This window comes from Semicossyphus pulcher, unplaced genomic scaffold, assembly GCF_022749685.1.
Source record: "Semicossyphus pulcher isolate SPU_LCO1_2020_fin unplaced genomic scaffold, fSemPul1.0.p SCAF_3, whole genome shotgun sequence".
Classification (NCBI taxonomy): domain Eukaryota; kingdom Metazoa; phylum Chordata; class Actinopteri; order Labriformes; family Labridae; genus Semicossyphus; species Semicossyphus pulcher.
In genome coordinates, this window is record NW_027211704.1 from 13,176,788 (window position 1) to 13,461,667 (window position 284,880).

Genomic DNA, 284,880 nt, shown 5'->3' on the forward strand with positions numbered 1-284,880 from the left:
GCCAAGATGAGCCCGTACTGACTGACTGACTCAGCCCTTTAGTTAGACGGGGTTGCAGGAAGGAAAATGGACAAACGAACACCATGTTCCCCTAGCTTACACTCTATTAAATGCACAAGTAACAAATAATGAGTGCTACACATTGTTTAGAGTGATTAATAGCTCTAGCATCTCCAGCTAAAGATAGATAAAACACCAATCGAAGGTTCTATACCCATCGCTGCTGCAGCGTGGGGTTTCCCAGCGCTGACTGCAGGGTTACCGCGCCCATCTCGTCGTTCGATGGCCGGACGAGAGTGTTACTACAGAAAGGGCAGATGTTAAGCTTGGCAAAAAAGGATACAGTTGACTGTCTGCTTTTAATGAAGTAAAGTGACTTTACAGATTAGCCTTTTATTCTGCTTGGGCAGTTACATCAGTACAGGGCTAGTGGGTGTGATCCCCCCCCTCCTCCCCTCTCCGGTTGGTTGACTGAGGTTGTGAAGCTCCCTCGCTGTTGCCTGCGCTCGTGAAGGCTGCTCCTCGGAAAAACTAACGCTAGCTGGCTAGCTGGTTAGTAAGCTAGCGTTTAGGTGTTCGTTGATGCGTGGATCGGAGGTATACGCCGTCTTGTTTTCCAGTCAATGCCAAAACGCAAAAACAAACGCAAATTGAATCAGGTAAGATGAAATAAAGCGATTATCATACTGCTTCCTAATTTTTCACAGTAAATGTAAATGCCATTAGCTGATGAATTGTGGCGGAATTGAACTGTCCGGGGGTGGGGTAGCGATAGCTAGCTTCCTAGCCATTTAGTTAGCTGCGGATGGCTAACATTTAGTTAGCTGTTTTATCTAAAGCAAATATAAGTCTCGGATTTTAAAGTTTGGCTGCAGCAGTGAATATTTGCGCTTTGTATTTTCAGTTGATAAGGGGATTGGCTCAAACCGTATCTCTACATAACTGGCTTATTGCATCCAGTTAATTGAGATAGGTTAAGTACTGTTCGTGTTAGCGAAAACCCCCGGCGTTTAAGTCACGTTAATATCAGTAAGGCTTGATACCAGCGACGGCCCAGTGGAGCCGCTTCTTGGCCTAAAATACACTAGTTAAGGAACTGGGTTGTAATAAGTTAATATGGCTAACTGCAGTGATATTGATGCCACATTGAGCTTCCTTTTTAGCTGTGGGTTGCTTTGTACTCGTAATGTTACACAAAAAGATGTTACATATAAAGATGTTGCTGTCAGTGGATGATGACACACTGGGCTGGGCTCGAACAATAAACGTCCCGTAAACAAATTAACAGCAAATTTTGATTATTGGCGATAGCAGAACAGTCGGCATCACAAGTTAACTTAAAAACTGCATGTTATCTATATATAAATTTAACATCCACACTTAATTTACGTGAGCTATTGTATCCGCGTTAACACCCTATTTTTTTTACCAGCTGAACTAATAAGTTAGCACATCGACTCGGCCGCGCCGTGCACCGCCTTTAACTTGGGCTAGTAATGCTATTTTTTTTTACCAGTTAGCTAATAGGCGGTTGTGCAGCGGTGTAGAATAGATGGTCATCTACATTAGGAAAAATCATCCGCCTCTGTTATTGCATTTTTACCCACTGAAGTCAAACAGGCCATCGCCGCCCGACCTTGCAGTTTTACAGGCTCAGTTTCACTACAAGATTAGGGAACCAACTGAATATACTGATAGGTCTTAATCAAATCAACTTTACTCTGTCGGCTTTAACGAGATTGTTAGTGCATAGGTAAGTGGATTTCTGCAAGCCAAGCAATCGCCGAGTTTCTAGGTTTACCCACTACGCTTAAAAGCTAACTACATAGCACTCCGTGTAATTGCGGAAGAGCTGCCGAGTCCAGCCCTGAGTGTCTGTGGTTACGGTTTCTTTTGCATTAGATGCTTCTAGCTATTAGCTTTATGCGTCTTATACAGCGGACCTGACGTTAGATCAACTTTGTACCGGACATTGTTCCATCACAAGTGAACTTCTTACTAATAAATTCACCGAGTATTGCTCTCTTGAATACTCTGCCCTGCCTGCAGGCCTTCACAGCCAAGCCTGCTAGCAGGCTAACTAGCGGACAGCAGTCTGCAAGATGGCGTTTAGCTGCATCTTCTCAGATTTCCATCAGTGCAAGTCATTTTATCATTGCATTGTGCAGCGTTCTGTATATGTAGAAATTAGATTAGACCTAACCGGACACGAAAGGTCTTACTGACAGTTACGACATTTTAGTGCTAAATTGGTAAAAATGTTCTCCTAAAATATGTGTAGGGGCTCTGTAGCACCAAGTCTCTAAACAAATTAGATTGACAAACCAACTGAAACAGCTATCCAGCAGCCATTCAAATCCAATGCAAACTATTCTTCTGTTGTAGGCAAATCACAGAACTGCACACAGTGACTATGTAAACTATCACTACACCACATACAGAGCTGGATTAACCTGCGCACAAACAGCACTAAGAAAATATGCACACTGGTTATGTTGATTGTATTGTCTTTTAGCTGCCTTCCATGCAGTAGCTCAATCATTTATGTTGGAATCATGTGCATGTTATTTGCAAATGAATTTCTTACATGCATGTATTCTTTTAAAAAGCCACTTTATTTAAACAAGGATTACACTGATAATACAGTATCTGGTCACACAAGCCAGCGGGAATGGTTGGACTGTATTAGGGTTATGATTTTTCCAGCTTCGATAAAATCCAGGCACTTGCTGTAAGTATGTTGTGTGTAAAAGAATTAAGATTAAACTCATCCTTTTTATGATTAGGAAAACATATTTCTAATGCCCGAGCTGGATCTGCCAGCTGTTTATGTTAGTGGACATGGATAGGATTAGAGACTCATTGACTGAGGATTTTAGCTTTTAGGATTATAGAGTTGCGTAGTGATATTGCTGGTTATGGCCTTTTCTATGATCCAGCTTTAGACCTGTGAAACATTGCATTATCATCCTTTAACAGTACGGATCAACTGAGTTGTCCTTTGAGAACAGACTGCAGAGTCAGAGAATTATTTTTTTAAGTGTTAACCGGAGATGTATGAGACACCTTTTTTAAAAGTAGCAGGCACAGACTGCCCTTAAGGGACCTAAGAAAAGCTAGTGAGCTACAACTCTAGGCTGTTTGCCACTGCTCATTGTTTATCATGCAGTCAGCTGACCCTGATCAGGCGCTTGGAAAGCAGAAGTGATGAGGGAGAGGAACTCCTTAACTGTAAGCATCCACAGAGGTCAATGGGAAATAAAAGTTCTGAGTCTGGATTATTGTGTCACTGAAGAGTATTTGCTAATAGATATATATTCAAGGAGCCTTTCATAGCGACAGAAACCTGTCTGCTTTACCTCCACAATGTTAATGATCAGAACTGAAAGCTTATTAATGACTTAAGAGTTCAATATAGATAGCACTATTTTGCTAATACAGCATTCAAAACCCAAATATACTTTTTATAATATTCAATATTAATTACTCATCACATTAAATATTTAATGGAATCATATAGAAGGTTAACAAAATGCATATTTTAAGATGTTTTTGTTGCCTGTTCAAACCTTGATAATTATGTATAAGCCTATAACTTATGTATTAAACACTACTCTGTGCATTGGCAAACGTTGTCTGACAATACAATTCAGCACAATTGATTCAACTTTTATTTAACTTGTTCAGTGTAAAATAATTAATACATCCAAGAATATTTCTCAGCTATATCTTTGTCAAGGTGAGAACGACATTCTGCTGTCCATTGATGATACTGCATAATAATTACATTCCATGACACGGTTATTTGTAGATTAATGAGGGTAAGAGGATAACCTGTGTTAAAAAGGTCAACCAATCAGAGGACCTAAGGGATAACATAGTCAGGTAGAGAGGAGTGTCAGTCTTGTCTCGAGACCTCCACTGTCATAGGCCTACTGACTGACATACAGCAGGTAAGGTAACTGGAAGGGCAAGGTTGGTCAACTGAATGGTTTTATCAGGGGTGTTAACAGTCTTTTTTTTCTCCTATTTGCAATATTGCACTTTGAACTGCAACATATGTTGTGCGAAATCTTTTATATTGCTTGTTTTTCTCAGATTCAAGGGGGCAATATGCCTCTTAGAGGGCAGCCTGCACAGCCTATAGTCCTTATTAGTAATAAGTGTTAATATGTACTCATACAATGTTGTGTTGAATATCTCTACAAAGCTACCTTTTGGTCGTTTTATAAGAGTTGATGCAACAGTGTCAACCTCTATCATTAATCATTAATGATTTAGCATTTTGGTTAAAATTGCGTGTGCATACTCAATTTGTATTGACTAACCAGTTCTCTGGATGTAGTCGTGAGTACCACAAAAAACATTCTGTACCATTTTTAACATTCACAGTCACGCACATTATGAGTACAATCATAAATTTGTTCCTAAATGCTCTCTTTGACACGCTTTAATAATTGATTAGATAGATCTAAGCACAAGGGAATCCATTTTCTGGAGTTGGTAAGCGATCAGTGACTTTCAAAAACCACTACACCAACTACTGACATTATTCAAAATATGAATTTACATTTTGCCGTTTTGCTTTGGGCTAAGCTGCTATCATGTTGCTTTGTGCTCCCTTTGCATACATTTGAAAGTGTATTGGACTGTGCATGTGTCATCAAACAGTTGGACTGACATATGTGTCACAGTATGCTACAGAAATGAAATGCTTATCAGTAACGTTAGCAAAATTACAATACGAAAGGACTTTTTCTTTGATTTGCTCAGTTAAAAGTTTATATTTGGATATCACGTTCATTGTAAATAAAATCTGTCTTGTACTGGACAGGTCATTATGCACAAAATTATTTGCTGTCAATTTTCTGTCTTGACATGTCTTGAAACATGCATTCATTTGCTTTGAAAAATAGGACTTGACGTAGTCCAAGACATGGCTTTTATATTTGGAGCTGGATGTGGGATGAGTTTTTTAATGTTATTTTATTACACAAAACTTTTCGAGTGCCTCGAGGCTCTGTATTAATATAAGTGGCTTATTGATCACTCGGCTAAAATTCTGAGTATCCCGGGGATTGAGGTCAACAGGATAACGACTGCTTCTCGGCTCATTGGAAAGTCATGCCTTAACAGGATTTGTCTGGCAATCTAAAGTGTGTATCAGGATTATGTTAGCGACATTGAGGTGTGAAAGTAAGGTTGAACCATAAACTGTAGGCTAGATACTGTATACTGTAGGCAAAGAATTAGGTTTATTGAAAATCCAGTGAAACTGACTGGAGCTCTTCTTCTACTGTCATCAAATCTGTGTTATGGTTTCAGGCCAACTGTGCCTTCATTGGGAAAAAATGTGACCTTAATTTTACATAAAGATTTGTGTGAATGAACTAAAATGTTTCTCTTCCTTCTTGTTTTTTTTTTTTTAGATCAACAAGTGTCCCGGTAGCTGGAGTAAGGTAATTGAAAAAGCAGGATAAAATGAGTGAACTGGACCAGTTACGCCAGGAGGCAGAGCAGCTCAAAAATCAGATCAGAGTGAGTAACAAACACCTTTTTTTTTTTTACACACAATTTCATAAATACTATTAAAAATAGAATTAACACTTTAAGCCAAAGTTAAAGCATTTACAGCAAAGATACATGTGAGATGGATTAATGTTGCCCTAAAGATTTGACTTTCCTCCTTTTCAGGATGCCAGGAAAGCATGCGCAGATGCCACACTATCACAGGTTACATTTAACATTATGATTTTATTCTAAAGATGAAAAGAATTTGGACTCAAATTAACCAGAGTGCTTTATGTTTTACAGATCACAGCTAATATTGACCCCGTTGGACGAATCCAGATGCGTACAAGACGAACGCTGAGGGGTCATTTGGCTAAAATCTATGCCATGCATTGGGGAACAGATTCCAGGTAAAAAAGATCATTTTTGTTGTTGCACTTTCTTGCTTTATGTCAAATATTGAGCAAAGTGTAAACGTTAGAGTATATCTTAATGTAAGAGTTAAACATTTTTCTGCAGCGTTTTGCTCATGATTCAAGATACAAATAGATTTTGGTTGTCAACTGCGATTGTGATGTTTATATTGCTGTTCTCACTTGTGTAGGCTCCTGGTCAGTGCCTCTCAAGATGGCAAACTCATTATTTGGGACAGCTATACTACAAATAAGGTAAGGTATTTCTTTTTACAGGTAATAGTTTAAGAAAAAAAAAGGCAATCTGTGTCATGTATGTAGAAGGCAAAGTAATAAGAGCAGCCGTTTAGACTTGGAGATGAATGCATGTCATTGTTGGCATACACAGGTAAATACAGTAATTTCTGCTACAATTTAAAAACTTGAAATCAAAGGAGATATGGGCCTTGTTCTATTTTGCGGCATGCGTCTTTTCTTATGTAACTTGTAAGGTTTTACGAGAATAAAGGAAGGGAAACTAACTCTTCCAATGCTGCATGTATCTGCAATTCATTCAGAAGCGCTACATATCAGCTGAAAGAGAGGCGATCTAGCCCTCTCTACAACCAACCGAAAATGTAAAATAGATATACACCGTCACGTCCGAGAAGAAGTTTTCCTGCTGACGCTGAAAAAGCATTTGCTGTCAGTTCGATACAGCCGGCAACAAATCCAACTGGGATTTAAAAAGATTAAAGGGTCATTCTTCCAGTGTATCTCTAGACCCGCTGAGGAGATTGTGGACCAGATTGAGGTCAGAATAGTGTATGGGATACTTTAATGCTGATAGGGTCTCACAAATAGAAAAAGTGCACGTTTCGGCCTTTGCTATATCAAGCTGCCATGTTATTCTCTCTACGAGATCCACTAAGTAACAGCGTATTGATTGGCATATGATACGTTCCATTAAAATGGAAATGGAGTGATTACACAGGACACTCTCTAATGCCTAAACAGTGCATGCTGGGCCTTGTTCTCATTTCACTCGCTCTTGATGGGTCATGGGTGCTTTAATAGTAATAGTCTTTAGCTACTGTAAATTCTTGTGTTCTAATTGTTCTATTATGAAACTGGACTTTTACATGAAGTAATGTGTTTGTGTGTTTTTGTAGGTTCATGCCATTCCACTTCGATCTTCCTGGGTCATGACTTGCGCGTATGCACCGTCAGGAAATTATGTGGCCTGCGGTGGCTTAGACAACATCTGCTCCATCTACAACCTGAAAACCCGCGAGGGGAATGTACGCGTGAGCCGTGAGCTCGCTGGACATACAGGTATGTGTGCTACTGTCATTTTTGTCACTGTCACGTAATATCTAAAGCATTACAATGAAAGTCTTAGCAAATTACAAAGATTGTTAAAGGTTAAAAGACAGCAGAAATAGAAATATGTCGTTTTATCTGTCATGATCTTCCATATCAATAACCCCTCCTCTGTTGATTCTTTAAATATCAGGATACCTGTCCTGCTGTCGCTTTCTTGATGACAACCAGATTGTGACAAGCTCTGGAGATACCACTTGGTAAGTAAAAGGATTGCCGACATTGAGCTGCTTTCCTGTGCTGTTTCAACATCTTTGTGTAACAGCTAGTACATTGGACAAATGGCTTAATTGTGTATTTTATTTCGCAGTGCACTTTGGGACATTGAGACTGGCCAGCAGACAACCACTTTTGCTGGACACACAGGTGATGTCATGAGCCTGTCCTTGGCCCCTGACGCCCGATTATTCGTCTCTGGTGCTTGTGATGCCTCTGCTAAACTCTGGGATGTCCGAGAGGGCATGTGCAGACAGACGTTCACTGGCCACGAGTCTGACATCAATGCCATCTGTGTAAGCTCTTCAAAAACTGCTTCAACATTTTCTCCTTTTTCTCGAAATTGCACTTCGTTTCATACTGTAGCTTTTGTTTCTTGTGTTCCTGTGTTTTGCAATAATATTTGATCTTGTTTTACTTTCAGTTCTTCCCTAATGGCAATGCCTTTGCCACCGGCTCTGATGATGCCACCTGCAGGCTGTTTGATCTGCGTGCTGATCAGGAATTAATGATCTACTCTCATGACAATATCATATGTGGCATCACCTCCGTCGCATTCTCAAAGAGTGGCCGTCTTCTTCTGGCCGGATATGATGACTTCAACTGTAACGTGTGGGACACACTAAAAGCTGACCGTGCTGGTGAGTAGCTGAAGCAGCAATCTTTGGACCCTGGATACTCAGAGACACGGAGTGATTAAATGTACTTGGATACTATAATAACAATTGTTTCTTTTGTAGGTGTGTTGGCTGGACATGACAACCGTGTGAGCTGCCTGGGAGTAACTGATGACGGCATGGCAGTTGCAACAGGATCCTGGGACAGTTTTCTGAAGATCTGGAATTGAAGCCTGAAGGTTTCCTTTTTTTTTTTTTTTTAATTATTGATTCACAGTTTCTTACATTTGTACCTAAGGCTGTTCCATGTTAAGTCCTAGTTCTAAACCTGTAGTTGCAAATGTTTGTTGAAGCCTCCTGTTTTGTGTGGCTGAACTGGTATGCTTTTGGGCTACGTCTTTGCCCTTACAGGTTTAAGAAGGTTGTGGGTTTAATGAAATCTGTCTGTCTTTTGTTGGGCTGCATTTATGAGACACCTGTTAGCTTGAAACTCTGCGTTTTCTTTTGTCTAATGTGATCAACCAAACATTCCTGCCCCCTACCTTTTCAATAAGCTGTAGATTAGTGTTAGGACAACTGCATTTGTTTAAGCATAATTTTGTTGACTTGTGTGGAGAAACAAACCCATCTGGCGGAGGTAAAAAGAGTACACTGACCAGTTAGTACACCTCAAATTTCTACCACTTACAATCTAAACATATGTAATAAAATTAATAGAACTAAAACCTGTCAAATGTAGGAAGAAAGATCCAACACCATGGCTTTTATGGCTTCTCTAAATTTTTAATTATACGGAACAGGCTTGGGAAAAGGCCTGAGCTTGCTGTGGATATAATGATATATGTGTAATTAACAAGTAGCCCCTAGTGATCTAGGCCTGAATAATGAGCTAGCTTCTTATTTAATCTTGGCCCATTATGTCATGACACACTTGTACATGACACTTTAAAGTTTAAACAAGCTAAATTGTAGATCAGGTTAGATTAGTTAATTCTTAATTTCGTTTGTCTTTGTTTCCCAGATGTTCTTTTAACTCCAAAGTTGACTGGAAGACCATTACAACTTCAGAATGTTCACAGCATCTTCTTCAACACTGTTTAAACTGACTTGGACACCACAAAAACGAAGGGAAACCAATGCCTTTCCTACACAAAGAAGAGCACAATTGTTTATCACCTAGTTAAGAAAGGATCTCCTGTGGTATCAAATCAGAAACTTGTGCATTCCTTCTCGGACCATTTTATGTTACCTTGAAAGAGAAAAAACAACACTATCATCCCATGCAAATGTGTGCGTCTTGAAAGCAAATGTTGGAGTGTAATTGTACAAATTATTTAACTTTTTTTTTTTTTTTTTTTTTTTTTTAAGAATTCTATTCTGATGGTTTGTTATTCTTGATGGCTTTCTTTTTGTCATATTTCTTTAGTGGTTTTAGAAATGTTTGAATTACTGCTTTGTCTTTCTAATCCAGTTAAATCATATAAGACAGATGAGAGAAAACAGGCAGAACGTAATGCAAGTAAAAGCTTGGATCATATTACACGAGCAGCTTTCAAAATGTCCATGATGTATTTATATACTAGCTGTTTTTGTTTCATCACAGCCTTTTGCACATGAAGAAGCTTCGCCTCTCAACTAATACTATGTTAACTAACCAAGCACATGCTCTAAGTTATGAATGCTCATTCCAGTACAAAAGGACTTATTACGAGTAACTTATACAGTTAACCCCCTTAATTCTTGTACATGCCTTTAAAATCTGGGTGGGAAGGGGTGGGGTAGCAAGGTAGGTGCTGAGATAATTGGGGCATGGCTGGATTTTATTATATGGATGGGGGGGAGGGAGGGTTGTGTTTAGTATCCACTTTGAGTGAAACACCTCACCTGACTAAATAGACACTTCCTTTGCTTGGGACTGCAGTTGCAACTCTGTGAATGAAATGTACAAATCAATGTCTGAAAATAATGGTCTGATGTTTTAAGTTAAGACATTTAATTTTGTCTGCCATGAGTTAATTTAGATGTGCATGCTGTAGACTTGCTTTCAATGGTGCAAAATCCTAGATTTTTTTTTTCTCTTTGTTTCTGAAAAGGAGAGTAACCTATTGATTGAACTTACTAGAAGCCATTTTTTTGGCTCCAACTCTGCATACATCATACATGTACTAATACTGGTAATGCTATGCACCAGAGTGAGCAAGAATGGAGAAAGACTTAATATTGATTGCATACTTAGTGTAAATTATGCTTACCAGTTCTATTGATGCCAATTTTTGTAATAATTATAACAATCATTGTGAGAATTCTATCCTTGACAAGTCCTTTTCTCTCCTTCAAAATCTTCACACTCAATGGAACAAAAACGTCCTCACATACTATCCATACTAAACTTTTGTACATTTTTTCTTGGTCTTAAATTGAAAATCAGAACATCTGAATGACAACATTTCACTGTATACAGAAGCACTTTTGTTAAAGTTGTGACATATTTTCACTTTTCCTTTTTCTGCGATGATGTACAATAAATGTGATGTATTCGTGTGTGGCCACAAGTGAAAATGCAATTCAACTGAGACAGATTCCCTTTTCTCTTTCCATTAATATTATAGAGCTCTGCACCCTTATGTACCTTTTCACTTTTTGTATTTCATTTCAGTCTGTTGGTGTTACACGGTGAGCTGGATGCAAGATAGATACTGTACTAAATTGTACTGTTATTGATTGAAAAATGTAATAAAAAGCTGTTTGAGATCTCTTTGTTGAGTTGAGTCTGTAAGGATTTTCAATTTACATAGTAAGATTAATTTTGCCAATACTCAGTCAGACTGAGACTGCGTTTTCAGCTTTGTGATCAGAAAAAAAGTGGTTTTGCAGGGATAGCTTGTTTGGGAAGGGCAGGTTCACTAGTTCACTATTTTTTAATGAAAATCACAATAAGGGTTTATTGCCAAGTAGTTTTACACATACAAGGAATTTGTCTTGCTGTTATCAGAGCACTACGGAAAATATAAAAATATATATGTAAAAAGGAAACTGAAGAAAACTTCAAGCAAACTAGAAGTAAATAAAATATGAATATTAACAGGTGTTATAGAAAAAATGTACAAGGTATTTATTTGGTAGCCTATTTGAAAGACATTTTACAAGCAGAAGACCATTCATGTCACAGATAGGGTTTTTTAAATGTAAAAAGCAATTCTAACATCCTTTAATAACCTGTTTATTAACAGCGTCCAAGACTTAGCAACGACTTGCAGATATTGTTATAGTAAAAATTAAGATATAACTATTCGCTAAATCCATCTTCTTTTCAGACAAATAAAAGCTGATTGAATAATTTCAGTTGATGTTATTAACATCTACCTGATAACAGCAGCCAGTAACTGATGCAGTGATGCAGGTCAAAGTGACCCCCTCTCTAGTTGTGTTAAAAATAAACTGGAAAATTTCAGTTTGATACATTCTTGTGATCAATGATCGTAATCTCACAGAATGGAAGATAGGCTCCACTTTATAGATCTTTATTTCACAGAACGTACGGCCAAACGAACCGCCATCTTGACAGCGTACCATCTAGCTAACTGAAGCTGTACTAAAGCTGGCCTAACATACTCCCTTGCGGGAGGGGGGTAAACCAATCCTTTTTAACAACAAAATCATCGACTAAGTTATAGTACACATACTAAGAGAAATAAACATTTACTTTAAGAATTGGGTTACTTTAACAACTTTATACTGACGAATGATTTGATTAGTGGCTACATTAACGACTCACTCTGGGCACATTAACCTACAAGACATGAAGTCGTCCAATCCAATGACGTAGTTCCCTTTTCGCTTAGATAATGCCATTTTGCTAGGCCTTTCCTGGTGGTTTCATTTGTCGCCTCGTGGAAAGAAAAGAAATATTCCATGCTGTGTTGTATACTTTTCATTTGGGACGAATGTTTATTTGAGGTTGTACAACTTAATCGGCCTGCATGCGCCATTTTGAGGAAATTATTTTTGTCGGATTAGTTAGCGGGGGACGGTACGCATTTTTCATTACGCGGCACAGTTGAACGGTCTGAGTCCTGTGTTGACGAAACAGTCCCTGTCCCAGCGAACAAAGGAACACTAAGGTCGATGCACGCTCGTTAGCGCAACTGGAGGAAAATATTATTTATGACATATTTTAAAATCAAACCTTGCTTAGGGAGATTTTTGTTATAGAATTGTTTACTTTAGACGTGTTTTCTTCAGATTTAGAAATTAATTCGCCGGACTCATTCAGTTCCGTTAGCAGCATCGGCTAGGGTTAGCCGATTGTGGACAATTAGCGAGCTAACTGCTAACTTCAGCGTTGTTTTGATACAAGCAAGAAGCTTTCTTTTGGGGAAAATGGCCGAAGTATACATTCGAGTGGCAGAGGAGGAAAACGAGGAGCCTATGGAGATCCCGTCGGAGGACGACGGCACTGTTCTGCTTTCAACCGTGGCAGCTCAGTTTCCAGGGGCGTGTGGCCTACGATTTAGGAGCCCAGTATCTCAGTGCATGCGGGGAGTGCGTCTCGTGGAAGGGGTCCTACACGCGCCGGAAAACGGATGGGGGAACGTGGTGTATGTGGTGAACTATCCAAAAGGTAAATATGAACACTTTGCAGTGCCTCCAAAGAACACTTAGTCCAAACAGGTGGCCTGATGTAACGTTATTTATAATTCATGATGTAGCTTTTAGCGCTCTGAAAATAGATGAGAATGGCGTGACGTGTTTTGTTTATGCCTTCAAAGTCCGCCTATAGGCGCTAAATCTGTTCAGATACTAAACAGAGCAGAGTCAATGTTGACATGTTACAAGATGCAAGTTTCTTTTGACACATCTTGCCAAAGCTATAACAAAAGCCCTGAATGTATGCTATGTTGTTTAAACTGCTTTAAACAGGTCTTGGTTTCACTGAATAGAATTATTAGTAGCTGAAACGTTGTTTGGTTCCCATCAAACAATTTAGGAAATAAAATGTATACACGGCCTTGGCAAGTTTTTTTAGAGACAGTAGAAATGGCAGGAAAACAAATTCATTGCTGTCTGCATGGTTCATATACAATGAATTTAAAATGTGTTGTTGCTGTGTTGATATCATTTCAGACAACAAAAGAAAAATGGAGGAAATTGATGCCTCCTCTGCTGTCAAAATGAAGAGAGGGGACATGAAGACATCTGACCTGATCGTACTGGGTCTTCCTTGGAAAACAACAGAGCAGGACCTTAAAGACTATTTTAGCACATTTGGAGAAGTCATCATGGTTCAGGTATGTCATTGGCAATATTAATTAAATACACATTGCTCTGGGTTCTGTGTGGGGCTAATTGATCGTCATTGTGATATGTTTCTTTTCTTTTCAGGTAAAACGAGACGCCAAGACTGGAAACTCCAAAGGTTTTGGCTTTGTGAGGTTTACAGAGTATGAGGCTCAAGAAAAGGTCATCTCCCAGCGCCATATGATTGATGGAAGATGGTGTGACTGCAAGCTCCCTAACTCGAAGGTGAATATGGTAATGTCCATGCGAATACCAACACACTCTGGGAATAAAAACAGTGTTTACATTGCTGGAACGCACAGTAACCTGTTATTGGTGTTTTTTCCTTTTGTTCACAGCAGGGTCCAGATGAGCCTCTGAGGAGCCGGAAAGTGTTTGTTGGCCGTTGCACAGAAGACATGACCACTGATGACCTAAGGCAGTTCTTTATGCAGTATGGAGAAGTCACAGATGTCTTCATCCCCAAACCATTCCGTGCTTTTGCCTTTGTCACATTTGCAGATGATCAGGTATGATGTTACATGTGTAGAAAATACTTCTGATGTTGTGGTACCACTGCCCAGATGACCTGATTCACTTCTTTTCCCTCACAGGTTGCCCAGTCTCTCTGTGGAGAGGATCTAATAATCAAAGGCGTCAGCGTTCACATCTCAAATGCTGAGCCCAAACATGGCAATAGGCAGTTTGATCGTACGGCACGGTTTGGGAATGGTTTTGGAGCTCAAGCATTTGGTAGCAGCCGTAGTGGGTTAGGGAGCAGCACTAATAGTAGTCTGGCTAACTTTGGTTCTTTCAGTCTGAACCCGGCCATGATGGCGGCTGCACAGGCTGCTCTGCAGAGTAGTTGGGGGATGATGGGCATGCTGGCTAGCCAGCAGCAGACATCCACCACAGGCAGCACCTCCAGTGGAACAAGCTCTAGCAGGGACCAGAGTCAGTCTTTCAGTACAGGAAACAGCAACTATGGCACTAGCTCAGCCAGCCTTGGCTGGGGAACAGGGTCAAACTCTACAACCAGTGGCAGTGGGTTTAGCTCAGGTTTTGGGTCCAGTATGGAGTCAAAGTCGTCTGGGTGGGGTATGTAAGTTAAATGTTTGTATGGTAAGTATTGTGACACAGATGAGTCTTTTCAAAATTTATTTCTGGTGTTGATGAGTATCTGAAAACTTAACACTTTTGTGGAAGATGTTTTGTACATTTGGAAAAAATGCTAAAGATTTAATTTAGAAAGTGTTGAAGTGAGTTGTTTACCAGGATGTCTGACTAAAGTGCTATTTTTGATGTCTCATTTGTTTGTATCCATTTCAACTGGATTCTCTAATGCATGTATTGTGAAATGTGATATAACCATTTTGAAAATGCATGAATGTTTGTGGTTCACCATTATCCGGCTTTGTCATCGACCTAAAAAGCAATCTTGCATTGGGAAGAATCTGGTTGAAACCTAAATGTTTTAAGTGCAACTTTATTTGCAGTCAAGTTCTGTGGAAAAGCCTTCATTGAAATCTCTTCTGCAGTTCACCTCTCTTCCATTTTCCTGTGAGGAAGCTCCTCTTTGGCAGCATTCTTGGGGTGATATCGGTATCATTCTCCCTCTTCCCACCTGTAAATGCTATGCCATCAAAGAACGGCTTCACTACGCATGTTCTAAGAGACGGTGGGTGTTTTCACTTTTATCCACTTTTAAATGGAAAGAACTGCGCAACTGACATTTTAAGAACTGATGAGTGCGATTGAGGATGGCTTGTGGCGAAGAGTGAAGCGATGAGTGAGCGAACGGAGAGAGACGCGTGAAACGGACTGGTTGTGCAGTGAAAGAGCCCAATTTTGACTGCTTTTTGAGTGTGTGAGTGGAAGCTGCAGATGCTACGAGCGCCTCCCCTAACATGGACATTCTTTAATTAGTACTTCAAGAATTTTTTTTTTTTTTTTTTTTTTTTTTTAAATCTTTGCAAGTTTTTCCTTACTCTTAAGTATGTCGATCAAGTGCAGAAATATCAAAATGTAGTGGAATGTTGTGATGAATATTTGTATTGCTTATATTATCTGATTTGAATGCTGTATGGTGTGTGCTTTCATGTTACTGAACTGATCTGTAAGTGTGTTCTTGATGTGGATGACACCTGTTGAAGACTCTGGGGGACGCGAGTGATAGTGTGAGAACGTGGAGGTGTGTGTCCAATGGTTCCCAGTAGCTCTTGTTGTTTGTGGGGTGTTTATAAAACATGTCAAATGAAGGGAGTTCTCTAATAAAGTTCATTTGAATAGATGCTTAGTTTATATTACTTGAGTCAGTTTGTCAAATAAAAAACCATCTAATTCGATTCACATATCTAGGGACCTTGGGCTCTGCTGGTCGAGGTCTCCGTTTGAACCCTGACTGAAGTCTGTTCTGAAGGACGAAGACGGAAGTTCCAACACTTTCAGTGTGTGGCCTTCTCAGACATGACACGGGGTAGTACCTATCTTTTTGCTGCTTTATGGCTTTAAGAGTAAATTATCCCTTGTTGATTATTCACAGCTAGTTTTAAGGTTAGAAGGAAGTATTTGTCTTTAATTGGGTTAGAGTTAGCTAAATGCATCAGCTCAGCAATGTGAAATCACATCTCCACGCAATGTGTTGCTTAAACGACTAATGACCTTGTTTAGCCTTGGATTTGGTGATGGGTATTACTAGCTGGCCTGATAGACTTAGTGGCTACTTAATGAGGTACACCTGTACAATCTCTTGTAATTAATCAGTTTGAAATGTACCTTGGGTTCTGTGCATTATGTCCACCGTTAGTGTTGTTAGATAAATGTGTGTTCTTGTCTGCTCATGTAGTTTATAATAGCAAAACAGCAACTTTCTCTCTTTCTTTCTCTTAACCCCAAGATTACATTTACAGGAGACCTAATTGTAACTTCAAACAGATGATTGTTTTTAATCTATGATTTTTCGAAAATTAGATTTTTGCTTGCTTCCTTTTGTTAGGACTCACAGAAGGGTGCACGGCTATGTCCTGCAAAACCACATACAACCAGGTAATTATAGTGTTTTTAGGGAGTCCTTTATAACACCAGGCTTTAATGTTACAATTTAAACCCTGTAAATCCATGTCCAAAACGCATCGAACAATTACTTAATGGAAAGTGTATTGGATTGTACAGATGTGCCTTATAAAGTGGTCAGTCAGTTCAGATTAGTCTGCTTGATACAGTCCCTTGAGGTTTCCCTAAGTACTAACACATGCATAGCTCATTCTTACAACATGAGAACTATGGTAGGTATGCTATTAAGCTGTTCAAACTGCTCTAATAAAAATATATTTTATGTTGTCTTCAGAGTTCTTGTAGTCATTGTAACTTTGAGTGTACTTTTCTATTTATTTTATTGCATGTCAAACCAGTGCCAAATGCTCTATCATTCCACTGAAAGAAAACAACTTAAGAATGTGTGAGTTCCCATAAAAGAATGACTATATAGTACAACTCATTGTCATGTATAAGTCAGCTTTTATGTTTATTTGAATGTTGGGCAAAATTGAGACACTGCAGGCCCGCCTGTGTCTTGTCGTTACTCTCTGCTTTCCTCCTCAGTGTCTCTGCTCTTCCTCTTCCCGGTATTCTTCTTTTTCAAATCCCTCTGCTCCTGGTTCAGTTCTTCACTTTTATTTTGTATGTGGGTGGACTGAAATAAATAAAGGCAAATCAAACATTACATTTGCTGTCTGCTGTAGAATACATACACCCTGACAGTTCCAGTGAAGTGCTTTAATAGGATGAAATGTTTTTGTCTGTTTTACAGTGACTGGCATAAGTGCATTTGTTTGATTTTGACTAGATGTGACATATTGGTTAAGTGCTGTATATTAGAGTAAAAATAACTCACCAGTGCAGTGCTGCGACGGGCTAAGAGCTTTACATCTTCTGCAGACACTGTGCATCTTTTAGCATGCCTGAAATCAAATTTAAGATATTTAATCAGATGTTTAATGAGAGGCGAGAGATTATACTAGCTTAACTATGTTTAAAGACAGGATGAGGTTAATAACAAATGTAAAGTGTCTTACCTTGCAAAAGCCTCCAGGTCTTTGGCAAATATATCTAAAATAAGTGGGAGCCAACATTTGGATGAGTTTAGACTGATGTGAAAATGATGAAAAAACACTGATATTTTATCCAACCTAGTGTTCTTCACGTAACACAACAGCAGCACCTTTTAGAAGCAATTAAAAAACATCTTCAAAATTCATATTTTTCATTTAAACTCAAACACCAACAATACTTTTTAAAGCTCATTAAGGGAAAAGATCACAGCAGATACCCTCTTTACATGAAGACCTATCAAGGTGGTTTTGACCTCAGTTTTATATCATCTATATAATGCAACAAATCAATGGAGTGGGTTTTTATACGTAACCTTTTTGTATATACATTCTGGAATATTTTTTATTGTGCATTTTAAAGGTCATTCAAACAGCACAAATAAAACATTGAAGCATACCGCAGGCTTTCTGATTCATTTCTGCAACATATTTTGAATGGATGCATAATTCATACTGTTAAAAGTGCTGTGTGGTTACATAAATAAAAAAAGAGGTCAAGCATCCAGAAATAGAAACTAACCAACTTTGTTAGTAGTTTGAAGTCTGTTTTTTATTATATAACATTTATTTTTCTGTGTACTTTTGAGGGATACATGAAGTTTTTATTACACCACAGAGGGACATCAGACAGGTGGCAGAACATATGGCTGCTGATTTTATGATAATAATAATAATAATTTAATAATACCATTATTCATTTTGTTTGGGCATAACGTGATAGAATAATAGTATAATATCTCTAATCAAAGGTATTCTTGGTCAGAGATTGTGTTTCTGAGCTGTTAAAAACTTTGTAAAGGTTTTGGAAAAAGTGAAGTCAGAATTAAGAAATGCATGTTAACAATTATTCAAAGGCAACTACTTATTTGCTTACTTTTTTTATTGCATAGTTGCTAGACAAAATGTATTAATTCTCTCAAGTAAGTAATAACTAACTGGTAGTAAAAGGTTGTAAAAATACTGCTGTGATATAAAATGATGTATAATCAAAATGTTGATATATAAACATTAATCCCAAATGCTCTGTTGGACAGATAACACTGAATAAACTTAAATATATGACATCTTATCAAGCTGCAAACTCGATTAGATTCACAAGATGAAGTTACACTTGAAAACAGAATGTCAATGAATTTTAAAATATATAATGCATGTGTTGAACATGTAGTCTGTTTTCCTTGTTGACACTAATGACTGTATATATGGATGGTTGACACTCACCACATTGTCTGAAAGCTGTTTCGGCTATCGCTGCTATGACTTGGCGACTGAACTCTCTATGGTGGTCCTCTCCGGTTTGCTGACATAGGCGACCCACAGTAAAATGCACTGCTGCCTTTAACCTCTGAAATACAACACATTCAATCAGATCATAAGGAATCAATATGATGCCAGCTAATTACGTTCTTCACCGATAGTTATAAAAAAATAAGTATTTCTATAGCTGCCGTCCCTAACGTCTACCGGCCAGATGCAAGCTTTAACTAAGTTAGCTAAATCAAATTTGAGATACATTTAACATGCTGTCATACACATAAAAATAATGTTCTTACCTGATGCGTCTCGTCTCTGTCGACAGACATTTTCGCATGGAGAAACTTTTAAGCTACAACGGCTGCAACTGATCACCAAGTAGGGAAACAACTCACGAAATAAATGTGTTACAGCGTAAACAAACACATTGTTCTTAAACACACATTATTAGTTGTTCTTTAGAGTTCCCATTAGCTTGAAAAAAGAAAACTCGCGGCAAAATCATACAAGCAAGTCAACAACTGATGATCTTTAATGCCTTCATATTTCTACAGCACCACCGTGTGGTCAGGGGGAGGTACTGCACTGCCAATACAACTTTTCTAAATTCAATTTATTAGCATGAAAGTTTCAAAAACAATGTTGCCAGAGTATCACAACACATTTTTTTTTTACATTGATTTGATTGATTGAATATAACGCTCAATACAACATAATGTCTTGCGCATGTATTTGTTCGAACATGTGTGTGCTGTTTGTGGTCATTCACATTCCCACATTCCCAGGTTGTGGCATGATATACGTAGGAGTGCAAGTTATGACCTGCCACCTTCTTCTGGAAGTCTTTTTAATTTTCAAGGTCATTTATGGAGTTTATGAAATCTAAAATTTTATGATTAAACTAAAGTAAATGAAGAAAATGTTATTTATTTTTAAATGTTTTACGTTATAGGAGAAATTACCTTCTGTGTGAGCTTCATTTGATGAACAATGACCTTTTATTTGTTTTCATGATATTTTTTTGTGTCTTCCTTTTTTGTTTTCTAGTTTTGGTCCCTGAGCCTGCACTTAGGCTCCGTCTCTTCTGTCTATCTCTGGCAATGGAAGGAATTCAAGCATTTGATCACAGACATTACATATATGTTACATGCTCTTCATGAAGTATAGAAGCTGCTTTATGTGGCTTTGCCTCAGCTCATGTCATTTTATAGGCATATTGTAAATAACGTTCTCTTGAGTTTCACGATTAGATCACAGAGGCTTCTTATAGATTTGCTTGCAGACTTGATCCTCACAAGTCAGTTCCTGCAGAGAGAAAACAAAATACATTTAAAAATAGTGAAAAAGTCTCATGGCAATGTAGGTTTATAATTTTTTTATGAGTATGAATCCACAAAATACTCTGTGAATCTGCCAGAGTCATACCAGATGAAGCTCGTCTCCCTGAATCCAGTGAGTCCACCCTCGGTTCTTCTTCTCTCCTCTCTGAACGCACACCAGCTTGTCATTTTCCCAGTTCACCACACTCTGATAGAGAACCAAAATGAAACTCAATACATCAAACTCCCTACATATAGGGTTTGTGATAACAGCACAGCCACAGAAAACATTTAGACTTTGTGTAAAAAGTTTTCAGAGAAAAATAATGTTTATAACTACAATAATACACTTCATGTAAGTTGTTACCTGGCATGACCTGTTGTCCAGTCCTTTAGTCACCTCTTTGAACTCTTCTCCTATTTTGAACGAGAGGTCGTAGTTTCTGAAAGTAGTGAAGGTCTTGATTGTGAAAGCGTCTCCGTCTTGCTTAATCACTTTCTGGGGCTTCAACATCGAGGCGACCTTACGCGTTGCAAAATCAATGCCTGTATGTCAAAATGAAGGGAGGGTTCACACACGGTACATCCATGTTAACTTTACTTTGTCACCACGTCTATCATCATGCTCTGAGCAGGAAACAAATCAACTGTTAAATTCACTGGACGTAAAAAACTGCACAATGATGACTGATTATGGTGCTCACTTCTCCAATTTAATTTACATGAATTATTCTGACAAATATTATATAATCACTACTTATGGATTTCCTTCATATAACAAACATTCAAAAACACTCAAATGCCACTGTGTATTTTTAAATATGGCTTTAAAGAAGCTGTGACTCTTACCGAGCGCAACCATGTATCCTTCAGAATTGACATTGCTGACAATGTCCCATGTTCCACTGTAGTCGACAGGCATCCTGGATGTTTGATTCTCTGGCAGAATTGAAAGCTTGAGTATCATTAGTGATCAGATATAAAGTTAATGGGTGGGATTTTCATTGTGTGTCAATGTGGAGCAGGGGTGATGCTATTTTGGACACGTACAAAGGAAGAGCACTGGAGGGCGGAACAGGACTGTGAACACATAAAATGAGGAAACTTGTGTTCCTGTTAAGACAAAAGCCTCCGTATAGAGGCTAAAATGTAAAGAGTGGGCGGCATCCTTCAAACGCTCCTGATTTTCTGGTGCCAGCTTTGACTCACAGTTTAACAACCTAATCTGCAAGCTTACTTTTATGTGCAAATGCTCAGGTAATACAATATGCTGCACAAGTGCAGCGTGACACACAATCCTTCCTCACATGTGGAGGTGAACGCGTCGAGCCATCAGGATCAGTGTTTCAGAATAAAGGCCTCCCTGAACGGCCATGTTCCTCTACATGCTAATCTTCCTGGCTTATCACGGCAGCAGATGGATCCCCAGGAGTAAGAGGTTAAAGTTGTAAGTTATTAAAAGTTCCTGTTTTTATTTGATAGAAAAATACACTCTATATTAATTAACATTTTATTCCTGTTTTAATTTGTAGTCAAATCGTGAATGCAGTGTTCACAGCCCTGGTCCTGGTCCCTCAGTTCTACGTCATGGCAAGGTAAGTAGGACATAGGCGACGGCATCGAGCCAAAGAGCTCACGGGTCATTGGTGCAAAAGGGAATGTGCTTTTAATGATGGTGTTTGTTGTTGTTTAAAAAAGGCCCAAATCGTCCAGATACTGCAGCCAGCCTCTTCTGAACAACCTGTCGGCCTCCATCGCTCTGTCCTTCATAGCTGCAGGTACACTTCTTTTCAGAATGACCTTTAAAGGTGTTTGATTTTACATTTAAACCCTATAAAAGTATGTAACATACCTTCAATAGGAACATATGAGAGATACTGTACAGGTAAAGGCAACAGTAGTAAAACAGACTTTACTTTTGTAACAGGTTTCTCAGTGATATTCACGTTGATAGACCCGGTTCCTCCGAGCTTGTGGGCGTCCTATCATGTGTTTGGGCTGCTGACATGTGGGCACGGCCTGTGCACGGCCATCTTGACTCTGACAGCAGCATCATGTGTAAGAAACACGCTGTAAAGTTGGCGTTGAGTTCTACATGTAAACTGCAGCATCATGAGGGTTTGTATGTGTAAATTCACAGGCCAAAACCACCCCTGAGCTGTACTACATGTCCCTTTTTCTAACAGCGGCTTCTATCTTCAGTACAGGTGAAGTATGTTTCTTACATTTCTTAATATGAGACCATTCATACAGAAAGTCTTCAGCTGCTTGTGTCTGTTCAGGGTTTTTCCTGGTGAGAGGCGGACTCTGGCTGACTACCAGGCGGGCCGTGATGGACCCGAGCAGGAACAATGAGCGGTAAAGCACTCCAGCTGTCCCAAGTCGACACCTGATACTCCACATATTAACATTTCATGTGTTTTCCAGGCCGGGCAGCAGCTCGAAACTTAAAACCATGGGAACAAAAAAAGAAAAGAAAAGGAAAGTGGCTTAATCCTCCTCACGTTTGGAAGCTCACATCAGGAAAATACCAGAAGCAGATGTTTGTGTCATGATCGTAAAAGCGGTTTCATTTTATTTGCAGTTGATTGATTTACATTTTTTCTAATAAATACACACTGGATTCACTACAAATATAAAACCTGTATATTTAGATTTTTCTCATTGTCTCATTCAAAAAGAAAAGTTCTTTTAAACTGATTATAGAAAGAAAATGAAGAGTCAGGATGCTCAGTTGATACTGGAAAAGTGCAGAAACCGCTTTGGTGACATCAAATGAACGTATGAAAAATAAACAGGAGATTTCAGCCAGTGCACTTTTTTATACCTGCTCTTTTAAATGTCCACAAATATACAAGCATATAAAACCAATTTCCTCCTGAGTGAATATAAACCCAAATGTCCGATGTAATCACCACAAACCAATGTGAAACTTTTAAACTAATAATCTCAACATTTTCAAAATGCAGCACAAACGTGTTGGAAACAACAACTGGAGCTAAAAAGTCGGTCACATCTTGTTTTACTGACTCTTTTGTAGATATGATGACTGTCACTATCACCAGACTTTACAGACTGAGGCACTCCACTTAACTTAAAGAGGGTGTGTGACTCGTCCCATATTGAAATAAAGCTGCCTTTGTTTGGACTCCATCATTAAAAAGCACCTAAAGATCACAGGTGTTACACTGATCTGAGTGGAATGTGTGTTTGAGTCATGAATGTGCTTTTTATAAGCACCAAAGGAACATTTCAGTAACATGTTTGTATTTATATCATTTACATACAAACTACATCTATTGTTTATGAACTCAGTCCTATTTAAGTTTTTCCCAACTCACTAATTGCTGTTGAAGCGGGTCACAGCCACTCAGCCATAGAGAACATACAATCATGAAGTCTGAATCACACAGTAAACTGCACATCTGCATATTTACAATTCACCTGAGGTCAAACACAAACATGCGGGGTTGTAAAAAGTGGTTTAAGGCACTCGATGTTTACAGCGTCAGATATTCATGTAGTGCTACATACCATGTACTTTGTAAACTGCAGACATGTATAATAATTAGTCTAGATTTTAAAGTCATCTCACACATTTTATGATTTCATAAACTATACAAACAAAAACTGCATTAAACTCACCTGCTCACAGAAAAGATGTGAATGATTCAATCATAAAGGACTGCACCGGTTGTTTTTCACTCGCTGACTACAAACTGCCAATACTTCACATGTCTGGCAGCACATTTTCAGAACCCTTACTTTAAGTTGTGTTATTGTACTGTACAGATTCTGATACCCAGACAACAAAAACCCCTCTATGTTGAGATTTACACTGCCAGTCTGCCACAGCCCGGTAACAAAGCTTCGCTATTACGCTGCCGTTGCTATGTTACATTGAACCAAGCAATGCCGACGTAAAGCCGCTCCAGTGTGTTTTTATATCGCATTGTGGCATTGCGGAAGCAAAAGGTGCAAACAGCGTGAGCTTCACATACACACAGCTTGTGTTTGTGGCCTTTAATGCCTTTATTGAGAGAGAGAGGACAGTGGATAGTGTCTCAAACAGGGGAGTCTAACCCAGAGCCGCCGCATTGAGGACTGTAGCCTCTGTATATGGGACGTGCGAATAAACCACTGAGCTAAACCGGCGCCCTTCTGTTGTTTGTTGTCGTCACGTGATAATGAATCAAAAACCTGTTGATTGTTTGGGGGTAATTGGTACTTGCCAATTCCTGATACTGCATTTTAGGCAGTATCGGATGCTGATATCGGTCCTGGTATCGGTATGGGAACATCTATAATGCTATTTCAGCTGAAACTCTTTCTTGCTGGTGAATTCATGTGTTAGAAAACTCAACGTCGACCATCCAAGGATGATGAGATGTCTTCGGCAGTTACCAACAAACTTTTGTTTTTAAAGCAGCTTTCTGTTACAAGTTTTCCAAATACAAAACAGCTATAATGTCACATCTAATATCAGGCTGGAGTCAGGAAATCAAGCAATAATGTTCAGCATATATCACATACGCTGAACATTATTGCTTGTGCAGGTTTTTGATTGATTAATAAGGTCTAACATGTAAAGCAGCTCCAAAAAACCTATCCTAAAAGTGCATCATAGTCTACATACCAAACCAGTGAGCCAGCAGAAGGCTTCACCCCGGTGACGGGATATTTCTCAGGGTTCTCCTTCACTCGGCTCAGCTGAGTGATTAGCTCGTGTTTGCCTTTGCCCATCACTAACAGAGCCACCCTGCGGGCTCGGTTAATAGAGCTGAATGTGAGGCTCATTCGCTGGTGAGGCTTGATGGGGCTCTCCGTCAGCGCCACCAGACTCTCCCCGTGCTCGTCCATTTTTCTCCCAGGGAACAGGGAGGCTGTGTGTCCGTCGTAGCCGACTCCCAGCAGCCCAAAGTGGAAGCTGGAGCCGTTGACCAGCTTACCGATCTCTTTCTCGTACTGCAGCGCTCCTCCGTCCTCCTCCACACACAAGCGCTGGTTCAGCTGCACAGGCATGGGGTGGATGTTGTAGTAGGGGATCCTCACATGTTGGAGCAGATTGTCGTGCAGGTTTCGGAAGTTAGACTCCAGTTGAGTCATGGGCACGCAGCGCTCGTCCACCATCCACACGTGGGTGTCCCTCCAGGGGAAGGAGAAGTGGTGCAGGGCGAGGCGGTGGAACAGAGCGAGGGGAGTGGACCCGCCGGAGAGGGCGAGATGGAAAACACCGCCCTCCCGCACCGCTTCCTCTGCCGCTTCCTGCAAGTCAGCGGCTAGCCTCTCCACCAGCTCCTCCGCCCACGCAGACACCATATCAGCACCTCGGAATTTACCTTGTATCACGTGGAAATTGTTTGCGGACGTGCCACCCATGGGATCATTGCTGATTATCACCACCTCGCTGTTGTAGCTGATCTCTTTCCCTTTCAGATGCACGTCCAGCAGGTCCCCGTTGTCTGCTCCCCCGGGGTAGATTCGAGGAAAAGAGCTGGTGATGCTGCTGAGCAGTGGAGTCCACATGCCCCAGGAAGCCAGCAGGTTTTCGGTACTAATGAAACTATCTTTACGTCCGGCAAAAATATGAGAGATCAGTTCTGAATAAGCTTCTCTCTGCTCTGATGGAGTCTGCACGTAGTAGTCTGAAATAGGCAAACCTAGAACGCTGACGTCTGTGTGCTCGGTCACCTCCTTCCACTCAGCGTCTTTTGAGGCGGGCTTGAATAAGTTCTTACTCACAAGAATCGCTGGATACTGAAGGCTGCCGTGCCCAAAGTGGAAGACGATCTGCTTGGGCTTGCAGTGAACGCTGTTGTGGTTCTGGAGACAAAAGATGTCGTTCTTGAAAAGGATGCGTGCATATCCCACCCGCTCATCAAGCATCTTCCCTGAGGTCAACAGAATGGGGACTCCTTCATACTGGGCCTCATCGATGTGTGCCAATACGGCTGAAATACACAAACATGGACAATTACTAGCAGACGTTCTCACTACTCAGCAGAAAGAAACGCATTAAGTTCTTACCTGCAAATGTGGGCGTGATACTGATGTGATCTTTTGTCATGTTAAGCTCCTGCTGAACCTGCATTTTGTACTCCTGATACTGGCCGATCACGGCTTGATTCTTCCCTACAGGCAGCAGGGAGCTGAAGATCTGCAGCTTGTTCTGGAGGACCTCCTCACTGCTGCTCAGGTTCATTGGGAGCCTCATGGTCAGCAGGGTCATGACCTCAGTCAGGTGGTTCTGGAGCACATCTCTGATCACGCCGTATTGGTCATAGAAGGGAATACGACCTGGAGGACAAAACGAGGAAGACAGTGACCACATGATTGTATCGTTGAGATGTTTTCCATCCCGAACAGATTCCATTACCTAGACTTAGACTGAAACCACTTGATTATTTGGGGGCTAATCAGTCATGGAAACAGATCTGTACATTGACCGACATACTCGTCGATACCCAATACCCTATTTTAGGCAGTACTGGAGGCCGATACCGTTATTGGTTTCAGTATCGGAACAACTGTTTCTCTTTCATAAGAAATAAACGGCATTGACACAATTTGTACCTTTCACATCGAGGGTCTCTTTCAGAACGATCTCCACCCTCTCGATGTGGTGCTTGTTCCAGATGGGATCCAGAAACTTCTTGTTCTCTATCCTGAATGGAAGAATCTTTGAAACCACCTTCACACAGAAGAGGAAAGAGTTACAGTGACATCAAACATCTTAATTATAGTGGTATAAGGCCCATACTGTGGAGGATGTTCTTACCTGCTTCCCCAGGTAATGGTCAATTCTGTACATTTCTTCATCCTTCAAGGAGGTCCCCAGCTGAGTTGAGAGTACTTGAGCGCTCCTGAAGTCATGTCCGAATGGTTTCTCCAGCACCACCCGCAGCCACGCTCCGCTGGTCGGCCTGCAACTGCTGTTGATCTTCTCAGCGATGTCTGCGTACGCAAACGCCGGCACTGACAGGTAGAAGAGCCTCCCTGCCTCCGCGAGTCCCTCTTGTTGAAGCTGCTCCTGAATGTGCTTGGACAGATCCTGGTACTCCTCTAAGGTCTTCAGCTGCCGATACTCAGCCAGCCGCAGAAACTGCTCTCTCAGCAGAGCACAGCGCTCCTTTGATACGTCCTTCGGGCAGGACACCGCCTTCAGGATCTCAAAGAAGACCGGCGTGGCTTTGTCCGCGGGCGACAGTCCTCCGCTGTAGAAGGAAAAGGAGTTTCCGCTGCTGACCTGGCTGGCGTACAGCTGGAAGAAGCCCTGCCACAGGTACTTCTTTGCCAGGTCGCCCGTGCCTCCGACTATCACAACGGAGACATGGCCGGGTCTCGGCGCCTCGTCTCTCTCCTCGCTGTTTCCTCCCTGGGCACACAGAGTGACCAGGAGCAGGAGCACAGACACCAACATGCTCTGGTCCTATCGTCCAAACTCCTGCAGGAACACAGCAAGTAGAGACATGAAGGCAGTTACCTGGCAACACTGAGCGAGTAAGACATCATAATAAAGATTAATTTATCATTGACAACAAGCATGAAAAAATAAAAGACAGAATGTTTGCAGGATTGGAACACAAAATTGTTCTTCTACAATCAATTAATTCACTATTTGTTGAAATTATTTTGTCTATAAAATATCACAACACAGGGAAGAGCGTCTCTTATAATTCTCAGAGGACAGGGGCAGGGTTCCCACTCTTATTAAGAAATAATTTTCCAGGACCTTTCCAGGAGTTTTCAGGACAGCACTTGCTCTCAAACGGTCATATAATTTACCAGTAGGCCTAGTACTGACACTTTTAACCCCAGTTTTATTCCTCCTTTTTTTGATGATGCGGGGTTCACGATGAAGTGTCTCAAGCCCCTTTTACACTGCCAGTTCAAGTCGGGATTATGACACCTGTCATGTTCTGTCTTCTGTGTAAAACGCACGGAGGCGCAATGATGGAGCGAAGTCGTTCATTAAGCCTACAGCTATCCAAGTTACACCTGAAAGGACATAGCAATGTATTGGGGAAAAAAAAGACTATAAAATTAAAGTGTCATACTTTTCTATCGTCTTTCAGTTGGTTAGAAAGTTCTAAAGGCGGCGATCTTGCACCCCTCGCGGGACTCAATTGTGAATGTGACAGCTCTGGGAGCTCTGACTGGAGTTGAGGCAGCAAACTTGTGCTGAGCGTGGGGCTAAATTTAATTTAAATTATTTCCAGGATATTTTGTCATTTTAATCAATTTCCAGGTGTTTCCAGGACTGGAAAACTAGTCTCTAAATTTCCAGATTTTCCAGGTTTTCCAGGACGCGTGGGAACCCTGAGGGGGTGTATTCAAATTTGGGATTTATCTAGCCAACAGTCTGAAACCAAAATATGTTCAGTCCAGCTTTGACAAAGAAAAACAATTCCTCACAATTCAGAGGCTGAAGGCAGCAAATCATCATCAATAACCATCATTTTTTCCAGCCACAAATGTTTTCATTAAAGCAAATTTAGCATCAACTTTTCCCAAGACTTAATGAAATCCAATAAACAGCAGAAAAGCTGCAACATTTTCCTTTTTATCTTTTTCTAACATATGTTAAAAAAAAAGATTGAACACCATATGAACTAAATTCCAATTTGAAGAACACAGAAAATAATTCCATCCATTTAAATATTAAAGTAATAGTTAATGTAATCTTAAAATACTCTGGTACACACAGTTTTCCAAAGAAAGAATAAATCAAGCTATGAATTACTTTGTCTCTTTCTCCTGCTGTGTTGAAGTCCCCTCAGAGCGGACGGTCGTGCAGCGCCGTTAATGTCGTGAGCGTAATGATCAGTGGAGAGTGAAGAGGCAGCAGTAGTCTTTGGACTTTGCTCGGGGGCAATTACAACAGATCGGCTCTTGTTGAGTGCCGGGAAAGTCGGATCAATTTATTGGGGATTTTGCAATTACGGAAAAAACTTGTATTTAGTGGGTTAAAAAAGGTTAATGGTCAATGTTGCTGATTTGGGAAATGAGGCTGTCACATAATCTGCATTGGGAATGCAACCATCCAACCCTCTCAGTCCAATGCAAACACTTATGTTTGCGTTGTTGGACCATGCAGAGGACTGGTTTTTAATGAATAAGCTGCATGCCTCACTAAATGATCGTTCTTTTATGTGTAAGGCGTAAGAGTTAAATATTGCTTTCCTAACTTTGTAAAACTAAATGTCACAAACATAAACTGAGACTAATGAGTCGTCTGAAATTAAAACTCACTTCATGAACTATACAGCTGTATCAGATGAGACGAATGGGGGCATTTGGTGCAAATATTTGGGTGGAAAATGCTCAATATCTGGTGTGTTGTGTAACCAACGTAGCCTGAAGCAGGGAAAAGGAGCAGGCTACAGAGGTCTATACCCACTTCTATGTGACTCCAAAAATGTGTTTTGTAGCACAGCCGACGTAGACTCGACACCACTCGAGGCAATTTATCAGTTTTCACGCAGCTCACCACAGAAGGCGTCTTATGACATTTGTTTTACATTCAGCAGAACTTCCTTTTAAACCACATTTTGAAATGCTAATGTCTGAAAATGTTGCACCCGTGATCAGACCTTTGGCTGCGGAAGCACAGGGGAATAACAAGTGTGACTGAGGAGTACCGCATGATGGAAAAAAAGATGCTCATAATGAAATGTCAAAATCATTATTCATCATTTAAATAATATAACTATATTTTTCACATCATGTCTAACTACCTTTTATTCTCGTGGGCTTTAAATATTGGATCTTTATTATTTAGGCCTAACGCACAGATTCTTATTCATCCTCATTGCTGCCTTCACAGACAATTATCATGTCAAAAACTAAGCCACTAAGTGTCAGTAAAGATGTACTATGCAGCTGCTTAGCATTACAGAGCTAGTGCTAGCCCAGGCCTGGATGTTAACACATTTTATTTCCCCTCTCTCACTGGGGAGACTGAAAACTGAACACGTTGAACACCCACAGTATGACGCTCTTTTTATGACTGAGTGCAACATCTGGAATGCCTGCATGCCACAATCATGTTTACACAGCAGCAATGCAAACAGCAAAGGCCACCTTCAACAGCTGAGGTTTAGTTCTGCTGCACTTTGTTCAGGACGACTGAGGTCACGATATTTAGATTTTCACATTTACGGGAACGTCAAAGATTAACAACATGACAGCTGGGAAATCAAGTGTACAAACACACTGCTTCCCACCTATGGTATTGGTTTTATTGTCATTGCTTGGTACATGTTATTTGCCCTCTCATATTAAACCAAATAAAGCAGAGGTCCCATTTTGAGAGTCTAAACCTGCTCGAAAACTCACAAAACTTTGCACACGCATCAGAAGTGGAGAGAATTTACATGTGATTTGGATCCGGCACATTGGTGTTGCAAAATGGCTCCAAAGCGCCCCCTAGAAAAGTACACACAGCAGTATGTTTCACCTACATGAACAATATTTGCAGTGCATATCCAGACCTATAAAAAAAGCTTCTGCTACCAACACCCTAAACCCAACAGGAAGTCCTCCATGTAGGTGTATTTTAGGTGATTTACAGGGGTCATACTTAAATAAAACTGATCCTAGGCCATTCATTTGATTGACTTCAAACTTTGTCCATGTGTAGAAAAAAGAGAGTTGTTCAAGACACGAAAATTCAGAGCGGCCTCTTCAGGTCTTTGTCTGATAAAGACAACTTTGAAGCAGCACACCGGGACACGCACAAAGGTGTGGCGGCCTGTTCGACGCCACTTGCACCCAGTCAGGCTTTGACATTATTCCTGTGCATCGCCCCATGTGTCTTTTCCACCTTTTTTTTATTTTAACAAAAGTACCCAAGCTGCTTTTATTTTCCAATAGTAAAGAAATACTAACCCTCTGACCACATCCATGCTTCAAATTGCCATAAAGACTTGACATCGCACATGATTCTCAACTGGCCACAACACACTCTTATATTCACAGAACTATCCCCTGCAGACTTTCAGTCTGGTGGAAAGTTAAGGAGATTCCTCTTAGACTTTCTTTGCATCAAGCGATGATATCAGGAGGAGAGTATAGCGCACACATCATGTGAGGCGAGGACATTTCTAATGACTGATGAGTCTTGTTCATGATTGAAGGAAGGGTTAGCTGTATCCTGATTGCATCTTTGTGGTGACATCTGTCACGGTTTAGTGGTTTGAAGCAAATAACACAAGTCTACTGACAGAGCAGTGAACTATGAGAGGAATATGATGAACCTTTTCAGCTGTCCTCATTTGGGACTGATAACCAAGACATCAGCCTCGAGTTCAACATGCTGCTAAATGACCCCCCCATTCTGGATTCTGGCTTGGAACTTATGCCCCTATAAGATTAAAAATCATTACCTATTAAATCACAAAACAACATACTTTTTTTTTTAACATTTGGTTTTGAAAGCTGTAAAATACTTGTTAAAAAATGGGTATGATGGGTGTATAAATTGTCATTCATTCATCACTTATTTGCGTTATATTTCAGACAATACTGAATCTGTTATTTGGAACAGGTGTTCAAATCCTAAAATAAATGCTTTACTGAGTCACAGTGATTCAAACTGAGGTCCTCTGGCATTGTGAAAAACTGTAATCCAAAAAAAGATAATCTTTTTTCTTCACATGGTCTCTGTCATCAACTTCAGTAGGCAGTTGGCTTTTTTGCAAACCAAGCTAAGATAAATTTAAGTTTCTTGGTTCAGTATCTTCCAGTAAGTGTGAATACACATTTTGGCCACTGTGTCAAAATGGTTTCAAAGCTTAGCACACTTTCTAGGCTCAGTAATTTCTACTGCTAGCAGGTGCAACATCAAAACGAGAGCAAAACAAGGAGTTTGATATTGTTGTGAAGTAGCCTGTGATAGTGGGAGTGTTTCCATTGTTAAACGACCGCCTCTGCTGATGGAAATATATCTGACTTGGCTGATGCACAAACCATTTATGGATGAGGTAATGTTTTAAGTTGTGTTTTTTTGTCAATGGAGTCACATTTTATTGTATAATCTTACTTCATTCTCATGAAATAGCCAAAAATAGTGTTTGCGTATGTAAACAGTTCATCTACTTTCTTACTCACTCTATGATGTATCATCTGCCGTTTTCAGTGTTTCCCTAGGAGACAGACGACCATCGCTTGAACAAAATTAAGAATTTCTCCTGGATGGAACACTAAAAAAAAAAAAAAAAGTTTTTACTTTTTGTGTTACATTTTTAACTTAGTTTACAAGGTGCAACTGTAGTCTATCTACCAAAACAACATTGCTATTTTTTGTGAACCTATCTGTAGATATTGTACTGTCATTTTCTTTTTCCAAATAGCACGCTTTGTTGCATCCATGCTCTAAAGAAATTTCAACTTAAAGGTCATGAACACATCAAAGTCTGAGGAACAACTTCTCAAGGTGCAGGAGGATCAGACAGCCCCTAACCCTAACAGCGTGTTTGAACGCCACTGCTCGTGTTCATAGTGAAACACAACACCTCATCACTCACGCATTTCCAGTTTAAAAGGATCACTGGACGCGTCCTGTCGACACGTGTTGTGCTAAATTCGGTTACCCCTACAAAATGTGTGTTTTCCTGCCGTCTTAGTCGCCTCGCCAGTCAGGAAACATAGGCTAACTCACAGAAGCAAAATCATATTTATTGGTCTCGGGCTTTTCAAAAGACTGAAAAGCATGAGCAATAAAAGTATTGCAAACGTGTCTCGTAATGAACAAACGTTAGTTGAGTTAAAAGTTAATCATTATCTGCAACAAAGAAGTCAACGGACTCTACTACTGTCAGTTCATACACCGAGCTATTTAACAGAAGCAATTCGGTGGTATTTATTACTCTTTTTTTCAGTAGTCGTGTAGGCTACGTGAGTTGTTAACACACAATAAAGACCAACACACCAACGGACTCTCGGTGGAGTTTACCGCGGTATGTCAGATAACACCTGCTAGCTGTCAAACTTAACTTCCGCTAACATTACAAACACACAGTGCTCCACAATCATTATAAATCTTAGACTTCAATGTCGCTAAAACATTTAATGACTAAACTGCAATGATACACATGTAAAGGGAGAGGATAGACTGTAAAAAAAAAAGTTATGTGGACACGAACCTGCCCCGTGGTGGCATGAAAGACCGCTGCACCGTCAACAGCTTCCTGCATCGGTCACGTGACCCGGTGCTGCTGCTGATCCTGCAGGCTGCTGATGGATTCATTTGTATTTACATGTAATCCCACCATCAGTGGCGGACTGAAACTAGTACATATATATACAGTCAAATGGTACTTTTATTGAATCTTTCGATTGAGTGCAAATCTATCCTTCAACTCCACTAATCACTAATTCTTCTGATTAATTTAAGGACTACGTGGTCCTTTGTGGGTTAAGGAATTATTATTAATCCCCAAAAACACAACACAAAACTGGCTATTTTACTACAGACTACAGCATTTTATACCTTAAATACATTTTGCTAATACTTTTACTAAAGAAATGTTTTGGATTCAGGACTTTTACTTTTATAGGAGTTTTTTCACACTGTTGTTTTCCTACTTTTACTCATAAAGGATCTGAATGATACATCCAAGTAGCTAGTGTATTCTGTGGAGAACAAGCGTGAGCATCGGCTCATGAACCATGTACATGCAGAGGTTGGTCCTTAAAAGTTAAATATGTGTGATAAGAAATAAGATGCACAATTAAATTAGAAATTATGAGGATACACAGTAATGGGCTGAGGCAGTGGATGTGAGCATTTGTTACCTTGCCCTTTGACCCCTCTTTCTCTGCAAAGCTTTAATAACAATACTAATAGGGCATATACAAATTACAACTTAAATCCTTTGAACTTTTCTGCATAAAAGAAACATTCTTTTAATTATAAAAAAAATAATAATTTTAAAATCTTAAATTAAAGGTCATTATTAAAGGTAAGAGGTTAGTAAATGTTTTTACACAGGTTTTTACTATCTAAGCACTATAAAACAAATAGGCTAATTTTACACAGATTTAATTACATTTAATAAAATGTATGATATTGAGGAACTTTTACTCAGCTCTAACATCCTGTGTAAATGTGTCCCTGGCTGTGTCCTGTCACTTGGGGGCAGCTGAAGACTGTATCATCCACAAGAGGGACCTCTGTTGGTCTGTGTGTGGTATAGCTGCTCCCACAGTCTGAAGCTCATCATACCGTCATCAATCAAATGCCATGAGGTCTTAATGCACCACCTCTAACTGAAAAACACAATCAACCAGTTTTTCTCCTGTAATCATATAAGTTACAAGAACAGAAGCTTTTCCTGGGCCTCTCAGTGCTGGCCTGGTGTATAGAGCACCTTTTCCTGACCACAGCAGGTAGAAAAGGCCATAATTGTTTGGCTAGGATCCCAATTAATTATTATTTATACATTGACTGGTCAGCTACAGCCTCCTGACCCTCTACAACTTTAAAGAGTAAAAATACAAACTGCTGACTTTAAGAGGATAAACACTACAGCTCCTGTTTGCTCCGCATTGTCCAGCTGTCTCATGTCATCACTCTGTGAATCCAGGCCTACCTCAAACAAAGCAGGTGCCCTTTTGGCCAAATAATGATGTGATTGTTGTTGACCACACTGACAGTCGGCCTCTCTGGTCCTCCCTTTTTACTCTCCTGAACAGTTGTGGTGGTCGTAACAGCACGGACCTTGACTCAGCACCTCCATGGGTCCCATCTGGTACATGTGATGTTAGTTAGCAGCAGAAATAAGACCATTTTTTTCTTCTAAAAAGCAGAAAAATATCACAAGAATACAAATTATAAGTTGTTTTTCTATTCCAGCTGGAAGGTTTTGATTTATTTGGATGTTAATATTTTAAGAGACATAAGAGCAATTAATAAATCTGGTGGAATCATCTGCTGCTTCCAAGATTATCAATTAAGTTTTCACCTCACGTCTTGAAGAAGTTTTAGTTTAATCCCAAGTTCTAACATCTCCACACACACACACACACACACACAGTCTGTGACACACACACACTTTAAGGCACACACACAGGATGCTCCATCCTGTTTACTGTTTGCATTTCACAGTGGCCGACCAACTTGGGAGGGCTCTGCAGTGTGATCACAGGCATTACAGCTGTTTGTAAGGTAGTGGAGTGGATGGTCTGTGTGTGCAAGTGTGTGTGTGTGTGTGTGTGTGTGTAGGGCAGGGGAGGGGGTGCCTGCTAAAGAGAGAATGAGCCCATGCAGAGCGTGCTACCCCAGCTGTCACTGCTATAACTTCAGACTTGAGAGACCACAGGACGCAAGCTGGAGGGCCACTGTGTGTGTGTTTAAGTGTGAGTGTGTGTGTGTGTGTTGTCGCCCCCCCCCCCCCCCCCCACACACACACACACACACCTCCACCCCTCAGACATTCTCCACAGCCCCTTGGCTTCCTTCCTCCCCTTTGTTAAGCCTGCAAGGCAGACTTGGTCAAGCTGAGCACACAGTCGCATGCATATGAATGTGTGCTGTCATCTTTATTAGGCCCCTCTGCCTACAGCCATTACATTTAACACGGCTCTTTACTGAGGGGGATTTCACTTTCAGACCCCCGCTCCTACTTGCCAGACGAGGAGGATTAAAGTGGCCTCAGTGTGGGATAAATTTGAATACACAACCTGCTAATAAGAACATAATACCGAGCAGAACGAATGCTAATACTTAAACAAGTGTTTGTCACTTGGAGGTATGTTATAGCTTATTAACCCTGTGACAGGTTCATATTTTAAACCACTGTACCTGTAAATTATATTGTTTATTCTCATTGATAATATCACTGTTTCAAATGTAAATCAATGCACTCTGCATACTTACAATATTCTGCCAAACCTCATGTAAAAAAAACTGCTGTATTTATTTCAGCATCCTTTGCACTCCTCACCATTGCACTATTGTTTACATGTGTTGTTTGCAATGTGTCTTTTAATACATATATATATATTTTTTAACATTTATTCTGTTTGTATACATGTTACTTTCAAGAGATTTCTTTTGGCTTTTTGTATTGGTAGGACAGCTGAAGATTAAGGGGAGATGGAGCACGTGTTTCATGCATATGGCTCCTATGAGTCCTCAATTCAGCGGCCCTGGGTTCGACTCTGACCCTCGGACCCCTGCTGCAGGTCATCCCCATTCTCTCTTCCAATGAATGTATATATAGATGGACGATGCGTCTCCATCTGCTCTTATTCTAAGAAAGTGATGCCAAAATAGCCCCAATAACAGGCGCTGCCATCTTGCGATGGTGACGTCATCTGGAGCCAGAGTCTGCGCAGTAGCGATCGGCGGGTGGAGCCACCGTAGCTACTTCCGCTAACCAAAACTCACACTTAACTTACTGAAAAAAAAGCACAGATCCTGCACGTCGGGGTGCTTTACAGCAGAACAGCTTCTTGTGTTGGTCTGAAGCAGACGTTCACAGATATGTAAACTTCAGTGACTGTAGTGATTGTTTTAGTTACGTCTACTCTCGTTGTTCCTCTGCTAATCCAGAACAGATCGGCTGCAGGAGCCGTATTTGTTAACAGAGCTGTCAATCATCCTTTTTACAGCATCAAATATCTAATTTAAAATAAACTTGTCAGAAAAATGAAAACGTGGACTTAAATCAGCATGATAAGAACTAACTATAATGACAGAAACCATGTTTGAGAAAAGTGTATTTTTCGCATGTATTTTGATTTTATATTTTGATCCGTGTCCCATCTGTTAACTTGAGGAGGCGGGCTTTATGACCTGTACTGCAGCCAGTCAGCAGGGGGCGATAGAGATGTTTTAGCTTCACTTTTAGGGAGCTGTCATGTCGTCCATCTTTTTATACAGTCTATGCTCTCTTCCCACATTTTTGACTCTATCCACTGTCCTGTCCAATAAGGCAAAGGCCCCCAAAAAATCCCCAAATAAAGAAATATACTCAAAACAAGATTAACAGGGGATATGGGAACAGAGAATGGTGGTAACCAAGCACCAAACGGCCACAAGTCTGAGTCAGACCCATGGCCGATGCATTGAGGTCTATGACTCTACCAACTGAGCTAAACCAGCACCCTACATACATATCCTTTTAACATACAGTATATTTATGTCTTTAGGCCTTCACGTATCTGTTGCGTGACCTTTGTCGAGCATATTTCTACTGCGGTGTCTGTACATCAAGGGCAATGTAGAACTGGAGTCAAACTCCTACCTGTCCAATAAAAAGCTGCTTTTGATGATTTGACATGTGACTTTAAAGAAAGGTGATTTGTGGTTTTATATTTCAAAGCTGAGAAAATCCTGTCGGCCATCTTTCTTTGGAATCTGTGTAAAACATCTGTCCACCTGCATGTCTTCCTCTTTGATGCATGAGCTCAGTGCCAATTCAGCTGGCGATGACTGATCAGTGCAAAGCCACTAATAGACTCAAACCGAGAAATGTATGAGTAATGCTCCCACTTTTAAACCGCATTCTCACATTTCTCCTCTTCACAAGGAAGAAAACTTGTCCGAGCGTGTTCTTTTCTTTTGTTTCTCAATGCTGCGCTGCACACATACAGACAACACACGCACACGCCCTGAATTCCTGTCAGGAGAGGTAGTGTTTTCAGAGGAGGCATGTGGAGCTTTTAAAACGAGATGAGTGAGAGGAAGAGGAGGGAAAACACACACAACGCACAGGCCTTTCTGTGCAGACAATAGAGCCACAGACTGAAGAAGCTTCTACAACATCCAGCCTGTTGTTCGGGAACATGAAAGGACGGTGGTTTTAATTAAGTGCCATTATTAGAGCACACCGTTGTTGGTGGATATTTGACAGTATGTGGTCTTGTGGTTTTATTCAGTTTCATCTCTGTACCTGTACTGGAATGCAGAGGTTACTCCCTTTCTGTTGTGGTTTGTTTGTGTAGAGCTTATCAGCACACGTTATCATATTGTGTCACTACATTACAACAGTGAATCAAACAACGTCCTGCTTGTTGAGCTGATACATCTCATGTTTATGTCTCCACGTCTGCTTGTTTATACTCCAAAGAACAGCCTCTTCCTTGTGTGATTTTTATGTTATCAGATACCTTAGAGGGATTACACACTCCTGCTGCACATCCTTCACACACTGCTCCGTCGTGGGTGGAAAAATTCCTCCCTCATAGGCTCATAGAAACCTTTTAAAAACACACAGGATTATCTCAAAAATCCAACATGTCTCCCACTGTCTCGTTCCTGGCCTCTGATTCAGGACACACACGGATTTTGTCGGGGAGTCAAATCCGGCCTGATTATCGGGATGAAGTCACCAAGGCGGCTTCTCATTGTTATTGAGAATTTGACTCCGTTGGGGACACATGGTTATTACTGGGAATCATCATAGCAGGTAGACTTCTCGATCTACAACACCAATTATTTAAGGAAACTGTCGATTCAAACTCCTTTTTTTATATTAAAGCAAAAATATACGTAAAAAGATTCATCGACAACGAAAATGGATATTAGAAACACACAGGCACTGTTAGCAGCATTGAGGACAATGTACTTGACTTCGACTGTATCCATCCATTATCTACACTGCTTATCCTGTTCAGGGTCACTGGGGACTGGAGCCTATCCCAGCCGTCATTGGGCAAGAGACAGGGTACACCCTGAACTGATCGCCTGTCAATCACAGGGCTGACACACAGAGATAGACAACCTTTCACGCTCACACCCACTCCTATACGGGCAATTTTGAGGCACCAGTGAACCTAACGAGCATGTCTTTGGATTGTGGGAGGAAGCTGTACCCGGAGGGAACTCACGCGTGCGCGTCAGTCTGTAGGGACTTGGCTTAGGAACCGGAGGGTGGCCGGTTCAAGTCCCGGTACGAACCAAGCATGGAATTGGGGCTGGAGAGGTGCCAGTTCCTCTCCTGAGCACCGTCGAGGAGTCCATGTGCAGCCCCCTCACTCTGACATCTCTCTAATAATGTATGTCCATAGGGTCCTGTTTGTGCATGTCTGTAATTCGGGCCTACGTGTGTGTAGCATGTTTGTAAAAACAGAGTGAAAAATTGAAATTGAAATCCCCTTGGGGATTAGTAAGTATGTCTTCTTCTTCTGTAAAAAGACGGTTTTGTTCTGACCTAAAGTGACCAAAGCGTCCGTGCCTTAAGATTTGAAGTTGACTGAATTTGAGAAGATAAGTTGAGATAAATTTGTATTGATTCAAACAAATAAACTTTCCTTGTCCAATTAACTTGTACTCGTAATCCTTTAGTTAACCTAAATTCCAATTCAGTTAATTTGTCAACACACAAATTAAACCATGGCGGAACCAAGATTTGAGCCAGGGACTTTCTAGCTGTGAGGCCTCAGCGCTAACCACACCGCAGCCACTTTATGTAGTGTCAATTTATAAGATAAGATAGATAAGATAGACTTCATTGATCCCCCATTGGGGGAAATTCACTTGTTACAACAGCTCAGAGCAAAGGACAGGGTAAAATAAGTGATGGATAAAAAGAAGGCAAGATAAAAAGACAATAAAATGCAATAATAATATTATAAATATATACGCTATGAACACCTTTCACTTATTGTGGATGGTTAAGTTTTTGTACAAAAAAATGTCATGGTGATATGGTTGATGATCAGTAAAGTGATGTACAGTATTGCAGAATAAATAACAATTGCACATGAGAAGTAATTGCAAGGTATGGATGAGGTAATAATGCAGAAGTATATATACACAAGTATGATATTTTACTATAATAATATATAATTGGGTTGACTTATCATAATGTATATCCATCGACTCACATTCTTAATTTTAACTGAATGGTTTTATGTATGTTGGATAACTTTATATTAGTTCACAAAATATTAAATTATCACAACAAGTACACAAAGTTACCATAACTGTTTTTACTGTATGGTTCAATTAATCTACATTAACTACATCTAACATTTAAAAAAATATTCAGACATTTAGTTTCACTTAGTTTCTGGTAAAATCCAGTTTTTCAGTTTCAATTTTCTACAAATCTTGTAAAAATGTTACAACATATGACGGGTCACTGTAGATTTAACTGCCTACCAGAACACATCAACAGTAATGATTCGACAATATATTAATGTTACACTTTAATCATGAGCACTTTTACTTTCTGCTTCTTAAGTGAGATGTAGAAATGTCTGTTTTAAAGTCTCTTGTTTGTTCTTGGTTATTGTGAGGTCCTGCTACTTTACTTAAGTAAATAATCTGAGTGCTTCCAGCAGTGATGGTTTTGCTGTAGTCCTCAAATGTCGAAACAAAGGCGTGAATCCATCATCTCTTAACAAGGGTTTTAGGGGCCCTCGCTGAGACGGAGGAATGGTGGAAAACAGTAGGTGCATTTTTGTGTCGGCGGCACACAAAAACTCCCCGGCGCTCTCCGCAGTGTTCCTCCTCTCTGTTTGCTGATACCACGAGAAGTGTGAGGACGGCGGGGGTGTGAGGGGAGCAGGCTCTGAATGACACGCCGTTGCTGCCTCGGCCGTTGTTCACTGACCCACAAAATGCAGACCCAGCCCCCATGTGTGAAGTACTTTTGTGCTGTCATCGGCCTCAGAGGCACAGGACCAGAGGAGGGGAGGGGGGTTGGGTTGGAGGATTTGGGGCGGCCAGAGTGCTCTCCAGCAGCACGCATGCTCTGTTAGCTGGATAAAAAGAAGCCTGTATTGTAATGAAAGCATTTGCATACTTGTGTGTTAGAGAGGGTGTTGACCTTTGACACCTGTGAGAACGGGTTGACAACAGAAACCACTTCTAGGAGTCTCGCTATTAACACTCCAGAAAATAACACCTTAGCGTACCTCAGTGTGTTTCAAAAGACATGAAGAGAGGAGAGAAAGGGCCGCTTGAGTGCTTCAGAGGGAAGTTTCCCTCGAGTGGCCGTTCACACTCAAAACAAAGTGTGTCGGGTAATTTAAAAGTGAGGGATATGTGGATCTTAAAGCACTGTGTCGGGTCTTTGTGGGACCGAAAACAGGGGACATTCGACTGAAACTTGGTCACTAAAGAGAGACGATATTTGAGCAATGTGCGACAAATATTTGTGGAAGCTCAAGCTCTCAAAGAGGACATGAAAAGACTTTTCTGCTCAGGGATTTGTGTCAAAACAGTAACCTTTCTCAACCTGCAAATTAAAAGTATTTCACTGTAGAAAAATGCAAATTAAATCTTATTATCAGAATAAGAAGTTTTCACGGCATGATTCAGATGGAAGTTTTCTTTTAAAGCGTGCAAATGATCCTGTTGAAATTACACTTATCATGTTAAACTACAGCTCGTGTTTGTAAGCGATTAAAGTGGTTGTCATTTGCAGGTCAGAGAGCCATAATTCAGCCCACACTTAACTTGTTAATCCATTATTTCACCAACATCCTTCACTCTGTCTGTTGTATGATTAATGTGCGTGTATGCTAACGTTGGACAAGACAATGTCCGCCTCTTCAGTTGGTTTTTTGGGGGGTCTTTGTCAGGACGGCCCGGCTGTGTTTGGCTCTAAGATGGAGGAGGCTCTTCTTTCCAAGTACACGGCGCTTCACAGAAGAAGACTTGACTCTGAAATTCCTCAAGATAACAGTTGCTAGGTGATGCTATTGTCTGATCTTCTTTGTGGTCACATATTCATACCCAAATTGTTAAGGTTCTTTATGAGGAGCGTCTCATTAGTAGTCATATATTCATACCACACCGCCCCCCCCTACTTGACCCCTCCTTTACCAGTCGTGGGAAAGACAAGTCCTGGACGAGATGTGGACGATTCAGGCAATTACTTGGAGGGCGCTCAAAAAAGATTGTTCAACTTAAACACTCTTTTATTTTGAATGGCAACCAAAGCCCAAACATATTTGTACCGTTTTATTGACACTTATTGTTGAAACATTTTCTACCAACTCAAACCAATCCAGCACACATTCAACTTTCAGTATGATTTTCTGTATATTTACACACCTAGTGCAAGTGTGGCAGAAGGTATTATTTACATCTGCATTATGGTGTGCCTCCATCTTTAAGTAAATACATGTGTTTAAATAAATATGCAAAGGTCAAAGGGAGGTTCAAATAAAAGTGAAATTTTTAGAAACAACTCATTTTGTCTGAATTGCTTCATTTAAAATTCAAAATAATGCAGAGTTTAATTAAATGTTGCTTCATTTCAGACTATTCATTTCAGATCCATGATATTATGCATATAAACACAAAAAGTAAATGTAAAACAAGTCTATATAGAAATGTCTTTGTTCCTTAGGGGAAAATCTTATTTTTAATGCTAAATATTTCTTTTAAAATGTTCATAACAACCACTTCTTAAGACTTTTTTTCACTGGTTATAAGCTGTGGGAAGTACCTAAAAATATTATACAATTATGGTGTACTTGTAACTCTGCTTTTGTTGACTATTTCCATGTTTTGGTATTTTGATACTTCACTACATTTTTTGAGAGGAATAAAGTGATTAATTTGAAGGATTTTAAACAGATGAAACTTCCCAATATGCACCTCACCTGCTATCAATGCTGGACACAGTGCGTGTGTAATAAAACTCCATATTCGATGTAAGACAGGGGTGATTTTGCATTATGAGTTATACAGTTCTGAATGCATGACCTTAACATGTAACAGAGTTGTGCTTCATTTACCCCCAAGTACAAGATATGAATACTACTTTAACTGGTGATCATACAATTTTTTAGTGTTATTAGGGGTGATAAACAAATTAACAAAAGTGCATAATACGAATATAATAACAAAGTAAACACTTATATGATCATGAGTTAATAATTAAACACACATTTTCAATGACAGTGCAGTTTATGAAGGCCAACATCCTTATGAATGAAACAGGTGCGGGCCAACAGCTCTGACTCCGCCCCCTTTATCACCATATTTGGAAAACTCCAACATTCCAAAGCGCCCGGGGCGGGGCGATGACGCCACCTGTTTGTCAATGGGTTGCCTGCGGGCTCGTGCTCACTCAGCCGGTAGAGTGAAGTATTCGGAGAAGTGGAGTCCGTGGGAGCAGGCGGAGGAGAGCAGAGAGACTTTGGGATATTATACCACGACTTTAAAACAAAGTTGTGTGGAATAATGGAGCTCCATCGGGTCAACTTCTTCTTCTTTTTGTTTTTATTTATTAACCAAATATGTCCCAGCCTTCAGTCGAAAGAACGTAAGTAGCCTACTTTTTCACGCGTTGTGTTTAAAGAAAGTGTAGCCTAGCTTTACCGCACCTCATGAGTCAGGAGGTTGGAATCTGATAGCCTGCTTTAGGTTTAACTTTCTGTTTTTAAAATGTTGTCATAGCCGATTAAAAACTCAAATGAATTGGTCTTTCTGTTCTGTTTTGCTCAGTTAGCAGGCTACATAAAATATAATGTGAAGTGCTGAATGTCTTGACTTATCCCTTCACCATATGAACAGTGTCTAACTATGTAGACGATTTAAATAAAAAAACAAATTCTATTTTAACTTTTTAATTTGTGTTCATTTCTTTAAATAAATTACTTAGCCTACTTGTTGCCTATTTCTTGGCCTTTGTCACTTTGAGGTTAAGGGCCACCTGCGAGATGTCCCAACATGTCCGACTTTTTTGTTTCACTTGTGGCGCAGATTCATGTATTTCTCTCGTCATGGCAATTTCAATGCCCACGCCTTTCTCAGACGTTATTAGTCCTCTATCCTGGACTTGGAGGACACGGTCAATGAAGTCTTGAATCAGACCGACATGCTTGATTAGACTGTCAAAGCTTGGCATGTGCCCCCCATAAAGCTGTTGGCCCCGGAGATCAGGGCAGATAATTCAATTGTACAGTCATATCATAGTCATTTCTAAGTGTTTAACAGCCAATGCAACAAAAGACAGGCTTTATGTTATACAATTTGAGCCACAGATGAGGCCTGTAAGACATTAAGCTCTCTTTAATAGCCAGATTTTGAGCAGATTATAGGCCTTTCTTGATGCATTGAAGTGTATTGAGTTGTTGTGAGCTTGTTGTAACTCTGTTACATGTTTTCTTTTTGTCTCTGTAGAAGTTTTGCTGGATATGAGCGCTTCAGGATCAGAGTTGGGCTGGTTGACTTCGCAACATGAGAACGGAGTAAGTATTTATACCTCAACAGGCATTTTTAAGACTTCAGGTTTGAGACTTGAAACCGTCTTTCTCTGCGTCAGACACAAATAGAAAAAAATGCAGCTGCAGATAAGTCGATGTGGGAATTTGAATACCATTTAGTAATAACAATAGCCGAGGCCTCTTCCTGCTCATTCAGCCCACTAAAAAAGCTCTCTGGGAGAGATGGAATGAGTGGCAGCTCGCTGAGGTTTGGCAGAGCTCAGCTAGTCTGGTGTTAACTCTAGCCTTTCACGAAGAACTTATGAACGCCATTAAAACGTCAAGGTTCAACCCTACGTTTGAATTTACAGTGCATTTTTACACAATCCCAGGAGATTGTTGTCATTCCAACGCGTAACCATGAAACTACATCTCGGGATGTTTGTTCCTCGTGATCCATCTCTGAATTTAGAGATCACAGCAGCGAGATGATGTGTACATTTGTGGGCAGACGTAAGTAAAAGACGCAGAAAGACTGGTCCGTGTGTGGAGAACCATCCCTCTATCTATAGTTCAGTGGCTTTCCATCTAAATAAAGCAACAGGACGAGGCCACTTCCACTGTGTGGGCTGCGTCTCTTGTGCGACTGTTCTCAAAGATCTAAGGATTCTGGGTTTATCGGATAGGATTTCCCCTTGTCTGGCAAACATTGCCTTGTTCTTATCACCGTGCTAACTGTATTTAAATTTGTATCAGGGGGTGACTTTTAAAATGTGTGGTTTGAGCTTCAACAAACTTCCTCAACTTAAAATAAAATCTCTGAGTAGATGATAAAACATTGTTGGATCCTTAAAGTGCATGAAACTCAGCGTTGTTCTGGCCAAAATGTAGAGCACCTAATAAGATTACTAAAGTCTTATATGATATATAAAGTCTCATAAATGTCTGCTCTCTAATGGTCCCACTTTTACCAGCTTGAAATATTGGAATAACTCCACTGCCTCTTTTTTCTAACATCAGATTAAGTGTTGTAAATGTAAGCACTGATTTACTCCCTGAACACAGAAGTGCTAACATATGAGGTGTTACAATTTAATGTAAAATCGAGGCTTTTAATCTTTCTCCTCGTCAGTGCTTCCCTCTCTTAAAAAGTCTTAATTGCTGCCAATTTTGCTGCCGTGCCTTTGCGCTGCGCTTATAAAGCTCATTTAACTGCCATAACTCTTGGTGGGTATTCGACAGTAGTATTTGCTGGATTTATGTGCGTCTCACACACATGCACCCTCGTGTGTTAGTGGAAAAACCACACACGTCGTGACTGAGCGCAGCACATGTCCAGGCCAATAATGTTAATTTGTGGAAAAAAACTTCAGCTCCCTTCTTTACTTTATGAGCTTCTCACTCAGCATGAAAGACGAGGTGTCTCATCAATAAAAGTGGTTGTCGGTGAGAACAAAGCATGTGAAGCCTGTACTTAGTCCCCGAAAACCACAACCTTTCATTATAGTAGCTTACTAACAAACTAATCACTCTCCTCTTTCTTCATCTGCAGTGGGAGATCGTCCAGACGGTGGTGAATGGCTCACTTCTCTACACATACAGTGTTTGCAACATAGACTCTACTGAGCAGGATAACTGGCTGCGCACAACGTTCATCCAGCGGCGCCCGGGGATCACGCGTGCGTCCGTGGAGCTGCAGTTTGTCGTGCGAGACTGCAACACTTTTGAAGGTGCCTCCGTCGCCTGCAAAGAAACCTTCAACCTCTACATCTCGGAGGCCGATGCCGACGTGGGAACCAGCTTCCGTAAAGGCCAGTTCAGAAAAGTGGCCACCATCGCTCCTGATGAGGTCACACGGGGCCGCGTGCTGAAGGTCAACACGGAGACGAAGACCGTGGGGCCTCTGTCTAGCAGAGGCTTCTACCTGGCTTTTCAGGACATGGGTGCTTGTGTGGCGCTGCTGTCCGTCAGAGTGTACTACAAAACCTGCCCGTCTACAGTGAAGAGCTTGGCGGCCTTCCCGGAGACCGTGGCGGACGCCCTCAGGGAGGTGGAGGGAGCCTGTGTGGAGAACGCCGTCAGTCAGGCCACCCCACGCATCTACTGCTCAGCTGAGGGCAAATGGGTGGTTCCAGTGGGCCAGTGCCAGTGTCTCGCAGGCTATGAAACCACCGGGGACTCCTGCCAAGGTAAGCACTGCCAAAAATACGCCACGCACTCAACTGAGACGTGTTTGTGCTGCCATGTGAGTAAATTAAACCCCTCCAACCACGGCTTTGGCAAGGTGTGAGGACTGAGCGCGGAGGAATGTTAATTGTGTCTGACTCGTCTGCATATCTATCACACAAACGCTCCATACTTCTTCATGTAGATCAGGTACAGTAGAGCGAGGTATGGGAAAGGGAAGATGTCTGAACGTGTTTGTTTTGTTTCGATTTTGAGGCGACCGCAGATTTCTCCATGTGCTTTAGATAATAATCCCAGAGGAAATTTCAACAGCCTCTTCTCTTCACCTGTTGGGCAACAGCACATTCTTTCCACTGCTTTTCTCTCAGGACTCACAGACTGGGGATGGGCTGACACACACACACTTTTATGGTTATGACGATGGCTGGAGGTGATAAAGTACAGTACAATAAGATTTCACACCGCCTTACTTTTTCAAAATGGACTTTGACTTTATTCACACGCAATTCACTACTGAGTGGAAAAAGAGGAGACACTTAAAGCCTGAAAGGAGTTGTTTTATCTTATAGGAAAGATGTTTTACTTTCAATTTGAAGTCCATAGGTTTCAGGTTAACAGTGCCTCTCTAAAGTCACAGTTTGGTAGATGTTTGTCAGGTAACGTTTAAGCTAATTTATTGCTAATCCATAATAGGAAAGTACATTCATTTCCTGTAAACAAACAAACTTAAACGGGCACATTACACGATGCTCAGTTTTGGTACGTTGTATGTTTTTAAGAAACAGGAAACTAAAAGCAATGTAGGAACACTTAGTTGAAGATGAGTGACACCCAGGCTAAGGTTAAGTATGTAAAAACTCTGCAGTATGTGCCCTCAAGAAAGAGCTGCGAGCACAAACGCACACAATAACAAATGTTGTATGATGTAGTATAAGCCTGTGGTGTTCATACTGTATGTGCTCCTACTGTTTGTGCGGAAGTTTTTTCTCGGGTGTGGTTTGTTGAACTGTCTGGAGGAAGCGTGGGAGGAGAGGAGGGGACAGGGAGAGAGGAGGAGAGGAAGGAGGGAGGAAGGGCACAGTATGGTGCGGGGATTTTTTTTCTGAAAGGAATTCTTTCACCCTCGCGTCACCTCCTGCACCGGTTGACTAAAGGAAGGGTCCGTGTGAACGTGTCAGCGTGATTACCTGAGTGGTGTGTCTTCTCCTCGCAAGTATTTGTTTAGCGTGAGTTGCCAGGGCGACAGGAACCGCAGATTACAGGGATGGAGCTGACACGCCTGCAGAGGTTAGACTGAGTCAGGCGGCAGTTTATGACTCCTGATGGTCCGAGTCACCTTGACTCGCAAAGTTTAATCTCTACTGTTGAGTCAGTTCCTACAAGTTTCACCGAGATAAAAGAAAGGAGGGATTAATGGATTAGTTGATCTATTGAATAATTGTTGCTGACTTATGTCAGTGCTTTTTTCATCATTGTTTCTAGCTTTTAAATGTCAGGATGTTCTACTTCTCTGGGTTTATTTTCACTATTTTTGAACACGATATAGAAAAAACAATAAGTTGAAAAAAGAATAGATTAAAAGTAAAAAAGTGTTGTTAGGTGAAGTCCTGCATATGACTCATAGATCAGTGCTGTGCTTCAAAGAGTGAATCTTGTACCGAGGTTGTAAATCTGAAGACAGGATAGGAGAGCGAGGCGGGGACGAAGTCGAGGCAGAGGAATGTTTCAGTCTTTGAGGTTTCCTGACCGCGGGCGGACTCTGAGCCGAGCACCTGAAACGGAAGTTGGCAGAGCAAGACAGGAAATATTTATAATGGGCAAGACTGTGATCCAAAGTCTGGAGGATGACCTGATGGTCGGATTCAGGAAACATGTTTTATTACATAAGTTAAATCACAATTACTGTGACGGTGCAGTTTGTTCCAGCCAACTCCTCATTTCCAACTTTACGTTTCACGGAGAAAGTGATATCCTCAGAGGCTCGTGTGGATTCCACAGAAGAGCCCAACTGTTGTGGGAAAAGGAAGTAAAGTGAGAAGAGGAGGAATGCTGACTGACACAAATAAGCAGGTTGTCCTTGGTCGGAGTCGGAGGGTGGGGAGCGAGGCGACAGTTGGTGCATGAGGGTGGTTAGCTTCGTGGCTGCTTAGTTAGGTGTGGAGTGTAATTTAGTCAAGAGGATTAGTAGAGCAACAGGACAGCTGTTAGCCAATGACATGCCCCCGCTTCGCCTCCCTTTGCTCTTTCATCCGGTTGTTAACACACGCAACGAGCTCCCTAATCCATGTCCCCACTCATTAGAACAATGGGCCGACTCAAAGGCAAAAAACAGATTCAATTAACAGATGCACCGGTGCGGAACAGAAGTCCTTTTCACATGTGTTGTGGTCAAAAAGGAGCCTTGGACGATTAGAGGAACAATTTCCATTAACAAGTGAAAAAACATTAGCTGAGTAGACGTTTGCATCTAATGAAGCAACATTTAATCCCCTTTATTGATTCACAAAATGATCTAAAATGATTCGTTTTATTTTGAAATTCAAAGTTTGCATGTACAATGTTTGCACACATTGCACACATGCCGCCATTTGTGAGCTGCATAATGAGCGGTGCAACATATTTATGGCACCACTCTGGCCAATCTCAGAGACAATAGATGAATGGGGCTGGAGTTTCTTTGGTACGTGACAGAGGTCCTGCTGCCCCGGCTCAGGATGAAATGGGCTGGCCCCCTTTTCTTATGCGAAAAGACCTCATCTACACCCCCACTACCGCCGAGTGACTCCCCGGGGAGAACTTCTGTTGGTGCTCCAGACCTTTGCCCCCACCCCCCCATTCATCCATCTATTCATCTTCATCCCTCCGACTCAAACTCAACCTGCTCCTTCTCCTCCACCGAGGCGATACTCAGAGTGCAAAGGTCCTTTCTGCCTCGGTGGTGAAGTAACGCGACCACGTCTTAAACCCGGGGTTCACTCGACCTCTTCTCACGGCCACCAGCACAGGGGCCAGATGAAAGGCTGCTCCCACAGGAGACAGCAGAAGGAAAGCAGAGAAAGGAGAACTTTCTGAATATGATTTCTTTTAAGTTTTTTACTGTGCTGGAGCTTTTTATCACCCCAAAGAGTGTGTGCATCTGTTTCCATAAACACACTAAAAATCATACTCGTCTCCAGCAGCTTTTCCTCTTTCCTGACTCTCTTGTCCTCTAACTTTTAAACCTTGGATGCAGTCATTTGCGCCCGGTGTCGGGGGTTAGAGGAAGGAAGGAAGAAAGGCAGGAAACAGCAGCTATGGACTGAATTGCAGCTCTTGCGTTCTGGTTTCTGTCCACTCTGCATGTTCATTAACCTCCCATGCCCTGGAAGGCTGTTTATCTTGCGGCCGAAATGTTCATCAAAACCAGTGTCCAAGGTGCCACTTCCTTTGTTGAAAACACAAATATGATCTGCCAGAGAATCTGAGCTGAGAGTTCACTGGGGAAAAAGCAGATCAGATCACCTGATGGATTTAATGCTCTGCTGCCATCCGGTCGACACCGGCAGTGTGACCTGAGATTAGGCCTCCGGGCGAAAAAGACAAGTGGAGGCAGATCGTCAGGGAAATCCCTTTTCATACCTCTGCATACAAAGACTCTGTGATTATAGGTTACTCACAACAAACCTGCTTCCTGTCAGGGTGGAAAGGACTGGTATTACAGAGACAGCTTCATTGTTTGCATTTTGATCACTCATTCCTCCCTTTGTTTGTCTGTTTCACAGCTATTTCTTTATGTCACGCTTAAACTAACACACACCTTACTTTTCTCACACAGTGTGCAAACCAGGCTACTTCAAGCCGTCTGTATCCAGCCAGTTATGTCAGGTTTGTCCTGATAACACCAAGCCCTCAGACGCCGGCGCCACCGAATGTCAATGTGAGGAAGGTTTCTTCCGCTCCCCCTCGGACCCTCAGACATCAGCCTGCTCCGGTAAAAAACAAACACTCACTAAAAAAAGTTTAGCTTGTTAGAGGCCCGTCTGCAGATTGGCTAACTGTTCTGTCATCCACTTCCTTTTTTAGCTCCCCCCAGCGCCCCTCGTGACCTGAGCTCCACCACCCTGTCTGCAGAGGGCAGACTGCAGCTGTCCTGGAGCGCGCCGCTGGTGACCGGAGGCCGCACTGACCTCACCTACAGCGTTGTGTGCGAGCATTGCGACGACGCCTCTTGTGTCCCCTGTGGCGAGAAGACCCGCTTCGAGCCAGGTCCCACAGACCTGCGGGACACCACGGTCGTCGTCAGCGAACTGGATTCTCATCTCAACTACACGTTCACTGTGGAGGCTCACAGCGGCGTGTCGCAGTTCAGCACTGAGAGGCCCACTGAAAGCATCACCACCGCTCTGGACTACACAGGTGAGCTCACATGGAGTGCTTTTTCCTAATGCTTTGAGTGTGTGTAAAAATAACAACAGTGAAAGCAGCTGCAAAAATAGAGCATGAATTTTCTTCTGAAGAAAAGTCTTAAAGAGGTAGCGACTCACTTTGCATATTTAGTGAAGGTGACTAAGTGATTCACAGAGATTGTGTCATTGCTAAGACAATGAAAGCCGGTTAAACCCTGAGGAGGTGTAACTCACCACACCTCTTCTGAATAAACCGTCTTAAAACTCCATTAACAGAAATCCCAGAAGACCTAGCGCTGTGTTAAAAGTACCCGTAACACCCCCCTCTGATATAGAGCCAACACAAATAAATGAGTGTTATCTATTTCTCCTCTCTGGTGTCTCTGAGACTCCAATTATAGAGTAATTTGTAATTTCCAAATTGCAACTCGTCCTCTCTTTCATCTCGGTTTATCAGCAGTTCCTTGTGATAAACAGAAGGTTAGAGGTTAAAGAGTGATACACATGTAAAGACATTTTTTCATGTACTATTGTTTTTGTCAGTAAAGCCATTGCGCAAAAAGAAGGGCCCACCACACAAAGAGGAATTCAGTCTGACCAAAGAGTCCCAAAGGCTTTCATTTCCAAGTGTCCTTTCCAAAGACTATGATTACTCACTAACCATTATTTTGCTTTCTGTCTCCCGCCGACCGTTAGATCCCCCAAAGGTGACGTTGATCCATCTGGATGATCGCGGCCCCACCAGTCTGTCTCTGTCCTGGACGCTGTCTCGCAGGCCTCCAGCCCACATCAATCACCGCTACGAGCTTATGTACCGCAGAAAAGTAAGACGGGGCGCTTTGTTCTCCTTTGTGTCTCATTCAAACACGAGGCTGCTGTGTGAAACCAACGACTTAGAAAAACATATTCTAATCCGTCTCCTCTGCAGGATGATGACGGCGAACGTGATGTGACCACCTACACAGTCCTGATTTTGGAGAAATGTTCAGTCCAGATTAACGACCTCAGCCCAGACACCACTTACATGTTCAGGGTCCAGGCAATGAGTCCTGAAGGCAACCTGGGCAGCTACAGCGTGGAGCACGAGTTTCACACTTCACCTTTAGGTACCAGCAGCTTTAAAATCTACCCAACATCAAACAGCTTCTCTGTAAAAACCTCACATTCATATACTTCAGATGATTCATGTTTCTCCTCCTGTGGTTTTCACAGCTGAATCTCAGGTCCAAAACAACTCCACAACTCTGGTGATGGTGGCTGTAGTCGGAGTTGCTGTTATTCTGCTCGTCGTGGTGGCCGTCCTGCTGCTGCGTAAACGGTTGGTGACAACACTCATCGTATAAACATCCAACACCAGTGTCATTCCGATAAATGTCATCCTCAGACATGTGTTATTATGTGCCACAAGCTCAAGGAGGTTTTATCAGTAATAGCCGGTTCTGCTTTTGAAAACAGGCGTTGTCTTTGTCAGCAGAGACTGAACTGTGTATTGTTAAAAAGCCGGTCTTTATTCTGTCGAGTCTAATTTTACATGTTTTCCTCTCAGGAGACTGCGCATGCATCGCGGCAGGGGAGGAGCGGAAGATCCCTACTTCGCATCAGGTTAGAAAACTAGTCAGTTGTAGCCACAATATTCAGTCAATAAAGTTGTTATTTTGCCTCATGTTCTGTTTTTCCCCTCCTTAGATCAGCTCAAGCCTCTGAAGACCTACGTCGATCCACACATGTATGAGGATCCTAACATTGCCATCCACAAGTTTGTCACAGAAATCGACTCCAGCGCCATCAGCAAACAGAAAGTCATCGGAGTTGGTGAGTTTGTTTAAAATCTCCTGCCTTCTATTTAATAAAATCTCAGGGCACAGTTATTAACTTTTCCTCCTGCTGTCTAATCAGGAGAGTTCGGGGAAGTGTTTCGCGGCGTGATGAAGACTCCCGGCCGAGGCGAGGTGGCCGTGGCGATAAAGACCCTGAAGCCAGGGTACTCGGAGAAACAGAGGCAGGACTTCCTGAGCGAGGCCAGCATCATGGGGCAGTTCTCTCACCCGAACATCATCCGCCTGGAGGGAGTTGTCACCAAATGTGAGTCGATTACCTCGGATAGAAGTCGAACAATCTTTCACAGCTCATTTGATTTAAAGGATTGTAAACATTTCTTTTACTAAATGAAACTTTTTGTTTTTAATTTTCAGTCAAACATGCCATGATCGTGACAGAGTACATGGAGAACGGAGCTCTGGACACATATCTGAAGGTAGGTGTTCATATTTTAACGTTTTAAGACTTTTCACTTTAACAATTAAGTATAATAAGTATAAAGTTATTTAATAAATGTACTTTCCCCTTTAGGATCGTGATGGAGAGTTCCTGTCGTATCAGCTCGTGGGGATGATGCGTGGAATAGCTGCCGGGATGAAATACCTCTCTGACATGAACTACGTGCACCGAGACCTCGCAGCAAGAAACGTTCTGGTTAACAGCAGCCTGGAGTGCAAAGTGTCTGATTTCGGCCTGTCGCGAGTGCTGGAGGACGACGCCGAGGGCACATACACAACGAGAGTACGTCTAACAGCTACGTTACATAGCGAGAAAGAACAACCCTTGTTTCTTTTCTAGTTAATAATCCCAGACAGTTTTAACTCTCAAGTGCCCAATCACAAGTGTTGGTCTTTCAGCGCCTTGTGTTTCCACTCCCTCCAAGCATTAAATATGATTTGTTGATGTTTCTCTTCTGTCAGGGAGGTAAAATCCCAATCCGCTGGACCGCCCCAGAGGCCATCGCATACAGGAAATTCACTTCAGCCAGCGATGTGTGGAGCTTCGGCATCGTGATGTGGGAAGTCATGGCATTTGGAGAACGGCCCTACTGGGACATGAGCAATCACGAGGTATGTTTCGTATGTCAAATCAACTTTCCAGCTCTCATGGTTTAGACGAAGGATTGTTTTAGCCTGTGTAGGTCAAACTATAATGTGTTACCACTGAGAGTCTGCGCTCGGTGGGTGGTTTTAAAGAGATGCCTGACACTCAGTGTAGTTCCCCACCTTCCTCTTTAAATACACTGTTAATGTCAACATACGAACACTTTTCCCTGCTGTTAATCCTAAGCAATCCTTAACTCTGACCCCGTCTCTCCCTCAGGTCATGAAGGCGATCAATGAGGCCTTCAGGCTTCCTGCTCCGATGGACTGCCCGTCCGCGATCAACCAGCTCATGCTCCAGTGTTGGCAGCACGACCGCTCCAAACGACCTCGCTTCACAGACATCGTCAACATTTTGGACAAACTGCTCCGAAGCCCAGAGTCACTGAAAACCATCGCTGACTTTGATCCACGGTAAGAAAGGGAGTTCTTTGATGGATTAAAGGAATAGTTTGACCTCTTGGAGTTAGGCTTTTGTCATATTTTCTATCTTTAATCAGAATTTAAAGAATATTTTAAAAATGGCAATTTTTAGGAGGTTAAGTGCCCGACTGTTTCTTGGCTAGGTTCAGTGTCTTCCTGGAGACCCTGCTGGTAGCCTTGCAGCTGTTCCTGGTCAAGAAATAGTCCCGCACATAACCCTTTGTAAACCAAAAATCGAATTAACTTGTTACTTTAAAAAACACATTTTTTATTCAAAGAAAATGTATGGAACTGTCTGCAGTAATGTGGACTTCAAATCTGGTTCCTCCATGTTCACACATATACTCAGTGTACTTAAAGAAGCTTTAAACAATGGGTGTCTAAATATACATTGTCTTTACAGCGTGTCTATCCGCCTGCCCAGCACCAGCGGCTGTGACGGCACCATGTTCAGGTCGGTGCCTGAGTGGCTGGAGTCGATCAAAATGAGCCAGTACAACGAAAGCTTTGCCCGGGCCGGGATCACGACCATGGAGCAGGTGCTCGCCTTGAGGCATGAGTAAGTGCACACATGGCACAGGTGCAGCTCCGGCTCACTGCGCTGATTTGTCTGGCACCGGGCCACATTTTATAGCGACACAGAGAAAGTATTGAGCGCTGGGCTTGAACATTTGTTAACCAGTTTGTTAATGCAGAAATACCGCACTGCTGTCGAAGTTATGGCGGTGGAGAATGAGAGGAATGACATGGGCAGATTGCAGTGGTTAGCAGCTTTTCCTGTCTTACATACCTCCACAGACAGAATAACCAAAATACCCTCTCATCAACACCATCTGCCAAGTTCCAATTGTGTTTGTTTAATTGACCTTTGACTGGGAGTTATTCAGTATCATTAATTATATAAAACAATTGACGGGTCTGTAGGCCAGGGGTGATTTGTACTTCACTAGGAGTGGCAGAAGCCAGACAAATATTTTTGTAAACTACTTCATTTTATTCATTACTGTTGGCTTACTGTTTGTACCTTTTAACTATTTATCCATTACTTTTAGCTAAGTATTTCAGCCATTTATGCAATTTAAACATATTTATTACTTATAGCCCTCAACCTACTTCAGTCTCACACTGCTCTATAAGTAGCACTGTGGTATCTTTATGTATATTGCCCGTATTGTTTATAGCATACTTAAAGGGTATCGTTTATCTTTTCCTTTTAGAGACATCAGAAATATTGGAGTGCGGCTGCCCGGTCACATGAAGAGGATAGCGTACAGCATCCTGGGCCTGAAAGACGAGACCAGCTCTCTCAGCGTGTTTGCAGTGTGATCTAAGCATTCCTCGAAATCAAAGTGCACTGACCGACCATGCCATTTCACTCGTGGACGAGGAGGGCTGACGTGGGGGGGTGAAACTGAGCTGAGCTGCAGGTTTTTTTCCCTCCTCTGTGGCACAGCGTGGCACGACTGACAAGGACACTCCAAGCCACTCGGAAAGGACTGAGATAAAAAAACACTTATGTACTTTATGGAAAAAAAAGGACAAATAATTTATCTTTTGTATAATAATGTTTTATATGTTGAACATAAACAAGTTATGTGATGTAGTAAATGAAAACAATTATAAGGGTAATGTGAGACAATATGAGTTATTGTCTTGCATTCACTGGATGACTGAAATATTTAGCGCTCTTTATGATTGAGAGCTTTTTCTTCCAAGCACTCACTCTATTCTGCCGGCGTGTATGGATACAGTCTACGGTCTGGATCCTTAAACCTGTTTGTTTTTCTACGGTTTTTGTGATGAGCAAGACTTTCTTTTAATATTTGGAAAGATTATTATTCCTCTCAGGGCAAAGAATCACACATTCTTATGTTTTGTAGTTAGTCTCTGTATCATAATTGTTTCCTCAATTCATTTTATGTTTACATCATGTCTTAATACAACTGTCCATTTTATTTAATATTTATTTTTGTTTTATATTTATGTAATTTGTTAAATGAGAAATATGTGCTGCATGTATGCAGGCGGTGTATTTTTGTGTTGAAATAAAATGTGGCCTTAAGACTGGATCACTCGTCTTGTACAAATTCGTTTTTAACTGGTCCAGACAAAACTGTTTAAACACACTTCATGATTTACAGAGAATAAGCTACTGACTTTGGGTATCCACTGGCTTTCCCTCTTGTGCCAACTGCAGGTTTAGCTAAGTAGTGAAATGTCTTACTAATTGATGAATTGCTGTGAAATATGGTACAGGCTTTCTGTGTGAACTTTGTTGAACCTAAGGCAACACATTCTGCCCACACAATTTTTTCCAATACTTTGATTTATGACCAAATACCTAAATAACTGACATTCCTAATAGCCCCAGCTGTGTTTTTCGCCACTATTAGCATGCTAACACATAAAACTGCCACAGTAAATGGTGAGCAGTCATGAAAACACTGACATTTCAAAAAGTCAACAATGACTTTTAATGAATCATTTTAACTATTTAATAACTTATAGATCACCTGGTTACATGCTAATTTGGGTTATTTGACTTTTCTTTTAACGTTTAGCTTCCAACCCTATTTATGACTGTATGTTAAATTTAGCAATTTCGTCCCTTTATCCATTACTTTTAGATAACTATATCAACACTGTTTTATTCTTTTAGCTAAGTAGCAATTTAGCAATTCTTTTTGAGCTAGTTACGTCAACTAGGCCTATTTATCCATACTGTAAGCTAACTTAAACCCTCTACTGTTAGCTAACTATTTTAACTGTTTACCAATAACTAGCTAACTAATAAACAGCTTATCAACTACCTTAAAACCAACTTTTGTCTAACTATTTCAAAAGAGTTTTGGTTACTTTTAGCTAGCTATTTATGCTATATATGCTAGCTATTTCAACTGTTTGCTAACTGTTATATACAGTCATTGGTTTAAACCAATGACTGTATATATAGATGACTGTATGTGTATCTTTTTATGGTTTACACCTTCCACACTGTTAGCTTACTAGAGCAACTGTTTATCCATTACTGTTAGCTATCTATATCATTTAACTGGTACGGTAACTATGGATAACAGTGATGAAAACACTGATAGCGTTAAAGCTGTACAAAACAGCCGAAAAATTCCATAAGCATAAATGTATAGGAAGAAAATATAAATCTTAGGCTATTTCTTACATCTCTTAGCTCACTTTGTTTCACGTCTCTGCTCAACTGTCACTTGACATAAAATATTACAAGAGACTTAATATGATGAGGCGTTCACACAATCCTCTCACAAATAAACTGGGTTACTACCACACCTTCTTATACTTCTTTTTACACTCTTCTGATATTGGTGGCCAGAAGCCTTTCTTCTGACACCACCAGTAAGTCGGCTATATATAAGTCACAATGACTGGGGGAAAATAAAAAAATAAATACATTTAAGGCCTTTTTTCTTTTAACAGCTAGCACTACAGCCTCACAGAGCTTGTTTTGGTTACACCTGTCATCCAGATGGAGTTAATCAACCTTGGTGACTTTGACAAGCTGGAGTAAAATGTCGCACATACACACAACTTCACTCCATCATGTAACAGTCACTCAGCCATGTTAAATTCACCCGCTGTAAGGTTTTCACTGGACAATCATTAATACAGTGCCATTTCTGGGACAAATCCTACTGACCTACCCTCAGAAAGCCACGTTACAATACATTCTTAACTGTGTCATAGTGCCACCTCTTTGAATTAAAGTTGTGAATAACAGGTCATTCAATGAAAGGACTGATAATTATAGGTTTTTCCTTTACTCAGAAACATCTCCACACCCTTTCTCACACAAACACAAAGACTCATATGCTCCAAGTCAGGGGTGCGGCCAGAAATGTTGGACCCCTTGACAACAGTTAAACAACAGTTCTGAGACATTGAATATCTACAATCCGTGTCATATTCCAGTCCAGCTGAATCATTCAGGCATGCAACCACATACACACACACATACATACAGTGGCACCCACAAGCACCCAGTATACTATAAAACACTTTGATCAGACACAAGGGAAATGACCTCTCTTGGACCCATATAGAGGATACAGTCGTCTGCGTTAGAGATCCACGTCCTCAGTCTGTATGGAGAAAGGTCGTAGTATTTACTCTGAAGATCCAGGATCACTACCTCTGCGAACCAGCAGAGAAAACAAATTTAAAGGTCAGAACAACAAAAAAAGATTCTTAAAAAGAGACACAATGGGTTATGTAGTTATGAAGGTTAGCGGGCTGTAAATTCCCCTCTTCTTTCAGGCCATGCATATCCTACGGGGAAGATCCAGCTCATTGGAGACATTTTCCAGTTCACAGTCGATGTGAGTGAATTTTCTCCAGAGGACGTCATCATCACATACTACAACAACCGGATAGAGGTACATGCTGACAAGGTGAGCCATATGCAGGTGGCCTGGTTCAGAGACTTGGCTGATGTAATCTGTAAGAGTCACCATGAAACACTGAAAGGCCTTTTTTTTTTACTGCTGAATTAGACTGAAGAGAAATCATACTAAAGGTCACTTGAAAAATCTTTTGAACTTTGTCTATAAATTGTTACAGCAGACATATGCACTTTAAAATGGCTTTATTTAGATAGATATTTATGTGTCCATGTAAATTTGATTTAGAGTCTACAGTTTGAGCTATGAAGCTTTAATTTAGAATAATCAAAAGGTAAGTTAAGGACTTAGAAAACAACCTAAATCGTACTTTTACAATTTTTTGACTGCAACTATTTCTCACCAATATCATCTGCCGTACTTATCCCCTAAATCTTTTGCTCTTTTTATGCAGTTTGGCGAAGATGGTGCAGTCACAAACAATTTTTCCCATCAATGCAAACTACCATCGAATGTGGACCCCTTATCAGTCACCATGACCCTGGAGGGCAGAGGGGTCCTCACTGTCAGAGCTCTCAGGGTGCTTTAAGTGGGGCATGACCGCCCCTATTTGACATGTAAACCCTGGTGTTTAGCGACATCTGGTGGTGACAGAAGGAAACAACGAAAGTATCATTCACGGACCATAATGGAAAAGTTCCATTATAGTGCACAAGCCAACAACATAACTATCTTAAAAAAGTGTGATTTTCCATGATTGTCTTGTTACCATGACGTCATATTTGAAGTCAACAACCGTCGACATCACTGAAACCTGTAAATGATTGTTAAAATAAATGTTCAAAACTTTTAATAGATTAACTGAAACGTTATTGTAGAAGGCTTCATGCATTGAGTGTACAGCCATAACTTATTTGTTTTTATTGAAGCCATTTTTAATGACTGTATTGTTAATTTACGACTTTACGACATTTTAAAGAAAATGAAGGTAACATAAAAGACTACCTGAACCGACGGAAGCACTTTTCCAATAAACATGTCTAATATCATGATAAACTCTACTGGAAAACGTTTTGTTTTTCGTCATTGTTTTTACAGTACAACTCGAAATCAGTCTCTTTCTATTTATTTCAGCCACAGAATTTAAGATTACTAAACATTTCTAAACATCCTGTAAGACTTTGCATCCTTTATTTTAATAATCTAATACTCTATTTAAATGATTGTTTGACTAACATTTTGTCCAAACAAGTATTAATGAATCCAATCAGACCAGAGTTATTGTGGTTTTTAAATTTTCATTAGTTTTTATTTTTATTTGATCTTTCATTCTGTTTTTGATTTCAGTTTAGTTTTAGTTAATTTTACGAGTTCAAGAGAAGTAGTTTTATTTTCATTTTGAGGAATTACTAGTTTTAGTTTCGTTTTTATTTAGTTTTCGTGTTAGTTTTAGTTTTTCAGGTATTAAGAGGAAAGCCTTGATTTAAAGAAGCTGAAAAGGGTAGGATGGAAGACATGATGCATGACATCAAACATGATTTTCATTGGGCCTTTTTATTAGGCCAGTGTCTTTCGAGAAGTCAAACGGAGCAGGACAAAGTGGTAGCTATAGCAACCACAGTGTGAATCGAGGGGGGAAACGAAAACGAAGCTGAATTTACCTGCAATTTTATTTAGTTTTAGTTTGTCTTGTGTTCTTTTGAAAATCGTAGTTTTTTTGTTTGTTTTTTTCAATCAACGAAATTATTTTGTTCACTGCTTTTTTCAGTTTTAGTCTTTGCTTTCGTTCACTATAATAACCCTGAGTCAGGCATAGACATAGAAGAAACGGATTTAGCAGAGAGAGTTTAGTTTTGCTTTAGTTTTTCTTTGAATTTACTGCTCTACACTCCGGTCCAGTAGGCGGCGATAATAAACCTAATGTCTTGTTTGCTTACCGCCAAAGAATCCAGAACAGACGTATGTGTGACGTCAAGCAGGGGTTGTCATGGGATTTTTCAGTTTACGGAAGTTATCATCGAGTGGCTGCTGCTCGAGACTTTAAAATGCTATTTGCCCACTACAATAGTTTGTATTAAAGCGCTTAATGGTTGGAAATAATGTTTCGGTTTACGAGCTGTCTTCTCCCAGCAAGAGCCGGTTCTTTATTCTGCCTATTTATATAATAAAAACTGAATTTAGCACACGAGCAGTGTGATGCTAGCTAAGCAGCATAACTAGCAACCCCAACATGGAACAAGTTCCTCTTCCCGGATCAGTCGTGGTTGCTGACTGGCATCGATGTAAAGATAGCAAAGAATATTTCAGCAAGATTCTGCACAAGAAGAGACGCAAACACTTTGGTAGGCAAATAAACTGTGAAATTTTGGTTGAATAACAATTGTTTTCCTGTTTACATGAATTAAATGGTGATTTAATTCATTCAATTAAATGGTGATTTCATTCATGCGTACATGTAGCAGTAACAGTATGACCATTCATTGATTATACAACATAGTCATTCAGTAAATCTGTCAAGCAGGCAATGAGTAGCTGAGAGAAATGTTTACGACAATAAATCACTACTGTTAATAATGGGACCTCACAGCCAGGTTATTGAATTTGGAGCCACTAAATGTTTGCTTAATTAAAATGTCTTATAAGGCTATATAAATATTGAACCATGACCAAAAGATTTTGTAAAGTCAAAATAACATATATTATTGCAAATTGTTGTATTAGACAATCAACAAAAAAACAAAATGAAAAAAAAATTTGTGAAGAACTCTTAACTAAGCAGATGTGGGAGATTAGTTTTTAAGAATAACATATATTTGACATATTTAATAACTAGCATAATAACTAGAAATTTCAAAAGCATTAAAATGTATTGGGAGCTTTTTCTATCCTAACATGTAGAGTACAAATATCCTGCAATACAACAACACAGATGAATCCAAATAGAACACAAAAATCAACAATTTGATGAAACTAACCTGTTTTTAAAGGCCTGTTGGAGTCTCCTGTGATGCCCCCTCATGTATCTGTGGACACAGTTCACTACAAGATCTTCATCTCTGGCAAGAGTGGAGTCGGGAAAAGTGCTCTTGCTGCACGTCTCGCCGGCCTGAATACGCCCAACATGCACTATGAGACCACAGGTAGGTCTCTGCTTTACAATGACATGGCAATATTTTTTAACCGTTAAAATATGTAAAGGTTAAGCAGGTCACATAAATGTCTGTTTTGTAGGTATTGAGACGACTGTAGTGTATTGGCCAGTGAAGCTCAGGGAAAGTGGCAGAGTGCTGTTCTTCCGTCTGCAGCTGTGGGACTGTGGAGAGAACGCCTTGCGTAGATTTGACCATCTGCTCCCAGTATGTATAAAATATAAAGCATTATTATTGTGGATCAAAAATACTTTAACACCATCACACCAGACTTTATGTGAAATCACTTTTCTCTGTCTCCTCCAGTCCTGTAAGGAGCAGGTGGACGCTGTTCTTCTCCTGTTCTCCTTCACTGACAGGACGTCCTTTGATGATCTGTCAAATCAAATCGCGAAATGGAGCGGGACGTCTCAGAGTCGTGTGGTGAAACTAGCTATCGGCACCAAGTATCCTTTTGTCTTCTTTTTCCCTCAAACTTATATGTACATGTTATTAAACAGTCTGGGCCTGACTGAATTTCAAAACTCTACCTTTATTTATAAAAATGTAGCAGCTCTTTACATAGATACTGTATATAAAGAGCCAGATCACATTATGTGAGATGGAATATGGTAAACAAATACTGTTCCTAAATATTTTTCAGCCTTGTTGATTCAGAGATGGGCATTTGTCCTCAACGTTTCCTTCAGATTTGATCTTTTCATGCACTGTGACGTGTCAGAGAGAGACGTGAGGGACTTCCAGGAGTCGTGTGGCTTACCGGTGCTGCGTTCGGGTGGGGAGGTCAGCGACGGGCTGGGTGACGTAGCCCCCATCCTTAACTGCCTGGCAGAGAACCTGTGGCATCAGGACTGCGTTACTGCTGGATCAGCCTCCCACCGTTCACAGCAGGAGACGGTGACTCTACTCTAGTACAGAACATGACTTCTTAGGAGGTAGTTTAGGGAGCTGGACTCCTGGTAAGATCACTCCAGGGTGCCTGGCCTTAAGGGACTTAAGGGACCCTTTGTGTTTGAGCAGAAAATTAGCATATTAGGTTTTTACTCATGGATTTGGTGATATCTTCTAAAAGCACCTACACCCAGTGAAAATATCTCCTGCTTAGAAGGTGTGTTTTACAGAAGATGAGGGTCTGTTGTGTTACGCATCTTTATTCCATAAGACAGATTCTGTAAAACATCAGCTAAAACCTTATAAACTAAAAGCTCACATTGCTTTAAAAAGGTCATTATTTTGATACCAGTAGAAAACAATCTATCCCAATAACTTAGAAACTATCCCTGTACGTGCTGTGTGTACTAATTGTGACAAGTTCAGTGCATGTAGGAATGTGTTGAGTGATATAATGCTCTCAAGTGCCTTTAGCGATAACATTCAGTGCAGTTAAGATAAGTAGTTAAGTGTGAAACGAACATTTTTTTTAATGACCAGTGTTTGTAATGTGCAGGTAAAATAAGCTAAGGTCCAATAAGACCATGTGCTATGTATAAAATCAAGATTGCAGACTCGTCATGTTTCCATCACTGTTTAGACGACAGCACCTTCATCCATGCCTCTTTATCTGACCTGCAAATAAGAACGAAACATTGTCAGTCATCACACATTAAATACATGCAACTGAAGGAGAATTATTAGTCTGTTAAAAGACAATGTCTACCGTCACCTCGTGTGTGGGACGAGTATCATGGCAGTTGGATGTCCAGTTCGACTTTGAGAGAGATGCAGCAGGAAGGAGTCCGGGGGCAGACCCAGGACCTCGGCCTTCAGAGGCTCGATGTGCACGTGTTTGGGGAATTCAGCGTGATCCAGAACCGTGAACCTCTGATCCCTGACGTGATGAGACAGAGAGAGAAAACAGTGGTCATTGCATTACCAAATAGGACTAGTGTATTCAGGTAGCTGATATGGACCATAATTCACAGTTAATTAAATTAAGCAGAAGGCGTTATCATACACAGAAAAAAGCAAGGTTTTAGGATGAAAACAATGATTAATTATCACCCGAAAGATGAGAGTGAGGTAGTAGGAGTAAATACTTTTTGGAGGAGATGATCAGGAGGTCGTTGAAGAGGTGCAGGTAGACGCTGATGAATGAAATCTTCGAGCTGTACGCGGCCTCCACAGTCAGCTGTCTCACGGGACCCTGGTGCACCAGAAAACGCCCGCTCACCACTAAAGGCACCGACTGAATGTAGGAAGAAGCAGTCAGTTAAGAGTTAATCACCATCTGCAGGTTACATAATACAATCAAATCTACTGTTGAAGAGAATGAAAGAAATCTGTCACCTTAACTTTGCCAAAATCCATCTGCATTTCCAGGGAGACCAGCTCCTCTATTTGTTTCATTTTCCGGACCCCATTGTTACACTCGGTCACGATCTGGTCAGAGTACATAGTGTTATTATTTTTCTTAGTTTTTAGACTTGACTATTGCAGAGACCACTACAGTACAGTCTTTGTAGTGTGAATGTACCAGCCTCAACACTTAACAATAAACCGTATTACCTCATGAATGGCTGCTATTGGTTTTTCTAGGTTTGAAGCTGAGTCAGAGCCTGGTTCAGTCAGTTTCAGGATGCTCTGAAATCAAAGAAAAGCCAACAGATCTTCTAAAATTTGGTCATAGGGAGTAAGAAAAAATAAAATTTAGATGCATAAAATTGTGTCCGATCAGATGCCGACCTCCAGGATGAGTTTGATACGAGTGATTCTCTGGAAGGGAAGGACGAGGAAGGACTTGAGGCTCTGTCTCTGACACACTGCGTCTCTCTCAAGCTTCTTGATCGCAGACAGAAAGTCTCTGTTCTGCTGCCTTGAAAAATGGCAAGATGTGAATGAATATGTGTTATAAAATCCTAAGTACCACAAGAAATGTCAAGCACATGACTGAGACTTACAGCAGCTGGCTGATGAGGGCCTCTTGGTACATCATGTTGGTCACATACGGCACATAGAGGCTGTGAAACTCAGGACAGTGCTGCAGCACAATGTCTCCAATCTGAGACATCAACACGCTCTCTCCCAGTCGCATTTCCAGATCCATAAGAAACCTAAAAAAGGCAGGACACCACCTCAATGTAAACACAAGTAGCGCAAAAATTCGAGGATGTAAGACACGTGGAGCTCTCACTTTTCACTGGCTGCCATCACGTGACGGATGTTGGAGAACAGCACATGATGCTCCCTTTGAGACAGAGTCTGTTTCAGCTCCTTCGACGCGTAGAAATGATTGACAGCCACTTTGAGGCTCCTCAGGTAAGACGCTTCAGAGCCAACCAACTCAAACATCGACTGCAGAGGGGAGAAAGGGAGGGAAGGATTAGGCATTTTTTCCTTTGCAGCAAAAGGAAGAGGCTGATGGTTATGTCATTCTCGTCAGTAAATCCCTTTGAAAACAACAAGCCTTGAGCTGAACTTTAGCACGGTTATTGAACAGTCTATGTAAGATGAAGCTGAGTATGGACACACTGAGTCAGAGCATAAACTCTTTCCTGTGACCCTCTTTCCAAAGGTTACAGGCATATTACAAGACACACAGCTGTCCTTCCAACTTGCAGTCATCTCCAATGTTTTTCTGCCCTGTACAGCCAATAAGTTTGCACTTCAGTCTTGTTCCATTTAATCACATCATTTGATTTAAATGTCACTTCGGTCTAAATTTTTTAAGGCTGCTTTCCAAACCTCCTGAAGGCGAATCTCTCTGGTTGTCAAGCTGCTGACCAGTCCAGACGCCTTCACCTCGTCCAGATCCTGCCAAAGCGTGCACGGAGTCACCCTGATTGGGTTAGGCAGAGGTGAGGATCGAGTTGCTTCACGGGGCTCCAACTGAGGGGATGAAGCTTCAGTTTGGCAGCGAAGGTCAAGGCGAGACTGCAGACCCAGCAGGTACTGAGGAGATATCAGTTCAGTCACAAAATTCTTGGTGAGTCTGAGGAGGTCCTCTTTCACCTCCTGCAGGCAGTAGTCCTGATACAGCGGGACTGCAGAGCAAAGACATAAAGACAAGGTGCTTTACAGTGCCTCAAACATCACAGTATTCAGTGAGTGACAAACAAAGGAAGATAACTTACAGAAGTCAATAAACTTTGACTCGAATGTCACACTCTGCTCGTCTTCCTCAGCTGGCCTGGTTTATTAAACAGGCCACATTTAGTTAAAGTAAAGAGATTACAAAGAGTATAAAGGTTTACAGCCTCCCTTACCCCTCTGTGCTTGTATCCTGATCATCAGATGGACTGTCCTCTTCAGCTCTGGGTGCTGAGAACAGCTCGTGCACAGGGAAGAGCTTTTCTTTCAAATCCAGTGTGTGCATTACGTCTACCGACCTGAGAGCTGAGGATAAGTCTATGGCAGGACTATAAAGGAGATTTTACCATCATAATCTTACACCTGAAGTTTGTCTCAGTTTAGATGCAACATGTGGTCCTTACCTGCAATCCTCCTGCTGCTTCAGTGAGTCGCTGCTTTCATCGGGGTCTCCAGAGTCCTCTGCACTGCTGGTGTCCAGAGGCGGAACTTTCGTCAGGGTTTGTATTTGTGAAATCAAATCATTCCAAGCACTATTTTCAAAGCACGAGTGTAGGTTAGCGATAAAGCTACTGCTAAAAGAGGGGCTGTTTTCATCGCTGCCTTCAAATTGAGCCATACCGCTTTAATCCAACCAAGGCTCTTTAATTTCAAACTCTGAGGGTGCAATATATTTAAGTTTCCTTCATTTGCCCGAGAACCGCTCAGATGGAATGATTTTAGACGAGTGCAGTCTTAGCCTTCCAAAGCAGCAATCACAACAACTGGCACCAGGTGGCTCTTTTTTCAAGCCTCTGGCAAACTCTAGCTGTGCTCCAGTCCCATACTACAAACAAATTGAACTTTGAACTGAGGCTCACAGGTTCTTCTACTCCTCTATGGCAGTTAAGATGATATTCTGGGGGTTTGGTTGGAGGTTGAATTAAAAAAAAAAACATAATATCACCTTGGACTAGGACTTTTCACGATTTAGCAAAATTTTAAAAGAACGAATAATTGCTAAAAAAAAAAAAAAAAAAAGGTAAATGATTTGATAATAAAACAGTTAGCTGCAGCTCTAATTCTCAGTTTGTGAGGAAGCAGCTTTTTAAATATTTTAATAAAAGTCTACAACACTTATTTCGGCACTAACTTCCCACAATGCACTGGTGACATGGAGGAGCGTCTTCAATTGGAGAAGAAAAACAAACTTTGATTGGCGTTTTGTGGACTTCGATCCCCGTCTTGTGTTTAAGCTTGTTTTTGTTTTGCTTATTTCTTTTTTGCCTTTCATTTTGTTTGCTTTTTTATTCCTGTGTTTGTGAAGCACTTTACAGTCTGGTGGTTTAAAAAGTGCTCTATAAACAAAGCTTTACTTACTACCTTAAAAAAACCCTTAAAGCTCGTGACATTTTAAAGCTGCGGTCTGACACATTGGCCTGCAGTGTACAAATGTTTGTTTTCGGTTGTATAAAATAGTTTAGTACATACATTCTTTTTGTATGATAACGGAATAATTCGACAGGTGTTTGTGTTATGGGATTGGGACAACAAAATATAAGGTATAAGCTACTTCTGTATAAAAAAAACGTGATGTCTTAATAAGAGAGATTACTAAAATGCAATCCCTAATCAAACAGCTTTTGTTTCCAGGAAGTAAAAAGTGAACTCTCACACAGCGTACAAATACTAGTTCCATTTTATTTGCAATTTAAAATTTCATACAAGATAAAAGTAGATAATTCAATCTGCCTGAACATTGTTGGTATATGACTGAAATAAAGCCATTGACGTACTTGATATATGATGAACTGACAGAACATTTGACGGGCGCATGTGGCCAAATTCTAACAAAAAAACAAAATAAAAATGATGTTTTTAAGGTATGAACACAAACTATGATGGTTTGACACAAAATAAAAAAACTTCTTGAACAGGAACTACGAACTGTTTTGTAATCTACACATGGCAAAGCTCCCAAACTGTGGAGAATGATACATACAGTACGAGATACCTTCTGAAATACACAAACTTCCATCTATGATCAGACGTCGACAAATACACTTGTGGCTCCCTTGATATTTCAGTGTGGATAGTCTGGAGAAATTATTTGTAAACCTGATCAAAAGTGATCGACCCTTTTAAACTGCAGCTTTCACATCAAGTTGCTTTTCATTATTGGGCTCTGATTGGCAAATTGAGAGGGCTACAAACACAGAAACCAATATCTCCTGCTGAATGATCTACAGCTCATCGGTTGGTTATTCTGGCTGCAGGAGTAGAAACAATACTCCATTTAGATGTTTTATTGATGCTCCACAACCTAAAGAAAATAGCTTTATGATATCAAAGGGAAGATAATAAAATTGTTTAATGTTTCAAGAATCAAATAATACAATTGGGCATTTAATAATGTGTCAATGTTGGACGACAAAACAATAAGAAAATCAATCTACCATACCAAATCGCTAAAAACCAATGAAGTGGGTGGGCACCCAAAACATCTGCATGCAAACACACCTCACATATCTGCAATATCCAGAAAAGTTTAACCAGTTGTCCTGTTAGTTCTTGGATATTCTGTACGACAAACCAAGAGACAGCGTTTCCCTGTGTTTTTACGTGCTCCCTGTTCAGAAGGGACGAGACATCTGGATCAGTAACAAGGTATAAATAAGACAGATGCTGAGTTGGGAGGCTGGGGACTCAGTGTGACTAGTTATGAGTCTAGGTGGGCACAGTGATACTGCGGGCTAGCAGCGCCAACAGAGCTAGCTCCACAACCCCGTGAGCTTGTTGCAGTGCCTCTGCAGCCTCCATGGCAGAAAAGCCTGCTGCCTGGATTCTCTGGATGTGCTCAGCTGGAAATTGTTCTATAAAGGGCTGTGGAGAGGGGGGAAGAGGGGCTGGAGATGTGACCTGGGTAGCCTGAGCGAGAGGAGGGGAAGGGGAGGAGGTGCTAGAGACTTCCTCAGGTGAGCCCACTGCCATGGACAGAGGGCTGAGAAAGGTGTGCTCAGTCTGGAGCCCTAGAGTGTCAGGGGTGTTGGTGCCAGAGGCTCGTCCGTCTGCGACCCCTCTCCCCTGCTGCCCCTCGGGAGGTTCCCTGAACTCCAGGTCCCCTGCAGGATCAGGGGGGACCTCCGGCTCAGGCTGACAAGTGCTGATGTTATTAGCTTCATCTCGCCCAAGACTATCAGCCCTCCCCTCCTCTGAGTCATCTGGACGCTGCGGTGGTCCTTGTTCCTCCATAGTGTCGGCTGCATCTCCACCCAGACGCTCATCCTGGCCAGAGCAGTCAGGCACAAGATACTTAGACGGTCCCTCATCAGACACAGCAGCAGCAGCATGGTCGGCTTTGGCATCGCTTGTTTCTGCACCGGCTGTGATGGCAGTAGAGGGGATGTTTTCGGGGGTCGGGGTGCGTCGCTCGGGGGCCACTTCGTCTGTTTCCTGTCTGAATGGATGTGAGGGGGAGCAGGAGTTGCTGCGGTTTTGGGACTGAGTGCGGTTGTTGGACACCAGCAGCTCATGCAGCTCCTTCAGAGCGGCGGCCAGCGACGGGATGCTGTCTGAGCTGGAGGAGTGCTCTCCTTCAGGCTGGTCCCTCTCGGAGGACACCTCGCCCTGGGAGGCAGTCGGGGACTCCATTTCAACCGAGTCAGATTGGCTGGGAGCACCTGGACAGGCTTCTGTTGCATCGGGCGTGTCGGACTGCGTCGCTTCCTGCTCCATGGGTTGAAAGGGAGAAAGCTCCTCCGGAAGGGGGAGCATTGAGCTGTTCGCCACCTCGTCTGATTCAGCCTCCCCCTCTTCGGCTCCAAGCTGTACCTCACCCCCTGGATAGTGGGACTCTGTAGTCAAATTTGCAGGGTTAGGGAGGATGTCTGCTGAGTGGCTCGGAACAGGGGGCACATTGGAGCTGCTGTGGAGAGGCAGAGGGTGAGGTTGGACCTGACAAGGTGCGGAACTGGCATTCTCCTCCTGGGATGAGGGCAGAGGAAGCTCCCGGACGCCAGATTGATCCTTACACAGCCCTGATGTTGAGGCCTGCGACATGGCGGCCGGCGCGGACTGAGAGCGATCCAGGGTCTGGCCAGAGGAGGGGCTTTGGGAAGGGGAGGTGGATGAGGACATTTGGTCTAAGGTTCTGGGTAATGTAAATGGTGGGGGCTGCCGTGAGGTAGTTTGTCCATCTGCAGTGTCTATTGTAAGAGAAAATATAACTGGAAATTAAACAGCTGAAATGTGAATGACATTATGAGGACTTTTTTTCTTGCTGAAACGCTTTAATACCTGCTGCTCATAATGTTTGTTTTTTGTGCAACTCCTTCCTCTTTTAACGTTTACATGTATTCAGAATATATACATGAATAATACAAACAAAAGTACAACATCAATTAACCCACTAGGCAGCAAAAAAACAGCAAAATAAAAGACATAAATAGCAATGGACTTAGCACTGGCAATGGACTTGTGAATTTGCAGTACCTGGTTGGTAGGGCCCTCTCCAGCTGTCTCCAAATGCATCAGTGCTGTCCTGCTCAGGGGTTAGGGCACACACACACCACACATCATGCAAAGGGACGGAGAAAGTTAGCAGTCACACACAGAGCATGCACCAACCTGTGAGCCTTTTCACACGCAAGGATGTGAAAAGTGTCATCCAAAAAACAACCTGAGCCTATGTCCTGACAGGTCACAGCAAAATCACACACCCTGACACTGAAGCTCAGGAAGCTCAGGTGAGGTCACGTAAGTTTTGAGTAAAGATCAGTAAACCTTAATGATCAAGACCAAAATTAGATTAATCTTCTTTAGTAGCAGATTGCCTTATCCCACAGCATGGCTGCTGTACCTCAGCACACACATCAGCCTTAATAACCTGCAACTCTACTGGAGCCAATACTGAACATGACTGGAGACAATAACAAAGGCTAAGTGTATCAGTGGCAATGATACAAATGTTAATGTGAGCCTTGAAAAGCATCATGGGAAACACTTTCATGATTATATTTTGACATGTTTCCAAAACACATTTTCTTTTTAATAATTTGGAGTTGGCTCAAAAAAAAAAAAAAGTAATCCCTGACACTCTCTATTAGCAGTTCACCGTGCTAATGTTTGTACAGTTTGTACAGCATGAAACTGTTTGTTCAGAACACAGTTTAATCTTACTTATAATATTTCATAGAGAAAAGTATTTATAATTTTGAATCCATTGTCTCATAAAGCTTTAGAATGCTTTTTCACATATCAGGCAAAAAGCATAACAATAACATCACTAGGGTTAGACCGATTATCGGCCGGGCCGATTATCGGCGCCGATATTCGGCGCCGATATTCGGCATTTTGACGCATATCGGCATCGGCCCTTTTCTTTTTTTCCCCTTTTTTTTTTAAAAATCGGACGGCCGATAAGAGATCAATTTAAAACTGGGTTATTTTGGCTCTGATGAATATGCTTAGGCATTTAAACAAAGTTAAGTGTTGGAGTTTGTATTATTCAAAATTTTGACGCCAATATTTTCACTTTTACTGCAAATGAATATCGGCTTCAAATATCAGTTATTGGCCTCCTTGACTACTAATAATCGGTATTGGTATCGGCCCTGAAAAAACCATATCGGTCCATCTCTAAACATCACCCCTATTTTTTACCACTGCTAACTACCTGCTTTGACTTGCAGGGTGTACGTCTTTGGACACTGGAAGTTAAGGCTACTTCGTAATGATGAAGGCACTGTCATTAGGGTGTCAACACTGTGGAAGCACTTTTAGTCAGTGTTCAAACATACACACAAAAAGCGCACTATTTCCTGAATTAAACCAAAGCAATTTTCTGGCAATAAAATAAATAAGTCTGCATCAGCAGCAGCATTTCTTCTGATTCTTTTCACATTCATTTGAGATATATTGCATCAAGATTACAGGATGCTTTTTATTTACTTATTTTAAAGATTATTTTTTTGGCTTTTGCCTTTATTTATAGGACAGCTGAGTGTCTCAGTAGAGAGTGGGGGATGTCATGCACCCAATGATCGGCAAACCTGGAGTTGAGCCTGCAATCAGTGCGTAGGACTGTAGCCTCTGTACATGGGCCGCCTGCTCTACCAACTGAACTAAACCAGCGCCCCAACAGGATGTTTTCATCATGTTCACAATTATGAGATTACGTGTAAAAAAGATTCAATATATCTATTTCTTTTATTCAGAAGATGCAATGGATTTTTCTTGTGCTGCTGTGATATCTCATTGAATTTACAATGGTTTCATGGTGTAAGAAACTCTTGCCAATACAAATGAGCGCCTACGTTTCTTTTGGCACAATGTGTCCCTTTTTTGTAGGTGGCTGCAAGAGCTGTTCTCACACTCCTTCTGCGATCCATCTGCCCTGTTCTCCAACACAGAGTCTGGCAACATTCGACTGTCTGCTAAAGTCACTCAGGACTGTTGATTAGCACTGATGGCTCCATTAAGTCTTAATGGAGCCATCAGTGGTTAAGTGCTTTCGCCAAACTTGCTCTCATTACAGAATTTTAAAAAACAAAATGTTGGATGACAGCAAAATGACACCAGGGCATCTAAAACTGCTCTGTGGTATGTAGTAAGTGCTATCTCAGTAACTATCATAAAGACATAACGTTTGGAATCATAATAATCATGAGTGTTTCCCGTCAAGCGTAAAAAGCTCGATCTTGTAAGATCTTGTACCAAGTTGTAAATGACCTTTTAATTACATACTGTATGGTTACCTGACAGAACATCTCTCAATTTCCTGACCTCATCTTATTCTAAAGCACATTAACTTTGCTGTGGTGATGACATGAAGCGATCATGTGACTTATATTCCAGATGACTGCATAAATGAGGTTGAGAATAAGAAGCTTTAAGTGGCACATGCAGATGTAGTTCTACCTGAGCTGAAAAAAAGCCCAATGAAAACAGGCTGAAGTGCAGAGTACGGAGGCTCTCTCTTACCGCTTTCCTGTATGGACCTCTGAAGCGCCTCTGCCAGTTCTCTGTCAGCTATCTCGTCAGGACGGGCGTCTTCCCGCCCCTCCGCTCCGTATGCCAATCTGGCACACTCTGGCAGCTCGGCCTCAGAGAGGAAGCGAGTTTCGGTACCTGTGGTGCCTATTAGAAGCACGCTCTTCTTCAGGTCGATCGAACACTGCAAGAAGTACAGGACATTTAGTGCTCTTCTGTACATTCAGTAACAGAAAATGGGACCCCCTGTCCCCACAGAGCAGATAAAAGGGGCTCAAACCTGGTGTCTCTTCAGCATATCCAGGCCAAGCAGCATGTCCATTGGCTGGTCCTCCAGGATGGAGAAAGAGCAAGGAAGGAAGTCGCCCTCAATCTGGACCTGAGCTACATGAGCGCAACAAGACAAATTAAACTAAAATCTTATGCAGAGACTTGAATATAAATGCAGTTGAACCAAGACACCAACCCTACCTACCTAATGGCCTTAATATTTGTTAAACTATCTTTGACAACACCATCTCATAAACACATATTTTATCAAATCCTCAAAGTTAAATGCTCTTTAGGAAGTGTTTCAAACAATGATTATAAGCAGGAGTAAAAAGAAAGTGGACCAGAGGCTTCCAGTAATAGTGCTAAGCTAGGCTATGTGGCATTGAAGCATATTTTCACATTGCTAGCTTAGTCTTAATCTCTATTTACAGCAGGGAAGTGGATTTTAGTGTGTTCTGGTTTCCGTACGCTTGTAGTCTAAGTAATATTGACCAATCACGTATCAGCAGGCTGCGGCGCATGAGGGAAAAACAGACCGTGTGGCAGAATCCACCATAATGACGTCCCGGTTCCCATCGGCAACTATCTGACAATGATTTAGCTTCTTATTAATCTATGTAAACAGACACCTGCATGCTGACAGCCAACAATCCGCTCCAGATCTAAAATTTAACTTAAGATAAATTCCCTTGACGCTGTGTCACGAAAGCCGCTCAGCATTTAGATTTCCCGACTTTCTCGAACGCATCAGAAATGATCGAACCGACCTGAATTCAACAAACGAGCATTTTAAAAGTTGTTTTCTTCTCCTCTTGAGGACAGACCTGACAAAGCTTCATATTTACCTTTTACTAATCTGCGTCAGTGTTGATGAAATTTCGGCAAAGGACCCGTTAATTACAAGAAAAGGTTTATTTTTCTGTAAACAAAGCAGCACGCAGAAAAGAAGTCTTGACCGGAAGTCGTTTATCGCTTACGGCTGGCTACATGCCTGGCATGTTCCCCGTTGTGTCCAGAGGCTATATTGCTGTCAGACTATCTGATGGGATCCGAGATTGGCTTTGTCTTAACGCATTTCGTTAAACTGAAACATCATGTTAATGTGGCTGTGGGAAGTAGTCTGGGTTAAAATGAAGGGTTGCTCATATAAAATACTTGAAAAAAACCTGACACCTACCTAAATGAACTCTGCCAATGATCTTCTGGGTGCCCACTCCCTTTGCGATCCCGGCCCAGCGACGGTCCACCAGCCGCATGATGTTACAGCGCTCAGCACACGCTTGGCTCATGATGGTCATCTGGGCTCCTAAAAACAAGAAACGTCAGATTCTACAAAAATGTGTAACCCTCACAAAAACAAAAACACTAACATGGCTGGTGCAGTAATAGAGGAATACAATGTAGTGTAAATACAGTTACAAGAATAACATCATATTTCTGTGCTCCTGGGTGGGGTTACTGTCCCAGATCTTGGCTGAGTCATGCTGGTCTTGCAAAGATCACAAGGGGAATGACATCACACATGCAAGTCCTGGCACACCCTCAGGGGCAGGCTGAGGAGTTCAGATGTACGGAAAGAGCCCAGATTAGAGCATCTGCTCTGTTAGGCTGAAAGGAGCTGGTTGAGGTTTCTTAAGCGCCTTTATAATGATGCCTACCTTCAACTCATTTATATTCAAATTCTTCATTTAAACTGACTTATAGTTAAAGAAGAAACTCAACCCTACAACAAAGTAACAAAACATTCACTATAATGACAACTAACAGAGTCTCAATGATGATGACTAATACCAAAGACTACATTGAGGCTTACTCATCAGAACACAGTGAATAATGTATTTCAGGATATGACCTTTTCGAGGTAAACAATGATCTCACCTGAATTAGTCAATTATCTGAGCGCAGTTTATGCAGATACTCGACCATCTGCCACTAATTGTGTTCATTACTTACACTGTTTATCTACCACAAACAAAAAGTAAAACCACACCAACATTGCAGTACCATTCCTGTGCATGACCAGAAAACTGTAACTAGGACAAATGGGATCAGGATTTAATGCTCATTACCTGAGTCAACAAAAGCTTTCACAGGGTGCCCATTGACTTTGCAGTTAATGTAGAGCATAACCACCTGTCCAAAGCTTTCTGGGGCCTCCTCCATTGCAATGGTCATGTTTTCCTCCACATTGTGCTGCCTGGAATATGCAAAAATCGAGTGGGTAAGAGAAATGACATGGAAAACATGTTCCCTAACACTCGATAAACAAGCTGCTTTCGCTAATGTTCTATAAATAAATATGGTTATATGGTGAATTATTACACCAAAACTGATGAGGGAATTTAAAGTGAGGCTGCACTGAAGATGATTGACACCACACCTGATGTCCTCCTCAATCTTTGCTTGCGCATCCAAATCAAAAGGATCAGCGGTCAGGAGTCTGATCCTCTCCTGCTCTCTCTTGGCTCGATCCTGCTGTTGCTCCACTAGCACTTTGGTGAAACGCTCTGAGAAAGAATAAATGACCTTAAATTAATCATATCAGATAAAAGCTACAAGACCAGTTACACAAATGGTGGCTTTTTTTTGTTTACCTAGATCTCCGCTCAGCAGGGCCTCAGCAAGTGGCGGGTTTCTCTCCTTGAGGAGTGAAAGCTCGTGTGGATTGGATAATAGCATCTGCTGAAGTAAGGCAGGGTCATCGAGCCCCTGAGGAGAGGAGCCGCGAAAGGCCGTCGGCGTGGAAGGTTGCGCCGCACGCTGTGGCGGCGGCTGCTGCGGTGACTGCTGCGGTGGCTGCTGTGGAGGCTGCTGTGGAGCCTGTTGCTGGGGCCGTATAGCACCGCGTGGATTGGTTGACGAAGACGTGCCGGGGACTGTGATGGAACGAAAGTCAATGTGGGGCAGACCTGAGGAGCACAGACAATGAGGGGTGAGAGATTAGCATTCTGCACGTACAACAGCCACTTTGTCTTTTAAATGTTATTGTCTTGTGTGCCTGGATTCATAACTGCTTTTGTTAAATCAAGACTTCTATCTTCCTGTACACTGCACTTACTTTCCTCATACTTTAAAGAGACTTATCTTGATTTTGTAGCAGCCAGTCACACCTCCCATGATTTAAAAAAACCTGCTGGTCTACCTCGCTAACAACTGCAGGCGTTTTTCATATCAGGCAAAAATCTCTTCAACTGAAACCAGTCAACAGACTTAAATAAATAGCTTATATATATTTTTTCCCCAATCGCGCGTGTTACCTGGGAAGGCTGGCTGAGTTGGTGGTGGTCTCCTGTCAGCTTGCCTGAGAACCACCACATCTCCATCCTTAACACCGTAGTTCCCCAAGGCACGAGTTGGGTCTTTTAGGGGCTGTTCTACATATGTGATCTGTTTAAGGGAGAAACGCAGAATTTAATTTAATAACATCATACAGACATCTTACAGGCTTCATTTGTATTTTATGTACATACAAGATTATAGATTCCACACGCCTGGATTAACTGAGCATGCTTAACACACATGACTGAGAGAGACACATATTCCTTAAGTTAAAATTGAACTCTACTTTCCATTAAGTAAGCAGAGGGGAAATTATATGCAGTTCACCTGATGCAACAACCACCTCCAACCTAGATCTACAAGGTTATTTTACTGCTAGCCACTTGACAGGGGTCATGGTGTCTGTGTATTGGTGTCAGGTTAATTTATCCCCCTCACTTTCTGTTTCCTGCGTGCCCAAAACTATCTTTCATAACTGCATTCATTGTGAAAGAGACAGGAGATATTTATGGAAGCCTGTGTCCTAGCAAGAAGTATGGATCACAGTGTACATCCTGTGCATGTTCCAACATGTCCAACAAAAGATGCAAATCCTGATAACTTAGAAGATGAACTGTTGAATTTTCTGTCGAATGACCAATCATCCTTATCCCATTATCATTTGAGCTAGGCTACATATTGTTTTTACACCACAATTGACTACCCCCCTAACAGTTAAAATATAAATAGTTAAAACTAAAGTACACTTACAACAATAAAAGCATAATCAGAAGTAGGGCTGAGGGATATGGCTAAAATATCACGATATAGGATTTTTCATATCTCAGTAACGATATTGCAAAATAGCATGTCTTCTGGTAAGTAAACAACTAATTAGTCCATATGAAATAACCACATGGCAAAGCCTGTTTTTGGATAATCCTGTGTGAATTAAATACTTGACAAATAAAACGTACTGATTTTCCATTTTCACTTTGTCTGAGTCCTTTTCTGCACGTTAATGTCCATGTTAATAAACAGCGCCTCCATCTATGGTTCGCTCCAGGTACACTCCCACTTTCAAGGATTGGAACTTAAAGAGTTGTCAAAATGACGTAAAAATAGCCGTAAAGCAGTTAAGCAAATTATGATAGAGAAAACACATATGATATACATTTTCATATTGGTTGAACAATATATTTTGTCATGTTGCCATATCAGGAGTTTTGCAGGGATAGTATTTAATGCATGGCCACAGTGAATGTGTTCAGGCCATTGCATCACGTACCTGAATTTTGGACCACAAATCTAATAGCTCCACTTCTCATATCAAACTTAACTCCTTAATAAGCTACCATTTTATTTATCATCGCTTTTAAGATTTAGAAACACAGGACACCATACTGGTTTACATTGCCTTAGATATCCCTTCTATGAATACCGAATTTGGAAAAACTGATTTTATTCATCATGCTCCTTATAGGTGGAATAAACTTCAGGACTCCCTTAAATTAGACACATTTTTACCTCTAGAACAGGTTAAACTGTTATAGAAAATGAGTCCTCCTGTTACTCTTAATGTGTCCTTTGTCCCAAGGAAGTGTGCCTGTTTTTACCTGTGGCTGTAGGTCTACCTGTCTTGTGTTTTTGTTGTATTTGTGGTACAGAAATGTTCATTTTTACACTTTTATTGTATAACATGTTTTAATTTTGTATATTCAGGGCATCATTGCAAATGAGAGCTTTTCTCTCAATTGGTCTTCCCCGTTTAAATAAAGATAATCTATTTATCTATCTAAACTTAAAAAACTGCATTATCTCCTATCATGCTATTCACACCTTTTATAACTCATATCCCGTCATTTCAAACTGCGTGTAATGTGTGGGGTGTTAGCTTGACGTCAATTAACCTCTGTCAATATAACGTTCCCGAAATCTTGAGTCAACCTTAGAAACAGTTGACGTTAACTATTGTTACTAATAACGCGCTGAGAACAACGTTTAGCTTTTCAAAGCAATAAGTGGTTAAGTCAGTTATATGGATTAACTTCCTGTTACCATTTTCACATTTGGTGGTCGATCTGTTAACTAGTCGGACAACAGCTAGCTTCATTAGTCTGCTGTTATGTTAGCGTTCCATCAGTTTACATCTACCAACGGATAAACACGACAGATTGTAACTGTCATTAACCCTTGGCCGCACGAGTCGGCAAGTTTATCTGCTGTTGATAACCGAAGTTTCGCAACACCCCGTCCACCAAAACAGCAAAAGTCCGATTCATGCTAGCAAGTCAGCTAGCTAGCTATTAGCTATGTTAGCTCTTTGGCCACAGCTAGCCTGTGCCTTGAGTTACCTGAATTTCCCCAGCTGGGATTCCTGATTCCAGTTCACAAAGTGCTACAAAGTCTCTCAGCTCCAGCTCTGGGGACACATCGAGGGCGAAGGTGGTTTCTGGGCGATCCCTCGGCGCGCAGAAAACGGTGACCAGCATCGCTTTTTTGGGACAGGATCACTGGACAAACCCGCTGTAACAGAAAGCGGTTAGTGTCAGGTTAGTTGCTAGTTTCACACAGGAAACCCCTATTATTATATTGTTGTTGCCCAGTTTAAAGAAGTGTTGCAGTATAAAAAAGCATCAAAGGGAAAACATCGCCTCAAGACAGTGACTGCTTGGAACTTACTGGGTAAAAGTCTGATGTGACAGTTTCTCTTTCATCTACAACTAAACAACATCAAGTATTGCTCAGTAGTGCCGCATTTCAGCCAGCAGATTTTTCGACATGTCGCAGTCGTGACTCCTTCTTCTTCTTTCTCTTTATATTTCATGGTGTTTGGCAGACAAACGTATGGATCATTACTGCCATCAGCTGGTGTGGAGAGTGGATCCGGACCTTTACACTCTAGGCTTATTCTAATAATAAATAATATTATATTTCTTGTATTAAATGTCTTCCTTTTTTCTTAAGATCACCCAAATCCAATTGAAACAATTATCTTGAAGGTTTGTTTCAGTTCTTACGGAACTGAAACTTATCTTGTTATAACGTGATAACTTATATTGTTATAACATAAAACTTATCATGTTTTAATGAGATAACTTATATTGTTATAACATGAAACTTATCATGGTATAATGTGATAACTTATATTATTTTAACATGAACTTAGCACGTTATAACGTGATAACTTATATTGTTATAACATGAAACTTATCATGTAATAATGTGATAACTTATATTATTATAACATGAAACTTATATTGTTATAACATGAAACTTATCACATAAAACTGTGATAACTTATATTATTATAACATTAAACTTAGATTGTTATAACATTAAACTTATTACGTAATACTTATATTGTTATAACATGAAACTTATCACGTAATAATGTGATAACTTATATTGTTATAACATGAAACGTATCACGTTATAACGTGATAAGTTGGTCTCCAGCAGAGTTGGACTCCCTGTGATATACTTACGGTGTAAACTGGCACTTGGCATCCATTGAGCCCACCGTGCCCCTCCAGCTGATCTGTGAGAAACGTTGCAACCTCCAGAGAGTCGGACTCATTCTGCGTTCTGTAAAGCCCTATGGATTTCTATGCATTTGCATTCAAATCCTTGTCAGTGTATGCGAACTTATCACAATATCATCCACCATGCTCAATAACAGTAGAATCTCAGCATTTCTCAACCCAAGCATTAAGTAGAAAATAATCAAATCCTCTAAATGAGCCATATATTTAAATTTGTCCATCCACACGTTTCCTAAGTCAAACAAGATATTTTTATGTTATAACAATATTATGTATCACTTTATCACGTGATATGTTTCATGTTATAACATGATGCTGATCCTTTTTTTAAATTCTGGCGTGGCAGCAATACGCTTCTGTAAGTTCCCTCCTCGGTGTTAGCCTCATATTTTTCATGGTAAAGCATCACATAAAAGTTCCCTCTCCATCATAGAACACACAACTTCCTGTATGTTGTCCTCCCATCAAAATAATTTACTATTAAATCCTGTTTGACCTGAATGTAGTCTGGATTGTGTCCTCTCTGCCGTTTTTTTGCCACTTTTCTTTCAAATTTAGCTCATGAAGGTCTTTATTTCTGTTTTTCTAAAAGGTACTGTGGTGTTTTTTCGTTTTTGTGGCATCTTTTGTACATTTCTTGGCTGTCATTTCCTCTGATTCGAATATGTGCTGTCCCATAAACAAGTTATCGTTAGTAACAACATTTGTAGTCATTTCATAATATTGCACTAAAAGGTATTGCACCTTCCACCTGTTGCAATGCTAACATATTCACAGCATCTCTCCAATTTTAACCAATAACCAATCATTGACTCTGTTGTGAACTATTAATGCCATACCAATTTTGTTAACTAAGTTTGCAGTGGTGAGCAGCCTGCTTTTTTCTTATTTAAAAAACAGTTCAAGCTATTGTCCTACTACTATCATCATCAAGATGCTTCTAAACAAATTTTCAAAACAAGATGGGATTAATCTTGAAATAATTATAAGTACCATTATTTTTACTTTCCCCAAGGCATCTTGGCTACAGAGTATTTTTTGTTGTACTTGAAAAACATAGTGCAGATTATAAAAAGCTAGATTGCATATTATACATTAATACATTATTATTTTATGCAATTTAAAATGTTTTAGATAACAGGAAATTGAGTATATTACAAATCTTAATGGAAAGGATAGAAACAAACTATTTTTTATGAAATAAGACATGATGCATGATGTGTCTGCAAAGTTTCTATCAAGTAAATTTGTTTGAGTAATTGTTTCACTTAAAGGCACCATAAACTTTAAAAGCCTCATATTTTCCGGTTGGTTCTATCCGGAGGTCATGATTGGGGCTACACCGGGTTTAGGTTTTCAAAAAAACAGAAAGTCAAGATGTGTGCTTCACTGACACTGGAAGACATGAAACAGTTAATGTCGTGTCACGAATCTTAGTTTTAACATGATCGAGGGATGGAGTTACGTATTGTATTTTTGAAATGTTTTATAATACTACTAAAATCTGAAATCTGTTAATTATGTTTTCACGTATAAGAGATTTGCCTTGGTGTATTGATGCATAAAATGTTGATGTTCAGCTTCTATACTTGAGGACTTTGGCGATACCCAGGAGGGTTGTCTTTTTTTTTCTGATTGCTTAAATCCCCAGTTGACTTCTTTCATACTGCAAGTGAGTCAAGATCCAACAACAACAAATCCTGTAAAATTTGTCTTTACTTTGTTTTAAGTAAAAAAAAACACACTCTTTGATCATGGAAACTCCTCCTTTAGCCGAACCCGTCACCTTCACTCTGCTGTCTGTCTTACGGATCTCGCAGCTTCTTCTGCACTCGCTGCAACCCACAGTGACGGTAAAGCTTCATAGTAACCGCACACCTTCCTCATTTATTCCACACAAATGTTGCTACTGCTGAAAGACACATTCATCAGAATACATCCTGTGTGCAGAAGATTGTAATCTGGTGCACACAAACAGAAAGCAGGGTCGAGGTGAGGTGGGAACAGTAGCAAATACTGTATCCTGCCAAGTACGGGCGTTACTTTCAGTGTCACTAGGAGAATGGAGTCGACATCCATCCGGTTAGTGAATGTGTTCACAAGCATGTTATGTGTTTTCAGAGAGGTGTAGACAGTGAGTATGGTTACCTTCATGCAGAAGTCATAAATACACAGTTAGAAAAAACACCTAATAAAAATCCCACAGCCACTATGCAGAAGAAGGCGCAAACACTATCTCTTTGAACTTTCAAGGCAACAAATCTAATTTTAACACTAACCAGTCAAAGGGTAACACATTTAAAGCCTAAAAGAAAAGAAATTATATTGAATTCAAGGGGTTTGCTGAACACTCTGAGGTCAAAAGGTAAATCGTGGAAGTTGTTCAGAAGGTTTGAGGTTTTGATATAACAGCAGGATAAAAATGTAACCAAAAACAGAGAGGACATTTGACACCCGCCCTGTTTGAGACGTTAGCGCTGCACAAATTACTGTCTAGGCACGCTTTCAGCTCTATCTCTATATTTTACTCACAACATAAAAAACAAATATGTTCGGTTTTCTTTCCCTGTCATCTCTCTAGAGAGTTGATTTTCTGTGTTTTAGAAATCAGGCTGAGAAGACTGCATGAGACGTGCTCATTTTTGGTAACCTTCTCACTCTCGTTAAATACTTTCAAACTCAAATAGTCAATTCCGTCCATTTTTGTCCTCAGGGACAACATCAATATCACATAATGATTAATCTTTTCTGAATCGCCCTCTTCTTGAGTTTTTGAGTCTTGACTTCTTGAGCGTGTGCAGATGCAAACTCTTTCGACGCTTTCCAGTAATGTTGCGTTTATTACAGTGGGACTTTTCACTCCTTTAACCCCCCCCCCCCCCATCTTTAAGATATCATGAGTTCTAATCAACCAGATCACAAAACACCTGTGTTTTCAAAGACAACTGGGAATTAATGTAACATCATGATGTGACTGAATTACTGCAGCTGTATAAAAGAGAGAATCAACAAAAAACGAATTTACTTTTCAAATAAAGTTCTGAAAAGCCCGGCTCCAAAAATGTTGGGTTGCGTCCCGCTCAGTCACCTCAGTGAGTCTTTTTATGTCTTTGATTCTCAGTTTGAGTCACATTGTTCTTTTCCACACATTTCATGAGCGTTGTTGGGGAAACCTGAAAACTACAACCTATATCTGTTTCACTAGTTTTTCAGCATATGACAAAAAAAAAAGAACTTAAGTTTAGTTCCTTTTAAAGGGTTGATCGTACGAATGACAGCCGTGAGATCTGTCTTTTACGATCTTCAGGAGGGACCAAAGAAAGAAACATCCCTGTGACACTACAAAAACTGTGTTTAAAGCTCTCCCTCTGACATGCTTTAAAAGTTGTTAGCACTTTTTCTTTACTCTACACAGTTTCTGGTGAAACCAGTCAAATAGTGATCTGAGTAATTCTGTGATGTCATACAGAGACCAACCCTTGGATTCTCTTAAACACCTTGACACATAAAATACTTGCAGTGAAGGGGTGACAGCTACATAGATGATAGATACATCCAGTCACTTGATAATGATAATATTCAGACTTGTGCGATGCGCCACTTTAAAGTTTGTCACAGTCCGGCTCTTAGACTGCAACAAAAACGGGAGACACACGGGTATACTTATTGAGAAAGTAATTTACTTACAACAAAAATAGTCAAAACTAACAAAAACAAGTAGCTATGAATAATCTGTAAAGTCAGTTGTGTAGGGTGTGGCTGAGTGTAAATGTGCTGCATGGATGTTGGGCTGTTAAAACAAAGTAAAGCAAACAAAGAGCAGTGCAGAAGTGTGTGGTGAGATGAGGTCTGCCCAAGACTGGCTGCTGCTCTGGCTTAAATACACACCGGGCCCAGGTGTGTCCCATATTCTTGATGAGCCTGCGACCAGGTCTGCAGCCCTGGAGACAAAGCAAAACAACAGTAGAGTGTACCAAGTAGAGGGGCCGTGACAAGTTCAACAACAGCCAGCTAATAGTAGAGCAGAGATGTCTTTTTTTTAACATCCGCCATGGAGCAGCAAGCTTTCAGAGTCTGCGTGGTTGTATCTTGCAAAATCAAGAATATTCGGTTTTTCCGTGTGCTCTTTAAGTCCAATTGCAAAGGTTCTTACAGGCAAAACAATAGCAAGCAGCATAATTTCCGATGGTAAAACCACAGAGCATGTAGGCTTTTTTGTTCCTATCAAAATAGCTCTAAAGCCCTTTGTCTTTATCAACGATAACATTCTGTTTCCAAAAGACATTTATAATGGAAGAGGCAGAGTAAATATGTATCCTTTTATCAGTTTGGTTTGTTGCTAAAATAAAGTACATATTAGTGCATATTTGTATGGGAGCCCTTAGCGGACATGCATCCATACATTTTTTTTATCAAGATCTCGACTTCTTTATCTCGTTATCTCGAGATCACAAAGCTGCACCACCGTAACATCAGGTGATCATAACTCATATCCCCAGCGTTGCAAAGGCACAAAACGAACATAGAAACAGGCTTAACTTAACTCATGGGCAGCATGGCATGTGGTGGTATGTTTTATCACAATAACCAGCTTATTGTTTCATTTTCTAGATCGCTGGAAAATTATCCGAGCTTTGTTATCTGAGATAAATGAATCCATTAAAATGGGACAACCAGCTTTGTTTTCCAGCGATAATGAGAAAGTCTGGATCCCGAGAAGACACCTGGAAATGACTCGTTATCACGGGGAAAACGGAGTAAATAAAATGTATGGATGCATGTCCGCTAAGGGCTTCCGTATATTTGTATAAAACAGAGCTTATTTATTTCATATCAACCTCAAACATCAGGTATTGAATGATCTGTGAGGTAAAATCATTAACATAAAAGTTTTACATGTAAAGGCTGTTTGAACAATTGAATTACAGGAAGTTAAAAAGTACTTTTTTTATTTTCACATTCACTCAGCAAGCAAAGGTTGCTGAAAGCCGTGCATGTCTGCCGTACAACATTTTTACATTACAGACTACTTTTATAGAAGAGTTTTTGGATTAGAAAGCACTGTTCTAAGCAATAATCAATATGACACAAAGTCTGTTTTTTACAGAAGCCCTTAGCGGACATGCATCCATACATTATATTTACTCAGTTTTCTCGTCATTACGAGTTTTCTCGAGATCTCGACTTATTGTTATCTCGGGAAAACAAAGCTGGGTTTTCTATTATAACGGATTAATTTGGCCCATTATCTCGAGCTTGTTTTCTCATGATAATGGGATAATTTTTCAGCGATCTAGAAAACAAAACAATAGTCAGCTCACTGTGGGGCGCCGATTAAATCGGTGACCATATACAGAGGCTATAGTCCTTGATGCGGCGGCCCCGGGCTCAACTCCCGCCCTCGGCCCCTTGCCGCCTGTCGTTCCCACTCTCTCTTCCCCCCTTTCCGCCACCATCCACTGTCCTCTCTCTGAAATAAAGGCATAAAAAGCCCCAAAAAATTAAAATTAAATTGTCTGCTCACTGTGATATTACAGACCAGGACATGCCATGCTGCCATTGCACACACTAATGAGGAAAGTTAAGCCTCTTTCTATGTTCATTTTGTGCTTTTACAACTCTGGGGATATGAGTTTTGATCATCTGACGTTATGGCTGTGCCACGTTGTTATCTCGTGGTAAATAAGTCGAGAGCTTGAGAAAACGACCAAAAATAACTCCTTTTGACGGGGAAATGTGGTAAATGTAATGTATGGATGCATGTCCGTTAAGGGCTTCCGTAGTTTTTGACTTTGCAAACAAAGAAATGAATGAAACAAACTAACAAAATAAAATGCCAGTCCCATTATAACACATAGACACATCTGTGGTACAGTCTGAACTGTGCCTTTATTTCTGTGGCGTTCATTAGATAGTCATTGAGGTGTAAAACATGAAAGTGTACTTTTAGCTTAATTGTGTTTTCACTTCTATTTATGACATTAACATTATTTGGTTCCAGACAAAGAGAAAAGGTTATGTGAATGAGTGATTAAGTGTGAGCAGACACATGGGGTTTTCCGTGAAGTAGCTGACTTTATAACTGATGCCTCATCAGGTGTGTTTCAGTGTCACTCACTGTCTTTGGTCTATCATACAGGAAGCAGCTCAGTGGCCCCTGAAGTGTTGAGTATGGTTCAGCTCAAATGTCTTTTATTCACTTTGGCTTTTTGTGAACTCATCATTCATTTGGATGCCAAGAATTGCCCAGATGGTAAGTACTGACTTTTATGTGTATAATTTTCCTCCTGCATAACGGCCTAGTAGTGGTGTTTTTTCTGAGCTACAACTTCCTCTATTTCATGCTTTGCTGTGATTAAAACGTGCATTTTTTCTCTGTGAAACTTGATAATAAATCAAGGTCACATAATCATAAGTTGTGCTGTTTGTTTTGAAGGATTTTACCGTCCGAATAATTACGAAAAGTGCAAAGTGTGCACGAGGTGTGATGTTGGTGAGTGGCGACAAAACATGTGGTTTACTTTGTCTGCTTGATTTTCTTCTCTGCTCTTTTAATGAAGAAACGCTCTTTGTTGTAGCATCGGGGAGTTCTGAGATAGCGGCGTGCACACAAACGATTAACACGAAATGTCAGTGCCGTGGAGGGTTTGTTCTCAGCGATACTGATTCTTCCACCTGCAAATGTGAAGCTGGATTTGGCAAAAAGGATGGAGGTACAGAAATGGATCACACAACACTGCGTGTCATATGTGAAAGAAATACACTTTATAATGATTTATTCTTTTCCTCAACAGAGTGCTCAAAATGTGATGACGGATATTTCAGCAACCATATCAACTCACCTTGTCGAAAATGGCAAGAGTATGTCCACTGAATACATGTGGTTCTTTGTTCCACTATTCATTTTATATATTTATTTTTCATTCTTTTTTCACCACTTTTTTTTCTCTCTTTTTTTTATGTATCTTATCTTTTTTCTTTTAATAATTCTGTAGGCTATGTGAAAAACTAGATTTGAATTTCTAGACATTTACAGCTGTATCTTCACTTCTTCATTCTAGATGCAAAGCAGGAGTGATTACCAAAGGAACCGAGACCACAAATGTTATCTGTAACAAGGAGTCGAAAACAGACGTCACTACATCCCCCACATCAAAGACAATTCTTTCTCTAAACACACACTCAGCACCCCAACGTCCACACGAGGGGGCTGACACTCACAAGAAATATACCACCACCACCAAGAACGCCAGCACATCTGCTCCAGGACGCCCCAGAAACACCCAAGAGGAAAAAACGCAGCATCAATCTTCTATCACGGGCAACCACATAGGTAAAACATGCGCTGCTATCTTTATTACAGCATCTTAGATTAGTAATAAATATTTAATAACCTGTAGCTTTTTTGTCTCACTCAGTTATGGTCCTCCTCATCTGCGGAGTTGTTGCGCTGCTTGTAATGACCCCTATGATCTGCAGGCTGCAGGTCACTCCTCGCCGGCAGAGAAAACCAGCAGAAAACCTACAAAGTATGTAGCAGGATTTAAACAAAGTGGTTTGTCAGAGGAATAGTGAAATATTTTGAGAAATATGAGAGCTGGAACTGCAGGCGAAGATAGATACCACTCTTTATGCTAAATGTGACGCTAAAGCTGGCTGGCTCAGATTGGTAGCAGGGGGGAACCGTTAGCTTAAGTGTGAACAAAGTTACCGCCCATGACCAAGTAGGCTAATAGTCCGATGTATCCTCCAACCTATCGTGTTTTTGTGAAAGACAAAACAAACAAGATATAACCTGCTAATTAGTAGGTTTTCGGTGTCCTGGTAAGCATTTTTTAAATTTATATTTGGACAGAGATTTGCTAGCTTTTTACCCTCTTATCTCAATGCTAGGCTAAGCTAACCTGCTATTGGCTGTTATCTCCTTTACATTTATTCCTGTGAACATTCAACTTCTTGCACTTTATTGATTGACATTTTTCTTTAGCTTATAGTCACTGTTGCTTGCCGATTAGTCTGTCTTGTATTATTATATGTATTTAATGTTTTAATGGTATGGTAGGTGCTATGGTACTGTCTGCGCTTAACTTTTCACCAAATGTGCCAAATACACTTTTATAGAAGTGAAAAGTAAAGGGAAATGTACTTATTCAACATTGTAAATACTTTGTAAATTTGACTAATTACGCTGTAATGCTTTTTTGTTTTTCAGCACAGGACTCATTGTGTCAGAGGCCAGTTGAGGAAAGCGGCGATGACAGCCAATGTCCTCTCAAACAGTTTCCAGCAGATCCCTGAGGTGAAACTAAAACTCTGTCAACAAATTCTGTGAATTTAATGATATGATAATCATCTTATCAGTAATGTCCAACAAATTTATGTTATATTTTCCTTGTATTGTTGGCTTGACATTAGGAAGTACTTCAGAAAAAACTATTTACTGTATTGTTGCAGTTGTGTTCACAATATTGTATTCAAAATTTGATTTGTGTTTCTTTTGTTGTAAGATAGGGATGGTTGAATATGAAACATCATACCTCACATTTATGTTGTCTTTCACATGTAAATCAATTTAAAGGTAGGTAGTAAAACTTTGCTTTACTACTAAAGCTGAATGCCTTCTTTAGTATGACCTTAATGACCTCAGGATGGGACCATCAACGCCTCATGGCATTCTCAAAAAATACTGTTGACTTGACTGAATGCTCAGTTATTTAAGCCTTATGATGTTATATAATGTGAAATGTTTTAATGGGGCGACTGACAAGTTTCTGAGAAATGCACAGTATGAAGGATATTATAGTAAAGGTAGTAACACAAATAGTATTGAGCCAAACGATAATGAACTGCTGAAAAGCCTTAGAGACACGTTATGCTCTCTTCATGCAGACTTTATTTTCATCTTGTTTGAATCACTTTTGTTCCATTGATAGCAGGTGGGTTAAGGCGAGAACAGAGGTGGTAAAAAATAACTTACTTTCAGTGTACGTGGGGTTGGGGGACTGCCCCCTCGGTGGAGCTGAATGTTTTTTTCCGTCTGAGAGAATCTTCCTGTTTCATGTTTTCGTCTCAGCCATCGGAGAGTGATTTTTTTTTTTTAAATGTTAGGACTTTCATGTTTCGATACCTCACTGGAGAGTTCCCCAAGCTCGGTGCATTCAAACTAGATATGAAAGTATGATCTAATCTTTTTTTAATTCACTTTTGTTTTGTGAAAAAATCAGATCCGCAAACTTTAGATGACAAGTGTTGCGTTGTACTTGCTTGGCTCTGTGTTACTTGTTGAGTAGTTTGCAGTTTGACAGCGCCCTCTTGTGGAATACTCAAAGTCCTGCATTTGAAATTCTACTTTAACAAAAACACAGACATTTAGCATCGCTTTTTCTTATTAGTAAAAGTTTTTATTTTATTTTGTACGAAATATTTGTCATTTGAACAGTTATATGGATAAAATCTGTGAAGCTTAGAGGGGAAATATCTCCTTGTTGGAACTGCTAATAACTCATTAAATGTGACGATCCCAGACTACATAGTGTTTAATATAAGAGGTCATAACATAAAAGGGTGGGGATCATTGATTTAATCAGAATGTGTTTAAATATTTTTAAGATTATCATACTTATCAATTTTTTCATTGTTTCAATTGTTTGGTTTCCTCTTATTTTGTGTCTTTTTTTATTATTGTGTTTCTTTTGCTGTGATCATGTGAAGTGCCTTTGAGTATCTGTCAAATAAATGCAGAGGCGTAGTATTGAAATGTAAATATAAAGTATGAGTGCCTCAGATAACAACCCTTGTGTGGAACCCATGTTCCACCTCTTCCTTAACAAGAAACCAACTAGATTAGCTGCTAAGTGACTCTTATTGTAAATCACGTCTTTTGCCTCAGATATTTGTTCTGTTTTCAAAGCGCACTGTGAGGCCCCGAGAGTGTGTGCATAAAGATTTTTTAAATCAACTGGTCTTCTTGTACAACTAAACCAAGTATGAGCGTTGGTAACAGAGAGTGTGCACAAACAATGGAAACAGTTCTTGCAGATATTTTCTGTAAATGAGACTGATCCAGGAAGTTGGTGTGTGGTTTTAAAGACATAAGCAGCACGTGGACCAAAGCCTCTCTATGCCTCACTGTGTAGGGTGTTTTTGGCTGCCTTGTAAAGTACAACAACCTTTCTCGTTCAATAACAACAGAAAATGTAAACAGCGGTGTAAAGATACATTTTTATATATAAATCTGTTGTCTTTAATTGTCTCTGTATTTTTTACCTGGTTTTATAGTGCTATTCTCGTTTTATATGTGCTATTCATTCAGAAGAAATTACTTAAGTTACAATCTCTTCAGCAAACAGTTATCATTGCAGATGAAATCGTCAATAACCAAGTGAAAATGTAACAATAAACTGAATGTTATTGTTTCTCCCCATTGCTTGCTGTGCCTATAAATAAAGTTTTCTTTTAGTGTTTTTTTGTTTCCATGCATGCATGTGTTCAAATGAGTGACAACATCTGTATCTTTTTGTAGACATTGAAATGAAATAGCCATTGTCTTAAAAAAAAGCCACATTTTGTTTACCTTAATTCTGTGTACTCCATCATAATCTGGCACCTACATTACCTTGAGGCAATTTATCAGACTTTGCAGAACTCCATTTGACGCCACAAAAGGCTTTGTAACACCTTTTTGGATGACCACCGGGGTCAGCCCTACACATGGGTCTGTATGTGACTGAGTGAGTGACGGTACTTTCAGAGCCAGAGAGAGATGCGACATTGCAATGGCGGATCATGGAGCATATTGAACCTCCACTGACGCGACTCTCTGTCAACATGGCTCTGGATACTTTGTCTGGGAAGTAGGCGGGGCTGCCCCTCTCTGTCATCGGCCTCATAAGGATAGTACGTGTAACACATTGCCCACAAAAGTGCACATTGAGCTGATGCAGTCTGGCACAGAACCCCTCAAGACATGTAAACAGACTTTGTTGCATACACTAAATGGAATGCCCCCTTTAAGACAATAAAGCATGAAAACCTCAAGTAGGTTAACACTTTCTTCTCGTTCTTTCAAACTTTGCTGTGTTTGCACTGTGGTTGGCAGAATATAATACCGAGAACGACCTTTAGTGTTGGGTGATGTTTTCTCTCCTCAAAGCTACTTTGAAAGAAAAGCTTCACAGCAAAGGACGCAAACAGACTGAATAAACTGATTAAGACGGCTGAGTCTGTTGTGGTCCTGCAGCTCGTCAGAAGAGGTGGTTGAGGTTCTCTTCACTATTATGGACAGTGACTCCCACCTTCTATAATATGCTGGATAATCTGAAGAGCAATTTTAGCCACAGACGCCTCCATCCCCTGCTGTTCCACAGAAACCAGTGACCCCTGTTTCCAGGGGTCAGTGTGGACATTGAGGAGGATTATAAGTGCTTGGGGGTGTACTTGGATAACAAACTGGACAGGGCTAAGAACACTGACGCCGTCTACAAGAAGGGCCTGAGCAGGATCTACTTCCTGAGGAGGCTGAGGTCCTGTAACATCTGCAGGACGCTGCTGAGGATGTTCTATGAGTCCGTGGTGGCTAGTGCTATCCTGTTTGCTGTTGTGTGCAGGGGCAGCAGGCTGAGGGTAGAGACTGAACAAACTGATCTGCAAGGCCAGTGACATTGTGGGGCTGGACTCTCTGATGGGGGTGACAGACAGAAGAATGCTGTCCAAGTTACGGGTTATCTTGGACAATGTCTCCCACCCACTCCAATGATGTGCTGGTTCAGCGCAGGAGCACGTTCAGTCAAAGACTCATTCCCCCGAGATGCACCACAGAACACCACAGGAAGTCATGCCTATCTATCTATTGTACCAATAAGCCTACTTCCAACTAGAAAAAGTTAAACTACAGCAAAGTTACCAAATTCAGAAATGTAGTAATAATGTAATAAATTTGCTTTAACTACTTAAAAAAAAATCTAATTATCTTTAAAAATGTGACATAAAAATATAAGAAAATACAGTTTAATTAAGTCAGACAGGTTTTTGGGGGGTTTTGTTGACAATGTCTTCAAAAATTCTCTTTGTTGTTGTGAATAAAAAGCAACAAAAAATACAAATGAATAATGAATTGTCCATTCTCTTAATTTAAGAGAATGTATTTCACTACCCACTAACACCTTCTTTACTTCTGTGCCCTTAAAAGCGATTAATTAACCTTCAGTAAACTTTTATATCATCACGTTTTTCTACTAGTGACGACTTAAGTCTGCGTCCCACCCTCACCATAAAGCCACACCACAACGCCCTCAGAGTGGGTGGCTCTGACGATGCACCCTGACTACTGTCAGCTGCGTGTGAGTGCGTCCACTGTCACGTCATCACGAGGGAGGGTTTAAGCATGCGACTGTGTGGTTGCGACTGAGCGTGTCTGACGGAGGGAGAAGTGTGAATGTCTTTGTAGATCCACATGTGGTTTTATGGGCTTAAATTCAGAGGGGGGTTGTCACTAGAGAATCTACCAAAGCACAGGATTACATGCATTAGATGAGACGCTGTATGGTACTGCTCACATGCCCACACTGAATCCATGCAAATGAGGAGCTCAGAAAACATCAGGCTTCACCATCCAAAATGTACGTGACCACAAGTCACGCATTAATATAACACTTTTACTTCACTGTCTTCAGAATGAGTCATAAACAGACTATTAGTGGGCCTGAGAGATTTCCCTGCAGACCACAACATCTTAATCACCCTCAATGACAGCAGTACTTCACCCAGGGGTTATTGTTGATCTGCTTTTTGTTATTTAGAACTGTATTTCATTTCTTAAATGGTTTTAAATTTAAGGTGGTTTCAAAAATTGGAAATCACTAATATTAGTCAGTTTAACATATTAGTGATTTCAGCACATCTTAAAGGTGTGTTGAATACACCAGGAACCCCCGTCATGCAGCAAATGTCAACAAAATGAATCACACTTAAATCCTTGTACAATGTGAACTTCCCAATGTGCAAAATCACTTGCTCACCTGCTGTACAAGTGCTAAACACAGCATGAAGCACCGCAAACACACACACACACACAAAAAACCCGGTGCAAGCTTAACCACATGTCACATTGTTTCTACCTGGGCTTTCAGTATGAAGATATCACAAAAGGCCAGGGGTCCAGGGTTAAAGATCACAGCAGAGTCTCTGTGACTTGATTGGATATGTTTATTTGATCTTTTTTCCACAACCCTTTTTAACAGTGATCTTCTGATTATTTTGGGGCTGCCATTGTGAAAAACCTACATGGTGTGGGGTACATAAATTAACATGAGGTATAAATCAGAATTTAATGCAGGGATAATATGTTGGATGTAGGTCTATCACACGTGTTGATTTTATGGCTTCTTCACCCATTCGGGTTTTTCCAGGAGTCTTAACTAGAATATTGTTATTCTGTGGGGGTTTTTTCCCCATTAGTTACCTTCTTGATGTCAACTGTATCCAAACACAGTCATATCAGATGCCTTGTCTGTAATTAAGTAGTGATGGGATACATTTCAAAGGTCAGAAAAGAACTGCTGCTAGGCTTTGATGACGTTGATGGAAACTCCAGTATCAATCTACAATTTATCCATCCATTATCTATACCGCTTATCCTGTTCAGGGTCGCGGGGGGCTGGAGCCTATCCCAAAGTGGGTTACACCCTGGACTGATCGCCAGTCAATCACAGGGCTGACACATAAGCCGTTTTTCCACTGGTCAAAAAGCCCGCTGACACCCGGCTTTTTTGCTTAATGGGAAAGGCTACAATCTGCATTCAGACCCGGGTCAGATGACTCTGCAGCAGGCAATGATGGGAACACAAAACCTGTGTCAACACGCTAAATTTAGGTGGGAAAGGGGAAATAGAGACAGACAACCTTCCTTTTTGCACCAAATGATCGGCAGACCGGGAGTCAAACCTGAGGCCTGCCGACAACCTTTCACGCTCACAATCACACCCGCAGGCAAAAGTCCCCAATGAACCTAACGAGCATGTCTTTAGACTGTGGTAGGAAGCTAGAGCAACCAGAATGATCCCACTCATGCACGTGGGGGAACACAGCAAACTCCACACAAAAAGGCCCTCTATGTCCGAAGCTGTGAGGCACCAGCGCTAGCTCTTCACCACCGTGCAGCCCATCTGCAATCCATCAAAATCCCAATTAAACCAACAGAGGTTTAAAGTAACAATCTCAAAGATTTTCATTTAACTAAATGTCTGTTAAGTCACTATCTATCATTGAATGAGGTAACACAATGGTGATTGAGCCTATGGCCCACTGTTGAAAGCTTTTGTATTTGCAGTATTACAGACTGGGTGTCTGGTGCGACATTTGCGGAAAAAAATCACAAGCGGCGCCCAGTTAGTGACGCGTTCTAATTATTTTTTTTATTTTATTCGTTTATTTGACAGGGACAATGCACAGCTTCTTAGCTGTACCAGAGTTAGCTATAAGCTAATTTGCATCTGTAGTCCCTGCAGGAAACCATCACACAGCAGTGGTTGGTCTGCCAGAGAGGGAAGGCGGAGCTAAGTGGCTGCTTTTCCGGTCTCTGCAAGTGTTGGGAGTAAACAGTAATCTACTATGGCTGAACAAACAAAGAAAAGATCTATGACTACAGATACAACTTCAAAAATAAGTGATAATCCAAAGAAAAAGAAACAAATTCAACGCTCCAATGAAGGCAAACAGTCTGAAAAGGAAAACGACCGTCAGCGAGGTAAATCAAGACTTACAACCGGAGCCAACCGTGGACGTCACATATGCAACACTGTCTGGATATCTGGGAAGTGTGCTCCCGCAATTACCTTTTATCACCATAAGTGCCACCAAAGAGAACGAAACTGACATCTTCGAGATTACCACTTTAAATAATTCAAAAAGCGAAGTTATAAATAATCTGTAAGAACTCAATTGAAAACAAATCGAATGAAGAAACAAAACTTGAAATTTAGTTGACCGACCACATCGGATCTGGTCATTTACTTAAAAGAGAGGAGATAAGATATTCAATCGACCCTCTTTGGACTGCATTACCAAAGCCTACTCATAGTGCTCCTTCTTTTTAACACTCCTTAGAGCTAGTTAATAATGGATTTATGGATGTAGAATATGTGACCAAAACCAAAACCTGTTCAATTTCAAAATACAGAAAAAGAGAAAGTGAATTCCTGCATCTTAATCATTATGTAAACAGGCACTAACAATCCTGCTCTTAGGAGTTTGGTAACGTGTCTGTGCTGCATCTTCAGAGTGCAGGTGGTGGTTAAACTGTAATTGCTGAATCTTCAGGTTCTGCTGAAGAAAGCTGACATGACAAAACCTGAAAAACCTCCAACGCCAACACACCTTTATAAGAAAGGCTGTATAGAAAGCAGACCGGTAGCGCATATGAGAATTGCCTGTTTGTGTAAATCTGTTCAACAGTTCGTGTCAACTGTCTGATTTTGATGAAGCAGACTCCCCTCCTTGAGACTGCTTTATTTGTACCTGTGTAGAAATGTAATAAACGTATATGGGTAAAAAAGAACATACTAATAAAAAAATGAATAAACTTGTTACTTCTGTTTTTTCTTTTTTTTTTGCTGCATCAAACTGCTTCCAATAACTACGAGTGGTCTTTCACTTCCTGTAGTGCTGTATGTGTCTCACTAAAGTCTCTCGGCTGGCTAACCACAGTCACATCTACTCACAGTCTCAACATCTGACTCTGACGTCAGCCAACACACAAGATAAAAACCCGAAGGCTTGAGCAGAGCACTGGCCAGTATGACTTCTCTGAGCCTTTCCCTGGTGTTACTATGTGTTTGGAGCATTTGGACTTCAGAATATGTTTCAGGCTGCGGTGAGCGACAGCGTAAGGTGGACGGTAGATGCTGTAACCTGTGCCCCCCAGGTAAAAAAAAATCTTTAATCTTTAAAATAACAAGATAAGATTGTTTTATTTAATGGTTAAATTGTTTTATCTTCCTATTACAGTGCCTTTATGATGTTATATGAGAGGTCGCATTTAAGGATCTGAGTGTGAATGTTGTATCTGATTTTGCTTTGAAGGGGAATATATGACGGAGTACTGTTCAGAGCACAGGCAGAGCATCTGCAGCCCCTGTGCAGAGGGCTCCTACTCAGATCAGTATCACCTCTTTAACACATGTGAGGAGTGTCAGTCATGCCAAGGTGAGACAGACAGCGATGATTTCAGGATCTCTATTGACACACATGCCACTGATGCTGATAACAGTGGAAATAAAGAGAAAACACTGTCGTGACCTGGAAGTCCCGTGGTTTGAATTCTTGTCTCTTCACAGAATATACTCAGAAATGTACGCCAACCACAAATGCAAAGTGTTCTTGCCGCCCCGGCTTCCTGTGCTCCAACAATGTCTGCTCGAAGTGTGAGGAAAATAAATGTGTCACCGGGGAGAGACTGAACAGGACGGGTGAGAGTGGACTATTTTTCTTTGAAGATGAAAGAAATGTGTTTAAAGCAGTTTGTTTTGAAAATAACTTGCTGATAGGAATCTGTTTTGAAGACTGTATTCAGTTAATTTGAGGACGTCATACCAGGAGGTGTGAGGTGCCCGAATGGAAATAAATATGGGTTAGCTACAGTACAAGAAATGTAGGGCGGTTTATCGGCCCCAATACGTTGTTTTCCTTTAAATCAAATTCCATACAAAAGCATTTATTACTGCATTTATTAAAGCAAATGAAACCGTTTGAAGGGGTGAAATTTTACAATTTTTTTGCCACGTATGTCGTTCAAACGTTAACGTGTTCACGACTGCTGGCACTTAAAGTGAGTGAAAGGAGAACTGCTCATTAAAATGTCAAGAAGACCAAGTCTTCAAAACTTCGCAGCTGCATTCATTTATTTATTAAAAAGTTTGGCAATATTATAATAATTTCTTGCATTCGGTACTCCGGCCCCAATACATGGAAATAGATTTAAGTGTCATTTTTACAGCAGAAATGTCAAATATTTGCTCTTTCCAGCTCCTTATATGTTAATATTGTCTGCTTTTCTGTGTCACCTATAATAGTACGGGGGCAGAATTTGGCAGTTGGACTGTTGGTTGGTCAAATCAACAAGTTGAAGATTTTTGGCTTTTGGAAATAGTGATGACCATTTTATAACTTCTTTTACATTTTATAGACTAAAAACTTCTTTATTATTTAACGCTCACAAAATAATTTCATATGGAAGTCATTCTTTTTTGTCAAATTTCAAGTGAGAGGAAATTCAAGCAGTGCTGCTGATCAGACATTAATCTCCTTGATGAGTGTTTGAAAAGGGTAAAACAAAACATCAGCAGAGCGTTAAAGTCACGTCGGACAGAGAGCCAGCTGTGGTTTGACTTGAATGGAAGAGTCTACAGCCGTGCTAGATGCTATGTGAAGCTATACGTTGTTAGTTTTACTGTCACAATGATAATGCTGACATGCTGATACTAACTGAGAACAATGTTTTCCACGTGTACAGTGTTAGCATGCTTACACTTGCTAATTAGCAATCAAACACAAAGTACAGCTAATAAAGTTTTTTTTAACTTGGTTGAAGTATTGGTCAAATTAACAGTTGGATCGTCTGTCTTTGCAGCCAGGTCCACGGGGAAATGGCTGACAGAGTATTCATATCAGTGTGTGCCTTTCTGCCCCGACACTGAATATTTTGATGTGAATAAGAAGATCTGCAAGCCACGGACTCAGTAAGACCCCGAGACTTCAGCCAGCTACATTAATAATTAACCATAAAGAGCCAAATTACTGAAGCATAACAATGTCTGCTCAACAGGTGCAGTTTATTTGGACTTACTGAGCATTTTCCAGGGAACAAAACCCACAACTCACTTTGTGATGAACGTGGTATGTACACATATATTTTATTGACAGATTTTTGATATAATTTACAATACTAATGACAATTTAGTTGAATTGAACTAACCCAACTATGATGTCCTGTTTCAACAGAGAGGCCTGGAAATGGCAGAGACTTTTTTCATGTGATCCTTGGCATCGGCTTTGTTTTGCTTTCTCTCACCCTCCTTGTGCTTCTGACTTACGCCTGTATAAGGAAACTCAGGAAGCACAAACCAGGTAAGTAGGGCCTAAATGGAAATCAATATAATGATAGACATATCAGTACATGATAATGTTTTTATCCAATCCCGGGCATGCTTAGAAATCACTTTTTCTTAAATACCAAGGCTTACAGTTTCTTTTGCTTTTTTTTCTGCTTCACACAATAAATACGAAGGGCAGACCTGTGAAGATAAAGTGCTTATACTTAAACAGAGCCTCGCACCTGGAGGTTTTTGTGTTTTAAAACTTTCAAAATCAAAGTTGTTTGTCTTTTTGCTGCAAAATTGCTCTTTCATCTAACGTCTTGGTGGCAACTGTTTTGAGATCTAACTTGATTGACCAGCCTCACGGCAGTTCACTTTTTGACATGAAAGAGTCCTTTTCTTGTGATCAGTGTCAAAAAGCTGTGATCATTTTACTTTGATGATTTGGTGTAAAAAAAAACAAAAAAACTCAAAGAGGAGTTGAATCCTTGTAGGCATGTTTTGTACACAATGATGCTAAATGTGTTGTTCTTTTTCATGCTGGAAGACGATGTTCAGCACGTTGTTTACGAGAAACAACACCCGAGAAAAGTACACTTCCTGCTGAAAGACAATGAACAAAAAAATGGGGCACAACTAGACGGTTACGTTGGCTCCAAAACTGGAAGCAATTCGATTTCTTAATAAAATAATCAAATTCAGATATTTTTAAGTCTTTGAACTGTACATTGCATTTTTGCTGTCAAGTGAAAAAAATTCAATTAAAAAAAAAAATGTACATTTGAGATTTCATACAAAAAAAAAACACTTCAAATGAAATTGTAATCAGTATAAACATATTTAAAAATAAGCAGCTTCAGAAATGAAGGGACATTAATGGGGAACAGTAATTCATTCATAGGACAAAAGTGATGATGTGACTGTAAAGGTATAAAATATGAGATGGCTGCTGATGATAGTACTTATTTCAAAATACTTTTTAATGTATTCTCCCTGCTTCAGGTGATAAACCGTCTGACTTTGTAGCAGTCTCCACCGACGTCAGTGACTTTCACCTGTCAAAGGAGGAGAGCGGCCTCCAGCTCATCATCCAGGATGAGACCAAGACCTGCAACAGCTTGTGCAACCTACATGTGGATATAACAAGTTTGAGATGACGCGATCGGTCTGTTCAAACTGGAGCAGGTCTATAATATTGATTAAAAATGAAGATGAATTTAAGCATCTTGCTCGGCAGACAGAACTGTCCAGGTTAGAGATGCTGGTTTGTGAATGAGAGGTTCTTGGTTTCATCTCAGGCAGGATCGAACTATGCAGTCATCCTGCCCTCATTACTACTGTGATGAAGTGTCCTTGAGCAAGACACTAAAGCCATATATGCTCCAGTAGAGCTACTCAGCGGTCAAGGATTAGACATCCAGGTTTGAAAGTCGTCTGTTCACATTGTTCTTTAAAATGTCCCATGGAGCACTTGGGTGTGTGTGTAAAGATTCTTTTCTTTTCTTTTCTTTGTGTCATTCAATTCATATTTCCAAAGATGTCAACTCTCTTTTTTGTAGCGGGATTACGATGATCAGGGGCAGCTGTATAAGCTATATATATATATAATTTTGTATTGTGAATTGAATGTTATTGCATGTATGTATTTTACAGTGTTTCATTAATAAAAATAAGCTTAAAGCTCCTGTGAGGAATTTTTGGTTTGTGTTGATTTTGGCGACCTGTGGACAAAGCCGTACCTCTGAGCTCTTTGCTGTTTTTGTCCTGTACATGCTTAAGTGGTGTTTTTTTTAACAATGAATCTCATCTTGCTTTATTTAACAGTCATATGTATCACTCACTTAAAATGTCTGCCCTGGAAAATGTAAACAAAGGCATCATGCAGCTAATCGCTTCATCTGACTCTACCCCCGCCAGCAGTTTTAGGCATTAAAAATAACTATATAGAAATAATCAATCTTGTCGCTGGTCTGGTTTGCTTTTTTAGTCATACAGAGTAATCACAATAAATTTCAGTCTGTTTCGTAACCAGTGAAACACTCCACACAGAGGCTTGAACTAGAGTGTGAAAATGGGTGTACTTCCTTCCTGTGCCTGTTGGGGGGTTCAGGGCTCATTTTGGCAGACTGATCATATGACAGCTGTATGCGTCCCACTTCCCTTCCCCGCTGGAAAACGCCACATCTGACAGGGAGGGAGAAACAGACACAACCACAGGGGAGTAAAAACACCGACCTCAAGATGCTGGCACTAATAAACCGGCTTTTGGACTGGTTCAAGTCTCTGTTTTGGAAGGAGGAGATGGAGCTGACGCTGGTCGGCCTCCAGTACTCGGGGAAAACAACATTTGTAAACGTGATCGCTGTAAGTCTTCAGCTGCTAGCCACCTTGCTATGGAGTAGTGCTAATATCATTAGCCTTAATAATGGGATAACAGTTAGTCAGCTGGGTGTGTGCTAACGCTTGCACTGTCTGGTTTTCGGGTCCAAAAAGATGTCTGTTAAGACCGGTGCACCTATAAAAACAGACCTGAAATCGAGTCACTGTCATTGTTTGTTTTCTGTCAACAAGTCAGCTGAGCTAACTAGTTAGCTGCTGGTGGTGGCTAGTTTTTTGCTGTGTTATGATTGTGCAGCATGCTAAACACAAACGCAGTATTTGCTGTCAAACTGTGGGATAATTTCAATATTACACCTTTCAGCGATTTTCAGCCACCAGACACTTTAAAACATGTTGACCATTAGCCTGTAACAGTTGCTTGAGTTGCCAGCCAAACACACATTACAACATAATGTGTGGGTTTTGTACACGTCTCCTGCAACAAGTTGGAACCGATCTACACAACAAACATTTAAGAGCAGGTTTTAAAGAGTGCAAAGCCTGAGTCAGTTATTGTTTTTAGATTTTACATCTATTATTTGACCGTATTTGTAAAATGATCCGTTTCTCAGTTGTTGATGTTGATGCCTGACTGCAGGTGCTGCATGACAAGTGACATTCCTTCAAGATTTACAGTTTGAAAGCTTTGTTCAGATAAATGTAGCATATGACAGAAACGGAAGTAAATGTTCTTTGTTATCATTTCTCATGACTCTCTTACTGCTACAGCGTGAGTTACAAACAGCGGTAAACTAACAGATTGCATGTTTTCCTGTGTGACCTCCTGTGACTGAGGCTGGAGAGCATCTATTGGAGGCAATTCTCTTGCGCAACTCTGCAGGTTTCTCAAAACTGGTGTCTCTGGTTGAGCAATTTTTATTGGCTAATAACTGGACAGCAACAGAGTTTTAAGAGGTACACCTCTTATGACATTTTACACCTATTACTTCAAGCTCTTCCTGACAACTTATCATATTTAAATTGAATGGTGCTTCATGTGGTGTGCAGAGAAGAATAACAATATTTAAAACCTGAAATTCATGATATTGACCTTTTCGTTTAGTGGTGCCAAAGTCAGCAGAGAATTAATAATGTTAGACGAAGAGAAGTCAAGGAATTATTTTCTTCTTAGTTGTGCATCAAACATTTTAAGACCTTTCCTATTTGTGCCCTGTTTTGTCCTCTTATTTAAATCTGTGAAATTCATCTGGACATTTTTCATTTTTAAAGTCAATTTTTTTAAGTTTTCGAACTGGATTGACAGAATTTAGCTTTGCTTTGATATCAGCAGAAAGGTATCTTCACAAAAGCTGAAACAAATAAGCAAATCTGTGTTTTATATCAGTGAATATCTTTTATGTTTGGGATTGGATTGACATTATCTTGGGCTTCAGTGCAATGCATTTATCACTATATTTATACATCTAATACACCAAACAACTAATTTATTAATCAAGAAAAGTATTAGTGTATTTATTGATATTGAAATCTTGAATAACACAGTAACATGTAGCTAACTTATGCGCCACCAGTTTGTGTTTATTGTGCATCTAAGTTTAAATGTAGAAGAAAGTAAGTCTTAACAGAAGCAGAAAGTTTGTGAAAATGCATTTCAGTACTCTCGGGTGGCAGCTCAGAGGCCCTGTGTCTGAAGAGGAAGTTAGGTTTGGGGTTGGAACATATCTCGGTGCTTCCTTCACAGTGTAGAGATGAAAAAACTGCGCTCTGCCAGACAGTGAATAGTTGTAGCGAGGCTTGTTCCTCCTCCTTCCTTAGTCATAAGACCGCCGCACTCATTTCCACTTAGCTTCGTCAGGTGACTCCGGCTAGTCATGTGCTGAGAAATGTGTGGACAGCAGACAGTTCATGCTCAAAGAGGGCAGTAAGAGAAGAAATACAAACAGCTAGTGTGGTCTGATGTTAAAGGGGAAGGCCGATGTTTCTGTGTGCTGACGTGGATTTTTTCTTCCCACTCCAGTTTTCACTCATGAAAGCTTGTTTGTCGTTTAGGTGAAAAATCAATTTTATTCTGTTTGTTGTTTTGGAATCGTTAGTTCTGAGTTAACAACAACCAGTCGCTGTCTTTTCATAGTTACACATACTAGATTTCTAGATTGCAGCTTGTTGTTTATAACATTTCAATCTTAAGCAGGATTTATAAAACTAGCGGGCAAGCAGCATTTAATATATATAACATGTTTTATTATAATGGCAAACAGCTGTACACGTCTCCTGCTGTTTTCTCATTGGAAACCCCAATTTATACTGTAACACGGATGTTTGATACATTATAATGTAAGCCTAGATTATAATCGTGGACATGCGTATGCCTGTCCCATCACACACATTCAGTGCAGGAACATTTTTATCAAAGAAATGTCTTCTTCTTGTGTCTTTCCTTTCAGTCTGGGCACTTCAGTGAAGACATGATCCCTACAGTCGGGTTCAACATGAGAAAAGTCTCCAAAGGAAACGTCACCATCAAGGTATTTTAATCTCCCTGCTGTTATCACAGTGTAATAAAGGGAGGCAATTATTGCAGTCTTGATGACATTTAATACTGGAATATTGTGTAATAATGTGCCCTTAATTCTGCAGATCTGGGACATAGGAGGGCAGCCAAGGTTCAGGAGCATGTGGGAGCGGTACTGTCGGGGAGTGAATGCAATCGTGTGAGTATAATCCCAGTTTTGATTCTTAAGTTAAAACAACTTAGAGGAAGGATGTTTAAATACTCTTCCCTCTCTGTTTGTTCGTTTTTAGTTACATGGTTGATGCAGCAGATCGAGAAAAGGTGGAGGCTTCCAGAAATGAGCTTCATAATTTATTAGACAAACCTCAGTTGCAAGGAATTCCTGTAAGTTTCCTCCTGAAACCATAATGTGTGATATCTGTACCAGCTATGTGTGGGCACAGTACATGATGACTTCCTGCAGGCACCTATTCTAATTATAATGTGCTTGTAGGTTTTGGTACTCGGTAACAAAAGGGACCTACCCACTGCTCTAGATGAAAAGCAGCTCATTGAGAAAATGTGAGTATGAAAAGTGATGCACTTTCCTATAAGTTCTTCACTTGATGAATGGGCGGTTCTGTCATATACTATTGAACTATGAACTCGTATGAACTATGCAGTCCAAGTTCTGTATGTTATGAAAATGTCTCTATCTATCCTTGTTTAGAGTGTAACAAGTCTGCCTTTTGTATATTAATATTCACTAGTTATATCTGGTGTTGTTTGTTGAACCATGTGTGTAATACTGATAAGTTTAAAAACAAACAAACAGCCTTCATTTCTTGTTCAAAACAAGAAGTTGTAGTTTACCGTAAGGAACTGGCTCCCTCTGCTGTCAAGTCAGAAAATAGCAGAGAGTTGAGCGCAGCTTCATGCACCTTTTTTCTCTTCCAAGGAACCTGTCAGCCATTCAGGACCGAGAGATATGCTGCTACTCGATTTCCTGCAAAGAGAAAGACAACATTGGTGAGTTTCAGTTAATCACTGTGGTGTCATTTTAGGAGTTTCAGTTATACTCGATGGAAATCTGTGACCTCTTGCTGTCCAGCTCTAAAAATCCAAATGAGTGTAGAAACAAGCTTATAAAACTTTTGATATGTTCATCGAAATTAAACTTAAATTCTTACTCTTTGCTCATTAAAGCCCCTCATTAACTTCCTGTTCAAGACAGGATTATTACGCCTCTGTTACACCTCGCTTTCTATGTAAAACGCACAGAGGCTGAATGGTGGGGCGAAGTTGTTCCGGCTCTGAGCCGGCATTGGAGGTAGTAACAGAGGTGAAACAGCGTCAGAAGTGATAAGATTTTGTTGGTTTAAAGTCAAAGGTCAAGATCAATGTCACATCACATCCATCTCAGTCTTGTGAACTTTATACCTGAGCAACGCCTGGAGGGAGATATGTAACATCTATTTCACACTGTTTTTTTGTATGAATCTATAACATTTATTGAGTCATTTGTCTTTTACTTTAGCATTATATTTGACTTGTGATGGAGAGCATAATCACAGATTTCTGTGGTTTCATTGTGTAACTCACTTCTGACACCACACTTGAGATAACGTGCAGTTTAAGTGAGAGGAATTATTACTGCCAGTGTTTAATGTCTTTATAATTGTATTAATAAATGGGGTTCTGTGAATCTAAATATGTACCAAAATCGTATCTTGTCCTGCTGCTGGTGAGTTAGAAACATCTGACATACAATGCAATACTCAGACTGACCCTGTAATGTTCCTTTGATTCCAGATATCACACTTCAGTGGCTCATCCAGCACTCAAAATCCAGGAGGAGCTGAAAAAGCAGGAGTTGTTTTCCAGCTGTGTTTGCCATGTTACTGTCATGCCACACCCCCATCACTCTGCGATGATGTACAGTCTTCTAATCACATGCTGCACTGTTATGCTCGTGCCACACAACTTTCCCCCACTTTTTACCATGTGATGTTTTCACACACCCAAAGGATGCACTACTAGAAATGTGATTCAGAGTCCAAATTTAAGGAATGAGATTGGCATTATACATCCTGCAAAGCTGTACTCTGCTTCAACTTGCAGTAAGAACATGATTTCTGATCTACCTTTATCATTCAGGCATTACCCGATAGATCATACCCAGTGGTTTATAACACTAATCTTGGGTAAAGAAACAACATCCTCTAGAAGGAGGCCTAAAATCACAAAATGATGTCCTTCACACAGTCAGACATGATGCCAGGACACACGCAGGTTTTCCCATTCCTGTCACCTTTTGCTTGGTCATGTTTTCTTCTTTCAAGAACTGTTGTTATAGAAAAGTGCGCATTTAAGGAAGTAATCTGAAGCAGGTCTGTACAAATATCAAGCTAGTATGATTTTTACTGATGTGAGATGTATGTGTATGAATATATGATTCTATTTAAAGTCTGATTGTACTAGACGTAAAGCTGTACAGGATTGTGTGGTTCATGTTGGCCCCTGTTTATCAGACGCCTCGGTGGAATGATGTCCTTTGCGCTGCCTGGAGGCTGAGAGAGCAGCAGAATTCAAAGTGCCTTTTGCAATGTCTCTCATCTGTGAAGCAAAGCAAAGCAGCGTGCAAGGTGTGCCTACCTGGGCAGAGTAAAAAATAAAAAAAAACACCACTTCAATATATTCAACAAATAAAAAGGCATGCTTTTTAATTTAGACACTGTTCTGTTATTTGTTCACCAATCTTCCAACATTATCACTTTGTATACACATTTGGAGAAGTGATTGTAATGGTACTGAGAAGGTATTTATTTTTGTTGTTGCAGCACTTAAACCTATTTTGATTATATCATTAATACTTGTTTGGGGGGTTTTGAATTAAGCTTTAAACGTTCATTTGTGTTAACAGAATATTGAACTAGGGTCTGGGGGAAAAAATGCATCCTTGAAAATATCCATCTCCAATTAATCTAAAATCTGAGATTAAGGCATGGCTGTAGGAGATGATATTAAGAAGCTAATTAAAGTTCAATATGTAATGTACACAGGTGAGACTTGGAAACTCAGATTTTCCAGTGCAAAATGCTGAAAATAGACTTCATATTTAACAGGATATAATAAAACTTAAAATATGTGCATATTTAGAGATTCTGAATGGTTCAATTAGATTTTAATAAGGCAAGTGATTTTTTTAGTAAGTTATGTAAGTATTTTACTCCTGTCTTTGACAGCTACTCAAAAGGTTTCGTTTTTAATGGCTAATAACTGATCCATACAGCTTGAGTAAATGATTTATCAGCCATCAATAAACCCAGCACTTAAAGTCAAAGTAAAAGGTATTGCCAAAATTTCAAATTTCGCAGATTTGACCTTGTTTTAAAAAAAAATCGTTTTACTTAACATTTGCGTTTGTAGCTTAAGATCCTTTGGGACCTAAATATAACCAAATTTAGTGTTTCTGTTTTAAAGCTAAGCTCCCCTGAGTTTCACTCTTGTGGCCGGTTCCTATTGGTGCAGAAGTTAAAGTACGACACGTCATGAATGCCACGAAACGAAATCATGAGATTGACAGCTATTAGGCCAATCACAGAACGATCCCGCATCAGTTTGTTAGATGACGACACAAGGGAAGACCCAATCACATCTCAGAATTTCTGTTCAGGCGGGTCTGTTGACAGGAAGCGTGTAAGGCGGAATCACTACAACCAGCAACAGCCCTCTCTGTGCTTGTAGTTCAGCCTGACAAACAGGATTTCATATTCGTTCACCCCTCGGAGGCGTGTGGACTTGAATTATGCGTTTTAAGATCGACCCGGATCAAAGATGCAATGGAGGTCAATAGTAGTTGGTCTGGTAGTATTGAGACTCTCCCTCAGCTGTGTGCTGTGGCTAGCCTTCGGACTCGGTCCTAGCGTTAGCTGGGGGTTTAACTTCCCCCTCGGTTTCAGTTTGCACAAATTAGACTTGTTATTCAAGGAGGAAAAAGGGACAGACCCGGCGGGAAACTCGTGGTCTCAACGAATACAAGGCCCGAAATATGAAGAGAGGGAGAGCACCTGTGCAAAGGTGGGAGAGGAGTCACCCACGAGATCCTACCTGAGCTTCTTCGATGGCAACAAGGACGAGTACGTGAGGAGATATAGCTCCTTCCCTGACACGCTGAGGGAGAAAATGAAAGGCATGGCCAAAGAAATGTTTTATTTTGGATATGACAATTACATGAAATATGCCTTTCCTGAGGACGAGCTGAACCCTATTGACTGTGAGGGGAGGGGACCAGACGTGCTGAACCCGTGAGTCATTCAAAGCCGGTTACCTGGACTGGCAGGCGGTCATTTACATCTTAACTGTACCCTGCACTGTGCTATTTGCATTTGGTTTGGAAGCATTTGAGCCAGCAGTGTAGAGTTTCTGGAAATGTTTGATTTAATTAGAATAGGAAGATATGTAATCTAATGAAGGTAGAGGTGGAAAAATATCAGAACTGCAATAGTCAAATTATTGCTCAATCTGCTGATTATTTAATCAGTTCATGTCTTGATCTATTTAATGCCAGAATATAGAGAAAAATACCACTATATTCCCATTGGCCAAGATGACAACTTAGAATTCCTTATTTGACACGACCCAAAGTTCAAGATAACCTGTTAAGTAGGCTATCACAAAGAAAGTACGAAGAAAACAAGCAAAGAATCAAATTTAGTTTATTTCCTTAGCTGAAATATTTCTTCAAATTTGAATTAAATTATTGTTTATCAGAATAGTTGGCAATTAAATCTTGATAACAGATTTCTCTCTCAAGATATTAGAAACATCACACTCAACCAAAGTCAAAAAAAAGGAAGCCGTTTATTTGTTTTCGACTTACCGTCAAAGTCCAGCAAGCACAAGAAGTTTTTGCATATCCAAATCAATCAGCTTCTGAACTTCTTGTCTTTCAGTTTTTCTGTTCTTCACAGTTGAAAATATGCACCTGCAAGCTTTTTGTCCACATGTGAAACGATGGCTGAAACATCTGTGCATTTTATTCCCCTGTGCTGAAGACTGAAACTGAACAGTACAATTACAATAGTGATGTCTTATTCTGTCAGGGTCCGCTTCTGTTCAGTTTGTATATAAGATGAAACTAATTCATCTAAAATGTGTAATAGGGAAAAAACTACAACTACGGTTAAGATATGTTACATCGGCTAACACAACAAGTTTATTCAGTTAGCTGATTTTCTCCTCAGCCTTGGTGGTATCAATCCATGCAGGTAGTTTTTGTTGTCTTTTTTCAAGGTTTTGTGATCTAACCCTAACCTAAATACCCTGCATTATCTTTTTGGTGCTAACAGCATTAGCTATATATAAACTATAAGTACTTTATATAAATAAAGAGATACACCAAGATGATGAAGGCTGTTCTGTGTCAGGCAGGTTATTCTGATATGAAATTGGCCTTCCTCATTCATGAGAGTACATAACTTTGCCAACTGTTTTGATTGTTCATCATTTAAGTCTTTCTTTTTAAAAAACAAAATGCAAACTATTTTTATTTTTCAAGCTTTCAGTTATAATAATTTTCTGCTCTCCTAAATTTAAGTTGTAGGGCAAAAAGAAGTCACATTGGGCATTAAAAAATGTTTTACTTTTTCATAGACCAAATGATTAATCAAGAAATGTTTTTGCATATTAATCAATAATGAAAATAGACATTATTTGCAGTTGTAGCCTGTAGTGTATATAATACGGGAGATCAACAGTCCTTGATCTTTAGATAAGCTTAGGTAAATGTCTCAATACTCTCAGGCATCCCGAGCTGTTTCCAGTCTGGTTTTATAAAGTTCATGAAGGAAGTTCACATTTTAACAGGAAGACTGGAATTAAAACAAACAATGTTTTTAGTGTTTCTGATTTTTCCGTCCAGCCGGTTTGTGTGGAAAATATTCTGCACCCACATCATTACACATTTGTTGTTTTGTCATCTGATCACTCGTTCTCCCTCTTTTGCGCAGTACCAATGATCCCATTTCCCTGCTCTGATTTCAGATCAAACATCAACATAAATGATGTCTTGGGGAACTATTCCCTTACACTGATCGACACCTTAGACACCCTGCTGGTAAGTCACTTACTGTGTCAGCATTTTACACATTTTCCTTTGTCATGACTCTTAAAGACACAAAGTTAGAATCACAAAAATATTGTGCAGGGTTAATTACAATTTGTACCAACATATTAGTTTGTGTGTTATGAAGAAATTCTACATAAATAAGATTGAAAAGCAGCTTAATCCATTTCATTCGGTCTTAACACCTGTTTTGCAAAGAGAAGGGAGCAGTGGTTCCCAACCACTTCCTGTGTTGTACGTTGCATGTTTTCTGCCACAATCAAAAGTTGCACCTGACCTCAGGATGCGCTGTGTTTCCAAACTGCCTGTAGATATGTTTAAACTGTGTCAGCCTTAAAATGACAGTCTGAACTCTGCATCCACAATCCTTAACAAAAGGGTGAAGAAACCACAATGATATCTGTGCAAAATTAAGCAAGTTATTTCTTCTATAAAGTTTTAATTGGACATCTAAAATATTTGATCAGAGTTTCTTTAGAATATTTAACTTCCATAAAAATAAGAAAATGAATGACAAATGTCTGAGGGGCGTTGAGTACTTATTTGCAGCCATATAAGCTTGTTTATAGAGCATACAGAGGTTACATAATGTGTTTCTTTACAGGTGCTCGGCAATGTGACAGAGTTCCAGAGAGCCGTCAAGCTGGTTATAGATACTGTGTCATTTGACAAGGACTCAACTGTGCAGGTTTTTGAGGCGAATATCAGGTACAGACGATGCTGCTTTCTTCACAATCACACCAAAGATGAATAAACCGTTAGATACAGGGACTGATTAGGCAAAAGTTTAAAGTGTGGGCCAAGACATGAAATGTATCGTGTTAAAGCTTATTGTAATGATCTATTTATGTGTGAAACTTTAGTGTAATTCTTCTCTCTTCTTTGCAGGATCTTGGGAAGCCTTATTTCATCTCACATCCTGCTCACAGACCCAAAACATCCATTTGGCAAAGCGGGCTTTGAAGGATACGATAATGAGCTGCTTCACATGGCTCATGACCTGGCTGTCCGCTTACTGCCGGCCTTTGAGAACACCAGCACAGGCATCCCTTACCCCAGAGTGAGTGTTATTATGAGGTAGATTGCCTGTTTGAACACACAAACCGTGTGAGTGAAGCTGCATGGCTCTTTAGAAATCAAGATGTTACTCAGCATCTTTATCTATTTGTATCCTACATCCAGGTGAACCTGAAGACTGGAGTTCCTCCTGATAGCATCAATGAGACTTGTACTGCAGGAGCGGGGTCCCTGCTGGTGGAGTTTGGGATTCTGAGCCGCTTGATTGGTGATTCTACGTTTGAGTGGGTCGCCAGGCGCGCCGTGAGAGCTCTGTGGAACCTGAGGAACAACGAAACCGGTCTTCTGGGTAAGCAGAGATGTGAAGTTGCATGAAAAACGTCCTTTTCCTTGATTTATTTTTTAGCTTTATTTTGATAAATAAGATCAATATTATTTCTGTGATCCTTTAGGGAATGTAGTAAATATCCAAACAGGCCAGTGGGTGGGGAAGCAGAGTGGTCTGGGAGCTGGTATGGACTCCTTCTATGAGTATTTGCTCAAGTCATACATCCTGTTCGGCGAGAAAGAGGACTACAGGATGTTCCAGGCTGCTTACGAGAGCATTCAGAACCACATGAGAAGGGGGTAAGTCCCATACTGAAAGAATGTGGCGCTGTAGATCATGTGCATATGGGTGAAAGGGCACAAGGCGTGTTGGCTTCAGGTGCATCACAGCTATGTGGATGAATCTCTGTTTAGGATCAGCTGAAAAAAAGAGGAAATAAAACTGCTGACGTGTTTCCAGTACTGTTTTTTTCTCACTTAAGGATGTGAGAAACTGGATTCTTAGACTTGTCAGATTGGACATCTGCATTCACTCGTGAATAAACAGCCCGTGAGGAAAGGAATAACCTTCACCTTTCTAGGCAGGAGAATGAAGCGTGGTTGCTTCTGAATGATGAGGATGAAAAAAAAACTCTACATCAAGCTGTCATTAAAAGACCTGTTCTGTGCCTGTTATTCCAGGAGAGAGTCGTGTAATGAAGGAGAAGGTGACCCACCTCTGTATGTGAATGTGAACATGTTCAGCGGGGAGATCATGAACACCTGGATTGACTCCCTTCAGGCCTTCTTTCCTGGGCTGCAGGTGAGATGAAGCACTTGAAGCCCTGACTGTTCTCATATGTAGAAGCTGATCATATACTGTGATGTACGACTAAGAGCAGGCGCCCCCCGCTCTGTGTTCCAGGTGCTGAACGGGGATGTAGATAACGCCATTTGCCTCCACGCCTTCTACTACGCCATCTGGAAGCGCTTCGGGGCGTTGCCAGAGAGATACAACTGGCAGCTGCAGGCTCCGGATGTGCTCTTCTACCCTTTAAGGCCAGAGCTGGTGGAGTCGACCTATCTGCTGTACCAGGTACCACTACCAACCATGGTAGCACAGCATCTGCACTAGTGGTTTGTTTTATATTTTAAGCAATTTCTTTTTCTCTTCCTTCCCAGGCGACCAAAAATCCGTTCTACTTGCATGTTGGGATGGATATTCTTCAGAGCCTTGAGAAAAATGCCAAAGTCAGGTATGGATCATTTAGTGTTTATATTTTTAGGGAGTTTGAAGATGCTTTGTTGCGTCTTCTCTAAGCTGAGCTGTGTTACTTGCAGATGTGGGTACGCCACTCTCCACCATGTGGTGGACAAATCCAAAGAGGATCGCATGGAGAGCTTCTTCCTCAGTGAGACGTGCAAATACCTTTACCTGGTAAGTTACAACCTGAGGACTCAACAATAGAACTATGTTAGAGAGTAATATGAGTACATAAAATAATAAGAGTGTTTTAATTAAAGCAATTGCAAGAGACTAAATGTTATCCCAGATTTAAAGACTGCAGTATGTTAACCCGTACAGTTTCTTACACTGAGCTGTTGTTCATTATAACCTAAACTCACTCAATTCTTATATTTGCAATGATTGCTGTGATGAAAGCAGTAGATACAGACATCTGAGGAGCTGGAAACAGAAGAAACTTAAGGATTAATTCGTTTTAAAATAATTATTAACATCTCTTTGAAACACGAAAACCTAATTAAAAAATTAGAAAAATAAGATTTTTTATTGAATAAATTGTGAAAACATTCAGAGTGTTCAAAGTGATGTCTCTAAGAGATGAATTACATTACATTACGGATATATCACCCAGTCATTGACTGGATACCCTTTTAGCTCCACTCTCCGTCCCAATGACTGTATATATAGATGGACGACGCGTCTCCATCTGCTCTTACTGTGCGAAATTGAAGCCAAAATAGCCCCCGTGACGGGCGCTGCCATGTTGCGCTGGTGACGTCATTTGGAGTCAGAGTTGCGCAGTAGAGATCAGCTGGTGGAGCTGCCGTAGCCACTTCCGCTGACCAAAACACACTTAACTTAGTGAAAAAGCGAAGACCCCGCACGTCAGCGTATTTAACAGCAGAACAGCTTCTTGTGTTGGTCTGAGGTTAACGTTCACAGTTTTGGAAACTTCAGTGATTGTAGCGATTGTTTTGGTTGCGTCTCCTCTTGCGGTTCCTCCTCTACTCTAGTCTGTCAACACAGCTGTCAATCACATGGACGTTCATTGGCATCAACAAACCCCACTGAACTCAAAAAAAGTTTTTGTAGATGTTTTAAAACATTTGTTTGTTTTTAATCCTGACTATAATCCTGGGCTATGATTATGTACGGTGGTTTATTATTCAGTATTTTGGCTTTAAGAAGTAGTTTGTGTACTTCCTGTTTTCTGTTCAAGCAGCTGAACAGAAGATCGGGTGTCTATTTGATGAATTCTATTGTAACAGGACATTTTAACGTCAGGCAAAGAATTAAAAAAATAACAAAGTGGTATCAAAAGCAACACGACAGAATGTGATTGAATCAGAATGTAGATCACAGCTTAAAGGACAGAATCCATGATGCCATGATTCAGAGACTATAAAAGCTCAGACCCAAGTTTGGTTCAGAGTTCACTGAGACATTGGAAGTTCCACATCGTCAAAGTAAGCACACAAGTCAAACAAACCACAAACACTGACCACAATGGAGAACAACTGCTTCGAAGAACAAGAGAACCAGCAGTGGCTGTGAGAGAGAGCAGCTGCAGAGGGAGAGAGAGAGAAGCGGACAGCCTCAGATTTCAGCTGATGAAGTGCAGGGCCAACCTGAAGAAAGCTAACGTCGATCTGAAGCTGCAGAACTACAAGAACCAAGACCTTCAAGTGCAGCTGAAGAAGACCAAGGAACAAGAACGAGGCAATGAAGGTAGAGGTCTTCATCGTCAAGCAGCTCAGAGTGACGGCTGAGAATGACGTCGAGAAGATGGACCATCGCCTGAAGGAGCAGCTCGCTGGAGCGGTGGAGGCTCTCTCAAAGGGAAAAAAGCTGGAGAGCGATCTTCACTTTGAGAGGGCTGAAGCTCAGAAGCTGAAGAAGGAACTCAACGAGATGGAGGAAGCTTTTCTAAAGCAAAAGGAGGAAGCCAAGAAGGCTGTGGAGAAATCCCAGCTGTCCCATCAAGTTGAGCTGGAGGAATGCAGAGCCGAGAACAAGATCATCTCGTCTGCACTGAAAGAGACAAGAGACCTGCTGGAGACTCAGCAGCAGGAGAAGAGCCACCTCCAGGAGGAGATAGAGAGACCCAGAGCCTCCTGTCTCTGCAACACTGGCTTTACTTGACCCAGGACCTGTGGGCTGTTTACACCCTGATATTTAATTTTCTTAGTATATTCAAGATTTATAGTTTGACTCATGTCCCATCTGTTAACATGGAGGAGGCGGGCTTTATGAGCTATACTGCAGCCAGTCAGCAGGGGGCGCTCCAAATGTTTTGGCTTCACTTTTAGGGAGCTGTCATGTCGGCCATCTTTTTATTCAGTCTGTGGTCCATTCTGTCATAAAAACACTTTTGTCACCTTGCAGCTGTTCGATGAGGACAACCCCCTTCACAGATCCGATAACAAGTACATCTTCACCACCGAGGGCCACGTTGTGCCCATAGAGAGGCGCTTCAGGGAGAAACAGTGGAGCGACTTGTTTCCTTGTGAGGATGGAGTACTGACAGAAAGAGAGCCAAGCAGCCAGCCACCATCGAGCAACATGACCAATGTAAGGCCAAACCCAGCTCACTGTTCACCACGTCACAGACGGATCATACTTTAATGAAACCTCAATAAATACGTTCTTTCTTCTGTCGTTCTGCAGTGCAACAGAATCCCAGAGGAGCGCCGCTACACGCTGCCGTTAAAGAGCGTCTACATGAGGCAGATTGACCACATGGTGGGGCTCTTCTGAGTCAGAGGAGAAGCATGTAGTGACACTGGGATGAACAGGCCTTCAGCACACACACAACACGCTCAGGTGCAGATGTTAGCAAAGATCCTTTGTTGGTCAAAGTCCTCGTCCCACCTGTTCTGCTGCTCAGGATCCAGACAGGAAGCTGACACTAAACCTGACCTGAGAAAGCCGATGATTACTTGCTGTATTCATTAAAAGTGTGTGTGTGCGAGTATTTTTGCTCTTAATGTGTCATCATGAAAAGATGAACAATCTTTCTTCAAGAACATGAGGAGTCATGTTTCACTACTTCCTGCTGGTGAAGAATGGAAGTGACTTTAGAATATGGAGCAAAAACGTGTCCTCTGAGGTGTTGGTTCAGGTGTGAGTGTGTGGACAGTGTGTGTGTGTGTGTGTGTGAGATTGTATGATTGTGTGTGTGTGCGTGCATTTGAAGTAACAGCTGAGCTGTGAATCATAATATTGTGTTAATGGGAACAGTGCCATCTAGCCACACACATTTAAATGCATAGCGTATAAAAGCACTCACCTCCGATGATTAGTGCCTCTCTGCAGTGGATTCACTTGACTACATCAGTGCTATTAAATAAGGGCTGCACATTAACGCGTAATAACCGGGAGGTTCAGGAGGACTCTTGCTGTTTTAAGTGCCTTATTTGTCTTGCTCTTGTTGGATCCTGTACGGTGCACACTAGTTATAAATGACATTAAGAAGTATTCTTCTTGTTGATGTTGCACACTAGCTGTCATTCCATGTCGATGTTCTGTGTCACACTGATTCTGACTTCATTTTTAGACACGATGAAACAAGCCATAAAATGTCTTTTTTTGTTCATTTGTAAAATCATGTTTGTTGTAGTACAAGTACAAAGTCTCTACTCCATAGATCATCCTTGTTTAAAGCTGATGAAAGTCCATCTTTTCTGTTTCTTTTTCACACAAGTGCAAATCATCATACTTAATAATTGTCATGTGGTGAGAACTCAGGGTTTAAAGGAAAAACAAAAGTCAGTGAATGCATTCATGAAAAATAAAACTTTCTTTAAATGTTGTTGCCTTCGATGTCTGAGGATAGTCTGAAGTATTTATACTGCAAGTCTTACAACTTCATTACCTGAGGTCAAAGAACATCCACAATAAACTGTTTACAGTCGAACTATTAATATTCATTACTGACCCACACAGACAGAGAAAGTGCGAGATGTCTTCGTCTTCTGGGATCAATTGAAGTCTTTTTTCTGGACTGGTTCAGCCTGCAAGGATGACATCACAGCACTGGCATCGTTTCTGGCTTTGGGAGACAGCTGTTCAGTTTGAGACAGTGTTTGGCTGTCTCAAATGATCTAAAAGGAACATTTCAACATTTTGGGGAATATGCTTATTGACATTGTTTCTTACGGCAACATTCTTGTAGGTCTGAGACTTTTTTCAAAAGTGGAATCAAAATGATCACTGTGAAAACAGCAGCAGTTTCTTGTTTCACAAGGTGTTTGTTGCTCAGAAATTGCACCTCTCGCACACTCAGAGGTTTGGTGTTTATTTTTGTTATTAAGAAGGCATCAAAGTTAATTAGATATGTGTAGATGTCAGCTGTGGCTCAGTGGTGGAATGGATCGTCTTGCATTCGGAGGGTTGGTGGTTCGATCCCCAAATCCCTCAGTGTACATGCCGAAGTGTCCTTGGGCAAAACACTGAATCCCAAATTGCTCCTGATGGCAAAGCCATTGGTGTGGGAATGTGACGACTTTATGTAGCAGCCTCTGCCATTCAGTGTGTGAAAGGGTGAATGTGACATGTTGTGTAAAAGCACTTCGAGTGGTCACAAGACTACAAAAGCGCTATATAAGTGCAGTCCATTTAACATTTACCATAATAATTTAATGAAATGCTCCCCGTCATGGTTAATACCACAAGAAGCTTGTTAGCTTAGCTTAGCTCACAGATGGATTCAGGAAAACAGCTAGCTTGTAAACGAACAAAGATAAACAGTTTAAATGTTTTGAGTCGTAAAAGGTGCTAGTCAGTACATTTAGGTATTTGAACAGAGCAGGCTAGCCGCCTCCCCTGTTTCCAGTCTTTGTGCTAAGCTAGGCTAAAACTGTAGTTTGACATTTTATTGACAAACATGAAGGTAGTATCTATTTTTGTATCTAACTCTCAGCATTAAAGCGAATAAGTGTATTGCCTCAAACTCTGCTTATTTATTCTGTCTGAAATTACAGGGAAAGACTGTCTTAAAGGTAATGACTGGATTCATAACCTAGAAAAGGGAAGCTGAATATTTGAAATCAATAAACAACTCTGAACAAGACGATGCTGTGTTAGTTTTTATTTGTGAAAAATGGAAAACTAAGGTTTCTACAGAAGCTTAAATAGGTTTACATTTGTTGTTCTGTACAGGATCGTCGGCTTAAAGGCCTGTAGATTCATTTAACTTTTAGAGGGGGAGAATTTAAGTATGTTACATCTACCACTAAACAGTGTTATAGATCCACATGGTATCACCACACTTCATGAACTGTCCAATAGAAAACTTTAATTATATACACTGGCTCTTTTCAACTATTGCAGAAAGTTATATTTTCTAACACTTTATTTAAAAAATCAGTTACTGTTGTCGTGTTTCTGTACATGCAAGCCATTTCTATTGACAAGGTCTCTTTAAATCTCTTACAGGTTGAAGTGCGGCTGCAGAACGTAAGGGCCTCCTGTTTTTGCTGTTGGCTGTATACTGAAGCATTAAAATTACATTACATTTATTCACAATAGTGCATGTGAGAAGAAAATCACTTTATGCTGAAAGAAGCTTTTGAACTACAGATCGCAGAGCCCTCCAAAGACAAGTTCAAGAAAAAAGTAAGCTCGACTAAAGTTCAACTCAGGATTTTCTGAGCCATCTTCCGGCCTTAGCTGACCCAAAGTCTTTGGTCAAAGCTACAACTTAGTTTTGAACACAACACTTTGATTTCTATGTTGCTGGTTTGAGGATGTCTGTTTGAGCTTTCATCTTCAGCTCCTCAGTTTGTGGAGAGGAGGTTTGTGGACGGTGAACATCACCCTGGAACAAAAAGATAAATGCAAACTGCTTATAAGCTGGTCCAAAAATATCAAACATATGTACAATACTATTCAAACTTAAATCACCTTCATTGTGTCTCAGCATGGCCCTTAGAAGAGACCACAATCTTTCAGGTTTTCTTTGATGATGATGTCGGTGACGGCGTCGAACACAAACTTGACGTTCTCTGTGTCTGTGGCACAGGTCATGTGAGAGTAGATTTCTTTGATGTCTCGGCGCATGTTCAAGTCCAAGAACTGCATTTTGATGTAGTTACCGGCATCCTCGTAAGTGTTGGGGCCTTAATGGAAAGAAATCAGAATAAGGAGCATGCTCAGTTGGTAAGGAGAACCTATCGTGGCCAGGAAACAAGAAAAGGTTTTCTTTGGGGACAGTGTTTGTCGGCTCAGGGTTACCATGGAAACAGAGATAATTCTACGACAACAAGAACTCTACGATTGTTGTGTTCACATGATTCTGTGTTGCGATGACCTCACCATCGTACTCAGGGAAGCACATGTTAAGATGAGCTTTCTTGATCTTCTCAATGAACACGTCTTTCTTGTTGAGGAAGAGAACAATGGAGGTGGCGGCGAAGTAGCGGTGGTTGCAGATACTGTTGAACAAGTGCAGACTCTCGTGCATTCGATTCTGAAAAGAGGATAAGCGTTTTTTTACCACAACTCATCAATTAAATGTGGAATATAAAGTGTAAAATATGGTGTTATCGTACCACTTCGTCGTCCTCCACCAGCACCATGTCGTAGGCGCTCAAAGCAGCGATGAAGATGATGCAGGTCACACCTTCGAAACAATGGATCCACTTCTTCCTCTCTGACCTCTGGCCGCCCACATCAAACATTCTGCATGGAAACACAAGCATTTCTTATTACAATCTGGCACTGATGTTATTGGTGCTATCCTCCTGAGAAACACCGCCCTGGTTCACCTGAAGTGGAGATCTTTGAAGGAGAACTGGGTCTCTATGATACCCGTGGTCTTCACTCTTGATCGCAGCACGTCCTGCTCAGTGGGAACGTAGCCTGGCAGGATCAGTCGCTCCAAGTCATTCAGATAGCTGAGTGACAATAAAATTTAACTCAGTAATTAACACTGATGTGAGATGTGATTGAAACAATTTGAAATGTCTTTGTCTTACTATCCCGCAGAGTCGTTGAGTTGGTACTCTGAGGCCCTGTCGAAGCACGCCTGGATGCCAGAGTCCTTCCACAGGCGCAGAATGATGTCTGACATCTCTTTAGGCATGGTGCCCTCCTCAATGGTGTCTGCAAGGTGCATCAGTTTCCTGGCATCATCCTGCAAAACACATACGAGAGGACAGAGACACGTTATGTTTAGTTGTCTTCTAGAAATCAATCAAATCAAAGTCAAACCTCAGCTGTCGTTACCTGCTGATCAGAGTGTCCATAGTTGATGTTGAGCGTGCCCATGGCCTTCACGATGGCCATGATGGACTGCAGGGTGTTGCTGTAGATGATGGTAACGAACTCCAAGCATTCTTCAAGTGAGTAACCATCTTTGTGGATAATTCTGATGAGAGAATACAGCATAAGTATGTGTCGTGCAGTCGGTGAGAGAAGAAATTGCAAAGTCAAATATCTTACTTCATCTGTTTGACGATTGTGCTTTTGCCTGATTCTCCAGCGCCTAGAAAAGAAGACAAACTTACTGAATGTGGTTATTTGCATCGTATCATAAAACTTTGCTTTTATTCCAAACTTCTACACAAATTTATGAAATATGACCGCATCTCAACCCTAGTTTTAAAGTTTTTATTCATATTTTGGGTTTAATTGTTTAGCGGCAGATGTCTGTCCAGGAGTCTCGTTCTGCTCGAGGTTTCTGCCTCCTCATGATGGATAAATGTCGGGTCTAATATTACAAAGAAAGTTACAAAAAACTTTTGTTGTGATTTGGTACTATATTAATTCAAAGATAGAACTGAATTATGTGAGTAGAGAATGATATTAACTACTGGTGACCTCATCAGACAGGATCCCAACAGTTTGTAATACTTCAGGGTCTTATCTTGCTCAAAGCTGATCTCAGGGGGAACTTTTCCTGACCCTGAGGTACATTGTCATGAGGAGACAATGAAGCTGAGTGTAAAATAACCTGACAGACATTTAGAGCAGTGCATTCCTATCTGTAGTGAACTCCTAATCCAGCATTGTTGTATGAAACAAGATGTCCATCCATCAAAAAATAACCCAAATATTGTGTCATATTTGAATGCTCCTGTTAGGTTGGGCGGTCGGGTATCTGTGTCCTTCAGGGCTAATCCCTTTGTGTTGGAGGATCTGATGCGTCAGGATTAACAAGGGATTGGGTTAAGTGATTATAAAAGTGTCTTATCAATTCAATGACAGAGGTTATTAAGCCTTTTACCTGACTCAAACATTGTTGCTTATATTGTTGACGGTTAATATGAACAAACATGCTCTGAATATTCTTCAAATATGGTCATTACTCAAAGGTTATAAGATCATAACTAACTTCAACTTCTCCAAGATTTGTTTGTGTTGTTAACACAGAAATAAAGAGTAAACATTTAAAACCAAACCTCTCACAAATATGAGCGATTCTCTAAACTGCCAGCCTCGCCGTGAGGCCTTAAAACATGAGATAACCTGTTACGTGTCCAGCTCTCCTGTCATTACCTAGCAGCAGCAGCTTGACGGTTCTTGCATCCTTGTCAGCATCCTCCTTCAGCTTCTTTTCCAGCTCTCTGGAGCGTTTCTCCTCAGCGCTCGCTCCAGCCCCCATCCTTCTGTTCCAGGAAAAAAAGGTGTCAGGAAAAAATGGAAGTAGGTCCTAGCAGATCGGACCTACTTTCTGACTGGTGCCGTCAACTGTGCAGCTGATGCGTCTGCCCGCAGCAAACACTGGAGAATGATTGAGTATTTTCCTGTCTTAGGAGAGGATTTCGGGCGTCCCCTGCCCACCTGACCGAGGATGACCAATGGAGCACAAGGACGGGAGTGTTTCAGGGCAGGGGGAGAGGTGTGAGGAGAAGCAGACCTACATGAGTGGAGGTGTGCTCTAACCTTTAGGGGGACTTTGCTGCGCTCAGCGGAAGATGAGCATCGGCTCAAGTGCTTATCTCTCTATGCTGTTCTTAAGGGCCTTTAAAAGAGACGCATAGCAAGCTAGATAACTTGTTGCTGAGTGTTTGTGTCTAGAGAAACTAGTCAGCCAAATGAGAATCATCTAACATCAGGAAGAAATAAAAATGTAACCTGATTTGACCCCCACCAAATGTGACTTCAATGTGTGGTGCTTGCACAAGGATTGATAAGATGAAGAAACAGTCCACAAGATTCAGAGCAACAAAAAAGGCCTCGTGACCTCCCAGTCAAAAAAAAAAGAAAGACATTTTAGAGATTTTTCTAATATGATCCTGCAGACTGAAGAGTGAGCTGTGAAGTGCTTAAAGAGCTTTGCGGTGTCACCTGACAGATCTCATTGACCTCAATCTGAGGCTGGTTAAGGATCCTAATCTACTCACATTCAACAAGGTGTGCATGCATGCAAAGTGTGTGTATGTGTGAATGCAGTGACATACATTTTATGACACATACAGTAGCTCCTTTTCTGTGTGTCCATTGTTAAGCGCTCTGTAAATAACACTTATATTGTGCTCTTTTGTTGAGTCAACATTTGTTAAACTCACGGGCTTACTTCAGCGGGATGCGTAATGTTTTGAAATACAAACTTGGCATACTTGCACTCGTCTTGAAAAGACATTTCATATCCCTTTAGTTTTTTACTCCACTACATTTCAAAAGGTAAATATTGTACTTTTTTACTCCACAGCTGTAGTTACGTTACAAATAGAAAACATAAAAGAACTTGTGAAATGCCATAAAGGTCAAAGCTTGAACAACTTAATATTGTATAAACTGATTAGAAATTGTACTACTTGAGAAAAACTTTCACTTTAAGGAATGCATACAAATTACTGAATGATACAATGTGTAATATTACTCACAGGGGCCATTTTTCTGTTTGTACTTTTACCTTAAAGAAGCCTTTGCAGAAAGCACTTACATGCTTTTAAAATATAATCAAGCAATATCCAATGAAAGGGAGGGATGTTGTGCTGAGGATCATCACGGCTGTGATGCGGTCGTAGGCATGAGGCCGTAGCCAATACAAGCAGCAACTAGTAGTAAACAGTAATAATCAACAACAGATTATTTTTTGTTCCACAACTTAATTGAAACTGGACTTTTGTTGCCAAGCAACCCAAACATTCTCCTGCACTCTGTGTCTACAGGTTACAAGGGTTAGCTGGGTTAGGGTTAACCTGAACCCTAAGTTATTATCAACCAGTGAAATAAGGGTCTGCTGTGTGATTCAGAGGTACCAGATTAATGTAGACGTACAGGGCCTGCTGTAATGTTAATTAACAGTATCAGAACACCTGGCTGAGGCGGAGTGATACACCGAGTGAAAAGTCCCAGTGATGTTGTTCTCTATATCAGCACTCATGGAATGCCTCTTGTCCAATCAGAGTACTTGGTTTGAACTAACTGTTGTATAACAGTGAGGTATGCACCTTAGGCTGCAGACTCTATGGTCACCAATGGCAACAGAACAGAACGTCTGTTATTATAAAATATAGAGCTTTAATTTATTAGTCAGCAACATTGATGAGGAAGAAAAGATAGTAATTTTTTACAAGTCATAACAATAACATCGACTGTGCATTATATCATACATTACTTTACCTCAATGAACCAGAGCAAAGTCTGCCAAACAGAGAAAATAAAATCGATGCATATGTTTGAAATATATGCAAATCTGTTGAGAACAAGAGAGGATAGAGTAGAGACTAAAAGACATACAGAGAGAGAGAGGGAGAGAGAGAGAGAGCGAGAGACATAGAGAGAGTTAAAATCACAATCTGACCGTTCTGTACTTTCAGCATTTCCCACCATAAGTTGTGGGTTGAGCACATCTTTCTTGCACTGATAGTTTTTCCATATTCCCACAACAAGAAAGACAATCACTGACATCCACAGCAACATAGCATTTAGACAAATACCGTATACATACACTGTACATGCCATGCACAATGAAAAGCCACCTTCTGAAGAGTTTGGTACATGTTGTGTCTCCTCAGGTCGGGTGGTGATCAGCTTGTTAGTGGTTGTACTTATTTTTTTTCTCATACTGAACGGAAGTTCTCAGTATAAACAGTTTCATATGAAGTCTGTGGCATGAACGCAGGATAGCACTGCACTGGACCGACAGAAAAGTAGCTGAGAGAGCGCTGTTGTTGAACAGCACCCAGTCAAAGTGTAGACTTATTGCATGATTAATAGTCACTTCAATTCAGTGAAGCCAATATTTAGCATAAAACTGTCAGGAATGCAAACCTTGGATTTATTGACAGTTAAAATAACCTCTGAGCCAGGGGCGTGTGCAGACCTTTTTGGTTCAGGTGGCCTAAGGGTGCCATCATATCTACTTTAACTTGTACAGTTGTTATATATCTGTGTGTAGCTCTTTAAATCAGTAAACAACACAACAGAGTGGCAACGTCTTCCAGGCTTAATTCTTTAAGGACTTAAAAAGATAAAAAGGTTTCTCCAATTGTTACAGTAAAAAGTATCACAACAGGTAACACGGTCCAATTAGTCAGTTTGAAATGAAGTCCCGCCTCTGACTGGGCCGATAGCCAATCATAATTTCGGATTATGTTAGGGCACTTGGGGTGGCCAGATTTCAGATAGGGGCAATGCCACCCCAGATGGGCCACCCTGGACACACCCCTGCTCAGAGCATACAAACTGCATCTCTTATATGAATATACTGCAAATGCCACAGACACACGTGAAGTTTATCAGGTTTACCAATTGGGCAACAGAAGGTGCTTTGTCTCATCTTTTAAAATCACAAACTGTCACAGACTCACATATAGCTGCCTGCTGGAATTTCTTCTCTCCAAAGAGAAAAGAGAAGGCAATATAATATTTTCAGCTTTTGTGTCGTTGAAAGACCCTTTCCCCCAGAAAACAGCTTATCACAAAGACCACGTTTGATAAGGATACAACATTGACGTGTGATATTCACATTTAAACAAAACGAACACTTGGCAGCAACAGATTTTGGAAGAATTTTGGGTGGGTGGTGTAACAGCATCGTTACTTGAGGCCGGGCTGGACCACAACATGAAAGGAGAGACTTCTTACCTGCCACACAGGTAACTTTTATTAACACGTGACTGTGTGATTGTGACATGTTGTCACAGCTGCAGTCTGTGGGCATTTCTTATGTCCGTGTATGTCCCAAGAAATGCAGAAATCAGTCCATCAACAGCCTCTATCTCGCAGTTTAAAAAAGTATATCTGCTTTACAGAAGAGAGTTCTGGTGAAGACGTTTTGGGACGTTTCCCTTAATCAGCAACTTGACTTCCAGCAGTCATGTGATCCAACATGGCCGCCTATAACAGTTTCTGAAAACGAGTCCATGTGTGGATTCTCCCAATGTCTTGGATTATTGTTGCTGTTTCTCAAAAACACCAAACATAAAGATATTCTCAACATAATAACACATTGTAATAAACAATAACACTAACAATAATATTATAATAACAACAATATTTGCACAGATTTACCTATTCACAAAAAAACATGTTTTTTCTAGATAGGTACAAAGAATTACTTTTTACAACCTACAATAAATATTGTGTATTTTTTCCTGTTTGTTGCTTTTGGTTGCAGTCGTCCTTTGTGATAGTTTCACTTTTCTAACTGGAGTCTTTCCCTAGATGGAGGGTTGCAGTGTTCAGGAGGAGGTGTGAACAGGTAGACAGGTGGTGCTTGAGTATGATGAGTTGTAAATCCAGCTCCTCATGTCTCAGCTGGAGTCGTTTCCTCATCATGATGCCGGCGGTTGCGAGGCTTCTTCTGTTCCTTCAGCTCCTTCAGGCTTTTGGCTTTGTTGTCCCCGAGGCTGCCCTCTCCGAGCTGCCAGTAGTCCTGGCAGTACTGGTTGATCAGGCCCATCTCCGGCTGGCTCAGGATGGTCAGCAGGTCCTTGTACTGACCCACGCTCGGAGTCCAGGCGCTGGACTGCAGCGGAGGGAGCGCCGGGCTGCCCGTCTCCACCAACACGTTGTTGACTGTGCGGCTGGAGAGGACGACGAGCTGCAGTTTGACCAGCGTGTGTTTGAAGTTCTTCTCTGTGGACGTGCACTGGTAGATGCCGCTGTCAGACGACTGCAGGGAGCGGATCAGAAGGCCTTGTTCTGTTTTCAGGATGCGGCCCTCTGAGCGGATCTGGAGGGAAAACACTATTAATTAATCTGCCTTGCTAATATAGATTAACACCAGACTTGTACCATGGCACGACTGTAAAGACAGCTTGAAGTTGCTCACCTCTTTTCTCCTGTCACTGTTTTCCTTCTGCAGGTGCCACTTGAGGGACATGTGAGGAGACCTGGCCTGGCACTCCAGGAACGTAGTGCTGCCCTCCACCCCGTACTGCACTGACTCCACAGTGTTCTTATTGGCTATAAAAAACATGTAGAATATATTTTAGAGACACATAGAGACAGAGCGGAACTATGTTTGCGTGATAAGTAAGCCCGATACTCACTGTTAGAGTTATAACCTCTGCACTGGCGGATTGGGTTGCCGTACTTCACATCCTGCCGGCGGCTCCGTCTAGAGGGGTCGGATCAGCAATCAAAAATAAAAAGCTTAACTTCAACATATTTTGAAGATATCACACGCTACAGTAGAAGATGATGCAATCCTCACCTCTTCTGTGAGTTGGAGTATCTGGAGCAGGATTTGCCGTCCCAGGCGCAGTACGGGTCTCTGGCCAGACAGCAGTCAGCGCAGGCCTCGCCGTACACGTCACAGCGGTGCAGGGCAAGATGGGTCACACCCAAGACTGAGCCCACGTACAGTTGTTGCTAAAAAACAGAGGTAGAGTTCAGAAAGTGAAATGTTACTGTGCAGGGACTCAATGACACTGAAGTCTAGGAAATAATTAAGTGTAAATCTCTTTAATTTGAGAGACAATAAGCACCAAATTACAAAGTTTTTTGGCCTGAAACTATAGGCACAATAGAGTAAAGCTTTACCACATTTTATCATAAATATTACAAAAGTTGTATCTTTTTTTGATGCTTATACACAGGTTTTCTCAGATGTCTAAATGCTGTGCTACAATTTCATTATTTATGTGATTTTTTGGTCTTTAAAATAACGTACCCGTTTTGATGAAATCTTCATGGTGGTGATCGGTGTGGGAACCTGCAGGGATACAATGAACATCAGTGTAAACCTTTTGTCTTAGATAAGAAAAAAAAACAAAACATGGGCGACTAAAATGCACAAAATAAACAGAGTTTAAAAAGATCAGAGAACAAGGTCACACCTTAAAGACCTCCACTTCTTCTAACACCAGCTCCTCTGTCTGCAGGTCGTCTCTGGGCAGGACGATCACTTTCTGGACTGATCCCCGATCTGTTCAACAACAGAGAGAAAAGATAAGGTATGAAAGAGCTTTATTAATGCAGAGGTTTAATTATATTACCAGATTGGTATAAAAATACAGTGCAAAATTAGAGAAATACAAAAAACAACTCAAACATAAGTGAAAATATAAAGTGTATGGGTCATTGCAGAAGAGACAGTGCCTCATCCTGTAGAATAACATTTATTACTATAAGCCGAAAGTAATGGTGGCAATAATTAGTCAGTATTCAGAAAAGAAAAGAGTTCAACTCCGGCCTGGTTGACATTAAAATTCTTCTGACCGAAGCTTCCCAGTCAGGCTGCTCTAATTTTATACATCCACTTATGTATCTGTTTATCTTTATTAAACAGGAAACTGCTCTAAGACTGTACTTGGGGTGAAATCTAGAGTTCTTATACTTAATGGTAAACTTAAATCTGCACCGTAAAACGACTCTTAGATTAGTGAAATATCCTCACTGACCTGTGCCCAGGAAGAGCACCTCGTAGTTGCCGTCAGCAGCTGCCACCTGGTCCACAGCGATGGTGGTGAACTCATAGTCCACGTTGGTTCTGACCACCAGGGGGCGCTTGTGCACTGGGTATACGGCGTTGTACATGGTGGGGTGGTTCCTCATGAAGTTGATAACCTCGTCTGGGTAATCCTTTGTGGATTTCATGTTGGGGGTGAATGTGCCTCCAGGACACTATTGACAAATGAAAAAAAATAGACCCAGCTTTCAAACCTGTAATTACACTGTGAAACTATACTTGTAAAAAGGATGACTGAGACCTATTCATGCTGTTTTATTGTTTATAACTCACAGTGCCAGGTCGTGGGTACGGGATCTTCCCAGTGTACGCAACCCACTGGTAGTTCGGCCCCTCCTTGTGGGCGAATGGCCCGTTGAAGACCATGCGGATGTCGGCCATGGAGTAGACGCACACGGCCGAGCCTTTGAACACAGATCTGGAGGAGGGCAGCGGAGAAAAGGATGAACTCACAGACACAGCAGATAAACTCGCTCCCTGAGATAATTACAACAACAGTTCTCTGCGTCTCTGCGGCCGCGAGAATCTACTCCCTTCCCACGTACTCAGCCTGCCTCTTACAGGAACGCTCTGAAACATTATGACGCACAAACACACACTCAAACCGAGTCAAGCTGTCTGACACACTGACATACAAACACCCACATACTGCAGAGAATCGCCAGAGCTCCGACGGTGGGTGTACTATGTTTGTAACTCCTGTCAGGGGCCTCTATCATTAGCACCGCATGTGTTTTTATCAGCTGGGTTTCAATGTGAGAGGATGGAAACAATAACAGTGTTTGTTTCTCAAATACATTAATCAAGACGTGTTTATTATGACTATCTGCGAACCTCTCCCTGCTTAACGACAGTCAGAGTCTCAATTTTAAAGTCTGCTTGAATTTTAATGCTGTGTGTTGAATGACAACTTGCTATCAAACCTGACCTATGAGGAGCTACAGGCTCAGTCAGCGTCTCAGAGGAGCGCGACTCCCTCTGAGATTCACAGCCTTATTTTCTCTTTGTAGCCTGGATCTGACGGGCAACGCGGCATTTCAATATCAGAGAGAGCTGACACCTCTGGGCTGAGCGGATATATGAAATAAAAGCTGCAGGAGGAACCCAAAATACACCTTCCCTCCAAAACTGCATGAAAGTCTGAGAGTTTGAGAAGCTGTCAGTCACTCACCCGGAAACTGAGAAGACTCCATAGATGACAGGATTCTTGGTGTCTTGGGTTGGCTGGATATAAACATCCCCTAATAGACAAAGACAGAAGTTGCTGAAGTAAGTCACAGCCATAAACCGTGAGAAGAAGGGGCGGAAAAAGTAACACAATTAAAAGTACTCGTCCAGCTGAGGATGGCCCTTTTTACCCACGTTCCATTGGACGTATATGACATTTTAAGATTGCTGATACTGACGCATCAGTGCACATGTAGATTTAAAGATGTAATCTTGAAGATCTCAGTTTCGTTCTCTTTGGCGGCACCTGTGGCGATAAACGGTAATTGCGGGAGCACACTTCCCAGATATCCAGACAGTGTTGCATGTGTGACGTCCACGGTTGGCTCCGCTTGTAACTCTTGATTTTCCTCGCTGACGGTCGCTTTCCTTTTTAGACTGTTTGCCTTCATCTGAGCGTCGAATTTGTTTCTTTTTTCACTTATTTTTGAAGTTGTATCTGTAGTCATCCATCTTTTCTTTGTTTGCTGCAGAGACCGGAAAAGCAGCCGCTTAGCTCCGCCTACCCTCTCTGGCAGACCAACCCAATGCTGGGTGATGGAAAACGTGTCACTAACTGGGCGTAGCTTCTGATTCCGAAAGTCACACCAGACACCCAGTCTGTAATACTGCAAATTCAAAGGCTTTCATCAGTGGGCCATAGGCTCAGTCACCATTGTGTTACCTCATTCAGCGATAGATAGTGACTTACAGAACAGACATTTATTTAAATGAAAATCTTCTGGATTATTACTTTAAAGCAGTTTGGGCTGTAGCGAGTTTTAACCACTTCATAAACAGTTGGCTAGTTTAGTCCAGTGGTCCCCAATATAGGGGATGAGCGCACGCTAAAGGCTCACAGGATGAATCTGACGGGTTGTGAGATCATGAAGTTCAGTGGGGAAAAAAAGGGGTTTAATTGTTGGTGTTTTTCTAACCTTTGCCTTTTTAATTCTTTAGGCCTGAATAAAAAGTACTAATTGTACTAAGATGATAAAGTAACTGTTCCTAGAATCATTCCGGTACTGATAAATGGCATCCTTTCTACAGACGCACAAAAACTGCCACGTCTGAACAGACAGACAAGGAAACAAAGTATATAGTGTCTGTGTCTTGTATCAAATCATCCTGAATCCTTTATTAGTTCAATAATTCCACCTGGTTCTGACCCAGAGTAACTGTAATTGTGACATAGAGGCTTTTTGCCTCCTGGGACGGGGGAGTTAAGGAAGAGTTTCTCATGAGTTGTAGTTACCGGAGCCTCAGTGAGATCCTGAATCCAAACTCTTCCAATGCTGGAAGTTTCTACAGTTCCTGTGTCCCAGCAGGGAATTAAAGTGAAATAGAGACCTCTGGTGAAACACGACTTTAATAGGAGCCATATGCATCCGATGACTGTGGGGTTGAGGACGTCGTGAACTCAGAGTGTCCTCTCTGACGGCTTAATGAGAGATAAGTGCGAAGAGAAACAACGAAGACGAAAACTGAAATACATTTTAATGAAGGTTGAGTGGAATAAAATTTGCAGTTAAACACATAGGTCCTTTTCAAGCTGTGCATCAACAGGAAACTATGAAAAGTGCTCAGACAGCTTGTGTTAAATGACCTTGAAAAGACAAGGACAAGGCACATCCTTTTTAACCTGGGATCTATTTCATGCATATTTAGGGAGCACAACTTGTGCACAACTCTAAAAAAGCTCATATTTATCACTCATATATCACCTGAATCCACCTGAGAAGCAGCGTGTAAAAGAGCTAAATGTTAAGCCACAGGTATGCATGTGGAATTGAGGGTAAAATGTAATTAAACATGATCAGATCCTTGTGCCCTCTGGTGTTTTCCACGATGCACAAAACAAACACAAGGGAGGGAGCTTAAATTCACGTGGCATGTAAGAAATCAACATTTCTGACTCTGCAAAAATCTACAACCCCTCCTTTGATCACGGCTAACAAATCATTCCACTCTCTTTACATGCCAAGGTATGAAAATGACAGGTAATGGCTGCACACTAAAGCAAGAATTAACTTCTGGCAAACTAAGTAGAAACTCATAACCCATCTGACGCCGCTTTGACAGGCCTCCTGGCGCTGGAGCGAGCGCAGTAAGAGAGGGGAGAAATAAATCAGCAGAGAAGTGGAACGGGTTGCGTCACCGAAACTTTTGTTTCTGATGTGACAGATCAGACGGCGTTGGAGGCGCTCGCAGCATCACATCAGCAACAAACTGATTGCTGTGAGCAAAGACAGAAGACACAGAGGGGATAAATAAGGTGTTTTTAACAGTTAGACCAGGATATGTGAGTGACGCACTCAGTAAATAGTCGCTCGGTGGAAGAATGAATGTCAGATTTCCTGCAGAAAGTACATCATTAGCTCCTTCATAACTACTTTAATGGATGTGCAACTAAACAATTGCAGGGAGTTCTGAAAAACATACAAAAACCAACAACAAAAAGGGCTTATGCCTTTGTGTATAGTTAAGCGGTTTGGGGATTTGTGGACTAAAGTAACTCAATGAAAAAACAATGTTTCACTCCGTAATTACATTTCAGAAAAGGCAATAAAACTTTATCGCCCACACATCCATTCTCATTTTTATCTGGCAGACATTTTCATCCCTCCTCCTCTCCCTGAATGCTTTCTCTTCTGTTAAACCCCGACTGCCTCACCATCTGAATGTACTCCGCTCTCTCCCCCGAGTCCTCATACAACCACTCTGAAGCCTCTGCCGGCTCCATCAGGGACCAGCAGGACTGCAGACAGAATATATTTCCACCAGACCGTCTGTGGTTGTGGGAAGGGCGGCCACAGAGCTGTGGGATGTTCCTGCACCTCAGGACTTGAAATGACCTCACCACGAGTGTTCGTCTGCACCGAGACTACAGCTGACCTGCTGTGTAGTGGAGAGACCACTAAAAGTACAGCAAAGCTCTCCTGTCACTGACAGAGCGCTTCTAATGCATGATGTCACATCACAGCAGGACAAAGTCATGTTACTTTAGGAGTGCTACTACTGCTAGCTCGTATCTGTGCTTCTGCACAGTTACTGAGTAAATTATTTAATAGTGTCACGATATGAAGGCAAAATCTGAATAAAAATAATTTTAACACGCTACGCCCAGTTAGTGACGTGTTTTCCATCACCCAGCAGTGGTTGGTCTGCCAGTGAGGGTAGGCGGAGCTAAGCGGCTGCGAGTAAACAGTAATCTACTATGGCTGAACAAACAAAGAAAAGATGGATGACTACGGATACAAATTCAAACATAAGTGAAAATCCAAAGAAAAAGAAACAAATTTGACGCTCAGATGAAGGCAAACAGTCTAAAAGGAAAGCGACCGCCAGCGATGAAAATCAAGAGTTACAACCGGAGCCAACCGTGGACGTCACACATGCGACACTGTCTGGATATCTGGAAAATTTGCTTCCGCAATTACTGTTCATCACCGTAGGTGTACCCAAAGAGAAACTGAGATCTTTGAGATTATAACTTTAAGAGCAGATATGAATACAAAACATCTTAAAGCTCATGTACTTGTCATATATAAATTTGGGACAATATTAGTAAAATTTTTAGTTTAATATCTACATCGATTACTTAAACTTTGAATGCAAATTTGTTAAATTTGGAGAGATATTAGTGCAACAAAGTGTCATTATGTGCATTAAAAAAAATTTGAATTTGTACAAAAATTATATTAAGATGCAGTGGCTCACCTCTTTTACCTATTTAACTCATTTTCTTTTAATGAAACTTCACCGGGAGAAACTGTGTAATTTAATTGTACTTAAGTTTAATGAGAAAAAAGATAATTAATTCAACAGTGCATTACAATCTTATTATTTAGAATTCATTCCCTCGTTAAGTTGCCCTAAAACTCACTGTTTCCAAAGGGGTCAAACACGGTTCTGCACAAAAGGTAATCTTTATTTTAGTAATTGATTTTTTACTTTTTTGTTTTTAAATCACAGAAGACTTAAAACCAGATTAAGGAGTATTAATTTGAGTTGAACTTGGATCCATCTCCTCAGCAGGGTGCTGTTGAAATTATAAATAATTGTAAAGTCTTTCCATCAATACATTTTGTGTGAAATAAGTTTTCGTTACCAGTGATAGAACATTTTTTCTTCTAAAATGTCGCAAAAAAAACTGGAAAGTAGTGAAAGATTTGCTGCTCATACAAGCAGTCATTAGAATTTCAAGGATACTACAAATCCCTCCTTAATCCTGTCAGTCATGTGAATGACGGACAGGCCGGGATGATCCACAGGGCGTCGACTGATCCCAGCTGTTCGTTACTTTGATTACTCTGCGTGTGCGTGTGTGTGTTTGCTTTTCTGTCTCTCGTACTGCGAAGCATGTTCATGGTGCTTGAAAGCAGAACGATTACAGTCTTACAGTAAGATGTTACCTTTACGGATGTTACAGCACCTACAGGAGCCGTGTTGACGTTCAAAGGAACACACATGTCAGGCTTAACATGTATGAGTCAGTGATACTTTAATCTAAAGCTGCAGCTCTCTGGGATTCTTCCCAGTATTGCTGTACATAAGCAGACACATGCTGCTGTAACATCTGCATATGTGCCCCCCATGTACAGAGAGATGTTAATGCTGAAAGCCTTAAAACTGTGACATCATGGTGAAAGTATGCAAAGCAAATGGAGGGGAAAATGTGAAGAGGGCTCTACATATGAGAAAGTTGTTGATACTGAATCTGTCAACCAGCACACCATCTGCAGATCCTTGTTTTGAATTTAAGTTAAATGCTTCTGTAAGAAATCTCACTTTACATCTGCCAGTTTGTCCGAAAGGTCACGACCCTATTCATTACATTTTCACACCAACTCCAAGCAGATGTGTTAAATGTTCCCGTAGCAGGGATATTTGATCTGTAAAAACGTTACAAAGTACTTTAGATACATGATTTGAAGTCACTCTTGATTACAAACACTGACTAGAGGCTTATTCAACAGGTGGAAGACGGAAGAAACACCTGGGTGATGTGCAGAGATGAAAGAAAACACCACAGATGTCGTGAAAGGGTCAACGATTGGGGGGGAATCTTAAAAGAGTGGAATGATAATTCAAACTCACTTAGTTCGTCAAAGTGCGTCTCGATGCCGTCGACTCCGGGCACTGAGCAGATGAGTCGCGCTTTCAGAAACGTGCTCCACTTGTTGACCAGACAGCAGTGTCCACCGTCGTCGTTCTGTGGGGAGAAAGACAGAAGTCATCCATCCAGTGTCTGACCAACGTCTGACTAACAGCTGTTTGAAACAACTGTCCAAACTAACACACCGGCTCTGTTGTTGTTGGGCCTGTGTGAATAAAGATCAGCTCTGGGCTTCAGCTTGGCCCATCTGCACAGGAGGTCAGCCAACGACTACGGCTGAGGTAAGGACTCAAACTATGGGAAAATGATTCATGGGCTGGAACTCAAAACATTGTACAGAGTCCAAACTCGCAGAGCTGGAGGCATTTGGTGTCTATCTTTATCTACTGTAACGTCAAGTAGGGAAGAAGTCTGTTTTTTAATGGTCTTTGGTAAAAGAGAAATAGATTTTAAGATCTTCCAGAAACAGATAGAAATGATTTACATTGTTCTTATTAGCTTTGCTAGCAGAATGGCCCTAATGATGCAACCCTGACTCATGGATACACATCATCACTGCCTGGATTTGGACTTTTTTTTAAAGGTGGCTGCACGTTGCCCGGACAACGCCCAGCTCACCTTAACATTCTAAAGTTGGCAGTTGCTGGTTGAAGTCTTTAGAATGTTCCGGAAACCAACTGCCAGCTCCACACTGCCCAGACACCAGCTGACAGGACAGACTTTTGTTGCCTACTTTTTCTTATTTAAGTTTAATTTGCTTTATTTTACATGGACGAAGGTTGTGCGCACTGATGTTCCGCATGTGAGTATCGGCTAGGACATTGGTCCGACTTTCCACGACCCCACCAAATCCGACTGGACCAGGCAGTTAGTGTTGGTTGGCGTTGGTTGCCGTGTGTTTGGCCAGTGTGCAGCCACCTTAAGAGTGAATTAAATGCTACATCACAGTGCTGGGTTTGCGTCCAATCTCCAGTCTCTTGTGAATTTTAGGCAACAAAACCTCTTTGGTTGAGGTCAGGGAAAAGATTGTGACTTTATTTAAGTTCTGGAAAAGTTTACAGTTGGAACATATATCAAAATACGTCTTTAAACGTCATATTGATGTGTTTCACAGCTTGCCAGACATTTAATCAACTGCATATTTTCATTAAATTAATAGCAAACATACTGCGGTCTACATTATTTACCCCCCAAAACATAATGTGTTGTTGCAAACTTGTTGTATATGTACTTTCTAGGAAACAGCTGAAGGATGGCAATGCAGGTCAATCAGTCCAGCACTGGTCAAAACTCAATATTTTTCAATTTCCATGACATTTTGTGCCCAGGGGATAAATCCTGTTGATTTTCATAATCAGCGAATGACTCTGTGTTCCCAGACATTTCCTCTATAGCACCACAAGTCTGGAATTCTTAATCTTTATCCTGAAAATGGACACTCTTAGAGATATTTATGGTCCCCAGAAGACAATAAGTTTAATCCCCCCATCTTTCATCCAGCGCCATCGTCAGGTTAAAACGTTTTGTTTGCTGATGACACTCATGACATTTCCATCACCCTCAGTTTTACTAAATGTTTAGTGCTAATAACAAAAATGTTAGCGTGCCAACAGACTAAACAATAACAGCAAACATGCTTGTCATTATACCTGCTTAAGACCCATGCTTTAGCACTGCCTTTGTGAGCATGTTAGCATTTAGCTCAAAGCAAGGCTATGCCACCTCACAGAGCCACTTGCATGGCTATAGATACCCATTTGTGTGTAGTATATTTTTTGTAAATAGCATACTTAATGGATGCATCTCTCTAACTCAGTGGTCCCTGACCTGACATTTTTCTGAAGTCCTTGTGCGGATGGTTTAAAAGTCTTGGAAACTGTGTCATTGTTTGTGCATGTCAAGTCAAAAACAACACTCCAGGGCATAGCACCATACCCCTGATTAAACACAGCTCAGGCTTTGTATGGATGTCTTTGCATGCATAAAGACATTGACTCAAGTAAATTCTGCCGCCAAAACATTTAATCCAGAGGAGCGAAAATATCAGAATGCTTTCCAAACTCAGCTAGTGATTAACTGACTGGTTAATAGTTTGTGTTAGTGTTTGTACTCAGCAATTTCTTCCTTTCTGGGCCTCTAGGACACTAAGACACAGGCATGAGGCTATAACTAACCACTATGGAGACACATAAACCTTTCAGGAGTGATGATCAACATGAGGTTTGCTGACTGTTGTGATAACTCACCAGGCAGATCCGCCCTATCCTGGACTGGGTCATGGGACTCTGGCCCATCTCGGAGGCTTTCTCGCGGAAGAAGAAGTAGAGCTTGTCATCATTCTTCTCAGCGCTGTCTGGGATGAGGTGTGCGTGGATGAATGTGGGATCTGTACAAAAGAAAAACCAGACAGAGAGAGCATTAGCAGCTTTGTGGGTCATGTTGCACACAGGCTGCATTCAAATTTCCAGACGTCAGTGTACTTAAAGGGAAGGGAAGTATGGATGACGGTGGTGAACGCACTGCAACGACACAAAAGTTCGGAAACCATGCAAATTGAAAAACTGTTACAAAAATTGAAAACAAATATAATAATGGTAAAGATGATGCAAATAAAAAAACATGCATAAAAAAAAAAAAAAAAAAAGATGCGCTTTTAGTACATAACGTAGCAAAGTCAACAAAAAACCCAGAAAGCAAATGTAACAAAAAAACATTGCATATCCAGCCATCACAACAATGCTCCAAGCCTGTAGGGGGCGCTAAGTGGAAATGGTTTTTGGTTAAATGTATCTCTTAGACAAAAATTTACAAAGGAGATTCGGGTCACTGTCAAAAACACAGACCCTGAGACCAACAAAGGTCAGTTTGACGACAGTAAACATGGTAGCGAGGTGGTTCTCTTTCCAAACATTCACCAACATCCTCCTCATCCCTGTCTGTTTCCAAAAGCGTTTTTGTCATCTCAAGTGTTTTTGAATTTGCAGCGTTTCTGAATTTGCAGCCTGTTCTACCGAATGCTAATCTTTCGGGAAGTTGTGGCTTGTTTGCCCTCGTCTGCCACCGTGGGTAAATCTGTTTTAATCCACAAGTCATCAAGTCTGCAACAAGCCTAAAATGGGCTTTCCGTGGACTACCAGAGAGTCTACTTTGGGTGCTAAAATTTAAAGTATGTAACCCCAACAATGCTAAATGAAAGAAGACTGATATATTAAGTTTTAGCCTAATTCACAAACATCATCTAGACTCTGTGAGAGACACTGGATGAGGCAGAAGTCTACCGAGAGTGATTTCTGCTCTAACAATGAACAACGTGCAATAGCAGCCCGGAGCCAAAAACAGCACTTTAACCTAAATCCCAATCCCTCCCCTTTATTTCTTCCTAGTGACAATGCTCAAAATGGCATCGCAGTGCGCTCCCACTGGCTGACTTAGTGGGTCACCGCCGGACACGCAACACAGGGTGCCCCTCCCCGCTGCACCCAACCCGGGTCCCAAATGAGGACAAATCAAAACCAGGAGAAGGGGGGTGACCAGGAACCATGTAATGGGGGGAGGGGAGGTATCCGAGAGATTCCACATGGCTGATTAGCGGGACTCAGGTGTCCCGACTCAGTATACCACTACCAGGGGACTGTTGTCAGGGCAACAGGGTCAGAGAAAAATCTGGGGAAGACCGTGATTGGTTTGGCAACGTCACCCGAAAGCCCCCGACCAGTTTTATAGCACTGTGCAATCATTAAAGAGCAGAGGCTTTTCAGAGTCATTATTGATGTCCAGTTATTTCCCTCTGCTACTACGCTGCTGACCTCGCCCACAGGCTGCAGTCAACAATTAGACTAGGGCATTTTATGGTTCTAATCAAATGGTCATGTGGTCATGTGGAGCAGGCCGGAAAGATCAACTATCTCATTCCTAGAAGACGCGGCTCGAGGAATGGATGGTATTGAATCAGCGTTATGTGCCACATTACAGTAATATTCTTCAGGAGCTGAGGAATAAATTAAAAAACGATCTGGAAAGAGATGAGAGAAAGAATGAATGCTGGCAGCAGACCAAGCCGTGAGTTGAGACATTACCGTTTAACCATCTGGAGTTGTACTGATCCGTCCTCATGGCTGTCTGCTTCCCCAGCGTACGGAAGATAGCAGAGTCTGTTCCCATGAAATCGATGTAGACTCCTGCGTACAGCTCTCCATCTGTCAGTCACACGGAGAGAAAGAAGAGCGTCACGGAAATGAAGTCATGACGGATGAAAGATTTTCCAGGTTTAAGTGGAGAACATGTTGTCTACCACGTCCGATTGAATCTTCATTAAAATGTTTAATCATCCCCCCCAGGGTTCATCCAAATCAGACTGGTGGTTTGTACATCAGCAGTTGTGTCTATGGCATGTTCGGGCACAGTGCCAAAATACATTATACTTAATCTATCTCATCAAGCCTGGTCGTGCAGTGTGAGAAAAGTCACGTTTGAGTTACAAATGTTGACCCTCCAATCATAATTGTATCCCACTCATGAGGCCAATCACTGTAACTGTTATGGACAGCTGGGTTTACACAATGTCATGTCAGCTGGATTCAAGGCGTAAAAGTTGAAGTCAATCAAAGCTTGATCAGGCTTTTAGTACAATGTTTTTAAAAGTGTAATTAGATCAATTTTGACAAAATGAAAACGTGTTAATTAAAGGTCATTTTCCATACGTGTTTGGAGGCAGAGAGGGAGATACTTGCAATTATTTTTTAATGCTCTCGATCTAAAGATTACAAGTTAATTATTGCTTGTTTTGAGATAATACAATGGATTTCTATGTGCTAACAGGTTAATTCGTTTCATTATCTTGAGTAAACAAAAGGTGATTGCTCAAGATAATGAAAGTATTCATCCCAAGATAATTATTTCCGGGAGCACACTTCCCAGATATCCAGACAGTGCTGCATGTGTGACGTCCGCTGTTGGCTCCGGTTGTAACTCTTGATTTTCCTCGCTGACGGTCGCTTTCCTTTTCACACTGTTTGCCTTCATCTGAGCGTCGAATTTGTTTCTTTTCTTTGCATTTTCACTTATTTATGAAGTTGTATCTGTATCTGATCTTTTCTTTGTTTGTTCAGCCATAGTAGATTACTGTTTACTCGCAACACTTGCAGAGACCAGAAAAGCAGCCGCTTAGCCCCGCCTACCCTCTCTGGCAGACCAACCACTGCTGGAGGATGGAAAACGCGTCACTAACTGGGCGCCACAGACACCCAGTCTGTGATACTGCAAATGCAAAGGCTTCCATCAGTGGGCCATGGGCTCAATCACCATTGTGTTACCTCATTTGGTGATAGATAGTGACTTAACAGACATTTATTTAAATGAAAATCTTCGAGATTATTACTTTAAACATCAGTAGCCACAGTTGCCCAGAAGCTATCTCTGTTTTCTGGCATGGCACTCCTGATCCCTTACAAACATGATTAATAATAAAAAGACACACGCTTTTGTTTGTTATTGGTATCTCCTGTTATTCGACATAACAAAGCTTGTTTTCTCAACAAAATAAAATTATTAACTTGAGATCTCAAGATGTAGGCATTAAAGAATATAAACATCAAGCGTGGCCAGTTTTGGCTTCCGTTCAGCTGGCTGAAGTGATGTTTTCAGGAGGTGACTAAGAGATGCCAAGAAAAGTAGCGAGTGTAAAAAACCTCTTAACACCAAAACCAGGGAAAACCCAGCTTCCTCTGTTGTCCTAAATGTGGTGTTTCTCTGCCCTGCAAGTTATATTTAGACAACCTGCAGCTGATTTTCTTTGAGTTTTTTTTTTTGGTGTTTGAGTTTTGGTGTTTGAGTTTTGCTTGGGTCAGCTGGAAAGGAGCTGATAATCGGAAGCCAAAGAGAGTCTCTCTTTCTCTCTCTCTCTTTCAAACACACAGACACATGAATGAAGGGCAGAAGGTCAGTGACCAGCAGCCATGTCTGACCACCTGTAAGCTGCTGACAACAAAAGACCACCCACTGAGAACACTCATGAGACACTTCAACTGTAGAAGAGCAGAAATTATGAGTAAAAAATGCTGAATATCTTTAGCTGCGGCTTTGTGAGGATTTGCTGATTTTCTCAAAATAAACATAACTAAATGTTACTGGGCCTTTTTTCAAGGCTTATATCATACCATATATATAACTTTAATAATGAATAGACAACAAAATAATGACCAGATTAAATGATGATGAAAGGCATCATTAGTTGTAGTCCTACACTCTAGATTTGTGCAGTCTTGTGCACGATAACAGCATGAAGTTTTACATTTTCAACCATAACTGGAGGAGCTTATTACCTCAGGGGCAGCTACTGTAAGAACTGACTGAGATTTTCTTTAAGACTGAAAGAAAATATTTAAATTCAATTATGTATCAATAACTTTTACAGAAAAAATGTGGTTACAAAGTTTTCTCTGAGGTACAAACATAAACTGTCTGTTTTCCACATATAGCGATTTAAATCGGCCTGTACATGTTGTATGAAGGACAAACAACAGGGACTTACTGATCAAAGCAGAGACGCTGTTCAGTTTGGGGTCATAAGGACATTTTCCTTTCCCAGAATCCACTTTGCCAGGTTCAAGTCGGAAAATGTATTCCTAAAATGGAAAAGAATGAGGAAAAACATGATTAGTAATCTTCCTGTTTTGCCTCTCTCATTCAGAAACAGATTAGATGTGTTTAAGGCTTTGTTTTTGTGTGTGGGGGAGTGAGGTTATTCTCTGAACGCAGCACAGACTGCACAAGGCACTTTGAGTATATTTAGATATTAAAAGCAGTAGCGTCAAACTAATAACGTGATCAGTTTGGAGACAGAATAACAATGACAAACTGTGACCCTAAAACTGTCTCACTCGCAGCACTACTGGATCTGCTGAGGGGAACAAAAAGCACACAAAGCCAGTTATCTGTGAGAGGAAAATGCTGAGAGCAATCCAAAAACTCATCCGGCGTGCTTCTGATGTTAGTGGCTCAAACAAGAATTCATTATTCCACAGTGCAAGAGGACATCTTGAACATCTGTGTCAACACTCGGTATGTGTCTACATGGAGTTTTGTCGGGTACTTCAAAGTCGGCTGATGATGCCTGACAGGTAGGAAATATGTGAGAGAAAACAGAATAATGTCCAAGCTGCTTTTTTGACCTGTTCTTTGATATTCTTTCAGGAACAAGATACAGTTTACCCAAAAATATGGATGAAAACCATTGGAAAAACACCATAAAATCTAATTTTAATGAGATAACTGCTACAGTCAACAGCTTCACATATTTGACGGAGCCTTTTATCTTGTCTGTAGTCTTAGAAAACACCTTAAAGAGGGGGTATTACGTTGTTTCACATTTTAAGACATATATATAACGTTACAATGTTGGATGTCAACACTAAATGTGGGTGAAGTTTCAGATCTGTAGGTAAAATTTTGTTGGAGTAATCCCCAGGCTTCTCAGCTCAGTCTGCAGGCTGCTGTGAACGCCAGGTTTCACACAGTTTTTTCTACACGCTGCACTTTGTGATGTCACAAATTGCAGCTTCAGCAGGCTTCAGAGAGCTGGCCAATCAGAAGAAAGTGGGTTTGTAGGGGCAGGGCTTCTTAAAGGGACAGAGCAGGGTTTTTTTTAACTGTAAATTATGCTAAACTACTCCACAGGTATCACAGAGTGAAATATGAAGCTCGAAATTTGCATAATATTCCCCCTATTCATAACATCAATTTCATGGCTAAATAACTGTCATTAACAGTAAAAGTCTAGAAATAAAATATCCCTCGTTTTAATTTATAAAGATCCAACTACTCAAAAACACTCGATTGGTGCATGGAAGTATGTGACATCCTGTTTTGTTCACTAAGCTCCGCCCATTTAAACCAGCGAGAAAATCACAAACACAGATACCAAAATATTTCATGTGGAAACAAACTTGGAGATAATTTTGCGTTCATGTTAAAGTGTTTTTAGGACCTTTAAAGGCTCCACTGACACGAGAACTGAACATAAAAATGGTGTCGAGTCCTGTTGGAGGTAAGTACATTTCCTGCATTTGTAAAAAAAAAATACATTAAATGAAAAATGAAGACATCCACAGTTGATATTTTGATAGCAGAAGTGAGAGATTCAGCTGTTCAACAAGCTCAAGATCTTTGAAAGCCAGTTTCTTTTGGATAGAGTGAAATGATTCTCCAGGTGGGCACCAAATTTAAAAGCTTTTAGAAAACTCCCTTCAGCCCACCTTCGCCTCCAAAGGCTCTGATGTAGTGCTGTAGTCTGCTGCCCGACTCGTTCTCCCTCCAGATTGGGGTGCCTGGAGATAGTGGGAGCCCTAAAAGAGAAACATGGCACAGTGGGCCACCTGGTTACGACATTCAACGGCCCAAGAACAAAAGATCATTTAACCTGATGGCGGCCAGAAGGAAGACAGGAAATAGCAAAGATGTCGGACTGAAAACGAAAAAGAAGAAAACCTCTGAAGATGGAAAGAAAAAAGTGAAGGTTGAAGCAGAGAGAAGACAGTCTGGTGGGCGACTTTCATGATTTAGTAACCATGTTGGATTAGCCTCAGTGTCATGCAAACACAGCTCCATGCATGAACCATGCAGCGCCAGGACAGGAAACAGAAAAAATTAATTCAACAACACAAAAGAACGCGTTACATCCAGCAGTAATGATAAAATGTATGCCAACAAAACAAATATAGGAAATAAGAGCTATAAAGAGCTCTGGAACATCTTCAAAAATCTGTGATGCATTTATGCGAAAGACTTAACCGAGGCCTGAAAACGTGATAAGTCGTCGATGTACAAGGTAGAAGAATTTGTCAACGATTGGTTTCTGTTTACATCGACTGTCGCTAAAGAAAATCTTTACAGTGTGAAGTCACATAACATTTAGGCCTTCGGGGAGAAGCTGAATGACAAGAGGCAGACTGACCTTTACATTGAAACGTGAACCCTCCATGTGAACGGTGAGACTAAACAGGCAGTGTGGCGAATGAAAGTGTGTGTGGACTGTACGCGGGCCGGCAGCTGCTGCAGCTCCGCGAGCCCGCGGAGGAGCGAGGGAGGGAGCGAGGGAGGGCTGAGCTACAAGGCTGATGATGGATGAGAGGCTCCATCGGTAATGATGGCCTTTCAGAGGCTCTCAGCCAGAGAGAAAGACAGGCCACAGGCTCTGCTGTGTATAAACAGGTGAGGAGGGGGAGGAGGGAGGAAAACTACGAGGTATTTGCAATAGATATAATGTCAACGTGCGATTCCCAGCGGTAACAGAGAAGATTGGTGCCTCAATGATCACTAAGCGGTGGCAGTTAGGCACCTCAACAGCAATTCTGCGATAATAACAGAGATCTGGAGCCGACTGGCCACGAGCTTTTTTTCCTTTTAAGTCTCCCAGACCTTGAAAAAGCGCAAATCGATGGAAAGTAAGAGGCGGAAAATGATAGAAGAGAAGCAGAGCTCATGAAACCGAGGAGCGAGAGCAGAAGGAGAGTCTCTGACCAGAGATTGATGGAGAGATAGTTCTTTAAAAAGGAGTGCAGATCAAAGGTCAAAATGTCTCCATGGCTGCCCGGCTGTGTCTTTGGTTACCTGTGACCTGCGTCCTCGGTCCACGTAGGTGCAGATGGGGTTGTAAGCACCGGTTCCACACACATACAGGTGGGTCCGGTTCCACGGCTCGATCAGACGGATGAAGTTTCCACATTCCCCCTGGAGAGAGAAATAAGTGCAGCTGTTGAAAATTTTTACAATTCATATTTTTGAAATCTTCGTCTTTAAAGTCATAATTTCAAAGATTTTCATTTGAATAGATGTCTGTCATTCACTATCTAACTCTGAATGAGCTAACACAATGGTGACTGAGCCTACGTATTATTACAGACTGGGTGTCTGTGGCGACTTTTGCAGAAAAAAAATCACAAGTGGCGCCCAGTTAGTGACACGTTTTCCATCACCCAGCAGTGGTTGGTCTGCCAGAGAGGGAAGGCGGAGATAAGCGGCTGCTTTTCTGGTCTCTGCAAGTGTTCCGAGTAAACAGTAATCTAATATGGCTGAACAAACAAAGATCGATTACAACTTTGACTGAGAAACAAATTTGACACTCAGATGAAGGCGAACAGTCTAAAAAGGAAAGCGACCGTCAGCGAGGAAAATCAAGAATTTCAACCGGAGCCAACCGTGGACGTCACACATGCAGCACTGTCTGGATATCTGGGAAGTGTGCTCCTGCAATTACCGTTTGTCACCATAGGTGTCGCCAAAGACACCGAAACTGAGATCTTCAAGATTAGCACTTTAAAGTAATATTTTGGGGAATGAAAATACTACATTAAACTATACTTAATTGTCTCAATAATTTTGTACAAAGAAGAATTAAAATTCCCTGCTGTCAAAAAGATTGAATTTGGACCACTTGAAAGTGTTGGTCTTACTATGGAGTTTGGCAACATCTCTTGCGTCATTCCTTTTTATCTTTAAGAAAGTCTTGCACTGTTAATACTAACACACAAAGTCACCAAAATACCTTAATGTGTCTTTTGAGTGTGTTTTTATACATGACATTTACAGGTTTCTGCCACATCCACTAAAGTGATTTGATATATTCTTTGTAAGAACTAAACTAAAACACCAACAGAACAAGAAGCTTAAGTTACAAAGAATTAGGGATCATGAAAATGCATCAGAAAAAAGCGTTGCATAACACATAATGCCCCCACTGATGGTTAACAACCCCTCTGCCTGGCTTCAAACCATCACATCTATCATTGCCACTGTTGGCTGCTTTCTGTCTGGCAGCTCTGTCCTCTGGCTCTGCGAGTCGGCCTGGCCCGGGCTTCACGTCAGACCACACTGTCAGACGGAGAAATGTTTCCAAACACCATATAACTGTGTGGCAGAAACCAAGACAAGCAGTGTTTCTGAGCGGTGGGGTGGGTTTGAGGATAAAACCAATTTAATGTTCTGTCACATCTGACGACTGAAAAACATTTTGGTTAGACCGAACAGACTGGGTAGTGAAAATTTGGGGGTTTTAGAAACAAGAGGTTTAAAAATCCAATTAGGGTTTTTTAGAGGACGACATAAAGACATGCTTGTTGTAATGAGCTTTTAAATCTCAGCTAGATGCGGTTTATTTAGTATTATATTTATTCAAGTGGTAAGAAATAGGATGAGGGCAAAACGGCTTTATGCTTTCGAGGTCTGCAGCTTTCTAATCTCGATTTTTTTCCTGACCAGCTGTGTGCCATCCTGGTCTCAATCCGACCAAATCAAAAATCCAAGCTCCAGAAATGCACAGTCCGATGATATCTGTCCAGATTTGTGTGGCTGCTCGTGACAGCTGGCGAAAAAGAAAGGATGTACCAAGCATAAAAAAGATTATATGCAGGATGAGGGGATGAGATATTCTGGCAGATCTTTGCAACACGACAGATGCACGAGTCAGAGGTTTGTGAGGATGTGTATTTTTGTGTGTGTGTGTTATTCAGCGCGCGCACACACAGAGCACAGTGGGGATGATTGCCTTTGACCTCCCGCCTGAGCCGACATCCCCTCTGAATTGCTTCTGAATTGTCATCATCTGTCATTCCCTAAAGAGTGGCTCGGGTTGCCAAGACGTCTCCTGGTAGCCAATTTTATTTCTTATTTTTGGTGATGAAATTTCAAACCTGCCTCCAACACCACACACATGTAGAGGCTCTATACGTGCACGCACACGGACATACAGAGGCCAATTCAATGTAGCCAGAGGCGGCGGGAGGCGTGGGTCACCAAACACGCATAAATGAACATTCCAGTTGGATAAACAGCAGCCCGCACTCTCTACCAGCAGGGGAGAGCGGGGTTATTAGCCCGGGCCTCATCACTCTGTCGGTGCTCACCGCTCCTGCCAGCGCTCAGCCCTTACATCGGTGAGATGTGTGTGCGTTTCAGGGGGGGTTAGCATGTGTGAACGAAATCAAAAGAGAAGGTTTTTATATGAATTTCAATGATGAGTTTCCGTGCGGGGGCGACTGGCGGTGGCGGCGTTTGGATGTCTGAGGCGTATTTACACTTCAGACGGGCCCGTAGCTCCAGCGGCTAATTTATTTTCAATGTCAGTGTGGACAACAAAGGGTAAAAATAATCATTGTGCAGAAACGAAATTAGATTATGCTAAAAAACTAGTCTATGACAAGTATCAGATCTGGGCACGGAATATATTTTCAGACGAATGTTTTGCTCGTTCCAACTTCCTGCTGGAGCTTAATTGGTGGCAGCTGTAAGCAATCAGCAATCAGGGAAGCAGAGACAGTAAATAAGAGCTTCACAGCAAGTCACACGCTGGAAGGAGCTTTTAAAACGTCCTCCAATGACCCAAGTGGCAGATTAAAATCCTGAGTGTCGCCAAAAAGAGGCAGCAAAACACACCCATGATTTTTACAAGAGGGAATAGCCAGATGAAATCACGCTTTAATGAGCAGAAGGTCACAAAGGACGAAGTGATTCTATCAACTTGACAATTACGGGTCTGTTTCTCCTTGGTATTGAGAATTGAAAAAAAAGCGTGTATAAAAATCTGCAAAATATTCAGGAGGTAACTAGTATGAGGTTATAAATTACGGCTCTAACTCATGGGTCCATAAAATGTTAGAAAATGGTCCAAAAAAATGAAGCACAATCTTTAAAATCCCGACGTGACACCTCAAAATCGATCTGACCAAAAGTCCACAAAACAGTATTTTTACAATATTATAAAACAGAAAATGTTGACATTTCAGAGGCATGAACCAGGAAACAAGACATCTGTATTAATTAATTAATTAAGGACTGAATGAATGAATGAAATCTGATTGTTTTTGCCTACGCTGACATACATACTTACATTGGTGTCTTTCCCTGACAAGACACATTCAGTCTTCCTCTGGGGGACAACAGGCCAGTGGATCTGACAGGGAGAGATAAAAAAAAACCATGTTAGATGTTAAATATCTGCTGAGCTCATCCAGGATTAATGTTCGTGTGGCGACACTTCTTACAATGAGCGGCTCCTTGTTGATGTCGTGCAGGTCCAGAGAGAGGATGTAATCCTTGCTGCCCACGTACATGCGGTCGTGGTCCTCGTCCATGCGAAGGATCCGATAGTCGGTCGAGTTCAGCAGAAAGGAGAAGTGGTGAGCGGTGCCAGTAGATTTCAACTCTGAGCGGAGACAAAAAACAAAGAGTAGAGAAATGAATGGTTTTCAAGGTTTGCCTATAAATCTGCAGGAGAAAAATACACAGCGAAATTGGTCACAAGAGATATGAGTAGGCTGCTTATTTCTGGCAGAGAGATGCCCTTTGGTTTGCCAAAGTTCTTTCATCCTCTCTGCATAAGACGTTATCTTCTCTCTGTTTACAGTTAGGTAGAAAAACACACGCTACCAGGAAACACACAGCCGAAACGGAATTGCCCAAAACTGTAGTTCCTCCAGTGGCCACTTGAGGCTGGCTCCAAAAGCGAGTCAATCCCCATAGACTTCTATATTAAAATGTCCAACTTTACAACAGAAACAAAAATGCTTACAGGTACAAAGAAGGGTTTTGGTCTCTGTAGCTCATTCTCAGATTTATGACAACTGGATTTTTACTACAACTTACCAGTTAGACAAATTAGTGCCATGAGATGTTTGCTAGGTGTCACTTCAGCTAATTCAAATCACTGAACTGAACTGAATCTCTCGACTGTGATTATGAGCCAGTGAGTATTTTTCATGGAAAGTTTGGACAAAAGACATAACTTCCTGTGTGCCTAATAGTACTTAGTAGGATGTCTGTGCTTTTATTTTTTGGCTAGGTACGAGTATTACTTTATTTATATGCAAGCACTAATTAGTGGGTCTCAGTGTCTGGGCTCACAAAACCTTGTTAACTAGCCAATTAGCAAGCTTTGAATGTACTGTAAAACATTGTTAAAATAGTGTTTCCTTTAAATACTTGCTACTACTAGCTTCAACCTCTCAACCTCTCTAATTATGCTAACTCCTAGCTCCGAAAAGTCATCAAACAAACAGGTGTTGTCACAGAGGTTAATCTACTTTTTAAACAGTCTAAAGACAGAAAGCTATTGTTGGTGTCATTCCAAAGGACCCTCCTAAAATTAATTTATAGAAGCGCAGGCCGAAACTGTCTGACAGGCTTGAGAATAGTAAACAGGCATTAAGAAAATCCTCACAAGAGTCAAACTGAATGGTAACAAACAAGCGATAGATCACTCTGTGTGGTGACAGAAGTTTCTTCTTGACCAGTTTTTGGCTTGCTCTGTTGTTTTCCCCTCTGGATCTCTAAATCCTGCTTTCCTGTTCGTATCCTGAGCTGCACTCACATAAAATGGCTTCTATTACACAAAACCAAATAACAGATAATGTTCAGGACCTGGCAGTCTGACCCTGGTTTCCTCTCTCCTCTTTTATAATTAAGCTGCGGTGAAGATAACGACCTTCACTCAAGTCTCTTCTTCTTCAGTTTAACTGCAGCGGAGACGATGCGGACCACTCCCCTGGCTTAAAGTCACATTATGCTATTCACAACATTGCTACATCCTTTTCTCCATATCACTGCTAAAACTATTTTGAAATAAAACTTCTCTCAAAAGGCTCACACACAGCTCGGGGCGAATCGCCGGTGTGTGTGTGTGTGTGTGTGTGAGTTTAAGTTACACTCGGGGTGTGAGGGGAGATAAGTGGAGATCTGGTGTACGGAAAGCAGCTTTTTCTCCCGCTCCTCTCATTACCTCCCAAGCTGTTAGAGAATCTGATAGGACGTCTCTCTCTTAGAATTACTTTCTTTCAAACCACGCTTGGGAAAGTGGAGCTTGAGAAAGTGGAGCCTGCACTTGTGCTCTTCTATTTGCAGAGAAAACCAGAGGACCAGATAGAGGACCTGTTCATGCTCCACTTCAATGGGAGCAGACAAACGCCTCTACTGTTCTCCTCAGCCAAGTCTGAGACTCATTGAAGACTTTCAACAGCAGCCTTACTTCACCAGGAGGAAGCGGAACGTCTTGTAGCTTAAAAGACGGCTTGATGTTTTCCACCTGCACGAGACATCTTGAAATAGTGACATGAATCCTCTTCCAGAAAGCTCCTCAGCTGCTGGCGAGCTGAGCTCCTTCAGGAACTGTGAAATGCTGCCGTCACGCTGCAGCACACAGCACGCAGTGAGCTGGATGAGGTAGTAAATAGGAGAAGACGTGGCTGTCAGCCATGTAATTCTCATAAGTTTCCTCTGAACACATATGCTTTAAACCGGATCCTCCTCTCAGGGAATCACTGTAGGCCTGCAGGTTAATAAACTTACTGTGGTCTTTTGACTATAAGGTTAAAGTTTCACAAAATGGTGTATTGATATATCAGAATTAATAATTGAAAACTTATATTTAGATACTAAAAATAATAAGGTACAGTGGAGTTACAGTTTTGCAGTTTTGTCCGTCTGCTTAAAGCTCCTGTGAGGACTTTTTAGCTGGTTACGAAACTAACGAAACTAACTGAAATTAATACTGATGCCTCTATATGAGCTACAAAAGCAAACAAGACCATCAGTACGTAAGAGGTACCACAAACCAAAAATTCCTCACAGGAGCTTTAATTGAACTGGACATACATTTTAAAGGGCCAGTTCGCCGATTTTCAACCTCAGTCCTATCATGCTATTATGGGGAGTTAATGCCATTATGGTAGGAAAAAAAATCAAATTTCGCTTTCCGTCTTTGGAGGGCGCTATCCGCTTCTCCAATGGGCCCTGGGAAACCTGGCCAGGGAGCTCGCTAAACTACAGAGGGAGGGGAGCAATGCATGCTGGGTGTTGTCGGAATGTAGAATGGGCGAAACCACGAGCTGTTTGTACAACTTTCTCCACAGCTATGGCGCCAATTTCAAATATTATTCATACTATTCATGGATATACTATTGATTACAGAGAACACCAGCTTTGAATGACAGTGGCTTTCTCCAGGGATGAACTGCTCCTTTAATTGAACTTTAAAGCCGCAATCCCTGAGATTTTGACATAAAACTGTATATTTAACGCCAACAATAAAACCACTGTAAAGACAGGTAATGAGGTAAGCATTCTCTTGGTGGATTCATATTGCCCACAACTGCTTAGCGGGAATGATGTGTGTTTGTAATGTTAATTTTTGTCATTTTATCTGACTGTTTACTGTTAGCGCTCTGTTGTTTTTACACCGTGTTACAGCTGTATTCAGTTACTGCAAACCCCATATTTTCTAATTTATAGCATTCAACTGCCAGAAGAGATGACAATGGTGGCTTTTACTGTCAATAAATTACAGAAAATTTAATGTATTTGTCATTGAGGTTAACATAAAAATTCATCAATCTCTAAAATTGCATCTACAGAACCACACATGATCATTTCTTGACAGCAGACTGTGGTTTTAAATACTGCAGGGACGAGCCCGGCGAGCTGTGAGGGGAGCGGCTCTACCATCCAACTCCTTTTAACTCCTCCTGTTACATGCGGCTGTATCAAAAGCTACTCTCAGCATGTGCAACATAAAACAGATCACGACTGCCGTGGGCATGATGACTGACTATTTCTCACTTCTATTAAAAGTGAGTTTGTCTGGTTGCACTGCAAACGCAGACAGTTGCTTTTTTGCGTGTTTCTGACAAATAAGCTGCCAAAGAAAATTTGTAGTATTTAAAAACTGTTGTAACTTCCTGTTAAAGTTGGAAACAAAGGGTTGAATTAGCCAGAGCTGGAACTATATATTGTTTTAAAATATATAACCTACACTTGAATCAGAACAGAAGCAAAGTAGGACACACGTGCAGGTGGTGACAGGAACATGATGATGAATCACAGCCTCACTCGAGGTCCTCCTATGTTAATCACCTATGCTCATGTTAAAACAGTACACAGGGACATTACTTTCTCCATTCTTTCTCCATTAACAACCCGTCTCTTTTTCTCTCCTTGTCTGCTTGCCAACCGCACGCTCCGGCAGGCCCAGCGGCTCAACGATACCGGAGCTTCAGGGGCACCAGACGTCACCGGCTGACATCCCACATTTATCACCCCGGCACTCAGATTCACACTCAGACGCGTCTGAATGGAGGCCCGCTGGTGCTGACTGGCTGTCACAAGTTCGGCTGCGCTTACAGGCGAGACAGAGTGGACAGGCAGACAGACGGATAACCTGCCACGTTACAAATAAACATCTATCAGATCGCATTAGCAGTAACTGACTTTGGGTGTCGGACAGCCTGTCATCTTTCTCCCTCTCTTATCTCAGCTTTTCATTCTGGATCACTGGATCAATATCTGTCGCTGTTGGAGCTGACCTGATTTCATCCTGACAGAAATAACCTCAATGACCTATAAAATCCAGCAGCAAGTGAGGTCCAAAGTCAACCCTGCAGTCAGAATGAATGCAGTAATTTCCCATTTTTGCTGAAATCAGGTTCTAAATTATAATTAAAATAAACAGAGTTTAAGAAAATAGAACAATTATCTTGTTTCTGAAAATAAGCAGGCTGCAAATTACATACATTTAAAATTCATCACATCCATATTGTGGTTTGGAAAACTTTTAATCGCTCGGCAACCGTATTAAAAACTCTGTTCTGGCCTTATTTTTCCAAATTTAACTGCTAGTCAGAGACACATAAAGGAACATGTGTTTGGCTGCGTTTGGTGAAAGCGATATGACCTTTTCATGGAGGTCTGCATATTTCTGATCACTAATTGTACTGTACTTGTAATAGAAGAGAGGCCTGGCCACCGTGCACAAGCAGTAAGTGGGTGATACATGTACGCACATGCTTAGCCTCATCATAACCCTGCACTTAAAGAGCACAAACATACATTGTTGGAGATCATGAGTTAACAAGGACTGCTTGTGCTAACATCCACAGAACATGGGACTCTTTCCAAACCTCATAAAAATCCCTTCAGGTAGAAAAGGAGAGACTCGATCGAGCTTATAACATACAGAAAATGAAGAGGCAATCTTTCACTCAGGATAAATATTACCTCTTTGCGAAGTGAGACATGCTAAAACACATTTATCCAGAAATAATGCCCGTGGCGCGGTGAGATAAGGAGTAAGGTATGATAACAGCTCACCTCAAAGCGCTCACACTCCCTATTGTCAGCACAAATTCATCAGAAGCATTCCTGTGTGTTGCAGCTCAGCCCAAATTACCCTCAACTCTGAAGCCAAGACAAACGTTAGAAAGAAAAGCGGCCCGAGAAGCCTCGACATCGTGTTAAATGGTCAAATTTACAACCAGCTGGTAAATTCAGTAATGACAGGGTGCAAGTGTCTGTCTATATCACTTAAGACTGCAAGCAAGGTCTTTGCGATCGCTACCAGACACACAGGAAGACAGAGCGAGATTAGCTTTTCTTTTGAGAGTGTGCATGTGGAAAAGTCTTCAGTTTTTGGAAGATATTTATTGTTAGATAAAACCCAATCTCCTCCAACCACTGGCTCAGGACATCTGCTGGGAAACTGAGCCTGTGCTCTGTCCACCTGTTGATGTGATCCCTCTGCACTGTGGTCAGTCTGCTCTATTCTGCAGCCAAGGTATGCAGCCTTTCCTGCGAACCCCGTGCACTTCTCCGGGGTCATCCTCAAAGGGACACAAGGGACCTCTGGTTTTATATTTGTAAGGAGATGACGAAAGACGCAGCTCCCAGACACCGCTGCCACTTCTTTTCGTGCCACTATCACACCAGCAGATCTCCCCCTATTTCCCGTCAGTGTGTTTGAGTGCGTGTGTCTCGGCTGAAAGAGAAGAAGGGGGGAGTCTGAGGAAGCAGGCAGCAAGAAAATCCCACATACCTGCCCAGGCATCCCCGGCATGTTGTCTGAGTTCCCTGATCTGCTCTTGTTCACGCTCACATAAAGAAGAGGTGTGGCACCTCCTTTGCTGCAGCTTGTCTGCAGTCATGCGTGCACTGATGTGTCCCTTGTAGGATTTTCTTTGTCAAATGACCAACACACGTTACTTATTTATAAGAATTTTCCTCAACAAAAACCACTTAGGACACTTAAAATGACTGTGTCTCACTGTTGATTGTCAGTTACAGAGACAACAGGATCTTTTTGTAACACCACAAAACGTGTTAAGGTGCAGGTTAGGGTGGATGGTTGGGTTAATAAAGTGCATGACTTTGACTTTGTGGACTTTGGTCTCCTACTTTAATTCAAACTTATTATAATCGTGATGTTTTCCACACCTCTAAGATACATTTTTCCAAATATGCTTAGTTCCCCCTTTTTTGGCTAAGACTTAGATTTGCAGATCAATACCAGACACTTACGTTAGCTGTGTCTTAATTCAGGGGCTGCAGCCTTTGAAGGAGGCGGTCTACGGAGGATGAGCCGATCACAGTCTGCTTAGACCGCTGAGGCCGAACTGAAATGAGACGGTCTGGTCTACGGAGGATTTCCTGTTTAAACCAGCTGTTCCCACCCTTACCAAACATCACCAAGCTCCGCTCCTGTCGCCTAGTAACAGGTAGCGAGCAGGCTAACTAGTTAGCATAACTAACGTCACGTAACTTAACCTATTATTTTAAAGATCTGAAGGAGCCTTTGAATTGGGACCGCCTTAGCATTAAAAACAGACATTTATCAAAAGTTTAAAAACATGCCTACCAGCACCTTTAAAACTAAACTAGTTTATACCATTTGATTATCCGGTAAACAAACAGAAACATAAGAAATTAAGCTACAGAAAGTAGCTCCATTTCAATACTACTCATCATTTTTACCTTTCTTTTTTGGCCTTAAAAATACACACAGTATGAATTTTTGAGCTCAAGAGATGCTGATAGCTGTGATTTTTTAACTTTGGACATAGGCTAGCTGTTTCCCCCTGCTTCCCATTTAAGTAAGCTAAGCTAATAGCTTCTGGACTCTAGCACCAAATTTAATGGACAGACATAAAAGGGGTTTAGTCCTGGCAAGAAAGTGAATAGGCATATTTCAAAAAGATGTCAGGGTATTACTTCACAATTTTTCCGTAGCTGTATCCAAGAAGTCTTAGTTGTCTAAAGGTGACAGATCAGAAAAAGGTTTTCTGTGGAGTGATCACATGAGTAATCCACGAAGACATGGACAACCCTGTTTGGATGTTATGATACGACTTTAGGATTTATGTGTGATTTCTAAATGTATAGTATGTAAGTGTGTTCAGTACAAATCCCAAGTGCATATTGAATGTCTGAGGCCAGTGTACCCTCTGGAAGTGTTAATGCACAGGACGCAGAGGTCATTGCAGATATCAGAGCGGCTGAACAGCAGCGGGAGGCCTTATCAGCCCAACCTGTCGCAGCTTTGTGTTTGCCTCCGTTCAGCACCTCATAATCAGTCTCTCACCACCCACGGGGGCCAGGACTATTGACTCAGAACACATGTCACTGCAGCTGATTGCTGCTTACCTGCGCCTGTCAAGGACAAATAATTGGCACCAGATTATGTCTTATCTCGGAGCTTCCGGATGCTGTCAGTCAGATGCTCTTCACGCTTTTCCGCCACTGAATCACTTTTGTATGGATGTGTGTGTGAGTGTGTGTGTGTGTGTGTATGTAGAAATAGAAGTGGAGCTCTCTGATCCTCAGATCAAATCAGAGACACCTGTCTCCCACTGCACAAATCAAAAGCAGAGAAAGATTGATTTAAGTAGCGAGTTCACTTCCTGAGTGGAAACGAGAGATTATAACAAATCTATTTCTGCTGTTTCGGATGACAGGAAAGGTTAATTAAAGCACGAGGGACTAGAGGAGTATCTCTGGTTCAATAGACAGGAAAGGTCATGTAGTTTCTTTATCCCACTGTTTCTGGTCTGCACCCCTCAGTAACTTCATGGTATAGTGTATCTGTAGTCATAAGAAGAGGCTACAGTGGCATTGCAAGCGCATATAGAAAGTATAAGACATAAGCAAGACTTTTAATCTGCTTTTAAAATGTTTAAAACATTGGATATACATTCAGTAAAGGCCCAGTAATAAACCACTGCGGTGTGACTTTAAATGAATTCTACCACTGCTTTCCCCAAAACACACAGCAACAGACAGCTGCCCTGAACAGGCCTGCCGGGCCGCAGGTGAAAGGTTAAAGGACATGAGGGGTCCGAGGTGAAAAGCTCATCCCGGCCTCCTCACACACTTTCGGCATAATCAGGATTATCTGCGCGGAGGTCGGGCCGGGTGCCTGCTCCCAGCAGGGTCAGGACAGAGCAGGGTGGTCATGATGATACTGGGTGGGATGGTTAAAGGAGAGCAGGGAAATGCTAAGAGTTTAATCAACTGAGACATAGTTATACGACACGTTTAATGTTGCCTCTTCACAAAAAGCTTTTGATATACTTGAGATAATCATGTTTTGTGCTTGGTTACACAAATATGTATAACGGGATGCATTCAAGGAGCATAAAGTGTGTACTCCCTAAGAAGAAGAAAACTAGAGTTACCAAGAAAACAGAGAAATCCACATTCACGCTGAGCTGTAAATGCTATCAAACCTTTCAGGAAAGCAGTGCGCAGGTCCGCCCGTCTCCCCGTTTTCTTCAACTCTAATCTCTGGATTTTGGAGAGCATGAAAAACACTGGTTGGTTCTTACTTTGTTTACAAAATGCTCTATTCCAGGGCGCTGTCTGTCTGGGTCTGTGGCTGGCCGCTGTGTGCACAAGTGTGTTTGTGTGTGTGGGATCGGGGTCGTGCAGATGCTTGCGAGCTGCTGTAATGATGATGAAGCTGTGTTTGTTGTTGTAGCTGTGCTGTCGCTGGCAGAGAGCTGGTCGGGGCGGCGGCGTTGGTCGGCGGTGACAACACAGGTTAGAAGAGGGATTATGGAACGGGCTGAATAATGAGACGGAGCGGGTGTGAATGAGTGAAAAATCCTCCTCTCCCTCGCTGACCTTTGACCTGGCGCTCAAGAACAAACACTCTCCCTCTCTGTCAGCTGAACACACACGCAGATGCACAATGCTTTCTCTGGAGAGTCTGTTCATTCTGATTTATGGATTTCTCCGAATCCTCGATTCGATTGGGGGCGTTACATTTGCATAGTCCCTGAGCCGAGACGTCGATATATCAGTTCTCCTCCTGCTGATTTTAACCAGAACTGAACAAAGACTAATTTTAAAAATGCCCTTTCCGACTATCAAGGTCATGGCCAGTGTGTTGCTAGCTGGGGGCAATAAGAGGGGGGTAATTAGGAGGTAAATTTAGAGAGACCATTAGCAGCAAGTGTTGACTCACGATCCACTTGGGACAACAGCCACCTCCACCCTCTCCGGGTGGTTCCCCTCTCCAGTCCAGCACTGAGAATCCAACATATTCCCTGTGGTCATTTTTCACCCACACCAGCAAATGGCGTGGTAGAGGAGCGAGAACGAGGGGGAGGAGTCCCAGGGGGAGAGGAGCCTGACAGCGGACCGAAGAACTTCCATTTATCAAAACAGGCAGGAGAGAGCGATGGAAAGTCTGAGTCCAAGACGACGAGACGCTGAGATCCCCTCTGCTGCTGCTGCTCACAAACAGAGGCTCCGCAATGTGTGTTGTAATCATGAGTTGGATGGAGGACAAAACACTCTGATTGTGTGCCCAAACACACAAAACTGATTGAGATCTCAGCTGCCAGCTAAGGTAGAGAGCAGAAGTGGAAAGAGAGGAGTTCTCAAAAGTCGTGTTTAACCCCTGAAACAAGATAGAATAGAAATAAAAGAAGCAATATTTAGTAGTGAGGTGCTAGAAAGACATCCAAACTCACATTTAACATACAGCAGATACACGTAAGAAGCTACTTGTAACCTTTTTTAGGCCAGATGAGCATCCTTTATGACATACAAGCTGCTCACTATTGGCTAAGCCAAGTTTCCCTTGGTGCTTGTGATAGGCCAACCAGATTTTAAAACATTTCTTCAGGGTTCAGATCAGGTCTGCTACATTCAAGTTCCCACAATAATGGATGGGTCTGTTGGGGACTATAATGGCCAATGGAAAAGAACTGTAACCTGGAAGTACTGTTTGTGATGCTCTGGAAATCTTCTACCTAAAGCGATTTTGCTCAACTGACTTGGTGGAAGGGGTATTATCAATGTTATTGCAGTGTTTTATGGCAGACACCCTAGTCAGAATGTCTTCTCAAAAAGTGCCATAGGAATTATAAATCTTGTTTAGTTGGAGTGAAGGTTCTCAGTCATCCAAGCTTAATCCAAAATCCACCTGGACTCGATTGAAGTTCTTGAAGACGTTTCACCTCTCATCCGAAAAGCTTCTTCAGCTCTGAACCCAACCAAAGAAGCCTTTTTAGAAGAGGTGAAATGTCTTCAAGAACTTCAACCAAGCCGAGTTACCTTTTGGATTAAGCTTTGAATCTTATAGGATATGTTTTAAATCCTGCAGAGGGAGTCAAGGCCATGGTGGATGGATCGGTCAATAAATCACAGGACTGTCCTTTCCTGTTCCTTCTGATAGTCAACATTGTTCCTTTTAACCATGACAAAGTTTTTTCCCTTATCAAGTCTCAACCGTAGGATAACAGATCAGAAAGCTTTACAGAAAACAGTTTTGGAAGGCAGTGACAAATATGGTCCCTATCAAAAAAGCATTTGTATGTTGCTCTGAAGGCCCAGCAAAAACATGTTGTGAATGTTGTCTTTTAATTTGGAGGACCTTTTGTCTCTGGAGGCGTTCAATTGTGTACTTGCATGCACTTCTTATTCAAGACATTGATGCACGGTTGCAGTGGGGTGAAAATCCAATGTGGGAAACCAAAGTAAGTTGAGACTTCACTTTAGTGCTTGCAGGATTAAACTACAAAAAGTACTTGCCCAGATATGAATGAACAACATCTGAAACTGAGACGTGACTCCAGTTAAAGCTTCTATTAAAACCAGGCCAAAACATTTTATTCCTTTTCGTCAACTCACCCAACCATTCACTTGGACTACTTACAGCATCCGATGGCCAAAGTCAGATAACCGAAAAGCGGTTTCCTTTATTTTACAAAATAAAAGTGAATAATCTCTCAGTGATGAGTGATGAGGAAACAAACATCTTAACATCATTTATCACTTTCCCGCCCTGCATCTACCCTTCATAGATTGTGTGAGCACTTCCAGCAGCCTTGTACATCATCCAGAACATTGTAGGGAAGAGATGTTATCGCACATGAAGCCCCACCAACAAACTTATAGCATCCCCGTCTATCTTAAATCTCCCTCTCTATGCCTGCTTAATGCTATTTTGATTTAGCACCTTACTTCCTCTGACACCTTTCCTGTCTGATCCTGCCAGCATCCACCAGCTCCTGTCTGCATACCAAACCATTGAGATAACATGCACTCCTTTCTTTATAATCCAGCATACCACAGGTGGAAGAAGCCGGGTGATGGGGGAAATGTGAGTGCAGTGATGATGTATTTCTCTATGAATGTCAGGCTTGTGCTTCACCTATTAAGAGTATCTCACTCTAGCATGAAGAAAGACTTAAACATGTCTCTATAAGACATGTCAAATGAGACTCTACAGTTATGCTTCAATCTAAATGTTGTACCATTTAAGCTAATTTGGCACAACCTATATTGGGGTTGTTTATAATGTGAATGTAAACTTACCCTCCATCCCAAAAGGCTAGCCAAGGCAGCTAGTCGCACTCAGAGGTCTACCAGCCTCTGAGGAGTTATCATAATACCAGCCACTAATGGGCGAGTGCCAGAAGCCCATCTGCCTCTGCACGCTCGACATAATACTGCTCGCCCAGTGCTGCGCACATCCACTTGACCCCACATTGCAGCCAAACAAAGGCAGGGGTCACCCCCGACCAGGTACGTGTCAGAACACGTCCCGGGTGGAGCCTCGTGCACTAATGTCGTATGACAGGCAGGGGACAACCAGATAATGCCCCACAATCAGGCGGCTGGTTGTTAAGCAGTGTGGCATTGGGTGTTGGAGTTTGGGCCTGCAGTGAGGACCTGCTCATTTGTGTGACAGGCTTTGTGCTCAGTTAACAGCGAGTGGGAGTTGTGCTACAAAGACTACGACAGGCATGCATAACCATAAGACATCAATGTCCCGCTGAAACCAGCTGAAATTACCTCCAAATGGAATATCCTTCCATCGCCTCCAGTGTAGTGTCACATTTTAAATCTTTAGGTGGTAGAACTTTGATCCAATCTTTAGCAACGCCAAGTGGGGCTGTTGGTTGGTCCACCACTTTAATCCGGACGGGAATATCTCAACAACTTCGATGGGTAGCCACAAAGATCAAACGATCCCGGAGGATGAATGCTACTAACTTTGGTGATAACCTTACTTTTCTACTATAACCAGCATAATGTTCCCATTTGTTTTGGGTTTTTTATTGTTCTAGAATAATTAACATAATTGTTATAACGATGCCTCTAGCCAATTGTTAGCTCAAAATATCCATAACTTCAGCCTTCTTGTAACTTGTGTTCAATGTAAATTGGTTAAACTTTTTGAAGTTAGCATGTTTATGTTAGCCTCACAGCGCTGCTAGCAATACTGTAGACTGATACATTATGATGGCCCATAGTGCATGACGTAAGTGCACTTTGCCAGTTAAATGGTGCATAACTTGGGAGCAAAGTGGTGCATTATGGACCTGCCTATATAGGCACAAACTTCCCAACACCTCTCTATACATTGCTGGAAACTACTGTGCAACTGACTTTAGACAAGGTATGTAAATGTCACAATCGCTTTCTTCTGCCCCAAGATAGCAATTCACCAACGATCCAACTGATTCGCCACTTTAGAGCCAACAAGTACTGGCCGCAGAGATCGGTGCAAGTACTCAGTAAAACTTGTAACAATTGATAGCTGCTCTGTGTTACTCTTACCCGATAGAAGATAGGGCTTTCTTGTTTCTCCTGAAAGAACTTCTACAACCATTTCTTTCTCTACCCACCAGCTCACTGTCTTTGACAAGTGCCTCAGAGATTTCCAATAAAGTACAGATAATTGGTTTGGTAGTTGCCACTACAAGACCTGGCTGATTGACACATGTGGAAGGTCAAGATTTTTCAAAACAAACTCCCTAAAGAGAAGTTCTTTGCAAACAGATCAAACGCAGCATTCCTCTGGTAATCTATTCCATTAGTGGCCACCTGCGCACCGGCGAACTAAAAGATCAATATGGCATCGACCTGGGCAGATCATTCTGAAGGTAATCACACTCCGAGCACAAACTCTGCCTTTCCGTTCTCTTAAGCTCTGCGACCATAAGCTCAGTGAAGAAAAATATCTAACCAGCAACACGTTCGAATGAATTTTGAGCACATTCCCAAACAAAATAACACTTACGAGTTATTACAGGTAACTCCTAAGCTCTTATTCCTGGGGAGCAGCCAAGGAACAATATTATGTTTTCTCTCAATGGCCAGGGTGTGAAAAGCTTGAGCAACATTAATGTGAGATGTTATTTGCTGGTGTTGCGCTTCTTCAAACATTGACTCTGCTAATACCAAGGATCCTCTATCGCAGAATCCTTCGCAACTTTATCTGTATGTCTTTCAGTCTGTCTTTTTGTGTGCATGAAGTCCATAAACCTTCTCTTTAGCATTTCTTTGGTGGCAAAAATAGCTAAATAGTTCAATGTCAAGTGTGCAAGAATAGACAATACAGACAAGTATTCATACCAGAGGAAAGCATCTGTTTTTTTTCAGTCAAAACCATCTTTAGTTTGTGCATCTTTCAACAGAAACTTTGATGTTTTGGTAAATTTACAAGCATGGCGAGGGCGTTTAATACAGCCCCAGACAAGATCCAAACATTGAATGAAACCCAGCAGGAAGTTTGGTGCGAGCTGTGGGAAGAAAAGAAAGCAGACAGACCAACTGGTGAGAACAAGCTGACTGGATGCTGTGAGTGACAGAACATCCATGTTAGCTCGTCCATTTGCCGTCTGCCTGTCCGTCTGTTTGGCATAAATGGGAGCAGAGGAGTGCAGAAAACAAAGTGGGAGATGATGACCGTCAGTCAAGGGCATTCATCTTTTTCGAAAGTGGAAGAGTGGCTGTGTGGAGGAGATGATGGTAGTGGGAATGGAGGGAGTTGTGGAGCTGAAGTGGGGGAAGAGATGGCAGAAAGGAATGCAGACAGTGGGAATGTTACAGAACATTGTTATGGAAATTGTTGGCTTTGGGAACATTTTCAAATTAACTGACTGCGGAAAAAAGGATAAATGGACTTGCATCTTTGTTGCCGTGATTTCAAAAGTTTTTTTACTATTGCAACTTTATGATCATATATGCCACCTGGCTGAACATATCAGAGGTGCGAAGGGGGACGTGCATCACAGGAAAAAGCAAACAGGTTTGGTATTAAACTGTAAACATCACATGAGTCAGATGAGACCACCTTAGCGCCATCTTTGGCATCAAGTTTGTTCAAGCCTACTCATAAAGCACTTAATTCAGTATGTAACCAGAGGAATTTTGCATGTGTCGATCCCGCCCAGCAGGCGGCCTGCATTACTTATAAATTACGGGGCTTCACGGAAAATAATTACAGGCTAAAACGACCATTTACATTCCAATAGGTTAAAAATGTGCTTTGAGAGCAAAAAAAAAAGTGTCATTCAAGATGAAACATGTTGGCAGCCATTACATCTTTAATGGATAATGTGAATTGTCTGGGCCCCACTCGCTCGCCCCAGCCTGCAATTAAAGCAAAGCTAGCCAAGGTCAGGCTGAGTGACAGGCTGACAGACCTATAGATTACTGTCTGTCTGTGTAATCCACGGCCTTTTTTACTCCCCGCGCTGACTGACGCACTCACCCCTCCCATTTGAAAACACCAGCGCTCGTTGACTTGGCTGCTTTCATGTTTGATGGACAGATGGGACATCCTACTCCGTGACCCTGCGACCTTTTTCTCACCCGTGACCATAAGGGTCGGTGCTCAGAGTGCAGCCGCTTAGGGGCAGTGGGGAAAGGCTGTAGTTAGCATTTAATTCTTATAAATAATGATAAGTATGCTCAGGGCTGTTTAATTGCAGGAACTGGCAGAGAAAGGGGTCAAAAGTAGCAAAACTGAGAGGCTTTTTTGTAGCGAGAAAGAGACTAACAGTTAAAATCATAAAGGACAGAGACAACGCAAAATGTCAAGTCTGCCCGACACAATCCAAATCAAGCCCTCTGCTCTACATAAACCCTTTATGTCAATACTACACAGTAATTACAGCACACCAGGCATGAAATGGGCAAATAACATTCGCCCCTGTTCAGATAACAAGCTAAGCACCCTAATGCCAACTGCAAATCACGAGCAGCTGCGATTTCTCCGGCGTGTTATTGTTGGCAGTCGTGCTCAGTGAGATTGAGTTTGCACACAAATGGAGCGAGATAAGAAATGTTGAAATGACCTTTCCAGTAGTTTAACAGTCATGATGCAACACATTCAGTTTCATAGAGGTAGTATCTCATAACTGGTTATCTTTTACAGTGCGATCCAACGATTTGTAGCTATTTAGCTTAAGGCTCAAACTTGTACTGAACATGCTTCTACGGAAACGCCCAGGTGGGAGATGCTCAGACGTTTCTTTTACAAAAGAAAGTATTAGCTGGAAGTACCTGTTTTGATTGGAGAATGAGGGAGAGAGATAGAGAGATACAAAGAGAAAAGTCTGAGAGGAAGTTCAGATTGTTATCAGCCTGAAGGTAACCTGCGTGACAGTGGGAAATCTCAGTCACAGTCCCTCCATCGGTTCACACACGGGGTGTTGAAGGAGGCCACTGATTGCAAAGACACATACAGCCAAAAAAACGTCTTATCTAACACTGTCATACCTGATCATAAATCAGTGCTAAGCCATCCGCTCTGCACTGATAAGGCAACCAAACACAGGCTGGTCCACACCAGGAATGGAGAGAGAGACATTTCTTATTCAAAAAGCAGCCTCTCTTCCTCTCTCTCTCTCTCACACTCTCTTCGCCTATCTTCGTTATCTGTTTTTCATTCATCAGATCTGAACGGCAGACAGGTTTTTTTTTTTCTCTGCTTGGGGCTTGTTTGTTTTGCAGCTTGCCATATTTTCTCTTGTAGCTCTTCCAGCAGTCTGGTTATGATCATCAGATGAACTAGTGAATCACTCCAAGCGTTCACACAAGAAACAGTTGGGAGTGCTGAGGAATCGGCTTTTGATCGTCACGCAATCAGACCCAGCAATAAAAAAAAAAAAAGAAGAGTGGCGACGAGGCTTTTATTACAAATTCATGTGCCAGGTGGAATTTCACTGTCTGCTTCTGAAAAGTGTGTCAAGGACAGTCCATCTCATGATGTGAAACAGGAGCACAATGATGACATTAATGGTAGACAAACCCAGAAGTTATCTCCACGGCTGCTTCCTTATCTGAATAGTTTATGTCGTTTTGTGGATTAATGATGCAAATAGTCTCAGTGTTTATTACAAATTCATGATACTCAGCTTGAGATAACTTTTACAAAACACCACTGCTTGACTCGGATCCAATTTTTGCAGAAACATATGTGGCGTCTTCCCAGAGTTGGATTTAAATCACACGCAGCAATGTGGGACCTGTTAGCCCGTCTTTACACAAAAATTGGATGACGCATCAAGAAGCTAACTTGGCATGTTGCAACGCAGGTTAGAGTTCCCTGCGAATGTGCAGCAAGACAACATACAAACTAAATTTAAGAGTTCATGACAGTTACTTCTGGAGACAATTCCTTCTGGAAAGCTGGGATTGCCTTTGCAACCACAGCAGCACACAGCAGAACATCACAAGTCAATCCAAACTCCAGTTGACCAGTTAATTTGTTCTTTTACACCACAGTTGACTCATATTTTAGATGAAGTGCGTTTTAACTATTGTGACATGTTTACCGAATTGACTGTCTCCTCTGTTTACTCGATGTTTTCGTGGCATAATGTAATTTTAAGAAAGCATAGCATAAGCGGAGACGACAGGTTTGTAGCGATTAGCGACATGGTGAGTGTGCGGTTCACTATTGTCATGTAATGTTGTCAAGAGAAAAATAAATTTCCAGCTAAGATTTATTGATCAGGTAAAACAGCAAAGTTGTCGAGTCGTTTCATGTTAAATGTTAGTTTGTTAAGAGACACCTACACCGGCATGAATCCAATTGATATAAATGCTAATGTAGAAGCTAATGCTATGCTAATTGGTAAAATTTGAGCGTGCATCCCAGTGCACAATATCTTTCACTACAAAAAAAATTGGCTTTAAGAAAATCCTGTTAAACACCACAGCACACAGAGTTCCTCTTCTTTTTATGGTCTAATTTGCTCATAATGCACGGCAATGGGTCGCGGCCAATTAATCACACATAGATGGTTTAATAGGACAGTGTAATCCGGCCACGGTGGTGAAAAAGTACGTTTCACGCTGTGCACCAATCCTTTACACGAGTGGCACTGGCATAATGAAAAGCCATAGACTAATGAATTCCAAGCGTTTTATACTTTGTAAACGCGATTACACTCGAACAAAGCATCATTTCAGTTGGAGATCTACCAAATGTCAGAAGACTCCTCTGTGCGATTCTCAGCTGAGTCGACCACATTAAAACTCGATTTGTCAGCCGGGGAAAAGAGTTTGTTCCTGTGTGTTTGTGCCAGGGGGCACCGCTTCCTACGAGGGGCCGTCTGTGGTCTTCCATCATTGTAGTGTGGTGCGGTGAAGCACATGGCACAGAGGAGCACATCAATTCATCTAACATGAAATCCTACAGAACATGAAAGCCCGGAATCATAGCCGAGCTCTGACTGATGACTGTTTCAGCGTCGGAGCCAAGAGCGGGGAAAAGTGAGGGAGGAGGACGATGAGAGACGGAGAGAGAGAGAGAGAGAGCAGAAGAGGTTGCAGCGTTAATGCCAGGCCAGAGTTGTATGCCACTCCTCCCTCCGCTCCCCCGGGGACATGAATGAAGTAAATGAATGATGGACCCAACCCACACAAACGCCCCTCTTCTATTGAGACCGAGCAGTCCATTCACGGGGATGAGTGAGGCGTCGACACCAACAACAACAAAAACAACAGCAACATAGGAGGCCGCTACTCCTATTTCTCATTCATACATATGTATGCAGTCGCACAGACACACACATATGGCACAGATACTATGGACAACACTGCCAACATACCATTAGGGACACCTAGAGAGGGTTCCTGAGAACAGGGCCGGCTAACAAAGCGCTGAGGCAAAGAGGCGTGAACAGGGGCCAGCATGGAGAAAAAAAAAATCTTGGCACCTTGTCAATGCAACCGCCACAATGATCAGGGATGAGAGGCCGTCTCCTCCCATCCACAATCAGCACATTATCAGGAAGCCCATCAGTGCATGAACCCAGAAAACAAGGCCTGGAAGCCTCATGTTCCACCGCATTCTGCCCCTTCCTCCTCCGCTCGGCTCGTCTCTGTTGTTCTTCCAGGACGCGATGGGTTCAGGGGGTTCTCGCCCACACATGGGTTGATCTCACTCAAGAGGTCTGACCTTCAAACTCATGCATTACTCGCCCGAAGCCACGGCGGCTAATGGAACATGGGGAGTACAAATCCGATTGAAGCGAGATCAATCTGACAAGGAGGGCTTTGCTATTTACCAAGCATTTACATCTCAAACCTTGAAGGTGGGCTTTGTAACGATGTTAGCATCTGACTGAGGCTCAGTTTTCACCAATTATGCGTCCAGCAGAGAGAATACATGTCGAGCGTATGAAGGCGAGGGCTGAAGCCAAAAGATGAAATAGAGCTCTGACAGGAGCAGGAGGAATGTTCCGGCTTTTTTAATCAAATAGTGAGACAGCACTACTGCAGCCTCCCACAGGATCACTGTCAGGCTGAACCACAGGTCTCATTTCTCCCGTAATCACAAAGACAGATATTTGGTCTTCATCCAACGTACACTGTACACACAGAGAGGACTCATTGTAATGGACTATTAGTCTGAATGTCCCACACCTGAATGCTTTCAGGAGCTTTAAGGCTGCCCAGCGTCTGCCTGAAAACATCTTTGACCTTTTCATCGATGACAAGAAACACTTCCAATAAAATAATGTATGGTTGATAACACATTTTGGGCTTTAATCCAGATGGTCCCCTGCGCCAAAATACTAACGTTACACTTCCTATAAGACGATCTTCATGACATTTCAATTGTGTTATTCCTATGGTGTCAAATACCGACGCTTTGTCGCAGCCCTCAGAGCTTCGTACAGAAGCACAAGGTACCCTTTATGCACCAGGCTTTCAACTAAATGTTAAGTAAACCCCTCTTCAGCACTGTTGGACGCTCCGAGAAACAGCTCCTAGTGATGTAGTGTAAAGACAAACCATGCAGAACTTTTGCCAAGTAAACCAGGGTTCAAGTCCCGTTTAAATCCAAGACTAACCTTCGCACCTTTGTTGTAATCGCCATGATGTTTGAGACAGCACGAAGGGTTGCCAAAGGGTTGTAAGAAACCTTCAAAATATTAAGAAATGGGATAACCACGCACTGGATGTTAACAGAATCAAACCTTACAGTGTGAGGTGATTGTCGGCGCTCAGGGTCCGACAGTCCGAATAAGCGCCAGTTGAGGTAAACCATCTCAACCAAACACTCAAACCCAGCTAATGTAAAGCAGACACACAATTTGTCCGCAGCCTGCCTTCCTGCACCCACTCTCCTCTCCTCTCCTCCGTCTCATTCTCCGATCCCTCAGTCCATCCATCCCCGCTCATGCTGAGATAGCAAACCTGACACTGATGCCCCGCAGTCCATTAGCACACTCCGAGCCCCGTCTGAGCTTGCTCTATCGCTCCCTTCATATTTCCCACCGCTCGCTACATCTTCCTGACAGTCCTCGCTTCGACTCTTGCCCTCCTTATCTCAGTCTCTCCGTCTTTCTGTCTCCGTCTCCTTCCTCCTTTTCTTCCTGGAGGAGCTCCTCAAGTTCAACATGTCAGTCTCCATCCACAGGGAGGAGAACAGGTCTGTAGTCACTCATGTTGAACTCGAAGATAACGTTACGGTGACGGGGCAGCAGAAAATCCCCTCAGACACGTGATAGCAACAATAGTTCCTCGGATACAACGCTCTCCTTCAGCATGTCTCCTGTAATGTAACATCAAACTCCTTCTTCACAGACACACCTGTTAGCACTCATACAACACCTGGACAACTGTCTGTCCTCACATTATGAGCCCTATATCCAACAGTTATTTGCTGCCCAACGGGGCCGTATATTATGATTCTTATTACACCTCAACGAATCAATATATTAGGCAGACTATGAAAGGTAAAAGAGAGCGAAAAAAGGGGGTTAACGTTTTGTCCTAAAGTCCACCACCTATGCCGATACAATCGCAATAAAACATACCAAAAAAAAACTACGTAAATTGTCCCATTTTAGAAAATGCAGCCGGCAAATGTTTCATTTTTGCTTGTAAGAATATTTTGAGAAATTATTGACCAACAGACCAACTTAGCAGTCAATTGTCTCAGAACTGGTGCCCAGTTTCCGTCTCAATCTGGAGTAAAGAAAAACAGTGATCTTATTCACACAGTATCCAACTCTGAACTCTCAGAGTAATCCCTGAAAAAGCTTTGCTTGTTGTTTTAATATTTTCTAATACAAAATGCATATATCACCCGTTGAGAACACTAGAAACAACTTTTAAGCCCAAGTGCACATCTTCATTGAAGACATCCGCCTGACGCCCGCTCCCGAAGTCTTCATTTCAATCATGTAAGTACTACCAAGTCCGGAAAAACTGAATCACAATAACTTCCCCGCAGTTTTGATTGAAGATGTTTCAGAGTTTATCCAAAGGGTTTTGGCAGAAAGGATTCAAACTGTTGCCAGTTCATTTCCTTTTATTCCATGAATTAGTGAATGATTCATCGTTCAAGCACATCGATATTGTTGCTTTGTTCCCAGGCATGCTACATGCACATATTACTGACACTTGTAATGTTTCTGTTCCTATAGTGTACATGGAAGCTTTGAAGTAATATCATATATAATGATTGTATATGGAGTTACCTTACATTCTACATTGTACCTAGAACCACATGCTTGAATCAGCGACAATAAAAGATGTAGTTTTGTAAGTTGATCCGATGTCCTCCTGCGTGTTTAAGTGACATTCACAAACACACACCAGGTCAGTAGTTGTACCAATATACATGACGGAGTGTGTTTTCCGAGTAGTTTCCCACCCCAAGTGTTCACAATGGCAACCACATGAACAAGGTCACGGCAGAGCTGTAACAGGATCTGGACACTGACAGACAAATGATAATGAATGATAGCTGTCTGAGTAAACAAGTAGAGAGCTGCCCTTGACCTGCTGTCTCCTTAATTTCAGTCTGGGCTGCAACACAACCCCCCCCAAACCCACCTCCCCCTCAAGGACTCCCACTCCCCTTCCACATCTGGAGAACACGTCTGAGAAAAACTGATCCTTCGCTTATTTCTCACTAAACTCTCCAACCTTCTCCGACGACATCACACCGAGGCCCGATCAAAGTCTATTGTTTTAGCTAATTGACTTTCTCATTTGTCTCAACTGAACCTCGAAGACTCGACGCTGCTTCACTCCAGGTTTTCCCGCGTGCAGATGAGACAGCAGCAGACATCAGGGGAAATAAGCTCGCCGCTGCGATTACTTCCCACCTCTCCTCAGCTGAGAGAAGCATTTGAACCCGATTCTGTTTGTGAGGAGTGACAGGTAAGGGGCTGCTATGGTAACCGAACCAAAGCAGTGTCGTATATATAGCGCCTTACAGAAGCTCTGCAAGCATGTGTACGCATATACTCACACACAAACAAGGCAGACTTAACCACATGGACTTGACATGAATATTAAAAGACTCTCTCCCATTCCTCTCTGTCACTTTGAATCTGAAGAAAACCACCTCTAGGAAAAGCCATTAAATCTCCCTCTCGTACTCGGCCTCTTACAACCGCCTTCCTCTTCTTCTGCTCTTCTTCTGCGCGTGGTAAAGTTGCAGCATGTGTAATAATAACCGTACAATGGCACCTCAGGAATTATGGACTCTGTAAAGTGCTTAGAGGCCCGAGAGAAAACAATTACAAAGACTAAACGACAGGAGCCAATCAAGCTCCTCAAACATGAGACAAAAAGTGACATTCGTCTGATGCACCGCTGCGGCTTACGTCTATTTTTATCCCGTCTGCCACATTTCGATCCACAAAATCAGCTGCAGCAGAGACCAAACAGACACCAGGACGTACTCAAGTCTGTCACACATTCACCTACACACACACACGCAACCACATTCATCACAGCGTGTCCGTCTTTCACCCCTGCTGAGAGTTGCCTCTCTCACGCAGCAGACAGGATTGGAGAGGATATTTATCGAGCCAAAGCGTCCCATACGTGCAGTAAACTATTATACACACGCATAAGATCTCTGGCAAAGAACATGTAAGATTGATTGTTTTTAAAACTCCTGGAGACCTATAAACAGGTACGAGCTATCTCAAGCATCCGAGGTTCTTAAAGGAAAAGGTTTATTTTTGCTTCGACGATGTGTAAAGATCACTTCTGAGGTGTGGATAGGCAATAAACTGTTTATAATAAATATAAAAATTCCTTTGAAAATGTCTCATTCTTTGATCAGCAAGTCAATGTGATGCTCATGGGAATTGTAGTTTTTAAAGTGCGCCATATCTAACTCATGAAAGAAACTTGATTTTTCAGTTTAACCTTGCAATGGCAAGAAAACTTTCCTCTCATGATCCGTGTCTCTAGCTGAGGAACATTCTGGGGTTTATCAACAGATAAGTTGAGTTGTGATGATGTTAGCATGGAGCACCTGATCAGTTTTGACGGACGAATTTAGAATAATTATGTGATCATATTGTACAATAATGTAGTATAAATAAGATATGAAGTCCTGAACCAAACGTCTACACTGTTGTAGTGGACTACAACTCCCTACTAACATACCGCCCCGCATGCACATTCAAACCTCTGATCCCGAACACAGCAGCGCGACTGCTCTTCAACCAACTCAAAACAGCACACGCCACTCCGCTGTACATACCCCTCCACTGGCTCCCGGTCGCCACTCGCATTCAAATTTAAAACCCCTCCCTGAACGCCCTCATCCAGGTCTACACTCCCTCCCTACCACCCACCACGCTCTGCCGCCTGGTACTCCCATCACAACAGGGCCGCTAACTAGACTCTTCTCCTCTGTAGTCCCCCGGTGGTGGAACGAGCTACCAAACTCCATCGGTCCGCAGAGTCCCTTTCACCTTTAAGAAGAAGCTAAAGACCCAGCTCTTTTATGAACACCCTATATCACCACACTTACTGATGCTGATGATGTTGAAGTGGATAATATGATGATGATATCGACGACATTGTTGATGATGATAAAATAAAAAAAGATCTGCTTCTATTCACCCTGTGCTCTGCCCCTGTGCACTGCCTGTTAGCACCTGTGTCCAATCCAATCATCTAATCGTTTGTTGGCACTTACTATCCAATCCATCTTCTCCTCCCCAGGACAAATAATTACATCCATGATTAAAATACCTAATTGCTTAAGACTGGAATAACAAATAGCAGATTACAGTTTCACTTGGACGCTTTGTGCGTTTTTATGACTACAGGGGGAGATTCCAGCAGTAAGGAGAGCTTGGACGTTGGCTCTGCCTGCACGACCAGAACAAATACAAACTGTTTTCAATCCAGAGCTTTTTACTGGGAGAAAGGATTTATGTGTGTGTCTCACTGAGAAAGCAGCAAGTTGTTGAATGATAATGACTCAAAAAGGCCGACACAATAGTGAAACATTATTTCCTTTCAAGTTAGCGCTGCACGTTAGCTGAGCTGATATGCAAACCCTTTCTGTTGCCACCCACTCCTCTTTTTTTACATTCCCCTGCTCCCTCACCGCCGTGCCTTCCTCTCAAGGAAAGTCCGGCACTTTAGAGACCCCCCCCCCGCCTCTCCCTCCACTCGCCCCTCGAGTGTGCTAAAACATTTTCCTCCAGCTGTGGGCGGCCCACTGGGTGCTCTCCTGCCTCACCTGCCACTGCCAGCCTCTTATCAACACGCACATAGAGAGAGTGTGAGTGTGGAGTAACGGCAGAGGAGGAGGAGGAGAGGGAGATAAAAAGAGAAAGAAACAGACAGAAAGGACACTATATTTAGCACGGGAGCTGTCGCCTTCTGTTTCTCTCTCCTGAATAATCAGACTTTGACAGCATGCATCCTGCAGAGCAGAGGTTGCTGGGATGCACTCCCCACCCCCCTCCCTCCCCTCCTCCACCAGCAGCATCTGTGGGGAGAAAGTAGCAAAGTATTGTAATAATTGCTGCAGGCTTGCGTGCCACAGCCACCTCACATTACTGTGTGGAAACATTTTGCAGTGCCCTGACATTCTCTAATGGAGATAATAGGGAGAGAGGAGGGAGCTCCGGACTCCAGACTTTAGCCGACAGGTACAACGTTGCATGTGTAACGCATACCAAGAAGTGCTGTATGTACGAGCGAGCAGCAACGTGACCAAAAGATAAAAGCACCCTGCCATCCATAACTTCTCCGCACTGGAATGCATGTAGAAGAGAGACAGTGTGAGGCTGTGACAAACTTGTTCCCCTCATGTCCTGATGATGATTATCTGCTGGGAAAGCAGTAAACAAGCACAGCTGCTGGCTAGAAAGGACACAGAGGATGAGAGCTGGATAATGCAGCATGTGAGTGGTTCAGACGGTGCACAGTGGACTTAAGCCGGTGCTAAAAGCTTGTTTGCTTTAGTGGAAGAACTAGCAAACTAGTGTCGCTGCCGATTCCTGCGTGTTAAGCAAAAAAACAAACATGCCGCTCGTTGTTTCTTTTAGGAGAAATGTCGCTGCTGCTTGTCATCTTTTCCCAGAAGCTTTAACTCGTCACACAACTCTTCTTTCATTATTGTTGTTGTTTTTTGCCACTCTTATTCTCAAGAATCCAAGTGACAGAAACACTGCACCTCTAATGAATGACAAAAATACATTATAAATATTATCTAAGCTGCATGTTAGCTGCACATCCTACTTTTTAAGCTGCATGCAACCTCAGTTTGTTTCTAATAACTGAAGAAAGAGCGAAACGACATGTTGCATGATGTAAAGATGCGTGTTTGAAAAGCGATGCGAGGATGCAAAAACTTAATAACGCACATATTGAATATGTAGATGTTTCAGGCTGAGCCAGTCCTCGGTCAGGCAATTAAAAAGGCATCAGACTTCACGCAGGTGGCAGAAATACAAAACCTAATCGCAGCAGAGAATAAACAACGACTGGTTATAAAAAAGTTTCTTAGTCACCCTGTGGATATTTCAACATTAAAAAAAGATGAGAAATCCTCTTTTTAAAAGGTGTAAAAACAATCCAAATACACAATGAGCAACCTCCATGTTTGTGCAGGAAGACCACCTTTGTACATTAATGCTCAATAGACAAAGCATAGTGGTCTTCACACTGTAGAAGATAATTATCATCATAGTTTATGCCTAATTTAAAGATTCACTGTGCAATGCATGTCTCATCATGTTCCACATCTCTGCACGAGATATAAGGCACTATAATGTGTAATGAAGTGTGATGACACGGCTAATTAATGACATCACTTAAACGGCAGGAGGGTTTCTTGGTTATGAGAACAACAAACTTGCAGACTGAATCAATTAGCTACCGCTCTGACGATCAGCCAATCAAAGCCTGTTGACTTTTGTTTAAAAGGAGACAGAGTAAGACAATCAAAGCAGCTGGACGATGACTTTTTATGCTTTTCTACATCTGTGTGATTCTTGCAGGCGAACAGGATCTGTCAGGATTGTCTGGACTTTAGTAGCCAATCTAAAGATCCATCCAGGGCAGCCGGGGGTCATGTGTTCGCAGACAGGTTAGCTGTGCAGAAGCATTCAGCAGCTCATTGATTGCACAGACTTGATTGCAGCAAGACTTGGCTGAGGCTCTTTGCTCTGTCTAGAGTGTCACATTGTTATATAAAGAAGAAAGCAGCAGGCGTGTCGGGGTGCAAGGAGATAAAAGTTGTGCTTTTGTATCCTTAAAAACACAGATAAAAAGGTGTCATATCTCATGAGATGGATGGTTATAAATAAAATGCTTTCTCTTTCACAGGAGAAGTCAAAGGACAGCGACAGGACCACCTACAGAGAGGAATGACTGAGGAAGACAAAGGGCTCCTCTCATGTACTATATATACACATAAATCAGCCTATAGAATATAATCCGAGGAAGATTAGTTCTATTGTTGTAGAGTCAGAAATAGAACAAGCGGTAAAGTTCAAACTCAGTAGCAGCTCCTGATTATTCAAGGAATAAAAAGGTGGAGGACATGTCCCCTTTTCTGATCTCAACCCTGAGAACTGACGGCAGAGATGAGCCGATAGCGAAGTCTTTGTGCTCTGTGACAATCATCGACCCATTACGCGGGACAAAAAGACCGTCACAGGCTGGAGTAACCTTAAGACTGTCCCTGAGAATTTGTCCAATTACAGGCCTGCCTGGCTTTCTTCCCAGAGCTAACCTTGCACCCAGGTGCTCCAGCGACGGCCAAAGGGGCCGAAGGAAAACAAAGTTAAACACTTTCAAATGGGCCCGAGGATTAGCTTAACAAGCTATTACTTGTTAATATGGTGCCATTCTCCCACAGTTTGAGGGCAGTTAACCTCGGGTGTGACTGGCTTCTGTTTGAAGGGTCACAACCTCGCAGAGCCCCATGCACTAAAATAGCATGTGATTACAGACCGTGTTTGAAAGTAAATATAGGAGTTCTCAGCAGCTGATTCGAGCCGCCTTCTAGTCTTTTACGAGGAAGAAGACACCTACAGAAGCTTTCCTTTTTGTTCATGACATACGATCACTTATGCTACTTTTTGTAAACGTTTAGTTACAGAGATGCATTGCAGCCGGGTGTTTGGTAAGTGCGTGTGCTTTTCTTCCACTCTTTTGAAGTCCGGGTTGATGATCCATCCCAGCGAGCTTTGTGAGGACATTCCTTTGGTCTTAGCCTCTGTTTGCTTTCTTGGTCCTTATCACAGTTAATAACTCAGCTTGCACTAACACTCAGTAGCTACTATGGGAACCTCAAAAGACTAAATTATCAGCTTAGCTTGCAGATTGTTTGCATAGTTTACCTTAGTTTGAAGAGATCTGCTTGTTTTGAGATCGTACTTGTTGCATTATTGTTTTTCCTGAAGACAGGGGGCTTAAACGTTGAACAAGAATGAAAATAAAACGTTAAATTCATTTATTGGATTACATTAACTGAATTAGGGAAAATGATTAAATAATTACAATGTTAAAAGAAAAATTGTAGTGCATTTCTTAGACTGTGTGTCACTATGATGCAACACATGATCTGCTGTGTTTTGTTTTTTACACATGAAAATGCATTTAAAGCTCCTGTGAGGAGTTTTTTGATGGTTATGAAACAGACTGAAATTAATTCTGATTACTCTATTAGACCTACAAAAGCAAACCAGACCATCAGCAACAAGACTGATTGTTTCTATATAGTTATTTTTAATGTCTAAAACTGCTGGCGGGGGGGGGTAGGTGTCAGATGAAGTGATTAACTGCACAGTTACATTTTCCAAGGCAAACTTTTACAGTGAGTGATACATATGACTGTTAAAGAAAGCAGGATGAGATTTTTTCTTAAAAACCACCACTTATGCATGTACAGGACAAAATCAGCAAACAGATAAGAGGTACGGCTTTGTCCACAGGGGGCGCCAAAATCAACACAAACCAATAGTTCCTCACAGATGCTTTAAAGTTAGGGGTAGCCTATTATGCCATTTTCATGCTTCATATTTTACCCTGTGATACCTGTGGAGTAGCTTAGCACAATTTACAGTTGAAAAAACTCAGTCAGCTCTGTCCCTTTAAGAAACCCTGCCCCGACAAGCCTTTGTGATGTCACAAAGTGCAGCGTGTAGAAAAGACTGTGTGAAACCTGGGGTTCACAGCAGCCTGCAGTCTGAGCTGAGAAGCCTGGGGATTACTCCAACATACTTTTACCTACAGGTTTGAAACTTCACCCGCATTTAGGTTGGACATCCAATTCAATTTAAATCCCTCAGTATAAAATAGCAGAAGAGTCAGTATATGTCAGAGTACGTAGAGATGAATAAATAGCAGTGTATGCAGAATGTTTACAGCAGATGGTCACACTGAAACGCAGCACTAATACTGTATATAACCCGTACAAGATATTATCATTCTTCTTTGGAGAAATGTGTGTATATGAATGCGTATAATCCATCCCTGGAGCACGGAGAGAAGGCAAATATTTGAAAAGCAAAGACAAAGTGTTTCTTTTCTTGTGTCAAAATGTTGGATTTCAGCCAAAAGCAGCAAAATCATGTACTCACTTTTTAAAATGCAAATAACCACTGAGGGAAGTGATACTGTGTAACCTTTATAGAAAAACATGAGAGGCCGGGTCACAGACAGAAGCACATTCAACAAAATCGGATTCTTTTAGCTGCTACAGTCGGCCGCCTACATTTGTAGCTCGTCTCCTTGTTTCGTTTAATCATCTAAATTGAAATGCTTATAGAAAATTAGATGGATTTCTCCCTCTCAGAAGGCACTTATTACAACCAATCTGTCTGCCAGCACTCCACAGATATCACGAAACCTAAAGCCAATTATTTGGTTAAGTTCACTGGCACATAAATAATTAATAAAAGCACATTACAGAGCTATTCCCAGCAGAACAGTGCAATACCAACACAATTAGCGTATGCACAGCCAAGGTGCATTTCTAGTCTCCAGCTATCTGAAGTTGCTCTGTGAGGCATAAAGTAACCTCAGAAACTAATTAAAAACAAAACCAAACTCAATTAAAAGCAGCAGAAAAGAAATGAACTCTTTTCTAGCAAGTAAATGTGCGAGCAGCGGAGGGTGAAATCCAACTCTATTAGAGGACGGAGGGGAAGAGATGGGATTCGGGGGAGAAAACAAACAGGTAAGCGAAATATCTGAGCACGAGGGAGGAACAGAGAGTCACTGACAAAGCCCTGAAGCTTAAAGTCTTAAGACCACAATATGAACAACAAATGGAATAAAACAAATCAGTTCTGCTGCTCCAGGATTGATTGCATGTAGGGTGTCTTTGACAAACGCACACTAGAAACACTCAAAAGGTCATAGAGGTCATTAAAAACCTGATTTCATGATGATGGGAAACCATCAACAGCTCAGACTCGACACAGATGCTTATGAAAGTCTCCTTCAGAAGCCAGTACTATAAAATATTGAGAGCTTTCCATGGACACAATGGCTTAAATGACAAAGCGCAGGAGAGCGCACCACTGAGACCTATTTTAACAGGACAGTTCAACACACACAGGGTCTCATGTGGCACCGACAAACATTCATAACATGCTGGATCTGCGCCCCGAGTGTGTGCCCAGCCAAGTGTTAAATCTGACTTGATTTCAGGAGGGAGCCGAGGTCGCACAAAGGGCCTGTTTGGGCAACTAATGGCAGCCATGCGATTAAATGAAGACACATTCTCTGACCCTGAATAGTCGGCAACACATCTCCTCGTCCCTCTCACACGACACACAATCAAACCCTCTGAAGGAAGCGATGCCTGGCTTGCCAAGTCCTGAATTCAGCCAGTGCCAATAGTTTACTCATTCCAGTTATTGAAAAAGGCCGAGAAATAAAAGACTAAAAGCGACTATTACACCAGCGATCAAATCAACATGTCTGCAAAGAAACACAGAGCTAAAACAAAGTGGGTCACAATGTTGTGAGTGCCTTACCTTTGAAGGACAGGAAGATCCTGGGAGCAGAGAGGGGCTCGATGGAGGGGGGCAGCGCCCCGTACGATAGGGCCAGCAGGGCCAGCAGCCAGCACAGTTTGTCCCACAACATTGTCCCTCTGTTTGTTAACAGAGGAGGGGGAGAAGAGTCCAGGAGCTGAGGGATACAGAGGGATGAGCGTCAGACAATGAGCCTGAACTTCCACCTCACAAACCAACAGCAGAAAGCAGGTCTCTGTCACGGAGGCGCAACAATAGACCAGTGTGCTTTAAAACAATACTACATGGATTATTCTTTGTATAGCTTTAAGCACTGAGGGTTCACTGACAATGTAGGAATCAATATAAACAAGATAGGATCTGTTTTTTATATAACCTTCTTCTGTGGTTTGAAATCTTAGGGGGGATCAAAGCTGAAAAATCTTGACCAGATAATTTCATTAGAGTGTGAAATATCGCTCGAGTTACTTAACCTGAGCTGTAAAACCAGAGGGTTGTAGATAGATAGATGAGCTTTATGTCACCAAACTGGGAAATTGTGGAAAGAAGTCTGGGAAGAAAGTCTGCCCGTTCAGAATTGAATTGTCATCATTGCTTCTGTGGTTTCTGCTTGGTCTTTCATTTTACTATGCATTTCCTGACCGCCCACAGTTATTCTTGCCCGTGTCTGCTTCTGTGTGCAATCAGGGCAACAGTCTGAATGGAAGGAGCTTCCTTCCAGCTGGGAGAGCGAAGAGGAGCCACCACTGCTGACCCTTAATTCTCATGCATACCCACACAACATGTTTTTTGAAAATACCTGGTCAAGAATCTATTTTTAAAACAAGAGCAATTTAACAAGCAGCACAGGAGTTGCACTTAAAACCTCGCGCGCACTGGCAGTGCTCACAGACTAAATCCCAAAGCGCATCAACATGCTGCTTTACACCACAAAGGGAGCCGAAGTTAATAATATCCCCATAAAAGGATCGACAGACTCTCCAAGTTACCAGCGTGAGGACGAGGTGCCACAACTGTGCGTAATGCCAGCATAAAAACAAAGAAAAGACTGTGCCACGTTTGGAGACAATAAAACACGTTTAGCGAGCGTGTTTTGCTGTAATGATCCACACACTGTACGGATCTTGTGGTAAACGTGGATTTAAGTCTGGGGTCAAACTCAGTCAGGGTTTAAGATCAAGTTCCACATTGAGCCCTGAAGGCACAACTCCAAAGCAAGACCGTTCACCAAAATAAAGCGTGACTGAGCTTTTGAGTTATGAGGGCATGAACATGAACCACGTGACATTTATAAGCGTACCTGGGATTTTAAATTGTGAAAACGAGCACCGAGGAATACTCTGTGCATGGCAGATTTATGAAGATGAAACATCACATGCAGCATAAACTTTCAGCGAAACTCGTCCACCAAACACACACAGATTTGTATTTGAGGGCACTTCAAACTACATCCCACGCGCCAGAGAAGACGCACCAAAATATGGGCAAAACATGGGCGATTTTCAGACTGTTTTTAGACGAACTATTTCTCATAGTCTGTACAAATTTTTTTCACAGCACTTTAAAAAAAACATTCGATAAATAAGAGCCTTTAATCTTGCACATGCAGCAGGGACATCAGTCCATTTTGCCCGTCTCTCCTAAATGTGGTTTCCTGTTGATTTAGGATCACATCAGCCTTAATAGCCCACATATTTAATTTGACATGCCATGAATAAAATCAGCACTTGCATTATGACCTACCTTCTAATTATGTCCAGTGAATACTGTGATAAAGCTGGTCAACAGTTAAAATCATCCACCCAGATCCTTTGAGCTCCTCTGTCCGCACGCAGGAGTATCAGTGTATCCGCCGCAGATCCTGCACGATTATCCCACAGCCAAACAAAGCTTGCATTTACATTAACTTGACGCGGCCGCCTTAACTTGAAGTGAGCTCTAAATCGCATCAACAGAGTCCGTATTTCCCACTAAAGGAGGTTAGAAACAAAGAGTTGTTCCTGGAGATGAGTGGCGGCGGAGCTTCAGCCGTGCGCAGCCACGCTCAAGTGTGTGAATGCTGGGAAGCAGCTTCTGCAGGTGGATACACTGAGCTCCTCCGGCAGTGGACACACCCATGGGGGAGGGAACGTACCTTAGCATCCGTGCGCTCCGTCCCTCCCTGAAATTAAGCACAATTCAAGTATATGCTGCATCTTTTTACACTCCTTAGGTAACCTCACTTCAAATAATGAAGAAAATTTGCAGCTGGAGGAGATGCGGAGATGTCAATCCTTCAACAGTGGGAGGAGTTGTCCAAATTTCCTGCTAAATTAAAAACATAAGTCTGTGTTCCTTTATATAACTCCTTCATAATGACTTTAAGTCATTACATCATGCTGAGATTGCTTTTTAAGACTTTAATATCCTCTGATTTAGAATCTGGCCGCAATTGCATTTCGGCTACTTCTGCCCTGAAGAAGGTTGAGCCCCTCCCACTTGTATATCTAATTTACGGGATGACGTTTCATTAACGCAAGCGTTGTTGACCGTTGACCTTTACTGCTTGTTGAGTCCCTTGATTAGTTAATTTGCATCTTTTCAAGTCTCATTTCATGTGTGGGACAACATAAATACACGTTAGCCTCTTACCGTCTCTCGTCTAGTAGTTACGACAAGTTTCTAATCCGTTATGTAAAACGAATAAGTTTGCTGATTTAGTGTTAATTGCTAATTAAGGAACGAGAATGCTAACGTGCTGGAGACATTATGATGCTGAACATGGAGGATAATAAGTACGAGGAGGATGAAGAAGTGGACTGTTTGAAGGAGCTGCATTAATAATGTAAGTTCGTGTCTTGAGCTAAATGTAACTTACTTCTGTCACGTGCTATGAGCCTCTAACGTTAGCTACTGCTGACAGGCAGCTGCTAGCTAGCAGTAGCCATGTAGTACTATTCCCATAGTAACGTTAGATAAATCTGCTTTACCATAACTTTATTCGCCTGTAGGCAGTGCTACAGTCGTTTTAGCTCTCAGCCAAATGAAATCCAAAGAAGCTTTTTGTGGTGACATTGATTTGGATTGTGTTTGTTTCTGGATGTTGTGGTATACTTTGTGTACGCACTTAGTGTGTTTAATAGTGCTGAAATGGAATTAATTGTGCTTGTACGTTTAGTAATATAGTTTAATTTCCACGTTATTTAAATCTCATGTTTCTAGAGGAATATTATTGGTAATTGGTTGGTGTGTCAAACCTGGTGCTACTACTGTAAGTCAGTGTGGTTTGTTGCTACCTCAAGTATATTTATGAAACATTAAGCCTTTAACAGTTGACAATCATTACGTTTGTTTACATTAACATTTATCAGTGTCACCAAAATATTGATATATTAAGATAACGATATTTTAAAAAAAGAATACCCAAATACCCCCATAAAGACTTTATTGCAGAACAAACTGTTAATGCCCAAAACAAAAAGGAACTTGTGTAAATTTGATTAAGCCTTTATTTTAGAGACGCAATATTTTGCAAACCATGCAACCCGAGTCCAAACTAGCAGAAATAGGTCCCGTACACTGAACTCAGATGTTTAAGTTCACTGGGTGATGTTTGGAGGGATGAATATCCAGAGGGAAATTATTTCCACGGCTGCTTGAATATAACAATATGACTGAGGTCATTTTACAACTTGATTACTGATATTTATTTGCTGACAGAGCCAATATGGAGCTGAGCTGAGGAGCTTTCAGCAGGTCTGAGCCAAACTATTGTTCAGCATCTGCTGGTGTTGGCAGTTTCACAGTATAGAGCGGTGTTTGCTTTTAGACTAAAGAATGAATCAGTTACTATATTTTGACTCGTGCAAAATAAAGAAAAACCGAGGCGCCAATGATTTAGTATGAGAAGAAGCAGTTTTCATTTGATGCAAACAGCTGCTGCGTAACTCTCCGGCACAGCAGGAACGTGGCTGCACATGCACACAAGAAACAGTTGAAAAGTGGCCAGATGCAGATAAGGTGGATTTCCTCCGACACCTCGCCCGACCTGACAGAGGATCAGTGCCTCTCGCCTCAGATAGGCATCAGATATTCATGGGCAAATGGAGCCTTAAATCTTTTAATCTCACTCGATCCCTCCCCTGATCACAAGGGCTTATTTTGCTTCTTATCCAGTCAATGCACAACAGCTGACACCTCATGTGCATGCATATTACTCTATAAATGATAAATACAGTAGCTTTGGTTACACGCACTGTTAGGGACATTACAGTTACAGGAATGTATAAAATCAGAGCAGAGTTTGGAGGATACAAAGACTTTCTTTCATTTAATTACGGCTGTTGAGTTGATTTATTGTTTCCTTTGTGTTCAGTAGTTCACAGGAAAGATAAAGTTACAGCGACAAAACCGTAAAACCCAAACCACTGAAAAACGGACTGGGTGGTATTTTCCCTGAAATGTATACTGCATTTGAAATCACCAAACTGTATTACTTCCTGTATTTGAACGAACATTTTGTCATTCATTTAGTCAAATCTGTCGTTTCCATCTGTTTCTTCCATGTGCTGAAGTAAAGGCATGTTAAATACCTCTATGCTGAATGTGATTGGAACGATACTGCATCTCTGGCTGTGACTTTGAGTTTTATGTCCTCTGAAAGATGTCTTGAAAACAAAATGATTACACGAGTCTATGCAAAAGAGGTCTGGCAATGTGACTCCAGGCTTTGATGCTCATAGCAGAAAGAGGAAGCGAGCTCAGCATCAGCGTTTGCCATTAAAAGTGTTAAATTTCCCCTGATACCTGCAAAGAGCTCTGGGAAACAATTACCCCCTCACTTACGAGCGCTCGCACACATCGCGGAAGATATTAGTATTTTTCAGTCCGTCTGAATCTTGAAAAATCATCACTCTTCTTTTTTTTTTTTTGTCTCACACACAAACACAAAGAGGCACCCTGCTTAACATATGCAGGTGGGCGTTCGTGTTTGAAGGGTGGTCTGAGCACCAGACTGCGCTGAGCCAAATAAATAACAACTTTCATAAATATCTGGAACACAACTCCCGATCCCTCGGGACTCACCCAGAATAAATCAGTCAAACAATAAAAATCTCTCTCCCAAAACTTCACATATCAGCAGTTCAAACGGCCTCCAATAGAAAAGTGTGTGCAGCAGCCAAGTGCAATTGTGTCATTTGTTTCCTAGCTCCATCTATTCCTCTCCTTTCTCTTCCCTCCTTCTTTTTGTCTTCCCTTCTCTGTCTTGTAGCCAACAGCTGCATGTTGTTTCCTATATTTCTTTTTAATCAACAATATTATTCCCATCTTCAGGCCTCTGGTGGCCTCACCATCTGTCACTTGCGTGAGACAAGAGGAAAGCAATTATTGAATCCTGGCTTTGAGGAGCGGCCGCCTTCATAAAAGTCCCTCTTGCTTTCCAGTTTTTCCTCTAGCGTTGCTTTCTCTGTAGCAACTCTGAGGAGTAAAATGTGAGAGATAATGTTGAAAGCGAAGACCGAGCGCCGGGTGCCAGACCGCAGAGGCAACACATTTAGAGGGATTCTGCGAAAAAAGTGACGTTAAAGCGTTTTAATCTGCAGGGGAGATGCCAGGTTCATAAATCTGAGTTTGAATACTGAGGATGGGAGACTTTACTCTTATTTCTCTTGAGAAGATTTATGTTAGAGATATTACTTCACGCCTATTCAAACGCTCTGCTTTTATCAGTTAGGCTAAACCTGCCAGTTTTAACATTGATGTAAGTCTGAGTCCAAGTTGAGTATCTATGTTGCAACGTTGTCATTTTTCTTTGAGGGCTGTACAAAGAGGGGAGATTAATGGGTAAGCGAGGCATGTTGAACCTCAAACCTGAGTGTCACGAAGCTGAATTTCTTTTAACCTGGCATATCGGCTGCCGTATGACTTATGGTGACCTTTAACCTGGTCAGAAGCAGGTTATGTTCAGCAGAGTTACGGCTTAAATTCTGTAGGAAAACAACAGCTTTCTTTACCTGCCAATATTCTCTCTGGGCAATATAGATTCTTGGCTGAGGTAATACATAAATATACATTAAAAAAAAAAGTAAAAATACATAAAAAAACTTGCTGAAATGTAAAGTAACATTAAAGAGCAGCTCCAGTCATGTTTTAAGACATATAAAATGCTCTGCTTGAAGTAATAAATTATGTCTGATTAATTACCTTGTAAAAATCCCCCGAGGCATCTCCTCCTTCTCCCTCATTAAGAATTACTGAATTCTCACAGTCCTGCCCACTATGCAAATTTCCAACAGCCCCCTCCATCGCGAAACAATACACATCTCTGCCATCGTTTAGTGGCAAATTGTTGAAGCATAGCTAGCTTGAGATGTAGTAATTAGTAGAAGTAACGTTAGTAGTCAGTAGTGAGTTTGCAAAAATGACGATGACGGTTACAGCTGGCTCGCACATCACCTAAGTGGTTGCCATAGGTTGCACATAATGATATGCACAGCGTCACCCCGTCCATTAACGGGATTGGCTCCTTAGGTTTGTGACGTCTCAAACCTGCCAATCTGAAAACATGTTGTTCAGCCTGTCCTTGGTACACTGCAGTTTAAAAGCAGACAGGCCCAGCCATGGAGATGACTGCTCATGTTGCCTCTGCTATGTCTTGTAGCACATGAAAAACACCACATGAAGATGTTCAACACCACATGAACTCACACGTTCCTGTTAGACTCCCCATTTTATGTGAGTGCGTATGGAGCCTGAAGCAGAAAGCCTGAGTCAACAAATAGAGTTGATAACCCCCTTCGTGAACACTGCTCTGACCCGGGCTTTAGGTTTTGTTGACCCAGGTATGTCTAACTTAGTGGCACACCCCTCTGAATGCAATTAATGCAGACATTATTGTTGTAATTCTTACATTTCTCTGAGGATCATTAAGAACCGTTTCCATTAAATGTCTGCTGCAACTCTACGATAATGACTTAATTTATTCATACATGAATATTTACTTAGAAGACACTTGTGGGATTCATGGAAACCATTGCCAACTGGGAATACAAATACCAGGCAGTAAACCGGCAGAGGTCATTTTATAATATGATTTTTATTATATTCAATAATTTTTCCTCGTACCTTTTGCCATCGATGACCCCACCGGCGCTGGAAAGTAATTATTAACAGGCTGTGACAACCCTAACCTCTGTCTGCTGTCTCCACCACATGATAGGGAGGCAATTAACAGCTGTTCATTACTGATGAGGTGAAGAGACAAGTGCATCCACACATCTGCACGCGCGCACACATCTAAATGACACGGACAGATGTGAGCGCACACTCACACACATCCTCACGCATCTGACCATGCGCTTTAAACTAGCAACACACACCGAGCGCTGAGGATGCGGCGGCGCACAGACTGGCCCCCGGCGCTCTCTGAGGGACACACCGTTTGTGTAGAATTTAATGAGGGAACATGTACTCATCCCTCCACCTCACTGGGAGAGCTGTTACCTTTTGGTGTGATAAGATATTAAAAATTCACACTGTTTCTGCAGCGCTTTGACTAGTACGGCAGCAGCACGCTCATTAGCATTTAAATGGGAAAAAGATAACGGCACACTTCGCAGAGTCATACCTCCATGGCAGAGCTGGAGGAAAACTTGAATCAGCCTGAAAACTTTGGCTGTTTTTAGACACCTGAGAGCGGAGATAGTTAGTTGTTTTTTATTACTAATATTGTGCCGCTGTCAGTTTTATTTTGCCTTTAAGCTTCATATATACTTTACAAGCAAATCTAACTGAAGCCATAAATATGGATAAATTAGTCATTTTTGAGGGTGTGTATAAGCTTTAAAATAAAAACTTAAAATAAAAAGCGTGTATAAGCTTTAAAATAAAAATAAAGACATTTTTCTTTATGTGCGCAGCAAAAAAACAATAACAATATAGTTATTGACTGTACAATATGGTCTCTTGTTGGAGCCGCCCCTGCTATTCTTTCCTGTTGCTGTAACATTATAGCCACAATTATGTGTTTTCTCCTCCAGTAATAAATACAGAGTTATTTGTCTATTATTATTCAAGTGCATTCATGCCTGCAGGCGAGACATTCGCCCCCTGTTTGGAGGTTCCCATTCAGACCACATACTGTAATAAGTGAGTGAACACGAACTAGAAGAATACTTTGGATATTCTGCTATTTGTGTTGGCTTAGTGAGATGCTAGCAATGTTTATTTTAACAATTTAATAGTCAGTTGTATAGTCCGGTATGAAGCTAAAACAATAGCGTCTCTGTAATGCTAATAAATGTAGAGGCCTGTGAATATGAAATTAGCCAAACATTTAGTCTTCCTTTATTTTATTTTCTTCCGTGTATATTTTCCTCATCCAGATCTCACTTTGTTTGGCTGGTTGTCATTTTTCCGCTCGTGTTTGTTCCTCCGTCTTTTGTCGCAGGAGCTGACTGTGACTCAGCCGCAGCTCCGCGTAGCTAAAAGTGGGACAGCTGCCTTTTTTTTTTTTCTTTTTTTTTTTTAAATGACACAACTCTGTCTCATTGTACGTGGCTCATGTGTCTCCTGCCTGGGAACGGAGGGAGGAGGGCAGCTGTGGTGGGACGATTTGGTATGAATTAAAGCTGTTTCCTAACAGGCTCCACAGGGTCTGATCCTGCTCCCTGGATGTCTGGTGGACTCTCTCCACCAGTATCAACCAGAGGGGAGCATGCATGTATTACATTACATCAGCCCTTTCTTCCCCCTTTTCCTGCAATAAAAGAACTGCAAACAATAACAGTGATTTTATATTTAGCATGACTTTGTGGCTGAAGGTGCCCCGGCCATGCTACCTGTGGTCGGTCGAGGGGGTTTGGGTAATAGTTTTCCCATGCAGTGGAGTCGGCGTTAGCCTCCTGAGGGTCCGGTCTGTCAGTGACATTCTTCAGCGGGATCCAGCCGCAGGTCTCCAGCAAGAGAGAGACACTGAAGACAGTGAGAGGTTATGACTACGCTTTTTGTTGTAAGCTGCACTCACAAGTGGTCAGCTTTTGCAGCTGAACTCAATCCAATGTAGTCTGTGGTCTGATAGGGGGAATACATGGGACTTTTCCCGTAGCCTAGTTCTTTATTCAGTTATAAAAAGAGGAAAAAACTTCTCAATGTGTACAAATTGTTTATTTTCTTGCTAATTTTCCTACATTATGTTGGTTTTCGGCTACGAAAATACTCGGAAAAGGCTACGCTGCACCACAGACGTCCTTCCTTTTTCTCTTCTTTACTTACTTCCCCATTCCTTGACACTTCCTGTTTTTTGTCCATGCAGATGTAACTGGTGCGATCTCCTTCACTTTGCCGCTCCTCATTAGCCACGCTAGCAGCTTTGCTCTACGGTGGACCTGTCTGATGGTCAATCCACCACTTTGGTTCGGACTGAAACATCTCAACAACCATTGGATGGATTCACAAACATTTTTGTGGAGACTTTCATGCTTCCCAGAAGATGAATCCTTATAACTTTGTTGATCCTCATCTTCCTCTTCAGCGCCACCGTCGGGATCACTTGTGTCGCTTAGGGAGAATGTCTCAAAAAGCAAAGCAGATATTTCTGTGGAATTTAGCTCACATATTCATGCCCTTGCCTTCCCTCCTGGTGATAAATTGTAACACTCTGGCGCTCCCTGAATTGTTCATATTGTGTCATAGTGTCAAATTAAACATTTTCAGATGCTTCTTTATTGCTAATCAGCATTAGCGTGCTAATATGCTTGGAAGAACATGGCAAACATTTAACCTTCAGCACCGTGCTTAAATCGTCATTGCATGCTTGTTAGCATGCTGACGTTAGCGACCAGTTCAAAGCACTGCTGCCTGGGTACAGCCTCGCAGAGCTGCTTGCAAGGCTGTAGGATCTTTTTCTTTAAATCTACAACAGACAGTGCGCTCATGTGGTGTTGAAAGTTGTGAACATATAGTGTTTAACATACATATTTACAACACCTGTCTAAAATTTTACCTCCTTTCGCAGTGGCTGTAGTTGGACTCTCCCGAGTCCCTTGTCCTTCACCCTTCCCCTCGCTCCTCCTCCCCCTCTCTCCACATCTCATCCTCCTGTCATCACTCGCTCTGATGAGGCCGTGAAACAGGTGGCTTGAGAATTCAAAATGACATAGGAGAGATGTGAACCAAACAGTTGTGTGTGTGTGTGTGTGTGAGACAGAGAAACAGAGGAAGAGTTTGCCTGTGTGTGTTCAGGAGGAAGAAAGTAAGGGGCCACACAAAAACAGCAACAAACAACATACCAAGTTTGGTTACACTGTGTGCTTTTGCTGATCATTTCTGCAGAACTGACGGCCATATTTCTTTGAGTTTTCTCTCAGAGTTGCTTCAGATTCCCCTCTCTGCTCTGCCTGTTGCCAGAACACACCTAAATTGAATTAAAGTTAATGAAATCCATCTTGATTCAAACCAGGGTCTTAAAGTATCACAGATGGAGAGCTGGAAGCAGTGACAGACTGGAAGGTTTATACAAGACAAAGGCCGTCATGGCTGTGGCACTGTAAACAGATATAGTGACTTACAATGATAAGAAGACATCCTCACGATGTAACAAGAACAATGGCCTAAATGAAACATTTTCTCAGCTCTGCAGAGTGAGAGTAAATCTGCTTTGACATCTGTTCCAGCAGCAGTTGCGTTGTGAAAGATCCTGTAGTAAGTTGTCTGGAGACAGCATGGCGCATCAAGCACATCTCCTAAACTATGTCTTTCTCTGCGGCTTAACTCTCAATTTAATTAACTGTGAAAATGTTGTTGGAGGGATGTCGCAACTGTCGGTGGATCCCCCCGGTCAATCCCAGAAGAAAGTCCCGCAGTCTTATCGCGTCTGCTTTCCCATCAGCGCTCCCTCTGCCAAACACTCGAGTTACCAATCAGTCTTCACATTTCACAGAAAATAGTGTTCGCAGGGTTGTTGCATTGTTAGTGAGCCATTTTCAAATTATGGTTCTGAGTTTATGTCAGTTCTGGTACATTAAGATTTGGCTGTTAAAACAAAGGCATAATGTGTCTTAAACTCTGCCACAACTACTGTTACAATGTTCAATTAATGTTTTAAAAAAAGACTGGAGTGAAAAATGCTGAAACTTAAAATATTATACAAGTTGCTCTACTTACATTACACCACATGTCGACAGTTTTATGGTGAATCACTGGGGAGCGAGTCCAGCCTCAAACTGGCACATCTGGCTTCAAATTCTGCAGTAAAAAGCAGAGTCAGTTCAATCTACTCTGCCAGCGTCTGCAGGCCAAAGTAAGCTAACCTCATCTTGTTCTCTACGTGAGATAATTTGTCTCTGCGTATTAAGATCCGCTGCAGTTGCCCACTGTGTTGCAGCGGATTGAGACAGTGCTCGTTTATCATTCGTGAAATGGAGGTTCCTGCACTTTGTTGCTTGTAACCCACACAGAGCGGACAAAACCTTTTATTGCCTAAGACCACATGGGCGACAGCTTTTACTCTAAGAATTGGGCAATACTGCAGGAGCCAGAATCCCAGTTCCCATGCATCTCTCCTCTGCTAACCCGTATAGATATGTAGTATTCTATTGTTTCTGTTAAAGACGTGTGACAGAGGTTGCACAACCTCACAGACCAAGGCAGTTCAGCCCAGGCTTAGATGCTCTAGCAGTTTTCTTCTGGGCGTATGATGGGTGTTGGCCTGTGTGTGTGAATTCCACATTAGCACATAAACTCTAAAGCAAAGTTGACAGATTAAACTTTTTGAGTACATACTCTCGCCTACACAAATGTAGGGCATGTTTTTTAGTTGCAAGATGTAAACTGCTCAGCTTCTCTTGTCTTTTGTACGAGTTTTGTACCGGCTGTGAGGACATAAACATGTGCTGTAATACAAAGTTGACAAGCTCATTTTCAAACTAAAAGGAGCTGTTACTGTACTGTACAATACCGGCTGACAGAAGCAGTTGACAGGCTGGTGTTGAGTTTGACAGGTCTCAACATCACTTCCTTTTCTGAGACATTTTAACAGACATTCTGAGCAGCTTACCCTCAACACACACACACACACACACACTCAGACACACAGTCCCACTCACTCTGTACGTAAACCAGCAACACATGTAGCCGGCAATCTGATTGGAACAGAGGAGGCGATTAGACAGACAGCCCAGGGAGAGGTGGCGCCTGTCATGTGGAATGGATCTCATTAAAAGTATGCCCCAGGTCACACTTTGATGGACAGGGAGACGTCAGTCATCTGCCAACTAGATTAGCAGAGTCTCAAGCCCCCGTCCTTCCTCTCTGCCCCTTGAGAGCCCGCAGCATACCAAGTGGGTCCAGGCAGACTCTTATGAGTGCCCCGCAGCCTCCGTCAAACCTCTCACCTCTGGCTTGCCAATCACAGAAACAAACGAACACATCCACCTCAAATCTCAAAGAAAAACCCACCTGCTGTGTCCAAAGGCAGGTGGTAGCAGACCTTTTCTTTTCCCTGGTGGGCGAGTTAGCTGCGCAGTCTCAAAGGCCAGAGGCTTTGCCGAGAGTTGAGCATGTTTCAGTCAAAACCTGATACCATAATCAGTCCCTTCAGGATTTCTCAGGTCTGTGATTGTTGAGGCCTAAAGTGGCTGATTTCACTGGAGCAAGTTGCGATGTTTTGAGGCTTTTATTTAGTGTGTAACACATTACACATCCACTGTGAGGGCTGGGACAAATGCTCCAATAGAGCCATCTAATAGCTGAGGAAGCTGTTTGTCTGCTCACACCATTTACAGTCCCATGTTAAGATGGCAAATTACATGTTTTAAAACTGAAACTGCATGCGCATTGTAATGCTACCATACTGAATCTACACATTATTTATCCAGTCATGCTGATCTGCTCATTATTTCGTACGCTTTACAATGGCCATCTGAGATCAGCGCTGGCACATTCATCTGTAACAGAGCCTCTGGTTGGTTAGAAGTCAGGGACACAGCCTCTGATTGGCCTACAGACTGAACTTAAGGTTTCAGAGGACAGCTTAATGGATGGCCAAACCGTTTTCAACATTAAAAAAAAAGATAAATTATCACAAGAACACGTTGAATATTGGATTAATTATCATGAATTTACTCTTCAGATTCTCCAAAAAGGAACTGTGGTTAAAGGCGAGATCAGGGAGCTTAGAGACGATCACACCGGAGAGTTTCGTTAGAACGGCACAGCTGTCTGCTTCACAGCAAAAGAAAAGTGTCTTTAGTAGATATAGACCGATATGTTTTTTTCAGGGCCGATACCGATTATTAGTAGTCAAGGAGGCCGATAACCGATATTTGGAGCCGATATTCATTCGCAGTAAAAGTGAAAATATTGGCGTCAAAATTTTGATTAATACAAACTCTAATACTTAACTTTGTTTAAACGCCTTTAAGCATATGTTTATTAAACAAACAAACAAAAGCGCAGGGAGTTCCCAGGGTCAGCAGCATCTCTTATAAAGTTGACTGAAAATTTAAATAAATAAATAAATAACTTCCAGAGTAGTGTCTGCAGACAGAGAGGCGCGGCTGCATCAGAGCCAAAATAACCCAGTTTTAAATTGATCTCTTATCGGCTGTCGGATTAAAAAAAAAAGGCAGATGCCGATATGCGTCAAAATGCCGAATATCGGCGCAGATAATCGGTCTATCCTTAGTCTTTAGCATGCAGTGTTCAAAAAATATAAAAGATAAAGTAAATGATACCCTCTGATGTCTATGCTACATTGCCAACCTAACCGAGTAAATAGAATAAGCAGGGACAGGTAAAATTTGTGCTAATTTTTGCGATCACAACATCCTGGAGAGACTGCAGATTTCTCATACTGCACTAGTATGTAGAGCTTCCTTCTCACAGGATCAATACATTAAGAAACCACCGACACAAGAGTCTGAAGCTTTGCGAGAAAGAGAATAAGTGCACTTCCCAGAATGTCAAACTGTTCCCCAAAGCCACTGGCCAAAAACATTCTTGTCTGTGTATATTTCTTTTTGGAAAATGAATGGATTTTCGGCAAACACTGGTTGATACCAACACAAGATATAAATATGCCAGATTTAAATGCTATTCACTCACAGTGTGTTTTTATAGGCCTTTTCCTTGTTCATGACAGGAAAAAAGAACAAGCGCTGTAATCATACAGTGACCTACTGTTTATCCCAGCATTCCCAAGAGTTCATGTCTCCAGCAATAGACCTGTGGCATGATGCCCAGGACAGGGGCCGTGGATGGCTCACTTTGACAAGCATGCTAGTCAAGGCTGTGCTAGCTTCCCTCGGAGCAGATCAGGATTCCCAACAATCTCCGACACGCTGGCTGACGTAATACAAAGTCCATTTGAATCGCGTCTAAATCTGGGGCTGGTAAAATTGAGGAATAGATTTGGCAAAAGATGGAAGTAATTTGTCTATTTTCAGAGCTGAGGATGGGCTCTAGGAAATGCGTCAGTGTTTAATAACCCTCATCAGCATTTCAATTTGTGACAGCCCGTCCAGATATATGAAGTATCCCACATTTAATCCATGCTGGAGTTTGACCAGCACGCAGTGTGTCATGCTTCATGCATCCATGCTGAGAAAGGCCAAAGGTAGTCGAGACAGATATGAGGAGATGTCATCTTCATCCTCTGTGGCCAGCAGCTTCTGGAGAGTGCCTCTTTTGAGTGTGAACAAGACGTGTCTTCTAAGAGTTTTTTGAGTTTGACTTCTTGAGTAGATGTCACGAAGGCTAACTTCCTTTCATATTGACCTTTTTTACTAGGGATAGACCGATTATCGGCCAGGCCGATTATCGGCGTTGATATTCGGCATTTTGACGCATATCGGCATTGGCCTTTTTTTTTTTTTCTTTTTTAATTTTTTTTTTTTGTAATTTTTTTTGTAATTTTTTTAATCTGACGGCCAATAAGAGTTCATTTCTTCGCAAATTTTATTTAACTTTGTTTTATTTACTTTATAAAACTTCAGGAAGTTATTTATTTATTTATTTAAATTTTCAGTTAACTTTATAAGAGATGCTGCTGACCCTGGGAACTCCCAGCGCGTTTTGTTTGTTTGTTTAATAAACATATGCTTAAAGGCGTTTAAACAAAGTTAAATGTTGGAGTTTGTATTATTCAAAATTTTGACGCCAATATTTTCACTTTTACTGCAAATGAATATCGGCTCCAAATATCGGTTATCGGCCTCCTTGACTACTAATAATCGGTATCGGTATCGGCCCTGTAAAAACCATATCGGTCTATCTCTATTTATTACGGTATATTACCAATCCAACTGCCAATAATCAAAGTGAAGCACTATAACCTTAAAAAATCGAACTGGAATACTGTGTGCTCTAGACATACAAACGCTTTTAGACTACTCGCTTAGCTCTGCCTGATTAGCTTCTGGTGATCCTAGCTCTCTCAAACAGTTGTTGTCCTCTTTCAGTATCTGCTTGGCGACTGCCCGTTTGCTGAAGAATACTAAAGAGTCCATTCAGGGGCTTGTCAGATTGAATTCCAGAGCTTTACACTAGCCTCACAATGTTAGCATGTGGATGCAATGCTTGGATGAAGGAAGGGCTTTCATAAGACATGCTGCTGCAGTTTGGTGGATAATTATATATTAATAACAATGGACTCTTTTTGTTGCCTGTTAGTGTTTATTATTGTCTCTGGGACATCTCTAATAGTGTGTTTGTTAGCTAGTAAAATAACACGCTTGTAGCATCAATTGACAGTCCTACTATACTTAGAGGTCTAGTCCGAGGTAGCTGAGGAGCTCTCGCACCATGACTGTACAAATTCACTCAGGGTTATTATTCTATCTTTTATGAGAATCAGCAGTTATGTGTTTTGCATTCATTACTGGTCACTGGGGCAGAAAAAGGCCTTGAACTCTTTGCCGCATTGACTGAGGGGTCAGAGGGGCTCAGCAGTGGCTGTGATATTAGCCCTCTATTCCTGAAGGATTGTGACTTTTAGACTTCTTTGCAATACGAGCTACCACAAAACGCCACGCTGGGACTTCCCTCCTGAGCTACACGGGACCTGGGTCACTGGGCTTTGACACGACCCTTCACCTCTCCAGTACTAACTTTCCTAACCAATGTTACGTAAGCTGATATGTATGGGAAATGTTAAGTGGCATGCGCGCTTTGTTGTTTGCTTTGAAATGGCTTGAAGACACAGAGAAGCATGTTAATTTGTGTAGAACATGGTAATCAATTTGTTGTGGTTGCGAGCATAATGTGGATTAAATTCAAATGAGATCCATCGGGGGCTGAGATGCCCGAGGTGTCTCGGTTCTCTCGGTGCTTTCCGTACAGACTGAGATGACAAGGAGAAGGCTGAACACAATGCGGCAGTAATCACAATACATTTACTAATCCCTTCCTGAAAACAGTAGGGGAAAACCCCACATGCAGCTCTCCCCGAGGCAATCAGCATTCAAATTTCTTTGGTTTATTCTGGACCGACATGAAAGCAATAAGGGTTTGGGGGGGCTGGTAGAAACCCCTATTATCCAAACAATGACGACCAGACTTGTAAATGTCAGGAAGCGGTAATTTGACTGACTGAAAGAGGGAAGGATGGTGGAGGGATTTTCTTAGAAAACCAACAAATTAGCAGACTATTGTGAAGTCAATACCGTGGTCTACTAGTTTTCATTGACTTTATGTGGCACAGGAATCCAACTGCAGGGATTTATTACAGGAACAGAAGGAAGATTGTGCACCGATAATCAATAATTTGAGGTGGTATCCTCTTAAAAATAAGCATCAGCAACTTGGACGATGACACAGGAGACACTGGCATTGTTCAGTTTGAGTTACTGCAGTTATACCATTATAAAATATAGAGATATAACATATAAAATGTCAGGTACAAATACTGAAACACCAACAGCAATAAAGCTACAAGTCTATAAACCTTCTGTGAGGTGTTAAGTGTTGTTTTCCTCGCTGCATAGATAATAACACGTTTTAGTTATAGCAGTGATTTAAACAGCATGATACTTGCCAAATTCATTCAGTGTGTAAATTTGTTTCCTGTGCTAATAGATACTCAGCTGGACTATCTACATCTGCATCTTTTTCTCATTAAAAATAGCTGGGGAGCCGGCAAAGCTTTCACAGCAGCCGCAGAGAGCGAGGGAAGCGATCGAGTAATCAAGCTCCTGCTTCTCGCAGGTTGTTGCCTTACTCGCGTTTCCCTCATTTGACTGTCACTCAGCGAGATACCACTTTCAGCCTCCCCCTTTAATCATCTGTCATCCCTGCTAATGCAAAGAGACTGCCAGCGCCGTGTAGGAAATCAGTCACATCTTTAGTGTCACTTCTCGTTAACATAGAGAGTCAGGTAAGAGAGGAGGACACTCGTTTACTGTATATCCACAGGGACCTGCATGGCTCAACCTCTGACTGTGGAATTTCTCGACTTCCAATAAAGCTAACCTTAAAAGTTCTTGGTAATTGATGTCCTAGATGTGACAGTTTGTGCCTTTAGCGGCTCTGTAATTGGATCCTTTTCTTGACACATCATAGCTCCACACAAAGATTGTTCCCGCACCTTCACCGGTCCTCTGCTGTCGCCAGCCATCACAGTCTTTTACCACCGTTCACACAGCTGGAGGAGCTCTCTGCGCCGCCCACATCGAGTTCCCAGGCGCAGCTGCGCTCACCCGCCTGCTGGTGGGTTCAATTTTTAATATTAATGAAGCTTTAGCAGATCCATGCCTGACGCTCACCTGCAGTGCAGCGTACTGTACAAGCAAGAGAGGAGACCTCGTTCGTGTCTGACAGCACACCATGGAGGGAGAGCCGCTGAGACACTAATGTTTTTCTACTCAATCCTCCCTACATGTATGTCATTCCTCAGATACTAAAAGCCCTGCATGTCAGAGCAGCAGAGCCCGACCTTTAGCAACGTTTCTATACTGTACATGCCTCTGTTCTGTTCCCCTTAAAACCGGGGCTTAGCGTAGCCAGTAGCTTTTCGCTGGTATCACATGCAGTTTTCACGCAGATAAAGATACTTGAAAGTTGTCCCAGTTGGTTTGATGGCTTCAACTTTGCTAAAGCAGCGGAGGCGTTCTGTTCAATGAAGCCACGAATTTGGACCGACAAGGCTATTTTTTGTCTTTCTTTTGGACCTATATTGACTTATTTTAAAGTTATTTTATTGAACGTAAATGAAATGCAAAGACAAACATTTAGGATGATGTCTAATTAATTTATTCATGTCGAATGTAGTCATTAATTAGGCATATATTGCTATTCAAAGCATATGTCCGCTAGTTTTCCTTTATGGCCGTAATTCTGGAATATTAACGGCCAACTTGTGTGTCAAAAAATAAAAACGTTGCATAAACTCTGCTCAGAACTAATTAGTTATGCTGCTAAAGCTGTGCCCTGTAGACTGTATTTTCACTGAGGTCATGATGACATGACACGAGAGGAAGAGCACAGGTGTAGCTAATAAAGTTAACGACGGCTGAATTCCATTTAGCTGCTGGTATTGGGCACGCTGTCTCACTGTCACTCTGTCATGGCTTATTGGGATACTTTAATAGAACAGAGCCATCGTTAATGTTATTAATAACACCTGTGTCTGTCTTATACTGGGGCCTCCAAACAGGGTCTTGTTTTCTGGGTTCAAGAGAGTCTATATGATCGCACGTGGAATTTCTTTGTCCAAGAGTTTGCTGACGTTTTCAGAAATGGGGGAGACAATGAAAGATGATTTTTGGTTGATGGTGAGTTAGTTGTAGGAAGTGTTTCTCTGTAATTTTATGTGGCTGAGGTTTTTATGTGTCCCCACCCGTAGTGCAGGAAATACTTTGCATTTCCTGCACTACGTTTCCCACTCACTACAAATTTTTCAAACCTCCATCCTATTGTCTAGTAGCTGGGGTTGTTATCTTGAAATCATACTCCTGTGAAAGTGCCAAAAATGACGCAGGACGACAAGATCTGTCTGTTGTTTTCAAAACCCCAAAAACAAATCACTGTTGAAATTTCCGCCTGTTTTCCGTCAGTTTTATGATGTGACAATAAAATGGTTGAGGTTTGGTTAGGTTCAGGCACAAACACATCTTGGTAAGCCTGAGGGAAAGATGAAAATAAACACTTAGTTAAGCTTAGGGAAACATTGTGGTTCAGGTTAAAAGGACTACTTCATTAAGGCTCGGGGAACTTTGTTGCCATTGTAGCGATAATAAACACATGGTGGCGGCGAGGGAGCCATTGTGGTCGCAAAGAAAAAACAACTCTGACTCTCAACAGGAAACAGAAAGCAGTCTACCGTGTTAAAATCCATGTTTGTTGACTCATCCATCCACCCTGAACCTCCTCCCTTTGCAGACTATCATCACCTTACTTCCTCTTTTCCTCCAGATGGACAACCATCATAACCGTGGCCATTTCCTTACAGGGGGGGGAATCTCACGTTAGCTCAGCGCCTCTATCACCATCTCATTCTAACCTTTGCTGCTCTTTTGCAAGTGAAGATTTTTCCAAACCTACCTAGCATGATGACCTCTGACCCTTCATCCCCCACATGCAATCCATCAGCACGCCATTCCTTTTTATCTCCAACCCACGGGCATGACATGAACGCTGCCCTACATATTAGACTGGTCATGCTCTGAATTAGGGTTATCCCTGCACCCACTCCACCAGACCACCCTCTGGTTGTTTCTCCTTATGTGCACAAACAAGCTTACCCTGCTGTTGTGGTAACACAGCTATGTACAAAGAGGGTTGGCTAATCCATTGTGGGTTCGTCCCTGCTGGAAGGAAATGCCTCACTTTTAACTTACATGGATCAAACTGGAGCATTTACTTTAAGTCACCACTTCGTTGACTTTCCCTTAATGGCATTATATGGTGCAACCAGTTCACCTAATGGGTGCGTGTGAGCATGCTTATAATGATATTCTCATAATCCTGTTGTAATTTGACCCAAATACTGCACTGACAGTGCAGAAAGCATGACTCATTTAGTGCACAAAGCCATGTAGGATTATCACTGTAAAGTATAGCTATAGCTAAGAGCTAGCACCTATTTTTTCCTGTTAAAATGAGATATAACTGGTGTCACTTTTTATATATTGTGTGTTTTGTTATGTCTACCAATAATAGAGTTGTTCAAACATAGCTCTTTCTCCACTTGCACCTCTGGAGATATCATGTCCTAAGACAATAGATGATGCAGCCACGTTCATGTCTGTCTCTCTGTGTGTTGATTTATTCAGAGGTGTGCGTTGACCTGATATCTTTCCGCAAAGGACAGAGCTACCTACAGCATGAGTCTGAGGCGCGAGGACGTCACTGGCCAGAGGCAGCTGACTCGTCCTGTCACTGTGACCTGGCACTGTCCTGCCTTTCCACACACAACTAAGCCGGAGCGCAGTCACAGCCAAAGTCCTACGCTTCACAGCCAGCACAGGAAGCACAGCTAACGGCACACACACACACACAGACACACACACAAACACAAGCACATGCTCCCAGATACGCTTGCGGGAGGGTAGCCTGTCAGTTCCCCAAACCTTCCCCCCTTGGAATACTGTCACCTGTATAGTGTTTCCATGGAGACCAGGCACACTAATGAGGTAGTGTGTGTTTCTGTGTGTGGATATTTGTGCGTTTGTGTTTACACATGGCGGGGACAGGTGTCATTAGGTAGGGGAAGGTGATGGGAAGCAGCGTGGGCTCTAACAGCTGAGTTTGGCTTCATGTTTAGCAGAGTTGACGAGTTTTAACCTCCTTAAGAAAACAAATATTTCATCAAAATGTTCATATTCGTTTATCTGTGAGTAATCTCATTAAAAGATGAGCTTTAAAATGTGCATTAAATAGTGAAATTGATATTATTTAGCGCCTTCATATGTGCTGTCAGACCTAATAAATGGTGAAGCTGTGTGTCCAGAGGATAAAGAAAGGAAACTGTGAAAATATGTGAACCTGCAGCCAATTAACAGCAGAGATGAAGCAGATGGCTCGTTTGGCTCCTAAAGGAGGACTTTCACTGACTCCCATGACCTTGACGACATTCTGTCAACAAGCAAACACCTCAAAGTTTTGATTGGTCACAAGAGGTGTCTATAAATAGAAATGCAAATTATGTCAAAACAAATGTCATGCGAAAACAGAAGATGTTGGAATTAGCCAGCAGAATTTTATAACCAATTAAAACAGCATATTAACAATGATGATTAAATTAGTTTGTGGCGAGTCAGTTATATCTCATAACTTTGTCATTATCAGAATCAGCTTTATTGGCCACGTATTTGTACAAATACAAGGAATTCTACTCCGAGTGTGCAGACTTAATTGATGCGCCTTGTCATTCATTTCCAATTAGAGGCAAGCCGGCAGATAGGGAGGCGCGGGCGATCTGACAGGCGGAGCGACAAGCAGGCGCGATCCGGTGAAATTGTCGCGGCCATGCTCATACGCGCACACGCCCGCCTGCTGCCAAAGTTGAAAGTTCTTGAACTTTTTTCTGTGCGTTGCGCTGTAGTAACCGAAAAAACAATAGATGAAAGACCGATCCTTGCTGTGTGTGACTTCCCGGAGTTTTATAACCAGGGACGTTAACAGGAGGGCCTTCGCATGGCAGAGCATCGTCGCAAGACAGGATGTTTCAGGTAATGTGTCGTAGTTTTAACTTAAGCCAGGCTATATGTTACGTTAGCTGTAAAGAAAATACAGTTGCACCTACAGGGATACAGTAGTGCGCAGAAGCCGTTTCCATGGTTACCGCAGTGAGACCCCACGATCCGAGTGGGTACGCAGGCGGAGTGTTGCCCCCCGTCTGAAAAGACCTTAACACTTAAAACATGACAAGCTTGTTGCAGGTAAAATAAACATTAAAACATTAAAATACTATTATTTACAGTGAGGGTGGGACAAAATATCGATAACGCAATATGTAGTCGTCCCGACTGGTGTGATACAATTATGGTATCGCTGGCGCCAAATATCGATATTTAAAAATTAGTTCAATAAACAGATCTCCCTGCCAGTTTGAGTCACTGCATCATTATATATGACACCCAATTGCAGAGAATAATACATTAATTCTGCACTTCACCTTTTGTGGTGCATTTTATATTCTTTAGTTAATTAGATATCATGATGCATCATTATATGATCGTCTTGCAATACATCAATTATCGCTGTATCGTGATATTATCGTTATTGTGGGCCACGTATTGCGTATTGTATTGTGAGTTACTCTGCGATTCCCACCCCTAATTTACGGGTCTACAGTCTTTTCAAAGACAAAAACAATGACACTCAAAGACAATAGTGCAGTGGTGAGGAGCGCAAAGGATGCTGAAATATATATAACATAGCTTGTGTAACAGGCTGCTTATATGTAAGCTTATATTGTGTGTATTCACATACTGACAAGGACGTGAGTTTCTCACCTAGAGGTGTTGACAATGACGTGGGGTTGGATTAGTGGAGTGGATCATTGGAATAAAGGAACACATGTTAATCTAGTGTCCTCTGGAGTATATGAAGAGAGGAGTGCCAGATCGATGACGAAGTTACTTATCGGGCCTGAACTCTTTACTGTTGTCATTTCATACAATGTGATCTGTAACATGATCCACCTGCGTCTTCAGGAAGTGTTGAGGCATCTCTGACATAAATAGAACAATCACAAGGTCATTATTTACGCTGCTGTCAACCTATTGTCATCCGATGCTTACATAGGCCCCCTCTTCCTTGGCTGACTTCCTCCGAATCGTTTTAAACGATAACACTACAGTCACACTTTTTAATTAGCTGCAGCGAGACAGTTGATTTCATGTTTTTTTTAAACCAGCTGCACATTCTCAGACAGACTGTTTTGCACATTCCACACCTTTCTCAAGCCCCGAAACCAGGTCTCGTAATCAAAAACCTGAAACGGAAAGCCCGCGGCTCACATCAGCTCTGCCAGCTGGGAAATGGAGGCCCTCTCCCAGGCCAGGATGACAGATCCCAGGTGCAATGGTCAAAAGACTACGAACCATATCTCCCACGTCTGTTTGGGTCAATACAATGTGTCCATGTGTGTGTGGAATGAGCTTCCCCTTTCCAGTCAGTCAGACACCCATAGGACTTGCGCTCCATAAACTCTCTGCCCTTTGCACTTTAAAGGAAGTCCATCTGCTCTGGAGAGGGTTGAGCAGCCTCCAGGCAGCCTGCGAGATGCGTGCGTATACTGTACGCTTCACCACTGACGGCTGCGTGGAGATTTCCTCTTCCTAAGCGGCACGTTCTTCCCTTCCAGATCCACTCAGGCTCTGTGACATGTTTAGCATTGCGGTGTAATTAATGTGTGAGGCGCTGCAACAAGAAGCTTCAGGTAAAGGTCATGAGACCTCGAGGGGATTAAGCAACAGCTGAGGAAAAGGATTGACCTCATTCACATCTGTTAGACCACTTTACAGTCTATTTCTGCTTAAAAACAGTATAAAATATCCCATAATTCTTATATTGTTTGAAATATTCAAACACGTTCTATCCTGTGTAACAGCTGCAGCAGTGTAGCTACTGTACAGGTCATCACAGTCTCTTATTAAATACCAGCTTATGTTAGAGGATACGTTTCAGTTTACAGCACAGCACCCTGCAGGGAACAAATGTGAGCAATTATTGCTTCACTTGTGATGCCCAGCTACAGCTACGTCGGAGATGTAGACAGCTTAACGTGTCTGTCAGCACGATGGCATATTATTTGATACTCCTAGCTTCCCATAATCCCCCTGGATCATCAACACACAGCCTGGTAGAGGAAGAGTAGCAGCAGAGGTGGTGTTGGCATATGGGAGCTTGTCAGTTTTTTTTACTGAACATTTGACACTTAAATATGTTTAGTGTCCCTTATTTTAGACGCTATAAATTTAAGAAAAAGACGAGTCAATTTGAAACGTCTCTTACCATATATTTAATAAAAGAATATGTATGTGCTAGTAAATAGAAGAGCTGAAGTACGCTGACTAATCCAAACTGCTGTCACTGTGGATCTGCTCCTCTTCTTCCTCAGTCCCAAAGAGAGTAACACCATAAATCAAAGCCTGATGAGCTGCCTCGTGTGTTTAAGGAGATCGCCAGTGGCATTGTTTCACTGTTTGGACTGGATGTCACAAACAAAAGATTAATGGGATTACCCCCGGGTCTGTCCCCCTTGTGTTCCTGTGAGAACTAAATGGCCTGTCCACACCAGCTCCACCTGGAGGTAAGGACCTTGCAATCAGCTGTCAGAGGGCGAGTTACCCACTGTAGACGTCTGTCAGCCTTTTCAATCAGCGCTACAATGAAAAGCAATTTGACTTTTGCCTAAATCACTAAATGCACCTTAGCACAGCTAAATAATTTAATCAAAATAATATATCTATAAATGGTTAAAAACCTGGTTAATAAATGAACTCTGGTCTATGCTTGTAGTCTATACCATGTCAGACACTTTCTTAAATGACGCTTATACAGAAAAGAGACCTAAGGAGAAAAGTTCAAACTCTGCCTACTTTCATATCCCTTCAGGCAGTTGCTGCATAAAGTGAGCTATATTGACAGATTGTGGGTTACGGAAATGTACCAAAATTGCTGTATTTTGAATGTGCAACTATCTCTCAATATTGTGAAAGACATGATGTCATTATTCCATTGCAGCTGAATCCTTTGTTTTTATCAAACTAAGTAACTTTTACATTAACTTTTGTTAAGATAAAAACAACCATATTGTTTTGATGAGGATAACCACCTTGTTTTCTCAGTCTGAGCTGTTGTTATTCCAGATTCTGACTCACACAAGCTGTTTCAGTTTCTTTCTGACATATTGGGAGAGGCAGACCTGCTTCACAGCCATCAAGCTAAAAGGATACTTTCACAGGGGAAAGGTGACCTGTTTAAATGCCCTCCAATCCCCTGCACATGTGTGGTAAAATATATCACCGCTGCAAGAGAACTGTCAACCTGTGTCAGAGTGAATCAACCTTAGTGACTCAGACCCAGGAACCCACACGCATTAATCTGCACATGCATGAAATTCAAACAAATACCTTTTCACTCTGTTGATGGAACTCCACGTAGTACTTATTTTTGTGTAATAAGGAAAGTGGAGCTTGTGTGCACTTAAATGTGAAAGTATATTGAAAGGATCAGCTCTGCCGGAGGGGCATCAATGTTTACTGTAGCACTTTAAATGCACTGGCCGGAGTATAAAGGAGAGGGATATTCTTTCGGAAGTGTTTACAGCTTTACTGACTTCTCTGCCTGCGCACTGAGGCTCTCTGATTACAGAGTCCTTCACATACTGTCCGTGCTTCGTCCTCACGCTTCAAACATGATGCTCCATTCACACAGCGTCTGTGAGCTGAGAGAATAGCAGCCACAGCTGTTGCAGTGTCATCACGGGCTCATCCAGGAGCACGAGGTCAAAGGTCAAATACAGCTGAGTTCATGTTTACGTGGACATCCCAGATATTCAGATTCACATTATACAAAGGGAAATAACATTACTGAGCAATATTTATTGAACGCAGCGATGCATGGTACAGCGCCAAAGTACCTGCTTACTTACACTTACATTCTAGTTATAGACTGTAGTTCTATTTAAAGAACATATTGATGCTGTCAAGACATCAATGCATTTTTAATTTTGCAATAAGCTTGAGGAAGTACATAGTTTTGCTTCAACTTCTAAGTTGATACAGACCTGGTTTTCTGAGTTTATCTTGAAGAACCTGAGTGGCCTGCAGAGAGCTCTGAGCTTAACTCATTTAAACACATTTGGAGTTAATTTAAATCTCCAAAGCAAGCCAGTCTTGTTCCCAAACAAAAGTTCTCTTGGGGCTGAATGGGAGAAAGTATGCAACCAGTGGGACAAAACCAGCAGTGACATTGGTGCTACATACTGGTGTACATATCCTTTTATGGATGTCCACATAGGGTCGAGGTGTATTCCTGTATTTCAACAATAACATGATGATTGACTTCCAACAGAATATTGTTTTAAAGAATAAAACTCTTCTATATCTATACTAATATCATACAACAACAAAGGAAGAAAAAACTCAACCCAACAATGTCTTTGTCTTTCTTTTAGTAATTTCTGCCTTCCCTCTCCTATCCGGCCATTTGTGCCACCTGAAGACAACAATCTCTGCTATAAAGTTTTGGCAAAAGGCCTAACATATTCCTGAAACAGCTGGGCATTGTAGTTTTAAGCAAACCTTATTCAAAAGTAGGGCTGCAGCTAAGTTTTTGTCCTTTTAAAACCACGGACAGACAACGTTCTGTTATAAAAAAATTAATCAGACCATAAGTCCAACAAGCCTTCTCTTCTAATGCTCGCACATTAACGACGTGCCTCCGTGATAAGCAAGGTCCGCTTTACTAATCCTGCAGGAGATCCTTTCCTTCGCAGCGCTGAGGGGGAAATGCTTCCAGACTTTAGAAGTTTCAGGACTCGATGGTGTAGCATTGTCTGCTGCCATTTTGGAGTTTTTTGTTAACCTGCCGCTTTCTGGACGCTGTTTTGCATGTGCAACTCTCAGCAGAGATAGTAAGGATGTGGGATGGCTCATTCCTCTCAGCTCGGGAAAACGAGGTTATGTCCGCACAGAGCATGAAAAACGTACAATGACATAACCAACTATTGTAAACAACTAAATTCGTAGGCATCTAATTTTGTCGACAAAAGGATAAATTATTCTTTATATCCACTATTTTCAGCAGTGGATTAGGTGTCTCAGTGGCCTTGTTCGTCATAAAAAAGAAACATGTCACCGTGCCTTTTTAGGAAGAATTCATTGACAAAAAAATATTGAATATCACCATACACATCCCTTAGAGGATAGTTTACATGAGGGCACAAAAATAAAACACTTACTAACTTTGGAAACTATGTAGTCATAAAACTATTTTAAGTAGTTGTTAGAGTATGTGTGATTGATGTGTGATTGGAACGATGGCCTCTCTCTGGGGGAGGAAAAACATGGCCGCTCAGAGCATCAGTGATGCAGGGTCATGCTCCCTGTTTTTCTTTCCTCACAAAAAGTCTGTCCAACAAAGTTTCTGTGAAGACCCTGGAGTATTCTGTGAAAATGAATAACATGTCTCTCTTGAACTTTGACTCGGTGCCGTGCTGAGTTGTGATTGTTTTGCCCTCGGTGGAGTACGATTACATAAGGCCCTTGATTTTAACCGACCTCCGCTTTCTGTTGTGCTGGGGAAGAGGAGACGAAGTGAGAGAATGTTGAAGCTCAGGAGAAAACTACTCCTGCAGCTCCCTTTCTTACAATTACACTTAAGTATGTGAAGGCATGACACCAAAACACGAGTGCTCATAATAACATATCTGCAGCCATCTCTGGGTCAGAGCTGGAAATCTCAGGGAGCTTTATGACATTAGTCTGTTTAGGAAAAACTATAGTGCTTTGCTGTGTGCAGCTGAAGGGAAAATGCCAGTTGGAACCCTGACGCGCTGTTTCCCCTTGGAAAATAAAATTAGGGCAATTAGATTAGAACAATAAAGCCAATGCTTATCATAGTGCAGCCTTTTAACTATTCAATTATGCTGTCTTGAGAGGCTGCAGGCATCGAATCCAGCCTTGGGCCAATCAGCATGAAATGTCAGCCTAATACAAATGGCTGGGTGTTGCCTCAATTAAATACATGTTCAAGCATCTTTAGTACCTTTTAAAACATGAAATATTATTTTGGGAATCATCATCCCACAACCAGTTTCTACTCATTGCATGCCTGGAGTAATTATAACTCCGCACTATTAAATCACTAATTTTCTTGATAATTGATGTACGATGACGCAACTCCTCCTTCAAATGTATTGAAACACATTTGTAGTGGAAACTTTGGTTGCCAAAGAAATAATAGCATTTTAAGCTCTTACTTCCTTAGAGACACTAATGGTTCCAGGGCTGTTATGATCCTAGGAAACAGTTTTTAACTCTTGCTAGAAAACCACATTGACTCTACCTCACCAGTGACCTTTACGCTGTGTTCACTTGCACAAATGCAGCGCTATCTCCAGTGTCCAGAAGCCGATCGCGTCTGTGTCCCTGTCTGTTAAAATGCCTGACCTCTGACCTCTGATGTAAACAGACTTATTGGGTTATGTCTGTTCCTCCGACTAGGAAAGGGGTCCTGGAGTCTGAGGACGCCGCTGTCGAGACGGCAAGGGGTCAGGAATGAGGGCACGGGATGGTGGGAGGTACTAAAAACAGGACAGAGAGGGGTTTGGAATGATTGGATTGAAGAAAAATGCAGTCGTCTGAGGAAATGACACATGGGCCCCTCTATTGAAGTAGCACTGCAAGACCAACCAGGAGGAAACTGCAAACAAAAAAGAAACACCTCCATATTCAGCATCCACAACCTCGCTTGACGAATTTGTCCACATCGGTCCACAACATCATGTGACTGTTGGACATTTTGCACAAGTGTATCTATGAGTATTTACTTTATTTTGTGGAGCTTGTGAGTAGAGAACAGCAGTTAACCTTATAGAACAGCCTGATGTAGTTTGGAGTATACAGCTGGCCTAATTTGATCATCAAACCCAAGATTAGATCAAATTTGGCTTCCAGATATCCAAAAACGGAACAAGATGCTGCTCACTGTTATTCAGTGAATCAGTATTCAGAGTGTTTCATGGGAAACAGATTTGCTCAACATGTTGCCACGAGGTCTTTCGGAGCTGCAGTAAGAGCAGGCCTCCCGTGCCATCCCTCCGAGCCTCACTGCAGGCCTCCAACTTGGCATCCCCAGGGGAGCCTTCAGCCCATGTCTACACTAATTGCTCATTGATACAGATTGTGATTATCTGTGCTTACGGGGTAATTATGTAGTGTCAGAGTCACTAAATCAGGGCTGGAATGAGGCTATCACAGTGTTGGCTCTCCGGGGATTAAGGGGGGTATGTCTGGGCCTCTGCTTTATCTCGATTCCTCTCCTGTCCTTATCTGCAGAGCGTGAGCCTGCAGAGAAACAACAGCCGGGCCGCAGCCAAAGCAGACAGATAGTTGGAGTGCCAGGCATGCAATGCAAAGACACAAAGGGAGAGAAGGATCCACATAACATGCGCGCACACACACACAAAACACACACATTCATGGCTGGTTTTGTTGCTTTTCTATGTGCCGCTAAAACAAATTCATTTCATGCTGAAAGATGAAAACTCCCTTTTGCCACAAAACAGCTCCAAGTGCACAATTTAACTGAAATTTGGCTGCGAATTCAGCCACAGCGTCTGCCTTTTTAAAAATGTTTTACCAAGCTTTCATATGGAGCACAGAATTTATGCGTCTCGCAAAGGCTGACTAAATTGGTGGTCGACCGTTTTATGGCTGGGTGTTTTGACATCACATCATGTGGTATTATAAACAGCCTGTGCAGCCGCGAATCTAGGCCAAGACTGACCGAGTGCCACCATTGTTTCAGCCCCCATTTGTTGAACTGAATGAGAGCCCACAGCACAATATAACACCAGCACGATTACTTGAAAGAAAACATTAAGCCCTGCTAAAAACGTGCTTATCTAAATGCATATGGGGAGAGATAATATGACTCATATATTTTAAATCACCCTACTTTCCCTTGTGATCTGTTTTCATAGGCAACCATGTTTTACTGTAAATGCAAAATAAACATATAAAACTGCAGGAGAGCCTGTCAGTCAGAGCTGCTGTAGGTGAGCCAAGGCCTCTAGATATTGCATGTAATAATAATACATAAGGTCTGCTCTAATTGAATTTACTCCAGTGACTTTCAACATGGAATTCATAAATCTGAGTGTACAGGCTCCAAGAACTGTGGAGCCTCATTTGGAATCATGAACACCCACATTTATAACCTCTGGGTGGGTCATTTTTCTCTAAATGTTGAGTAATTATTTACACATCTATCCTTTAGAAGGGTCCACTGCTGTCAACAGAGTTTGTCTTGATAGTGGTGGGACTTTTCAGCATATGCTCTTTTAAATAAGGAATATAGTGTCCTAATCCACTGCATCAACCCCTCTTGCAAATGGGGGCTACATTCTTCTTCTACATTCGACACACTACTTCCTGTGGTGGCATTTGAACTTCAAATGTGAAATGTAACTAGCTGGGTTTGAACAAAACCATGCCAATGACAGCATAAAAAAGAGCTTCATAAATATCTCGCAACTTGGAAACACCAAAAAAGAGTCAGAGCTGTGCGCCTCTGCCAGGGTGAAAATAATATGGATCCCACATGTCAGAAGTTCTTTCAAAAGAAGCCTGACTGTTTCTCATCAAACGGAGAAAGAGGGAAAGTTTCATAGAAAAAAAAAGTCTGAGAATATTTCTCTGTAAGCTTTAGAACATTTCTGGTTCTGCGTCTGCACAATGTAACGACTCCATCTTCTCATGACAACTTTCATGTTCTGAAGTATCTGCTCCGATGACAGAAACTTCCCACGACCCCACAGTCATTTTTCAAATACCCTCTTTTATCCCTCTGAGTTCTTCCTTCCATTTAAGAGCATAAAGAAAGTGATTTTTTTTTTTTTTCATCTTGGCCTTTTCTTGTCTCTGGAAACAGCTTAAATAGCTGGAGAACATTGTGGAAACCTAAAATGTCACTTGGAGCACATCCACTTGGCTTGAGACAATGCTTGTAAAAAGTTGTTTTATGTTTAGGGAACTGTTCATGTACAATGGATGCTCCAAGCTCCCTTCTGAGTTTAGACATCAGCCCATTTATTGACAGGCTTGTAATGCATACAACAAAACGTGTCACTTAGTCGCTTAGGAACAATAAAGCACAAGCTATGGACTGCATGTATATCTGTTTAGAGAAAGAAATGTCTACTCAAATCAAACACAAATATGTTGTATAAAAGCTTTTGATTTGGCTTTTTAAGCACTAGTTCAAAGTTGCAGACAGTTCACCTTGCTGAGCAATTTGACTGCAAGCAGGGAGGACCAGCTAGCCTGGCTTTGCAGGTTATAAAAGTGTTATAAAATTCCACAGCACTCCTAAAGCTAAGATTAAATGTTGTTTTATTTTGTACAAAAAACATAAAAGTAAGGTAAAAATAATTTTCAAAAATAATTGTGCTTTAATGGGAATTTATGTACAGGACTATTTCTTGGCCAGTAGCAGTGACCTCTGGTGCCCATTGGTTGTTTAAGGTGCTGGTTTAGCTAGTTTGCCTGGATGTCAACCCTAACCCTAAATACTGATTTTACCAACATTGACATATTTGTTTAGCTAACTTATCTTTTCCTAAACCTAACCAAAAGATTGTAGTTCGACTTGTAGTCCCGTTTGGTTTCACGCAGGATTCAAACCCCAGCCTCCTTGCTAGCAGCTCTACTTGCATGCACCCTGGACTTTAAGAGAGTACAACATAACTAACACCACAATCAATAACCAATCAGTACATGCAAATCCTGCAGAACTAACCATCTCGCATTAACATTTTCTTTTCAGCTGTAATGCTAACTAAGCTAATTAGCTTCCTGCAGTAACTTACCATGCAGACATAAGAGTCGCATCGATCAGGTCACGTAACTTTTAAAATGTTGCATCGTTCCTTTGAGTGTGGCGTCTAATGTTATGATGTTAATGTTATAAGTGAGGGCTATGTTTAGTCTGAAATCCCCCGTGTTTGGCTCAGAATACATGGACGTGACTTGGCCTTTCATTAGATTTGTCACCAGTTTCCCAAACATGTCACTAATCAGTATATCAGACCTCATTGAGAGTGACATTAAGAATTAGGGCCTGCAGCCTTACAGCTTTCCAAAGAGTCCCTTGCCAATGGACGACATTTAGAGAAGACAAACACTATATATAAAACCGCACTGACTACAACAATAACCCATGTTGAGCGCATTAGAAGCCTGTCACCGACCCAAGTTCCCTCACAGTAGTGGTAAACAAACCGCCCTGTAGTGCCCCATTCTATCTGTTCTGCCATATTCCAATTGGCTTTTGTCTGATTTACTGTCTTGATTCAACCTCCATGTATTATAATGACCATGCCATTGCTGTTGTGCAGTTGCTTTGCACGCTATTTGCTTCATGGGTGTTGCTGGACTCTCAACAGTTATCTGTCACATCTGCCTTTCTTATCTTCCACTTCAAACAAAAGTCACTCTTCCCCTAAAAACATTGTCCAACAGCTGCTAAAGATGCTCCTGCTGCTTTCAACTCACTCATAGCTCCCCCCCCTTCCTTTCACTGTCAATGCACGGAATACAGATTATCAGCAGAGCATCCCTTTGTTGTTGCATGGAGGGGATGGGGGTATTTGAGTTAGATCTCCTGGATAACATTCGGAGAACCCAGATTTCACTTCACGCAGGGCCCTTTCATGCTGACAGAGTGGCTCATAATGGGATGCTGATGGTTATTATTTAAGAGAAAGTTTGTAAGTTCAACAGGATACTCTTTAAGTGTTGGAAAAGATTGCCATTCGATGACAGAATGAGCTAATGTAGTTCATGTTTTCTCTTTCTGGAGCTCCCGAGCTGTCTGGCTTCATATCTGTTTAGCGAGACTCTCTAACTGTGAAATCAGAAAGCAGACTCCTGCAGACAGACAGCTCAGTGACGTTGTTGGTTTTTATGTCTTGATGGACTGGCCTTATCGTCACAAAAAACCTGACAGAATGAAGGGGGAGATCTGATCTGTGTTTTTTTGTCTCTCTGACTTCTTATCTCTGAGTGAGTTGGGTGGAATCCAGCTGCAGACGCAACGTCCAGAGAGGAGACGACACGCTATGGTTGCAGATTATCACATCTGTTCAGATACGCCTGACTTACCTTGGCATCAACTCTTTGTTGTCATGGTCACCTTTCCAAACGGTTTGCATGCTAAGGCAGCATATTGGTGTGTTTGTCTACTCTGATCATTTGATTACCGTTCATTTTTGGCTTGCAGCTGCCTTTCTATTCTTTCTTCATTTCTTAGCAGCACATAGTTCTCAGTTGACCGTTTGACTCTTTGGAAAATACTCTTGTCTTTGCTTGCTATTGCTTGTTGGATGAGAAAATTCCCTGGAAACTAGGGATGCACAATATTGGATTTTTTGCCGATATTTTACAACTCATTTAGCCGATTACCGATACCGATATTTTTTTCCCGCACACCTAATTGCAGAGATCATCAACTCTCTTCTGTATTGGAATTAGCGTACAGTATAATGGTGATACTCTTATCACATTTGTTACAACGGTCGGGGTGACGGGTCTTCAGATGGTTAATCAAGTTTGTAGTGTTGAAAGACTTTGCCTTGGCTCCTCCTCGCATCACCGAAGCTGAGCAGTCGTTGCAAATAGCTGTTTTGCTTTCTATTTCGGACACTTTGAAAAACTTCCACACCACGGACAATTTGGCTTCTAACTCTCTCATGCTGCAGGTAGACACACGTGACATCATCACGCTGCGCCTCGCAGGTCTTCTTCGCGCCGGGGACATTGCGCCGAGGTCGGGCATTTAATCAAGCATGCAGCAGCCCATTATTTTATCGGTTAATTATATCGGCGGATATCGGCGTGTTGGCCGATATCCGATAGTTCATTTTTAAACCAATATCGGCCGATACCGATAACGTGCCGATAATATCGTGCATCCCTCTTATGTGTATTTCCAAATATTAAATTATTTCACGTTTTTTTTAAATAGTGTACAGTTTGTTTTGAGTTGTATTGATCACTCAAGTTGTGGCCAGCCATAAAAGCCATGTGAATGTTACGTGAACAGAAAGAAAAGGTCACGACGGGAGGCAGAAACAAATATTTGGTAGGTTAATATATCACCTGCAGAGTGACTGTGAGGTTCTAGTATCTGCTGTATTCAGAGGCCTACATAAGCAGCCTCACTCTACCAATAACTCTCACCTCCGTGTGTAAACCTTTTTAAAGCAATATTTACAACATCAGAACTTTACTCCCGATGAGGCTCATTTGTTTTGGATGACTTTAAAGAGTGTTTACCGGCCTTCCTGTCAGAGACGCTGTCATACATGAGAAGATTGTTTACAAGAGCAGAGAAGGCTCTTCAGAGCTATATACAGCATCTTGGAGAGCATTTGATCAAACTATTAATAGTCCTCATTGTTACATCTTCTACAGTATGTCTTCTTGTGAAAATGATTGGGTTGGTAGGGTCCCTTTGGGTGCCTGGTACAGCTGATAACATAATACACCCCAATAAAACAGGATTTATCTTAAAAGAAATGTCAGACTTCACTATATCAAGCAAAGTTCAAGGAGTGCTCATACCTCACATATTCCAACTCTCCCGAAGGAGTGCAAAAAGGTCGTTTCTCAAATTATCCTCACCCTTAAAACAGAGATCATCCATCTCCTGCTATCGGGACATGCCTCGCCGAGAAGCGAAAACAGCCCGTAGCCATCCAGAATGAGCTCATATACAGTGAAACATCTTGGGAATACTCGCTTCTTAACAAAAAGAGGATCCAAGAGTGTGATTTGGGCAGTTTCCTGCCAGACTATTCCCTCTTTGAGCCACATGCAAGCTTCATGGAGAAGTCATCAAACTAAACGCAGCATGTCCAATAAAACTGATTTATTCCCATGAGGAGGAATCCCATAAGTCTCTTTTGGGAATTTAAATCCTACCTCCTTTATTTTCCAGATGATTGATGTACCCTAACATGAGCAATCTCTCTGTTTTAGTTTGCCTTTATCTCACTTTTCTAAGGCCACTGTAAACATAGTTAGTGCTTCTGTTTGTTTACACCAAGTTGCCATTGGAGATGCGAGTCATCAGGACACCTCTTGTGCCGGTGCCAGGTGTTGCCTTTTGTCTCTCCATCAGTGCAGATTAAAGGTCAAATTGCATCAGAAAGAGACAATAATTCAAGAATGGGATAAGTTATTGTCAGTAGGATCAAGAGTCAAGTGGATTCTATTATATTCACCTTACATTTTCATCCAACCACAAATGCAGATAAGCTTTATCCTCCTCATTCATCAAGGGAGGTAAAGCATGCTTGCTCTGACCTGAGAGACATTGATAAGACAGAGTCAGATAGGTGGTATAGGGATGAGGTACAAGTTCAAGAAGCCTACTACGCAGCCGTAGTACACCAGGAGAGATAGTGTTGCATGGACAGAAGTAGCGTCGTCCTCCTCTAAGAAGTAGCGATGTCCTCCTCTCCTTCTCCGGGGCATTCCACACACACCAGCTCCAAGGAGCGGCTCACGTCAGTCGATCCTCTTCAGACAACGCCGCCGGGGCTGTCGTCAGAGGGCTTTACCGGCGGTGTCTGTGAAACCTGAGAGTTGCTGGACGGGCTTCATACTGAGGGGCAAGAGGTGAGGGAGAGATGGTTAAGTCCTGTTGAAGAGGTAATACACACCCAGAGTAGTGGGGAAACCGTGGCTTGGTGGCTAGCCACAGGGCGCCCTGAGTGTGAGGAAAGCCAACCCGCCGCCTCTAACGGGATCAGATTTCCTCACAACTTGTTGCCCGGTGCTATATAAACTCTGGCATGCGGTGTTGACACCTGATCTGGACTAAAAGGGCCGCCAGAGAGATTCTCTGCACCCTCCGTGTCCCCTGCTCTTTCAAGTCCAATGCCACGTCCTCTTGCCCAGACCGACCCACTGGCATGGTCGCCCTCCAAGGGGCCCCAGTGGGCCTCAACCACACAACTCTCACTCAGGCTCAGTCATCACCGCTCTGCTAATGAGGCTCTCAAGGGACAGTCTGCCACAACTAAGGGACGCTGCTGGTCCAGGGAGTTCCCTACTGTTAGGGAACCTCCCTTCTTGACTTTAGTATGTCCCAATGTGTGACAGCTGTCAGTCTGCTTGCCAAAACACTCCAAATGTGAACTCCAAAGGCCTAGTACATGTACTCTAGATGACATTTTAAGGGTCAGTAAAAGAATTTTCCGCATAAAATTTCAGTTTTCTCGTCATGGGGATCTCTATTCAGCACAAGAAAAAATAGATGTCATCAGGGTAATCTCAAAGTGGGTATCGATACTATTTTCATAAAAAAAATCCATCCATTATCTATACCACTTAACCTGCTGAGGTTTGCAGGGGGGCTGGATCCGATCCAAGGTGACACTTAGCGAGAGGCGGGGTACACCCTGGACTGATTGCCAGTCAATCACAGTGCTAACACATAGACAGACAACCACTTATTCTCACAAACACACCTACAGGTAACTTAGGGTCACCAGTTAACCTAACAAGCTTTTCTTTCGACTGTGGGAAGCCAGAGAGAGCAACCCAATCATGCACGTGAAGAGCATGCAAACTCCACACAAAAAGGCCCCTACCAGCCGAACCAGGATTGGAACCAGGAACCTTCTTGCTGTCAGGCCACAGCACTTACCTTTTAAAAATATTTACAAGGGGGAAAAAATGTAATGAAAGATGCTCCTAAAAGTGCCTAAAAATGAAAAAAGGTAGAATCTTGGGTTTTGGGAGCTTGAGCCTTGGTCATTAGAAAAAGCCAGGATATACAGTTCGTTATCATCCCAGGTCCTCCTTTGGGGTCTTGTTCAGAGCCACAGTGTATCTCTGTTTTGTGCCTGTTTAATGTTGGGAAATCATCATGGGGCAGGTTAAACACAATAACATGATGTACAGGACTCAAACTCTGGTCTCCTTGGTAAAGGTCCTGTAATATTACGCCTATCCATCACTCCCGACAGCCACCCCAGGCTGACTTTGTCACTATAAGCAGTTTCCCTGAGCAACTAATATTGCTGCACAAGGGTTAACATTGCAACCAGTTAACAGCCCAGTGGGTCTCATGCAGTAACTGCAGGGAACCTTGTTTGAGAAACGCTGAGGGCCATGACAAAGCATCAGGATTTGACTCGTTGGGAATAAGTGTGGATCACAAAGATCTGCTGGATGTCTATTGCAAGTTGTGGACATTAAATTCTAAACCACATTGGTGGGAATTGTGTAGCACAATATTCTGGGCCATGACCAGAGGTACTCTCATTCATATTGAATGATTTATTCATTCACTTATGGACCTTTTCAATGGAGTTGCACTAATGTCATCAGATCACTTTGTATTAGAATTATGGCCTCTCACCTTGTTAAGTATTATGATTTGGATTTGTTCCAAGGAATCACCTTACATTGATCGAGTTACTTTTGTTTGTGCACCTTGGTATGCATTTCACAAGACATAATTTGACACCTCTTATTTATGAAATATTGAATGATGGAGGTTATGTTTCATCACCTTGCAAATTTACACAAAATATGTCACTAGTGCAAACAAGCAGCTGAATTAACCAAAGCCATTAAAACCTTGGCAGCAATAAACAATCTCAAGGTTAGCCCTCAGGATGGGCCTCTGAATGGACTAATGAGTGCTACGAGCATCAATTATTCAACTTTATTGAGTAGGATATGAGTTTGCTTCTTGCATCAGAGACCTGATGAGCTGGCAGACTCACAGAGGGGTCCACTGTCTGCCATGGATATATCAGAAGGCAGATAACTAGCGGTCGATATCTCATACTTCTGTGAAGATCTGATAATGCACATGTTGAGTGAGTGTTGTTTGCACAGAGGGATGAACCAGGAAGGAGAGATTGCGTTTTAAGTGGAAACAGATGAGCAATAAATGTCATCCTGGAGTAAATCCATATTTGAAGCACACCATCAAAGCCTGCCCACATATAAATAAGTCTTTAAAGTGTTGACATGTTTTCTTGTGCATCCACAACTCATTTAATTGTGTTTTTGGATTTTAAAAGCTGAATATCAAAGGTTTTGTAAGACTCCATTGAGTGCACAGGCTGTAAATGAACTCGTCTGATGTGACATCACATTTCAAGTGGTTCAATGTGCATTAGCAGCTTTTGGTTTTCATCCACACTACTATGAGCTGCATAGTCCTCTGTGTCAGTGTCAGCTTAAACAATCGTGCCTGTGACCTCTGAGGTGCCTAAAGCTCTTTGGAGAGTCACTTCAGATGCGGATTAGGACTGGGTGTAGAAGAAGAATTCTTTTTGTTTCAGCGAGCGGGGAAACCACCACATTTTTCTGCGAAAAGCTGCAAAGAAGCAGCGCAAGAGGGAAAAAAAGCCAGCTTAAAACACCAGAGGGCCCCTCTTTCTTCACTCAGGATGTTGTTTATATTGTTGACAGGCCTTTTAACCTCCCTGAGCTCTTTCTGGAAGGTCTCTTTGGGAGCTCACTTTGGGTTTGTAGCCTGTGGAGCCTCCTTTCAGCCTGTATCCAGTCAAGCAGTTGCATTATTTATGAGTGCTGCGGCTGTTATTCTGACTCCCCTTATTGAGATTGTTGATACCTCATCATGGAACAAAAATAATGAGGGGACAATAAATTTAAGTGCTGTCAACAGCCACTTGAGGGAACAACATGTCAGGTTTCTCTCCCCCGGATCCTGATGACATCAGATTCTTCTCTGCGTGTGATATGTTTTCCTTTTGGACAGGTCCAATGGATTGGCCTCAAGGCCCATTTCACAGTGGATTAGTTTCCATTTCAAGCTCCAGCCCAACCCCCATCTCCGGCTTCAGAGACATGAACTGAGGTTAAATCCTCAAAGTCTTTTTCATCTTTTGTCAGGGGTCTAAAAGCAATGTGACAAAAGTTTGCTTTGATGGAATGAATTATTTGAGGTAAGACCAACAGGCAGAAGATGCGATGTCATCAAACTGGTAAAAAAACACTCACAAGACAAGACCATTCTGCGCAACCTTCAACCTCCAATTGTTGCAACCTTTCCCCAAATTTGATCAACCACCCATATTACAGGCACGCGCCGACATGTGTATCACCAAACCCACTTCTTCGATATTTAAAATATGAACTCCTTAGGTTGGCAATGTTGTATAAAATGATGCAGTGTATCGTTTACTATGTCTTTTGATTGTTGCAAGCTAGAGACTCTTTCAGGATCTTCCTAAACCAGCCTAGAACTTTCCAGAGACTTTAAATCCACAACGATAGATACATTCCTTGATGTCTTCTTGAGATTAATCTTTATTGGAGCATTTGTCCCAGTCGTTGCGGCCAAAAATGCCGTGACATAAGGCATTTTAGGCCGCAACAATCACAGGAACAGAACGCTAAATTCCCTAGGGACTGTCACTGGTAAGACCACCATCACACAGTTCTGTACATTCCTCTCTTCTCTTTCAGTAATGCTTTTTCCAACCCTCTCACAGTATATACACAGGTAAACAAGCATGATCACACACAAGCCCTAAAGATGCCCAAACATTGCAAACGCACGCAAGCAAGCACCCACCTGCCTCAGAGTGCCGACAGATTTAAAGCGAACAGAACATTTCTGCTTTATGTAGACAGCTGAACATGAACAAGCTCCTCATCAGCGAGTGTACCTCCAGATGTGAACACAAATCAGTCACCCGGAGAGCCGCGTCGCTCTCTCCACACGCAGGCACAGACCAAAACGGGTGTTTGTATCAGGGGAAATCAAAACAGGAAAGGACCAAACGGGGAGCGTTATCCCAGCCGAGGGAACGCTCCAGCACATCACCGACTCTGGATGGACACCTCATTAGCATCTGTCCACATAGCATCTGTAAATGACACTCAACATTGCCTCACACTCAACCAGTCATCTGACCGCATGTTAGCGGCAAAAGGGCAAGAATTCTTCTGTATTGAAACACGTCATAGTACTGAGTATAATCACGATAACTTCATATTCTTGCTTCAAATTTTACACCAACTTCTGATAATCATATTCAGCTATAAATTAGCTCTTTGTTCTGATGCTGAATCAGTTTAAACTCTCGTCCTGTAACACCTCATCACAATAAACTTCCAGTCACAGTACATTAGCCGGACTTAAATGAGGCCAGTTTGGGGAGTTTAACCACCCCTGCTGTGACCCTTTGACCCCAGCTCGTGCATCGCTCACATTCTCTCACTTTCTTTGCTGTGCATGAAAACAGACCAGAAAGTCATATGTAACACTCAACTCTTTAGACACAGAGTCATTACAAACTCGAGCTGTTCTTCCAAATATTGTTCAAACCTACAGATTTGTATTAGAAATTCAAACTGGGATCAAAAAGTTTCCGAAGAAGCTAAATAAGTCGGGCTTAATATTTGGATAATGTCTCTAAAATGACGTAGAAGACCGCTACAACATGTGATGGAATGGCACACATGGAGTCCTGGATATAAATGGTTTAATGAGTGTAAACATCATATTTCTTCAATGAAAAGCGGCACCCACTTGATACACAATATATACACTACTGTCAAACACATTGGGATAAATCAGGATCTCTTGACTCAGTGGAAACTAACCCTCTTGTATTTTGACCAGCATCAGTCTCAGGGCCGTAACAATCGACAGGGCTCATTTCTCACTAACAGTTGTTTTGCTCTGGGCTGTCCGTGCTGCTGCTGGGACTTTGGTAACAAGCCCGATGACCCTCTTAGTCCCGATCTCCTGCAGAGTGGCATGTGGATGACTTTGCTTCAAAAACCTGAGGGGTCCTTGCGGCCAGCCTGGCTTCATTAGCAGAGTTAACCTTCAGAATGTGCCGCTGCCTCCTGCTCTGCCCTCGGGTCTGTTATGGCTGAGAGGAAGTTGGAGCGAGTCTTGTGTCAAATATACCGTCAGCTTGCTAAACAGGAACAGCTTCGACGCGGCCAAGCGGCAGACAAGTGTCCCGCTGGGAAGAGAAAAGTTTGCTGAATGCTACAGGAAGTTTCATGCCTCGCCTTCAAATAAAACTGTCTCCTGTCTGCAAGAAAACGTCATAGTTTCAAGCTAAAACTTTTATTCATTCAACTCTATGAGGAGCGCAGAAGAAGAACTGAGCTCTAACCTCAGCACTGAGTGAGTGGCAGTGTTTATGGGACGTCTCTGTACGGTTATGTACCAGCAGGCTCTGATCATGGTTTCACGATGCAATTTTTGGATTAGCGGTCACTGGATCCAAAGACCGCTTGCAATGCTGCATGGATGATATCACTACTTGAAAGAAGAAAATAGCTGCCCTATAAGTATTAAGAACACTCAGTAATCATGATGCCCTCCCTCCATCTTGTACTGGTTTACCTTTCTCCGGAGATCAGACTCTTACTCTGAAATACAGGAAGTATTAAATGACCTGAAACTAACTGAAAGAAGCTGTGGAATTTGTCGAAATGGATATATGTGATGTGAAATGATCGAGGCTGCTGTCTGAAATATTCTTTTGGAGTCTAAATTCATGAAATGCAAAGAAGACCAGCACTGAGTAAAAGTCAGTCCTATCTCATTACATAATGTCATCACAGCTTTTTATTTTGAAGCCGTGTCTGTCGCTTTAAGATGCTCCTGCGCTCATCTGGACAAACTTCGACAGAAAATGAAGTGAGACCTGAGGTGATGCTGGCTCACCCAGGTGTCACACCTTTTGTTTCCTTAATTTCCTCTGCAGAGCACCCTTGTGCTCCGTGTGAGGCTGCTTCACACCCTAACCCCTCCTCCCCCTCCTCTGATGAGGTCCAGATGTGGTCCAGATGAGGCCCCTGTCTCATGCGGGGACCTGAGAGGAGCTGGAGACTCCAGGGGCTCATCAAACTGCCAAAGGTTCTGCACAGATTGATTTCTGACATGGAGGAGCATGTTGTACCTGAGATGAAGTGCTTCATGTTATTGAAAAAGGGCTTGTTTGGTTGAGGACCTAACATGATCCATTGATACATATTTAACAGTTTGAAAAGGGCGATGCTGACCTTTTACACTAAATCTTATTAGTTACATTAAATGATCATGTAAATCACACATTTAGGACAGACATGTTTACTCTTTCTGCACACGCTCAGCCAGTGAAGCATGTAAAATAACATCTCATTGATGTTGTTGCTTATATGAGATGTCCAATCAGTTCGACAGACATTTTATGCAAGTGCTTCCTGTCCCACTGGTTGTGTTTATATGCTAGTAAAGTCAGCAGATTATGGACCCATAGACCCAATAATGTTTTGCCTTTTAACCCCATCAGTCCCAGCAGAATGCCCTTAATGAACTCCCATTGGACCTTATGGACAAATGAACAATCACACTTGGTTGTAACACCTCTGTGCATGCTGTGACTGGAGGATGTGGATAGACAGTTTGCTAAATTGCTGCTTGTTTCATTTGTTGGCTATGATGCCCTGCTGCACTATAAACATTAAAGGTAATGTCCGGGGCGGATGTGGCTCAGTGGAAGAGTTGGTCGTCGTGATCCCTGACTGCTACAGACACATGTGGAAGTGTCCTTGGGAAAGACACTGAACCCCAAATTGCTCCCGAAGGCATAGCCATCGGGTATGAATGCATAGATGCTGATTGATGACTGACACTTAGGTCATTGCCATCAGTGTGGGAAAGGGTGAATGTGACATGTAGTGTAAAAGCGCTTTGAGTGGTCGGAAGACTAAAAAAGCGCAGTCCATTTACCATTCCTTTTACCAGTTTAGTTTCATTAGTAATGTGGGGTTTTTTGTGCGTAAATCTTTGACCTTTCAACTATGGTTGTGAGCTCTGAGTAGTGACCAAAAGAATGAAGTCGTGGATATAAGCGGCCGAAATAAGTGTCTTCCGCAGGGTGTCTGGGCTCAGCCTTAGAGAGAGGGTAAGGAGCTCAGACATCTGGAGGGAGCTCGGAGTCGAGCTGCTGCTCCTTTGCATCGAAAGGAGCCAATTGAGGTGGTTCGGGCATCTGATTAGGATGCCTCCCTGGCGCCTCCCTGCGGAGGTTTTCCGGGCACGTCCAACTTGGAGGAGACCCCGGGGTAGACCCAGGGCTCACTGGAGGGATTATGTATCCCACCTGGCTTGGGAACTCCTTGGTATCCACCAGGAGAAGCTGGAAGATGTTGCTAGGGAGAGGGACGTCTGGGCTTACTTGCTAAGCCTGCTGCCACTGCAACCCAACCCTGGATCAAAGAAGAAAATGGATGGATGCATGGATAGTAAATCTTCTTAGCATCCTGTAATAAAATGCTACATCAATGTATAATGTGCATGCGTACATGCAGCAGGACTGGTTGCTGTGTTAGCATGTGTGAACTGCGTTCGTGCTACAGTGCAGGCAGAGCTCTTTCCTAGCTGTAAGGACTTTCCATGGCAACAGCTGCATGATGTCAGATGTTGAGCAGAGATTGGACAGATGTGCTGATTTGAAGTATGCAGGAGATTAAGCCTGGAGTCCACAGAGGAATCAGAAATGTTGAGCGAGTATGCAGCAGTACATATGATTTAGGCGCCTCATGTATGAGCGATAAAGATAAAGTATGCAAAAATTAAAACAGGTTAAGAGTAAGTCTATAAATGGAAACAGTTTCAGACAATACAGAGCTCATTTCTATGGAATGGTCTTCTTCTGACCTTCTAAGGAAGGAAACAATCATGTATCTTTTCTGTTTCTTTTGTTTGGGCACAGGTCAGAGGTCGATGTGTGTCAGACATGCTTTAAGTTCACCTACAGGCCATGTGAACTCTCACGGCCCTCGGCCTCCTTGGGAAGCTCCAGTCCCAGCTCCAGACAGACTATTGAACAGGATTAGAGACACGGAGATATTCCTAATTGCTCATAATTCCTGTGTGCTGATTATATGTGGCTCATGCGGTTGAAATGGATCCCGAGACAAAACGACATTTTACGGAGCTGAGGATTATCCGATGCAGCCTGATTTATCCAATTATCTTCTCTTTGTTGAATATTTCCCAGAAGCCTCAGGTTCAAGCGCCGGGACGAAGAGACGGCAGCGGGTTTTTTTATTTGTGTCTTGGCAGGCAGATGGTAAAAATATAATAGTCCTGTCATTTGAATCTCTAAATTACATATTTACCCACTTACCTCCAGTAATATGTCGACCTACGGACCGTTGTTCTGCTGCCACTCCGATATAATAGCCCTGAATGGAATTTGATAATAAATTACACTTGAAAATACTGAACAGCAGCCTTTCTATCCCGTAACAATGCCCTAGTTATTGTCATTAACCACAGATCACTGTGAACAGTTTTCAGTGGATCTACTCGTACAACTTGCTGTGGGTCCCTTTCAATCTGTAGCCTGTACCAGAGGAAAATGTATGTTACTATTAGGACCATGTGAAACACGGTGCTTTCAGTGTCACCTCTAGTCAGTGGTGCATTGAAGTAGAAGTGGGATTGTGGCCAGTGAACTTGGCTTTGACGTGACTTTCTAATCCCTATAACATGAATCTGCCTAGAGTGGGCATAGTAGATGAACAGGTACCAAAAATATATCAGTAGGACAAAGAAAGCAGAGACCAGCAGTGGATTTAAAGATGTTTCTTTATGTTTCTATCCCAGATAACCAGTTGTTGGGAGATGTTTTCTGTCTTTGTCTCACGTTGAACCATATAGGGTACATGATCGCGTATTTTGCCTCTACATGGAGATTATAAATGCTGTCCGAAGCTTACCGTACTTGTCTCCGTATAGTACGCAAGGGCTTAGCTCACACACAGATGAGGGATTTTATTTTGTACAAAAACATGTCATTAAAAACTCGTGGTGAGCCGAGTACAACCAGAAACATGGAATATAAAAATGTGACTTTTGGAAGTGAGTTACGTGACTCAAAGACCAAATCGCCTGCTCTGGTGATGCCTTCAAAAAGAATCCTCAAAATACTTTATTTCTGAGTCAATTAGTTACACCCTTGGTGGTTTAATAGTCATCCAAAGATGTTTAAACCGGCGACAAACCCAATGAAAAGCAGCCAAGATCTAAGGAGGAACCCATCTCTGACTGGTAACCAGGAGGGCGAAAGTGATGCTACCTGACACGAAACAATTAACCACTGACGACCAAACAGGAGACATTCCAATGATCTTCAACATGCTGCAAAAGACGAGGTCTGACAGTCATGCAGCTTGACATACGTTCAGTAAGTATGAGGAGCGTGGTAAACTTGTGAACAAGTCGTGTGGTCACATTTTCAGTGTATAAAAAGGTAAATCTGTCAGTTCTCTGGTTAATGTATGGACGCATGCCTTCACATGTTTCCTGCATTCATAAAGCACACAGTCCCTGTTCTGGGTGCGTGCATGTGCTGACGCTTGTTTGGCTGTACATTGTTATATTTGGCATCCGATGCACAGAGAAACTTAATCCTATGTTGCTTTTTCATTTGACCTGTAAATTACCTGTTGGAGGGAATGAGTCGTTTTATTATCACCTCAAGTTAAGGGAATAATTCATTTCACTTCGCCGCCACTTTATCCATCACATAACTTATTACTCAGCGCCTGAAAGCGGGTCAGATAACTGCCTTTTTTAGCTTCTCTGAAATCATATCAGCACCTTTAGTATAATGTAGTCCATCTTTATCAGCGCCGTCTCCAATATCAAAGCGTGTATTGTGATTGAGCACAGAGGGGATCCAGGTAGGTTCTTAAAGCAGAGGAGGAGAGAGACAATAAGCACTGATAATTAATGGCTGTCACAGGATACCGTGTGGATTCAGAGCCATTACTGATGACATATAAATTGCTGTGTAATTTCAGATGCTATAGGCGTTTTTGTCTGTTGGTGCAGGTCTCCTCTTGTACCGCCTGACAGGCGATATTGGAGTGGAAGTCGAGGCCAGAGGGGTAGCATGCCATTGTTGAACCATTTGATATGCCAAGGACGCATAATGGTCCGGGCCGCATGCAGAACAGCAGATCAAACACCTTCTAGGATTTCAGGAGAACGCAGTGTAACACAAAACAAGCTCCCACATGAATACACTCACACTGTCGTATCAGGTCTGCACGCATTAAACTGCTGACGTGTTGCATGTCAACAGTTTATTTTGCACGTTCGACATGTAAAGGGAAACAACATTTATTTATGTGCATGAAAGTAAACAGCGTTGCTCTCCATTGACTGCATTGTTAACAACGCTGGACACGGTGGAATCAACACATCCAGTTTGATGGGAGGCATGGTCGCTGATTAGTCGAATGTACCCACACAGTGTGTATTTTACGGCCTCATCGAGTTTCCGTGTTTGATTTCTGCATAAACAGCTGCAGAGGTGGCACGCACAGCAGCCCGGGCCTGACACAAACACAACATAAAGGTGGGCGAGTCTTCTGCTCTCTCGCTCAGCCACTGCAGAAAGTTGATCTCTGAGGGTGATTAGGTTCACATCAGGGAAGACATGCCAGGCACTTGGACTATGATCCGTGCAGGGTACACTGAACTGATGCTCTCTGTGTTCTTAGATGGAGAGCTCCATTATCCAGCTTACAGCACACTGTGACTATCATAACATTTTCATCACTGGTCGCAGAAACCTGATGGCAGAACTGGACAGAATTGGAAGAATCCATGAAAGTGTGGCTGTGAGAAAGATCACATGTGACGCGACCTTTCTGACATTATTTAACATGCATAAAAGTCATGTGGGAAAAACATCGAGTTTAAGAGAGAAAATCATTGAATGCACACAGAATTGTCGCTAAAATGCAGGTAACATGTCTGCATTGGTAGATCTAACAACAGTAAGTATTGCATTAATGTCTTTAAGACTCTTAGGCGGCTTTCACATTAGGGACCCGGGCCCGGATCTGAGTACACTTGCCCCCAAAGCCCAGTTCGTTTCATTAGTGTGAACACTGTGTACCGTACTCAAGCACTGATCCGTGCCCGGGTCCACTTGAAAAGGTGGTCTCGAGTACGGTTCATGTGCACTCGGGTACGGTACACATCAGATGTGAAAATCTACTGTACCAAATAACGGAAGTGGACTGCTTTTTATAACCTCTCCTCCGAAATCCTTTTATGCGCGCAGCAGCGCTGATCTCATCCTCTGAACTGCACGGCCATGGCTGATACCGTAGGAATTAGGGATGCATGATGTTGGATTGTATGCCGATATCCGATATGCTGATATTTTACAACTCATTTAGCCGATTATCGATACTGATATTTTTTTCCCGCACACTTAATTGCAGAGATCATCAACTCTCTTCTGTATTGGAATTAGCGTACAGTATAATGGTGATACTCTTATCACATTTGTTACAACGGTCGGGGTGACGGGTCTTGAGATGGTTAATCAAGTTTGTAGTGTTGAAAGACTTTGCCTTGGCTCCTCCTCGCATCACCGAAGCTGAGCAGTCATTGCAAACAGCAGTTTTGCTATCTATTTCGGACACTTTGAAAAACTTCCACACCACGGACATTTTGGCTTCTAACTCTCTCATGCTGCAGGTAGACACATGTGACGTCATCACGCTGCGCCGCGCAGGTCTTCTTCGCGCCGGGGACATTGCGCCGAGGGCGGGCATTTAATCAGGTATGCAGCAGCCCATTATTTTATCAGTTAATTATATTGGTGGATATCGGCGTGTTGGTCAATATCGTCCGATACCGATAACGTGCCGATAATATCGTGCATACCTAGTAGGAATGTAGGTCAGAGGGTCGTTCTGAGATTTTCTCCAAAACATGAATAATAGTAGGCATAGTGCGAATGTCGGCTCCATTGTATGGGCTTGGGATCATGCGATTCACAAGCTTTTCTACACTGGAACAACAACATAAACAATGTTATGCAGTTGATTGTACTCCTCTTCTTCTCCTTGTTTCTGGGGGGGCATTACCGCCACCTTCTGCTTCAGAGTCCTACTGCAAGTGTACTCAGGTACGGAACAAAATTATTAATGTGAAGGGGGGGGGCAACCGTACTCGGGTACGGTACGAAGCAATCGTACCTAATGTGAAAACACCATTAACTTCTCAGGGAATTTGACATCAGTCCTATTTCATGCCTTGTTTACAGAATAAATACTAACTGCTTTAAGACTAAAATATAGACTTAATGTAAGAGGTGGACGTGGCCTCTAGTTTCAAAAGTAAAGCCAATGCTGAAGTGCATTAAAGCTGCCTTATTGCTCATGGCCAGCAGCAGGAGACTCCTCTGGCTGCAAACAGAAGTCCAACCAGAGGGGAAAATGACCCTACCTCTAACTTGATTTACCTCTTGATTTGACTTGATATTAACAGAGAAAACATTTTTGTAATGAGTTTACACTCTTAATTTCTAGTTTCAAGTCTTCAGAATAAAAAAGTGCGCTTGAGGGTGTGGCTACCTGTGACTGACAAGTCGCATCTACTACGTCTTTACAACCAGGATAGAGTAGTTACAATGCATTTCGATCTGTCCAAATCCAAATATGTTCATTACTGGTTCCAAAGAACCAAGATGGCGATGGCGGAAATGTTGAAATCAAGCCTCAAAGTAAAGGTTTTATAACAAATAGATGACATCATATTGGCTATGTCCACTACTTTCATACAGTTTATGGACCAAAAGCAGCTTTGTGAGGTTGTGTTTAATATTTCACTTAAAAACCACAAATGTAAACCTCTTGTTTGCGCTCATGAAAAAGGCAAAGGATTACCAAAAGCATTAAAATTCCATCCTCTGGGCATCGTGTTTATTTGTACAAAATTTCTTTGCAGTCCATCCAATAGTTGTTGAGCCCTTGTCGTCTCAAAACATTTGCATTAAAGCCTCACTACAGGCCAGAGCAGATGGGCGTTTTAAAGTTTCTATATGGTCCAGGCCTACTGTTTAATAAGTGCAATCCTATAAATCTTTTGATGTCCCATCATGTGCACAGATGAAGAGTAATCCCACGTCTAAATCTAATCATAATGCAATCTTTCAGATTTCAACTCTGATGCATAACGAATGGATGCAGCTTTGGTTGTACAGTTTCAAGGATTTGTATATTTTCTGTGCATGAAATCAACAGAAAGACAGCAGCATGAGGTCAGGCCAAGATGTACTGCAGAGGCTTATATAATGCATCAAACCTGTACAACCAAAGAAGCACACTTGATGCAAACAGCCTCATACCTGGCTGACATGCTCCAGACCTGTTTGTGTCGCCTCTACATTTTGAAGCCATCAGTCAGGCCCTGCTAACAGCAATCACTCACTGTTAAGGGCTTGTCGAGGCTCTTTAGGCAGGTGGAGGGGGATCAGGCCCTGATAGGACCACCCATTCTGATCTACGATCGCGGGGGGGCCGTCTCATGGCGACATACGTCTCCTCCTGTTTTGATTGAAGTTGATGGACACTCTCTCCAACACAGAGCAGCTCCACAGACGCCCCGTCTTTCATTTCATTAACGTGACACGCAGAAATAAGCTTAAAAGAACATGTGAAAGGTTAAGAGGCCAGCGTCTCTGTTTTGACACTAATTGGTGAGTAAAAGGACGTAGAACTGCAAACAGGCTTGGAGAGAGTCTGGGATTTCAAAGTTAAAGCCCCCCTCCAGTGAAAATCAAGTGTTTAACCTTGTAAACATCTCCATGTGGTGTTTCTCATGTTCTACAAGACAACATAAGCAGTCATCTCCATGGCTGTGTCCTGTCTGTTTTTAAACTGCAGTGCACCAAGGACAGGCTGAACAACACGTTTTCAGATTGGCAGGTTTGTGATGTCACAAACCTAAGGAACCAGTGACACTATGCATATCGTTATGTGCAACCACTTCGGCAATGCGCGAGCCAGCTGTAACTGTTAATTTTTGCAAACTCACTACTGACTATTAACGTTAACGTTACAACTACTAATGACTACATTTCAAGCTAGCTAAGATTCAACAAGTTGCCACTGAACGATGGCAGAGACGTGTTTTGTTTTTGTAACGGAGGGGCAGTTGGAAATGTGCATAGTGGGCGGGGCCTATGCAGATTCTGGCATTTTTAATGAGGGAGTAGGAGGAGATGCCTTGGGAGGATTTTTAAATGGTTTCTAGTCTTTGCGACCACTCAAAGCTGCTTTTACACTACATGTTACATTCACACACTGATGGCAGAGGCTGCCACGTTACTGGGGATCGAACCTCCGACCTTCCTTTACAAGGTAATTAATCGTGTTTACAGAAAAAACATATCAGACACAATTTATTATTTCAAGCAGATTGGAGCTGGCAGCTTTAAATGAAGCTCTTAGCACACTTAAATAGATTTGCTAACAGACTTTCTGAGCAAAGATGTTCAAAGACAGAGGCGGAGCTTAACAGAAGAGCCTACGATGAGCATCAGTATGTTAACAGATCTCAATAAAAAAAAAAACCCTCTGTATTCCCTGTAATTACCTCTATATTTTTTTCCTCTTCTTTTATAAGATGTAGTTTTTGTATGTTTTGTGAAATGAGGCATACTTGGGAAAGATTTACGCCCAAAGAAGACGCACCACTTTTTGAGCAACTAATAAGTTAAGGAGAAGTTTTCGTGAGAGGGACATAAAGAATGGCTGAATGATATTGATTCATCCTCTGCCTGATGATCTCTTAGAAACTTAGTTTTGAATGTGATAAAGTTTCAAATTAATTCCTAAAGACACAGTGTTCACTAAAAGCATCATTAAGACATCTTTTTTTTTAGAAATTGCAGGTTTATTTTCAACCCGCAGATAGATGCACCACTGTGGGAAAAACATCTCTTCATAAAAGCTCAATTACACTCCTGAACCTAAGAAATTCTCAAGAAACTCTCCCCCTTCTGAACATCATGCAGATGCACCGCCACACTTGAGCTTTAACAGGCTCCCATTAAGACGCGCACTTTACAACACTTCTCTCTGAGCTCTCACACCTCCGCTGCATTCAGGGACCGGCCGCCCCAAATGGCTGCGTTGTCGTGAGTACGCGCTCTCCTGGGAGGTGAGAGTGTCTCGGGGTGAGACTGGCTTTCTCGGCTTCCACTGAATGTGTGAGGCATTTAGAGGCTTAGCACAGAAGGATGGGAAAATATAGGCTTTTAAGTAAATAAAATCAATTCACACTTAAGCTATGCAGATGTAGATGTCTTGCATACGGAGGCATATTATCTGACGTAAGATGGCGCTTTATAACCTTGTTATAGTGTGCACTTTGAGGTCTATGTTTCTGGGAGAGACAACATGATTTATGACCTGTTTGTCTCCCATGGGGGCCTCAAGCACTTCATCTAAAGACAAATTACGTCTGCAAAGACCGCAAAGTCCTCCTGTTGTAGAAATGGTTTCTTTCAGTCGACTCTCTCGTCTATTTCATTGATAGGAAGTTGTTGTTGGAAGCAGTTACAGGCACTAAATGTTGCTCCAGCTCTTTTTTTCCTCCTGCAAAGACATTAAAACTGATTGTGTTTGCAAATCTCATTTCTTACAGTAGATATCACCAGTGGGGACTTACCTATCATGGTGAAAATCAAGAGCAGTGAATGATTGTACACGGCAACATTTGCATGTTTCCCAGCAGCTGCATCTCTTCTCATTTGTGTGAGCGTGCAGGCAACATTACAAATCGCCATAATCCCTCAAAGCTGACAATCGTGATGCGGCTGTTAATATCACTGTACTGCTCTGTGCCTGCAGGACAAAGAATAATTTGTACCCTTATATTCACTCCAGGAATTGGCTTCATCGCAGGTGATTGTGTTACAACAATGCCGTCGTATGAAAAAAAAAAAATGCACTGGATGTTGTAAAAGCCATGAACGGGAATGAAAATATCCTGCAGCCAGCTTAGAGCGGATCAAGTTGTAACGTCGGCTGAATGAGGAAAGGCAGCAACGCCCCGGCTTCATCTGTTTCCCAACGCGGTGCTGAGAGGTTTATCAGCTGAAGAAAACTAATGTAAACCTACTGCTGATGAAGCTAACCATGTGTTCCCCGCTTCCTTCCACGGGCCGAGTCGAGGAGAGCTTTTGTTCTGGGGTAAAAAAGCTGGTGTTGCAAGCACCTTTCAGCACCCTCTGATTCAGGGCCCCGCTACACAGGTATCGGCCTGTAAGGGGGTTCAAAAGCATCATCATGTTTCTGTCGTCAGGGGTCTGTAACCGGGATCTGTGCTCCAGCTGTTACAATGCATACATGCAATCTAAAGTGAGAGACATACAGGTACAAGTATTTCGGGGAGGCTTTGTTTGTAGATAAAAAGGCACTCGAGGACGAGTGAGGCTGTTCTGCCATCTTTCCCTCAACTCCCAAGATGTAAGCAAAAGATGTGACATACTGAACAAAGGCGTCTACATCTGACACTCCTCCTGACCTACCAGATGTACATCATCCTGCCTGCCTTGAACAAAGACCCTTCATCTCTTCGTCCTAAATAAACATAAAGAGCTCCACGTTCACTTTCATGTGGCAGCAAGCACAGAATATATCAGAAAAAGTCAGTTCAGTTTTCTAACATTAGAGATTATGTCCTGTCTAGCAGTCACATAAAATAAGATCAAGCAAAAAAAAAAGAAAAGATGGCATGCAACTTTTTTTTGGCCTTTGATAGAGAGGACAGGGGATAGTGTTGGAAACAGGGGAAGAGAGAGAGGGGATGACACGTGACAAGGGGCCGCCACATCAAGGACTATAGCCTCTGTACACGGACCGTTGATTTAATCGCTGAGATAGACCGGCACCCACATGCTCCATTTTTAAGTTATAATCTGAAGGATCTCAGTTTCATTCTCTCTCTCTCTCTCTATGGCGATAAACGGTAATTGTGGGAGCACACTTCCCAGATATCCAGACAGTGTTGCATGTGTGACGTCCACGGTTGGCTCCAGTTGTAACTCTTGATTTTCCTCGCTGACGGTGGCTTTCCTTTTTAGACTGTTTACCTTCATCTGAGCGTCGAATTTGTTGCTCTTTCTTTGGATGTTCACTTATTTTGGAAGTTGTATCTGTAGTCATCGATCTTGTCTTTGTTTGTTCAGCCATAGTAGATTACTGTTTACTTGCAACACTCGCAGAGACCGGAAAATCAGCCGCTAAGCTCCACCTACCCTCTCTGGCAGACCAACCACTGCTGGGTGATGGAAAACGCGTCACTAACTGGGCGCTGCTTGTGATTTTTTTCTGCGAAAGTTGCCACAGACACCCAGTCCATAAAAATACTATATAGTGCAAATACAAAGGCTCAATCACCATTGTGTTACCTCTTTCGGCGATAGATAGTGACTTAACACACATTTATTTAAATGGAAATCTTTGAGATTATTCTTTTATTTATCTTATTAGTCTGTACATGTTTTTTAGGATACGCTTACTTACTTATTTTGATATGCCCTTTATTGTAATGTTGCACTCTCCACTTTGCTGCTGTAACACTAAATTTCCCCGTTGTGGGACGAATGGAGGATTATCTTATCTTATCTGATTATTGCTTTGAGTTACAGTAGAAAAATAAAAGGCTCTATGGGAGTTTTTAATGATATTAATAAAAAAAATGGCATGCTATAAAGTAGAGTTGTTCCAATACTAATTCTCGTATCAGTATCGGCCTCTAATACTGCCTAAAAAGTGGTATCATAACCAATTAGCCCCCAAAAATCGACTGCTGTCAGGTAAATGAAAGTGTGAAAATAAGTTTACAGTGTGGTGTGAGTAGAGAGTGTAATACAAGTCAAAGCTAGCAAGATTTTCCCCAAAAAACTATGTAAACATTTTTTTATCTCACTAGTATTGTACTGGTGCTCAAGTCTAGGTATCAAAGTCGCTATTGGATGGGGAAAATGTAAGAGGAACATCTCTACTGTAAAGATATCAGCTCCTGGTTTGTATGCTGAAGTTATGATGCAACTGGGGAAGATTAAACTGGATAAAGAGATAAAATCATGCCGCGAGATAAAATGATGACAAACAGAGAGCAGGTATCAAAACGGACTATTAGAGGTATTATGGTAACACACAATATGGCAGGATGATCATTTCCACTTCTTGTGACCTGCAATAATAAACTGAGGCAGCCATTTGACCTGAAATGATGTCTCATCCATATGGCCCCTATGTTAAATTCATCAAAGATATGCCCCGGGGTTATCATCATTATTGCATAATGTTAATATTACTGCCAGGTGTTTTCTCACCAAATAAAAAAAGCTTCAATGAAAAGTTAAAATAACACTCCCTCCTGCTAATATTGACTCTGTATTATTGTTTCTCGCCTCCGCCTTTTGCTCCCTCAGCCCTCTGCTCCCTCAGTCTGATGTTAAATATTAAACAGGCCATTAATAATATACAATGATGAGAATCTACACACCTGAGTGCCTGAACCCCATGACCATGAGAAATGTTATTAGCCGGACAGAAGTCGAGCTTAGGAAAAGTTGTCCTCTCATGGAGCAGTTAGTTTGGCCAGTTTAGTGAGAACCAAGGGAGTTAAACACTTCATGGAGGTGGAGGATGTTGTGGCCACTCAGTTTACAAAAAAGCAGCTGTCATCATCCTGGTCTGTGAATCTTGAGAGTGAAAACTGATACTTAGTTACTTTTTATCTCTTTTGTGTCAGAGGAGTATGCTGCTGCCTCCAGGCAAATATAATACCTCCTCTTTATACATGCTGATATTAGTGAACGAATCACCCTGGTCCCCACCCGCTAAACAATTAGCATAGATACCCATGTATGTAAAATACGTCTGTGTGTGGTGGAAGGGTAACTATGAAATCTATTTGGAAAGATTGAAGCAAAGATTCCTTCCAAATTGGCTAGCTTAGCATGTGGAAGGAGGTGACGCTGATGATGGAATACTGTTCTTAACTGTGCTCACAGGCGAGCATCGAATCACAGACTGATCGTGTGGTCGCCAACTGTTCTGTGAGCTGAACACAAACCATGCTGAACATTTAGAAGCCTCAGGTTCGGCATTATGGCCGTTGCCATCTTGTTTTCTCGGAGCCAGAAGTGACCATATTCAGAGATGAGGTTTGAGCTGGAGAGTTGCTGGGGTTAGCAAACGACAAAGCAGAGCTATATAGTTTATGCCAAAGGCTAATTAATGAGCTGACTAATTAGACTTCCGTGTTTCTTACAGGATGATAAACTTTCTATGAATTCTACGAAATTTGCATCAAAGGTGCGGTCAAGGAAAACACCTAGGTGACACCTAGCAAACGGCTTGTGGCACCTAACTGTCATTCAAAGCAGGCCACGCCCCTATTTACGCAAATGTGTAAGCTTAAATATTATTTAAATGAACATGTTATATAAAAATGCAGCTAATGTAAAGTTCTCATGAATTAAATTATTAGTTATAGATACCAAAAGGGTTATTTGTACCAGGCTGTAAACATGATTATTTCTAACATAGGGCTCTATGGGAATTGACTCGTTTTAAGAGCCAGCCTCAAGTGGACACTTGAGGAACTGCAGTTGTCATTTCCACATTTGCTTGGCTTTTCAGCTTTGGAGGTTGCCTAGCGTTAGCTAACGTGATAAAAATCATATTGTAAAGTCTAAATAGGTCGGACATGGTGAACCATAATCAGCCATCTGAGTGATTATTAAATGAGACAACTGTAAATGAAACTAAAGTTCTTCCAGCATCAGAGAAGACAGAGCAGAGGGAAACGCTCCAGCTGTCTGTTTTCTGTATTAACATATCGCTATCACTGCTGTCATTTCATCCCTCACTGCTGGAGTGCAGAACCATGACATCATTTCCAAATGTTTTGAATGTCCATAATGTTCTCAATGACAGAACCGCCAGAGGGATTGGTTCTGCTACGAGCTACGCTCCAAATGTTCTCAATATTAGCTGCGCTCTGAAGTACGTCCCACGCCTGACAATCATGAGGACATTTTCAAGATGATGTTATAGATTAGCAATCAATAACAGACGTCATTTTTCAACATGCGCTTGAAAGAAGAAGCCAGATGGGGAAATCTCCTAGACAAGCGTGATTTTCCGACGGGCCTGTGATGGTATAGCTTCTTTTGTTAGCATGGGGTGACCACAAACACATGCTTCTGCTTAAGGGAGTCCCTCTACATGGGATATGTTTTTGATCATTTGTCATATTGGACAAAGAAGGGATTTAAAACAACCACACAGTCATCTTATATGTAAGCATATTGAAAATAATCTATTTCATCTTTAATACTACAGGGGTTTGATTACATGCAGAAATCATACATTAAGGGGCCTCCATGAGAGGAAAAATAAGCTGGAAAAACTAGACGGTGTCTGGTGAACTGCCTGTCCAATGGTGTTGATATGATTTGATGTTATAAAAAACATTGCATGTGATTTTTATGTATTTTCAACATTCGCAGCATCTTTGTCCATCTGTTGTCAGACCTCCATTAAAAAGCAATCAAACGATGCGTCTCCTTCCTCCTCCACTGACAGCACATCTCAACATCTGACAGTCCTGCTGACTGTGTGTTCTTCTTCCGTCTCGTCCCCAGACTGCTGCCCCCTCTCCACCCGCCGATGCTAAAAGCCGTCCAGCTGAGATAATTGGCCCCCCTGTCCACCTTTTTCTGCCATTCACGCTGCCTGAAAGCCTTTCCTCGCAGGGGACACAAACACGGAAGCTCTCTGTGCCCTTCCTCTCTGTTTGGCCTCTCATCCTCGCAGACTAACTGCACATTAATTTTCATTCCGCAGACTGTTAGGACTGGGTAATGATGACATCTGTCACTGGGAGCTGGGGGTGTCTCTTTGGGGTCTTGTGACAGGATGGAGAGACGAGGAAGGGAAATGAATCCAGCAAAAATAACAAGGAATAGGCAGACATTGCTTTCTGGCATTTGGGGGAAAAAGCAAATGCCAGTTAATCCCTCACACTGTGACTTTATTTGAGACGTCTGCATAAATCCTGATGCTTATATTGTTGACACATTTGTGTTTCATGCGATCTGGATGTCACGGTAACCTAAATACGACAGTTCGTGCTCTCCTGAAGACCTTTGATTTAACGTACAGTCTAGATCATGAAAATCAACGTCAATGAAACTTAAGTCCATGTGAATCTTGCGCATAAATACTCTATTTATATGCAAATACACAGATAGTCCGTTGCTCTGAAAACATATTCATTTGATCGACCTACGTGAAGTTAAAATATGTGATCATTTCAGCCCACCAGCAGGATGGACAGAGAAAAAAAACCAGCAAATATGGAAGTAATTTAAAAGATCTTACAACATCTAAGGATGTGAGCAGCCCCGGGGCTTCGGCTCACATGCAAGCAATCCATTAATTCAAGGACACACTGGAAACACAGCGACCACCACAATGACAAATAGGTGTTGTATAAATAGAGATGGTTTTCCTCGTCCCTTTTTTCTTTACGTTACTGCAGAATCTGCTCTTTTTGTGCCTGGATACAAAGAAAGAAGATTTTAACAGGAAAAATGTCTCACTAAAAAAGTGAATACGTGGTTGATTTTGCTGACTCTTTAGACTTGAATGGAACAAGTTTAAACAGAATGTTCCCCTCCTGAGGGAAGGGTGTGACGCACGACATTGATACAGAAGGGTTTGAAAGAAATTTGGCTAACTTGAACAGGATGCACATTCGAATGAAGCGGGATGGTCTCTTTAACTCGTGTTGACATGGATGACAGCAGCTTGGAGTTTCACTGTCCGTCATTATGTTAGTCCAGGCCTACTTTAACAGCTTTCTACATCAATTTAAAGGTGTAGAGTTACCTCTGTTCCCTGCTAGACAGCGCTGAGACTAAAACATTACCTGTTATTAAAAAGATGGCTTTCTACAGTTGATTTTACAACCGTCTAAGGCAGATTGATGTGTCAGGGTTTCTCTGCAGAAACATCTCCACCTGAGATAATCGCTGTGGTTTTGTTTATTGTGCTTACCTCTGTTTGGTTGCCAAGCCACTAAACAAGGTTTACACTGAACCACGAGGCCGTGCTGCTCTGTATCCTCAGACAGAGAGGCTCCGTGTCCTGTCAGTCAATTATGTTCACCTTTTTTATAGACCTGCAGCGTTAATTGTTCAAACCTCAGTTTCATTATTAGGTTACCGTCAGAAAGTAAGCGCACAGTAGGAGGCAGGAACATGAAGAGGTGTTGGCTCCTCTGCTCTCCACAGCGTTTCTGATGTTTGTCGTTGACTGCCGGCTCCTCATCCTCCCCGGTGTTCTTGTTAGAGCTCTCACAGGAGCTGGTATGTCAGCACAGGAAACCCACCGATCCACTGCACTCATTGAACTACAGCCACAGGGCGGTAAAGGCTGATTCCTTCATATCAGTGAAGGTCAGAGGGGAGGCTTCTAATGTCTGCTGCGCACAACTGGGGAACATTAAAGCTGCATCCACTATGATCAAAATTATGGCAGCAGCAGAAATGTTTAAAACAATGCTAGTCCATATAATACAACCCTTATTGTATATATCAACATCCACTATTGTCTGTGCTCCTGCAAGCCTGATATTAAGTACTGATCTCCAATGATTAAATTAAGCCTTCTTGCTTGCATAAGTCACATAAACACACACCAAAACCTTGTCTCTTGCTGCCCCCTAGTGGCAATGGGATGCATCACAGCAAATCAAACACCTTCAATGCAGACAACTTAGTCCATCATATCTTTTTTTACTTAAAAATGTGTACATGTAGGAGCAATTTCACCCATGAAAATGAAAATGTAAAAATGTCTGTTTTAAAACAAACTGTAGCTGTGGCCAGTGTGATCGTTAAAAAAAGACAACCCGGGCACATTTCACAATTCTACACACAGAACACATAAAACATGGGCAAAAATACTCACACAGCATGAATCAATACTTTCTATACAACATCCATTATTGTAAAATGGTTCTTGTTCCTGGAGTTTTTGCTGTAGTCTTGTCATGTGATTTAAAGACCACATCATTTCAGTGTAGAAAACTGTGTTGCTCTGTAGTGTCATAATGTCCGAGGCAGAGCAACAGTAAAGCCAGTCCAAAGGGATTTCTCCTGCCAAAGGTGGGCGAGCGTGTCATTAACAGTTTATGTATCAAAGTGAGGATGTGTTCGGATGAGATCACTCGAGTTCCTTGAAGCGTGCGAACATGGCCTTCCGTACTGCTTGCTTGTAGGTGGCGTGGTCCCAAACGACGGGCTCCTTCTTCTTCCTTGGCTGAAGAGAAAAGTGCAATGACAGGTTTAATAAACTAACAAGCAACACAACATTAAATTGACCAAATAAAGAGAACGTAACACCTACCGGGGCAGGCTCAGCTCCTAAACCAGGTCTATCACTGCCTTTATTCATCTCCCTGTGTATAGAGAAGACAGAATTGTTGAACGCTTGAATGCTTTGTATCCACTGTTCAATAGCACAGTCGGTGAAAGCACACCTACCTGGAGCTTCCAGCCCAGGTGTTATGATGCTGCTGCTGCTGCTGTTGGTGATGGTGCCTTTTTCTTTTCGGTTCTGGTGACTTGGTTGTTTCTTTGGCATTAAGCTGTGAAAGACACAATCAATCTTTAGTGATCTATTCTCGATCACTTTCTTCTGCATACTTTGCCTAATTTATACTTACTTCCTTTTCCTGGTTCTCCAACGCCTCAAGCTCCTTCTTTGACCTCTTGATCTTTAGATGGATCTCCATGTTTTGCTGTTGAGACAACACAAAGGGTATTAGAGGATCTATTCAAAGGGGGGCTGTTAATAAATGTTCATAAAGAGGTAAATGAGCAGTACTTTGTGAAGGTCTGAAAGCTGCTGGTGGCGAATCAGAGCGTCCTTGTTAGGAAACTGTCTTCTACACAGCAGGCAGGCCATCTTCTTCCAGTCTGTCAGTTTGTTGTCCTTGTCTTCAGACGGGCCTCCTGGACCGCTTTTACCTGCCTCCTCTTTATCTTCTTCCACCTCTTCATCACTTCCAGCTGCATAGTCGGACGCCAGCAGGCCCAGGGAGCCCATTGGACGCTGGAGAAGCAAACAGTTTCTCAATCAGGAAAAAACAGTATTTCCACTTGATTCATTTGTCTAAAAAAAGAGCTCTAGAGAATGTAAATAAAGAGTAAAAATGTTGTTTTACCTTTGACTTTTCATCTTTCTTAGGAGGAGCGAGCGGCTTCTTAAAGAGATCCTCTCCACCTGAGATCTACAGATATAACAAAAGCAAAAAAAAAGCAAAAATAAATCAAAACTTAACTCAATACATGTGCAGAATAGATGTTTAGTTATTCGAGAAGATCCTGACCTTTCTCTCAAAGATAGCAAAACCAGCATCAGCAGATTTGGATTGCCTCCTGTCATCATCCATTCCCCCCTTCAGTATCGGTGATGCTGCACGGACGCTGTCCTTCTGACGGTTCTGGATCTTTGCCCAGCGCTCCATGTCTTTCATGATCTGCAAACACCACATTTCTTAACAATCTCCCCGTCACACATCTATATTTCACATTCTGCGCACTGGTTTTGTAACAGCAGCGCTAACCTTGACAGCAGCGAGACTTCTCGGCTTCTCGGCTTCTTTGTCCTTTTTGGCAGAGTCGTCGTCTTCTTTCTTCTCTGGAGTTCCTGGAAGTGTCGGCACAGGCTCTAGAGCAGAGCCGGCAGCGGCAGGAGCAGCAGCAGCAGCAGCGGCAGCAGCAATAGGAAGTGGAGGAGGAATTGGTGCTGGAGTTGCTACTGTGGGTGGAGGCACCATTAATTTTTTCATTTCCAGAGGAGCGTCTGCTGCCGGGTTGGAGAGAATGGCCTGGTCCTCGGCTGTCATGGGCAGAGGTTGGGCCTCTGTGGAGTTCCCTCCTGGAACTGGGATGTACGTCTTCGACACAGCATCCCAGTACAAGTACTCTTGGGTTTGAGCATTGTAGAAGTACTATAAACAAAAGAAGGAAAAAAGGAGAAAAGACAACTTAATGATAACCATCTTAAACTAAAGTCTTTGTCCTCTTGTAAACAAACAATACAAAACACCTCCTCTATTATTATCACAGTGTGGCTTATTGATTCGGTTTGTTTTTTGAGTAAACATTCACTCCTCCAGACTGTGAGTCATTTGTAATCTTCAGCTCAGACAATCCACACAGCTGGAACAAAAGCTTTTCAGTACCTCCGTCGCCAGAATAAAGAGGACGTACTGGATGTCTCGTTTGTGAGATAAAACCACAAATCACAACTACTACGCATCTCCGTACAACAACAGTAAGAATTGAAACAAGCTCAAAATGCTTAATAAATATGCATGAAGAAGTGTTTCACTATGAGTCATTTACTTCTCGGTCGATGTGTAATAGCTGAGCAGTATTTATTATTCTCCGACAGGTTACTGCATAGTATTTGGATATGCATCAATTTTTCTCCCTGGCAACCGTTGCCGACTCGATTACTGTGTGGTCTTGTATTCTCACCCTCGAGCCGGGGTCGTAGTACAGTGTCGTCTCAGGATCGTAGAAGAAGCCTGACGTCGAATCGTACAGGTAGTTGGTCATGTCCGGAGTCTCAGAGCCTGAAGGAATTAGGACAAATATATACGACATTAACATTATTTTTATTTACACTTGATGGAGGCTCGAGCACAAATAAGGTACATTCAAAGATAAGGTACATCAAGGAGAAGTCACTGGGGAAAAGTGAAATCTTTTTGCTGGAAAACTGAAAAACGTACAGCTAAAATAATTGTGTCAGCTAGCATAAAAAGATAAAAGATACAATTTCATGCTGACATTATTAATTTCTAAATTGGTTTTATTAGGAGAATACATTTAGATTGCTTTTGAAAGAAGACTCAAAACAGCATTTGGTGTGAAGCTGGTTCCTATTTTGGACGATGTGTTCACTGCTACGTTTTAACATGCCAGCAGAAGATAGGATGATTTTCTTAATCTGATCGCTTGACTTGTTTCTTACCGTAGACATAGGCCTGTGATCCGTCTACAGGCACCATCATCCCAGCTGATTCTGTCTGCACAGGGTGTCCACCAGCCTGGTATGACGGATCCACAGCCGGAGTCTCACCATAGCCGAGTCCCTACGAGGTGTTCAAGGAGATGATCAGTGCACTGCCAAGCTCTGACACAAGTGCTCTATAGCTCTGCTTTGTGCTTTGTAAACCTACCTGTCCAACGCTCGGGTCTGATGCCAAAACAGGATTAGTGCTTCCGGTCATCAAATCACCTGTTGATGAAAATGTGAGACTACTTAACACAGCTTTATTTTAATGTTTGGTTGTAATAAAAAGTGCTTTGGGACAATGACACCAGAATGTGTGCCTTAGCGAGTCTCACCTTGCATTGCAGGAGGGACACCAGTGGGTGGCGGCAAGAACTGTGGAGGTTGTGGGAACTGCTGCTGAAAAAAAGAATTCCCAAGTTATCCGAGAGCTCTCACCATCTTTGTCTCTTCCCAACTTTGTAAACAACAAAGCTCTAAGCTTACCCCAACCATGCCGGCCTCAGGTGGAAAACCAAGGATGGAGCTGTTTGGTTTATCGAAGTCTTTTTTGAAACTGAAATGGAAAGAAAATCATTAGGCTCAAATACGATAAGAATTCTCTATGAGACATGTGTGATGAGAAAATCCTTGCAAATAGGCGACTTACTTCTGGTTCTTTAGGGGTCTTGCTACCTCAGCATAAACTCGGACACCATCGATGTAAAGGGGTCGGGGTTTAGTGAGGAGCTCGACCAGACGTGTCACTTGCTACAAAAGGACACACAATGGTAAGTGCAGGGAAATACTGGCCAATGCAGGTCATCGCAATCTTTGGTATAACATGACATCATAACAAACTGTGCATCCATATTTGTTTAGGTACCTCATGGGAGTCCATGTCCACAAAGCAGAAGCACTTGGCCCCTGGTGTCTTGGCCTTGACAAGGCGAACGTTTCTTTCATCCAGGTATGCAAAGGGATCCAAGGCTTTCAGGATGGTCTCTACGGTGGTGGTGGGCTTCACATTCTTAATGATCATGGCTGTGAAGTGACACAAAGGGGAAATGTTGTTGTTGACTTGTTTGACGTGCAAATAAGTCCATAGACTGCTAGTGTTCATGGCTCAAAGCTTAAGCATACTTTTGCTGTCTTTGAAGACAGACGGACGGTTTGAAGTATGAGGAGGAAGGTTGCGGTTGCCCCAAGACTCTGCCTGCTGCTCGGTTTCCTGCTGTTGGAGCTGTTGGTCCACCTGCTGCTGCCAGGCCTCTGGAGTCAGGTCAGAGTTACGCTGCCACTGACTGTGGGACAATGGCTCTATGGGACCTTTAGGTTTGGACCCATTCAGGCTGATCTTCATCTCCTCTAAAGGTTCATCTTGTCTGGGCAACAGGGGGTCCGGAAGTTGAGGTACTTTGTGATCGGACTCCTATTTCAGACACGAGAAGGAAGGACCACTTTAAACTGCTTTTAATCCAAAATATGATTTACATGCCAAAGTAACAGTTTTTTTTACTACACTCACATGAACACCTCTTTCACGCTCATCTGGATGGACGTACTTCATGGATGTCGTTCTAGTGCCAACCTTTAGGGAGCCCTGAAAGAACAGCAGAATGGATCAATTAGCATCGTCCAACATGGCTTTCTCATATCTCAAATAATGCCAATGACACCCAACATGCACTGTGGCAGGTTTAGCCCTCTCCTTTACTGTTGAGGATTAAACGGGCAAACACTTTAGATAGTGTGCAAAGCCCGATCCAGGATCATGCTTTACAAGCACAGGTCATTTACGTCCACAGTACTCTTAATAGTGTAAAGGGAAGTTCAAGTAAGGGCTAGGACTAACAATTCTGCTGACTGATCTGCAATTATTCAATCAATGAACTGTGTGATGGCTTTGGTCCATCAGTACATGCCACTAAAAACCGTGAAAAGTATTCACTATTTTCTTAGGCCCAGGGTAACATCTTCAACTTGCTAAATTGGTCAGACCAAGACCCAAAGACATCCAGTTTACTGACATATAAAGAAAAGAAGAAATAGGTGTGAGTATACCAAAAAGAGAACGACAAACCACACTCGAGGTGTATAAACTATGCCATCGTAAATACCCCTTGTTCCAAGACAAGACTGCTTAGCAAGAGCAAGCTCACAGCACATCTACTCATGTCCTCTGGGAGCACTGCGTTTAACATCCACAGTTCTGATGTAGGTTGTGCATCTCAAAGATGGATTTAAAGTCACAGTGGTAAATTCCAGAGTACCTCACCAAATATAATTAACCGTAAAATCATTCATAAAGCAACAGCATAAAACACAAAATAACTTATTCATTACATCAACAATCAGCTTTGTTGATGTTGAAATGACTTTGAAGTCCACACATCATCCAGTTTTTACCCCGAGCTATCACAAGCTGCCGCTAGGTCTGAAGTGAAGTAAAGTTGTGTGAAATGTTCCACAAATAGAAACAGCACAGCCTATCAAAACATCTCAACAGACTTCAGAAATAAATCAAATGATCCAGAGTTTTACAGACATTATGAAAGCACAGCAAGCCTGGCCAGAGTTGAAGACTTTATTAATTCATTCAAGATGGTCACTTCAGAAACCGCTCAGAGCAACTCAAAGAGAAGAGAATCCTGGTGTCCACCAGTGACTGACGATGAGTTCAAGAGAATACCGTGAACGGGACAAGAAGTCTTCTAGAAGCCACAGATGATTGAAAGTGCCGGGGTAAGACTTTTGCTAAGGATGCGAAGGCAGAGTCTGCAGCCACATTGGCAGCATTGCGAGGATGTACTGCTCATTGCAAAGAAAGGAAAACAAAGTGTTAAATAAACTGTTGAATGGATAAACCAGAAGTGATGGCGCTAGATGAGGTCAGGGGATCACCAGAATGCACAAAGACCACATATGTCTGCATTAAAATGCATGATTATCCATCCAACAGTTGTTGAGTTATTTCACTCTAACCCACAGATTTGACATCAAAGTGGCGCAACAGGAAAGTCAAAGGATCACCAAAGCTTTTACAATTCATCCTATGGGAACCGTTGATATCTGTATCAAAATTTGTGCCAATCATTTATCGATTTAAGCCATTGAATCTGATCCTTGCCAAAATAGTGGACCAAGAGCCAACGTCCATCATCCATAGAGCTGCGTCACTCTTGCAGCTGAAGAACCCAGGAGGCAATGTACACCCGTAAATGCTGGACAAGATAATACCAAAGTTGTGATCAAGATTCTACAACCCTGTTACGTGTCCTAAGATAACTACTGGATATTATCATTTCTCATTACCTCCGCCACGGAGATATGTTTCCATTGCTCTTTGTTTTTCAGCAGGATTACCCAAACACTGCTGGCCCTATTTTCATGGAACCTGGTCAGGCATGAGTCAAGGAAGAATCATTAAATATGTGGAAGGTTCAAATCCGAGTCCAGGCAAGCAATTACATTGACCATACTGTAACACAGGTGTCTGAACGTGTCTGCAAACTCACCTCAGAAACAAGCAATACTATTGGCCTTGGTGTAGTTCAGCGCTTTCCAAGTGCCCTTTTACTCTCGAGTAACCAACTGGTATCATACGTCCGTATTTAAAGAAGAGGGTTCTCAGTCATAGGCCGACATTCAGACCAACTTTCGCCCCATGTACAAAGAGCACGGCCTTTCCACTCATTTGAATAAGGCCAGTCCCGAAACACAACAAAAAGGTTTCCAACACAGAAGGCTCCATCAAAATGAGCTTGGTCGTTCAGCATAAAAGTTGACCTAGCTACATTTTTGCCGGACCACAAAGCAACAACTCCTGACAAGATGCTGCGCTGGCCATTTAAATACACTGAATTGATGATGATTCCTGGTAGAGTACTTGGAACACAACACAGTATGACTACCGTCGTAATTGTTGCAAGTGAAGATTAAAAAAAAAAAACAGTTGTCAAGATAGTTTCGCTGATCTGTCACCAGTATCTCAAGCCCGCTTCCTTGACACCGGAAACTTCACTGGTCATATTGTACAAAAGGAAACTAATATTGCTAAGACACAAACGCTTGAAAGTGCTGCAAGATCCAACAGTTTCCATCGATCCTCTTTGTTACAAAGGCTAAGTCACAACACATGAAATGGTGGCCACGTGCAGTACCTTCATTGTTAATATCACTGTGAAGTCTTCCTACATTTAGAAAAGCTGTTAAACAATCCCATGTGAGTTTACTTTCCCCAAAACATCTGGATTCTCTGGTTACCCCTGTAGAGGGTTTGGCAGTTTGAAATTACAAAGTGAAGGACTAATAGGACTAGTGAAAAATGGATGGGAATATTATTGTATTTTTTAAGTGCTTATCAAGCAACCTATTTGTGGATAAGTGCAACTTATGTGTAAAATAAAGATCCTCTGATGAGGTATAAAATAGTATCATCTAAAAATGTCAACAACTGACATATTCTTTGCTTAACCCAAGTAAGTTCAACAAATCTAGTAGCAACCCCTTCCCTGGTTCTCCCTCCCCATCTACTAAAAGCCCTCGCAACCCATTTTAATCCTGATGGGAGAGACGGCCATCGTAGAGTGACGAGGATGGGCCACCTTGTTGGACTCCATGAAGTTGACTGCATCCTCGAGGTTTAAAAACTCCACATAGGCCGTATCGTAGCTGTAACCTGGGGACAGCATTTGAAATACAGATGGGTTTTTGTTAGTCAATGCCAGTAAAGACAATCACCCACTTAAACATAAAAGACAGCAGATCGTGAATACATCGAGATCAGTGTGAGCGAATTTACACATTTACTAACACACATACCTTTTTAGGAGAAGACACATTTTGATTATGATTGTCTGTTCTGTTTTGTGATGACTGATGTGATATCAGTCTTTGCCAGGAAAGGCTCTGATAAAGCCAAGCCTTAACACACAGAGTTTGTTCCAGACCACTGGCAGTAAACAACTGAGTGGTGCGCACCATGGAGACAGAATTTTTGTTTTATACATATAAACTTCTAAAAGGCAACACATATCTCTTTCTGTCCCGCAGATTTAGATGTATTTCAATGCGCCATTTGTAATAAAACTCCCTAGAAGGCTTGGCATAACCTCTAGGCGTGTCTACAGCGATCCACTGGTCGAAACTTTTACTCTAAAGCAGATTTTTAGAGCAGCACGATGAACAAGGCAGTCTCCATTTCAGACATGTTTTTTTCAGTCAAAGTACTTATGTAAAGTTGTCCTGAAGGACACATTCAGTGACTCGCTTGTCACAGAACTTGTGTGACTGCCAGTGAATATCACTCTCCAAACTTCCTAATGTTCACTCCTTGGTAAATCCTCTAAATGTTGACAATGACCCGACATCCTCAGACATGAAAAAGGATTGCATATCAAACCCTTTACGCTTTACGGAGCGTATTCACACACACCACCAACAACAAAAGCAACCAAGACATTAAAAGAAAGAATGCGTAGTTTCGAATGTCGTAAAAGCGAAATGTCGAGGGACATGTTAGCGATCGATGCCCCAAAGTGTTCCACAAAGAAACGTCATTCCTACCTGGCACAACATTTTTGATCTTCATCCCCTGCATGGGCACACCATCACGGACTGCAAAGGCACCGAGAATCTGCAAAAATAAAAAGCAATTCAAGGGCCGTCCATGCCAAATAATACTGAGGCAGACTTTTAGGCATAACATCAAAACAAAGTTGTTTTTGATTATTACCTGCTCCATTGTGGCAGTCTTTGGAATACCAATTATGGATATTGTATTGGAAACTTTGTCCTCCACTGATGCACTCCTGTAATCTTGATCCTTTTAAACACATCGTTATCAAAATTCTGGTTATGAAAATTCAAAATAATATAATAAAAGCAGATTTTTATGAACAAATACTAGCACCAAAATAAGACTTACCTGAGAGCCTGACTCACTAAATTTCGAAGGAGTGATTAGTTTGGACTCTTTGATGAGTTTCTCTGGCGCTTGAAGCTCTTCATGGTTGTAATCACGAATCCCGGATCCTGTTCTGTAATCGATGTCCCTGTAGTCTTGGTCTCTTGCCTGTACAGTGCTGCTGCTTTGGATATCACGTTCTGGCCCCATCTTTCCCCTGGCAGGTCCTTGATCGTGTGGGATATCTTTCAGCCCTTTAAAACAATCACTTGGCACCTGAATGTCATGTGAGGACTGGATCTTCTCTTTATGGTAAGGGGGCCGCTCATCAAGATTCGGTTTATTATGACCATGTTTTGGGTCCCTTTCTCCATGCCAATGTTTGCCCTCATTTTCTCTCACAAGAGGGCCAGGAAGGAGACTCATTTCTGGGAGTGGATGATCTTGTGGACCTTTGCTGCCAATTGACGGTAGATCCATAGGAGGAAAGTGGTCGCCACAAGGAAAGCGAACATCTTTACCTGGGAAGTCAACAGAGGGCCTGTCCCTTTCCTGAAATGGCGGTGGATCTCTAACATTTAAGTCTCTTCCAAAACCTATGGGAAATTTGGGTTCGGGTAGACCTCCCATACCTTTGTCCATGTTCAAGAAAGGGTTCTTGTCCTTCCTTCGGTTCTTCCACTCCTCTGCAAGAGTCATTTCTTCACCACTTCTATAATCCATAAGGGGACTGCCACTTGAATCTGTATATTCTCTCGGTCCACGTGTGTCTTCTGCGCCCATAAACTCTGCTCTCTGAGAGCCAGAAACATCTGAAGGCATGTCTGATCTTCCCCTGTCCCCTGGAGGGACGTCACTGTTTCCATATCTTATAGGAGAGCGGTCCCTACCTCTATATTCAGCTGATGGCCCAGCACGATTTCTGAAATCCATATCGGAATCAAATCCACCTCTTGGATTGAAAGGTGGCCCTCCTCTTCTGTCAATGTCCATCATTCTCCTTTCACGTTGAGGTGCGTCCATATTATAGCGGTCGTTGTCACCAATGCCCATTGGGGGCCTGTCATGCATGTCCCTGAATCCATCATTTCGCTCCATTCGATCCATGGGAAAGCCTCTCCTCCCATCAATATTAGGATTGTTGAACTGTGGCATGTCTTGTTGAAATGACTCTCTTTCTCTCATGTCCATAAACCTGCTGTTTGGTTCCCTTGATGGCATACCCCTTCCTCCCATGTCTCCCGAGTTCCTGCCGGGTCCCGGGAAACCAGAAGAACTTATCAATTTGTCTCTGATGGAAACTTCAAAGTGCCTTCGAAGGGTGAAGTCTTGCTCTTCCCCAGGTCTGAAAAAATCTCTGTTTGGCTCTCTACCTCGCATATCACGAGGATCCATGTCACGGGGATCCATATCACGCCCCCTCATAGGTGGCCCGTCCATCCTCCTCATGTCCATAGGTGGTAGATCTAGATGTCTTGGACCCATATTACCCATGGGATTCATACCATCTCTACCTCGAAAATCAGGCATGGGACGATCTCTGCCGCCAAACATTTCTCCTCGATCACCACTGGAATAAATGCTAATATATTAGAGCCCTAATTTGTATGAAATACACATAAAAAAACACAGCTAAAGGGCGAATAACATGAAGGAAGAAATATTAAAATAATTTACAAAATTGCATAACCAATCACCATAACAGCTGTGAGCAATATCATAAAATGAGTAAACATTTTTTTAAAAAGGTCAGATATTTCCAATGACAGAAAAAGGAGAAGAGGCAAACTTTTATAAAATTTAAAAAGCAAAATATGAGCAAAAGATACAGGCAACCAATGGCTAAAGGTTAAGTAAATAAATAATAAATAGCATTTCTGGACAATGTACTACATCAGCATACACTTAAATACTGGGCTAGAGCGTTGGAGTTCTGTGCCTAGTGCTTTATTGATGCTTGTTTACCGAAAGGGTGGTCCTCCCCGTGGTCCCTGCCTTGGTCCTGGTCCTGGTCCGTCCCACATGTTTGTAAGTCACTATCTTACCTGGAAGTTAAGTCAAAAAATGTGCTTTATTCATGAAGACACATGAACTCACCCCTTTTGAAATGGCAATGGCAGGTATAGCCATCATGATAACACTGATAAGAAACGGACTTTGACGGCACAATGCAAATGTAGAGTGATTACAAGTCTTTGAGAACACACCGGAATTGGGAGTGTGTTATTTAGCCGATACAGTAACGACACTGATGCTGGCTGCATACGTCAAACCTCGGCCCAAGTATCACTGGGTGGTGTGAGTGCTAATGCTGGTCCGCAGCAGACTCGCCCGCTAATTATAGCCATCACTAGGCCTTTACAATCTACGCCACAGCGAAAACAAGCAACGTTGGAGATAAAGACGACTGTAGTGCAATGGACAAAGAAATTCTACGGAACGCCCGGGTGTTAATTTGATTAACTGAGCGAACTTAAGATCTTAATAAATAACGTAAGCGCGTCGCAGAAGACCATTCAAAGGGTGACGCTATGAGAGCTAGCTTACATGGCTAACATTAACGTTAAAAGCCGGGTTTTATACAGTTTTTTATACAGAAAACATAAGTGACAACATACTTCCCCTTCATGGCGTAGATATTATTTCTTTAAGACTCACCTTGCCTGCCTGTTCTTCGAAGTTGATATTGCAGAGGTTTTTCGCAAAGGCCGTCGATGGCTCCAACGGATTGATGACAAATGGAGATGAACGCTTCTGTTCTTCTTCTGTTGCTGCAGTGGAGACGGAGCTGATTCTTCTTCGTTGTATTCAGGGAGATACAACTATGCGTTGTGAACCGAATTACTGCCACCAAGTGGTTGGTTGGTTATGAGACCACGATCACTTTTGATTTAAAAAGGCTACGGACTTCAGAAAAAAACATGCAGACAGGATATCGTGTTTTATGGCAGAACTATACTGTATCCCCGTAGCCACCATAAGACCTAAGTCCACTTTTAAATAAAGAAATCTCAGTGAAGTAATCAGTTAAAGGGCTTGATTTTACATTAATCAAAGTACCATCTCTTCGATACACCACAAGACCTGTAAGATAGCACTTTTTATTGAAGTCGAGATACAGTTTATTATGGTTTAAATAGAAAGTTAAGAAATAATCTCTACTGTCTACCGCTGTGTAACATGGCTTTAAAAAAAGCAAATATTAACATTAGCTTGTATGTTTTAGTAGATGGAAAAATGTATCTGTATGTGTTATTCAATCTCGGTTCTGACTCACATTAAATAGGTTCAGAATACTCAATTGATTTTACATGCTAAAAAATGATTCTAGGTGTTATTTTTATTTTTACATTAAAAATAAACGGTCAAATATCTCCTCTTGAATCATCTTTGTTGACTTATTTTTGCTCTAGAAAAAATCAAATGTTGCCTGTGTTTTTTTTTATAAATTCAAAGTTGAATTAAAATGAAATCGTGGTTTTATGAGTGGCATATCTTCTCTTTCAGTGAGGCACAACTTCAGAAAAATGTCCCAGTTTCAGCAATATTAGTATTGCTCATTTTATTCATTCACAAGCGCTGTAGCAACCCGTTAGCTCAGCTAAATGTTGCTAAATACACAAATAAATAAAAAAATACACATGTATACAATGCAAATATACATAGTGGTACATGTTATGGACTCAGCTATAACCTCTGAAATTTACTAATTACAAGTGACGATACAACAACAGCTAAAACATCACTCCACATACAATTCTCTAACTCTAGTTTTTTGTATTTTAGTGTGAAAGAGGACAGAACACAAGAATCAATACAGCAGCGTTGAACTCAACAGAAGAGCAAATGAAAGCAGCTAAAACATTTCAAAGAAATCAGTAAGCAATTATAATCAAGTTGTTTCTTTTGAAACATTTTAGTACGTAACTGCAACAAATATTAAGGCACTTCAACTTAAAAATATGCTTTCTTGCTGCCATAAAATTGTAAGCTGACTGAAGCTGTACTGCACATATCTAGATTGGGTGATATGTTGAATCTCATAATTGATTATGTGTATTTGATTGTTACCTAATTAATAAGTAAAACGTAAGTAATCAGTGGTTCTAATTATACCCTTTTAAAATTTAAAGCACAGCTACATTTTAAGCTATGATTTAGTCCAATCAGAGGCATGGTCTTTGAGGAGTTAACTCTAACATGCAAATTATTTCTAAATCTCAATATGATCAGTTTATCAAATCTTTCAACTCATAATTTTAAGTAACAAGAGCAGAACTGGGTTGTGGGTTCTGAAGCTAAAAAATAGCAATTTGCTAAAACAGGTAAAACACTATACAATGAGCTAATGAATACAGATGTGTTGATCTCACTAATTTACACTATGAGTTTTTACAGTTCTCAGGGAAAAGGATACAACAGAAGAGCTACTTTGCAACTAGCTTTAAAGGGACTTGTACACAAAATAACGAGGGAGAGTGAAGAACACTATTCAAAAGACCAAGAAGGCAAAGATGATGAAATGCATGATGCTGCAAAATAACTCTGCAAACTGGGGGGTGGGGTGGGGTAGTTGAACAGCATAGACATGGTGTAATTATGCCAAACGTATTGGCTCTACTGCACATGTGCTTGTAGGTGGGCAAGGGTCTCTTCTTGTATCCACGTGACGCCTAGTCTCCCTTGCTTTGTGGCAACATTTGGGGAACATCGCCGTTGCAGCGAGCCTGTGGCTGCTCCTCCTGTCTGGCTGCACTGGGCAGGGGGAGTGAAGGGTTGGTTGCAGTCTGTGTGTCAGGAGCCTTTTCACTTAGAGCAGCCTTTATGCTGGCGGCAAAACTACCGCCGCCGCCAGGGGGAGGAGCAGCAGCGCCGGCAGGTGCGCTTGGGTCAGCTGCAGCCCCCGCCGCAGCAGGATCTCCCTGCTCAGACGCCCGGAGTCTCTTCATGAGGGTGGTCACTCTTACGGCTTTCTGCGAGTGATAAAAAGACCTGGTGAGTTTATGTGTACTGATTGATCCTGATGCATGCTGAAGGACCTGATGGTAGGCAATCTGCCAAATATTTTGTCTTTAGGATAACCTAGTCCCTCTCTCACGCACTTATAGTCTTTTTTTATTAATTTATTATTTTTTTATTTTGGCCTTTTATGCCTTTATTGAGAGAGATAGGACAGTGGGCAGTGTTGGAGGGAGGGGAGGAGAGAGTGGGGTTAACACGTGATCATAAGCCCATTTCAACAAGTCAATTAATATATGTTTGAGCAGAATTGTACTGATATAAGTGCTGTTGTATGACAAGTTTTACCTTCCACTTGGCTTTGGCAAAGTTCTTCTCTATTTGTGCACAAACGCCGTCCTTGATGTTCTTGTCCGAGGCAGCATTTCCAGAAATCCTGAGAAAAGGAACAAGCATGTTATTACATTTGTAGAAACAAAGCTCACTTGAGCGTGCTCAGAAAGTCCAACATTCTTATAAAGCTAACTTTATTTTTCACCATTCATGGGCAATAGCTTCCTGCGCAGTCAGTCGCTGATCTTGATCCACTTCCATCATTGATGCCACTAAGTTTTTGGCTGTAAAACAACAACAAAAATAATATAAAAAGTGAATATTCATCTCTAATTGTTATCTTTAATACACATGTAACATGCATTCACAGATATACATTATATTTAGTTAATTATCTCTTTTTAAGATAATTGTTTTTATGCCTTTACTAAGTGAGAGGACAGTGGACAGTGGACAGTGTCGGAAACAAGTAAGAGGGAATGGGGGATGACAGGTGGGAGTTGTACTCGGGCCTGCTGCATATGGAGTGTAACCTCTGTACATGGGCCGCGTGATTTAACCGCCGAGCTAAACCAACACCCCAGTTAATTATCTCTTACCAGAATCTGAAATGTCATCCCAGTACGGTGAATCAAACTCGTAGTCCCCCGACAGAATCTTGAGGAAAAGGTTCTTATCGCGGTTGTCCGGGTCGTCCTCATCAGAGTCGTCGTAGAAAGGAGGGTTTCCAGACAAACTGAGTTGGCAGAATAAAACATGTTAAAGGATACACACTTTTTAACTGATATAAATGTTAGTTATAGTCATAATGTATGTATGAACATATTCCTGGGCACTTACAGTATATACATGATGACACCTATGGCCCAACAGTCCACAGGTCGTCCATATCTCTGCCTCCCGACCACCTCAGGAGCTGAGAGCAGAAACAAGCTTTAAGCTGTAGTGTCTTTTGTGTCTGCTGTACGACTACAAACCTATGAAATTAACTCTGTTTTTGCATCTTCTACAGACTGTTTTGATGTAATTTACCCAGGTATTCTGGAGTCCCACATGGATCCTTAATGAGTCCATTTTCCAGTTTGGCCAGCTGGAAGTCGCTGATGACAATTTTGGAGTGCTTCAAACGATTAAAGTACACCAAGTTCTCCAGCTGTGGGAGTAAACAGATTAAAGTTAACCAAACTGGAAAGTATTCATAAAGAGCAGATTGTTGAGCCTGTGGTGAAATGCTGCTATTTCTCACTAGGTGTCAGCAGTGTGATATACCTTGAGATTTCTGTGGACGATTTTCAGAGAGTGCAGGTAAGCTACAGCTTCCAGCACCTGCCTCATCACGTTGCTGGTGTCCCTCTCAGAGTAATATCCTTGATCTAAGATCCAGTCGAACACCTCTCTGCCCGTCGCGCTGAAGAGAGGGAACATTCAAATGAAATGCATGTCACTTGTTGATGAAAAGAATCAGTCCTGTATGAGGTGAGAAAGCACAGAGCGCGCCAGTCTGAGCCGACGTCTCTCTCGAGTGCCGCCAATAATACTCACAGCTCCAGAAAAAGGAAGTACTCTTTCTTGGTTTCAAAAGCGTCAACCAGCTGGAGGATGTTGTGATGTTTCAGCCTTTGAAAAGCAGGAAAAAGGGCGAAGAGAGTAATAGGAGGGTGGGAGGATGGTGGGATGTAAGTGGGGTTAAAATAAGCACAAAACAGAGTCAGCCAGTAGAACAAGCTTCAGAGAGAGACACAGCAAAGAGTGAGGATAATTAGGGTGAACTCGATAGCTGATAAATACACCAGACACCTTTGAAGACTGCAGGCATTACAGCACCACAATCAACCTATTAGAGGGCCAAAGTTTAAATCTGGTAAAAACACATCACCATAATTATTCAGTTTAAAAAAAATAAACATGATTACAGCCCTTAATTAGTGAACACTCATCTGAATTTGGAATTATTACTTTAATATCCTTTTATTTGCTAGTAGATGTTTGCCTTTGTTATCTGTTGTTCTTGTTGAAAATGTGATTAAATCGCACCAACGATTCATTCTCAACACGATGATACCCTTTTATACTAATGTGCTACTACTGCACCTTACAAAACACATTTTAAAACTTAAAGTTATAATCTCAAAGACCTCAGTTTCGTTCTCTTTGGCGGCACCTATGGCGATAAGCGGTAATTGCGGGAGCACACTTCCCAGATATCCAGACAGTGACTCATGTGTGACGTCCACGGTCGGCTCCGGTTGTAACTCTTGATTTTCCTCCTTTTCAGTCTGTTTGCCTTCATCTGAGCGTCGAATTTGTTTCTTTTTCTTTGGATTTTCACTTATTTTTGAAGTTGTATCTGTAGTCATCCATCTTTTCTTTGTTTGTTCAGCCATAGTAGATTACTGTTTACTCCGCCTACCCTCTCTGGCAGACCAACCACTACTGGGTGATGGAAAACGTGCCACTAACTGGGCGCCGCTCGTGTTTTTTTCCGAAAGTCACCACAGACACTCAGTCTGTAATACTACAAATGCAAAGGCTCTCATCAGTGGGCCATAGGCTCAATCACCATTGTGTTACCTCAATGTCAATATAGTGACTTAACAGACATTTATTTAAATGAAAATCTTGACTTTAAGTGTGAAAGGATAAAGCTGGAGGTATTTTATATCTTTGTTTTAGTTCACAAATCAAATGAAAAGACCAAAACTGAAAACGTCTTGGTTCATCACTTTCTAACCCTGTCTGTGGCTCTCAGCCCCTCATTCATTTGTTCAGAAAGAAAACAGCTCGCAAAACATTTTAGCCTTTAAAAAAAGACTCAGTAGTTATAACAGTAGATAAGATAGGAACTGTGCATTTGTCAGGGACTAGTTTCTGCTGCGGATTTGGTGCTGTATAATAAATATTGTGATCAATGGCACAGAGAAGATTTGGCTCCACTGTCCACTGTGGTTGTTAAAAGGATCTATTTATTGTTTGTTTTGGTCTTTTAATTGAAAAAAGGAAAAACTGACAATTCTGGACTTTTAAAAAGGGAAAAAAGAGCAAAAAAGAAAGAAAGAAATCACGTTTCAGTTCATTAGATACAAACACGGTTTAGTTACACAGTTAAACCTCCATAGAGTGCCTGAACTATCCTACGACCCTAACACACACAAAGGTGAAACTTCAGGGTGTGTTTGAAACACATTTCTTTGTCTTTGGTTCGACCTGAGGAAAGAGTTCTGCAGCTCATCTGAGATTAGACTCTGTCTCACTGCCAGGACGGCTCCTCAGACATGCTCGCTCCATAATGAGAAGCTCAAAACTTCACTCACATCTTTAGGATCATTATCTCATTCTTGGCAGCTTTCCTCACTTTCCTCCCGTCCTTTTTGTGGAACTTTTTACAGGTGTACATTTTCAAGGTGTTCCTATCCTTCGCCCGGAATATCTCACAAAACTCCTCACTGTTAAAAAAGAAAGAAGACACATAAATCAGACTTTAGGGACATTTCTTACAGGGCTCTTCAACATGACAACATGGATGTACTTACGATTTGACGATTTGTCCGAGGTCATATTTGTCGGTGACCTCTGAGGGATTGTTGTAATCCTTCTTCTCCCCGAGTGTCAGACAGCCAAATGGCATGGCAGCTCGTGCCCTTTAGCCAGGGATTCTCCTGCCACAACACGACCTGCGGAGCATATGAAACGTGTTAGACTCACATGAACTGTACGGCAGCATTTCAACCTCCAAACACAGACGAGCACCTGATGCTTCAGTCTCATTACTGAATAACATAAAGGCATTTCTATGAATTTATTATGGTAATAAACTGTTTCATTAATGACAATAATAGAAAGTGAAGCTATAATTGCTCAGTGATGGCGCTTCACTGAAAATGAACGCAGTAAATCAACACGTTTACAGTACAGGGAGCAGTTTGAAAACAGTCTCACATCAGAGAATAGGTAACTGTAGTTTTAGCATGTGGGAGTAAATTATTTACCTCAAGAGCACAACAACATCAACGTTTGATTTGCCAACAACATTATCTTCTCAGTGAACTCTGTCAGACTGCCAGGCTTGTTTCTACCTCTCCGCAGTGAGTCAGGTCTGTACTGCAGCAGCACAAGTGCTATCATTATTCATCTGTCTGCTTTCTACAGGAAAGAATATTCAGATAGGCCTGACCCTGAAGCTGCAACGTTTGTCTCGCTTTTTGAAATATTTCAAAAGACTTTTAAAAGTTGAGGAAGGGGATAACTCTCCAGAGCTGGTGAACAAATTGAAGAAGAGTTTTGTGTTTTAATTTCTGTTAGACGTCAGTTAAAGATGGGAGTTGAAAGGACCGACAGTTGCAGTGACACGCAGACTCACAGTCACACAGAATAGGTACATGCTAAAGTCATGGCAAGAACCTTACTACATGAAGAAGATATGGGAGGTACATTATTGCAGTTATACAAACAATTATAATCATTTCGGCATTCCAAGGTCTGCTATTTCTCGATAACAGACTGTTGTTAGGAAGAACAGACCGTTGCTCGGGATTCAGCTCTAATCACACAATCCAGAGGAGTAACTGTAATCATATCAATCCGCCGAAAGAAGTCTGGTAAATTTGACGTTGGTCTGTTTACAGAGAGAGAAAAAAGAAGAGACGAAACAGCGTAAAGAAAGCAGTAAAGGTTAAACGATGCAAAAACTGAAGGGTACGACAGAGAGATCTACAAAACAGAGACGCACATTAAGGACACATTACTTAGTTAGAAGTTAAAGTAGATACGGTTACTGAAGACAGAAATAGTACATAAATGCTATGACATGACATGACTTGCGTGTAGGTGCCAACCATAGACTGTACAAAAAGATGGACGACATGACAGCTCCTTAAAAGTGAAGCCAAAACATTTAGAGTGCCCCCTGCTGACTGGCTGCAGTTTAGGTCATAAAGCCCGCCTCCTCCATGTTAACAGATGGGACATGAGTCAAACTATAAAATCAAAATACATGTCAAATACATGTTTCTCAAACATGGTTTCTGTCTTTATAGTTAGTTCTTATCATGCTGATTTAAATCCAAGTGTTCATTTTTCAAGTTTAGTTTTAATTAGTTGTGGGTGTAACGCCATGATTGACAGCTCTGTTGACAAATCTGGGGCCTGCAGCCGATCTGTTCCAGATTAGCGTAGAGGAGGAGCGGCGAGAGGAGACGTAACTAAAACAATCACTACAGTCATTGAAGTTTACATATCTGTGAACGTCTGCTTCAGACCAACACAAGAAGCTGTTCTGCTGTTAAACACGCCGACGTGCGGGATCTTTGCTGTTTTTTCCGCTAAGTTAAGCGTGTGTTTTGGTTAGCGGAAGTGGCTACGGGGGCTCCACCCGTCGATCTCTACTGCACAACTCATCGACTTCACCAAGATGGCAGCACCTATCACGAGGGTTATTTTGGCTTCACTTTTGAACATTGAGAGCAGATGGAGACGCGTCGTCCATCTATATATACAGTCATTGGTACCAACACATACTTCATGCCATCCCTGCATAAAATAGTGCCCAAGTTTGGCCATCCAACTCAAAAAACTCTCGACAGGCCCCTGACTCGATCGTAAAATTTGTTGTTATAATTATGATCAAAAGAACACGGATATCTATTTTCTCGCTGCACCTGTAAATTAAAAACCTGATTATCACATAATATCAAATACAAACAGATAGCAGAGCTGCTTATTATCCACTATTGACTTCAACACCTTATACACGATATTGCTGTACAAGGATGCATACCACAATGTTTATATTGTATATAAAAATCTTAATTATCTCTGAGTATATATTGTCACATTGCCAAACAAAACTTGCTAGTGATAAAAAATACGATAAATAACCTCTCAGTCAAACCCAGCGGTGCCTCTGCTGCAGACTCAGGTAGCACACCTGCTGAATATCTGTTAACACAGCACAGATATGTGCAGGATTAATCACTCCCTCTATAATATTTATAAACCGCAGACAGCAAAAAGAGCAGTAAATGAAGTTCACCCACATGAAGTTATTTTACACGTTTCTGGGCCAATTTCACAGCCTCGAAAAATAAATAAATAACTCGATAACTGGAGAGCGACCATGGACATGGGCTTAATTATTTTAGCTTTATTAAAAAGCATCTTTGTGGCAGTGTTTTGAATTAAATATCAACTTTATGAGTAACTTGTATTAAAACTAGAAACTATTGGACCCTTTAGTTTGAATTTACCACAGTGGAATTGCATAATTGCACAAATACATACACCTTTAACCGACCTGAATGGCTGCAGCTGCACGGCACAATACTATACATGCTCACTACGAGCAGCTGGTGAATTAGGTTGCTTGTATGGAAAACAGAGTCAGATTGTTGGCAGGCCTTACAGCAGAAATGGCAGCCAGCACAGGAGAGTGGGAGTAGAGAAAATGGGACTGAGGTTCTGTCTGGAGCCTCCGTCAGGACCCTATCAGAGGCTCTCATTTCTCCACGCTTCAGCATCCAGTCACAGCAGTAGTAGTACGACAAAGAGCGGCCTTATATATGCACAAATGGAATTTAATGTAAGCAGCACAATCAATTAACGTCCTTTATTTTTGTTCATCATTTCAAATTAACGAAGCAGAAAATATTATGTTCCTTTTATACTGCGAATCTTTAAGTTGAAGAATATACAGTGTGCTACTTTCCACAAGGGGACTCATTACTCTCTGATCAAGCCTCTGCTGTGGAGCTGAAATATGAAGAGCTAGCTTCTGTAAATCGCTGCTTTATTAAAGAGATTCAGTTTCCACTAGTGTTCCTCGTTTAAGCCTCTTTATTGACGCTGATTAAATGGAGCTTTTCGGTCTTTGATGCAAACACGGCAGGGAGGGAAATTATTCATGAAATATTTTGATGCACTTGGATTCAGTCCTACACATTGACAAGAGGACTGAAGTAGCTGCTTGAATGTTTCTTTGTTTCGTATGCTCGCACAGACAGACAGCACGACCCTTTTAATACAGGACGGGTCAGCTACAAATGGAATATCTAACAGGTCGTGTTTAAGGGGCATTGCTTGATAATTAATCAACATTGTAAGCTTGTTCGTGGGACTGAGAAACCATCTAACATTGGTATCTACTCTTACTGATATGAAAACACTTCTATGTTCCAATCTGTGTAACAACACTCTACTGAAGTGCCTTTTATGTTGGTTCCCAAGGACAGGCAAGTCACGCGTTCACACCAACCTCTGCTGGAAGAGTTACACAAGCCAGACAAGATGTATACTGTGCAAGTTACCGGGGGAGATCAAAGTTAGTACAACACTGTCCGACTCTTCACTAAAGTAGAGCTATTTATTGTATTATGTCCCTCCATAAGAGGTGCTTGTGTGGGTTAAAATAAGATCTCTCACCTGCCCCTGATGTTATCTAAACTACTCAGCCGGGCCCAGAACGTTCCGAGCCGCGCTGCAGTGAATAATATGAGTGGAAGAGTTTTTAAAAGTGGCAAACAGTCATTTTAAGCTGCTTATGAAAAGTTCCCAACTATATACAGTATTTGTGGGGTTCTTAAAGTGGTGCTCCGCAAAAATCAAACAGATGCCGCACAGGTAAAATACTGTTTAATACAACATACTGTTATTTTAAGGCTACAGTACACCTATCAGCATAGGCAGATTTGGGGTTTGTTGCCATGTAGGTTTTACACTTAATATAAAGAGTGAGTAAACAGCAGTACTTCTGCAGTCAAGAGTCATTTTTTAAGTGAAATGAAAGATGAGGTGTTATCTTTACCGCTTATCCTGTTCAGGGTCGCGGGGGCTGGAGCCTATCCCAGCTGTCATTGGGCGAGAGGCGGGGTACACCCTTAACTGATCGCCAGTCAGTCACAGGGCTGACACACAGAGACAGACAAACTTTCACGCTCACACCTATGGGCCAATTTAGAGTCATCATTGAACCTAACAAGCATGTGGGAGGAAGCCCGAGTACCCAGAGGGAACCAACGCATGCTCGGGGAGAACATGCAGACTCCACACAGAAAGGCCCCCTGTGTCCGATTCGAACCAAGAACCTTCTAGCTGTGAGGCAACAGCACTAACCACTGCACCAGCCCTCGACTGCAATCATGACATTTCTATAGCACACGGCTGCACCTTCCGTTCATTTATTTTACATACACACAGTCATGCAGCTTAGAGTCACCAATGAACCTAACGAGCATGTCTTTGGACTGTGGGAGGAAGCCAGAGTACCCGGAGGGAACCCACACATGCACGGGGAGAACACGCAAACTCCACACAGAAAGGCCCACTACGTCCGAAACGTCTTCAAAAATATGATATAACTCAAAGTGCATTTCGATGTCAACTTGAACTAACCAGTGGATCAAGTCTCTCTTGAATTCAGACATTATTTCTGTTGTTTAACTTCACACTATTTTTACTCGCGGCTGTTTTGTTTCCAGACGTCTGCACATGTAAAGGGCATTTCTCCCAGGGGTTAAAAAGAGAGGGTCGAATGTTGCAAACTACTCGAACAAAGACGTATTTAAACGCATCTATCTGATCAACATGCAGCTTACGACAGCCTGCCCCTCATTAGTCTGCAGTATGATGAGCATTAGGAAGATGAGCTTGAGCTAAATCGTATCCTCTGCATGAATCCTGTAATTACAAACACCCAGACTGAACCGTACTGTTTTCTGGCTCGATGCCTGGGTAGCAATAATACGTGCCCGAATCCTGAGCCACGATGCTTGTTCACTCACAAAGAAGTCCTCTGTTGTGTTTATTGCAAGGTATGCTTAATCGACTGACATAGCGTGGTGGTCATTTTTGACGATCTTAATTACAAACCTAAGCGTCTCTGCATCTTAAATGGGCCTCTTTAGCGCACTGTGGAGGCCTCTGTAGCCTCACAAAGACAAACAACACGGCGCATGCCGAGCAGAGCTAAGTGGGAAGGCTGATTCGAGACCATTTAATGCGCTTATTATACCACATACTGCATCATATATCACCGGTTCTGGGAAGCTTAAAACTCACAGAACCGCCGTGCACAAACACCAAACAGCTAGTTTGATAAGTCAGACAGAATTTTGTGCGAACTTGTGTTTCCCCCCTTTCAGAGCAAGATAAAAGACTGTTCTCCTCCACCAGAAGAAGAAGAAGGAAGGCACTTGACTTTTGCTGAATCAGGCTTCTTTTATCTTCGCCTTTGAAAGATCTGAATGAAGTGTTCTTCATTAATAGGATGTAAATGCTGCTTCAGCTCTGCATTGAGCGAACTTAACTATGAGGACCCTATAGGGGGACAGAGACAGAGGCAGAGCTGTTGGATTTGATAAACAGATATGTGCTGAATATATTTTCCAGCAGCATTAAGTAGGAACATTTAAAACCTATTAAATTAAATCTGTTTTGTTTTCCCGCTTTAATGGCCATGATGAGAGCAACATGTCTCAACCAGGACGAGAGAGGATTTAAGCATCTGACCAGGAAGGTTCAAATCAGCTTTTTCAGGCACTTCAGTATTTGTAGGTGTTAGAGGGAAAAAAATGTCCCCGTCCCCAGGCCAAAAAAGGGGCACTAGCAGTGGCAAGACTAATAAAAAACACAGGAGAATATAAGTTATAATACATCTACCTTTGAGCCACACTCATATAAAACTTAAATAGAAACATAACAGGGTGAACGTTAACAAAATTGTAGCCTATGAGGAAATATAACTTGAGAATTGATTGCATAATGTTGTGTTTATCTCAGCGGATAATTGATAATTAAAGTTGTGATCTCGAAGATCTCAGTTTCGTGCTCCTTGGCGGCACCTATGATTGCTGGGGCACACCTATAATTGCTGGAGCACACTTCCCAGATATCCAGACAGTGTTGCATGTGTGACGTCCACCGTTGGCTCCGGTTGTAACTAACTGATTTTTCTGGCGGTCGCTTTTCTTTTCAGACTGTTTGCCTTCATCTGAGCGTCGAATTTGTTTGTTACTTATTGTTGAAGTTGTATCTGTAGTCATCGATCTTTCCTTTGTTTGTTCAGCCATAGTAGATTACGGTTTACTCGCAACACTCGCAGAGACTGGAAAAGCAGTCGCTTGGCTCTGCCTACCCTCTCTGGAAGACCAACCACTGCTGGGTGATGGAAAACGCGTCACTAACTGGGCGCTGCTTGTGATTTTTTTCCGCCAACATCGTCACAGTCCAGTCCATTATACTGCAAATGCAAAGGCTTTCATCAGTTGGCCATCGGCTCAATCATCATTACCTCATTCAGCAACAGATAGTGACTTAATTTATTTAAATGAAAATCTTTGAGATCATTACTTTAATAAATTAATTAATTAAGAAGGTTTGAGGCTATACAAATTTAAAGGATGTGGCTTTATTATTCTCATGATAAACTTCCGGTGTTGCAGGGACACATGGGATCATAAAGCTGTCGTCTCATCGCATTATGTTCTTTCTGTCTCAAGGAAGTGAGATGCAAAACAAATTATGTGAATCATAATCACAACTGGAGTGTGACTAACCACACCAGAGACTACGAGCTAAGACAGTTATATTACGTAATGATTGTTGTGAGATGTATAACCATTATTAAGGCCTAAAGGCCTCAAGATTATGGATGTTCCTACTGGTTAACACTGAAACATGATGATTCATTCATATCTACCTGTAGAGTCTGATATCACACGTAGAGCAAAAACAAAGGCTGCAGAACGCACGTTCAAGCTGTTGCAGAACTACATTGACTAGCCATCAATGTAGTGAATAATTTACAACAAACAGCTTTGACACAAATTGGAGGCAATTGTTCGACACGTGTCCCGATTCTGACTAAATAGGGGAAGATTGTGCTCTCTGAAACAGGCAGTTAAAAATGACAGTAATTGGTCTGATGAGCTTCAAGACCCCAAACTCTGATCTCCTACATCTACACAACAATGGTACCCAATTATGACTCCCCCTGGAAAAAATACCAAACAACATAATGAGGGTTTATAACAAGAAATTTGCAATTAAAAGAGTTCCATGTTGTAGCAGTACACTACTCAGCTGCATTGTGTTTAAAGTATGTTTGCAGAAGAGATGATTAGTGTACTAGCATTTAACGCTAACAGGGCGGCTGTGGCTCAGTGGTAGAGTCCGTCATCTGTCAATCAGAAGGTTGGCGGTTTGATCCCTGACTGCTACAGCCTACATGTTGAAGTGTCCTCGGGCAAGACACTGAACTAGGGATGCACGATATTGGATTTTTTGCCGATATCCGATATGCCGATATTTTACAACTCATTTAGCCGATTACCGATACCAATATTTTTTTCCCGCACACCTAATTGCAGAGATCATCAACTCTCTTCTGTATTGGAATTAGCGTACAGTATAATGGTGATACTCTTATCACATTTGTTACAACGGTCGGGGTGACGGGTCTTGAGATGGTTCATCAAGTTTGCAGTGTTGAAAGACTTTGCCTTGGCTCCTCCTCGCATCACCGAAGCTGAGCAGTCATTGCAAATAGCAGTTTTGCGATCTATTTCGGACACTTTGAAAAACTTCCACACCACGGACATTTTGGCTTCTAACTCTCTCATGCTACAGGTAGACATAGCGACGTCCTCACGCCGCGCCGCGCAGGGACATTGCGCTGAGGTCGGGCATTTAATCAAGTATGCAGCAGCCCATTATTTTATTGGTTAATTATATCGGAAGATATCGGCGTGTTGGCCGATGTCCGATAGTTCATTTTTAAGCCAATATCAGCCGATACCGATAACGTGCCTATAATATCGTGCATCCCTACACTGAACCCCAAATTGCTCCTGAAGGTATGGCCATTGGGTATGAATGTTAGTAGATCCTGATTGAAGATTGGCAAAGCAGCTTTTGTCACCAGTGAGTGAATGTGACACGAAGCGTAAAAGCGCTTTGAGTGATATTGTAGTCCGGTCCATTTATTTCACAATTTAAAGGTTCGACTGTAGAACCAGGGCGTATTAATCTACTGCTGTAATTTAATGCATGTGTTAAATGTTGTAATCTGTGCTCTATATGAAATGCAGGGTTATTATACAAATAACTATTCTTTTATTTAAGATGTGTCTAAAGTGTGGGAAGTGTCTTTAAGTACCAATTTAAATCAATCTCAAGCTTGTCGATGTAATCCTGTTTAACTTTACACACCATGACTGACATGGCTGCTGAGTCGTGCTCACCAGCTGGGATAAGAACACGATGATGCGCGCTGATTTCCACCGAAGTGGCTGCTCAGTTTTATGGAAATTTCTGCTGTTGCTTTGTTCCAGTTTGTTGTTGATCCTACTAGCATACTTTGTCAGTGTCCAAGGAGAAGCATGTAACTGTGTGTGTGTGTGTGTGTTTGTCTGCGTGTGTGGGAGGATATTTATGAAATAACAACTGAAAATTCTCAGGCATCTTCTTGAATGCACTTTGGGAACAATTAGACTGCTGAGTTAAGATCTGAGCTGAAGTGTAACATGTTTTTATTGCTACGTTATAGAGTCATATACACGTAGTTTGGTGAATTCATTATGATGTTATTATTATTCTGTCAAAGGCATGTCAGACATGTGCAGAGGGCCGGAGGGAGCCGTGGATCGGGCCCCAGCCGAGCCTCTTCAAAGGGGATGGCTCGGTGACAGGGGGCAGATGGTGCCGATGCGGTTTGAGCCAAATTCTAAAGCGTGTAAAGCCTCATTTAAGGGCTAAATGTCGCTCTTGCTAACTGTGAACACAAAGAACACATTTACACTTTTAATTTTCAAGGACATTACATCACACATGAACAGAAGGGAGAGACAAATGTGTGTGAGTCCACGGAGGGGAGGGAAACGTTCATGAATCAGCTTTGTGCTTAGCTCCGCAAAGCTTCGAGTCGACCATTCATCTCGTCTTCTGGCATCACTGGCTCATCTGACCACCTTCTTCTGATGTTGTTTTGTTGCCATGGTCACCAAGTGCTACAGTATGCACCGTGGTGCTGTCCGTGCGGAACAGCTCTCTGCATACTCGTCGACATCACTGCCACTTCATGTGACTGAACCCCCACTTACTGATCAGGATTTAAACTGTGCTTAAAAAAAGAGTGAATCCTGCTGAAAGTAGCGGCAACAAAGAGCTGAGTGCTCGATCGAACACACCATGATGCAGGTAACGCGTCCAATTCAGTGTGGAGCCTGTTACATAAACAAAAGGCCGCAGCTCTATTCAGAAAGGCTTTTTAAACACTCTATTCACTGATGAATCTGTCGCTGCTTCTCAGAGCGAGCCATCAAGGCTAAGGGGAGGAGAAAAACTAGACACGTATGAAAAAACATGGTGTGTGTCTGAAAAGCATTGCAGCATCAGGGGCTCTGGTTCAGTGTATTTTACAACCATTTCCTCTATACGCCTTAAACTTTGTTTAGTCTTTAAATACAAGTCATTTTAAGATGTCCAACTGTATCACCGTCTGTCCATAAAACCACTTACAAAGTGTTCTGCTTCTAGCATGCTCCAACAGATGGTCCCGCCTCATGGCACCATACAAGTCTATTGTTCCTGTGTAGAACCAGCTGACACATCTTCCAAACTTTTTCACACAGTTTACATGTATGTTAAACTACTGATTTAATGCCCTAGAAGTGCATTTCCCAAATGCTGATGATATCTACACAAGCCCTGCAGAGACCTGTGGAGGCCCACACACACACACCTGTGTGGCTCTCTTACATGGTTTTTATGCAGCAAACAGGCACCTTCACTCAAGCACTCTTCCTCCTTCTGGAGTGTACGAAGTGGGGGCTAAGTTGCTGCAATCACAAGCTCTTTGGGTGTAAAATGATGACAAATAATGACAGGGAGGCAGGGACACCACGAGACTGTGAGACTGTGAGCATGTGAACTCAAGAGGTGCTGCAGTCTGAGTACATCAGGAGAGAGCACGCCTTATGTAAAACTACAGCGCAGTTTGAGCTCATAATGTGAATTAACTTGTTGAGTGGCGCGCAATTAGAAGAATTATGCGTCAACTTTAACAGCAAAACAGGTTTCACCGATGATATCACTGATATTGACTGACAGCCTGGCTGCCTAAGTCGCCACACAGTTTAAATCAACAGTATTTGCGCATCATCCAGGTAAGACTGCTGTGTTGCAGATTTACAGATTGCATTAAAACTATCCTGCAGGTTTCTTAAATCACGTGAGCACGTGCAATATTTTAGCTTAAATGTTTTATTGCCGCCAAACTTTTCGAATCAATCATGTGTCCTCGTTTAAGAGTGAGAGGAGGTGAAGGCGTCAGTTAAACCTCGGAGAACATTCCTCCACATTTTTCACTTCTCGCGTTTTGGCAGCAGAGATTTCTCATGTTATGATGGGAAGCCAAAGACTACGCAAACTGCGCTCACTTACCTTCAATGAAGTCAACTGGTGATAATCAATAATCCAATCCTCCGTCTGATATTGGAGTATTCTTTTGCCTGGCTCGGCTTCACTTTTCCTTCCTCTGATAGAGCAGCCAGTGTGTGCTATCACGGAGATCTGAGATACTCGAGCATTTCCAACAAGTCAGCGTGTTCACGGAGTATTACGTGAACGTGTGATGGTAACAGCGGGCTATGATGCAGGAAGGAGGGGAGGTGTGTGTGCGCGCGCGCGTGCGATACGCTACTGTGTCCAACTGGAATGTTAGTGTGTGCGCGCGCACCAGTGCAGCAAATGTTTGGATGACAGTTTCGTCATTTTTTAGGACTTTTAACAGTGAGTGAAGCTGGCTCCGCTTAGCTGGGGGCTTCACGTCAGCTGTCCGTCACTCAAAGGGAACAGCACTGTCGAAAGATTTTTTTTTCTCTCCGGAAGTTTAAGACTTTTACTCAATAAGACGACCTCCCCAGAACAAGAGCAACTTTTCCCATCTTTGATCTCCTCCTACAGAGAAGCAATAGCCCATGTGCCCGGGGTTGTCTGCTCAATGTTTCAACATCAGAAGAAGTGTTTGATTTTCCTTTCCCTTTGATATTATAGATTTTTTTAAGATGCATTTACTGAGATCAAGAGAGAGGCACACAACATGTTTTTAAATTAACTTACAGTAAAGTTTGAACTTTCATTTAAGACTCCAGACACCATCTACCTGGTCACATGACCCCCAGCGCCAGGACAGAACAAAACAAAACACAACAGGTGGCCTATTCAGGACGTGGGGACTCAAATGCTATCATACACAAGTATGTTTTGAGGCGAGACTCAACAGAGGGAGCAGACCTGACAGAGGATGGAAGGCTATCCCACATTCAAGGAGCCTTGACTGAGAAAGCGTGGTCACCTTTAAGAGTGGGGGACTGCCAGGAGACCTGCGTCAGAGGATCTGAGGGGCCTGGAGGTTTTTTTATAAGGGCTGAGGAGGTCAGTTATGCCCCTTTCCCACCGAAATTAGTGTGTCATTAGCGCGTTGAGAGATTTTTCAGACCTGTGAAGACCTGCTTATAGATGCCGATTGTCTCTTTTCCCATTGCCAGTGGAGTATACTCCTGTCGGTCTCTTTTCTGCTGCATCAAGGTCTGACGTCACAAACCCGCCGGAGACAGGGTTAATAAACAGTGAAGATGTTACAGTGGTTAGGTCTTTATTGTATCTACTACTCATTCAGTTTGGAACGATTTGAGCGCTGCTTGGACGGAGACGGGTGGAATTTGTAGCTGAGATGACAAGGAAGTTACAGACGGAGCATAGCATCGCACAGGAAAGCGGTAGGAGATTAGTGTGTCACAGGTTTTGTGTTCCCATCAATGCCAATCGGAGCTGAAGCAGTAATTACCGGGGTCTACTGCAGAGTCATTTGTCCCGGGTCTGAATGCTGATTGTAACCTTTCCCATTAAGCAAAAAAGCCGGGCGTTAGTGGGTTTTTTGACCATTGGGAAAGCGGCTTTATATATAACTCCCTGCCTTTTTTTTTTCTTTTTGATTAAAAAAAAGAGAGACCATAGAATGCTCAATAGCTGCCACAACCCACCAGTAGGCCAGCAGCTGATAGTACTCTGCTCTAGACATCACTGAAAGATCCCGCTCAGCTCTGCAGGCCTTTTCAAAGAGTGAAACATTAACCCATGCAGAGTCATATATCCCACAGGTACCACTGAGACAAAGCTCGTGTGAACCGAACGATCCTAAAATCACCCATCCGATTCTCTGAGTCAGTGCCAACAACAACACTGTGTTTGAAGACAAGAGAGATGTTATTGATGGGTTTGTATTGGTCATAGAGAGCATGAACAACAGTTGAGCTGGTTTCTGACGTGCATTTTGATATCTGTGTCATGTCTCATAAGATTGAGGGTTTGTTGAGACTGTTTTTAAAGATCAATATTTCCTGTTTTTGTCATTGCTAATCAATTCTAATGAACCAGGAAGTAGTAAACATTGATTTTATAATGGCAGCACCTCTTCCCAGCCACCACAGAGCTTGCATTTTTACAGAGACCTCTGTGTTCAAGAGGAAACTGATTCTGCAATTTATAGCACAGAGCAATTATGTTCAGGTATACAGAGGATGTGCAGGGATTTTAGCAGGTAGGCAGAGTCTGTAGCATTGGCTTATGTAACTGGAGTGTCTCTTTCCCAAAATGAGTAATGCCGCTAAAAGGCCATTGGGATAACAGGAACGAGAGCGGTGGAGCATCTTTAACCTGCTCCCCACCTACCCACAAAACCACCTACTCTCTCCTCTCTGCCGCCCGGTATCGCAGTACAAGTTGTTGCTGTATCACAAATCTGAGTCCTGGTTTCACTTATATCACTGTCATTATTCTACAGCGAGGTTCGTAATCCTCCTCCAATCCACCACCGCAGGAGGGACTCAATCACTCCGTCAGCTGTCTAAAAACGTCTTTGAGACGTCGACCTGACAGACGCACCCTGAATTTTAATAGGGGAAGACAATTTGAAAGAGTTCAGAAGTAAAACACTTTGAAATAAAAATATAACCCCGGTGACAGAAAAGTCGAACAAAAGCATTTATTCATCAGCAGCAGGTAGGAGGCAGGGAGTCAAAAATAGACCCACACATGTCTGGAAAATGATTGACTTATGACAGCATTAAGACCTCAATCTCCAATGTGTCATTAAAGCAGCTTACGAACTGCAGCTCACCTCATCATTCTGCAAAACCTGGCCTAACCCAATACTCAAGTGTTTTTTTCAAATATTTGTATGTGCCTGAGCTAAACAGCCGTATAGTAACAGCCTTTTCAAGGACTGGATTATTGCAGAGATTGGAGCCATTTGAAAGAAGAGTCATTTTGCACAAACAAATTGCACACAGAGGACGCGTTAAAGCAACTTTATGGTTCTTTTTAAAATTGATTGTAATATGAAGACTATTGTTAAATCTGAATTAAAATGCTGCAAGTTTGGTGGCAGGAGAGTCTGCACAGTCACATCGGAGGATTTATTGGATCCTGTAGATTTAACTTGTATCCCCAGGTCTTTGTTTGACCTTTGACCCTGGTGTATTTTTGGCTGACCGCCAGGGTCAGCCCTACACACGGGTCTGTATGTGACTGACTGACTGAGTGACGGTACTTTCACAGACGTAGAGAGAGAGAGTTGCGACATTGCAATGGCCGATCATGGAGCATACTGGACCTCCACTGACGCAACTCTCTGTCTATATGACTCTGGATACTTTGTTCGGGGAGTAGGCGGGGCTGCTCCTCCGCTGCTCGTCCGCTGTCCTCACCTACGTCAGCAGCGTGCACCTGCTTTCAAACACGCTGCCATCGGCCTCATAAGGACAGTCCTTGTAACACGCTGCCCACAAAAGCGCACACTGACCTGATGTGGTCAGCCACGTACTAGGTTTTGCCAAGTATCAGGGACAGTTTATGATTTTCTTTTTTTAAACTTTTTTTAAAAAACATGAACAGACAGAAACGTATAAAAAGGAAAAATACAATACACAAAAGTACAATAAATAACAACAAAATTAAATTGAAATTAGACATATAAACGACGTGCCATGCTGCCACTGCCAACACTGATGAGGTTTGTTTTGTGCTTTTGCAACTTTAGGGATACGAGTTATGATCACCTGACGTTACGGTGGTGCAGCCCTGTTATCTCAAGATAAGATAAATAAGCCGAGATCTTGTGAAAACAACCGGAAAAGACTCGTTATCACGGGAAAATCGAGTAAATAAAATGTATGGATATATGTCTGCTTAGGGCTTCCGTACAATTCAACAAAAACAACCTTATAAAACATTGAGAGGCACAGGTCAACTTCTCATACCAAAGGTCACATGTTTTTTCTGTATATTTGAAGCAGTGCCATGAAACCAGTTTACATTTCCAGTCATTTGAAAAAGCATAATATCCATGTTGAATTTGACCTTCAACAGTCATTGTAGCAGTGTGATGACTGAGAAACTGGTTACAGCCTGTTTGGGTAATGGACTACGCAGCATCCCTTTATAACCACTTGTTTTCTGCCTTTTGTGTTTAAAATATCTCTCGTAAACAAAGACCCTTTCTCAGACACCCCGGCATCTATATTAATCTAATGCGATTTATATCAGTCGTAATTATCCGCAGGAAGGCTTTTTTTGTCTGTCATACAGTAGCAGCATACGCAAAAGTGGAATCTGCGTCACAAAGCTCGCAGGCAGAACCTCGCTGTGCTTCTCTGAAAGTACTCACTGCTCTGCCCATCCTCATGTTACCATGGCTGCATCTAGTTAATCCAGTGTTTGTAAGTCTGTGAATGGACTCGAGTGACTCCCTGCCTCACTGTTTCAACATGTCTGCCTTTTCTGCTGCATCTCGAGAGCCTGCTGTGTCTCCATGGAGGAAGTTTAAACGTGAACAATATAACATGAGATTTCTTTGTAATGTGTGTTTCTTTATGGGTTACACTACATTATATAGTATACTTTACTGTGTTCAATACGTTAACATTTTGTTGTTTAATGTACACACGTGCAGTACTTAACATATGCCTTACTTCATCCTCCTCTTACATATCTGTAACTGGTATTGTCTGTGTGTCTGTCATTTGCCTCATTCTCTAGCTTTTGTTTTTTATATTTTACTGATGCAATTTAACATAGTTCCACTACAGAGCGGAGAAACTACGGAAGCCTAAGCGGACATGCATTTATACATTTTTTTTCTCGTTTTTCCCGGGATAACTAGTTTGTTTCTCGAGATCTGGACTTATTTCTTATTTCTGGATGCTATCTCGAAATAACAAAGCTTTCCCATAATAACGGATTCAATTTAGGGATAGATTATCGGCCGGGCCGATTATCGGCGCCGATATTCGGCATTTTGACACATATCGGCATCGGCCTTTTTTTTTTTTTTTTATATATTTTTTTAATTTTTTTAATTTAATTTATTTTAATTTTTTTTATCCGACGGCCGATAAGAGATCAATTTAAAACTGGGTTATTTTGGCTCTGATGCATATGCTTAAAGGCATTTAAACAAAGTTAAGTGTTGGAGTTTGTATTATTCAAAATTTTGACGCCAATATTTTCACTTTTACTGCAAATGAATATCGGCTTCAAATATCGGTAATCGGCATCCTTGACTACTGATAATCGGTATCGGTATCGGCCCTGAAAAAACCATATCGGTCTATCTCTAATTCCATTAATTCATTGTGTTGAGATAACAACGTTGGTTTTCCCGTGTTAATTAGTCAATTTCAGCCGTTTTCTGGAGATCTTGACTTTTCTTATTATCTTGGCATAACAAAGCTGGATATTCCATTATAACGGATTCATGTATCTAATTATCTCGAGATAACACAGCTTGTTTTCTTGTGATAACAGCAAAATCTTCTGGCGATCTAGAAAACAAAACAATAGGCCGGTTACTTACATGGTGCCATTGCCCACACTAATGATAAGTTAAGGCTTTTTCTACGTTTGCTTTGTGCTTTTGCAACTCTAGGGATACAAGTTATGATCATGTGCAATACGGTGGTGCAAAAAACTTGTTACTTGTTATTATGGAAAATAGAGGAGTAAATAAAACGTATGGATGCATCTCCGCTTAGGTCTTCCATACTCAACTGATGTGTTGCACTGCTTTATAGCGTTTCTTAATTTTTAACCCTTGTTGGCCTTTTACATATTGTTACACCCATTGGAATGACAGGTGATGGACTCAAATGCACGACTCAACATGAGGCAGGTACAAGCAGGCGGAGATGTAATGTCCAGCCCAAAGTTCGGTACACAGAAAAACAGTTCCACAAGTAAACAATTCACAGGAGCAGGCAGAGGCAGAGTCAAACAGGGTAAGGTCAAATCACAGAAATCACTCACGAGCAATATAGTAACAAAAGGCTGGAGCGAGAGGGAAGACAGACAGTGTATATACAGTATACAGAGAGAATCACAGGTGAGGGCAGTTGGGCAGGGCTGACACAGGTGGCGGGAAATACAGGGAGCAGGAAACTGAAAGACAGATGCTGTGTCCGAAACCGCATACTAACGTACTGCCTACTACATACTCAAACAGTATGTACTGCATACTGCTTACTAAGCTGACCATTAGGATGCAATTGGCACCATACTCAGGGCCGTCTTCTCCGTATCACGTGACTTAATCGTTTACGTATGTCCGGTCTGATCTCCGGTCTATCTCCGCCATAGTAGAAGCTGACTAGCTGCAATGCATTTTGGGGCAGTTGAGTACAACCAGTGAGCTCCCGTCTCATACTCAAACATCTGGGCCGATCTAGTATACATCAGGGCATTTCTCGCATACGCAGAATTGCATACTATGAGATGGGAACGCATGACATACTCAATTTTACGTCACGGTTAGTATGATTAGTATGATAGTATGCGGTTTCGGACACAGAGAGACACAAGTAGGTTTCAAAATAAAACAGGAAGTGACTAAATGAAACTATACTGAGATGAATTCATGACATTAAGGAGCTTGACTAGGTTACATATATACAGTGTAATAACAAATTAAGCATTTGGTATCATTAAACTACAGATATGAAGAGAATAAAATACATACACCAGAATAAAACCACACACAAATTCTATACACTGATACAGGTTAGTGATTTAAAATGCTTTCTTGTAATGCTTATAATGTTATCTCATAATTAATAAATTTGTTTCTCATATTGTGAGAAGATGGGGAAACAGACTAAATGTAGGCATACAGCTGGCTCAGGTTTTACCTTAGAAGCTATATTTTAGATATATATACCCTATTTTTTCATTTCAGGCAGATATAAGATATTTTATGCTGCAAATGTGTAAAATAATGTATTTTAAAACACAGAAACAAAGTTAAAAAAGCCGACTGTGGCGATGAAGGATAAGGCGTTCAGCAGAATTGGGACTGTGTGTCAAAACAATCTGCAAAGCCATCCTTCTTACCTGACGCTGTCTCAGATTTAGACCTGGAATAAACTGATCCTAGTGCAGTTTGTTGTTTATATTCTAGAAATGAGTGATTGTATCTTAGGAAAAAAATAGAAGTTATCACATAGGTTGAAAAGTGTCATTGTTTGAAGAAACTACGATTTATCTTTTCTCCCCTTTTTTGCAGCGAAATCACTTCCTGTTCACTTTTTTTTCTCCACACTTCTGTACTCCAGCTTATAAAAGATGAGTCAACTTATAGTTCAACTTAGTTGTCATAGAAACCAAAACCAATAGTCATGGGGTCTGCGATGGAAACCTGAAGGCTTGCTTCTCACAGGCATCAGTGGAGACCTTGGCAGCTCTCACTGCAGGATCTGAAGACATTCAAAAAGTTTCCAAAGAAAATAGTCCCAATTAAACCGTGTCACTGGGAAACATAACAGCACAAGTGTGACTGAAGACATAAAATCATGCCTCTTATTATCAGAAAAGAAATGACGTAAAAGAAGGTTTTTAAGTTTGGATCCTGATTGTGTATAAATGTAGGAGCTCTTTAATGCACCAGACACGGGGTTTCTTTCTATGTACGACCATGTTGCAGCATATTTCAAGCTTTTGCAGCATTTTAACGGTAAATAAACCATTAAAATGTTAGAATAGTTTTATTTTCCTGCCGACATTTGTGTTTCTGTGAGGCCGCCAGTTCAAGTTCGTTGCTGATGAAAGTAATATATGTAGTTGACAATTTGACTGAAATTAAAGGGTTAGTGAACTCAAGTTATGAAAATAGTGTTGACTCATACCGAGTGAATGCATTCATTTTAAAACCTTCTGTCTACATTAATGGAGGTGTGCGCTTGTGCTGCACTTCATGACTAAATAGTAGACAGCAAAATCTCTGATATGTTAACTAGTAAGGTCCAAAAATATCCCCTAGTTATACTAGTTATATAGTAAGAGACATTTTGACATTACTAGTTAACTAGTAAGGCTGAAAATGTTTACTATTTTACTAATAACAACCAAAATGTCAACTAGTAACCATAGTTAGGGCCTTTTTGATCTTTCTAGTTAATAAGTGAGGTTAAAAAGTCAAAATGTACATTACATTATTACACTAATGATGGCTTTATGGACCTTAATAGTTAACTAATGAGGCTCAACATGTCCTATAGTTAAATAGTAACGGCCACATTTCTTTTTACCTTAGTAGTTAACTAGTCAGGTTCAAAAGGAGACAGTAGTGAAGTAGTAAGAGCCAAAATCTCTGCTAGTTACACCAGGGATGGCTTTATGGACCTTACTAGTTAACTAGTTAGGCTCAAAATGTTCACTAGTTAACAAGTAACAACCAAAAGCTCACTGGTAACACTGGTGAGTTTGTTAATTAGTGAGGTTCAAATGGAGACACTAGTTAACTAGTAGTAGCAAAAATGTCACTAGTGATACTAGTTGGGGTCTAATCTTCTTAGTTAACTGTTAAACATTTTCAGCCTCACAAGTTAACTTGTAAGGTCAAAAATGTGTAATGTGTTTTTTGGCCCCACTGCTTATTATGTGACTCCCTTTGGACCTCACTAGTTTACTAGTAAGGTCAAACAAAGCCTAACTAGCTTTTGTGTGGACATTTTGGCTCTCACTAGTGTACTAGTAAAGACTTTAGGCCTTAACTGTTAACTAGTTAGGTCAAAATGTCACCCACAAGTAAAACTAGAGTGATGAAAGTTTCTGGAAATATATGCTGTAGATTATTTCAACATAAATGATGTAAAAACTAAATGATATTCAGCCCTGTTATTTGAGCTGTGGCAGATATCAAAGAGCAATAGTGTGTAGGTAAGAGAACAGCATGGGTTTGGTTTTCTATTGTTTTCCTGGACTGTATTATTTTGGGTGGACTGACCCTTTAAGCGTAAATCAGACAGTTGGAGAAGTCTTGATGATTTTGTCTGTCTTTTCTCAGGCACAGTGTCACAGATGAAACCCTCACACTTCAAGTGGAACATTTGGTGCTCTTTGAGGTTACCATAGCTACCACATCACAGCAAGACCGGATGTCCATAATGTTGATCAGCTCGTAACTTGTTGTAACTGTGTCAAAGCAAACAGTCCTAAGAAGCAGTACAATCCATACAACGAAGAAAAATGAGCAAAGTTGTGAAACAGTCCCCAACTTTTAATTCAGAGTCAGAGGAAACAGAGGAATTCAGTGGTAACAAAGTGTAACATGTTTATTGGGTCGCGCTCTTGGGACAAAGCAGCTACAGTAAATGAACTAACACCCTTTAAAGGTTTCATATCCCTGTAATTACTGAGCTCTCTCTCTGCTCGCATGGAAAGGCAATTTATCTCTGACTTCTCGGCTGCTAATTCAGAGTTTATGAGGGCGGCCTTTGGGTCTGCACCGGCACCGAACCACTTTAACAAACAGCGGGACTCTGTGCTCTGATTGCTGCACGCAGGCAAAGGCAGATACACAACTATTATGTTTCATACACTGTAGAATACCCACAGCTATTTCAGTTTCCTGAAACACAATGACCTAAGTTAACAGTATAATTAGAACAAGAAGTTACTTTAGGTAAGATTTACTGTAGTTTCTGCTGATCTGTGAACGTAACTTTTGTTATGTTCCATATTTAGCATCAGACCTACTCATATACTCTGATGGTTCCACTTGTGACTATAATGCCAAAGTTTAATTGTCACTTAACACTCCAACTCAAATGCAAATGCTCCTTTAAGGTATTTTAACACACCCCTACAGAATAAGAGGACACTTAATCAAACTAAAACACAGATTTTTCAGGTAGTTTGCTGCTTGCAGGGGCCGTGTTGAGGTCAGTATTTCAAAATGCTTACAGCTGTGATTATGGAAATTCTGTTTCACTTTATTACAAATTAATGAGTGAAATTAAAAGGGTAGTGCACTCAAATGACTAAAGTAATGTTAATGTTACTCACTCATCGCCTATGGACTGTATAAAAAGATGGACGACATGACAGCTCCCTAAAAGTGAAGCCAAAACATTTGGAGCGCCCCCTGCTGACTGGCTGTATTATAGGTCATAAAGCCCGCCTCCTCCATGTTAACAGATGGGACATGAGTCAAACTATAAAATCAAAATACACGCCATATACATTTTTCTCAAAAATGGTTCCTGTCATTATAGTTAGTTCTTATCATGCTGATTTAAGTGTTCATTTTTCTGACAAGTTTATTTTTAATTCATTATTTGATGCTGTAAAATGATGATTGACAGCTCTGTCGACCAATACGGCTCCTGCAGCCAATCAAATTCCTGATTAGCAGAGTAGAGGAGGAACGACTAGAGAAGACGTAACTAAAACAATCACTGCAGTCATTGAAGTTTCATATCTGTGAACGTCTGCTTCAGACCAACACAGAGAAGCTGTTAAATAAGCAACGTGCGGGATCTTTGCTGTTTTTTTCGGTAAATTAAGTGTGTGTTTTAGTTAGCGGAAGTGGCTTCTGCGTCTCCACCCGTCGATCTCTACTGCGCAACTCTGGCTCCAAATGACGTCACCATTGCAAGATGGCAGCGCCTATTTCGCTGGCTATTTTGGCTTCTATTCCATACAATGAGAGCAGATGGAGAAGCATCGTCCATGTATATAAACAGTCATTGCTCGCTCTCCATCCATCCACTATCTAAACTCGAGCCTAACCCAGCAGTCATTGGGCGAGGTTCAGGGATCACCTATCAATCACAGGGCTGACACATAGAGACGGGCAACCATGCACGGTCACATTCACACCTACAATTTTAGAGTCACCTATTAACCTAACAAGCATGTCTTTGGACTGTAGGAGGAACCACCGCATGCACGGGGAGAACATGCAAACTCCATACGGAAGTGCCCCCTACGTCCAGACTGGGACTCAAACCAGTATCTTCTAGCTGTGAGGCGACAGCGCAAACAATTGCACCGCTTTGCAGTCTGTCATTACTCACTCCATATCAAATTTCCCTTAAAGGTAATGTCAACAAACCCATACGAAATATCATAAATGTTTGATGAAATACGAATGAAATAAGCCGATTTTTCAGGCAGCTTGTTGCTTGCAGAGATCGTGTTGGGGACTGATTCCCATGAGAGATGTGGGTCACAACATTATCCCCACAAGGAAAACGAGCACAGATGTAAATGAGCGAGTTAGAGAAAGAAAATACGCATCCAGTGTTCACACAGTAAAGTATTCACTTTGAGGCATATAATAACCCCTGAATTAATCATGGTAAAGAATGTGACCCAGTGTTATTCTCAGCACTTGAATGAACGTGTGTATTTCTCTTCCAAACCAATTTATTTATTTATTACCCCGACACAAACACGCATGCATGAAAAGTATGAATAGATTATAAAACATGCATAAAGCAGTTTGCTAATTTTCCACCGTATCTCTCTGCCTTCCTACACACCGCTGCTATCAAATGGTGGTTGTCATGGCAACAGGCTCACAAGCCACAACAGGGCTTTTGGAAGACAAATACAGATCAGCAGAACAGAAAATCTGTCTCATCCACATTTCTGTGTCTGAAAACCTGTCCAAACCCCAATTAACCACGGCTTACATAGTTTATTTTTGTTTACACACCACAACAAAATACCTGAGTGTTAACACAGGCAACTTAATGACCTTGTGTTACTGAATAGCATACAAAGATAGTTGAATGTGACATTTCAGGAAGGGTTGGCACGGTAGATCAGAGGTTTGCAACACAGCAAGATGGGGTTCAAACCCAATCTGGAAAGCTGGAGCGTGTCTGTGCAGGTCCGGCATGTTCTCTCTGTGGGTGCATGTGTGGCCTCAGGGTGCAGGTCAGAAGGAGAAGCTTGAGTACCTTTCAATGACAAATACAGAGTTAGGAGTTGGTGGGTAACAATGCCAGAGCAGAAGGGTGTGTCACACCCTGGACAGGTCGCCAGTGAATCAAAGGGCTGACACATACAGACCACAGATGACATGACAGCTCCCCAAAAGTGAAGCCAAAACATCTCTATCGCCCCCTGCTGCCTGGCTGAAGAATAGCTCATAAAGCCCGCCTCCTCCATGTCAACAAATGGGACATGAGTCAAACTATAAAATCAAAATACACGTCAAATTCATTTATAGTTAGTTGTTATCATGCTGATTTATGTCCAAGTGTTCATTTTTATATGAAGTTTAGTTTTAATTAGTTATTTGATGCTATTAAAAGGGGGAGTAGCGTCATGACTGACAGATCTGTTGACAAATAGGGCTCCTGCAGCCGATCTGTTTTTGTGCAGAGTAGAGGAGGAACAGTGAGAGGAAACTTACACTAACGCTACAGTCATTGAACTTTCCGTAACTGTGCACATCTGCTTCAGACCAACACAAGAAGCTGCTCTGCTGAATACGACGACATGCAGGATCTTTGACGTTTTTGTGGTAAGTTAAATGTGTGCTTTGGTTAGCGGAAGAGGTGGGACATCAGTACTGCGGCTCCACCAGCCGATCTCTACTGCTCACGCTCTAAATGCTAAAGATGGCAACGCCTGCCTGTATGACTGAGTGAGTGAGTGAGTGAGTGACGGTACTTACAGAGCCGTAGAGAGAGAGAGAGTTGCAACATCGCAATGGCGGATCATGGAGCATACTGGACCTCCAATGACGCGACTCTCTGTCTATACGGCTCTGGACACTTTGTTCGGGGAGTAGGCAGGGCTGCTCCTCCGCTGCTCATCCGCTGTCCTCACCTACGTCCGCAGCGCACACCTGCTTTCAAACACGTTGTCATCGTCCTCATCAGGACAGTCCTTGTAACACATTGCCCACAAAAGCGCACATGGACCTGATGCGGTCAGCCACGTACTAGGTTTGGATCTAGTCTTGTTTATAAAGTCATTGATAGAGACAGAAACCATTCATGCCCACACTCACACCTACAGGCAATTTAGACTCATCAGTTAACCCTTTAGACTGTGGGAGGAAGCCAGAGTATTCGAACCAGGAACCTTCTTCCTGTGAGGCCAACCACTGCACCACCCTACTGCGGCTGACTTCTTAGTCAGTCCATTGGAGTAGCACTGAAAGCCAACACATATTGCTGAGTTGTGTCCAAAGCCGGGACTTAGAGCAGAACCAAAAACTTGACAAAGTCTCAGCAAATGTTGAAGTGTGACTTTTAAAACCTGAAGGAGCCAAAAGCGTTGTTGAAATAAATGGTTACTGAGGAGGACGCTGATGAAGGAGGAAGAAGAAGAGCACTTGTTAGCATCAGTGAAGAGCGAGCTGGTCAGTGAGGTACCTGCACCTGATTAACCTCTCTGTGTGTGTGAGATCTCTCTGCACATTTTTCATGTGCTTATAACGTTCGTATTCATATCTGTCAGAATGGTTGTTTTAATCATGATTCCAAATGTTTACTTCATAGTTTATTCCATGCATTTCTAAGGTGAAATGCTTTCAAGGGAGTCCATCTATCCATCCGATTATCTACACCACTTATCCTGTTCTGGGTCTGGAGCTGATCCCAGCTGTCATTGGGCGAGAGGCAGGGTACACCCTGGACTGATCGTCAGTCAGTCACAGAGCTGACACATAGAGACAAACAACCATTCACGCTCACGCTCAAACACACTCAATCGAGAGCAATCAACTGTCCAACCAATTAATCATGTCTTTGGACTGTTGGAGGAAGCCGGAGTACCAGGACGGAACCCACGCATGCACCGGGAGAGCATGCAAACAGAAAGGCCCACTTCATCCGAACCGGGATTTGAACCAGAAACCTTCTAGCTGTGCGGCAGCTCTAACCACTGTACTGTGCAGCTATATGAATATATGTGAAAAAATAAGAGAATTGAAATATATCCAACATTTTTTTTAAAAGTGTAAATTAGTCTGTTAACCATTTTATTTTTGTTCAGATATGCAAGTTCAAAGGAAATGGGAAATAAAAGCATCAATTATTATTAAGAAAGTTTAAAGCTGGGCTGTGATTTTGTGTCCATCTTGGTTCATTCACCCTGCCTGTAATAAGGCATACCTTAAAAAAGCGACGACCCAACTCTGACGTGAGAACAATCCTGCAAGCTGTGACACGAATAGGCCTTTCATGTCCACTGCAGGAGTTTTTACAAGAAAGAACATTCTGCCTGCAGGAGGTGAGATGCAGTCCTTGCCCAGTCAGCACATCTTACCTCTACTGTACCTTCAATATTTACAGTCATGTTTAATAATTAATAGTTGGCAGCTCACGCCAAAGTGAAGAAAATGCATAGTTATAGAATCAGGTATAGCACATACTGTAGGTTAAACAACAGACCAGCACTTAGCACACGAATACAGCATATAGTATGAGGGGATGGTAAGTCTTATGTAAAGACTTTTGTACATATAAAATGCTTATTGACACATCCCTGTGTGTGTGTCATTGTATGCAGATGATGTACTACTCTAATCTTAAAGGGATAGTTCAGGTTTTTGGACACCAAGTTGTATGAAATACTTGCTAGCAGTGTAGTGGATGCAAAGCTATTAGCTCACTCACCGAGTCCTGTGGTCGGAGTTCTGGTTGGTTCAGAACATAGAATAAGTAGTTACGGCGAGTGAAACCCAAAAAGTTTCACTATGTCGCAGGCGTAGTGATACTGAATTTGTCAAGAGAGAAAATAGTGCCAAAAGAACTGTGCAGTATATGAAATCCTTGGATGATAATTTTGTGTTGTGTGTATCATCAATGCCTGCGAGTTGTTTTGTTGTAGGGTAAAACTTTTTGGTTTCATGACCCTGGCATCTCACCGGAACTACTTACTCTACGCTCGGAACCGGCCATAACTCCGACCACGGGACTCGGTGAGTGAGCTCATAGCTTTGCATCCACTACACTGCTAGCAAGTATTTCATACAACTTAGTGTCCAAAAACCTGAACTATCCCTTTAAATTAAGAGTCCCCCAAAAATATGATTTAAAATAATGTGTAAACTTTTAAGAAAATAATTGTCTCTTAAAGGACCAGTGTGTAAGTTTTAGGAGGAGCATTTGGCTTAAATAAACTATAATATTTATAGGTATGTTTCAGTTGGTGTTTAATTACCTGAAATCTGTTTTCTTAATAGAATGAGACTGTTATCTCTACAGAGGAATAAAGGGGTCATTAGTTGGAGCAATCTGAACCTCCAGATGCCACTTAACCCACACTGGTCCTTAAAGATACTATCATCTAATGACATTACAATGGTGTAGCTGTAGAATATAATGGGGTGGACGGTAGCTCAGTCTGTAGGGACGTGGCTTGGGAGGGTGGCCCGGCTCAAGTCCTGGTACTGGCAAAGCATTGAACTGGGACCTGTAGCTGGAGAGAGGTGCCATTTCCTTTCCTGGGCACTGTCTAGGTGTCTTTTCAAGGAACTGAATCCCCAACTGCTCGGGGCGCATGTCCACATGCGGCCCCCCCACTCTGACATCTCTGCATTAATGTATGTCCATTGGGTCCTGTTTGTGCATGTGTGTATTTCGGGCCTAAGTGTGTGTAGCATGTTTGTAAAAACAGAGAGAAAATTATTCTTCTACAAAATTGTGATTATGCCTTTTGACAACTTATGATATGCAGTATAACAAATTGGAGAAAAAATTACAAGCAATCACAGGTAGGAACAGATTTTCCTTTAACCAGTGGTGGTTGGTCCGCCAGAGAGGGTCAGCTGAGATAATGCAACAGCCTCTCTCTTTAAGTCACTTCTCTGCGGGGCGGTGCTCCGTTTTTTCTGGTCTCTGTTGCAGGTAAATTGTTACTATGAGCGAGGCCCAAAAGCACCCCTGCAATAACCGTGTTCGGCCATGAGGTGCTGCCAAAGAGATCTAGTTGAATGTCTTTGAGAATGCTACTTGACTTTTCAAAGCAGGGGCTTACATATGCATCCAGGGCGACTAAACCAAGAGAGACACTGATGAATGTGGATAAAAGTAAGGAAGGAAGAGGGAGGGATAAACTGGGATGGTACAGGACTGTAGGAGCTTGCATACTTATGGTTGTTGAATTGTCAAATGGCAGCCACGAGTGCAGTAGTGTCATGTAGTAATGTATTCCAGTGCTGTCTCCCTCCTAACTTCAGGTAGGCCTAATAAGCTGCGTCCGGTTGTTTAAGGGTAGTCTGACTGACTCTCTCGCAGACAGTCAAAGCCAAACGCTGCCTTATTTAACATAACTAACTTGACAGCTTGATACTTGAGGAAAGCTGTCAGTGTGCCATGAGTGTGACTCACCTGGATTTTGGTCCTGTCACCCTAAAATACCTCGGGCTCAGGAAGTGTTCATAAACAACCAAACTGAATGGAAGAGGAGGAGGCCTAACTCGCAACAGGATGCCGACACATGGTGGATTACGTGAACAGAATCAGTCACTGCAGACCAACCGTTATGTAACGCAAAAATGATTGGCACTTTTTTATGCCTTGAAAAGTTAAGACAAGATGAGATCATTTGCAATTAGTTTTGCTTAATGTGTGTAATTGAACATGAAGTTACAGTAATTTAAAGTACTGTAGAGTGGCACAACTGCAAACATCACTCCATTATCTATACCGCTTATCCTGTTCAAGGTCGCAAGGGGGCTTGAGCCTATCAGTGGGGTCGAGAGGCGGGGTACACCCAGGACTGGTCCCCAGTCACTCACAGGGCTGACACACAGACATGGACAACCCTTGTTGCTCCTTTACACAGGCAAAAGTCACAGATGAACCTAATGAGCATGTCTTTGGACTGTGGAAGAAGCCAGAGTACCCGGGGGGGAACCCACACATGCACCAGGAAACTCCACAGAAAGGCCCACTTTGAACCGCGATTCGAACCAGGAACCTTCTAGCTGCGATGCAACAGCGCTAACCACCCAAGACAGTCAAGATGGGACCATTTGCACAGTTCTGCTTCGCTGCTCTCCCACTAATTTTCCACTCACCCCATCCTCTGCCCCACTCTGCCTGCCTGCCTGCCACGCCCACCTCGTCAGCTTGCTCGGCTCAGCTGGGCACACAGCTGCTCCTCATCACTAATCAAGCCAGTATATAAGCCTCTCCTGCTCTCACACTTGTTGCCAGATTGTTCTTAGCCACTTGTGCAAGACTTTCCAGTACTCTTTTTTGGACTGATTCCCGGAAGAACATGCAAACTCCACAGTCAGAGCAGAGCTGTCAATCACCCTTTTTACAGCATCAAATAACTAATTAAAAATAAACTTGTCAGAAAAATTACTTGGATGTAAATCAGCATGATAAGAACTAACTATAATGACAGAAGCCATGTTTGATAAAAATGTATTTGATGTGTATTTTGATTTTATAGTTTGACCAGTGTCCCATCTGTTAACATGGAGGAGGGCTTTATGACCTATACTGCAGCCAGTCAGCAGGGGGTGCTCCAAATGTTTTGGCTTCACTTCAAGGGAGCTGTCATGTCGTCCATCTTTTTATACAGTCTGTGGCCCTGACCCTCACCCAGTTTGGGTCCCCGGCTCAGTCCAGTGACATTAACAGCTTGTGCCCTGATTATAGAACTGAACTGAGTTATTATCTGCCTGTTTGTTCTGAACCTGCTGAAGCTCCTAGTAAAGATTATTGCCACGATCCCTGCTCAAAAGTGTGCTGCATTTGGGTCCACCAACTGCCCCTTTAGATTATGTATGTAATTGAATGTAAAGTACCAGTAATTTAAAGTACTTTAAAGTGACACAACTGCTAACATGACACTTCTATAGCGCACAGTTGAACCTCCCAAGGTTTCTGCAAATTGAACTTTAACTTCATTGTTTTGGTTCTATTATTAGATCCAATCTCGAAGATCTCAGTTTCGTTCTCTTTGGCGGCACCTATGGTGATAAACGGTCATTGCAGGAACACACTTCCCAGATATCCAGACAGTGTCTCATGTGTGACGTCCACGGTTGGCCCCCCGGTTGGCTCCCACTTATAGATGCGGATTGTCTCTTTTCCCGTTGCCAGTGGAGTATACTCCTGTCGGTCTGTTTTCTGCTGCGTCACTGTCCGACGTCACAAACACACACAAAACAGGGTTAGTAAACAGCGAAGATGTTACGGTGGTTAGGTCTTTATTGTATTTATCACTCATTCAGTCTATTTATCTAAATCGTCGCAACAAATTTGGAACAATAATTGGGCGCTGCTTGGACGGAGCAAATTTGTAGCTGAGATGACAAAGAGTCGCAGAAGTTACTGACGGAGCATAGCATCGAGCCGAGGTGATAATTACCCAGGTCTACTGCAGAGTCATTTGACCCGGATCTGAATGCTGATTGTAGCCTTTCCCACTAAGCTAAAAAAGCCGGGTGTTAGCGGGTTATTTGACCAGTGGGAGAGCGGCTTAACTGGGCGCTGCTTGTGATTTTTTCCGTGAATGTCGCACCATACACTCAGTCCATAATATTGCAAATGCAAAGGCTTTCATCAGTGGCCCATAGGCTCAATCACCATCGTGTTACCTCAGTCGGCGATAGATAGCGACTTAACAGACATTAAAGTACTGTTTTGTGTGTTTGTAACTTGAGTTATAGTTGTTTACTGATTGGATTTAAAGCAACCTATTTAACCTTTAATAAGTTGAAATAAGGAGCGAGATGATCTGTTCTGATTCCGCATGACTGTAACTACACATGCAGTTTAAAAGTAGCACAATACAGTGAAGAGATGAAAAGCAACAATGATGACTGAAAAGTCTGAAATGATCAGCCTTCATTCAGAATGTATTCTGTACATATTTGCACATATGTGGTCATCTTGATATGATCATCACTACATAGAACATATTCAGTATCAGAGTGTATAACATTAACGTTTGCAGCAGCAGCACAGTGTGCATTTGAAGCACCAAACCACTCTGGCATACTGCTAACAAGATGGAGCATGAAAAACTCTTAACAAGTACAGTTAGCTATGTGCCGGGCATGGCCTTGTGCCTCCGAAGCGCTTTCATCGCTCTGCAAATTTGTGTTTGCCTTTCAATATAATCCCATCTGTGGAGACATTCACTTAGAGCAGAGACGGGAACACGCACAACACTTCTCTCCATCTGTGACCTCCCAGCTCTTCATCCTCCCTCTGAATGCGAGGCAACAATGGAGGAGAGCAAGGGAGAGGGAGGAAGACTGCCGCGCTATTCAGGTATCTACTGACGGTACACAAGCTCAAGGATAGCAGATTCAATTCAGAGAACAAAAGTGTGAGAAAGGCTACAAACCCACTTGCAAGATTTTTTTGCAGAGGATGTGAGGCGTTGAGGATTCAGTCTATTACTTGAGAAAAAGGGTGGTTAGAAAGTAAGAGAATACAAGGTTTGAGAAAAGCAGCAAACACAGTCATTTGCACTTTATAATAAGTTTTATCTGCATTTTTATTACCTTTATTAAAGCACACAATTAATGAGGAATTTAAACACTCCTTTACAAAGCTACAAGTGAAGAAAGCCGACAGCCAAACACTTGTTTGTGACTAATCAAATATGCATTCTTTTGTTGCACTCTCATCTCTTCTTCCCTCGTCTTCCTCTGCAGACTCTCTCTTACAAACGCCTTGAAAAGCTGAGAGACCTTGAGCACTGCTGGGAAAAAAAATTCAGACAATGACTGCGCAGATACACACCCCGGTTCAAAACACCTGCAAGAGAAGGCTCAGCAACAGTGAATCACGCTAAGTTTATTTTTCTTATTCCTCGAGCCGTTTCATACCGAGTGCTGCAGTGCAGAGCATGTGATGCCACGTACAACCAAGGCCGCCAGAAGCTCGCTAAATGACTGGCTCATTTCCGCTGAGGGATGTAGATGAACCCCAGGCAAACATGGACATGCTGCTAGTTTTGGCAACTCCGCTGAGAGTGCTAATTGGCTGTTCTAATCATCCTTTCCCCCGTGTTCCTGGTTAATCTGTGGAGGACAAATTTGCATGAGTCTTGACAGGAAGCAGCGAGCCACAGTTTCTTTCTCCCTTGTCCGGTTTGTCATGGATCACACAACAGCTGCTGTATGATACTTGCTGTTTTCGCAGATTCCAACCAAACCCTGCTTCAAACGGAGGCCAGTGTGAAATAAAAGTGTAAAATATTTATAAATATATACACTTGAAGGCAACAAAAGGAATTTTAGACAAGACACTTTGGGGATCTGCTCTCGGCTCGATCGGTGCAGATATTCCTCCTCACTGCTGCTGGGTTCGGATAGTGTGCATGTGTGTGTGTAACCATTAATGATTCAGTGACAGCTGGTTCAATCATTCCTCAGTTAATTATTTGTTACTGCAGCAACAAATGTCTTTAAAGACGATTTTCACTCATGAAGATCTCTTCATCGAGAGAATAAAGCTTGTAAAAATAATCATTCACGTCAAGTGTAATATAGCTGCTGTTTTTATCAGTGCGCGCCTTTAAACTGTGTTTATGTCAACATCTAAAACACTGTAACATCCTGAAGGCTGTAATATTTCTGCCTTAACATAAAGTGCATAAAAAAGCAAACATGGACACCTCCTTTCATCTGTTACTATATTGTCTGTGCACATTGAGTTTTAACCTTTACACAAACATCTCACTTGAGCTCTGTGAGAACATAAACATTGTAAAACACGTCATTTAAAATGTCATCATCACCTTCCATTCGTGAACACGGTGTGGGAGCTACACACGTTTGATAAGTCTTACACACCAGGGAGTGTACGACAGATTTAAATCACATGGGTAGGATTGAACGAAAATGGATACCAGTTGCATCATAGAAAGTGTAGCATCCTGGGTTTTGGAGCTTAACCCATACATGTGAGCACAGGTGAGGATGTTTGAACTTCTACTAGTGCTTTTTAATTCGTCCCTCCAAAGTTCAAAGGCAAGAAACACCTCAGTGACATTCTAAAACGAGTGATAAAAGTGACACGATGCTTAAATCATTTGGTTGGCAGCGTACTGATGCATTGGAGGAAGAATATTGAGGTCAAGTCACTGCAGCAAGTCAGGATCAGAGTTCCAGGAACTAATAAGAGAATAAGTTTAACTGATGAGTTAACTTGAGTGAGATGAGTTAACTTACACTGTTGTATGAGTCTGGGACTCTGCTACTGGGTAATACTTACAGTGTTATAAGTGTTAAGAAATTAAGGAGTCTGGGACTTCAGGGTCTGGGACCCAAGAAAAAAAGCATTCTGGGAATTCTAAAAAATAAGGTAAATTATAACTGATGAATTATAAATGAAGAGAACGTAAAGTTAAGCTTAAGCATGTTCTGTTGCATTGTTCTGACCGGACCTGAGCTTATATTTTAAAGCTCCTGTGAGGGACTTTAAGCTTGTGCTGATTTTGGCGCCCCCTGTGGACAAAGTGTTACATCTTCTGTCTTTGTCCTGTACATGCTTAAGTGTTGTTTTTTTAACATAAAATCTCATCCTGCTTTCTTTGACCTTTTGACTTTGCCTTCACTTAAAATTTTTGCCCTAGAAAATGTAAACAAAGGCAGCGTGCAGTTAATCGCTTCGTCTGACACCTACCCCCTGCCAGCAGTTTCAGGCATTAAAAATAACTATATAGAAATAATCAATCTTGTTGATGCTACTCTGGTTTGCTTTTGTAGCTCATACAGAGTCATCAGACTAAATTTCAGCCTGTTTAATAACCAGTGAAAAACTCCTCACAGGAGCTTTAATATATTTTGTATTTTAATCTTAGTCTTTTCTTTTAACACTCTTAATGTTCACTTTAAATTGCTCTGTGTATGAATGGCGCTTTATAAACGAACTTGCCTTGGCAGTTCTTTTTGTTAAATGAGCAGCCAGGAGTCAACACTGTTTCACTTGTGTTTACCAACACATTTGTTTATCCACATATAGTGGACTTTGCATTCACAGCATTACTGTAGCCGTTCACAGGTTTACCACCTGGTAGCTGCCCAGTACAACTTTTTCTCTGCATCGAAGTCACCTAAACACCTGAACGGAAAAACACTGTGTCAATCCAAAACATAAAACATATCAAATCTATAAACAAAAACATGATTCATGATCAACACAGTGCATTAAACTGCTTTGATGCCATTGTGCTTTTTAATTGAATTCAGTGGGTGCCAATCTTTCCGTTTTTAATGCCAGTGTCTTTGTTTGATGCCAAATTTGTTTTTCTTTCAAGAGCCTTAAACAATCCCAGCATCTGAACTGTAAAGTTAATCAAGAGATGAAGCTTCAGGTTGACATTTAGAAGGCAACAAATCTTTGCAGAAATGTTGCTTTAAAGATTCCAGGTTAT

The 284,880-nt window shown here is 41.7% G+C and overlaps 18 protein-coding genes across 24 annotated transcripts; 9 read left to right on the forward strand and 9 right to left on the reverse strand.

The window, feature by feature from the left end:
• The first annotated feature begins 280 nt into the window (after positions 1-280).
• Positions 281-10,870, forward strand: gnb1b (guanine nucleotide binding protein (G protein), beta polypeptide 1b). Its single transcript, XM_069677590.1, has 11 exons — positions 281-659; positions 5,430-5,538; positions 5,695-5,733; positions 5,815-5,921; positions 6,116-6,179; positions 7,076-7,238; positions 7,420-7,486; positions 7,597-7,798; positions 7,927-8,143; positions 8,243-8,358; positions 9,141-10,870. Exons 2-10 carry the CDS (start codon positions 5,482-5,484, stop codon positions 8,347-8,349), a joined length of 1,023 nt encoding a protein of 340 aa, XP_069533691.1. The 5' UTR covers positions 281-659; positions 5,430-5,481; the 3' UTR covers positions 8,350-8,358; positions 9,141-10,870.
• Positions 10,871-11,985: 1,115 nt separating this feature from the next.
• On the forward strand, positions 11,986-17,117 carry tardbpb (TAR DNA binding protein b). 5 transcript variants are annotated; one of them, XR_011309326.1, is made up of 6 exons: positions 11,986-12,740; positions 13,244-13,407; positions 13,502-13,651; positions 13,756-13,926; positions 14,011-15,074; positions 15,755-17,117. XR_011309326.1 is itself a non-coding variant. In XM_069677878.1 (5 exons), exons 1-5 carry the CDS (start codon positions 12,500-12,502, stop codon positions 14,500-14,502), a joined length of 1,218 nt encoding a protein of 405 aa, XP_069533979.1. In that variant the 5' UTR covers positions 11,986-12,499; the 3' UTR covers positions 14,503-15,748. The 5 variants fall into 5 exon arrangements, 4 of the variants coding, with proteins under 4 accessions (XP_069533979.1, XP_069533980.1, XP_069533981.1 ...); XM_069677878.1 differs by lacking the exon at positions 15,755-17,117 and having other exon boundaries at positions 14,011-15,748; XM_069677879.1 differs by lacking the exon at positions 15,755-17,117 and having other exon boundaries at positions 13,759-13,926; positions 14,011-15,748.
• Positions 16,873-19,222, reverse strand: cenps (centromere protein S). Its single transcript, XM_069677882.1, has 5 exons — positions 19,059-19,222; positions 18,727-18,850; positions 17,470-17,503; positions 17,289-17,355; positions 16,873-17,087 (listed from the first exon to the last, which is right to left on the reverse strand). The coding sequence occupies exons 1-5, from the start codon at positions 19,086-19,088 to the stop codon at positions 16,974-16,976; spliced, it is 369 nt and encodes a 122-aa protein (XP_069533983.1). The 5' UTR covers positions 19,089-19,222; the 3' UTR covers positions 16,873-16,973.
• An 81-nt stretch (positions 19,223-19,303) lies between these two features.
• Positions 19,304-21,008, reverse strand: rbp7b (retinol binding protein 7b, cellular). Its single transcript, XM_069678296.1, has 4 exons — positions 20,928-21,008; positions 20,446-20,624; positions 20,185-20,286; positions 19,304-20,064 (listed from the first exon to the last, which is right to left on the reverse strand). The coding sequence occupies exons 1-4, from the start codon at positions 20,998-21,000 to the stop codon at positions 20,011-20,013; spliced, it is 408 nt and encodes a 135-aa protein (XP_069534397.1). The 5' UTR covers positions 21,001-21,008; the 3' UTR covers positions 19,304-20,010.
• A 443-nt stretch (positions 21,009-21,451) lies between these two features.
• LOC138606070 (uncharacterized) lies at positions 21,452-22,433 on the forward strand. Its single transcript, XM_069678530.1, has 5 exons — positions 21,452-21,525; positions 21,611-21,673; positions 21,777-21,856; positions 22,006-22,150; positions 22,361-22,433. The coding sequence occupies exons 1-5, from the start codon at positions 21,452-21,454 to the stop codon at positions 22,431-22,433; spliced, it is 435 nt and encodes a 144-aa protein (XP_069534631.1).
• A 1,496-nt stretch (positions 22,434-23,929) lies between these two features.
• h6pd (hexose-6-phosphate dehydrogenase (glucose 1-dehydrogenase)) lies at positions 23,930-33,250 on the reverse strand. Its single transcript, XM_069678725.1, has 5 exons — positions 33,224-33,250; positions 26,857-27,522; positions 26,652-26,769; positions 26,106-26,375; positions 23,930-26,029 (listed from the first exon to the last, which is right to left on the reverse strand). The coding sequence occupies exons 2-5, from the start codon at positions 27,496-27,498 to the stop codon at positions 24,684-24,686; spliced, it is 2,376 nt and encodes a 791-aa protein (XP_069534826.1). The 5' UTR covers positions 27,499-27,522; positions 33,224-33,250; the 3' UTR covers positions 23,930-24,683.
• Positions 33,251-43,152: 9,902 nt separating this feature from the next.
• Positions 43,153-56,180, forward strand: epha2a (eph receptor A2 a). The gene is made up of 17 exons (XM_069677502.1): positions 43,153-43,312; positions 44,173-44,240; positions 45,748-46,384; positions 50,197-50,352; positions 50,445-50,777; positions 51,464-51,591; positions 51,696-51,873; positions 51,980-52,085; positions 52,314-52,369; positions 52,454-52,579; positions 52,664-52,849; positions 52,960-53,021; positions 53,117-53,326; positions 53,506-53,655; positions 53,909-54,102; positions 54,515-54,670; positions 55,329-56,180. Exons 1-17 carry the CDS (start codon positions 43,231-43,233, stop codon positions 55,435-55,437), a joined length of 2,937 nt encoding a protein of 978 aa, XP_069533603.1. The 5' UTR covers positions 43,153-43,230; the 3' UTR covers positions 55,438-56,180.
• Positions 56,181-60,505: 4,325 nt separating this feature from the next.
• Positions 60,506-63,086, forward strand: cplane2 (ciliogenesis and planar polarity effector 2). The gene is made up of 5 exons (XM_069678639.1): positions 60,506-60,823; positions 61,469-61,621; positions 61,713-61,837; positions 61,937-62,076; positions 62,320-63,086. The coding sequence occupies exons 1-5, from the start codon at positions 60,712-60,714 to the stop codon at positions 62,540-62,542; spliced, it is 753 nt and encodes a 250-aa protein (XP_069534740.1). The 5' UTR covers positions 60,506-60,711; the 3' UTR covers positions 62,543-63,086.
• A 25-nt stretch (positions 63,087-63,111) lies between these two features.
• LOC138606074 (rho guanine nucleotide exchange factor 16) lies at positions 63,112-64,024 on the reverse strand. The gene is made up of 4 exons (XM_069678533.1): positions 63,917-64,024; positions 63,667-63,815; positions 63,294-63,458; positions 63,112-63,196 (listed from the first exon to the last, which is right to left on the reverse strand). The coding sequence occupies exons 1-4, from the start codon at positions 64,022-64,024 to the stop codon at positions 63,151-63,153; spliced, it is 468 nt and encodes a 155-aa protein (XP_069534634.1). The 3' UTR covers positions 63,112-63,150.
• Positions 64,025-67,318: 3,294 nt separating this feature from the next.
• Positions 67,319-78,958, reverse strand: ddi2 (DNA-damage inducible protein 2). 2 transcript variants are annotated; one of them, XM_069678662.1, is made up of 11 exons: positions 78,839-78,958; positions 78,511-78,682; positions 76,156-76,285; positions 75,493-75,807; positions 75,279-75,405; positions 74,968-75,095; positions 74,076-74,204; positions 72,906-73,009; positions 72,617-72,809; positions 70,127-70,175; positions 69,801-69,840 (listed from the first exon to the last, which is right to left on the reverse strand). In XM_069678662.1, the coding sequence occupies exons 2-10, from the start codon at positions 78,646-78,648 to the stop codon at positions 70,165-70,167; spliced, it is 1,275 nt and encodes a 424-aa protein (XP_069534763.1). In that variant the 5' UTR covers positions 78,649-78,682; positions 78,839-78,958; the 3' UTR covers positions 69,801-69,840; positions 70,127-70,164. The 2 variants fall into 2 exon arrangements, with proteins under 2 accessions (XP_069534762.1, XP_069534763.1); XM_069678661.1 differs by lacking the exon at positions 70,127-70,175 and having other exon boundaries at positions 67,319-69,840.
• Positions 78,959-85,872: 6,914 nt separating this feature from the next.
• On the forward strand, positions 85,873-91,359 carry LOC138606081 (tumor necrosis factor receptor superfamily member 4). Its single transcript, XM_069678540.1, has 8 exons — positions 85,873-85,954; positions 86,102-86,194; positions 86,280-86,414; positions 86,496-86,562; positions 86,763-87,034; positions 87,120-87,230; positions 87,914-87,967; positions 91,091-91,359. Exons 1-8 carry the CDS (start codon positions 85,873-85,875, stop codon positions 91,357-91,359), a joined length of 1,083 nt encoding a protein of 360 aa, XP_069534641.1.
• Positions 91,360-95,501: 4,142 nt separating this feature from the next.
• On the forward strand, positions 95,502-99,373 carry tnfrsf18 (tumor necrosis factor receptor superfamily, member 18). The gene is made up of 7 exons (XM_069678451.1): positions 95,502-95,620; positions 95,779-95,901; positions 96,033-96,164; positions 97,325-97,433; positions 97,520-97,590; positions 97,696-97,821; positions 98,793-99,373. Exons 2-7 carry the CDS (start codon positions 95,787-95,789, stop codon positions 98,945-98,947), a joined length of 708 nt encoding a protein of 235 aa, XP_069534552.1. The 5' UTR covers positions 95,502-95,620; positions 95,779-95,786; the 3' UTR covers positions 98,948-99,373.
• A 548-nt stretch (positions 99,374-99,921) lies between these two features.
• On the forward strand, positions 99,922-105,351 carry LOC138605834 (ADP-ribosylation factor-like protein 8B-A). The gene is made up of 7 exons (XM_069678288.1): positions 99,922-100,154; positions 102,575-102,655; positions 102,768-102,841; positions 102,933-103,026; positions 103,136-103,203; positions 103,580-103,650; positions 104,434-105,351. The coding sequence occupies exons 1-7, from the start codon at positions 99,936-99,938 to the stop codon at positions 104,481-104,483; spliced, it is 657 nt and encodes a 218-aa protein (XP_069534389.1). The 5' UTR covers positions 99,922-99,935; the 3' UTR covers positions 104,484-105,351.
• A 989-nt stretch (positions 105,352-106,340) lies between these two features.
• Positions 106,341-116,364, forward strand: edem1 (ER degradation enhancer, mannosidase alpha-like 1). Its single transcript, XM_069679090.1, has 12 exons — positions 106,341-106,928; positions 108,667-108,739; positions 109,353-109,456; positions 109,637-109,808; positions 109,931-110,114; positions 110,218-110,392; positions 110,774-110,894; positions 110,997-111,167; positions 111,254-111,327; positions 111,413-111,509; positions 113,703-113,888; positions 113,985-116,364. Exons 1-12 carry the CDS (start codon positions 106,459-106,461, stop codon positions 114,072-114,074), a joined length of 1,917 nt encoding a protein of 638 aa, XP_069535191.1. The 5' UTR covers positions 106,341-106,458; the 3' UTR covers positions 114,075-116,364.
• A 688-nt stretch (positions 116,365-117,052) lies between these two features.
• gnat1 (guanine nucleotide binding protein (G protein), alpha transducing activity polypeptide 1) lies at positions 117,053-119,922 on the reverse strand. The gene is made up of 9 exons (XM_069678674.1): positions 119,817-119,922; positions 118,761-118,803; positions 118,545-118,686; positions 118,295-118,452; positions 118,085-118,213; positions 117,869-117,998; positions 117,633-117,786; positions 117,222-117,436; positions 117,053-117,135 (listed from the first exon to the last, which is right to left on the reverse strand). The coding sequence occupies exons 1-8, from the start codon at positions 119,920-119,922 to the stop codon at positions 117,246-117,248; spliced, it is 1,053 nt and encodes a 350-aa protein (XP_069534775.1). The 3' UTR covers positions 117,053-117,135; positions 117,222-117,245.
• Positions 119,923-121,767: 1,845 nt separating this feature from the next.
• LOC138605367 (semaphorin-3F-like) lies at positions 121,768-177,378 on the reverse strand. Its single transcript, XM_069677568.1, has 19 exons — positions 177,094-177,378; positions 175,351-175,507; positions 145,546-145,706; positions 145,392-145,454; positions 142,118-142,237; positions 140,764-140,853; positions 139,041-139,134; positions 136,588-136,707; positions 134,758-134,897; positions 132,493-132,607; positions 127,358-127,427; positions 126,460-126,604; positions 126,119-126,341; positions 125,555-125,643; positions 125,389-125,430; positions 124,930-125,087; positions 124,766-124,833; positions 124,546-124,679; positions 121,768-124,446 (listed from the first exon to the last, which is right to left on the reverse strand). Exons 2-19 carry the CDS (start codon positions 175,460-175,462, stop codon positions 124,018-124,020), a joined length of 2,373 nt encoding a protein of 790 aa, XP_069533669.1. The 5' UTR covers positions 175,463-175,507; positions 177,094-177,378; the 3' UTR covers positions 121,768-124,017.
• Positions 177,379-233,687: 56,309 nt separating this feature from the next.
• Positions 233,688-245,630, reverse strand: rbm6 (RNA binding motif protein 6). 2 transcript variants are annotated; one of them, XM_069677512.1, is made up of 23 exons: positions 245,548-245,630; positions 244,855-244,934; positions 242,911-244,459; positions 242,719-242,808; positions 242,550-242,619; positions 241,589-241,662; positions 238,510-238,584; positions 238,125-238,413; positions 237,868-238,025; positions 237,652-237,752; positions 237,489-237,558; positions 237,338-237,398; positions 237,169-237,227; positions 236,961-237,081; positions 236,462-236,559; positions 235,543-235,929; positions 235,306-235,455; positions 235,141-235,206; positions 234,801-235,028; positions 234,640-234,714; positions 234,458-234,561; positions 234,321-234,372; positions 233,688-234,233 (listed from the first exon to the last, which is right to left on the reverse strand). In XM_069677512.1, exons 2-23 carry the CDS (start codon positions 244,911-244,913, stop codon positions 234,138-234,140), a joined length of 4,032 nt encoding a protein of 1,343 aa, XP_069533613.1. In that variant the 5' UTR covers positions 244,914-244,934; positions 245,548-245,630; the 3' UTR covers positions 233,688-234,137. The 2 variants fall into 2 exon arrangements, with proteins under 2 accessions (XP_069533613.1, XP_069533612.1); XM_069677511.1 differs by having other exon boundaries at positions 237,338-237,401.
• Positions 245,631-246,419: 789 nt separating this feature from the next.
• On the reverse strand, positions 246,420-262,768 carry LOC138605333 (caM kinase-like vesicle-associated protein). The gene is made up of 11 exons (XM_069677513.1): positions 262,612-262,768; positions 251,712-251,852; positions 251,493-251,624; positions 249,724-249,798; positions 249,451-249,589; positions 249,214-249,334; positions 249,022-249,097; positions 248,781-248,917; positions 248,387-248,465; positions 248,197-248,284; positions 246,420-247,862 (listed from the first exon to the last, which is right to left on the reverse strand). Exons 2-11 carry the CDS (start codon positions 251,804-251,806, stop codon positions 247,563-247,565), a joined length of 1,242 nt encoding a protein of 413 aa, XP_069533614.1. The 5' UTR covers positions 251,807-251,852; positions 262,612-262,768; the 3' UTR covers positions 246,420-247,562.
• Positions 262,769-284,880: the final 22,112 nt, after the last annotated feature.

Bases quoted from the DNA above. Each gene is read 5' to 3' on its own strand.
- gnb1b (XM_069677590.1), top strand. From the start codon at position 5,482: ATGAGTGAACTGGACCAGTTACGCCAGGAGGCAGAGCAGCTCAAAAAT. The intron at 7,487-7,596 runs GTAAGTAAAAGG...TTTATTTCGCAG, and splicing joins AGCTCTGGAGATACCACTTG to TGCACTTTGGGACATTGAGA. The intron at 8,144-8,242 runs GTGAGTAGCTGA...TTTCTTTTGTAG, and splicing joins ACTAAAAGCTGACCGTGCTG to GTGTGTTGGCTGGACATGAC.
- tardbpb (XM_069677878.1), top strand. From the start codon at position 12,500: ATGGCCGAAGTATACATTCGAGTGGCAGAGGAGGAAAACGAGGAGCCT. The intron at 13,408-13,501 runs GTATGTCATTGG...TTTTCTTTTCAG, and splicing joins GAGAAGTCATCATGGTTCAG to GTAAAACGAGACGCCAAGAC. The intron at 13,652-13,755 runs GTAATGTCCATG...TTTTGTTCACAG, and splicing joins CTAACTCGAAGGTGAATATG to CAGGGTCCAGATGAGCCTCT.
- cenps (XM_069677882.1), bottom strand. From the start codon at position 19,088: ATGTCTGTCGACAGAGACGAGACGCATCAG. The intron at 18,851-19,058 runs GTAAGAACATTA...GTTGTATTTCAG, and splicing joins ACAGAGACGAGACGCATCAG to AGGTTAAAGGCAGCAGTGCA. The intron at 17,088-17,288 runs GTGAGTTATTTT...TATTTATTTCAG, and splicing joins CCCGTCGCAGCACTGCACTG to TCCACCCACATACAAAATAA.
- rbp7b (XM_069678296.1), bottom strand. From the start codon at position 21,000: ATGCCTGTCGACTACAGTGGAACATGGGACATTGTCAGCAATGTCAAT. The intron at 20,287-20,445 runs GTAACAACTTAC...GTTCTCTATCAG, and splicing joins TGGACAACAGGTCATGCCAG to AGTGTGGTGAACTGGGAAAA. The intron at 20,065-20,184 runs GTATGACTCTGG...TTCTCTCTGCAG, and splicing joins AGGGAGACGAGCTTCATCTG to GAACTGACTTGTGAGGATCA.
- LOC138606070 (XM_069678530.1), top strand. From the start codon at position 21,452: ATGTTCCTCTACATGCTAATCTTCCTGGCTTATCACGGCAGCAGATGG. The intron at 21,526-21,610 runs GTAAGTTATTAA...TTTAATTTGTAG, and splicing joins AGGAGTAAGAGGTTAAAGTT to TCAAATCGTGAATGCAGTGT. The intron at 21,857-22,005 runs GTACACTTCTTT...CTTTTGTAACAG, and splicing joins TCTGTCCTTCATAGCTGCAG to GTTTCTCAGTGATATTCACG.
- h6pd (XM_069678725.1), bottom strand. From the start codon at position 27,498: ATGTTGGTGTCTGTGCTCCTGCTCCTGGTCACTCTGTGTGCCCAGGGA. The intron at 26,376-26,651 runs GTACAAATTGTG...TTTGTCCTCCAG, and splicing joins AGAGACCCTCGATGTGAAAG to GTCGTATTCCCTTCTATGAC. The intron at 26,030-26,105 runs GTAAGAACTTAA...TGTGTATTTCAG, and splicing joins TATCACGCCCACATTTGCAG to CCGTATTGGCACACATCGAT.
- epha2a (XM_069677502.1), top strand. From the start codon at position 43,231: ATGGAGCTCCATCGGGTCAACTTCTTCTTCTTTTTGTTTTTATTTATT. The intron at 50,353-50,444 runs GTAAAAAACAAA...TTCCTTTTTTAG, and splicing joins TCAGACATCAGCCTGCTCCG to CTCCCCCCAGCGCCCCTCGT. The intron at 52,086-52,313 runs GTTGGTGACAAC...TTTTCCTCTCAG, and splicing joins GTCCTGCTGCTGCGTAAACG to GAGACTGCGCATGCATCGCG.
- cplane2 (XM_069678639.1), top strand. From the start codon at position 60,712: ATGGAACAAGTTCCTCTTCCCGGATCAGTCGTGGTTGCTGACTGGCAT. The intron at 61,622-61,712 runs GTAGGTCTCTGC...TCTGTTTTGTAG, and splicing joins CATGCACTATGAGACCACAG to GTATTGAGACGACTGTAGTG. The intron at 62,077-62,319 runs GTATCCTTTTGT...CGTTTCCTTCAG, and splicing joins AAACTAGCTATCGGCACCAA to ATTTGATCTTTTCATGCACT.
- LOC138606074 (XM_069678533.1), bottom strand. From the start codon at position 64,024: ATGTACTCTGACCAGATCGTGACCGAGTGTAACAATGGGGTCCGGAAA. The intron at 63,459-63,666 runs GTATTTACTCCT...TCATCACGTCAG, and splicing joins CTGATCATCTCCTCCAAAAA to GGATCAGAGGTTCACGGTTC. The intron at 63,197-63,293 runs GTGACGGTAGAC...TCTTATTTGCAG, and splicing joins ATACTCGTCCCACACACGAG to GTCAGATAAAGAGGCATGGA.
- ddi2 (XM_069678661.1), bottom strand. From the start codon at position 78,648: ATGCTGGTCACCGTTTTCTGCGCGCCGAGGGATCGCCCAGAAACCACC. The intron at 73,010-74,075 runs GTAGGTGTCAGG...GCGCTCATGTAG, and splicing joins CATTGGCAGAGTTCATTTAG to CTCAGGTCCAGATTGAGGGC. The intron at 69,841-72,616 runs GTAAGAGAGAGC...CTCTTACAATAG, and splicing joins GAGGTCCATACAGGAAAGCG to ACACTGCAGATGGACAAACT.
- LOC138606081 (XM_069678540.1), top strand. From the start codon at position 85,873: ATGGTTCAGCTCAAATGTCTTTTATTCACTTTGGCTTTTTGTGAACTC. The intron at 86,415-86,495 runs GTACAGAAATGG...TTTCCTCAACAG, and splicing joins ATTTGGCAAAAAGGATGGAG to AGTGCTCAAAATGTGATGAC. The intron at 87,968-91,090 runs GTCCTCTCAAAC...CCCTGTTTCCAG, and splicing joins AAGCGGCGATGACAGCCAAT to GGGTCAGTGTGGACATTGAG.
- tnfrsf18 (XM_069678451.1), top strand. From the start codon at position 95,787: ATGACGGAGTACTGTTCAGAGCACAGGCAGAGCATCTGCAGCCCCTGT. The intron at 97,591-97,695 runs GTATGTACACAT...CTGTTTCAACAG, and splicing joins CTCACTTTGTGATGAACGTG to AGAGGCCTGGAAATGGCAGA. The intron at 97,822-98,792 runs GTAAGTAGGGCC...TCCCTGCTTCAG, and splicing joins ACTCAGGAAGCACAAACCAG to GTGATAAACCGTCTGACTTT.
- LOC138605834 (XM_069678288.1), top strand. From the start codon at position 99,936: ATGCGTCCCACTTCCCTTCCCCGCTGGAAAACGCCACATCTGACAGGG. The intron at 100,155-102,574 runs GTAAGTCTTCAG...CTTTCCTTTCAG, and splicing joins CATTTGTAAACGTGATCGCT to TCTGGGCACTTCAGTGAAGA. The intron at 103,204-103,579 runs GTGAGTATGAAA...TTCTCTTCCAAG, and splicing joins AAGCAGCTCATTGAGAAAAT to GAACCTGTCAGCCATTCAGG.
- edem1 (XM_069679090.1), top strand. From the start codon at position 106,459: ATGCAATGGAGGTCAATAGTAGTTGGTCTGGTAGTATTGAGACTCTCC. The intron at 109,809-109,930 runs GTGAGTGTTATT...TCCTACATCCAG, and splicing joins CAGGCATCCCTTACCCCAGA to GTGAACCTGAAGACTGGAGT. The intron at 110,895-110,996 runs GTGAGATGAAGC...TCTGTGTTCCAG, and splicing joins CCTTCTTTCCTGGGCTGCAG to GTGCTGAACGGGGATGTAGA.
- gnat1 (XM_069678674.1), bottom strand. From the start codon at position 119,922: ATGGGGGCTGGAGCGAGCGCTGAGGAGAAACGCTCCAGAGAGCTGGAA. The intron at 118,804-119,816 runs GTAATGACAGGA...CTTCTTTTCTAG, and splicing joins CGTCAAGCTGCTGCTGCTAG to GCGCTGGAGAATCAGGCAAA. The intron at 117,787-117,868 runs GTACGATAACAC...TCCTCTTTTCAG, and splicing joins TGGTGGAGGACGACGAAGTG to AATCGAATGCACGAGAGTCT.
- LOC138605367 (XM_069677568.1), bottom strand. From the start codon at position 175,462: ATGTTGTGGGACAAACTGTGCTGGCTGCTGGCCCTGCTGGCCCTATCG. The intron at 142,238-145,391 runs GTAAGTATGTAT...TTCTCTCTCCAG, and splicing joins TGTCAGGGAAAGACACCAAT to GGGGAATGTGGAAACTTCAT. The intron at 124,447-124,545 runs GTGAGCAACTTC...TTTTCCCTCCAG, and splicing joins ACAGTGACAGGAGAAAAGAG to ATCCGCTCAGAGGGCCGCAT.
- rbm6 (XM_069677511.1), bottom strand. From the start codon at position 244,913: ATGTGGGACGGACCAGGACCAGGACCAAGGCAGGGACCACGGGGAGGA. The intron at 238,414-238,509 runs GTGAGTGTAGTA...TGTCTGAAATAG, and splicing joins AGCGTGAAAGAGGTGTTCAT to GAGTCCGATCACAAAGTACC. The intron at 237,402-237,488 runs GTAAGCTTAGAG...TCTTTTTTTCAG, and splicing joins CTGAGGCCGGCATGGTTGGG to CAGCAGTTCCCACAACCTCC.
- LOC138605333 (XM_069677513.1), bottom strand. From the start codon at position 251,806: ATGCCATTTGGCTGTCTGACACTCGGGGAGAAGAAGGATTACAACAAT. The intron at 249,799-251,492 runs GTGAGTGAAGTT...TGCTTTTCAAAG, and splicing joins GAGATAATGATCCTAAAGAT to GCTGAAACATCACAACATCC. The intron at 248,466-248,780 runs GTAAGAGATAAT...GTTGTTTTACAG, and splicing joins GGATGACATTTCAGATTCTG to CCAAAAACTTAGTGGCATCA.